At 48.0% G+C, this 279,681-nt stretch overlaps 1 protein-coding gene across 6 annotated transcripts; it reads right to left on the minus strand.

The window, feature by feature from the left end:
* Positions 1–40,318: 40,318 nt before the first annotated feature.
* On the minus strand, positions 40,319–142,131 carry nap1l1 (nucleosome assembly protein 1-like 1). Of its 6 annotated transcripts, none has more exons than XR_015760360.1 (15): positions 107,322–107,436; positions 102,853–102,955; positions 96,384–96,525; positions 85,163–85,243; positions 83,087–83,215; positions 81,441–81,512; positions 71,786–71,925; positions 59,804–59,949; positions 59,702–59,721; positions 58,058–58,180; positions 52,681–52,713; positions 52,482–52,532; positions 46,781–46,814; positions 43,343–43,440; positions 40,319–41,150 (listed from the first exon to the last, which is right to left on the minus strand). XR_015760360.1 is itself a non-coding variant. In XM_087996945.1 (15 exons), the coding sequence occupies exons 2-15, from the start codon at positions 121,697–121,699 to the stop codon at positions 41,112–41,114; spliced, it is 1,188 nt and encodes a 395-aa protein (XP_087853071.1). In that variant the 5' UTR covers positions 121,700–121,717; positions 142,026–142,131; the 3' UTR covers positions 40,319–41,111. The 6 variants fall into 6 exon arrangements, 4 of the variants coding, with proteins under 4 accessions (XP_087853071.1, XP_043564731.1, XP_043564732.1 ...); XR_015760361.1 differs by having other exon boundaries at positions 46,777–46,814; XM_087996945.1 differs by lacking the exons at positions 43,343–43,440; positions 46,781–46,814 and adding exons at positions 121,683–121,717; positions 142,026–142,131 and having other exon boundaries at positions 107,322–107,413.
* Between the last annotated feature and the right edge of the window lie 137,550 nt (positions 142,132–279,681).

Here is a 279,681-nt window from a genome sequence, read left to right on the forward strand (position 1 = left end):
CCCTCCCTCTCTCTCCCCCTCCTCCTCTCTCTCCCCTCCCTCCCTCTCTCTCCCCCTCCCTCCCTCTCTCTCCTCCTCCCTCCCTCCTCTCTCCCCCTCCCTCCCTCCCTCCTCCCACCCTCCCTCCCTCCTCTCCCCCTCCCTCCTCTCTCTCCCCCTCCCTCCCTCTCTCTCCCCCCTCCCTCTCCTCTCCTCCCCCCTCCCTCTCTCCCCCTCCTCCCCCCTCTCCCCCCCCCTCCCTCCTCTCCCCCCTCCCTCCCTCCCTCCTCTCCCCCCCTCCCTCCCTCTCTCTCCCCCCCTCCCTCCCTCTCTCTCCCCCTCCCTCCCTCCCTCTCTCTCCCCCTCCCTCCCTCTCCCCCTCCCTCCCCTCTCTCCCCCTCCCCCCTCCCTCTCTCTCCCCTCCCTCCCTCTCTCTCCCCCTCCACCTCCCTCCCTCTCTCCCCCTCCCTCCCTCTCTCTCCCCCTCCCTCCCTCTCTCTCCCCCTCCCTCCCTCTCTCTCCCCCTCCCTCCCTCTCTCTCCCCCTCCCTCCCTCTCTCTCCCCCTCCCTCCCTCTCTCTCCCCTCCCTCCCTCTCTCTCCCCCTCCCTCCCTCTCTCTCCCCCTCCCTCCCTCTCTCTCCCCTCCCTCCCTCTCTCTCCACCTCCCTCCCTCTCTCTCCACCTCCCTCCCTCTCTCTCCACCTCCCTCCCCTCTCTCCCCCTCCCTCCCTCTCTCTCCCCCTCCCTCCCTCTTCCTCCCCCTCCCCCCTCCCTCTTCCTCCCCCACCCCCCTCCCTCTTCCTCCCCCACCCCCCTCCCTCTTCCTCCCCCTCCCCCCTCCCTCTTCCTCCCCCTCCCCCTCCCTCTTCCTCCCCCTCCCCCCCCCTCTTCCTCCCCCTCCCCCCCTCCCTCTTCCTCCCCCCCTCCCTCTCTCTCCCCCTCCCCCCCTCCCTCACTCCACCCCTCCCCCCCTCCCTCTCTCTCCCCCTCCCTCCCTCCCTCTCCCCCTCCCTCCCTCCCTCCCTCTCCCCCTCCCTCCCTCCCTCCCCTCCCCCTCCCTCCCTCTCCCTCCCTCTCCCTCCCTCTCCCTCCCTCCCTCTCCCCCTCCCTCCCCCCTCCCTCCCCCCCTCCCTCCTCCCTCCCTCCCTCCCTCCCCCACCTCCCTCCCCCCCTCCCTCCCTCCCCCCTCCCTCTCCCCCTCTCCCCCTCCCTCCCTCCCTCTCCCCCTCCCTCCCTCCCTCTCCCCCTCCACCCTCCTCATCCCCCTCCCTCCCTCTCTCTCCCCCTCCCTCCCTCTCGCCCCCACCCTCCCTCCCTCCCTCCCCCCTCCCTCCCTCTCCCTCCCTCCTCTCCCCCTCCCTCCCTCCCTCCCTCTCCCCCTCCCTCCCTCTCCCCCTCCCTCCCTCTCTCTCCCCCTCCCTCCCTCTCTCTCCCCCTCCCTCCCTCCCTCTCTCTCCCCCTCCCTCACTCCCTCTCTCTCCCCCTCCCTCCCTCCCTCTCTCTCCCCCTCCCTCCCTCTCTCTCCCCCCCCTCCCTCTCTCTCCCCCTCCCTCCCTCTCTCTCCCCCTCCCTCCCTCTCTCTCCCCCTCCCTCCCTCTCTCTCCCCTCCCTCCCTCTCTCTCCCCCTCCCTCCCTCTCTCCCCCTCCCTCCCTCTCTCTCCCCCTCCCTCCCTCTCCCCCTCCCTCCCTCTCTCTCCCCCTCCCTCCCTCTCTCTCCCCCTCCCTCCCTCTCTCTTCCCCTCCCTCCCTCTCTCTTCCCCTCCCTCCCTCTCTCCTCCCTCCACCTCCCTCTCTCTCCACCTCCCTCCCTCTCTCTCCACCTCCCTCCCTCTCTCTCCCCCTCCCTCCCTCTCCTCCCCCTCCCCCCTCCCTCTTCCTCCCCCTCCCCCCTCCCTCTTCCTCCCCCTCCCCCCTCCCTTTTCCTCCCCCTCCCCCCTCCCTCTTCCTCCCCCTCCCCCCTCCCTCTTCCTCCCCTCCCCCCTCCCTCTCCTCCCCCTCCCCCTCCCTCTTCCTCCCCCTCCCCCTCCTCTTCTCCCCCCCCCCCCTCCCTCTTCCTCCCCCTCCCCCCCTCCCTCTTCCTCCCCCTCCCCCCCTCCCTCTTCCTCCCCCTCCCCCCCTCCCTCTTCCTCCCTCTTCCTCCCCCTCCCCCCTCCCTCTTCCTCCCCCTCCCCCCCTCCCTCTTCCTCCCCCTCCCCCCCCTCCCTCTTCCTCCCCCTCCCCCCTCCCCTCTTCCTCCCCCTCCCCCCCTCCCCTCCTCTCCTCCCCTCCCCCCCTCCCTCTTCCTCCCCCTCCCCCCCTCCCTCTTCCTCCCCCCCTCCCTCTCTCTCCCCCTCCCCCCCTCCCTCTCTCTCCCCCTCCCCCCCTCCCTCTCTCTCCCCCTCCCTCCCTCCCTCTCCCCCTCCCTCCCTCCCTCTCCCCCTCCCTCCCTCTCCCCCTCCCTCCCTCTCCCTCCCTCTCCCCCTCCCTCCCTCTCCCTCCCTCTCCCTCCCTCCCTCTCCCCCTCCCTCCTCCCTCCCTCTCCCCCTCCCTCCCTCTCCCCCCCCCTCCCTCCCCCCCCCTCCCTCCCCCCCCCTCCCTCCCCCCCCCTCCCTCCCCCCCTCCCTCCCCCCCTCCCTCCCTCCCTCCCTCCCCCCCTCCCTCCCCCCCTCCCTCCCTCCCTCCCTCTCCCCCTCTCCCCCCTCCCTCCCCCTCCCTCCCTCCCTCTCCCCCTCCCTCCCTCCCTCTCCCCCTCCCTCCCTCCCTCTCCCCCTCCCTCCCTCCCTCTCCCCCTCCCTCCCTCTCCCCCTCCCTCCCTCCCTCTCCCCCTCCCTCCCTCCCTCTCCCCCTCCCTCCCTCCCTCTCCCCCTCCCTCCCTCCCTCTCCCCCTCCCTCCCTCTCTCTCCCCCCCCCTCCCTCCCTCTCTCTCCCCCCCTCCCTCCCCCCTCCCCCTCCCCCCCTCCCCCCCCTCTCCCCCCCTCCCCCCCTCCCCCCCTCCCTCCCCCCCTCCCTCCCTCCCTCCCCCCCCTCCCTCCCCCCCTCCCTCCCCCCCTCCCTCCCCCCCTCCCTCCCCCCCTCCCTCCCCCCCTCCCTCCCCCCCTCCCTCCCCCCCTCCCTCCCTCCCTCCCTCCCCCCCCTCCCTCCCCCCCTCCCTCCCTCCCTCCCTCCCCCCCTCCCCCCCTCCCTCCCCCCCTCCCTCCCCCCCTCTCTCCCTCCCTCCCTCTCCCCCTCCCTCCCTCCCCCACTCCCTCCCTCCCCCACTCCCTCCCTCTCTCTCCCCCCCTCCCTCCCTCTCTCTCCCCCCCTCCCTCCCCCCCCTCCCTCCCTCTCTCCCCCCCTCCCTCTCTCTCCCCCCCCCTCCCTCCCTCCCCCTCCCCCTCCCTCCCTCCCCCTCTCTCTCTCTCTCCCTCCCCCCCCCCCCCCCTCCTCTCTCTCCTCTCTCTCTCTCTCTCTCTCTCTCTCTCTCTCTCTCTCTCTCTCCCTCCCTCTCTCTCTCCCTCCCAGTCACCGGGAGATGGTGCAGAGTCTGCCCCCTCCCTGGGCCTGCGAAAACGAACCGCTTTGCCGAATCGCCGCGAATTTAAACCGAGGCAGCGAATGGTCACTGCACCATAAGGGGTCATTCGGCCCTTTATGTCGGTACAGCCCTCTCTCGCAGCTATGTCGCCAGTGCCATACCGCACCCCCTCCCCCCTCCTCCTTTAATTAATGCCTCCACTTCAGGCTTCGATCTAATTCCCTTCTGCGAGCCTTAGGGAACGCGGTCTCCAGCACATTGTCAGGAAGGAGACATTGCTCAGTACAGGCCGTTGGCCAACTCGTGGGAAATGTGTGAGAAAATTACAAAATTTACAGCATTGTCGAGTACAGTGTAGTTACAATGAAGCACTTTAATTACCAGGATGGTATAGGAAGACAGCAGCAGGAGAGTTGGATGATTAACCCTGTTCATACTGAGTGGCAGAGCAGACTCTAAGGGCCGAATGGTCTCCTCCAGAAGTAGATTCCTCGTCCCAATTACGTTTCTTTGTTTCTACATGTACAAAGATTTATCCTGAAAGCATAATAGAATAAAGAAGAATCGATTTGATGATGCCTGCTTTTGCGGGCATTTTGTATATATTCAGCTGGAATACAAAGGCTAAATGGATGCTGTAAGTTCAAAAGTAAGGATCAAACTAGAGTCCGATCAAGTTCCATGAATGAGAAACGATTCGTAGAGGATAGTTTGAAAATGTTGCAATTGAAAAGGTGAGGGAGATCTGACAGAGGTTTTCAAAATCATGAGCACACTGAATAGAGTATAGGGAGAGATTGTTTCTGCTTGTAAAAGTACAAAACTGAGAGGATTTGGATTTAAAGTGATGTGCAAAAGAAACAATGATGAAGTACCAGAGTTGTGAGGGTGTGGAAGGCACTGCCTGGGAACTTGGTGGAGGCAGGTTCAATTGAGGCATTTAAGAGGGGGAATTGAATGGTTATTTATATAGAAATTGTGTACAAGTTTATTGGGAAAAGCAGTAAGTTGGCACTAGGGGAAATGATGTTAGTTGAAGAGCTAGTACAGGACATTGGACTCCTTCTGCACCACAATAGAAATTTGTGGGATCTGTCTTAACTGCATTGACTGTTTGATCAGTTCGGTAGAGTGCTTGACAATGGTGTATCTGATACTCAAAATTACCTCAGGTTAATTCCAGTTGAATGTCAGATTACAAATTGTACATATATTGTAGATTGTATTATTGTTATCACTTCTATTGTTTGTTCAAAACTCTGTTATCTCACCGCTTTATTCTCTTAAGTAGCTTAAGGAACTGAGCTTAAGGCATTGTTGCTAAGTTTACATTGGACACAAAGGTAATGGAGGTAGGTGGTGTTAAAGAAGTGGGGAGGCTGCAAAATGATTTGGATAGGCTGGAGAATGAGCAAAGTGGCAGATGGAATACAATGTGGGAAAGCACAAGGTTGTGCAATTTCATGTGCAGAATAGAGGGTTAGACTATTTTCAGAAATCTAAAGCACAAAGGGACTTAGGAATCCTAGCTCCAGATTTTCTTAAAGTGAACATATGGGTTCAATTTGGCAGTTAGGAAGGCAAATGCAATGTTAGCAATTATTTCAAGAGAGCTAGAAGACAAAGCTGTATTAGATTCTGGTCAGACCACATTTGGATATATTGTGAGCAGTTTTGGGCCCCAAGTCAAAAGAAAGGATGTGTTGGCCTTGGAGGGGGTCCAGAGGAGGTTCAGAAGAATGATTCTGGATATGAAGGGCTTGTCATGTGAGGACCAGCTGAGGACTATTGGTTCGTACTCAATGGAGTTTAGAACAATGAGGGAGTATGTCACTGAAACTTAGAGAATACTGAGAGGCCTGGGTAGAATGAATATGGAGAAGGCGTTTCCACTACAAGGAGAGACTAGGGCCTAAGGGCACAGCCTCAGAGTGAAGGGACGACCCTTTAGAACTGAGATGAGGAGGAATTTCTTCAGTCAGAAGGTGGTTAAACTGTGGAACTCATTGTTACAGAGGGCTGTGGAGGCCAAGTCATAGACAGCGTTTAAGACAAAAAATAGATATGTTATTGATTAGTAAGGGGAAAAGGCAGGAGAATGGGGTTGAGAAATGTATTAGTTATGATTGAATGGCAGAGCAGACTTGATGGGCCAAATGGCCTAATTCTGCTTCCATATTTTATTGTCTATCACATACACTGCTTTTTTTTTAAAAAAGTGGATGTAAGTTTGCTTGCTGAGCTGCAAGGTTCATTTCCAGACGTTTTGTTACCCTACTAGGTAACATCTTCAGTGGGCCTCAGGCGAAGCCATGCTCAACATTCCTGCTTTCTATTTATATGTTTGGGTTTCTTTGGCTTGGTGGCGTCATTTCCTGTGGTGATGGTATTTCCTGTGGTGAAGTCACTTCCTGTTCCTTTTCTCAGGGGGTGGTGTGTTTGTTCATAGAGTTCTGGTTTGAATGCCATGCTTCAAGGAATTCTCATGCGTGTCTTTGTTTGGCTTGTCCTAGGATGGATGTATTCTCCCAGTCGAAGTGGTGTCCTTACTCATCCATATGTGAGGATACTAGTGAGAGAGGGTCATGTCTTTTTGTGGCTAGTTGGTGTTCATGTATCCTGGTGGCTAGTTTTTTGCCTGTTTGTGCAATGTAGTGTTTGTAACAGACCATGCACGGTATTTTGTAAATGACATTAGTTTTGCTTGTTGGCTGTATAGAGTCTTTCAAGTTCATTAGCTGCTGTTTTAAAATTGGACAAACAGGCAGGAAACTGACATCACCAACCCAAAGAAACCCAAACATATAAATAGAAAGCAGGAATTTTCAGCACTGCTTCGCCTGAGGCCCACTGAAAACGTTACCTAGTAGGGTAACGAAACGTCTGGAAATGAACCTTGCAGCTCAGCGAGCAAACCTACACCCAAAACCATAACCTGAGCTACAACTCTTCTCAAAACTCGCTATGTTTTTAAAAAGGTCTCCAGACAGATTACAGCATATATTTAATGATCTGATCAGGGATCTAATTCTCAACAAGCCATTGCTATCAATTACTAGATTCTAACTTGCAAGTCAGAAAATCATTTTAGAACATAGAACAGTACAGCACAGAACAGGCCCTTCAACCCACGATATTGTGCCGACCATTGATCTTTATGTATGGTAAACCTAATGTATGAACCCTCAAATTTCTGTGATCGTATGCATGTCCAGCAGTCTCTTAAATATCCCCAATGACCTTGCTTCCACAACTGCTGCTGGCAACGCATTCCATGCTCTCTCAACTCTCTGCGTAAAGAACCCGCCTCTGACATCCCCTCTATACTTTCCACCAAACAGCGTAAAACTATGACCCCTCATGTTAACAATTTCTACCCTGGCTATCAACTCTATCTATGCCTCTCATTATCTTGTACACCTCAATTAGGTCCCCTCTCTTCCTTCTTTTTTCCAATGAAAAAGGTCCGAGCTCAGTCAACCTCTCTTCGTAAGATAAGCCCTCCATTCCAGGCAGCATCCTGGTAAACCTCCTCTGAACCATCTCCAAAGCATCCACATCTTTCCTATAATAGGACAACCAGAACTGGACACAGTATTCCAAGTGCGGTCTAATCAAAGTTTTATAGAGCTGCAACAAGATCTCATGGCTCTTAAACTCAATCCCCTTGTTAATGAAAGCCAAAACACCATATGCTTTCTTAACAACCCTGTCCACTTGGGTGGCAATTTTAAGGGATCTATGTACCTGCACACCAAGATCCCTCTGTTCCTCCACACCTACCAAGAATCGTGTCTTTAATCCTGTATTCAACTTTCAAGTTCGACCTTCCAAAATGCATCACATCACATTTATCCAGGTTGAACTCCATCTGCCACCTCTCAGCCCATCTCTGCATCCTGTCAATGTCACGCTGCAGCCTACAACAGCCCTCTATACTGTCAACGACACCTCAAACCTTTGTGTCGTCTGCAAACTTGCTAACCCATCCTTCAATCTCCTCATCCAAGTCATTATTAAAAATTACAAAGAGTAGAGGCCCAAGAACAGAGCCCTGTGGAACACCACTCACCACTGACTTCCAGGCAGAATACTTTCCTTCCACTACCACTCGCTGTCTTCTGTTGACCAGCCAATTCTGTATCCAGACAGCTAAATTTCCCTGTATCCCATTCCTCCTGACCTTCTGAATGAGCCTACCATGGGGAACCTTATCAAATGCCTTGCTGAAGTCCACATACACCACATCCACCGCTTGACCCTCATCACCTTTTCTAGCAACATCCTCAAAGAACTCGATAAGGTTTGTGAGGCATGACCTGCCCCTCACAAAGCCGTGCTGACTACACTTAATCAAGCCATGCTCTTCCAGATGGTCATAAATCCTATCCCTCAGAATCCTTTCCAACACCTTGCAGACGACAGACATGAGAGTGACTGGTCTGTAATTGCTGGAGATTTCCCTATTTCCTTTCTTGAAGAGAGGAATTACATTTGCCTCCCTCCAGTCCTCAGGTACGACTCCGGTGGAGAGTGAGGATGCAAAGATCTTCGCAAGTGGCGAAACAATCACATTTCTCGCTTCCCAAAGCAGTTGAGGACAAATCTGGTCCGGGCCTGGCGAATTGTCAATCTTAATGTTTGTCAAAATTTTCAGCACATCAGCTTCCTCAATCTCTATCCATTCCAGCATGCACACCTGCTCCTCAATGGTTTCATTTACTACAAGGTCCTTTTCTTTAGTAAAGACAGAAGCAAAAAACTCATTTCGGGATTGCCCTACCTCCTCAGACTCTATATACAGACTCCTCAGACTCTATCCCTGATCGGCCCTACTCTTTCTTTGATCATTCTCTTATTCCTCACATACATGTAAAATGCCTTTGAATTCTCCCAAATCCTTCCTGCCAAGCCTTTATCGTGCCCCCTCCTGGCTCTCCTCAAACCATTTTTGAGCTCCTTCCTCACCTGCCTGTAATCCTCTAGAGCTGAGCAAGACCCTTGCTTCCTCCACCTTACGTAAGCTGCCTTCTTTCTTTTGATGAGAAGCTCCTCCACTCTCGTCATCCAAGATTCCTTTATCTTACCCCATCTTGCCTGTCTCAGAGGGACACATTTATGCATCACTCACAACAACTGTTCCTTAAACAGTCTCCACATGACTATTGTGCCTTTACCATGGAACAATTGCTCCTAGTCCATGCTTCCCAACTCATGTCCGATAGCATCATAGTTTCCTTTTCCCCAATTAAATATCCTCCCATTGTGCCTGCTTCTCTCCTTTTCCATAACTATGTAGAATGTGAGGCAGTTGTGGTCACTATCACCAAAATGCTCTCCCACCACAAGATCTGACACCTGCCCCGGCTCATTGCCGAGCACCAAATCCAAAATGGCCTCTACCCTCGTCGGCCTGTCAACGTACTGAGTTAGGAAACCCTCCTGAACACACCTTACAAAAACAGCTCCTTCCAAACATCTGCTCGAAGGAGGTTCCAATCAATATTGGGAAAGTTAAAGTCACCCATTACAACAACTCTACTACATTCACACTTTTCCAAAATCTGCCGACCTATGCTTTCTTCAATCTCCCTGCTGCTATTGGGGGGCCTGTAGTAAACCCCTAATGAGGTGGCTGCTCCCTTACTGTTCCTAATTTCCACCCATACTGACTCGGTAGACAGATCTTCCTCGACAATGGAAGCTTCTGTAGCTGTGATACCCTCTCTGATTAGCAGAGCTACACCCCCTCCTCTTTTTCCCCCCTCCCTATTCTTTTTAAATGTTCTAAACCCTGGAACATCTAGCAACCATTCCTGCCCCTGAGAAACCCACATTTCTGTTATGGCCACAACATCATAACACCAGGTACTGATCCATGCTCTAAGTTCATCACTTTTATTCCTGATACTCCTTGCATTAAAGCAAACACACTTTAACCAATTCTTTGGTTCCTTCCCAGGAAAATCCTTCCCACTGGCTGCGCTACCTCTTGCTATTGCCTCATCTCCATCAACTCTCACCCCCGGTATATAGTTCAGGTTCCCACCCCCCCCTGCCATACTAGTTTAAACCCTCTCGAACTACTCGAGCAAACCTTCCACCCAGGACATTGGTCCCCTTCCAGTTCAGGTGCAACCCGTCCTTCTTGTACAGGTCCCACCTTCCCCAGAAGGTATCGCAATTATCTACATATCTGAAGCCCTCCCCCCTACACCAGCTGCGCAGCCACGTGTTAAGCTGCGCCCGCTCCCTGTTTCTCGCCTCACTATCTCGAGGCACCGGTAGTAAACTAGAGAACACTTCTCTGTTCGTCCTGCTTTGCAGCTGCCATCCTAACTCCCTGAAATCACTTTTTATATCCTCAATCCTTTTCCTGGCTATATCATTAGTGCCAATATGTAACATGATTTCTGGCTATTCGCCGTCCCCTTTCAGAACCTTATACACCCAGAGACGTCCCGGACCCTGGCACCAGGGAGGCAACATACCTTCCGGGAATCCCGATCCTAACCACAGAATCTCCTGTCAATTCTCCTAACAATCGAGTCTCCTATAACTAGCGCTTTTCTATTCTGACCCCTTCCCTTCTGGGCCACAGTGTCAGACTCAGTGCCAGAGAACTGACTGCTATGGCTTTCCTCTGGTAGGTCATCCCCCCACAGCAGTATCCAAAACGATATACTTATTGCTGAGGGGAATGTCCACAGGGGATCCCTGCACTGTCTGTCTGTCCCCTTTCCTCCCCCTGACCCATCTATCTTATCCTGAGCCTCAGGAGTGACCAACTGCCGGTAACTTCTCTCAATTACCCCCTCAGCCTCCTGAATGATCTGCAGTTCATCCAGCTCCAGCTCCAATTCCCTAACATGGTTTTCAAGGAGCTGGAGTTGGGTGCACTTCCCGCAGATGTAGCCAGTGGAGACATGTGTCATGTATCTCACCTGCCACATTCTCCAGGAGGAGCATGCAACTGCCCTAGCATCCATACCCCACTTATCTGAACGCCCACACAATACTAAACAAGAAAGCTTAATTCAATTGCTATAAAATCAAGCAATAAACTTATATTCAATAAAGGAAGTTTAGAAATGAACCGAACCTTATTAACTTGGTTAGAGGAGGAGGGCGGGTGGGAGACACTACAATAGCAGTGCCTAGGGTTTAGCCGCCTTGTTAATATATACGGTCACTTACTTTCCTTCCTGGCAGCCCCTCTGGTCTGCGTCACTTCTGCCGCTGCTCCTGCTCCTGCTCCTACCTAACCATGCAACATAATTCTGAACTTGGAAAGCACCAATTGATGCTTAAAGTTTAGATTACTATTTCATTAGTTCACTAGAATAACTTACATGGCAATGCAAAGCTGAGGATGGTGATAAATGACAAATAGCAAACTCAAGAAGGTTAGAGAGGAACCTCAAGTGCTGCAGATTTTCAGTCAACTGAGTGGAATATTCTTTTCAGTGAGTACAATCAATTAAGCGGATATTGAGAAAAGGAGATTGTAACAGCAATGTGTACAACAGTCATATAAAACACATCACAATAAATGTCAGAGATGGAAAAGGCTAATGTACAGTTTCCATTTAATTTCCAATAATATGAAAGTTGTACGGTTTTAAATCCTCACAAATGAGGAGTGGCAGATGGAGCTTAATTTAGATAAATGCGAGGTTCTGCATTTTGAAAAAGCAAATGTTAGCAGGACTTATACACTTAATGGTAAAGTCCTAGGGAGTGTTTCTGAACAACTAGACATTGAAGTGCAGGTTCATAGCTCCCTGAAAGTAGAGTTGCACGTAGATAAGATAGTGAAGAAGGCATTTGGTATGCTTTCTTTTATTGGTCAGAGTATTGAGTACAGGAGTTGGGAGGTCACGTTGTGGACATTGGTTAGGCCACTTTTGGAATATTGCGTGCAAATCTGGTCTCCTTCCTATCGGAAGGATGTTGTGAAACTTGAAAGGGTTCAGAAAAGATTTACAAGGATGTTGCCAGGGTTGAAGGATTTGAGCTATTGGGAAAGGTTGAATATGCTAGGGCTGTTTTCCCTGGAGCGTTGGAGGCTGAGGTATATATAGAAGTTTATAAAATCATGAGAGGCATGGATAGAGTAAATACTCAAGGTCTTCTCCCTGAGGTGGGGGAGTCCAGAACTAGAGGGCTTAGGTTTAGTGTGAGAGGAGAAAGATATAGAAGATACCTAAGGGGCAACTCTTTCACGCAGAGGGTGGTACATGTATGGAATGAGCTGCCAGAGGAAGTGGAGGAAACTGGTACAATTGCAACATTTAAAAGGCATCTGGATGGATATATGAATAGGAAGGGTTTGCAGGCATATGGGCCGGGCACTGGCAAGTGGGACTAGATTGGGTTGGGATATCTGGTCAGCATGGATGAGTTGGACCGAATGACTCTCAATAGAACCAAATAAATAGAAATTCTAGATTTGAAGTACACTTGCATCCAATACCCAAGAGGTCAATATTTTTACAATGTTGGATATAAAGCCCAACATCTCCAGTGATAAATTTGGTGGTGTCACGATGGTGCTGGGGTCTAGCATCAATAGGTTCAGAAGAATGAGGGTGGATTTGATTGAAGAATATAAAATGCTAAAGGGGATTGATAAGGTGATGTGGAACAGATGTTTCCTCTTATAGGACAGTCTCAAACAATAGGTTTACATATAGAGCGAGAGGAGGTAAGTTCAAAACTGAGATGAGGAGAAACTACTACCCTCTGAGGATTCTGAATCTGTGGAACTCACTGCCCAGACTGCAGTGGAGGCAGAATCGATCAACAGATTCAAGACAGAAACAGATACGTTTTTGATGAAAAGCAGAACAAAGGGATATGAGGAGCAGGCAGGAGAGTGGAGCTGAGTCCAGGATAAGATCAGCCATGAGTGTGGTGCTGAAAAAGCACAACAGGTCAGGTTGCATCCAAGGAACAGGAAAATGAAGGGCTTATGTCTGAAACATTGATTCTCCTGTTCTCAGATGCTGCTTGACCTGCTGTGCTTTTCCCACACTCTTCGACTCTGATCTTCAGCATCTGCAGTCCTCACTTTCTCCTAAGATCAGCCATGACCATGTTAAGTGATGGAGCTGACTTGAAGGGCTGAATTGCCTACTCCCGCTCCTAAATTTTATGTTGCTATGTAACAAGTCAAAAGGATTGGGGATTGACAGGGGCAAAACTTTTGATTACTCTTCAGAATTTTTAATAGATATTTTTAATTAATTTGTTCTGAGATATTATGATACATCTCTAAAGCAGATGGGACTTGAACACAGGCCTCCTGGTTCAGAAGTAGGGACTATACCAGTCCTCAGAATGATCATGCATACCAAGTCACCCTTCAGATATCAACACAGATAATATCTGAACAGCATGGATCTTATTCTCCTGCAAGGTCTGACAAGCAGAATGCATTCTGTTAATTTTAACAGCTAAACCTTATATCCAACCTCACTTAAATTTCTACAAACAGTGAGATGTGTACTGCTGAATCATGGTCAGTGTGGGACCTTAGCAGAGTGAGTTCTGACTACTACTGGAATTTGATGCAAAATAGGGTAGAGGCGCTTTAACTGGGTTTACTGCAAGAAGTAAATGCTCCAGAGGAGCAGTAGAGGGAGAGGCCACAGCAAGGAGCAGAGGACAGCTGGGTATATATCTGGGCAGCGGCTGAATCCCAAGACACTACACATGTAGAGTCTCCCACCCGCCCTCCTCCTCTTACCAAAAAAGGACTCTCTTGTGTTGCTGAGGTAAGGCGTTTCAATTGATATTTCTTATGTATCGTGTGATTAATTAAAAGTTTACTGTTAGTTGAATATGACCATAGAGAAGTACTAGAAATTATTTAACTCAAGTTTGTAAAAATTAATTAAATAAGTAGAGCTGGCTGGACAGGTGATGTTGGAGCTGGCTGATCCCATTGTAAACGGCAGTTCTGCAGCATCTGCAGCAAGTGTTTGTTGCTGGAAGAACTCTGAATCAGAATTGATGATGTAGAATCTGAGCTTCATACAATGCGGCACATTGGAGAGGGGGAGAGTTGCCTGGACGCTTTGTTTCAGGAGGCAGTCACATCTGGCAGATGAAGTAATTCAAATTCAATGAGTGATCAGGAACAACAGGGTGCGACTGTAAGTGAGGCAGGTAGGGGGATTCTGAGTTCAGGAGTGGAGGAGCCTCACCCCCTAACCTTGTCCAACAGGTATGAGATTTTTGCTCCCTGTATGGATGAGGAAAAGGGCTGTGGGCAGGGCGAGCCAGATGACCACGGCACCATGGTGCAGAAGGCCAGTCAAGAGCGGGGGAGCAAAAAGACTAGTAGTTGTTATAGGGAATTCTATAATTAGGGGGTCAGATAGTATCCTTTGTGAGCCGGATCAGGAGTCCCCCATGGTGTGTTGCCTTCCCAGTGCCAGGGTGCCGGTCATCTCCAACTGGCCTGAAAGGATATTGGAGTGGGAGGGGGAGGATCCAGTTGTTGTCCACGTTGGCACAAACAACATAGGAAAGGCGAGGAAGGAGGACCTGTTTGGGGAGTGTCAAGCTCTAGGAAGGAAATTGAAAAACATGTAATCGAGGGTCATAATCTCTGGATTATTGCCCGAGCTACGTGCTAATTAGCATAGGGATAAGAAAATTAGGGAAGTAAACATGTGGTTAAGAGATTGGTGTGGGAAAGAGGGATTCCATTTCATGGGACATTGGCATCAGTTTCGGAACTGGAGGGATCTCGACCGATGGGACAGTCTCCACCTGAACTGATCTGGAACCGGTGTCCTAGCGAAAAGGATAAATAGGGTGATCACTAGGATTTTAAACTTATGAGTCGGGGGAAGGAAAAGTAAAGCGACAGGGAGTATGGAGTCAAGTAGAAAGATAAGAAGGTTAGCATGTCATAGAGATGTACAGCATGGAAACAGATACTTATGTGCAGGGTTTAAGTTCAACGCAGACTAGGAATGAAGCAAAAAGGAAGGATACATTAGAACATATTACTAGAGATGTTGGAAATCATGAGGATAAGAAAATTAGCATTAAGGCACTTTATCTGAATGCCCGTAGTATTCGTAACAAAGTATATGAATTAACAGCACAAATCATTGTGAATGATTATAATGTGATAGGCATCACAGAGACATGGCTGAAGGGGGTTCAGGATTGGCAGTTAAACATCCAAGGACTTACAACTTATTGAAAAGACAGGGAGGTGGGCAGAGAGGGGTGGGGTTGCCTTGTTAGTTAAGAATGAAATTAAATCTATGGCACTGACTAACATTGGGTCAGATGATGTGGAGTCTGTGTGGGTTGAGGTGAGGAACCACAAAGGCAAAAAAAAAGGGAGTTCTGTACAGATCTCCTAACAGGGGCCAGGACCGGGGGTGCAAGATGTATTGGGAAATAGACAGAGTGTGTCAGAAAGGCAAGGTCAAGGTGATTGTGGGGGGCCTTCAATATGTAGGTGGACTGGGTGAATAATGTTGCCGGTGGATCCAAAGGAAGGGAATTCATGGAATGCTTACAGGATGGCTTTTTGGAACAGTTTGTGATAGAGCCCACAAGGGAGCAGGCTATTCTGGACCTCGTGCTATGTAATGAGCCAGACTGTATAAAAGATCATAAAGTAAGGGAAGGTAGCATTCATAATACGGCAGAGTTCAGTCTGCAGTTTCAAAGAGAGAAGGCAAATTTGGATGTAATGGTGTTACAGTTAAATAAAGGTAATTACGGGGACTGACGAAAATCAACTGGAAGCAGAGCCTAGCGGGAAAGACAGTAGAGCAACAATGGCAGGAGTTTCTCAGTGTAATTGAGGACACAGTATAGAGGTTCATCTCAAACAAAAGAAAGATTATCAATGGGGGTGGGGAGTAGACAGCCATGGCTGACAAAGCAAGTCAGGAAATGTATCAAAGAAAAAGAGAGAGCCTATAAAGTGGCCAAGAGCACTGGGAAATCAGAAGATTGGGAAGGCTACAAAAATAAACAGAGGAAAACAAAGAGAGAAATAAGAAAGGAGAGGATCAAATATGAAGGTAAGCTAGCCAGTAATAATAGAAACAATAATAAAAGTTTCTTTAAAAACATAAGTAACAAATGAGAGGTAAAAGTAGAAATTGGGCCGCTCCAAATTGATGCAGGAAGGCTCGTGATGGGAGATAAGGAAATAGCTGAAGAATTTAATCAATACTTTGTGTTAGTCTTCACAGTGGAAGACATGAGTAATATTCTAACAATTTAGGAGAGTCAGGGAGCAGAGTTGAGTATGGTCACCATTACAAAAGAGAAAGTGCTAGAAAAGCTAAAAGGTCTAAGAATTGATATATCTCCTGGCCCCGATGGGCTACATCCTAGAGTTCTGAGGGAGGTGGATGAGAAAACAGTGGAGGCGTTGGTTGTGATCTTTCAAAGCTCACTGGAGTCAGGGAAAGTCCCAGATGATTGGAAAATCGCTGTTGTAACCCCTTTGTTCAAGAAAGGATCAAGACAAAAGATGGAAAATTATAGGCCTATCCACGTTGTAGGTAAAATTCTAGAATCCATTGTTAAGGATGAGATTTCTAAATTCTTGGAAGTGCAGGGTCAGATTAGAACAAGTCAGCATGGATTTAGTAAGGGGAGGTCATGCCTGACAAACCTGTTAGATTTCTTTGAAGAGGTAACAAGTAGGTTAGACCAGGGAAACCCAGTGGATGTTATCTATCTAGACTTCCAAAAGGTCTTTGATAAGGTGAGGGCCCATAGTGTTCAAGGTGAGCTACTGGCATGGATTGAGGATTGGCTGTCTGGGGGCCAGGGAAACGGAAGTCTTGGAGGAGGTGGAGGGCGTGGGTGGTGTCATTTCCCTTCCCACATGGTTAAAGATGCCTTCCAACGCATCTCGTCCACATCCCGCACCTCCGCCCTCAGACCCCACCCCACCAACCGTAACAAGGACAGAACACCCCTGGTGCTCACCTTCCACCCTACCAACGTTCACATAAACCAAATCATCCGCCGACATTTCTGCCACCTCCAAAAAGAGCCCACCACCAGGGATATATTTCCCTCCCCACCCCTTTCCTTCCGCAAAGACAGTTCCCTTTGTGACTATCTGGTCAGGTCCACGCCCCCCTAAAACCCACCCTCCCATCCTGGCACCTTCCCCTGCCACCGCAGGAATTGCGAAACCTGTGCCCACACCTCCTCCCTCACCTCCATCCAAGGCCCTAAAGGAGCCTTCCACATCCATCAAAGTTTTACCTGCACATCCACCAATATCATTTATTGTATCCGTTGTTCCCGATGTGTCCTCCTCTACATTGGGGAGACTGGACGCTTCCTAGCAGAGCGCTTTAGGGAACATCTCCTGGACACCTGCACCAATCAACCACACCGCCCCGTGGCCCAACATTTCAACTCTCCCTCCCACTTTGCCGAGGACATGGAGGTCCTGGGTCTCCTTCACCGCCACTCCCTCACCACCAGGCGCCTGGAGGAAGAATGCCTCATCTTCCGCCTCAGAACACTTCAACCCCAGGGCATCAATGTGGGCTTCAACAGTTTCCTCATTTCCCCTTCCCCCATCTCACCCCAGTTCCAAACTTCCAGCTCAGCACTGTCCCTATGACCTGTCCTACCTGCCTATCTTCCTTTCCACCTATCCACTCCACCCTCCTCCCTGACCTATCACCTTCATCCCCTCCCCCACTCACCTATTGTACTCTATGCTACTTTCTCCCCATCCCCACCCTCCTCTAGCTTATCTCTCCACACTTCAGGCTCTCTGCCTTTATTCCTGATGAAGGAATTTTGCCCGAAACGTCGATTTTACTGCTCCTCGGATGCTGCCTGAACTGCAGTGCTCTTCCAGCATCACTAATCCAGAATCTGGTTTCCAGCATCTGCAGTCATCGTTTTTACCTAAATCTTTCTGTAGCCTCCCCACCTCCTTAGTGCTACTTTCCTGTCCACCCTAACTTTGTATCATCAGCAAACTTCACCAGAATGCCCCCAGTTCCTTCATCCAGATCATTAATATATAAAGTGAACACCACCTCAGATGCTGCCTGAACTGCTGTGCTCTTCCAGCATCACTAATCCAGAATACAGAAAGATTTAGACAGGTCCAGGAAATGGCTGATGAAATTCAATGTAAGAAAATGCGAGCTCTTGCACTTTGAGAAAAAGAATACAAGCATGGACTATTTTCTAAAAGGTGAGAAAATTCATAAAGTCAAAGTACAAAGGGATCTGGGAGTGCTAGTCCAGGATTCTCTAAAGGTTAACTTGCAGGTTGAGTCCATGATTAAGAAAGTGAATGTAATGTTATCATTTATCTCAAGAGAATCGGAATATAAAAGCAGCGATGTGCTTCTGAGACTATATAAAGCTCTAGTTAGGCCCTATTTAGAATACTGTGTCCAATGTTGGGCCCCACACCTCAGGAAGGACATACTGGCACTGGAGTGTGTCCAGTAGAGATTCACATGGAATATCCCTGGAATGGTAGGCCGAACATACGGTGAAGGGTTGAGGATCCTGGGATTGTATTCATTAGAGTTTAGAAGATTGAGGGGAGATCTAATAGAAACTTACAAAATAATGCATGGCTTAGAAAGGGTGGACGCTTGGAAGTTGAGTCCATTAGGCAGGGAGACTAGGACACATGGGTACAGCTTTAGAATTAGAGGGTGTCAATTTAGAATGGAAATGAAGAGTCATTTCTTCAACCAGAGAGTGGTGGGCCTGTGGAATTCATTGCTACAGTGTGCAGTGAAGGCCCGGACGTTAAATGTCTTCAAGGCAGAGACTGATAAATTCTTAATCTCACAAGGAATTAAGGGATATGGGGAGAGTGCGGGTAAGTGGCGTTGAAATGCCCATCAGCCATGATTAAATGGCAGAGTGGACTCAATGGGCCAAATGGCCTTACTTCCACTCCTATGTCTCATGGTCTCATGGTCTCATGGATGAGGATAAAGATATTGATTGAGTGGCTAAGCCAGAATGAGACCAGCAGCGAAGAGACATCACAAGCCACAGCATGACACGAATGCTGGAAAAGAAGCCAGTTGGTGAGTAGGATTAGTGATCATTTCCAGTTGTTAAAGTACAAGTCAAGTCCTCAGTTTGTATTTAAGTCTCTAGTGTTTTCTTCACACTTTTCTTAAAAGGAAATTACAAAAGTATTCAATTAGTTTAGGTGATTTTCTTTCCTCTCTTAGTTTATAAATATAACATTTCAAGACAGTGAAAGTATAAAGGGCAGGGAATCAAGAAATTTGTAATATAGTACAATAGTGTTGTTGTGGTTCTGTTCGCCGAGCTGGGAATTTGTGTTGCAGACGTTTCGTCCCCTGTCTTGGTGACATCCTCAGTGCTTGGGAGCCTCCTGTGAAGTGCTTCTGTGATCTTTCCTTCGGTATTTGTAGTGGTTTGAATCTGTCGCTTCCGGTTGTCAGTTCCAGCTGTCCATTGCAGTGGCCAGTATATTGGGTCCAGATCGATGTGCTTATTGATTGAATCTGTGGATGAGTGCTATGCCTCTAGGAATTCCCTGGCTGTTCTCTGTTTGGCTTGTCCTATAATAGTAGTGTTATCCCAGTCGAATTCATATTGCTTGTCATCTGCGTGTGTGGCTACTAAGGATAGCTGGTCGTGTCGTTTCGTGGCTAGTTAGTGTTCATGGATGCGGATCGTTAGCTGTCTTCCTGTTTGTCCTATGTAGTGTTTTGTGCAGTCCTTGCATGGGATTTTGTACACTACATTGGTTTTGCTCATGTTGGGTATTGGGTCCTTCGATCTGGTGAGTTGTTGTCTGAGAGTGGCTGTTGGTTTGTGTGCTGTTATGAGTCCTAGTGGTCGCAGTAGTCTGGCTGTCAGTTCGGAAATGCTCTTGATGTATGGTAACGTGGCTAGTCCTTTATCGCAAATTCAACCCAAACTCTGGGTCAGATATGTGGGAGGGGCGTTGGAATTGCGATAGGTGGAGGGAGGTCAAGGTGAGGGTGATAGGCCGGAGTCGGGTGGGGGCAGAGAGGTCAGGAAGAAGATTGCAGGTTAGGAAGGCAGTGCTGAGTTCGAGGGATTTGACTGAGACAAGGTGGGTGGAGGGGAAATGAGGAAACTGGCTGTCAGTTCGGAAATGTTCTTGATGTATGGTAACTGAGGATGTCACCTAGACAGGGGACGAAACGTCTGCAACACAAATTCCCAGCTCGGCGAACAGAACCACAACAATGAGCACCCGAGCTACAAATCTTCTCACAAACTTTGAACACCTATGAGTGATGTGTTGCAGCTTAAGAAACTTTGGATCCAAATTGAGGAGCTAGAGTCTGAGTTGCAGGCATAGGCTCACATCAGGGAAGAAGAAAGTTACCTGGACACTTTGCTTCAGAGGGCATTGCACCCTTCAGATTAGCTAATTCAAAATTAGTCTGACCAGGGACAGGAGGGTGAGACTGTAGGTGAGGAACCTCAAGCCCTGAAATTGTCCAACAGTGATAAGGTCCTACAAATTGTGCAGACGAGTAGGGACTGCAAGGAGGATGTGCAAACTGACCACAGTACCCTAGTACAGACAGGCATTCAAGTGGGAGAAGGAAATAAGAATGTGGTTGCAGTCGGGAACAGTATAATAGGGCGGTGGGTTAGATAGTCTTCTCTGCAGCCATGAGTGGGAGTCCGAAAGGTTGCCTGCCCAGACAGCATTAAGGACATCTCCTTAGGATTGAAGAACTTAGAGAGGGAGGGGAGAGATCCAGTAGTCATTGTCCACATTGATATGAATGGAATTGGTAGGACCAGACAGGAGGTTTTGTTGATAGACTTTGAATAGTAAGGAACAAAATCATAAAACATGTCCTCCAAGGCAATAATAATCTCAATGAGATCACCTCTTAATCTTCTCTGCTCCAAGAAAAATAAGCCCAATCTCTCTAATCTTTCCTTGTATCTAAAATCCCTAATTCCTGGTATCATTCTAGTAAATCTCCTTTGCTCCCTCTCAAGGGCTTTAGCATCTTTCCTTAAATAAGGTGCCCAGAACTGAACACAATGCTCCAAATGTGGCCTGACCAATTATTTGTGGAGGTGTAGCATTAGTTCCTTGTTTTATATTCTATGCCTCTATTTATAAACTCAAGGATCCTATAAGCTTTCTTAACAACTGTTTCAACTTGCTTGGCCACTGTGACAATGCTGCTCCTTTAACAAGGTAATGTTGTTCTTGGCTTTTTTCAAAAAGACAGAGGTTCTGATTTGTCTGGGTTAGGCAACTTTGATTATGGCTAACAGATTCCTAAGGGAATTAGGGAAAAGGCTTTTAGGTTTTTAAACAGTAGTACAATGAAAGGGGAGTGGCCAGTTCTCCCATTGGGATTTTTCCAGTTTGGTTTAGTTTTTAGCTGGGGACCCTGAAAAGAAAACGTTCTATGTTTCAGCCTATGCTCCCTGGCTGATTCTCTCTGCCATCTCTGTCTCCTATAAGAACCTGCGTTTGAATTTACCTTTTTGCCAAGGGGTGTGTTATGGAATGTTGCAGGAAATTGGAACAGCCCTTTGTTAAGTTGCCGGGGATATCAGGTCATGTTTTCAAATAGTTGTTATTCTAAATTCTGTTTTTGTTTGTTTGTGTTTCCTTCAGTGGTGTGTAAATAGATTCTGTTTTACTTGAAGCCAAGTGGTTTGACCGGCTGCATCACTCCTGGGAATCCACCTTACATCTGCCTGAAGCAACTAGAAAAGTTAGGGTCCGGGCTACCTTCTTAAAAATAATTTTAGGGGGTCTGGCCTGGTCCATAACACCACCTTCAGAGAATCATGTACGTAAACCCAGAGGTCCCTCTGCTCATTTACCATCCTCAAAGTTGTATCATTGAGGCCTGTATTGTCTCACCATGTTTCTTCTACCAAAATGCATTACCTCACATTTCTCTGCATTGAAATTCATCTGCCAGGTATCTGTCCATTCGGTCAAGTTGTCAATGTCCCTCTGAAGTGGCTCAGCATCATCCTCACAATTCACTATTCTCCCTAGCTTAGTCTCATCTGCAAATTCATAGATTTTGCCCTCAATACACATCTCCAAATCATTACATAAATAAGGGTTCCAACACTGATCCCTAAGGAGCACTACTTTCAACTCATCTCCAGTCTGAGGAATGTCTATCTATACCTACCCTCTGTGTCCTATCTTTTAGCCAACTTCTAATCCATGCTGCCAAGGACCGATCAATCCCAAACATTTCTAATTTGGTAACTGACCTACCATATGGCACCACATCAAATGCTTTTTGGAAGTCCAAACACACAATATCCATAGCATGACCCTTATCTTCAACCCTTATGTGTATGACGCTTCATCAAATTTGTCATACATGATCTGTCCTTGAAAAAGCCATGTTGACTGTCTGGTGTTAAATTACTTTTCTGTAAGTGAATATTTGTCATATTCCACATGATGACTTCCATTAGTGTTCCTGCCAATGATGTCAAGATCTGTAGTTTCCTGGGTTATCCTTTGTCCCTTTCTTAAACAATGGTGGCACATTTGTAATCCTGCAGTCTCTTAGGACTAATGCCATGTTTAGTGAGGCCTGGAAAATGTGTGGCTCCATAATTTTCTTCCTTAACTCTTTCAGCAATCTAGGGTGCATTCCATCCAGGCTTGGTGACTTTTCTTTACATAGAGTGCTGTCAGCCTTTTAGCATTTCTTCTTTATCTATCAGTTGCTTGATACTCACATTTTCAACTGTGTCATTGTTACCATTTTTTAATTTGAAAAAGACAGAAACAAAGTACACATTTAGTATCTCTGCCATATCCTTTACTTCAGTGAGTAGCTTACCTTAAATAGAAAAGTACAGCACAGAACAGGCCCTTTGGCCCACGATGTTGTGCCGAGGATTAATCCTAATGTAAATAAAATAATTTAACCTACATATCCCTCAACTCACTGCTATCAATGTCCATGTCCAGCAGTCACTTAAATGTCCCTAATGACTCTGCTTCCACCACCACCGCTGGCAACACATTCCATGCATTCACAACTCTCTGCATAAACAACCTACCTCTGACGTCCCCTCTATACCTTTCTCCTAATATCTTAAAACTATGACCCCTCGTACCAGTCAATCCTGTCCTGGGGAAATGTCTCTGGCTATTGAATCTATCCATTCCTCTCATTATCTCGTACACCTCGATCAGGTCTCCTCTCTTCCTCCTCCTCTCCGGAGAGAAAAGTCCGAGTTTATTCAATGTCTCTTCATAAGGCAAGCTCTCCAGTCCAGGCAGCATCCTGGTAAACCTTCTTTGCACCCTCTCCAAAGCCTCTGTATCTTTCCTATAGTAGGGTGACCAGAACTGGACACAATATTCCAAGTGTGGTCTCACCAGGGTCTTGTAGAACTGTAGCATAACCTTGCAGCTCTTAAACTTGATCCCCCTATTAATGAAAGCCAAAACACCATATGCTTTCCTAACAACCCAATCCACTTGGATGGCAAGTTTGAGGGATCTATGTACTTGCACACCCAGATCCCTCTGTTCCTCCACACTGCCAAGAATCCTGTCTTTAATCCTATATTCAGCATTCGAGTTCGACCTTCCAAAATGCATCACTTCGCATTTATCCAGGTTGAACTCCATCTGCCATTTCTCAGCCCAGCTCTGCATCCTGTCAATGTTGTGCTGCAGCATGCAATAGCCCTCTCTACTATCGACGGCACTTCCAACCTTAGTGTCATCTGCAAATTTACTAACCCACCCCTCAACCCCCTCATCTCAGTCATTTATAAAAACTACAAAGTGCAGAGGCCCAAGAACAGAGTGCTGCAGGACCCCACTCAGCACTGACCTCCAGGCAGAATACTTTCCATCTACAACCACTCTCTGCCTTCTGTCAGCCATCCAATTCTGAATCCAGATAGCCAAATCTCCCTGTATCCCATACTTCCTGACTTTATGAATGAGCCTACCATGAAGAACCCTATCAAATGCCTTGCTGAAGTCCATATACATTACATCCACTTTTGTCGACCTGTCTTGTCACCTCCTCAAAGAATCCAATAAGATTTGTGAGGCATGACCTGTCCCTCACAAAGCCATGCTGACTGCCTTTAATCACACTATGCTCTACCAAATAGTCAAAAATCCTATCCCTCAGAATTCTTTCCAAAACGTTGCTGACAACAGACATAAAACTGACTGGTCTGTAATTGCCAGGGATTTCCCTACTCCCCATCTTGAAAAGAGGAACAACATTTGCCTCCTTCCAATCCTCCCTTCTTGTTTCCCGTAGCAGCCTCGGATAAATCTGGTCTGGCCCTGGGGACTTATCAATCTTAATGTTTTCCAAAAATTCCAGCACATTAACATCATCAGTCTTGATCTGGTCAAACCTGTATCCCAGCTCCTCAAAGTTCTCATTCACAACAAGGTCCCTTTCCTTAGTGAAAACCGAAGCAAGAAACTTATTTAGAGCTTCCCCTATCTGCTCACACTCCATGTACAAGTTCCTTCCACTATCCCTGACCAGCCTTACCTTCTCCCGGATCATTCTCTTATTCCTCACGTATGAGTAAAATGCCTTTGGATTCTCCCTAATCCTTCTTGCCAAGCCTTTTTCGTGCCCCCTCCTGGCTCTCCTCAGTCCATTTCCAAGCTCCTTTCGAGTAAGCCTCTAATCCTCTAAAGCTGTGCTAGATCCTTGCTTCCTCCACCTTACGTAAGCTGCCTTCTTCCTTTTGACAAGAAGCTCCTCTGTTCTCATCATCCAAGGTTCCTTAATCTTACCCCTTCTTACCTATCTCAGAGGAACAAATTTGTGCATCACTCGCAACAACTGCTCCTTAAATAGTCTCCACATGTCTGCTGTGCCCTTTCTGTGGAACAATTGCTCCCAGTCTGTACTTCCCAATGCCTGTCTGATAGCATCACAATTTCCTTTTCCCCAATTAATTATCTTCCCTTGGTAACTGCACCTTTCACTCTCCAAGACTACATAAATGTGAGGCAGCTGTGATCACTGTCACCAAAGTGTTCTCTCACCGCAAGATCTAATGCCTGTTCTGGCTCATTTCCGAGCAATAAAACCTTGTTTATTCCTTATGGGCCCCACTCTATCCTTCACTAATCTTTTACCATTAGTATGTTTGAAGAACATTTTATTACTTGTTTTAGCACAGCCTGCCATCCTTTCCTCATGCTTCGTCTAAGCCTTTCTTATTCCAGCCTTAGTGTGTCTCCTGCATTTGAGATACAGTTCCTGATTTCTATTGCTAGTTTTATTCCAGTTTGCATCATACACCTTCCTTTCTTCCCAATAATATCCTTAGTCATTCAGGGCACTCTAGCTTTGGATTCCCCCTATTTATTTTTCATGGAAATGTATCTAATTTGCATATTTTCCATTTCTCTTTTGAAATTCTCTCATTTTTCTTCTGGTTTTATCCACCAAGATGCATTTCCAATCAACCTGCTCCAATTCATTTTTTTAGACTTCTAAGATCTGTCCTTTTCCAGTTTGGAATCTTAATCACTGACTGATTTTTATCCTTTTCTATCTTAATATTGAAACTTATTATGATCACTATTTCCCAAACACTCCTCTACTCTGATGTTCTCCACTTTGGCCTGCCTCATTCCCTAGGTCCAAATCCAGAACAACTCCCACCCTGGTAGGACTGGAAATATATTGTCCTGAGAAGTTGCATACATTGTAGGAATTTCTCTCATTCCATGCCCTCCACACTAACTTTTACCTACCTACTGGAGTGTAATAGAAATCACCAACTATCACAACCCTACCTGTCCTGCAGATTTCCATGATCTGCCTACAAATGCTCTCTTCTACTTCCTCCTCAGTTTATACCTAACAAGGGCACCGCTCCCTTCCTGATTCTCACTTTCAACCATATAGATTCTAATTCAGGAACTTTATCTTGCTCATGGCCAATGATACTATTTTTAACCAAGACTGCTACACTTCCTCCCTTTTTTACTCAATGTGTTTCTGCAAAAGCCTTATAACATTGATATACAGAGGGATCTTGGGGTCCAAGTCCATAGCTTCCTGAAATTGACAACATAAGTGGATAAGGTGGTAAAGAAGGCATACAACCTTTCATCAGTTGGGCACTGAGTATTAAAGTTGTCAACTTTTAAAAGTTGGCAAATGTTGCAATTGTATAAGCCTTTGGTCAGGCCACACTTGGAGTAGAGTGTGTAGTTCTGTTATAGGAAGCTACAGGAAGCTTGTGGAGGCTTTGGAGACAATGCTAAAGCGGTTGACCAGGATGTTGTCTGGATTGCAGCATATTAGCTACAAGAAGTTCAACAAACCTTTGATTGCTTTTGAAAAAGACTGTGGGGGGTAGGGGGTTGGGGGGGGGCGGGGCTGAGAGAAGTACATAAAATTATGAGAAGTATTGATGGGCGGATAGTCAGAATCTCTACCTCAGAATGGAAATATCAAATACTCGGCATATAGGTATATGGTGAGAGGGAATAAGTTTAAAGAAGATGTGCAAGCAAAGTTATTTTTAACAGAAAGGTAGTAAATACCTGGAACACGCTGCTAGGGGAGGTGGTAGAAGCAGATAAGTTAGCAACATTTAAGAGGCATTTAGACTGACACATGAATGGAGAATAAATGATGTGGACCAACTGCGGGCAGGATTAGTTTACAATAGAATCATGGGGTCAGCACAGATATGGTGGGCCAAAGGATCTATTACTGTTACGTATGGGATGTTAAGTATTCAGTTCTATTCTAGCTTGAGCCACATTTCTGTCAATGCTAAACAGAAAAAAAAAATGAACCAAACACAGGATAAAATATAGAACAGTACAATACAGTGCAGGTCCTTCAGCCTCCGATGTTGTGTCAACCTTTTATCCTACTCTCAGATCAGACTAACCTACATACCCTTTATTGTACTATCATCCATGTGCCTATCCAAGAGTCGCTGAAATGTCCCTAATGTATCTGACTCTACTACCACTGCCGGCAGTGCATTCCACACACCCACCACTCTCTGTGTAAAGAATCTACCTCTGACATCTCCCCTAAACCTTCCTCCAATTACCTTAAAATGATGCCTCCTTGTGATAGACATTTCTGTAATGGGGCAAAGTGTCTGGCTATCCACTCTATCTATGCCTCTCATCATCTTGTACACCTTTATCAAGCCACCTCTCATCCTTCTTCACTTCAATGACAGGGCGATGTGGGCCGGTTAGCTCTATAAACTGTTAATGGGACTGACAGAACTGAATAGGTGCCTTCAGAATTCAGGGACAAGCCACAGTCCTATGACAAATACAAAGGAAATCTTCAGGTGTTGCTGAAATGGGGATATTACTTCCATATATTTAGAATGTACAGGACAGGAGGCGGCCATTCAGCCCAAAGGATCTACACTGCTGTTTACGGGCCACACAAATCTCCCACACCACCTCCTCCTCATCTCACCTTAATGTACGTTTCAATTAGTTTCTCCCTCATGTACTTAGCCAGTTTCCCCTCCAATGCATCGAAACTGTGATTTGCAAGTCCCATATTCTTGCTATTCTCTGGATAAAATCATTTCTCCTTAATCACTGATCACATTTATGCATGAGAGTCTTATATTGACAGTCTCTAATTCCAGTTTCTTACCCCCGACAAGTGGAAATATCCTGTTTATATCTACCCCTTTGGACCCCTTCAACTTCTTAAATCTTAAGTCACCACTCAGGCTGCTCCTCTCCAGGTAAAGAGCTCCAACATGTTCAGGCTTTCCAATGAAAAGACCCTCCAAGATCTGGTAAACCTTTGCAAACCTTAATTTGTACCTCAATTAGTGCCAATTTCCTTTTCAGGAAATGAAGGCGTATGATAAGGTAGGTGTAGCAAAGGTGTTTCCAACTTTGTGGAGCGATCCAAGACTCGGATTAGCCACTAGGTAAGGGAGTGGTTTGGATGACACACAGACACTGCAGAGGGATACAGACAGGTTAAGTGAGAGGTAAAATCTTGACAGGTGGAATATAATGTGGGAAAATATGAGGTTACGCACTTTGGCAGGAAGAATAGAGGAGCTGAATATTAATTTAATGGAGAAAGACAGCGGAAGACTGCAATATAGAGGGATTTGGGGGTCTGCACAAAACACCAGCATCCAAGTCCAGCAGATAATCAGGAAGACAGGTGGAATGTTGGCCTTTATTCATGAAAGGACAGAAGTCTTACTAAAATTATATAAGGTAGTAATTATACAAGGTACACCTGGAGTACAGTGAACAGTTTTAGTCCCTTTATCTGTGGAAAGACACACTGGCAGTGGGGGCAGTCCAGAGAACATTCATTAGGTTGATCCCAAATATGGAGGGACCACCTCATGAGAAGAAGTGCATAAGGTTGTGTCTCACTGGTGTTTAGAAGAATGAAAAGAAACCTTATTGAATCATACAAAGATTCTTCGGGGAATTGACAGGGTCGAAGCAGAAAGATTTTTAATCCGCAAGACCTGTGGGGATAGAGTTGAGGGCTCAGTAATGATCCCATTGAAAGGTGAAGCTCACTTGACGGGCCGAATGGTGTACTTCTGCCCTTGCAACGTATGGGTCCATAAACATAAGACAATCACTAATAAAACCAATCAGTAGAGTCATACAGAGTGGAAACAGACCCTTTGGTCCAACTCATCCAGGTTTTATAAACTGAACTAGTCCCATTCGCCAGCATTTGGCCCGTATCCCTCTAAACCCTTCCTACCCATGCACCTATCCAAATATCTCTTAGAACATAGAAAAGTAAAATACAGAACAGGTCCTTTGGCCCACGATGTGTGCCGAGGATTAAAGCTAATGTAAAATAAAATAACTTAACTTACACACCCCACAACTCACTGTTACCCATGTGCATGTCCAGCAATCGCTTAAATGTCCCTAATGACTCTGCTTCCACCATCACTGCTGGCAATGCATTCAAAATTCTCTGCGTAAAGAACCTTCCTCTGACTTCCCCTCTATACCTTTCTCCTAATATCTTAAAACTATGACCCCTCGTGCCAGTCAGTCCTGCCCTGGGGAAAAGTCTCTGGCTATTGACTCTATCCATGCCTCTCATTATCTTGTATACCTCGATCAAGTCACCTCTCTTACTCCTTCTCTCCAGAGAGAAAAGTCAGAGCTTAAAATGTTGTCATTGTACCAGCCTTCACCACTTCCTCTGGCAATTCATTCCATACACGGACCACCCTTTGCGTGAAAAAGTTGCCCCATAGGTCTCTTTTAAATATTTCCCCTCTCATCCTAAACCTATGCCCTCCAGCTTCGGATTCCCCCTTTGTACTCTCAGCTGTTTTAAAATACTCTGCTCAACAACTTTCTCCCTGCTCCCCACTGCCTCTCCCTCAACCCTCCAGGTTACTTTTTCAAAAAGTATTCACATGGGTCACCGCAACAAAACAGTTTGGATTATATGAAATAACACTGAGTGTAAACAGATTGGTTGAAGCCAAATGGCCTGTTTCAGAGCTGGAAGGTTCTGAAGTTATCAGGGCTGCTTGTGTTGAGCATTGGATGCAAAGTTCAATGGCATCAAACTCTGAAAAAAACCTGTCAAAGGATACAACACATAGCCCCCTCTTGATCAGGTCCATAACCAGCAATCCTTGTGGAGCATAGTTTTTCTCATTTTGGTCCTGAATGTATTTTGAAATCTTCTTCAAAACCTAGCAGCATCTGTGAAGAGAAATCAGAGTTAAAGTTTTGGGTCTAATGATTCTCCTTCAGAATCACTTGCACAGCCACATCACATTCCTGTGACTGCCTCTGGCTGAGACTTGCCCTGCATGAGGGTGGCACAGTGGGTCAGTGCTGAGCTCAGTGGTTAGATTCCACTCTTGGGCGACTGCCTGACGTCTGCATGGGTTCCTTCCTGGTTCATCCCACAGTCCAAAGATGTGCAGGTTAGGTGTATTGGCCACGATAAATTTCCCATAGGCTAGGTGGATTAGCCATAGGAAATGCAGGCTTACAGGGCTAGGGTAGGGAGTGTGTCCGGGTCCGGGTGAGATGCACTTTGGAGAGTCAGCATGGACTCAATGGGCCAAATTGCCTGCTTCCACACTGTAGGGATTCTATGTGGATTCCAACTCAAGTTTCATCCTTCTTGAATCCATACAGTAGCACAGATATCTCCAGGATGTACAATGGCGATAGTTACTCTCGCCACATCCTGAGATCCACACTCCATGCCACGTATTGCCACATGCATACTCTCAACCTCTCTCTCCATTAGCAACTCACCTTAGCTCAGAGTTGCCCTGCCCTCTAGTTCCACTTCATCCCCTGGTTCATTCAACATTCAGGCATTAAGGAACAAGGGGAACAAATCAGATACCCATGCCTCTCCAGAACCTTCCTCTCTTCCCCTTTGACTCCATCCCCTCTCCCAAACCCATAGAATCATTATGGGTGGCACAGTGGTTAGCACTGCTGCCTCACAGTGCTAGAGACCCGGGTTCAATTCCCGCCTCAGGCGACTGTCTGTATGGAGTTTGCACATTCTCCCAGTGTTGGGGTGGGTTTCCTCCCACAGTCCAAAAATGTGCAGGTTAGGTGAATTGGCTATGCTAAATTGCCCGTAGTGTTAGGTGAAGGGGTAAATGTAGGGGAATGGGTTGCTATTCGGAGGGTCGGTGTGGACTTGTTGGGCGGAAGGGCCTGTTTCCACACTGTAAGTAATCTAATCTAAATCTTTCCTAACCCATCTGACCTTCCACTCTCTGATGCTAAATGTTTTATATTCAGCAAAATATTCTGAAGGGTCACTGAAGTAGAAACTCTGCTTTCTCTCCACCGATGCTACCTGACCTGAATTTTTTCAGTAATTTATAATGTTTCTGTCAATGCTATGTCACATTCTCCAAAGCAATTTCTGCTGCCAGTTTCCCAATTTTACATAGAACATTACAGTGCAGTACAGGCCCTTCGGCCCTCAATGTTGCGCCTCCCTGTCATACTAATCTGAAGCCCATCCCACCTACACTATTCCATGTATGTCCATTTGTCTGTCCAATGACGACTTAAATGCACTTAAACTTGGCGAATCTACTACCGTTGCAGGCAAAGCATTCCACACCCTTACTACTCTGAGTAAAGAAACTACCTCTGACATCTGTCTTATACCTATCTCCCCTCACTTTAAAGTTGTGTCCCCTCATGTTTGCTGTCCCCATACTTGGAAAAAGGCTCTCCCTGTCCACCCTATCTAACCCTTTGATTATCTTGTATGTCACCTCTCAACCTTCTTCTCTCTAACGAGAACAGCCTCAAGGCCCTCAGCCTTTCCTCGTAAGACATTCCTTCCATACCAGGCAACATCCTAGTAAATCTCCTCTGCACCCTTTTCAAAGCTTCCACATCCTTCTGAAAATGCGGTGACCAGAACTTTACACAATACTCCAAGTGTGGCCGTACCAGAGCTTTGTACAGCTGCAGCATAACCTCCTGGTGCCGGAACTCAAGCCCTCTATTAATAAAGGCCAAAACACCGTATGCCTTCTTAACAACCCTGTCAATCTTTGTTCATGATACTCCAAGTATTTGCATTCAATTTAGCCCTGCTCTATTTCCGTCTTGCTCCTTAGAAGGCCACCAGTTTTGTTCACAGTCAACACTTAAACTTCCCTCAATTCCCTTTCCGCATCTTTTTTTGTCTGCCCACTGCCCACTAAGCCCGTTAAGTCAATCTAGCCGACGCTACTTACCCTCTCAGCCAAGAGATTAGTTTCTGGTCTGCACAGGTGAAGCCCGTCTCTTCTGATCAGTTTTCTCCTTCCCCAAAAGTCTGATAAACCTAAACTCCTCCCTTCGACACCACTCCTCAAGCACACCATTTACCTCCCTGATCTGCTTTTGGCTAAATGGTGAAAAGGATTTTGCCAGGATTGAAAAAGTATGACTGAGGAAAGATTGGAGAGACTGGCGCTGTGCCCCTTGAAACAGAGCAGATAATGGCTAAGGAAAAGAGTTTCTAGCAGTGGCCTACAAGAATAAAAAATTGAAGGAAAATGTTGATCTAAAATCTCGATGTTGGACAAGCAGTGTCAGAAACAAGGGATTGAGATGTGGTGAAGATAGAATTGGGTATCAACACCTTCAAATTAATGTTAGAACTTTTGACTTCAAGATTTTAACCCATAAACATTTGAGTCAAAGAAATTAAGATGAGTAGCTCAAGACAACTTAAATTTAACACCTCAAATTGTAAGAGGACAGAAGTATCAAATTATTAGTTAAACAATTCTTGAGTTGGTAGTGTCTCTAATATGTTGAGGAAGACAGGAAACCTCACTACTCAAGGCATGTAGCCACACCATAAGAATTAAGGCTTGACAAATATGTGGATGCCAATATATCAATTGCTGCAAATCTTCTTTTCTATAACAAATGAAGGATGGTCTGCAAAGAAAAAAACGGTGGGGGTTTGGTTTGGGGAAGGCAGATTTAATCAAAATAAAGCAGAACCTGCCTAAAGTAGAGTAGGAATAGCTATTAAAGGGTAAATCTACGTTAGAGAAGCAAGTAAATCTATGGTAGAACAGTACCTTATCTGGGCCAACATGACACCAATTAAAGTGCACTTGAGGATGTAACTTTTAAAAAAAAAAGGTTTTGTGATTTACATATGAAAGAACTGAAACCAACATGGTCATTCTAAAAGATGAGAGACTTAAAACAATTTCAGTTACATCACACTGTAAACTTTCGCTATAAATTCTGTGTCTGACAATCTTAATCTCCACAATCACCTGAAGGAGCAGTGCTTCTAAATAAACTTGTTGGACTAAACCTGGTGTTGTGAGATTTTACCTGCACATCCACCAATATCATTTATTGTATCCGTTGCTCCCGATGCGTTCTCCTCTACATTGGGGAGATTGGACGCCTCCTAGCAGAGCGCTTTAGGGAACATCTCCGGGAAACCCGCACCAATCAACCACCCGCCCTGTGGCCCAACATTTCAACTCCCCCTCCCACTCAGCCGAGGACATGGAGGTCCTGGGCCTCCTTTACCGCCGCTCCCTCACCACCCAACGCCTCGAGGAAGAACACCTCATCTTCCGCCTCGGAACCCTTCAACCCCAGGGCATCAATGTGGACTTCAACAGTTTCCTCATTTCCCCTTCACCCACCTCACCCCAGTTCCAAACTTCCAGCTCTGCACTGTCCCCATGACTTGTCCTACCTGCCTATCTTTTCCACCTATCCACTGCACTCTCCTCCCTGACCTATCACCTTCATCCCCTCCCCCACTCACCTATTGTACTCTATGCTACTTTCTCCCCACCCTCTCATTTATCTCTCCACCCTTCAGGCACACTGTCCGAAACGTCGATTTTACTGCTCCTCGGATGCTGTCTGAACTAGTGTGCTCTTCCAGCACCACTCCAATCCAGAATCTGGTTTCCAGTATCTGCAGTCATTGTTTTTACCTAGTAGATTTTTAACTTTGTACATCCCAGTCCAATACCGCCCTCTCCAAATCTATTTAGAGAGGCAAGATTTAGAACATAGAACATAGAAGAATACAGCGCAGTACAGGCCCTTCGGCCCTCGATGTTGCGCCGATCCAAGCCCACCTAACCTACACGAGCCCACTATCCTCCATATGCCTATCCAATGCCCGCTTAAATGCCCATAATGAGGGAGAGTCCACCACTGCTACTGGCAGGGCATTCCATGAACACTCAACTCGCTGAGTAAAGAACCTACCCCTAACATCTGTCCTATACCTACCACCCCTTAATTTAAAGCTATGCCCCCTTGTAATAGCTGACTCCATACATGGAAAAAGATTCTCACTGTCGACCCTATCTAAACCCCTAATCATCTTATACACCTCTATCAAGTCACCCCTAAACCTTCTTTTCTCCAATGAAAACAACCCCAAGTGCCTCAGCCTTTCCTCATACGATCTTTCTACCATACCAGGCAACATCCTGGTAAACCTCCTCTGCACCCGTTCCAGTGCCTCCACATCCTTCCTATAGTATGGCGACTAAAACTGCACACAATACTCCAGATGCGGCCGCACCAGAGTCTTATCCAACTGCAACATGACCTCAGTACTCCGGAACTCAATTCCTCTACCAATAAAAGCCAGTACGCCATATGCCTTCTTCACCGCACTATTTACCTGGGTGGCAACTTTCAAAGATCTGTGTACATAGACACCAAGATCCCTCTGCTCATCCACACTACCAAGTATCCGACCGTTAGCCCAGTACCCCATCTTTTTATTACTCTTACCAAAGTGAATCACCTCACACTTAGCTACATTGAACTCCATTTGCCACCTTTCTGCCCAGTTCTGCAGCTTATCTATATCCCGCTGTAACCTGCCACATCCTTCCTCACTGTCTACAACTCCTCCGACTTTTGTATCATCCGCAAACTTGCTCACCCAACCTTCTAGCCCCTCCTCCAGGTCATTTATAAAAATGACAAACAGCAATGGTCCAAAAACAGATCCTTGCGGAACACCGCTAGTGACGGCACTCCAAGATGAACCTTTGCCATCAACTACTACCCTCTGTCTTCTTCCAGCCAGCCAACTCCTAATCCAAACCTCCAACTCACCCTCAATGCCATACCTCCGTATTATTTGCAGTAGTCTACCATGGGGAACCTTATCAAACGCCTTACTAAAATCCATATACACCCCATCTACTGCTTTCCCCTCGTCCACCTCCTTAGTCACCTTCTCAAAGAATTCAATAAGGTTTGTGAGGCATGACCTGCCCTTCACAAAACCATGCTGACTATCCTTGATCACATTATTCCTATCCAGATGTTCATAAATCCTATCCCTTACAATTCTCTCTAAGATTTTGCCCACAACAGAAGTGAGACTCACCGGCCTATAGTTACTAGGGTTATCCCTACTCCCCTTCTTGAACAAGGGAACCACATTTGCTAGCCTCCAATCTTCTGGCACTACTCCTGTAGACAACGAGGACATAAAAATCAAGGCCAATGGCTCTGCAATCTCCTCCCTTGCTTCCCAGAGAATCCTAGGATAAATGCCATCAGGCCCAGGGGACTTATCTATTTTCACCCTTTCCAGAATTTCCAACACCTCTTCTCTACATACCTCAAAGTCATCCATTCTACTTAATTGTGACTCAGTACTCACATTGACAACAATGTCCTGTTCCTGATTGAATACTGATGAAAAGTATTCATTCAGTGTCTCCCCAATCTCTTCAGCCTCCACACACAACTTCCCACTACTATCCTTGACTGGACCTATTCCTACCCTAGTCATTCTTTTATTCCTGACATACCTATAGAAAGCCTTAGGGTTTTCCCTAATCCTACCAACTAAGGACCTTTTATGTCCCCTCCTTGCTGCTCTTAGCTCTCAATCGCCCCAATTGAACCTTCACGCCTCATCTTTACATAGGCCGCCCTCTTCCATTTAACAAGGGATTCCAATTCCTTATTAAACCACAGCTCCCTCACACGACCCTTTCCTCCCTGCCTGACGGGCACATACTTATCAAGGACACTCAATAGTTGCTCCTTGAACAAGCTCCACATATCAATTACACCCTTGCCTTGAAGCTTACTTTTCCAGGCCACACATCCTAAGTCATGCCTCACAGCATCATAATTTCCCTGCCCCCATCTATAACTCTTGCCCTGTCGTGCACACTTATCCCTCTCCATCACTAGAGTAAAAGTCACCGAATTGTGGTCACTGTCCCCAAAGTGCTCACCTACCTCTAATTCTAACACCTGGCCTGGTTCATTACCCAAAACCAAATCCAGTATGGCCTCACCTCTTGTTGGCCTATCTACATATTGTGTCAGGAAACCCTCCTGCACACATTGGACAAACACTGACCCATCTAACGAACTTGAGCTATAGCTTTCCCAATCAATATCAGGAAAGTTAAAGTCCCCCATAACAACCACCCTATTACTTTCACTCTTCTCTTGAATCATCCTCGCAATCCTTTCTTCTACGTTTCTAGGACTATTAGGAGGCCTGTAAAAAACTCCTAACAGGGTGAGCTCACCTTTCCTATTCCTAACCTCAGCCCAAACTACCTCAGATGGCAAGTCTTCATCCATCGTCCTTTCCACAGCTGTAATACTATCTTTGACAAGCAATGCCACACCTCCCCCTCTTTTACCCCCACCTCTGACCCTACTAAAACATTTAAACCCTGGAACCTGCAACAGCCAATCCTGTCCCTGTTCTACCCATGTCTCCGTAATAGCCACAGCATCGAAGTCCCAGGTACCAACCCACGCTGCAAGTTCACCTACCTTATTTCGTATACTTCTTGCATTGAAGTATACACACTTCAAACCACTTTCCTGTTTACAGGCACCCTCCTTTGAAATTGATGCCATGTTCCTAACCTCCCTACACTCCAGGTCCTGCACCCTAAAGCTACAGTCTGGGTTCCCATGCCCCTGCAGAGTTAGTTTAAACCACCCCCAAGAGCACTAGCAAACCTCCCACCAAGGATACTGGTGCCCCTCAGGTTCAGGTGTAGACCATCCTGTTTATAGAGGTCCCACCTTCCCCAGAAAGAACCCCAGTTATCCAAATACCGGAATCCCTCCCTCCTACACCATCCCTGTAGCCACGCATTTAACTGTTCTCTCTCCCTATTCCTCGACTCTCTATCACGTGGCACGGGTAACAAACCAGAGACAACAACTCTGTTCGTTCTAACTCTGAGCTTCCAACCTCGCTCCTTGAAAGCCTGCCTAACATCCTCAGCGCTCCTCCTACCTATGTCATTGGTGCCAATGTGGACCACGACTTCGGGCTGCTCCCCCTTAAGGACCCGGAAAACACGATCAGAGACATCATGTACCCTTGCACCTGGGAGGCAACATACCAAACGTGAGTCTCTCTCGTTCCCACAAAACCTCCTATCTGTGCCCCGAAGTATCGAGTCCCCAATTACTATTGCTCTGCTCTTCTCCACCCTTCCCTTCTGAGTAACAGGGACAGGCTCCGTGCCAGAGGCCTGAGCCCCGTTACTTGCCCCTGGTAAGTCCCCCCCCCCACAAGTATCCAAAACGGTATACTTGTTCTTGAGGGGAACGGCCGCAGGGGGTCCCTGCACTGGCTGCTTCCTCCCAGTCCCCCTCACTGTCACCCATCTATCTGCCATCTTTGGAGTTACTACTTCCCTAAAGCTCCGATCTATGACCCCCTCTGCCTCCCGAATGATCCTAAGTTCATCCAACTCCAGCTCCAGTTCCCTAACACGGTCTTGGAGGAGCTGGAGATGGGTGCACTTCCTGCAAGTGTTATCAGCAGGGACGTCCATGGCATCCCTCACCTCAAACATGTTGCATCAGGATAGTCAGCATTGCTTTGTCAGAATGAGGTCACATCTAACAAATTTGGTAGAATGTTGAGTGACCAAGAGTAGGGCAGTTGATATAGTTTATCGATTTCAGCAAGGCCTTTCTCAGTTTCCCATATGGGACCTTGTCAAAGATGATAATAGCTTATGGGATCCAGGGTAACTTGACAAGTTGGGTTCAAATTCAGTTAATAACAGGAGACCAAAGTTGGTAGTAGAAGGATTTTTCTGTGTCTGGAGCTCAGTATGCAGTCGTGTAGCATAGGGATCAGTGCTAGATCTTTTCTTGTTTGTATAAAAACCATGTGAGAGAACATGGGGATAAGTAAATTTGCAATGACAAAATTAGCCAGGTAGTTGACAGTGAAAGGTGTTAGGTGAAAGGATTGTCAGGTTGGTCAGATAAATGTGAGGCAATGCACTTTGGAAGAAAGAACCCAAATCAAAGGAGTACTCAAAGAATGGCAAGACACTATGAAACTCAGAGGGAGCTTGGATCCCTGAACGTGGTAGAGCAGGTTATTCGAGTAGTTAAGGCAGCATATGGGATACTTGTCTGGATCAGCAACAGCATAAATTGTATGTTATGTTAGAGCTGCACAGACCTTTGGTTAGGCCACAGCTGGAGTAGTGTGTGCAGTCTGGTCACCACATTCTAAAGAAGATGGAGGTGGCACAGTAATCTAGGAGATCCAGGTTCAAGTTCCACCTTCTCTGGAGGTGTGTTGGTAAAAAAATCTAGAAAGGATGTGATTGCAACAGAGGGGGAAACAACAGAGACTCATTAGAATGTTGCCTGGGATGGAGCATTTCAGCTACGAAGATGGACTGGGTAAGCTCGTTGTTTTCTTTGGATCAGATTGAGGGGGAATCTGACAAGTGCAGTTTACAGATTTATGTAGCACAGGAAAGGCTCTTCAGCCCATTGAGTCTGCACCAATATTACCAACATTAAAAGTGCACTAATCCCAACTTCCTTGCAATGGTGCATATCCTCAAATATTATGATACTTCAAGTGCTCATCCAAGTATTTTGTTTAAAAAGGTTGGAAAGTTTCCAGCCTCCACCACCTTCCCAGGTAGTGCATTCCAGATTCCCACCACCTGCTAAGTGCTCTACCCCCATCCAACCCCCCCCCACAAAAAAAAACTCCCCTCTGAATCTCTTGTCCATTACCATAAAATTATGCCCCCTTGTGATTGACTACTCAATCAAGGGAAGCAGCTGCTCTCTATTCACCCTCTCCATAACCCTCAATCTAATACACATCATGGGCTTCTTCAGTCTTCTCTGCTATAAAGAGAAGATTCCAAGCCTATCTCGCCTCTTCTTATGGTTTAATTTCTCCAACCCAAGTAGCATCCTAGTTAACCTCCTCTGTATCCTCTCAAGTGCTATCACATCACTCCTGCAGTGAGGTGACCAGAACTGCACACAGTAACACCATGTGGCCTGACCAATCTTGTACAACTTCAACATTACCACCTTGCTCATGCTTTCATCAGTTGTGGTAAAGTGTCATATATGCCTTAAGTTGATGTGGTTTACACAGACTTCAGGTAAGGCTTTTAATAAGGTTCCACATTACCAGGCTGGTCCAAAAGGCAAGATTTGATTTGATGCGATTTATTGTCGTATGTACAGTTAGTATGCAAAGCAATATTTTTCACTATCTAGACAAATCATATCTTACAACCCACAGTTGGAACGTCAGTGGCAAACTGGATTCAAAATTGGCTTACAAGTGAGAGGCAGAGTACAATGGCAGATATTGATTTTGTAATTGGAAGCCTGTGACCAGTGATGCACCAAAGATCAGTGCCGAGACTCTTGCTGAGTTACATTAACATGGATGTGAATATAGAAAGTTTGCTGAAGACATGGAGATTAGGGGTATTGATGAAACTGAGATGATGGTCTCAGGCTGCAGTCTGATAGTGATCAGCTGGTAATTTGGGCAGAACAATAGCAGATGGAATTCAATCCTAATAAGCGTAAGTGATGAATTTTGGGAGATCTAACAAGACCTTGCACAATGAATGTTAGGTCCCCAGACAGTAGAGGAATAAAGGGACCTTAGTTTACAAATCTATAGATTCCTAAAAGTGTCAGCATTGGTAGACAGGGTGGTGAAGGCAGCACACAGTCCACTTGCCTTAATTAGTCAGGAATTAGAGGAGCAAAACAGTATAGGTACAACTTTATAAAAACATTAGTTAGCTCACAGATGGAATACTGTGTGCAGTTCTGGTCACTACACTATCGGAAGGGTGCAGAGGAGATCCACCAGGATGCTGCCTGGGATGGAAAGTGTCAGTTAGAGGAGAGATTGGATAGACTTGGGTTTGTTTTCCTTGGAGCAGAGGCGGCTTTGGGAGGGGGGGGAGGGGGGCAGAAAGAAGAGATCTGATGGAGGTTTACAAAATTATGAGGCATATACAGTAGATTGCCATGGAGAAGAGATTCTCTGATATGTCCAAGACCAGAGTGCTGAAGAACAAGTGGTTTAGAGGGAATCGAAGGAAAATATTTTTCACCCCTGAGGGTGGTAGATATATGGACTGTGTTGACTGATGGGGTGGAAGCAGATGCTCAGGTGACATTTAAAAACCATCTAGACAAGCACTTAAAATGCCAGGGCAAAGCATGCTATGGACCAAGTGCAGGCAAATGAGATTAGTATAGTTTGGTTTTTGTTGGTCTGCATAGACATTGTGGGCTAAAGGGCCTGTTTTGATACTGTATGACCATCATAGAAGTTATCAGGGACATGAATAAGGCGGATAGAAAGCAGCTCTCCTTAGTCGAAAAGATTCAACAATGGGGCATAATTTTGAAATGAAAGATGGGAGATTTAAAGAATTAAGGAAAAGCTTTTGTAAAGGTAATGTCAATCTGCACTGCCTGGGAAGAAACCTCAACCTTTAGAAAGTACTTGGACGTGCACCTGAAGTGTCATAACATTCAAAGCTATGGGTCTAATGCAGGTAGTACTGTAGTAGACAATGATAGGCCAATGGGCCTCTTCTATGCTGTAATTCTAGAACAATGGCATTTGCTACTCAACTAAAAAGCGCAAGAATTTTCACAACAGGGAGTTAACTAATTTTGTGCCATGTCCAGATAGACACTGCAAAAAAGAAAATCACTGAGCTGCTGACAAAGTACTGGAACTTGGGTCTTCCATCAAAAAAAAAATGCAAGCACGGTCCCAACATCATTGGACAATCAGCAGGAATGTTCCTCTGTAGTACCAAACTACATTACATTTCTTTACTCAGTAGTGGGGGCATAGACTCAATTTTAAGGGCATTTAAATGGTCATTGGATAAACATATGGGCAAGAATTTCAGGTTGGCACAACAGTGGGCTGATGGGCCTGTACTGTGCTGTAATGTTTTATGTTCTATGTACATCATTTGGAAGAAAACTCAAGAAAATCTGAAAATACTAGTTTATTCACACCAAGTGGTACAGTATGGCCTTCAGGCGGTGGTGATGCTTTCGTGTTGTTCACAATCTCACTAAAACAAAAGAACAAAAACTATAGCATAATTAAGCAAACAATGTATGAACAGTACATGGTTGGAGACAAAAAAAATCTCCCATTAACTATTCTGCAACTCCATACATGGAGCCAGCCGCAAAGTTTCAATGAGTGTCTCCTGGTAAGTAACTCTGGAACTGCATCTTTACAGGAAGAGGAGTAATGAAGGCACAGCTAGTGCAAGCACAGACATTTCACACAGTTTTATTTCTATAATTTTGTATAAAGTCTACATTACACCCAAACTACAAAACAAGTCTTTCCACAGTTTGAGATGTTCAGACAACAGGGGCTGAAGAAAAGGACAATTACTTTGGTTCATTGTTCTCCAGCAGAATATACCTAAGTTGGTCTCTGAATTTTGCTGCTCTAAAAGCTTTCCATCAGTGCTGCCTCGAACACAAGATTTTATTCTGAAGAACACAAATTCTGTAACAGTGGGATGACAAATTCACAACTTTTAAAAACTCCATTCCATCAATATCCAACTAAAAAAAAACACAATGCAGGAGTAGTAACCATGTTCTGAACTGGCCGATTCAAGGATTCATGATTAACCAAAAAAATGTTAATTGAAATTTGTCCTACCAAGAAAATACAAAACATTATAAGGCTGTTAAGTAACTATTAGTTGTTTATAATAAGCCAGTACAGTGCAGTTGTTCCTCAAGGCCACAGAGTAGGCTTCACTGCTGCTTGCACTCAGATGGTGGGTTCGGATCCTTCTGTTAATGAGAGGAGAAGGAGAAAAAAAAAGCACGAGAATTATTATAAGCAGTATAAGCAGAACAAGCAGCCCAAAAATGAAGTGCTACAAGTACTTCCACAATATTTGTTGTGGTGACCTTAGAAGAATTAAGGTTGAATTGCAATTTAGATACCTTCACTAAACAGTTTGTTCTACATTCTAATCTATTGCACTAATTACAGAGGGAAACAAAATTCTTGAAGGCAGAGTATTATGTATCCTTGGTACATTTTGAATCACAATTATATTGTCTGGATCCACATGAGTAAGTTTTCAAAATAAAGGAATACTTCAGAAAATTATTTTCGCACCAGAGCAGCTTTTCAAGTGGATCCTGGCTTAAGAAGCCACTAAAATTCACAATTCTTTTGGAACAAAATAGATGAACATACTGAAAGGAGGGGGTAAGGGAGGAAAGCTCTTGGTGCACTGATACCAACACATGCAAAACAACTTCAGTTTTATTTTATTTGTTCATGGGACAGGAATGTTGAGAGCTTGGCCAACATTTATTACTCATCCCTAGTTGCCCAGAAGACATTTTGGAGTCAACCACATGACTTTGGGTCTGGAGTTACATAGGCCAGACCTGGTAAAGATGACAGATTTCCTTCGAGGGACAACAGTGAACCAGAAAAGTTTTTACAATAAATAATAGTTAAATGATTGCCATAAGGCAAGCATTGTAGTGCAAAATTCCAGATTTAAATCAAAATTACACATCTGATACCACCAGGGACCTGGATTCAAATCCAGCTTCGGGCGACTTTGAGAGGAGTTTGCACATTCTCCCCATGTCTGCATGGGTTTCCTCCAGGTGCTCCAGTTTCCTCCCACAATCCAAAGATGTGCGGGTTAGGTGAATTGGCCATGCTAAATTGCCCAGTGTTCAGGGATGTGTAGGCTAGGATGAACTAGTTAGGGATAAATTTGGTGATGGGATAGGGGTATGGGTCCGGGTGGACTATTCTTCAGAGGGTCGGGTGTGGACTTGTTGGGCCGAAGGGCCTGTTTGTTTCCACACTATAGCGATTCTAATGGTTAGATCCAAACCCATTATCGCCAGATCATCAGCCTGGGTTTCTAGGTCACCAACATTACAATTATGTCACCACCACCCCATACTAGGTAGGAAATCAACAAATTTGTTTCTATTTACACACAAAGCAGTAAAATAATACTCCCCGAAATAAAAGCAGAAAATGCTGGAAGTGTGAACAGGTCAGCAGCTCATGTGGACAGAAACAGTCAACATTTCAGGTTGATGATACTTTGTCAGAACAGGAAAATAATTAGAGACACAATGTTTTAAGTACAAAAGGCAGAAAAGGTGGGAAGGTACAACAAGAGGGAAGGAGAGAGATTAGAATGATCAGACAGCGATGCAAAGGGAAAAGGAGACAGCCACAGGGCCAGTTACCAAAAGACTGGCTTAAAGAGCTGCATTTGGGAACAATGTTTCTAGATCAATTTCTTGTTTCTTTTCACAATGCACCACTATTCTTCATATAATCTCTCCTGTTTCACCCAATCAGCCTTTCCCCTTCTACTTCACCCTTTCCACATCTGCAGTTGCTGGAAACAAAGTCATTCCCATGTCTGGAAAATCATTAACTCTAGGTTTTTTCCTCCAGAGATGCTGCTTGGCTACAGTAGATTCAGTTTTATAAAAAAAATTCAAATTGCCATCATCTGCAGTTATTTTGCTTGGAGAACACCAGATGAATAGTTAGGAGGCAGGCCTACTTTCAGCACACAATGTAGGAGAATGTCATTTTAGTCACAACTGTTAGCATAAAACTAAATATTTGCATCATTCCAAGACACAGTGCCATGTATGTAGCGAGGCTCCAGGCAGAAGGTCATATTCCCTAGCTATACACAGACTAACAGCAGACTCAGCTGCCAATCTATAACTGATTACACTTACTGAATGCAACAGAAAGCAGAAAACATTTTGGATGGAACAGCACACCTTTAAACCTTAAGCCTCATGCACCCAAGTCTTGTTTACAACTCAACTTTGGTAAACATCTGCATTCATGCTACTACCAGAGGACAGATGTTACCAACATCAAACATGACAGAGCAAGCATAGCAGACTAAATTCTGCAGCATGCCTTGAAGCTTGTAAATGTGCAAGCTAGAGATTTTCATGCTAATGCATACATGGCCTTCACCATAGTCTTTACAGGTATTTCATTATCTCCGATACAGCAACATTGGTAATTATCTTCACGACGTACAAGATGTGAAACAGGAGACAGCTTGGGTAAACAGAAAAAAGTAAAACCTCAATGTGCCACACGTCAACTCTCTGTAGTAAAATCTAAACCCCCATAGTATCCCTTTGCCTAAAGAAATCTGCTCAGATTTTCCCTCCCCGACAAAAACATCTCCATAGCGTCACCCAGCCTATATGGCCTCAGCTTTCTGACCTGGAGATCTTTGTGCTCTTCCAATTCTGGTCTCTTGATTATTCTTCGTTTCAACATTACCAGTTGTCCCAGCCCTAACCTGGAATTCCATCTCAAATTTTTTCCAGCCTCCCTCCACCTTTAACAGACTCAAAATCTATTTTTTTTTTTTAAAAACAGCAAAACAAGGAGATACTAGGACCAGTAATCACAATTTTGTCAGCGTCAAGTTGTTTGATAATACTTAAAATACTGCAAAGCAGTTAACTGATGTCAGAGATAGCATAAATTGAGCTTTCAAAATCTGCTTCCTGTACACCAGGATTGCTGACAATTACACCTAATCCAGAATTTCTCACGGTTTTTAGTGACATGACAGGAACAAGTTGACTTCTCATCAGGATGTGCCACTTCTATTAAGAAGCCACTGTAATAATTGGGTTCAAGTACTTCCCCCACCCTTGTTACACATTGCTAAAGCCAAAATTAAATTAGTCACAGACATCAAGAGTTTCAAGTTTAACCACTGCTGGGGACCAGGAAGAGAAAGAGGAAATAAGAAAAGGCGCTCACATTCCACTGCACAGCTGAAGATTCATCATGCAAACCACTTTCTACAATAGATTCTATCAATCTATTTGGGACTGGAATTTTACTTAGAAGGCTTTATACCCTCAGTTGGAAATGAGCTCACCAATGGGATTTATCCCAGCTGCAGGTTAGAAGCAGCATTGGGACAGAGTGAGATAGTCACTCTTTGTTCTTGCCATTGACCCAACCATTTCCCACAAACATTCCCAGCTAATGGTCCTCTGTGATTCTGGGAACTAAGGCCATTTCCCAGCAGCAGCTATAACTTCCCCATTAGCATTGTTGAACACTAGCACAGCCAACCTCTGACTAACAGCATTCGTTGAGACAGACCACTGCTCCCAGAGCCTGGATTCCAGCGCAAGGTCTACCAGCTGCTACACCTAGATTGTTGCATGCACTCAGCCCACACCAAAAACAAAGTGGTTCTGGAGCAGTTGCATCTTTTACTCCCAACACAACAGTGTCCTTTCCAAGTGAATTGGAAAAGTGCATTAAAATGGCTTGATGCATATAGTCTTTAAATGCTAGCCACAGCCTATTATCAAAAACATGTATTTCTAAAATAGCTAGATGCGGCCAGCAAGGGAAATTGAAGATAGTATCTGATCAGAGATAGTGGCAGCTTAATTTTAGCAGCAGAGATGGTCTGGTACATGAGATTGTGAAATGTTTGTTATCGTTTCCTGGGTCAGTGCACTGTGGAACCAACTAGGGATAAAATTATTTTACATCTAATATGGTATAATGAGAATCTCGCAGTAAAAGATCCACTGGGGGAATTAGGCAACCATAATACAATGGAATTATATCAAGTCTGAAATTGACACACATAAATTGTGGCATAGTCATAGCAATTATCCCAGTTCCAAAACATTTTTTGTATAACCTTTGAGTAAGTCTGACCCTAAGTCCACTCCCTTATTCGCAGCAGCTTATTCCCATTAGTAGCCAGCCTTTTTTTTAAAACCCAACAGTTACTGGTTTTATTTACAGATACTTTAAAACTATGCTCAAGGAGTCCAGCAGGCAAAACAGTCAGTATTGACAAATTGCAAGTATTTAAGATTTGCTCACTCTGCATCAGATACCAGTGGCTTTTCAAATTTGTCATCCAAATTTGACCAGTAAATACTAGTCCTTTGGAGGGAAAACAGAAGACAGTATAATATTGGGCAATAAGGAAACAGCAGAGACATAGGACAAATATTCGGTGTCTGTCTTCACAGAAGATAAATTATATACCAGAAATAAAAGATTACCAAGGGGCTAACAAATGAGGAATCGAAATTCATTAAATCAAAAGAACAGTATGAAGAAACTGAGGAAATGCTAAGAAATTCTAAGAACATGATGGCCTCATAACAGCTTACAGTTCTAAGATTCTAGAACTGTCTCAATGGATACTAAGTTAGCAAAAGAGAAATAAAACAAGTGGTAGATCTTGACAACAATTGTTAGGTAGTCTTAATGTATTTAGGGAAAAAAAAACAGACAAAGGCAACACAGTCAGATGTACAACTTGGGAACAGACCCTTCGGTCCAACTCATCCATACCAACCAGATATCCTAAACAAATCTAATCCTATTTGCCAGCATTTGGCCCATATCCCTTTAAACCCTTCCTATTCATATACACATCCAGATGTCTTTTAAATGTAACATGGTTTTACAAAAGAGTCAGTGTCTGAAGATGAATTAGTCATGTAGATAAAGAGAGACACCAGATGTAGTATTCTTGGATTTCTAAAAAAGCATTCTATCAGGTGTCACAGGAGCAATAATTGTGATAAGTGGCATAACTGCTAGTGCATGTTGCAGAAGCTGGCATTATCGATTCAATAATTTTGTTTACAAGAACAAGGATTTTTTTTTAGTTTAATAATGAAAGGTAACCTTTTAGGACTGAGAGGAGGAGAAATTTCATCACCCAGAGAGTGGTGAGCCTGTGAAATTCACTAATCAGTGATTGAGGCCAAATCATTGTTTTCAAGGTAGATGTAGCTCATGTTAAAGGGATCAAGGGATGGGGTAGGGGGAAGACAGAGGGAGGGGGGGGGGGGGGGGGGAGAGAGAGGGGAGGGGGAGGAAAATCAGGATATTGAGCTAGATGATCACACCGAATGGTAGAGCAGACTCAAGGAATTGAAAAACCTATCGTCTATATTTCTATATAACAAGCACGAGTTTAGAGAATTCACAACTGATTATGGACCATTGAGCCAGTACTTAAATATAGCCATTTTGTGAAAAAACTGGCCAACTCATGTACTGTCAAACCCATGACTGTTTCACTGTTAAATGTTCAAATACAACTGTTTAAGTAGTTCCAAGACTAACATTTAAAATACACAAGTTAAACACGGCACACACAATAATTGATTTAAAACACTATTTCCAAGTTATTCTGTCCTTCTGCTGTAGTAACCTGTTTCTGTATAGCTGTTTTCCAAACAGGATATTGATAAAACTGGTCATTACTGCAACAAGAGTCAGATTTAAAAAGTGTCACTCATTAATTAGTATTTGACAAAAGCAAAAAACATGTAGAATGAGTTAGTTAAGTATTATATAGTAAAGATCAGCAAGCCTTACCTACCAGGGGTAGGGTAATTTCTAGCCATCATTTAAACCTATTAAGGAAAAATTCAGAGAGCAGCTGACATGAAAGTACAAGACTTGAAGCCAGTAAAGATTTTGAAACTCCAACAGGAACTAATTCAGCAAGAGATATATAGCTAAATCTACATATAATTTCCCAGCTGTGAGAGCTAATCTCATTATACTATTTCATACTGTTAAAAACATTTATTCAAATTTACAACTTAGTACAAATAAATCTCAAAAGCAAGATTAAGTTTGGGTTCTTTGGAACATTACAAATTATTCTAAATAAATTATACCCTCCATTATTACAGCAATTAAGCACATTTAATTATATATAGAAAGCTAGCATGAGCCCAAATACTGCTGACCCAGAACATTACACAATGCAACTAATAGTCTTTGGGAAATTAGTTAAAAATCACAACACCGGGTTATAGTCCAACAGGTTTAATTGGAAGCACACTAGCTTTTGGAGCGATGCTCCTTCATCAGACTACCACCTGAAGGAGCGTTGCTCCGAAAGCTAGTGTGCTTCCAGTTAAACCTGTTGGACTATAACCTGGGGTTGTGATTTTTAACTTGTACACCCCAGTCCAACACCGGCATCTCCAAATCATTTGGGAAATTAGAGAGTGTGGTGGGGAGGGGAAAACTTGCAATTACAGCTGGGTGTAGTGACCTAAAAGGTAATCAAAATATTCTCCTGGCTCAGTCACGTTTCTTTGCTGAGAATCAGAACCCAACTGGAGTTTTAATTTCCATCTGTGGTGTGAAAAATTCTACATCAGATTTAGAAACATTCTGCAGCACCTGTATTGGTCATTAATTTTGGCACACCACAAAACCCCAACTCTCAAAATTCAAAAACATGGACAGAATTTCTGGATTAAAAACTCTTCTCCCATCTCCCAGTCCTTTGAGACACTGAGCTCACCACTATTGCCATCCAATTGAGCTCCTAGTTTCTCCTCAAAACAGGTCCAATGTGCAAATTCAACCCTTTCCAAAAAGGATATGGCCCACCAATAACAGAATACAATTCAACTGAGAAAATCCTAAACAAAAGCTGGCACTATCAAAAAACCTTACCTATTCATTCAGCACTTATTGAAATCCTGGAAAGTTGCCTTGATTTTCAAATAACCAATAGGAATCCATTTGCTCCTTCTATTTTATCCAGCCTCTCAAGTGTGCATCCACCCACCCAAAAAGAAGCCACATGTAGCAATGTTTTGGAACCTACTTTCCCAAATCTTAAATATTTTCATCCAATTCTCTAGACTGCTTCACAACTTCAATCTCCCTTCTGTAGCATCAGTATCATCTATCACACTAATCCCTCTCCATTGATCCATATTAGTGGTTGATTTCAATGAAGTGATAAGAAATACATTCACCTTAAACTGCTGAATTTAATGCAGTTTTCAAAGTGAAAAAGCTATTGATATTTTAAGCTCTGTTCTGCACGTTAAACAACTGTTGCTAAGTGCCCAAAAATCTCCAGTTCACAAAGAATGGAGTAGAAATTACTTCATATAAATCAAATATATACTAAGCAGAAACTGGGGAGGTGCTATGTACAAAAAATCCAAAGAAATGCTGATGCTGGAAGTCAGGCAGCATCTGTGAAGAGAGGGGTTTAGCTTGGGAAAATCCAAGAGCTGCTGATGGGGACATTAGGTGACAATGGGTTGTTTGTAGTAGCAGTACACCTAATGACAAGGCCTGGTGTATGGAGGTTGGGGAATAAGGTACTCAGGCCTTAAAATTATTGAACTCAGTCCTGAAGGCTGCAGAGCTCCCAAACAGAAAGTGAGATGCTGTTCTTCCAGCTTATGCTATGCTTCGTTGGAGCATCGCAGCAGGTCTGACACAGATGTTGATCAGAGTTCATAGTGGTGGGTGCAGGCAATCGCAAGCTCAGGATCATTTATGTGGACAGAAAGTAGATGGCACTTTGCGAAGTGGTCATGCAGTCTGCATTTCATCTCCCTAAGAGACCACATTGTGAGCAGCAAATACAGTAGACTAGTTCGAGTGAAGTACAGGTAAATCACAGCTTCATCTGGAAAGTGTATCTGGGGCCTTGGATAGTGAAGAGGGAGGTGGGAAACAGGCAGGTGTTACACTTTCTGTAAATGCATGAAGTGGTGTCTTGGGGAAGCGCTGGGAGTGGACAAGTGAACCAAGGTGTCTTAAGAGTGAAATGCTGAAAAGGCAGGGAAGAGAGATGACTGTCTGATGGTGGCATCCCCGTGCAAAGTGGCTAATAATCCCATGGGTGTGGGATGGTATGGGAGGGCCCTATTGGTTTTTTTTTGGAGGAGGGATAGAAGTGCAGGAGATGAATCAGACACAGCTGAGGGCACTGTCAACCACGGTGGCAGGGAATCCTCAGTTGTGGACAATGATGGACATTTCAGCCCCCTTGCAGAAGCTATTATCGGATCAGATACAAACAGAAAAACTGGGAAAATGGAATGGAGCACAGTTGTTGTGGGTATGTCTGCTGAGCTGGGAAGTTGGTTTGCAGACTTTATCCCCTGTCTAGGTGACATCCTCAGTGCTGTGGAGCTTCCTGTGAAGCACTGCTATACTGAGTCGGTTGGAATTTATTTAATATCGTTCCCGCTGCTGGTTCCAGTTGTCCGTTGCAAACTAATTTCCCAGCTCTGAACATACCCAGAACTGCAACCAGCAACCAAGCTACAAACCTTTATACAAACATTGAATAGAATGGAGTCCCTACAGGAAGAAGGGTGTGAGGATTTATAGTCCTGGTAACTGTGAGAGTTGAGTGTTTGTAGGTGCTATGTATATCCAGGATATGGGAAATACACTTTCACAGGGAACGCACAACATTTTGTAGAGAGAATACTTTCACCTTTGACAGCTTAGCAATGTCTTTTGCACATTTAGGCCACCAATGTTGGTAAAAGATTCACTTTTTAATACTTGTTACAATACCACCTTCACTGTCTAACCAGCTTACAAGGACTTTCATTCACTTTAAATCCTATTGTGCTTGACTTAAACATTCTTCGCCTCCCACTATTTCACACTCAAAACCTAATCAATTCTGAAATAGAAGCAAAACACGATGGATCCAACAAACCAGCTACAGATAGAAAATTCAAGAGGAACTCATGAGTCAGGCAACTTTGGAGACAGAATTAAATGTCATGGAGATGTCATACAGCACAGAAATAAGCTAGAGTCTATGCTGGTCAAAAACAACTACTTTAATACCATTTTCCAGCATTTGGCCCATTGCCTTCTATGCCTTGGTATCAAGTATACATCTAACTACTTAAATGTTAGAGGCAAAATCCCTCACATCAGCCTTACAGGCAGTGAGCTTCTCTGAAATGACTTCCAGACTACTCAGACCTCTTGGCATCATAGTAGCCCACAAACTCAACACACTAAAACAGTAGCAAATGAACTTAAGAGACTGCATACAAACAACAAGCAAAACAAATGCAATTTACAAAATACCTTGCATGGACTGTAACAAACAGTACATTGGACAAACTAATGTTAAAAGATTAAATGGGAATCTCTCTCTGGACATTAATGTAATATTAAAGAGTTAGACTGCGCTAACTGAACATTCTGGAAGTGGGCGATGACAACAATCATGCGAGAATGTGAATGACCCCCACTCCAATTAGACAGTTACTTGATACTACTCCCCCTATTATTAGTTTAAGCTATCATTCAATCTCTTCCATTCAGAAATGCTTTTTAGCTATCCCAAAGCTAGGTATACCACACCTACATTGTCTCGGGGAATCATTGAGTCAAGAAATTATCTGCATAACAATTCTCCAGGATTAAGGCATTAGCATTATCTCAGAGGATGATCTCATCCTACCAAATTGTACCTGCGTAACATGTGACTGTGAGGGAGTAGCCGAGGGTTGTCGAGTGGCATGTGACTGTGGGGGAGTGGCCAAAGTATCAGCATGACCATCTGACCTGTATAAAGGGGATTTTTCTTCTGTTCATTTTGACTCTACTTCATACACCTCCGAAGAGGGTCAAAGGGGGTCACCTAGCTTGTACAAGCTTTAATAAACTTTAACTATTTGCAGAAGTCTGTGCGCGAATTGCATCTCGTGTGAAGCCTCAGGAAGAGAACCTAACAAAAACAGGCAGAAAACTAGCCACCAGGATACATGAACATCAACTAGCCACAAAAAGACATGATCCACTATCACTAGTTTCCTTACATACAGACGGAGGAGGACGCCATTTTGGGACAACACATCCATCCTCAGATGAGCCAAACAGAAACATGCACGCGAATTCCTAGAAGGATGGCATTCCAATTAGGGTTCTCAACACATTGATTTGGACCCCCTTCTACCATCTGATAAAAAGAACTGGAAATGACATCATCCACTCAAAGAAACCTAAACAGAAATAAAAAGCGGGACATACCACCAACGTTTCACCACAGGCTCACTGAGGTTACCCATTTTGATAACAAAACATCTGAAGACAAACCTTCCAACTCAGTGAGCAAACTTACATCCAGAGGCAGTGAGCTCCAGATTCCCACCACTTTCTGGTAAAAACATTTCCTCACCTCTAAAACACCTGCCCCCTACTCTACATCAATGTCCCCAGTCACTGCTTCCTCCAAAAAAAAAAAAGAGAAAATCTCTTTCCTGCCCACCTATGCCCCTCAGTTTTAAACATTTATTATAGAGTTAACATTTTGGTTTGAAGTGGCTTTTCATTTGCTGATATCCTTTCAGAATCTGATTTATCATGTATTAAATGTTTCTGATCACACATCTCCAGTAGGTTTTCTTTTCAAATCCTAATTCTGAGAATTGAAGATTTTCTTCCCTTCATTAAATCCAATGTGTTATCGTTAGTCTCTCAAATTTCTTAAGCATAGAAGGAAAATATCTGGCAGGAGACCAACCCAGGCCTTGGGTAGCCAAATTCTGCTTTCTCTTCAATACTCATGGTTTTCATCTTCTAGGAATCAGAAAACTACAACACAGAACAAAGGCATTTGTATCTATAGAGAACCTTGGGAAAACCTCAATAGTCTCACTTTCCTGTTCTTATTCAATAGCCCTGCAACATTTTTAAACAAAAATTCAATTAATCCTGCTTCCAGCAACCTTTCAGGCACTACATTATAGATTATAATGCAATACAAATAATTCTCACTTTTGGTACATTGTCAATTATTGTCTGTGGCCTACGATCATCAAGCCTCTGTCACTACCATTTCTTATTTCAAAGAAAGTCCTTCATGACATCTTCATTAGGCTTCACTGCTCAAGGAGAACAACTGCAACATCTAGCCTCTCCATTGAGAAAGTCTTAGCAACTTTTCACCTTTATTCAACTCAAAAATAGTACAAGACAGGTTTATTTCTGCTAAATTTAGTACTGCTCACAGTGGGTTTACCTGCAAACACCACTCTGTACACAACTTAGCTGGACGAAAACTTGGGAAAAATGGTTCAAAATCATTTTCTGTCTTGTTTGCAATCGAAAACCTCCCCCCCGCCCCCAAAAAGAGGATGAGTGGATAAAATAGTTCATTGTAAATGTAGACCATCACAAATAACGTACATATCATACATGCAAAAAGTCTTTGTATAGCAAAAACACTTTGCCTGTAAGAAAAAATTATTTTCTAGAAAGTGAATTCAAATTCCCACCTTAGGGTCATAATCTGGGTCATTTTCTTCATCTGCTTCTTCTTCTCCTTCCTGTTTAAAATAAGAGGGCAATGAAAGTGGTCTAATATTTTCTAGAATCAGCAGGACAAACAAACCAAATTAGCATGACATGCTCATTTGTACTACTGTCAGAGATATTTTCCCAAGCAACTGTCACAAGATAAAATAAAAAAGTTACCTCATCATCTGCCTCTTCACCCTCCTCGTCGTACTGTAGTGAAAGAAAAAGGAAAATTCTCAAGCTGATTTTTCCATGCCATATCAAATTAGAATCATTGCCACAATGGGAACTGTGCAGACTACTCATCAAGTCAGGTTGCATAACGCGAGTCACTTTCATCACTATGAAAGCAAAATAAGGCAGATTCTGGAAACTGGAGTCAAGGAAAATGGAGAAACTCAACAGGTTTGACAGCATTTGTTAAATACATTAATTCTCTCTACTACCAGACCTGTTGAGTTGTTTTCAAAAACCTTATTCTAACTTCCAATATTCAGCACAGAATTATTTCCAAAATGCTTAACTGAGCAAGTTACGCAACTTTAAGAACCCAATTGACAACCCTTTAAATCTTGTGTTTAAACAAGATATAATGAACTTGGACATTAAGGTGACTGCATATCAATTCTTCTTTTGGTCAAGTGAATAACAATATCGTAGTAAGATTTAAGGCTTCCTTCAGTGAAGCAGCCTCACAGACAATACATTTTCCTAATGATACTGGTTAGGAAAATATTTTTGTACAACAGTGGAAATAGTGGAGATTAGTTGACAAATAATTTACTCATTTTGAAAAGTATGGACTTAAAGATAGTCAGCACAGCTTTGTCTAAATCAAATTTGAGGTAATGACGAAGATGATGGATGAGGACAGGGCAGTGAATATTACCTACTTGGACTTGACTAAAGCATTTGACAAGGTCCCTCTCTCATGGTCGACTGGTCCAGCAGATTAAATTGCATGGAATCCACGGTGAGTTGGCAAGTTGGATACAAAATTGGCTTGATCATAAAAAACAGGGGATAGACGTAGATGTGTGTTATTCTGACTGAAGGCCTGTGATCAATAGTGTTCCACAAGGATCAATGCTAGGATCTCAGTTGTTTGTAAAATCATTTGGATGAAAAAATATCCAGAGAGTCTAGATCAGCAAGTTTGCAGAGAACAAAATGGAGTTGCGAATGGTGAGAAAGGTTATGTTTTATGTCCTGCTAGATCCAAACAGTTGAAAGGTTGGTGGAAAAATAGCAGATGGAATTTAATTTGGACAGGCATGAGATGAATTTTGAGGGGATAAGTGCAAGAGAAAAGTATCAGTAATGGCTGGACCTTTAGGAGCACTGATATACAAAGGGATTTTGGGGTACAAGTCTAGAGCTCCCTGAAAGTGGCAACACAGGTGGATAAAGATAGTAAAGGCAGTATACAGCATGCTTGCCTTGATCAGTCAGGGCACTGTATAGAAGTTATCAAGTCATGTTGCAACTGCAAAACTTTGCTTAGGCCACATTTGTAGTACTGAATGCAGTTCAGGTTGCCACAATATAGGAGGGATGTGGAGGCTTTGGAGAGGATGTAAAAGAGGTTTACCACGATGTTGCCTGGATTACAGTGTATCAGCTCTAAGATGAGGCGGGACAAAATTGGATCATTTTCACTAGATCATCAGAAGCTGAGGGATGACCCAATAGAAGTATATACAATTATTAGGATTAGGGTCTTTCTTTCTCCCCATCCCCTACCAAATACTAGGGAACATTGGCTTAACATGAGGGAGCAAAGTTTAAAAGGAGATAAGTGTTGCAAGATTTTTTAAAAAGCAGAGGATGGTACATGCCTGGAACACGCTGCCAGGAAGGTGTTGGCAGCAGATACAATAGCAACATCGAGGGGCACTTAGACATCTGAACAGGCAGGGAGTTCAAGGATACACAAACCTACCAACACACTAAAACAGCAGCTAATGAACTTGAAAGACCGTACACAGACAAACAAAACTAATGTCATTTACAAAATATCTTGCAAGAACTGTAACAAACACTAAATTGGACAAACAGGCAGAAAACTAGCCACCAGGATACATGAATGTCAAATAGCCACTAAATGACATGACCCACTCATGTAAATGTAGAGTAATAGGGTAGGGGATGGATCTGGATGGGTTACTGAGCATCAGTGTGGACCTCTTGGGCCAAATGGCCTATTTCCACAGTATAGGGATTCTATGATTTTAAGTATAGAATAAGTTTCCAGATAAAGTGGTAGATACAAGTACAGTTATAACATTTAAAAAGACATTTGGACATGGATAGGAAAGGTTTAGAGGGCCACAGACCAAACAGGACTAGTTCCATTTAGGAAATCTGGATGGCTTGGACAAGATGACGAAGGGCTGTTTGTGTTGGATGACTCTGACTATGTCTTCAATAACTAGGTGCTTAAGTATCATTTTTAGTTCCACTTTCAGGTGAACTGGATTAAATGATTCAGATGGCACAGCCTGAGACTCTGAACCTCATGAAGTCTTGTGGTTTCAGAGTCAATGTTAAGGATTTGTGTAAGGGCAGCAAGGTGGTTAGCACTACTGCCTTTTAGCGCCACATCCCTGGGTTTGATTCCAGCTTTTGAGGTCTCCCACATAGAATACATTTTGCACCCTTTGAGCTCCCACCAAATGTTGTTCAAGATGGAGAAGTACTGATTAATCAGCTTGAAATAGACCAGTACATGGTTCTTCACAGGAGACTGTCTTGTCCATGTTTGACCTGATACCATAAAATTTCATGAGCTCTTGGCAGGAGGACACCCCTGTCAACTCATTGTGCGCCATGGTGCCACCACATCAACTGGACCTGCCCTGTAAGAAGGACAGAACATACCCAGATCTGTAGATATTATTATCCGAGTCATGTGCAGAAGGTATAATTTCATGAGGAAGACTATGCCAGGCTGTTGCTTGACTAGTCAGATTCTCCTGATTCTTGCACTCACCCCTGATGTTAATGAAGAGGACTTTGTAGGGTTGACAGAACAGAGTTGGCAGTCATCATTTCGGACACTTTGTTGGCTATCAGTGGTTCCTCACAGAAGAGAGTGACTCTCTTCTACTCTTAGGGTGAGTCCATAACTGGCTGAACACTGATGCAGGCTCTGCAGATACTGCTACACTTGGGGCAGAAGGTGGTCGCATGAATAGGTGGAGGGGCATTGGTATGACAACACATTTCTTACAATGGTTTCACTTGGCTTCTGCTTTTTCCTGACAGCAAGTCTCAAGATGTTTGACACCTTCCCAGCTGCTGCTGCTCCATTTCGGAGGGTTTGAGCCAGTAATTCCTTAGGTGTCGGTGGGAATGCTGCACTTGGCCAGTGAGGCCAGATAATATCCCTGAAGTGCTTCCTCTGCCCACCTGGGGCTCATATGCCATTCCTGAGCTGGGAATATACTGCCTGCTTGCACAGTCTTGTGTCAGTAATGCAGGGATACTGGGGCCAGATGCTAGAGATGTTGAGGATGTGGGGTGGTGGTTCTTTGCAATGCCAGGCCAAGCTGGAGGAGGACCTTCACTTTGCAGATGTTTAGGGCGAGACCCATGCTCTCTCGTGCCTCCTTAAAAGGTCATGGTAGTCTGGGAGTTTGTCCTGAGCTTGCACATATGCAAGCATCCGCATATTGCATCTTGCTTGCACTGAGTGGCGTGATTTTGTTGGCTATAATTATTACTAGGACAGACAGACTTCTGTTCTCAGAGAATCAGAGGAGAGGAGGCAATCAAGGCAGTGGGGTTGAAGCCTGATTAAAATAAAATATGGTTACATCAAATGGTAGAGCAGGAAAGACCATACACTGATTATGCAGAGTTCTTTTGAGAAGAATGGTGCATAAAGGATTGGTAGAGTACAATCGGAGAGGAGGAAGAAACTGTTAAGGAGAAATACAGCAAAATTAATTCAGGGTTAGAGTCAGATGTACAGCATGGAAACAGACCCCTCGGTTTAACTCATCCATTCTGACCAGATATCCTAAATTAATCTAGTTCCATTTGCTGGCATTTGGCCCAAATCCCTCTAAATCCATCCTATTCATTCAACTATCCAGCTGCCTTTTAAATGTTGTAACTGTATGGGTCTCTACTACTTCCTCTAGCAGTTCATTCCATACACACACTACCTTCTGCACGAAAATGTTGCCTCTTCGATCCCTATTAAACATTTGTCCTCTCACCTTAAACCTGTATTTTTGGACCCCAACTCCACACCCACTTGATGAAGGAGCAGTGCTCCGAAAGCTCATACTTCCAAATAAACCTTTTTGACTAGAACCTGTTGTAGGATTTTTAATTTTGTACACCCCGGTCTAACACCAGCACCTCCAAATCAGGACTTCAATATGTTGACATTCTCTGGACTGATGACACACTCATCCCTGACTCAACAACAATCACGTCCTTCCCCTTGGTGAATACAAAGTACTCATTAAGGATCTCCTGTGGCTCCATGCATAACTTCCCTCCTTTGTCATTGAGTGGGTCTACCCTTTCTAATAATATGCATAAAAAGCTTTGGGATTCTCCTTGATGCTGTGTCATGGCCCTTATTGCCTCCCTAACTTCTTTTAAGTCCAGGTTTTTATTGAATTCAAATATCGGCATGTGTCATGGTAGGAGTTGAACCCAGTTCTCCAGAACCGTTGGGCCCGTAAATAATTAATTTAACACTATGTAAAAGGTTTCTTGAATCTTTAGGTGCCTTGACTGCAAGATAAAATCAGATTTCTCAGAACACTAAACTGCTGCCCCATATGCTAAGTATATGAACTATTCCTGGACACAAGGTGTTGCCAAGATAAGGAGTTTGCATTGCAGTATTGATTAGACGGAGGACCTTTTGTTTTATTTTTATGAGAAGAGGAGACTACAGTCAGTGATGCACTTGTTTTACATATATCCTAATGTTCAACTGAAGCAGCACTTTTGAATGATGAAATTGAATAGTACAATATTCACTTCAATGCAATGTCAAATGATAACATGCTAGTTTATTTACCCTCAAATTGCTATGCACTGGCCATATGGCTAATTATGCAACATGTCTTAATGAATTTTAAAAACACTAACAGCCCCATTGTTGGGTCTGTGAATAATATGAATTAATGTATATAAAAAGATTCTTGAATCTTTAGGGGCCTTGACATTAAGAGAGAGATTCCCCACCTTGAGAATTTACCACTTTTTGTTGAATAGCAGTAAATTAGCTTCTAGTAAAATTGGCACATCTATTTAAGATCATTCACTATAATCATATCTGTGGATAGTCAGCAAGTTTCAAGTATTCATCGTTACAGTTGATTTCCCTTTCGATAAGTTTTTTAAACCCAGACTCTGCTCTTCTGCAGTACTCAATCATTTCTAAACAAGGCTCTTTTTTTAAAAATCCATATGCTGTTAGTTGAAGAATGCACTCTTGGCAACCCACTAATAGCTAGAATGTACCAAGATAGCTGAGCATAGCACCACTAAAACAGTTTCTACTGACATTTAGAAAGGGGCTTACATCATCGTCATCATCTTCAATAGCTTCTCCTGTGAAGTACAACACTGCCCGTGGAATGATGCGCTCATGCAAGAAATGACCGATTTCAAAGTCAGCAGCAAGTATCGCCTCTGAATCTTCATCCTACAATGAAATTTAAAACCTCAATTTCCAACAGTGCAATGGCAATGGTAATACAATCAGATATACAAGCAAGCAGCAGCCCATTCAGCTCCTCTAGCCTGTTTTGCCATTCAAGATGATTATGGTTGATATGACTAACCTCAAATTCACATCTTCCCACCTACCCCGATACCCTCTGAAATAACTCGTGTCTCCGGCTTTAAATAGGCCGAGGCTGATTTTTAATTAGTGATCCCTAGTTTTGGATTCTCCCACAAGAGGAATCATCCTCTGTCAAGTCATGAGGTTGTGTATTTCAATCAAGTTACCTCATTCTTCAGCAGATACAAGCCTAGCCTTTTCAATAAGGCAATGCCCCCATGCCAGGTATTCGTCGAGCAAAGCTTCTTCAACTACTGCCAATGCATTTTAATCCTTCCTTAAATGGGGTGGCCAATATTGTACTCCAAATGTAATTTTTCCAGTGTCCTGTAAAACCCAAGCATAACCTCTAGTTTTGTATTCTGAATTAGTGGTGCTGGAAGAGCACAGCAGTTCAGGCAGCATCCAAGGAGCTTTGAAATCGACGTTTCGGGCAAAAGTCCTTCATCAGGACCGAAACGTTGATTGCGAAGCTCCTTGAATGCTGCCAGAACTGCTGTGCTCTTCCAGCACCACTAATCCAGAATCTGGTTTCCAGCATCTGCAGTCACTGTTTTTACCTCTAGTTTTGGCCTCAATTCCCCTTGCGACGCGTGATAAATTTACATATGAAAGAACTGAAACCAACATGGTCATTCTAACAGATGAGACTTTAACAGGTCTTTTTCAATATATAATTTCAGTTACATCACACTGTAAACTTTTGCTAGAAATTCTGTGTCTCAATCTTATTACTCCACAATCACCTGGAGGAGCAGTGCTCCGAAACTTAGCACTTCCAATTAAACCTGTTGGACTATAACCTGGTGTTGTGATTTTTAACTTTGACAAATTTAAATGCTTTTCTCATTTCCTGCACTTGTATACTCTTTTTGATTCATGTAAGTTGGCACCCAGATCCCTCTGCATCTGAACTGTGCAAATCTCTCCATTTAGATATGCTTTTTATTCTGCCTATCAAACTGGACTATTTCACATTTTGTTGCATTGTACTCCACATTTTTACCTTTTCAAATTTCCCATGTCATTTTGTAGCTTCTTTATGACCCCTTCAGCACTTGTTTTTCCACCCATCTGTGTCACTAGGAAATGTTAACCTTTATTCCCCTCTTTACAGTGAGCAAATTTAAGACAGCACTACCTTAAAAACCTTGAATCAATTCAACCAAGACACTTCTCCATTAAACACCTTCCTGTTGTGCAAGACCTTATTCTGAGTCATTACCTCAAAACTGGGTTATCTAGTAACCGATTAGTCCCACATAACAAAGACGAGTAATTAAAAAAAACCATGTTGTCCGGAAGCAATTACAACAGTGTGAAGTTACAATATATAGAAGAAATGAAAGACAGCAACTATGCTACTTCAAGTCAACTTACCAGTTCTCCATTCTCGGGAACTGCAAAAAAAACCAACATAAATTAGAAACTTCACAAAATATTCAAAGATATTCAAATCGTTTCAACTCAGTTCATACTTACCTTCAGGGGGTGAAAAAAAATTGAAGAAGGAGTCATTTGGGACAGTCTTTGTTACAGTTCTAACAGTGCCACGACCCTTATGCTTCTGTTTCTTCTTAATGGTTTTCATCGTGATGTTCTTTCCCTTCTTCCAGTCAATCTGGCATCTGATTTGTAAGTCGCAGAAATTAAAAAGCATTTTCTATGGTAAGCTTTAAAGCTAAACATTAGCGATATACTAATCCACTGCAATAGGAAAGAAACAGACTTTTTAGAGTCTTCAATATTGCTGTCAACATTAGGTAGCTCCGTTACCTACGCATGCTCCTTGACAAATATTGTACAAAATTAGATTTTTTTTAGATTACTTACAGTGTGGAAACAGGCCCTTCGGCTCAACAAGTCCATACCGACCCGCCGAAGCGCAACCCACCCATACCCCTACATTTACCCCTTACCTAATACTACGGGCAATTTAGCATGGCCAATTCACCTGACCTGCACATCTTTGGACTGTGGGAGGAAACCGGAGCACCCGGAGGAAACCCACGCAGACACGGGGAGAACGTGCAAACTCCACAGTCAGTCGCCTGAGGTGGGTATTGGACTCGGGTCTCTGGCTTGCTAGAATATCAAACTGTCTACTTATTCACTTCATTCAAAACAATTTTCAATCAGTGAGGGGTTGTGACTCAAAACCTAGTAAACACCATCCTCAACTTTGGGTAAGACAACAAAATGATGATATCAACAAACTGTGTACAGAGTGCCAGGCTACTGGTCAATTACCGGTTCAAATCCCACTGAGCAGTGGTGAAATTTAAATTAAATGAAATACTCAACTGGAGAAAACATCCTCCCTGCATAGAGTCTGTCGGGCCCTGTTAGAATTGTGTTTCAATCCGGTTCTCCCCCGACTCCCCCAAATACTTCTAAACTGTGGTTGAAAGAACTTTTGATGAGGACTCATCTACTGTAGTGGTATGGGCAGAGGTTAGAAACAGGAGGGGAGAGGTCACACTGCTGGGAGTCTTTTTTTAAAAAAACACCTCCGCAAAGTTCCAGGGATGTGGAGGAGAGGATTGGCAAAACGATTCTGAGTAGGAGTGAAAGGAACAGGGCAGTCAATATGGGGGACTTTAACTTCCCCAACCTGACTGAAAATGCTATAATTCTAGCATGTCGGATGGATCAGTTCTTGTCCAATATGTGCAGGAGTGTTTCTTGACAGTGTGTCGAAGGGCCGACAAGAGGAGAGGCCACATTGGGTCTGATACTTGGTAATGAACCAGGCCAGGTGCTTGATTTAGTGGTAGGTGAGCACTTGAGAGTGTGACCATAAATCGGCTACATTTAGTTTAGCAATGGAAAGAGCAAGAGCAATTATAATGCGATTAGGCAAGACTTAGGAGGCATAGAATGAGATCGCAAAATGCAGGGGATGGGGACAATCGAAACGTGGAGCTAGTTTAAGGAAGAGATATTCCGTGTCCTTGATGGGTATGTCCCTGTTAGGCAGGGAGGAAGGAATAAGATAAACTGGTTTACTAAAGAAATTACATCTCTTGTTAAGCGGAAGAGGGAGACTTGCGTGACGTTGAGAGGAGATGGTTCAGAAGAGGCAATGGAGAGTTACAGATTAGCGAGGAAGGAATTAAAGAGAGAGTCAAGAGGAGCAAGGAAGGGACATGAACAGTCTTTAGACTGTTTTCCATAGCTTTCCATAGGTATGTGAGGAATAAAAGGATGAGTAGGGCAGGAATAGGGCCAAAGACGGAAGTGGGAAGTTGTCTGTGGCCTCTGAGGAGGTTGGAGGGGTGCTAAATAAATATTTCTCATCTGTTTTCACTCATGCAAAGGAGAATATTGTAGAGGAGAAGATTGCAATACAGGCTATTAGACTTGAAAGGATTGAGTGTAAGGAGGAGGTGTTATCAATTCTGAAAGGTGTGAAAGTAGATAAGTCCCCTGGGCCAGATGGGATTTATCAGAGGATCCTCAGAGAAGCTAGGGAAATGGTGGAGCCTTTGACCTTGATCTTTGAGTAGTTATTGTTTAGTACAGATACAGGTTTAGTACTAGAGGACTGGAGGATTACAAATGTTGTGCCCTTGTTCACGAAGGGCAGTAGAGATACCTAAGTAATTATAGAATAGTGAGCCTTATGTCTGTTGTAGGAAAATTTTTGGAAAGGATTATAAGAGATAGGATTTAAATAATCATCTAGCAAGCATCAAATTTGATTGCAGATAGTCAACATAGTTTTGTCAAGGGCAGGTCATGTCTCACAAACCTCAGTTTTTTTGAGAAGGTGACCAAGCATGTGGATGAGGGTAGGGCAGTTGATGTAGTGTACATGGACTTCAGTAAAGCTTTTGATAAGTTTCCACGTGGTAGGCTGTTGGAGAAAATGCAGAGGCATGGGATTGAAGGTGATTTAACAGTTTGGATTAGAAACTGGCTTTCTATAAGGAGGCAGTGAGTGGTGGTTGATGGAAAATATTCAGCCTGGGTGTCCGGTTACCAGTGGTGTGCCACAAGGATCTGTTTTGGGACAACTGCGGTTTGCCATTTTTATAACGGACTGGACATAGGCATAGGTGGATGGGTTAGTAGGTTTGCAGATGACACTAACGTTGGTGGAGTGGTGGATAATGTGAAAGTGTTGTAGGGGGCCTTGGATAAACTGCAGAATTTGGCTAAGAGGTGGCAAATGGAGTTCAATGCAGAAAAGTGTCAGGTGATTCACTTTGGAAGGAGTAACAGGGTACTGGGCTTAAAAATGTGTTGCTGGAAAAGCGCAGGTCAGGCAGCATCAAAGGAACACGAGAATCAACGTTTCGGGCATAAGCCCTTCAGTTTCCTGAAGGGCTTATGCCCGAAACATCGATTCTCGTGTTCCTTTGATGCTGTCTGACCTGCTGCACTTTTCCAGCAACACATTTTTAAGCTCTGATCTCCAGCATCTGCAGTCCTCACTTTCTCCATAAAGGATACTGGGCTAATGTTAAGATTTTTGGTAGTGTAGATGAGCAGAGAGATATTGGTATGTACATAGAGGTCTGCCTCCAAGTTTGATAGGGTTGTTAAGGTGGCATATGGTACGTTAGCTTTTATTAGTAGAGGGATTGAGTTTCGGAGACACAAGATCATGCTGCAGCTATACAAAATTCTGGCACAGCCGCACTAGGAATACTGCATACAGTTCTGGTCACCGCATTACAGAAAGAACGTGGAAGCGTTGGAAAAAGGTTATGTACTAGGATGCTGCCTAGTATGGAGAGAAGGTCTTGAGGAAAGGTTGAGTGTTTGAGGCTGTTTTCATGAGGAGAAGATTGAGGGGTGACTTAATTGAGATATAGAAGATCAGAGGGTTAGATAGGGTGGACAGTGAGAGCATTTTTCCTTCAGATCATGGCGGCAAGGACAAGGGGACATAGCTTTAAATTGAGGGGTGATACATGCAGGACAGATGTCAGAGGTAGTTTCTTTGCTTAGTAGGGGCACAGAATGTCCTGCCTGCAACAGTAGTGGACTCGCCAACTTTACAGGCATTTAAATGGTCATTGGATAAACATATGGATGAAAATAGAATAGTGTAGGATAGATGGGCTTCAGATTGGTTTTATGGGTTGGCGCAACATTGAGGGCCTAAGGGCCTTTACTGCACTGTAACATACAAGGCTAATGTGGACATGACAAAGGATTACAATGAAAATAGATTAAGGTGGCAAGTTAGCCAATGACTGATGACATTTTTCCCAGGCAGCACAGCCACTATGGTAGGAGGCAACAAAGTAGAATGCAGCAAGAGGCAAACATACACGGAAGATCACTTTTTACTAAAGTCAAGTAGCTCAAAATAGAAACCTTAAAAAAGCGAACTTCCCTTTTTACTTCAACTGAAGGTACCGATTCTTGCTCAGGTCTGGTGCCAAGAGTGCTGGCAGCCCTTTGTACCTTTGCTCAATGGGGACTCTCCATGTGCATTGGTACTGTACCAGCTCCTGTGCAATCTGAAAATGCACATTTTCCAATAGGTGTAACCATTCCTTTCAGCAAGAAAGTTGTATAGCACTCTTCACATTGCCCTGGTTTGGATCAGCTAACTGCACAAACTGGATTTGAACCTGGGACTATTAAGCCTGCTCTGACAGAGCCATAGATGTACAGCATGGAAACAGACCCTTCGGTCCAACCCGTCCATGCCGACCAGATATCCCAACCCAATCTAGTCCCACCTGCCAGCACCCGGCCAATATCCCTCCAAACCCTTCCTATTCATGTACCCATCCAAATGCCTCTTAAATGTTACAATTGTACCGGCCTCCACCACATCCTCTGGCAGCTCATTCCATACACATACCAACCTCTGAAAAAGTTGCCCCTTAGGTCTCTTTTATATCTTTCCCCTCACCCTAAACCTATGTCCTCTAGTTCTGGACTCCCTGACTCCAGGGAAAAGACTTTGTCTATTTATCCTATGCCCTCAATTTTGTAAACCTCTACAAGGTCACCCCTCAGCCTCAGACGTTCCAGGGAAAACAGCCCCAGCCTATTCAGCCTCTCCCTATAGCTCAAATCCTCCAACCCTGGCAACATCCTTGAAAGCATTCAGACAAGATTTACAAGTTTCACAACATCTTTTTGATTGGAAAGAGACTAAAATTGCACGCAATATTCCAACAGTAGACTAACCAATGTCCTGTACAGCCGCAACATGACATCCCAACTCCTGTACTCAATACTCTGACCAATAAAGGAAAGCATACCAAACGCTTTCTTCACTATACTATCTACCTGCAAGTCCAACTGAGGAGCTATGAGCCTGCACTCCCAAGGTCTCTGATCAGCAACACTCCCAAGGACCTTACCATTAAGTGTATAAGTCCTGCTAAGGTTTGCTTTCCCAAAATGCAGCACCTTTCATTTATCTGAATTAAACTCCATCTGGCATTTCTCTGCCCATTGACCCATCTGGTCCAGATCCTGTTGTAATCTGGAGGTAACCCACTTCACCGACCACTACACCTCCAATTTTGGTGTCATCTGCAAAATTAACTATACCTCTTATGCTCGCATCCAAATCATTTATGTAAATGACAAAAAGTACAGGACCCAGCACTGATCCTTATGGCACTCCACTGGTCACAGGCCTCCAGTCTGCAAAACAACCCTCCACCACCACCCTCTGTCTTCTACCTTTGAGCCAGATCTGTATTCAAATGGCTAGTTCTCCCTGTATCCCATGAGATCTAACCAGTCTCCCATAGGGAACCTTGTCGAACGCCTTCCTGAAGTCCATATAGATCACATCTACTGCTCTGCCCTCATCAATCCTCTGTTACTTCCTCAAAAAACTCAATCAAGTTTGAGAGACATGACTTCCCACACACAAAGCCATCTTTACTATCCCTAATCAGCCTTTGCCTTTCCAAATGCACGTACATCCTGTCCCTCAGGATTTCCTCCAACAACTTGCCCACCGAGGTCAGGCTCACTGGTTTATAGTTCCCTGCCTTGTCCTTATCACCCTTCTTACAGTGGCACCACGTTTGTCAAGCTCCAGTCTTCTAGAACCTCACCTGTGACTATTGATGATACAAATATCTCAGCAAGAGGCCCAGCAATCACTTCTCTGGCTTCCCACTGAGTTCACGGGTACACCTGATCAGGTCCTGGGGATTTACCCATCTTTACCCGTTTCAAGACATCCAGCACTTCCTCCTCTGTCATCTGGACATTTTACAAGATGTCAACATCTATTTCCCTACAATCTATACTTTCAATATCCTTTTCCACAGTAAATAATGATGCAAAATACTTATTTAGTATCTCCTCCATTTTCTGTGGCTCCACACAAAGGCCAACCTCCCATCTATAGAATCCATCTACCAGTCCCGCTGTCAAGGAAAGGCCGCCAGCAGATCCATCCCACCCTGGCAACGTTTTTCTACAACCTCTACTATAGGGGAGAAAGTACAGAAGCCTGAACACATGCACCAGCTGATGTCGAAACAATTTCTACTCTACTGTTGTTAGAATACTGAATGGACTCTAACTCTTAGTATTAGCCTGTACCTGTGTTTTTTGTTTTAGCTGCTGTTTACCTATTATTTACAGTAAATATCTCTAATCTGCTTGCATTGCTCACAAGACAAAGCCTTTCATTGTGCCTCAGTACACATGATAATAAATTTGATTCTATTCCTCATATCCTGCCCCTTACCTTAAACGTATGCCCTGGATCACGGATCAAGGAGGAAGTTTGTTCTTGTCTATGTTAATTTTTAAAAATTGACATGCTACAGACATGTTTGGTTATGCCAGTATTTATTGTCCATCCAAAATTGCCCAAAGGGCAAGTAAGCATCAACCACACTGCTGTGGGTCTGGAGTTACATGTAGGCCAGACCAAGAAAGGAGGGCAGTTTCCTTCCCTAAAGGACGTTACTGAACCTGATGGGTTTTTTCCCCTACAATTGACAATTCTTTCACGGTCATTAGAATCTTGCTTCCAGTTTAAAAATTGGATTTAAACTTTCCCATTTTTACCCCTCGATTTTATACATCTCAATCATGCCCACCTCGGTCTCCTCTGCTCCAAGGAAAACTACCCGGTTGTGTCCAATCTCGCTTCATAAACTCTCCAGTCCAGGCAACGTTCATGGGAAATCTCCTCTGCACCTTCTCCAGTGCAATCACGTCCCTCCCAAAATGCATACTTCAGAACTGCTCATAATATTGTAATTGTGGTCTAACTTGTTTTACAATTCCAACATAACACTGCTGAGACAGAATTTAAGAGCAGGGAGGTTAAGGAAGGAGATCCTTACTTTGACCCAGTGACAGAGAGGAAGGTGCTTGGCTTGGAGGATAAAACATAGGTGCTGATGTTTTGAGACTAGACTAAGTGCAGTCAGATTCAATTTGCACACATGGGAAAAGTTTCTATATTGTTGGATAGATATTCTAGGTGGAAGAGAGGACTGCAGATTAGAGTCAAGAGTGTGGTGCTGGAAAAGCACAGCAGGTCATGCAGCATCCAAGGAGCAGGAAAATCAACATTGCAGGCAAAAGCTCTTCATTAGGAAATCAGGATCAGTTGTGTTGGAACAGAGGCATGACTGCTGTGGTTCTGTTCGCCGAGCTGGAAGTTTTTGTTGCAAACGTTTCGTCCCTGTCTAGGTGACATCCTCAGTGCTTGGGAGCCTCTTGTGAAGCGCTTCTGTGGTGTTTCCTCCGGCATTTATAGTGGCCTGTCCCTGCCACTTCCGGTTGTCAGTTTCAGCTGTCCGCTGTAGTGGCCGGTATATTGGGGCCAGGTCTAATGTGTTTGTTGATGGAGGCATGACTAGTTCTGCAGCACAAGTCTTCAGGACATTGCCAAGGCCCAAAGGGCCATCCTCAAGGCAAGTTTAGTGTCCCAGTGTGACATTCAAATTTAAGTGATGCCGAAACAAGACAATTTGAAAAATTCAACCATACAAGGGAGTTTGACCACATGGTCAGTGAACTGACCTGAACTAGCAGTTAAGCTTCTTAACAGGTTGGAGGTGAATTTATTACAAGCTGTTACTGAAGGTTTCAAAGGAGTGGAAAAACAACTAAAGGCGAGGGGGTGGATCTTAGAAATAAAATCCTGAAGGAACTGGACAGGCTAGATGCGGGGAGAATGTTCTCCATGTTGGGGGAAGTCCAGAACTAAGGTCACAGTCTAAGATTAAGGGGTAAGCCATTCAGGACTGAGCTGAGAGATAATTTCTTCACCCAGAGCTGTGGACCTGTGGAATATTCTCCCACAGGAAGCAGCTGCGACCACTTAAGATACATAGGGAGCTAGACATTACCTTTGCAGCTAAAGAGATCAAGGGGTGTGAGAAAAACAAAGCAGATGGCATGATCAGCTATGATTGTACTGAATGGTAGTGCAGGCTCGAAAGGCTGAATGGTCTACTCTTGCACATAATGAGTTTTCCCAGTAATTTCTGTTTTTGTTAATTGATTCACTTTCTGCTGGGGCTATTCAGATACTGAGTAATCTGTGTGTTAAGAGCTGTTTTACCATTTGAGGCATGCTGAGGACAGAGTAATTTGGGATATTTTACTGTTTTAGACGTGGACCAAACTTGCAGTTAATTGTGTGATATAATAAAGCTACATTTCTTCCTTCCCTCTGAATAAAGGAATTTTAAAAAAATGTTATTACATCACTTATAATTGCATTATAATCATGTAATGACTGAACCTCTTATTTTCTACTTTATTTTGATTGTATAACCAAGGACTAAATTGCTGTACTTTTAAAAACCAAGTTAATGAAAATCATTGTGGGTCAAGCTATCATGTAGAGCAGGCTTCAAGCTCTCTAGGAAAGGTTCCAAAGCAAACAGGGCAAGTAAAAGGCAAATGTCACAAATCAGAGTTCTGGCCAATCTCAGAGGAATCTAAGCAGTGTAAACAGGCAGCCAAGTATCATGGATGTGCAGATGGAGACATCCTCAGGTTCTCAATGCACAATAGCAACATAAGTTGAAGTCAGAAGCCTTTCACTATCAGAAAATTTGAGCCATGAAGAGTTAAAGTAGATTTATTAGGAAATAAATATTCACAAACATCTGAAAAACTGAGCCTCGCGTTAGGCAGGAAGATAGGAGCAGCTTTTTGCTTAAGAGGCCATGGAAAAAAAATACATGATCAAATGTACAAGGGGTGTGTTGAGAAGATAACTATCAGCATTACAGTCAGATGTAAAGCCCGGAAACAGACCCTTTGGTCCAACTCGTCCGTGCAGAGATTGACTTGGAAAAGTTATGATTGAACATGAAAGAAATTATAGAAGAAAGGGAGAGTAAGATTGCAATCAAGATCTCCTGTCTACACTGGAGATGAACAACAGTGACCTAGATGTTCTACAGCAATTCAGAGTATCATGCTCATACCCTAACTCTAAGTTTGTTCATCCTTTTGCTGAATTCAAACTTGTTCTTGGGTTCCATCCAGTGGTAAATGCCAGCCAGTGCAAGTAGAGCAACATCTCCCATTAAAATAGTCAATTTAACACAACCGTATTTTGGTTTTTATTTAATAAAAATGCAGGAATTCAGCAATATATAAAGCAATTGTCAATATTTTGATTCAGAGGGTAAGGACCACACTTTAATTTTATTTGGTACGCAAGGTCTTACTTCAGTTAACAGATTCCTATGGAAATTAAGTGCTTTGCTGATAGGAATTATAGGGTGTTCTCACTTTAAAAAAATCGGGACTATCTGTAGTTGCAATCCAAGTGGACGGCTGCAAATGGACGGAATAAGTGCCAAAAAATATTGAGCCCTTTGTTACGTTTCACAGATTTGTATATTCATACAGTGCAGAAAATACACTTTATTTAGCCCATTAAGACTGCACTGACACAACTAATCACTAAAGGCAAACTAAGCTTAATTTCCTGCATTTGCCCCACATCCTTGAATGTTAGGATTTTCAAGTACTCATCCAAATAGTATTTTAAAAGTTTGTAAGGTTTCCAGCCTCCACTACCTTCCCAGACAGTGCATTCCAGATTCCCACCACTGAGTGAAAATGATTCCCTCCCCCAAATCTCCTGCCCCTCATCCTAAAATTACACCCCCTCACGACTGATCCCTCAACCGAGGGAACCGCTGCTCCCTACTCACGCTTTCAATACTCCATCACTCTCCCCTCAGCCTTCTCTGCTTTAAAGAAAACAATCCAATTCTATCTAGTGTATCCTTATAGTTCAATTTCTCCAATCCCAGGCAACATCTTGGCAAACCTCCTCTGTAGCCCTTCTAGTGCTTTCACATCCTCCTTATTGGGAGGTGACCAAAACTACACCAACTACTCCAAGCTGTGGCAAGATTGATTCCAACATTACTGCAGATGCTGGAATCTGAAACCAAAAGAGAAAATGCTGGAAAATCTCAGGTCTGGCAACATCTGTAAGGATCGCCTTACCAGCTGAGATTTTTCAGCATTTTCTCTTTTAGTTCCAACATTACCTTCTTGTTCTTCAATGATAAGACATAGAAGTAAAAATGGGTGGCAAAGTGGCTAGCACTGCTGCCTCAGCGTCAGGGACCCAGATTCAATTCCACCTGCTGGTAACTGTATAGAGTCTGCACATTCTCCCAGTGTCTGCATGGGTTTCCCTGGGTGCTGCAGTTTCTTCCCACAATCCAAAGATGCGCAGGTCAGGTGAATTGGCCATGCTAAATTGTTAATAGCGTTAGGTGCATTAGTCAGGAGTAAATATAGGGTAGGGAAATGGGTTACTCTTCAGAAGGTTAGAGTTGTTGGGCCAAATTAAGAAAGTCTACAGTCTTAAAACTTGCCCTTTTACATTTAGGCTTAATGTAATACTGAATTACTGTAATACACATTTACTGCACACTAGAAAATAAACAGGACAGGCAGGGAGGTATCAGGCCACAATGGGGGAATCCAGGATGTGAATAAAAGAACATTTGTTCTCATTAAGTGATAACATCCACAGCTGTTCCCTTGCAAAATTAAACATTCTCCCTTTACTCTTAAGGCTATGCCCTCAGGTCCTAGTCTCTCCTACCAATGGAAACATCTTCCCAACATCTACTCTGTCCAGGCCATTCAGTATTCTGTATGTTTCTAGTAGATTCCCCCCCCTCATCCTTCTAAACTCCAAGTATAGACCCAGAGTCCTCAAACATTCCTCACACGTTAAGTTTTTCATTCCTGAAACCATTCTCATGAACACGTTCCAAAGCCAATATATCCTTCCTGAGCTATGTGGCCCAAAACTGCACACAATACTCCAAAATGTAGTCTGACCTTCTACTCTATGCCAGGACAGACAAAGCAAGTGCCCCATGTGTCTTCTAATTATCCTTTCACATGCTTTGCCAAAGTCAGGAATCTGACTAATTACTCCAAGATCGCTCTGTTCCCAAGCTACCCAGTGTCCTGCCTTTCAATAAATACTCTATCTGCCAAAGTGCATCAACTTGCACTAATCAAGGGTGCATAGCATTTGCCACTGGTCTGCCCATTGACCAATCCATCCACATCTTCCTGCAACCTACAACTATTAGCCACTCTATCAATCATGGTGCCCTCAAGTTTACTGAGCATTCCCCAACATTTTCATCTATATTATAGAAGCAACAAACAATAAGGGCCCCAATACTGATCGCTGTGGTAGACCACAGGACATTGGCCTGCAATAATTTGAACAGCCAGCTATCACTACCCTTTTAACTATTACAAAGCCAGTTGCTGATCCACCTCACCAAGTTTCTCTCAATTCCATGTGCTTTAACCTTCTCCATCAGTCTTCCACGTGGGACCTTATCAAAAGCTTTGTTAAAATCCATATAAACTACAACTGAACTTACCTCATCCATGCACTTGATCACATTTTTGTAAAATTCTAAATTTTGTTAGGCATGAGCTCTCTAACAAACCCATGCTGACTTATTTAATTAAATCATGCTTTTCCACGGACATATTAATTCTCTCCTTCAGAATTTTCTCCAACAGTTTCCCTACCACTGATGAGACACTCACTGGCCTGTAATTTCCTTTTCATCTCTACCACCCTTAAACAGTGAATTCCTGTTAGCTGTCCTCCAGCATGTCCCGTGGCCTGAGAGGAATTAAAACTTTGTCAGAGCTCCTGCAATTTCCTACATCACCTCCCACAACAGCATGGGATGCAATTCATCCAGGCAGGGAGTTTAACAGCTTAAGCTCGCTAGAGCCTTCAGTACCTCCCCATTTCCTATGTCAAACAGTGCATTTTCACAATCTTTTCCTGAATTCAGAAATTCCTTCTTATTGTATTCATACCCTCACATCAGGCTGAGGGAAACAAGTTTGATAGCTCAGTACCCCTTTCACTGGAACAATTCTTTCACGTTTTGAATTCAAGAGTGAAGAATTTATCAGCCACATCATTTGTTAAACTTAACATATTTCACACTAGTTAAAAAACTTGCTTACCCTGCGCAACCCATAATTTCTGGTCCATCAAATGAGAAAGGGTCTGACTCATCAGGTTGTGACCTCATCTTGTAAGTCTTTGTGACTATTTCATTTGTGAAATATTCATTTGGCTCAAATTTAAACTCCAGAGTAAAACTCTAAAAGAAAAACATATACAAGCAATAAGCCAAAGAGAATCACTAAATAATTAACCAGAGATGACCATTTTAAACCAGCATTACAATGAAGATGAAGCCAAGAATTCTTATGCACACAACATATCAATTTGGAAAAATACTCATTCCATTTAGCATCAATGTGGAATGACAGATGTATTTAGAAGGTACATTTCATTAAATGGCTTCGTGTTACATGTTAACAAATACATTTGTGGAGCAGGTTAAGAATTTTTTCAGCAAAAAACTTTGCTCCCCTGAAACTGGAGAGCATAATTTTTTTAAAAAAAGCTGTTTAGGGCATTAGAACTCAAAGTTCATGAACAATGGTAGTACTAAGCAATCCAGTGCTTAAAAACAAAGACCTGGGGGATCTTTTAACTGCTTTGCACTGATGATTGAATGAACTGACAAATTAGCATAAATACCAGCGATATTAATTTAGCAGATGGAGCTCAACATTTGCTAATTATCTAAGCTGATCCCTTGAAATAAACTGCATTTAGTCATAACCGCTCACAGTACTGAAGCATTAATGCAAACCAGCCATTAATTCAGCTGTTTATGCTAAATCTTTGGTGTTCAGCAGGGGCAAGATGTAGGTGGATGCAGATTCTACTTCCAACCATTGCAGGGTATGCGCAATATCAGCAAGATTAACTGGCAAAGTGACAGTACAGATCCAGGCACCAAATGACATTCTGGATGTAGGTTTGCTCCTGAACTGGAAGGTTCATCCCAGCTCAGCGAGCAAACCTACATCCAGAACTTCAACTTGAGCTACAAATCTTCTCAAAACACACTAACCAAATGACATTAAATAACTAATTCCCGAGATAGCAGAACTGACATGAAAGAATCAGTTACAACGGTATAGACTTTAGAAAAATGAAGGGATATGTCATAGAACCTATAAAATTCTAACAGGTAAACACAGGAAAGATGTTCCTGATGCCTGGGGAGACCAGAACCAGGGGTGACAGTTTAAGGACCTAAATGGCATAGACCATTTAGGGTGGAGAGGAGATGAAATTTCTGTACCAAGACTTGAGCACACCTTTGGAATTCTCTGCTACAGAAAATGGCCCATGTTAAAACATTGTTTTTAAGGTCTTAGATACAGTTCTTCAGGTTAAAGGGATCAAAGGGTTTGGGAAGAAAGCAGGATTAGGGCACTGAGTTAAAATGATTAGCCATGATCATCGTAAATGGCACAGCAGGCCTGAAGAACAAATAATAGGGGTAGCTCATTCTATGTTTCTGGTCAATGCAACACCCAAGATGTTGATAGTAAAAGGTTTCCGTGATGTCAGGGGAAGACAGACAATTAGATTGTCTTTTACTGGAGATGGTCTTTGCCAGGCACGCATGGTTTGAATATTTCTTGCCCAGCTTGAACCCACTTCTAACCTTGTAATGGAGGGAAGGCCACTGATGAAGCAGCTGAAGATAACTGGGCCTAGGACACTACCCAGAACAACTCTTACAGAAATATCCTAGAGCTGAAATGCAACCACCACACAATCTTTGCACCAAATATGACTCAAACCAGAGTTTTCTGATTCCAGTTTTGCTAGGGCTCCTTGATGCTGCATTCAGTCAAATGTAGCCTTCTCAAAGGGCAGCCATTTTCACATTACCTCTGAAATACAGCTTTTTAAAAAAAATCTGCATTTGAACCAAGGATGCAGTGAGGTCAACAGTTAAGTGAACCCAAAGCTAGCATTGGTAAGCAGGTCATTGTTGAGCAAATGCTGTTTAAATAGCGTTGATGATACATTCCAGCATTTTATTGATGATTGAGCAGACTGATGGGGCAGTAATTAGTTGGATTATATGCCAACATTGTGACTGGAAGAGCTAGGCTTGGGGTGTGGCAAGTTCTGGAGCATTAGTCTTCAGTACAATTGCTGGAAGGTTGTCAAGGATCCCAGCTTTTGCAGTATTCAGAGCGTTGAAAAGGTTTTGATTTCCAGGTAGGGTGAATCAAATTGACTGAAGCTTGTGATGCTGAGGACCTCTGGAGGAGGCAAACATGGATCACCCACTCAGCATTTCTGGCTGGAGGATACTGAAAATACTTCTGCCTCAATTTTTGCATTGATGTGCTGAACTCCAGAAGATGCCTTATGTTTAATATTTCTTGGGTTATGAACTATGCCACTCCACTCAAAACATTCTTAAGCAGGCAACTTAACTTTGCAATTTGCTTAAGTATACAGTGAAAATTACACAGTAAGCTAGCTAGGTTGATTACCAGGTTTTGAGAGAAATTTATTCACAAAATTACAGAATGAAACACAATGAACAGAATAAAGAACGCCTACAGAACTCAGTCTATCCAAACTAAACTTAATTACGCTGTCATAGAGATGTACAGCATGGAAATAGACCCTTCAGTCCAACCCGTCCATGCCGACCAGATATCCCAACCCAATCTAGTTCCACCTGCCAGCACCTGGCCCATATCCCTCCAAACCCTTCCATTTCATATACCCACCCAAATGCTGCTGAAATGTTGCAATTGGACCAGCCTCCACCACTTCCTCTGGCAGCTCACCCCATACGCTTACCACCCTCTGAAAACATTGCCCCTTAGGTCTCTTTTACATCTTGTCCCTCACCCTAAACTTATGCCCTCCAGTTCTGGATTCCCCGATCCCAGGGAAAAGACTGTATTTATCCTACCCACACCCCTCAATTTTGTAAACCTCTTATAAAGGTCACCCCTCAACCTCCAACACTCCAGGGAAAACAGTACCCAGCCTGTTCAGCCTCTCCATATAGCTCAAATCCTCCAACCCTGGCAACATCCTTGTAAATCTTTTCTGAACCTTTTCAAGTTTCACAATATCTTTCCGATAGGAAGGAGACCAGAACTGCACGCAATGTTCCAACAGTAGACTAACCAATGTCCTGTACAGCCGCAACATGACCTCCCAACCCCTGTACTCAATACTCTGACCAATAAAGCTGGAAATGTGTTGCTGGAAAAGCGCAGGTCAGGCAGCATCCAGGGAACAGGAGAATCGACGTTTCGGGCATAAGCCCTTCTTGCCCGAAACGTCGATTCTCCTGTTCCCTGGATGCTGCCTGACCTGCTGCGCTTTTCCAGCAACCCATTTCCAGCTCTGATCTCCAGCATCTGCAGACCTCACTTTCTCCACTCTGACCAATAAAGGAAAGCATACCAAACGCCTTCTTCACTCAGACCCATCGTATCACTACCAGGGACACCATCACACAAACGAGCTAAAGAACTACAACAGAAACTGAAACACCTGATCAGCGGATCCAGACACCCTATACAATTAACACAGGAATTCTTGGACATCAGAAATATACACGGACAAGGAAGAAACCATGATCTCATTCGATGTAACGGCACTGTTCACCTCTATCGACTAAACACTAGCCAGAGAAACAATAGCCAACCTGCTGGACATACAGAACAGACAACAGGACATTGAACCTAACAACAAAAGACTACATACTCAAAATCCTGGACCTGTGCCTCACAACACACTTCACACTCAACAACCAAATATATGAACAAATCAACGGCACACCCATGGGCTCACCGATCTCTGGACTCATAGCAGAAGCGGTAATGCAAAGATTAGAACAAACAGTCTTACCGCAAATTCAACCCAAACTCTGGGTCAGATATGTGGATGACACCTTTGTAATCATTAAAAACACAGAAATAGAGAACACACACCGGATCATCAACGCCACACTCATAGGAATCAGATTCACTAGAGAGGAAGAAAAGGACAACCAACTCCCATTCCTAGACGTGATGGTACAGAGAACACCGAACGGAGAATTCACCACAAAGGTATACAGGAAAGCGACACACACAGACCAAGTCCTGAACTACGAAAGCAACCACCCCAACACACACAAAAGAAGTTGCATCAAGACACTGTTCAAAAGGATCACAACACACTGCAGTACACCAGAAATGCAAAAAGAGGAAGAACACCTCTACAATGTATTCGCCAAAAACGGATACCCCCGCAATTTCATCAGATGCCTAAGGGAAAGACAACGGAATGAGGACATGCCACAACCCAAAGGACTAGCCACATTACCATACATCAGGAGCATTTCCGAACTGACAGCCAAACTACTGCGACCACTAGGACTCATAACAGCACAGAAACCAACAGCCACACTCCAACAACTCACCAGGGCGAAGGACTCGATACCCAGCATGAGCAAAACCAACGTAGTGTACAAAGTCCCATGCAAGGACTGCGCAAAACACTATATAGGACAAACAGGAAGACAGCTAACGATCCGCATCCATGAACACCAACTAGCCACGAAACAACACGACTAGCTATTCTTACAAGCCACACACTCAGACGACAAGCAACATGAATTCGACTGGGACAACACTATTATAGGACAAGCCAAACAGAGAACTGCCAGGGAATTCCTAGAGGCATAGCACTCATCCACAGATTCAATCAATAAGCACATCGACCTGGACCCAATATACCGGCCTCTGCAGCAGACAGCTGGAACTGACAACCGGAAGCGGCAGGTACAAATCACTATAAACGCCAGAGGAAACATCACAGAAGCGCTTCACAGGAGACTCCCAAGCACTGAGGATGTCACCTAGACAGGGGACGAAACGTCTGCAACACAAATTCCCAGCTCAGCGAACAGAACCACAACAACAAGCACCCGAGCTACAAATCTTCTCAAACGTTGAGCCTTCTTCACTATCCTATCTACCTGCGAGTCCACTTGAGGAGCTATGAACCTGCACTCCAAGGTCCCTTTGATCAGCAACACTCCCTAGGACCTCACCATTAAGTGTATAAGTCTTGCTAAGGTTTGCTTTCCCAAAATGCAGCACCTTGCATTTATCAGAATTAAACTCCATCTGCCACTTCTCTGCCCATTGGCCCATCTGGTCAAGATCCTGTTGTAATCTGGAGGTAATCTTCTTCGATGTACACTACACCTCCAATTTTGGTGTCAACTACAAACTTACTAACTGTACCTCTTATGCTCGCATCCAAATCATTTATGTAAATGACAAAACAGAGGACCCAGCACCGATCCTTGTGGCACTCCACTGGTCACAGGCCTCCAGTCTGAAAAACAACCCTCCACCACCACCCTCTGTCTTCTATCTTTGAGCCAGTTCTGTATCCAAATGGCTAGTATTCCGAGAGATCTAACCAGTCTCCCATAGGGAACCTTGTCGAACGCCTTACTGAAGTCCATATAGATCACATCTACAGCTCTGCCCTCATCAATCTTCTTTGTTACTTACTCAAAAAACTCTCTCAAGTTTGAGAGACATGATTTCCCACATGCACAGCCATGTTGACTATTCCTAATCAGTCCTTGCCTTTCCAAATACATGCACATCCTGTCCCTCAGGATTCCCTCCAACAACTTGCCCACCACCGACATCAGGCTCACTGATCTACAGTTCCCTGGCTTGTCCTTACCAAAACAGTGGCACCACATTAGCCAACCTCCAGTCTTCCAGCACCTCACCTGTGACTATTGATGATACAAATATCTCAGCAAGAGGCCCAGCAATCACTTCCCTAGCTTCCCACAGAGCTCTAGGTTACACCTGATCAGGTCCTGGAGATTTATCCACCTTTGTGGATTTCAAGACATCCAGTTCTGAATATACACAACAGTCTCAATTAGCAAACCCCTTAAACACAAAAAAAAAATTAAACAATGACTTACAGGTCGAAGTTAGAAGAGCAGAAGGAGGGAGTGTCTAGCAGCTTATTTCCACACAGCTCACTGCTGAACTCCCTAACTAGTTCTGGGCTGAACTGCTCAGCTTGACTTCAGTTTCTAGGACTGGCTCACTCCCCTTTCATTATTTAGGTCAGTTCTAAACATGACCACTTTGGTCTGAAGTCTCATGTGTTTATATGTAAACAGAAGGCCTCAATCATGTACCAAACTAGCCACCTCTGAGCCAGGAGTGATTTACAACTCTTCTGAAAAATACCAAGGACACAGTATCCTTGAGAAAAGGAACACCTTTTTAGGGGAAAAAAAAAGGACCAGCTTTGTGACACGAGGGTGGCTTTGGAAAAATTGATTTATTTCAAGTTTTGTGGAGTGGTTTGATTAACAGGTTGCTAAAAGTCACTGCAGGCATTTGAGGCTTTTTTTCTGAAGAGGATTCAAGAAATGACATGATAACTTATTTTACAGGTGACCCTTGCTGAGGCTTTGGTATATGGTCTTCAGCTGAAGAAAAGCAGCCTACCAGGAAGGGCTGCCCAGCCGACCTCCCCCATGTCTGGAAAGAAACCCATCTTAAGTTCAGGTGAAACCTGTCAGTGTGAATGGTTTTTAGGCCATTTCAGAAGATAATCTGGATGACTCCAGAGTATGGGCTGGAGTTGCATGAAGACCCAAGCCAGATTTCCTCCACTAAAACAGGGAGCCCCAACCTCAATTGGATTTAAATTCCACCAGTTGCCATGGCTGGATTCAAACCAGTGTCCCAATAGCATTAGCCCAGATGCCAGGTTTACTGACTATACCAAAACAGACCAATACTCTGATGAGAAAGTGAGGACTGCAGATGCTGGAGATCAGAGCTGAAAATGTGTTGCTGGGAAAGCGCAGGTCAGGCAGCATCCTAGGAACAGGAGAATCGACATTTCGGGCATAAGCCCTTCAGGAATGAGGAAAGTGTGTCCAGCAGGCTAAGATAAAAAGGTAGGGGGGAGGGGCGTTGGAATTGCGCTAGGTGGAGGGAGGTCAAGGTGAGGGTGATAGGCCGGAGTGGGGTGGGGGCGGAGAGGTCAGGAAGAAGATTGCAGGTTAGGAAGGCGGTGCTGAGTTTGAGGGATTTGACTGAGACAAGGTGGGGGGAGGGGAAAATGAGGAAACTGGAGAAATCTGAGTTCATCCCTTGTGGTTGGAGGGTTCCCAGGCAGAAGATGAGGCGCTCTTCCTCCAACCGTCGTGTTGCCATGGTCTGGCGATGGAGGAGTCCAAGGACCTGCATGTCCTTGGTGGAGTGGGAGGGGGAGCTAAAGTGTTGGGCTACGGGGTGGTTGGGTTGGTTGGTCCGGGTGTCCCAGAGGTGTTCTGTGAAACGTCCCACAAGTAGGCGGCCTGTCTCCCCAATATAGAGGAGGCCACATCGGGTGCAGCGGATGCAATAGATGATGTGTGTGGAGGTGCAGGTGAATTTGTGGCGGATATGGAAGTGTCCCTTGGGGCCTTGGAGGGAAAGAGGGGGGGGGGGGGGGGGGGGCAGGTGTGGGCACAGGTTTTGCATTTCTTGCGGTTGCAGGGGAAGGTGCCGGGAGTGGAGGTTGGGTTGGTGGGGGTTGTGGACCTGACGAGGGAGTCACGGAGGGAGTGGTCTTTTTGGAACACTAATAGGGGAGGGGAGGGAAATATATCCCTGGTGGTGGAAATAACGGCGGATGATACGTTGTACATGGAGGTTGGTGGGGTGGTAGGTGAGGACCAGTGGGGTTCTGTCCTGGTGGCGGTTGGAGGGGCGGGGCACAAGGGCGGAGGAGCGGGAAGTGGAAGAGATGCGGTGCGGTCGACTACGTCTGGCGGGAAATTGCGATCCTTGAAGGAGGCCATCTGGGTTGTACGGTTTTGGAACTGGTCCTCCTGGGAGCAGATGCGGCAGAGACGAAGGAATTGGGAATATGGGATGGCGTTTTTACAGGGGGCAGGGTGGGAGGTGGTGTAGTCTAGGTAGCTGTGGGAGTCGGTCGGTTTATAGTAAATGTCTGTGTCAATTCGGTCACCCGAGATAGAGATGGAAAGGTCTAGGAAGGGGAGGGAGGAGTCTGAGACGGTCCAGGTGAATTTGAGGTCGGGGTGGAAGGTGTTGGTAAAGTGGATGAACTGTGCAACCTCCTCGTGGGAGCACGAGGCAGCGCCAATACAGTCATCGATGTAGCGGAGGAAAAGGTGGGGGGTGGTGCCAGTGTAGCTGCGGAAGATGGACTGTTCCACATATCCTACGAAGAGGCAGGCATAGCTGGGACCCATGCGGGTGCCCGTGGCTATTCCTTTGGTTTGGAGGAAGTGGGAGGATTGGAAAGAGAAGAAGTTGTTCAGGGTGAGGACCAGGACAGAACCCCACTGGTCCTCACCTATCACCCCACCAACCTCCATGTACAACGTATCATCCGCCGTTATTTCCACCACCAGGGATATATTTCCCTCCCCTCCCCTATTAGTGTTCCAAAAAGACCACTCCCTCCGTGACTCCCTCGTCAGGTCCACAACCCCTACCAACCCAACCTCCACTCCCGGCACCTTCCCCTGCAACCGCAAGAAATGCAAAACTTGCGCCCACACCTCCCCCCTTCTTTCCCTCCAAGGCCCCAAGGGACACTTCCATATCCGCCACAAATTCACCTGCACCTCCACACACATCTATTGCATCCGCTGCACCCGATGTGGCCTCCTCTATATTGGGGAGACAGGCCGCCTACTTGAGACGTTTCACAGAACACCTCTGGGACACCCGGACCAACCAACCCAACCACCCTGTAGCCCAACACTTTAACTCCCCCTCCCACTCCACCAAGGACATGCAGGTCCTTGGACTCCTCCATCGCCAGACCATGGCAACACGACGGTTGGAGGAAGAGCACCTCATCTTCCGCCTGGGGACCCTCCAACCACAAGGGATGAACTCAGATTTCTCCAGTTTCCTCATTTCCTCTCCCCCCACCTTGTCTCAGTCAAATCCCTCAAACTCCGCACCGCCTTCCTAACCTGCAATCTTCTTCCTGACCTCTCCGCCCCCACCCCACTCCAGCCTATCACCCTCACCTTGACCTCCCTCCACCTAGCGCAATTCCAACGCCCCTCCCCCAAGTCCCTCCTCCCTACCTTTTATCTTAGCCTGCTGGACACACTTCTTATTCCTGAAGAAGGGCTTATGCCCGAAAAGTCGATTCTCCTGTTCCTCAATACTCTTTGATCCACATTTTCAGTGCACAGTAATTAAAAGCAGCTCCAAGCATCACAGTTAAAGATTAATTCACTCTAAGCTCAAGATGTAACATCCACAGGCTAATAAATTTAGAGCAGAGATGCACAAATCCACTGAAACAAAAGGTGAAAACCAACTTTCAAACAGGGCAAATCCTAGACTGCCCACTTATACTACACCAAGCAGTGTATGATTATTAGGACACCGGTTATGGCTGATTTTGACTATCAATATACAATTTCAACCAGGATATTAAAGTAAAACAGGTTCTTACTCCACGTCGGTCGGTCAGTCAGTCGAGTAAATTTAACAATTCATTTCAAGGAGCAAATGACTCAGCAGATCAGACAACAGATTTATTTACTGAACATTCTTTAATCATAGAATACAAAATACCAACAAAAAGAACACTTTATAACAAACCAAAATCCTTTATTGCTAATGGAACATAAATCCATGCACAAAATATTGAAGATGCTATTACTATGTATTTTTAAGTAACTCTTACCATTGGCTGCTCTGGATCTGAAAATTTCACCTTCAAGTCTTTTAAATGCTTTAAGATAGGTTCATCGTGCTCCTGTAAGTAAAATGCTTTTAACGTGATTTATTGTGCATATAAACTTGGACAGATTGTGCAGTGCCAGCCCTCAAAAACTAAATTAACTATTTCAGCCCACAGGTTTTCACCCAATCCCAATAACAGCAATTACAGAAAATTCAAATATTGCTGAAAAAAATCCATAAAATATTGATAGTCACAAATCTTGAGCAGTGACTGAAAAAAAAGGGGGATTGCGCAGGCAGCTTAAGCAGAGGTCAGCAACCCAATAATCTGCTGCCCTCTGCTGGTACAGCATAGACAGTTAAAAATCACAGCACCTGGACCAACAGGTTTATTTTTTAAGTACTAGCTTTTGGAGCGCTGCTCCTTCATCAAATAGCTGTGGAGCAAAAGATCACAGTATCATGCATGCAACTGATATGATATATTGAACAAACCTAGATTGCTGTTAAGTCTTTCATGTTTTAGAATGAGTTACAGGGTGCATGGATATAGACAAATAAACCACCAACTGGCTCTGAGACTTTAGTGTCTTTTAACCCCAGGCTGAGTCACAATTTCAGAATAAAAACAGAAATCGCTGGAAATGCTGAGCAGGTCAGCCAGCATCTGGAGAGAAAAAAAAAATCAGAGTTAACATATTGGGTCCAGTGACCCTCGACCAAAAACATTAACTGATTTCTCTTCACTGATTCTGCCAGACCTCCTGAGCTTTTCCAGCAATTTGTTTCTGATTTACAGCATCCGCAGTTCTTTCGTTTTTACTCTGATTTCATTTTGATTTCATGGATTTAAGGTAAGATTAACCAAGGATAAAGCTGAAAGGTTAACCTTACGGGCTGAGGGTTGAGTCTGTCTGGGATAGCTTTAAGGACTCAAAATTGGATCACAAAAACATTGAGACCGTTCTTGTAAGAGACCACAGTTCATTTATTTACCTTCAATTAATTGTAATCTCAAATGAAAAATATCAAATCTCAAAGTTAATATACTGAAAAACATTTTCAGTGACTTCACTCATTTTATTTGGCTCAACTCTAATGATACTTTTTTTAACTGCTTCACTGACCCATATTTCAGAGTATAAGTTATATCCAGAGCAAACTTATTTTTTTTTAAAAAACAGTATTTGTTAACATTATACACCACAGATTGAAGTTTGGAAGAATGACCCCGATGGGAAGTTCATTGGAAATCGGGCACAACTCTTTATATTGTGACAAATTATGGCAGTGGTTCATGCCTGGGACAGCGAGCAAAAGAAAAACAAGGAAACAAAGCCATTTATTACAATTAATCTTTAACAGGTGGAAAAATATATTACAAATATGCAAATCTAAACAATAGATTGCCTTTTAAATCTAAATACACAGTTCCTGGAGTCATTTCTAATGTGGAGAAAAAAGTTTATGAAACTGAAGTTTCTAATTTTACCTGACTGACAAACCCAGGAGGTTAAAAGAAAACATGAATCAAGTTCCAGTACTCAAGAAAACAGCTAATTAACATGAACAAACTGTTTTTGAACCAATACCAGCAGAGAGACATGAAATAGATATTTCATTTTCTCTGGATTTACAAACACCTACCTGTATCATGTCACTGAGCAAATCAACATTCTTGAAGACTGTAAGCCAAAATTCTGGAATTCCCTTTGGTTCCTCTTTTTCTTCATCTTTTTTCTCTTCCTCCACTTTAACCTTTTCTTTCATTTCATCCTAGAAGGAAAAAACCCAAATCAACCAAACAGCAGGAGCCTATCAAAACAAAAAATGTGCCCAACATCAACAGTGGGTATTTCAAATGCACATGGAAGACTACTCTGGTTCAATTTTAAGTAGCTGCTGACCTCAAAAGGAGTACTGTTCTGCATCATATACTCACAGGATTCGCAAACCACAGACAAGTTACATCAATTTTTTTTTTTCAAATGCAAGAGGAAAGTTTGCAGTAAAAGACAGAACCCCAAGGAGCTTTGATATACAGAGGGATCTTGGGATGAAAGCCCGTGGTTCCCTTAAAAATGACAACACAAGTGAATAAAGTGGTAAAAGCAGCATACAGCATGCTTGCCTTCATTGGTTGAGACACAGTATAAACATTGGCAAGTCATGCTGCAGCTGTATAAAACTTTAGTTAAGCCACATTGGGAGCTATGCGCACAGTTCTGCTCTTGACAATATAGGAAGGATGTGGAGACTTTGCAGAGGGCGCAAGAGGCTTACCAGGTAGTTGCCTGGATTGGAGCTCATTAGCTATTAGGAGAGAATGGACAAACATGGATTGTTTTTGTTGGAACAGAGACGGAGACTTAATATAAGTATATAAAATGAGAGTCATGAATAAGGTGGATAGTTGGAATCTTTTTCACAGGGTGGGAATGTCAAAAACAAGGGTGGGGGGTGGTATAGATTTAAATGTGAGCATGGAAATGTTTTAAGTGAAATATGAAGGCAAAGAATTTTAAAAAGTGGTAGACATCCACATCACGGTGCCAGGAGAGGTGGTAGAAGCAGATACATGAGCAAAGTTTAAGAGGTACTTCGACACGAACAGGAAGGGAATGGAGGGATATAGATCATGTGCATGCAGATAGGATTAGTTTAGAATAGCATCATGGTCAGCACGAACATGGCAGAATGAAGGGGCTGTTCCTGTCCTATTCTGTTTTTCCAAGTTACTCAACAACAGAAGATAGTAAAGATCCAAAAGCAATGTGACACCTCAGTCAAGTGGCATGCTGGAGATCAAGCTCAATTACTGCCAGAGATATTAAAGTTAAAACATCTTAAGTTGACTGCCTTTTGAGACCCAGGTTGATAAAGCAAGGACTAGGTTTCTTTACCTGTCAAGAATTACATTAAAAATATATAGATTAATTATAAAAAGGTCAACATACACAGCTAGTTAAAACTCTAACTCCCCTTATAAACTACAGCTGACAGCAACTAATGTGAAGTCAAAATGGCTCTCTTTAGTCTCGATTGTTTTTAAAAAGATGTACCTTCCATTTAAGAGATTGATGCATGCTCATACATGCACACCCAAAGTGTTCAACGTGGCAGCCTATCATAATTACTGCCTGACTCAAAACCCTCACCATTAACTGGTTACTTTTCCAGACCAGTCAGCTACTTGCCACTGGTCAGATCTCCCTTTATATACCCACCGTCTCCAGTCCACCTGCAGTCCTATCCTCAGGTTGAGGAAGCAGCTGTGTAAACTGCACTTACAATGTGCGTCAGGCAATTCATTTTTCAAAAAAAGTTGTCTTCTCATTTTGGTCCACAATCAAAGACCAAAAGTGAAAAGATACTGCCCTTTATAAGTGACTGTGCCAACAGCTGATAATCAGGACAGAGTTAACTTGACAGTGGAATGTGTTTTTGGCACCACACACAAGGCAAATAGTAAGGTGGAAGTGGAGTTGGGGAGAACAGTGTCACAAGTACAATACTGCAAATCCGAAACAGATGGAAAAAAGAAAATCAATGTACATCAAGAGACTGCATCCCTAAAATATGCCCCAAATGAAGTCTCCGATACAATAATCCACTTTTATTTTAGAAGTATAGAAATAAAAAGAGCCAGGTTCAATTCCAATACGGATTATTCCATCTTGTAAAAGCAGCAAGCTTTCAGCATCTAGAAGTTAGCATACTTACTGATAACTCTTCCTCATCATCTCCTTGCCACTTGCATTCTTCCTCTGTGGGCTCAAAGACAGCATTGATAATGTCACTCCGCTAAGGGAAAGACAAGACATGGTTACTTATTGGACGTTCCTTATTCCAAGTTAAGCACTAGAATAAAACACTCCACACTTATGATAAAGCAACTCATTTCCCAATCAGACCATAAGACATAGCAAAAATTGGGCCATTTGTCCCATCAAGTCTGCTCCACCATTCAATTATGCCAGATAGGCTTTTAGCACCATTTTCCTGCTTTCTCCCCATAACATTCTTCATCTCCTTGGCAATCAATAACATTTTAAATACACTCAATGACCTAGTCTCCACAGCTTTCTGTGGCAACGAATCCCACAGATTCACCACTCTGGCAAAAGTAGTTGCGCCTTATCTCCGTTCTAAAAGGATCTTGAAGGCTGTTGTTACGAAATTGGAGGACTGTATAGAACAAGATGGACAAACCAACTACATCACAAAGTTGGACTTACTGCATGGTTATTGGCAGGTACCTTTAATGGAGAAAGCAAACGTTTCTGCTTTTGCAACTCCAAATGGGCTATATCAATTCAAAGCGATGCCCTTTCAAAAGAAGAATGCACCGGCCACATTTCAAAGACTCACAAACAGAGTTGTGACTAAATTAAGAAATTGTGCTGTTTATTTTGACGATGTAGTGATCTTTAGCCATTCATGGGAAGATCACATGGTACAGTTGGCAGCACTCTGAACAATTACGAAAAACAAAACTGGCAATAAACTTCGAGAAAACAGAATTCAATGGCAGAGATGATGTTCTTGGGACATAACATTAGACATGTAAGGATGACCCCAAAGAACTTGAAAACTAAGGCCGCCGAGGAATTTCCGTCCTCAGGAGATGCTTCAATTTTTGGGACTGAGTGGATTCTACTGGAAGTTTGTGCCAACTTCAGCAACTTGGTGGCACTGCAGACAGATTTACTTACCACCATGAAATTTCAATGGACAGTACAATGCCAGGAGGCATGAGAATTTAAAAGCTCTATTAACCACCACACCAGTTTTAGATACACCAATTGATGCTAGCGATAAAGGAGTTGGGAGCTGTATTGATGCAGGAAGCTGAAGAGGAAATTGAACAGTCAATTGGCTAATTTTCAAAGAAACTCAATATACACCAGAGAAAATACTCCACCACTAAGTGTTGAGAGTTTGGTACTAGCCTTACATTTTAACGTTTATGTGACGAATAATGTTTGAAATGGGCCACAATCCTCGAGGTTTTTGGAAACATTTAAAGACAAAAATGAGACTATTTCATTGGAGTCTTGTATTAGACTTTTAGTTTAGAAATTGTACATATTGCGGGTCGTAAAAATGTGAGTGCAGGTAAGTTATTGTAGATTTAAAAGCAAGTGATAGCTTTGAGAGAACTGTAATCGATTCCAATGTTATGTGCGCGCAGAATCAACAAGGTACAACTTAATGACACCTATATTTCATAAGGATATTAAGATTGAGAAAAAATTGCAAAAAGAAGCCATCATAAGCCATTATGATGGTTCATTCTTTCTTAAGGGGGAGATGTTAGGAAACTGAGAAAGAGTGAATGTTCACTAATATTCAGAAGACACTTTATCTTAAAAGAAGTTTGAAGTACAGCCACAGCTTACAGAATACAGAGCAGCTAAGAGAAGGGCTATTCCAAAATAGATATATGTAGTAAATGCTGTTAAATGGATACATGAGTTTTGGTTGCTGTTTTGACAATTCAAATTTAACCAATTAATTTAAATTATGCCCAAGATATTAAAACTCAATTGAGTTTGAATTTATTGTATAACATCAGATCAATAAGAGGGAACAATATTGGGGGTACTAAAAACGCAGGCATTTTGAAAACTGGTCAGAGCAACTCCTGTACAGTAAATGCCATCCGAAGAAATAAACATCTTGCTCTCAAAGAAATTTCAAAAGGTACTATCAAAAGGTACCATCAAAAGGTACCTTTTCCTGTAAAAGTAGGAAGACGACAACAGAATCAGAAGACCAGAAGGAAGTCAGGGGTAAGGGCTATATGGATGTTGATAAATTAATGTAGTGTTTATTAATGGTTATTGGAACAGCATATTAACAAACTTGCATTCAGCTAAGGGTTGGTGGTTTAGGGGTAAGCATTCAGTTCATTAATGGTTCGTGTTCCCTGTTAGGGTTAAATAGATAGTTACTTTTTATTTACACAGTGGAAATCGGGGATCTTTTTTCATTCACACATTTTGAACAGATTACAAGGCAAGCTTTTCTGGGTACTTGGTTTTAATTAGCAGAGAGGTTTGACCCCCGTGTCGCAAGTGCACCCTTGGATTCTCGCCTCTCCTTGCCAATGCCTCTTCTTTATAACATCCACATGTGAAAGGCAAAAAAATGGTTAAGACTAAAATTGGGCCCTTGAAGACAGAAACAGAGGAGTATAATACAGGGAACAAAGAAATGGCAGAAGAATTGAATTGGTACTTCAGATCTGTGTTCACTGGGGAAGACTAGCAATCTCCCTGAGATAACAGTGGCTGAAGGACCTGAACTGAAGAGAATTTATATTTGCCAAGAATTGGTGTTGGAGAGACTGTTAGGTCTGAAGGTTGATAAGTCCCCGGGCCTGATGGCCTACATCCCAGGGTACTGAAGGAGGTGGCTCGAGAAATCGTGGATGCATTGGTGATTATTTTCCAGAGTTCGATAGATTCTGGATCAGTTCCTCCGGATTGGAGGGTGGCTAATTTGTACCACTTTTTAAGAAAGGTGGGAGAGAGAAAGCAGGAAATTATAGACCAGTTAGTCTGACCTTAGTGGTGGGAAAGATGCTGGAGTCTATTATAAAGGACGAAATTACGACATCTGGATAGTAGTAACAGGATAGGTCAGAGTCAGCATGGATTTATGAAGGGGAAACCAGGCTTGACTAATCTTCTGGAATTTTTTGAGGATGTAACTCTGAAGATGGAGGGAGATCCAGTAGATGTAGTGTACCTGGACTTTCAGAAAGTCTTTGATAAAGTCCCACGTAGGAGGTTAGCGAGCAAAATTAGGGTGCATGGTATTGGGGGCAAAATACTAACTTGGATTGAAAGTTGATTGGCTGACAGGAAACAGTAGTAATAAACGGCTCCATTTTGGAATGGCAGGCAGTGACCAGTGGGGTACTGCAGGGATCAGTGCTGGGACTGCAGCTTTTTACAATATATATTAATGATATAGAAGATGGTATTAGTAATAACATTAGCAAATTTGCTGATACTAAGCTGGGTGGCAGAGTGAAGTGTGAGGAGGATGTTAGGAGATTACAGGGTGACCTGGACAAGTTAGGTGAGTGGTCAGATGCATGGCAGATGCAGTTTAATGTGGATAAATGTATGGTTATCCACTTTGGTGGCAAGAACAGAAAGGCAGATTACTACCTCAATGGAATCAATTTAGGTAAAGGGACATTAAGAGAGATCTTGGTGTTCTTGTACACCAGTCAATGAAGGTAAGCATGCAGGTACAGCAGGTAGTGAAGGCTAATAGCATGCTTCATAACAAGAGGGATCGAGTATAGAAGCAAAGAAGTGCTTCTGCAGCTGTAAAGGGCCCTGGTGGGACCACACCTGGAGTACTGTGCGCAGTTCTGGTCTCCAAATTTGAGGAAAGACATTCTGGCTATTGAGGAAGTGCAGTGTCGGTTCACGAGGTCAATTCCTGGAATGGCGGGACTACCTTACACTGAAAGACTGGAGTGACTGGGCTTGTATACCCTTGAGTTTAGAAGGCTGAGTGGGGATCTGATTGAGACATACAAGATTATTAAAGGATTGGACACTCTGGCAGCAGGAAACATGTTTCCGCTGATGGGTGAGTGCCAAACCAGAGGACATAGCTTAAAAATACGGGGTAGACCATTTAAGACAGAGGAGGAGAAACTTCTTCACCCAGAGAGTGGTGGCTGTGTGGAATGCTCTGCCCCAGAGGGCAGTGGAGGCCCAGGCTCTGGATTCATTTAAGAAAGAGTTGGATAAAGCTCTCAAGGATAGTGGAATCAAGGGTTATGGAGTTAAGGCAGGAACAGGATACTGATTAAGGATGATCAGCCGTGATCAGATTGAATGGTGGTGCAGGCTCAAAGGGCAGAATGGCCTACTCCTGCACCTATTGTCCACTCTGTCCAGGTCATTCAGCATTCTCCAAGTTGCAATTAGATTCCCCTCTCATCCTTCTAAACTCCATACAGTATGGTCCCAGAGTCCTCAAATGTTCTTTACACATTAAGCCTTTCATTCCTGGTATCATTCTCATGAGTCTCCTCTCAAACTGCTCTAGGGCCAACACATCCTTCGAGAGAGGGCCCAAAAATCACTCAATACTCTAAATGGGGTCTGATCAGAGCCTTCTAAAATCTCTGAAGTACATCCCTGCTTTTATATTCTAGTCCTCTCAAGATGAATGACAACATTTATTTACCTTCCTAACCACCAACTCAAGCTGCAAGTTTACATCGAGAAACTTGGACTAGGACTCCCAAGTCCCTTTGCATTTCAGTCTTCCAAATTTTCTCCCCATTTAGAGAACAATCCATGTTTCTATTCTTCCTGCCAAAATGCATGACCTCACATGTTCCCACATTGTATTTTATCTGCCACTATGCCTACTTTCCTGAATTGTCCAAATCTTTCTGCAGCCTCCCCACCTCTTCAACACTACCTGCCCTTCTCTTTGTATCACCTGCAAACTTAGCCAGCGTGCCCTCAGTTCCTTCATCCAAAATCATCAACATATCAAGTGAATCATTGTGGTCCCAAACAGAGTCTTGTGGCACATCACTTCTCACCAGCTTCCATCCTGAGAAGGAGCCTTTTATCCCCACTTTCTGCCAGACAGCCAAGCTTCCACCCAAGCTAGTACCTTGCTGCTGATATCATGCAGCCCTGATCTCATCCGTAGCATCCTGTGCAGCACTTTGTCAAAGGTCTTCTGGAAGTCCAGATAGATAATATGCATTACCACTCCTTTGTCTAAGTGCTCTTTACCTCCTCAAAGAATTCTAACAAATGGGTCAGACATTACCTCCCCTTGATGAAACCATACTGACTTTGCTCTATTTTACTATGTACTTTCAAGCATTCAGAAATCTTATCCTTCACAATGGACTCCAAAATCTTACCAATGACTGAGTTCAGACTAAATGGCCTATAATTTCCTGTCTTTTGCCTTGCTCCCTTCTTAAAAAGGGGAATGACATTAGTGATTTTCAAGTCCTCTGGGACCCTCCGTGACTAGTGATTCCTAAAGGATCACTACTGAAACCTCCACGTTATCTTCAGCTATCTCCTTCAGAACTCTGGCCCAGGTGATTTATCCACCTTCAAAATTCAATTTTTCTAGCAACTTCTCCTTGGTAATTACTCATGTCTTCCACCATGAAGATTGATGCCAAGTTCCTCAGCCAGTTCTTCGCTGAGGAACACTCCAATAATCCAGGTCTTTTTCAATAGAACATTTCAGTTGCATCACACTAATCTTTTGCCTAAATCTTACACTCCACAATCACCTGGAGTTGGATGGGGTGGTGACAGGTGGGTTTAGGGGGTAGGGGCAGTGTTGGACAGGCTTCTAGAGGCGTACGGGTGGCAGTGCTGGGGGCAGAGTCTCACACGCTGCGTGCTGCTACAAGTCTCTCGAGCAGACTTTAAAATCTCCAAGCCCCAGAGTAAAGGCATTTAATTGATTAACCAAATAATTGATTATCCAAACGAAATAGTGCCCACCCATCTCATTCGGATGAAAGAGGTTCCCCTGTATCTGGATCGTTCTACTTGCCTCACTTGCAGTCACACCCTGCTGCCCCTGGTCTCTTACAGAATTTGTGTGACGGCCTCCTGAAACAAAGCATCCAGGTACATCTTCCCCCTCACAGATGTGCCAATGTTTTAAACCTCAGATTCCAGCTCATCAATCTGAGCCAAAGTTCCTTCAGCAAACAACACATGATGTGGTCACTGCTGTTCGCAATGGGACCAGCCAGCTTCTACATCATACAGCACATCACCTCCCAGCCATCTCTACTTAATTTATTAGTTAATCAGTTCATTTTGGAGTGTCTTTTTCCAAATCTTGGACAGATTTCCTACCAACCATAAGGTCACAGCTCTTCAGTTAGCAAGGAGTGCATGAGCTCCTTATAGGATATTGCTCAACGCTATACCGATGTGGAAACAAAGTTTCCTCAAACTAGAATTCAAAAGTCTTAAAATGATCAAATAACATTTTTTAGATAAAACACTCAGACAAGCTGAATTAAAAGGTACAATTCTTGCTTTGGTGCATATAGAAATTCTATAAAGTCTAATTATCAGTTGGTACCATCCAACTACTTGTTTGCAACCTATCCATTCAAAGCGATACAAAACTGAAAGCTACTTTCTTTCTCCACTCATGTTTCAGTTGCAAATACCTAACTCGTGTACCAGCTGAGTTCTTGGTTACGCACACGTGAGCCCATAGGAAGAGGAAACAAAGTGAAAGCACGTGAAAACTCTCCAGGAGCCTTAACAAATGTGACAAAGGCTTGACAGATTCAGTTATGACAAGTGAAAACTGTTGTGACAAATGAAAAGACAGGTTTATAAAATCAAGAGGGGCATGGACTGGATAAATAGACAAGGTCTTTTCCCTGGGGTGGAGGGAGGGGGAGAGAAGAGGGGGAGTAGTCCAGAACTCGAGGGCCTAGGTTTTGGAATAGGGGGCAAATTTAAAAAGGGAGCCAAGGGGCAACTATTTCACAGAGGGTGGTGCATATAGTGAATGAGGAAGTGGAGACGATTGGTACAATTGCAACATTTAAAAAGGCATCTGGATGGGTGTATGAATAGGAAGGGTTTAGAGGGATATGGGCCAAGTGCTGGCAAATAGATTAATTTAGGATATCTGGTCAGCATAGACAGGCTGGGCCAAAGGGAGTGTTACCATGCTGTACATCTTTATGACTCTATACTATCTTTCCAAGTTACCTTGCCAACTGTCAATCAAGATAAGAGTCACGCTAAGTTATGCCCAATAAAACAGTACCTTTGAATTAGCTTCCATTCACCCATATTTGTAGTTTGTCAAAAACGACTGGATGCATATTGTAGAACTTCTCTTTCACAATTAATCAACCAGCTTTACTTTCCAAGTGGCATTTTAAAAAGTATTTTCAGAATTTCAAATAAACTAGTCAAGTTGTAAAATCAACTCAGCTAAACTTAAGAATTTTGGGAGTTGCAGTAATAATTAAACTTACTACCTCTAAATGTGTTTGAGCTTTCTCACCAGTTTTAAAATTAACAAACCCAATAATGCAATATCAATGGCAGTCAAAACGAAACATACGTTGAATTTTGCTGTAAGATAAAAAGCTAAAGTCACTCACAATCACAGGACAATAGGGCTGGTCTCTCATTAGAGAGATGCAACCAGTGATGGGTTTAACCTGACGGTCACCACATTCCAGGAAAGGAGGTGGAGAAGGATCTTCATTGTGTCCTCAGCCAGTACAGGAATTTAATCTGTGCTGTTAATTTCACACTGCATCATAAACCCGTTGCATACCAGTGTCATAATGGATTCATTACAAATCCAATTTAGATGAGAAAACCCCCAAGAACTTATTTCATTGTACTTGATCATGTTATTAATTTAGGCACTGACAGAGACCAGTGTTGGGGTGGGCAGTCCCTCTGAAAATTGCCCATATAAAATAGATAAAATAAAAATTTGCAGTTAATCTTTCTAAAATTCATAGAATAACAGTATCACCGGCTAAGTCAATATTTATTGCCCACCCCTAATTATCCAGAGGGCAGTTAATAGACAACTACATTGCTATGGGTCTGGAGTCACATGTAGGCCACACCAGGTAAGGATAGCAGTTTCCTTTCCAAAAGATTACGTAAACCAGATGGGCTTTCCAACAATTAACAAGGATCAATTCATGGTCATGATCACATTCTTAATTCCAGATTTTATTGCATTCAAAAATTCCACCATTTGCCATGGCAGGATTTTAAATCGAATCCCCAGGATAATACCACGATATTGTCGCCTCCCTGAAATCAATGAGTAAACCACTAAATCCAGGGACAACTAATAGTTCCAATTGAGATCCATCTCCTGTTGCCTATTATTTTACAACCAAGCCACCTCTTCATATCAAGTAACAAAAGAGAAGTTGGTTAAATGGCAGCGATTCAGAGATTCAGACGTAGAACTAATGTAGACTTTGAAGAAAATAGTCTTTACTTAGAGAAGCAAGGTTCGAGCAGATATAGCTAGGTGGCTTTGTCAGAATGAGGTCATACCTAACAAAGTGGTATTTTGAGGTAGAGAGAGGAGGGTAGGGTTTATATGGATTTCAGAAGGTCCTTTTGACAAGGTCATGTGGGAAACTAATACAAGTTAAAAATACAAGGGACAAAAACACAAGTTGCTAGAAAAGCTCAGCAGGTCTAGCAGCATCTGAGAAATCAGAGTTAACGTTTCAGGTCTGGTGACCCTTCCTCTGAAGGGGTGGCACACCACAGGGGTCCCTTTGAACATAGGGCCTGGACTGCACTGTAATGTCCTTCGGCCCTCAATGTTGCGCCAACCTGTGAAACCAATCTGAAGCCCATCTAACCTACACTATTCCATTTTCATCCATATATTTATGGAATGACCATTGAAATGTCCTTAAAGTTAGCAAGTCTACTACTGATTAAAGAAACTACCTCCGACATCTGTCCTATATCTACCACCCCTCAACTCAAGGTTATGCCCCTTTGTGCTCACCATCACCAGGTGAAAGGGTCTCATTGCCCACCCTATCTAATCCTGATTTTCTTATGTCTCAATTAAGTCACCGGTCAACCGTCTCTCCATACCAGAAAACATCCTATTAAGTCTCCTCTCTACCCTTTCCAACGCTTCCACATCCTTCCTATAATGCAGTGACCAGAACTGCATACAATACTCCAAGTGTGGCCACACCAGATTTGGACAGCAGCAAAATGACCTCGATGCCAAAACTCAATCCCTCCACCAATAAAAGCTAACAGTGTATGCCATCTTAACAACCCTATCAACAAGGATGGCAATTTTCAGAGGTCTATTACATGGACAAAGATCCCTCTACTCATCTACACTACCAAGAATATTACCATTATGCCTGTCGCTCTTTCTGCATTAAACTCCATTGCCACCTCTGACCCCAACTCTGCAGCTGATCTATGTCCCTCTAACCTGCAACATCCTTCGGCACTGTCCACTACTCCACCGACCTTAGTGTTATCAGCAAATTACTAACCCATACTTCTATGCCCTCATCCAGGTCATTTATGAAAAAAAGGTGACCAACAGCAGTGGCCCCAGAACAGATCCTTGCGGTACACCACTACTAACTGAACTGAAGGATAAACATTTCCCATCAACCACCACCGTGTCCACTTTCAGCTAGCCAATTTTGATCCAAACTGCTAAATTTCCTTCAATCCCATGCCTCTGCATTTTGTGCAATAGCATAGTGCGAGGAAGCTTATCAAACACTTTACTGAAATCCATATACACCACATCCAACTGCTTTACCCTCATCCACCTGAGAGGCACAACCTACCCTTCACAAAACTGTTAACTATTCCTAATCAACTTATTCCTTTTTACTCTCTCAACCTTTTCTAACACTTTACGCACAACCGAAGGTTCACTGGTCTACAATTTCCAGGGTTGTCTCTATTCCCCTTCTTGAACAAGGGAACATTTGGTGTCCTCCAGACTTCAGACATTATTCTTGTAGGCAACAACAATAAAAAGATCAATGCCAACAGCTCTACAATCTCCTCCCTAGCTTCCCAGAGAATCCTAGGATAAACCCCATTTGGCCCAGGCAACTTATTTTCACACTTTCCAGAATTGCTAAAACCTCTTCCTTAGTTTATGAATATATCAAACAATATGTAAAGATGAGAGAGCATGCAGAGTAAGGCAGCGAAAATCATGGGTGAATAATATTGGCCGGGTTGTCGAGAGTGAGGAGGAAGGAATTTAGGCTAGAGTATATTGACAGGTTGGTCAGACAGGCAGATCAATGGTACATGAAATGTAACCCTGATAATGCATTTTGGAAGCATCTAGACAAGGGAGTGTACAATAAATGGCAGGTCATCAGGAAGCTCAGATGAACTGAGGAATTTTGGGATGCGTGTCCACATACTTAAAAATGGTAGGGCAAGGTAATAGGATACTTAAGGCAGCATACGGGACATTTGCCTTTATCGGAATAGAATAAAAGAGCAGGGAGGGAATGTTGGAGCTGTGTAGGACTTTGGTTAGGTTTATCCACAGCTGCACTTGAGTGGGTGCAGACATGATTCATCAGGATATTGCCTGGGGTGAGTACTTCAGCTACAAAGAGAGGCTGGATAAAGTTTGGGCTGTTTTCTTTGGAGCATCAAATTGAGAGGGGACCTAATAGAGGCGCACAAGTTTATGAGATGCACGGATAGGGTGAAGAGAGAGCTGCTGTCACCCTTAGTTGATGGTTCAATAACAATGGGGCCTAATGTCAAAGTGAAAGGCAGGAGGATTTAATGGGACTTAAGGAAAAGCTTTTCACGCAGAGGATGGTTGGAATTGGAAATGTACTGGCAGGGAGGGTGGTTGAAGCAGGAAAACTCAATCTTAAAAAATAATGAGATGGATATTTGAAGTGCCATAACATTCAAGGCTATAGGCCTAGTATGTGAACAAGTATAAGTGGTGTAGCTTTGATAATTTGGACTCAATGGACTAAAGAACCTCTATTGTTATGATTAATTTTTTTCCCCTTAAAACCACAGATTGAAGCATTTCTACAAAATATTACTGTTAATTAATAATGCAAAGGAAAATTTTCATGTTCTTTTCAATATCCTCTGACCCAGTGAGCAGTGCCACAGGATAAACAGTTGATATCAAATTTCACTTGTAGTTTACACAATTTTCAAGGGGTCAGCATGATACCCAAATTATATTCGCAAACTAATTATTTAGGTTTTTCAGTAGTTTGTTTTTCAAGACCATATCAGATGCTATTACAGCAAATAACGAATGAGGGGGAAACTGGTGCCCTAATTCCCAGTTTCAATTGACCTGTGCAAAAACTCCCCTCAAGAAAACCAAAACGATGCCTTACCTTGTCAAAATGGGGTTGATAGAGAGCAGCATACTTTCGTTGCAATTCATGAACTTCTGCATAGAACTTAGCTTCTATATGTGCACATTTCACCTGGAGGTTCTTCAAAGCATTTACACGCTTCTTCACAACTTTAGGCAAGCTGAAAAACCAATAAAGTTCACAAGTCAACTTGCTTCCTAGTATTCATCCAAGATGGACTTAAATTTACCTCACCTTTGCCCCTCTGCAGTGATTTTTAAAAAACACAAGCCAATAGCTCAACTGAAATAGTCTTGCATTTCCAATCACCACAATCCAAGTTAATCATTCTTTACTACAGCCTTGTAACTAAAACCAGAACTTGGCAGTCGTATAAGGGGACGGAATGGCTGTCCTCCAGACAGTTCAGAAAGAAAAAGCAGGTAATGCAGGAGTCCATTTGGTCCCATTGACTAACCAGCATTCCATTTTGGAAGCTGATGAGGGTGCACTGGGGTGAAAAAGAGCAACAACGATAAGGAATTCTGTTGTCAGAGGAACAGACGGGCATTTCTGCGGACAAAGACCAACTCCAGGATGGTGTGTTACCTCAGTGTAATGCCAATGAGTAGCTGCAAGGCATCCTGAAAGAGGGGTGTAATGAGTTGCATGTCATGGTACCAATGGTATGGGCAAAGTGAGGAATGAGATCTTACAGCAAGAATTCAGGGAGTTAGGCAGTAGATTAAAAAGGACAATGATTGTCATTTTTGGATTACTCCCAGGGCACCGTGCTAGTGAGTTTAGAAATAGATTAGGATAGGATAGATGAACACTTAGCTCAGAAGTAGGTGTGACAGACAGGGTTTTAGATTCTGGAATGGTCTGCTCTTGAACCATGCTGGAACCAAAACCCTTGCAGGTAGATTTGCCAAGGCTGTTGAGGAGTTTAAACTCGTCTGGCAGGGGGAAAGAACACAGTATATTAATGAGACATGTTACAGCAAAGGAAGCAAGTGACTTTAGCTATGTCGAGTGTCAAAAGGGTACGGCAAGTCTAGATGGTCTTTAATGCCAGGAGCGCAATAGATTAACTCGGTCTTATGGCATTATTGACATATGGAAGTATGATATTGTTGCCATCACAGAAAGATGGCTGAGGGAAGGACTGAAATGACCACTCATTCTAGGGTATAGGACCTTTTGGCAAGGGAGTAAAAAAGGTGGTGTAGGCACAAAAATTAAAGAGTCAATTATTGCAATAAGGAGAGAATATCTTGGAAGGATGCTCAAATGAGGCTTTGTGGGAAGAACTTAGGAATGTTAAGGTGACAGCTACTTTACTGAGATGGCGACATTGCCCCTACATTTACCTCTAAAGAGTCAAAGTTTGGAGAACTCTATGTCTAGAGTGTCACCCAAAGAGAGCAATTCAGGTACATCCCTAGAAAAATGCAGGAAGTGCAGATGAAAACTTAGAAAGCAATCAGAAGAGCAAAAAAGGGGCCATGACAAATAACTTACAAGCAGAATTAATGAGAATCCAAAGATATTTTATTAATGCATAAAGGAAAGAATAGGGCCCAACTTGTGTGTGAAGCTGGAGGATATTGGAAGGGTGTTGAATATTTCTCTTCAGTCTTCACTCTGGAAGAGAAGAACCTGGGTAACATAATTCAAGAAAAAAGGATTAAGGAACTTGCACAGTTCAACACAGAAGTTGGGGAGGCAGTAATGGAAGCTCTTGAGCTGAAAAAAAAAGGTTGTGGCCTGGATAATTACATCTCGATTGCTGTGCGAAACAAAAGCACGAAATTAGTGGCTTGACAAATTTTTAATTCCTTTCAAGCCACGGGGAAGTGCCAGAGGACAGCTAATGTGGTTGCACTTTTAAAAAAACGATAGAGACAAACCAGGAAATTGCAGACTGGTGAGTCTCACATCAGTGGTCGGGAAACTATTGGAGAAAATTCTGGAGTGAATTAATACCGGTTTAGAAAGGAATGAGTTAATTTAGGATAGTCAGCTTGACTTTGTTAGAGGGAGGAGAAAGTGAGGTCTGCAGACGCTGGAGATCAAAGCTGAAACTTTATTGCTGGAACAGCACAGCAGGTCAGGCAGCATCTAGGGAACAGAAGATTTGACGTTTCGGGCACATGCCCTTCCTCAGGAATGAGCAGAGAGTGTTCAGCAGGAGAAGATAAAAGGTAGGGAGGAGGGACTTGGAGGAGGGGCGTTGGAAATGTGATAGGTGGAAAGAGGTCAAGGTGAAGGTGATAGGTCGGAGTAGGGTGGAGGCGGAGAGGTCAAGAAGCAGGTCAGGAAGGCGGTGCCGGGCTGGAGGGATTCGGCTGAGACAAGGTGGGGGGAGGGGGGGATGAAGAAACTGGTGAAGTCCAAGTTCATCCCCTGTGGTTGGAGGGTTCCCAGTCGGAAGATAAGACGCTCCTCCTCCGACCGTCGCGTTGTTGTGGTTTGGCGGTGGATGAGTCCAATGACCTGCATATCCTCGGTGGAGTGGGAGGGGGAGTTGAAATGCTGTGCTACAGGGTGATTGGGTTGGTTCGTCCGGGTGGCCCAGAGGTGCTCTCTGAATCGCTCCGCAAGTAGGCGGCCTGTCTCCCCAATATAGAGGAGGCCACACCGGCTGCAGCGGATGCAGTAGATAATGTGGGTGGAGGTGCAGGTGAATCTGTGGCGGATATGGAAGTTTCCTTTGGGGCCTTGGAGAGAAGTGAGGGGGGAGGTGTGGGCGCAAGTGTTGCACCTCCTGCGGTTGCAAGGAAAGGTGCCGGGAGTGGAGGTTGGGTTGGTGGGGGGTATGGATCTGACAAGGGAGTCGCGGAGGGAGTGGTCTCTACGGAAAGCTGATAGAGGAGGGGAGGGAAATATATCCTTGGTGGTGGGGTCCGTTTGGAGGTGGCGGAAGTGACGGCGGATGATGCGCTGTACATGGAGATTGGTGGGGTGGTAGGTGAGGACCAGTGGGGTTCTGTCCTGGTGGCGGTTGGAGGGGCGGGGCTCAAGGGCGGAGGAGCGGGAAGTGGAGGAGATGCGGTGGAGGGCATCGTCGATCACGTCGGGGGGGAAATTGCGGTCCTTGAAGAAGGAGGCCGTCTGTGTTGTGCGTATTTTGAACTGGTCCTCCTGGGAGCAGATGCAGCGGAGACGAAGGAATTGGGAGAATGGGATGGCGTTTTTACAGGGGGCGGGGTGGGAGGAGGTGTAGTCCAGGTAGCTGTGGGAGTCGGTCGGTTTGTAGAAGATGTCCGTGTTGATTCGGTCGTCTGAGATAGAAACAGAAAGGTCTAGGAAGGGGAGGGAGGAGTCCGAGACTGTCCAGGTGAATTTGAGGTTGGGGTGGAAGGTGTTAGTGTAGTGGATGAACTGTTCAACCTCCTCGTGGGAGCACGAGGTAGCGCCGATACAGTCATCAATGTAGCGGAGGAAAAGATGGGGGGTGGGGCCAGTGTAGTTGCGGAAGATGGATTGTTCCACATACCCTACGAAGAGGCAGGCATAGCTGGGGCCCATGCGGGTGCCCATGGCTACTCCTTTTGTTTGGAGAAAGTGGGAGGGCGACCTCAAATTCACCTGGACAGTCTCGGACTCCTCCCTCCCCTTCCTAGACCTTTCTGTTTCTATCTCAGACGACCAAATCAACACGGACATCTACTACAAACCGACCGACTCCCACAGCTACCTGGACTACACCTCCTCCCACCCCGCCCCCTGTAAAAACGCCATCCCATTCTCCCAATTCCTTCGTCTCCGCCGCATCTGCTCCCAGGAGGACCAGTTCAAAATACGCACAACACAGACGGCCTCCTTCTTCAAGGACCGCAATTTCCCCCCCGACGTGATCGACGATGCCCTCCACCGCATCTCCTCCACTTCCCGCTCCTCCACCCTTGAGCCCCGCCCCTCCAACCGCCACCAGGACAGAACCCCACTGGTCCTCACCTACCACCCCACCAATCTCCATGTACAGCGCATCATCCGCCGTCACTTCCGCCACCTCCAAACGGACCCCACCACCAAGGATATATTTCCCTCCCCTCCTCTATCAGCTTTCCGTAGAGACCACTCCCTCCGCGACTCCCTTGTCAGATCCATACCCCCCACCAACCCAACCTCCACTCCCGGCACCTTTCCTTGCAACCGCAGGAGGTGCAACACTTGCGCCCACACCTCCCCCCTCACTTCTCTCCAAGGCCCCAAAGGAAACTTCCATATCCGCCACAGATTCACCTGCACCTCCACCCACATTATCTACTGCATCCGCTGCAGCCGGTGTGGCCTCCTCTATATTGGGGAGACAGGCCGCCTACTTGCGGAGCGATTCAGAGAGCACCTCTGGGCCACCCGGACGAACCAACCCAATCACCCTGTAGCACAGCATTTCAACTCCCCCTCCCACTCCACCGAGGATATGCAGGTCATTGGACTCATCCACCGCCAAACCACAACAACGCGACGGTCGGAGGAGGAGCGTCTTATCTTCCGACTGGGAACCCTCCAACCACAGGGGATGAACTTGGACTTCACCAGTTTCTTCATCCCCCCTCCCCCCACCTTGTCTCAGCCGAATCCCTCCAGCCCGGCACCGCCTTCCTGACCTGCTTCTTGACCTCTCCGCCTCCACCCTACTCCGACCTATCACCTTCACCTTGACCTCTTTCCACCTATCACATTTCCAACGCCCCTCCTCCAAGTCCCTCCTCCCTACCTTTTATCTTCTCCTGCTGAACACTCTCTGCTCATTCCTGAGGAAGGGCATGTGCCCGAAACGTCGAATCTTCTGTTCCCTAGATGCTGCCTGACCTGCTGTGCTGTTCCAGCAATAAAGTTTCAGCTTTGTTAGAGGGAGGTCATGCCGTACAAATTTGCCACTTTTTTTGAAAACGTGATCAAGCATGGATTGTGTTTATATGGACTTTGACTAGGTACCACATGGTAGACTGATTGATAAGGTTCAAGCACGTGGAACAGAGGGAAATCGTGGCAAGACGGATCAGAAACTGACATAGTAATAAAGATAGAAGGATGTTTGAATAACTGGAGGCCAGTGTCCAGTGGTATATCACAACGATCAGAGTCACACAACCAAAACAGCCCAATTGGTCCATGCTGACTGGGTTTCCTAAACTGAACTAGCCCTGTTTGCCTGTATTTGGCTCATATCCCTCTAAACTTTCTTATCCATGTGCCTATTCAAATGTCTTTTAAATGTTCGAAGTGTACCTGCCTCTATCACTTCCTCTGGCAGTTCATTCCACATGCATCATATTGTGCGAAAATGTTGGCCCCTTTGAAATCTTTCCCCGCACACTTTAAACCTATGCCCTTTAGTTTTGGACTCCCTCAGCCAAGGTCACCTCCCTAGGGTATTCGTCTTATCCAAGTGAGGAGCTAAAATCTGAAGTTCAACAGTTGTCAGGAGCAACCATTTTATGCATGCTTTTACCAGCTACAAAATGGCTTCTCAATGCAAGTAACATAACAAAATGGCTTCTCATCCTGCTAAAAGCTGCATTCCTGAGCTAATCAAAGATTAAGCAAGACAATGGACCCTTCACAGTATGAAATTAACTAAGCTAGATAAGACATTAACCATCCTAGCTAACCCTGAAATGCAGGTGCGAAGAAATAACGTGTGGAAAACAACTTTGCTTCCAAAGAAATATCACTGGGTTAACATGCTGTCCATTGTGTCATTTTATTACACTTCATTGGATTTACTCTGCAATCAAGGCTGTACTATTTCTTAAGCATAAAAACTGCCTTTGTTCCAAGTGAATTGCACAGTTTCGCCAAAGGAACACAGAAGCTTTTAACCTATGTTGCTGGACTAACCTTTACCCAGCCATTACTAATTCAAGTGTGAAATCTTGCTGAAGTAGACCGTACTAACGTTTCTTTGACTGATCGCGGAACCAAGACACCCCTCCCGGGAGGAGTCTCTCAGTTCCACGATCGTTCAAATAAACTTTGTGTTCCTTGGAGAAACTGCATAATTCACTTGGAACAAAGGCAATTTTTATATGTTTAAGAAATGGTACAACCTTAATTGCAGAGTAATTAAGTCAGCAGAGCAAGTGAGTAGGATAGTTAAAGTGGTATATGTGACATTTGCTTTCAGTTACGGCATAGAGTATAAGAGCAAGGAGGTAATGTTGGAATTACACAGACCGTTGTGTGCACAGTTCTGGTCACCTCACTACAAGAATGCGATAGCACCAGAGGGGTTACAGAGGATATTGCCTGGAGTGGACAAATTAAGCTAGGAGGTATCACTGGAGAGGTTTGGATTGTTTTCTTTAGAGCAGAGAAGACTGAGGGGGAACATTCAAGATTGAGGGGTATGGACAGAGTGAACAGAGGGCAGCTGCTCCCCTTGGTTGAGGAGTTAATTAAGAGGAACCACACCCTTCGGGTAAGCAGGAGATTGAGGGGATTTGAAGGGAACAGAACCAAGGCAATAAGATGCATTGTTAATATTCCTTACCTTTCTATATAACCAGATGGGTTGCCTACAAGTCCATCAAGTCGCTCTTGTAACGCTGCCAAAATCCGTGGATTCTGCATCATTTGCACTGTAAGCTGTCGAGCTGTACACATTTTTTGGGGGTAGAGGAGACAGGAGAAGAGAAATGAACAGTCAATTTATCACAAACAATTGGCAGATGGACCTTTTAATATTTAAAAAATGTTAGGCAAGATCCTAGTAGAGTCAGTGTCAGATGGACAAGGAAACAGACTCTTCCAGTCCAACTCGTCCATGCCGACCAGATATCCAACCCAATCTATTCCCACCTGCTAGCACCCAGCCCATATATCCCTCCAAACCCCTCATAAACCCATCCAGATGCCTTTTAAATGTTACAATTGTACTAGCCTCCACCACTTCCTCTGGCAGCTCATTCCATACACATACATCCCTCTACATGAAAACATTGCCCCCTTAGGTCTCTTTTACATCTTTCCCCTCTCACCCTAAACCTATGCCCTCTAGTTCTGGACTCCCCAACCCAGGGAAAAGATTTTGTCTATTTATCCTATGCCCCTCATGAGTTTATAGACCTCTATAAAAGGTCACCCCCTCAGCCTCCGACGCTCCAGGGAAAACAGACCCTGCTTATTCAATCTCTCCCTATAGCTCAAATCTTCCAACCTTGGCAACATCCTTGTAAAGCTTCTCTGAACCCTTTCAAGTTTCACAACATCCTTCCAAAAGGAAGGAGACCAGAATTGCATGCAATTTTCCAAGAGCGGCCTAACCAATGTCCTGTCCTGCCTCAACATGACCTCCCAACTCCTGTACTCTATACTGACCAATAACCAAACTCCTCCTTCACTATCCTATCTACCTATAAATCAAATTTAATGAAAACTACAAGTTTGATATAAATTGAGAAATACATCTGCCAGCATTTGTATGATGAATTGGTAAGGTGTGATTGTATGCTTGACCCCATAGATCTCTCAAAACAAAGCAGATTGGATCATAGATCACAGGAAAGAGGGCATTTGCGCATGCACAGGCTCTTCAAAAGAGCAATTAATTGTAATGCCTCTCTCTACAACCCTGCAAACCTTTCCTCTTGAACGTATTTAAATTCAATTGAGCACCTCAGAACTCATGCAAGCTTCTCCACTCAAAGAAAAGAAATCCCCCGATGGAAATAGAATTTCTGTAAGGATTCTGAATTCATCTAGGATGAGCGATAAAAGCATACCAATTACAGAGTCTGATTGGATTAAGTAATCTGCACACTACTTAATAGAAAAATGATTAGGAAATTAAATGAAACAAAAATAAACATGGAGAACAAGGGAACAGGTAAAAGTCACTTCAAACAAAAAAGACTTTAGAAAATTTACAATTCCCTATCAAAAAACTTCTCTTCCACTACCTTGTGGAAGTAGGCAGGAACAATCTCCTTTGTACAAAAGCAAGCAGAATGGATCAAAAAGGGAGAGCAAGAAAGGAAGATAGTTATTAGGTCCGTATTATCGAAGTGCTATCAAGAAAATTGGGGGAAATATCAAATCCAAACACTGTCTGAATGTGTGAAGCAGTGACAACACATTAAACAGGATGAATAAATAGCAGAACAAAAACTGACAAGTTTGACGTAATAGCCAGAATGACAGCTTGGTTTTCAATGTGATCAAGGTTGGGAACTAATGTTCCAAAAGAAATCTTGCAAACTCTAATTTCTCCAGTACAATCTTCTTACTGATAACCTTTCACTCATTAGATCAGACTTCCACAGCATGGAAAAAAGGCCTTTCAGCCCATTTGAGCCCACATTGTGCAAAAACAAGCACCCAACTATTGTAACCCATTTTCAAGCTCTTGACCTCTGGGCTTTTATGCCTTGGCATCACAAATACATATTTAATATGTCTTAAACATTATGTCAGTTTCTGCCTCTACCACCCTTACTGGCAGAGTGCTGCAGATTCATAGGAACAGTAGACCACTATTTCAGCCCCTCAAGAGGGTTCTGCCATTCAATGTGATCATGGCTGATCTGCGGCCAAACTCCACATACCTACTTTTGGCCCATATCCCTTAATACCTTAGCTCAAAAGAAAAATTAGATTTAAGACTTAACAGCTGACCTAGGATCAATTACTGTTTGTGGAAGAGCATTCCAAACCTTGGCCATCCTTTGGGTGTAGAAGTATTTCTGAACGCACCTTCTGAACAGTCTGGTCCTAAGTTTTAGACTATATGCCTTAGTTCTAGGATCTTCACCCAGTGGAAATAGCTTACCTTTATCTATCCTGTCTTTTCTTGTTAACATTTTGACTTTCTTAAAAATTGAGTCATAGAGAGACAGGCTCTTTGGCCCAAACTGACCAAAATGTCTATTTACCTTAACCCCATTTCCATGGACTTGGCCCATGTCCTTCTAAACCTTTCCTATCCATATCAGATCATCCTATAACTTTCCCATTTCTGGATAAAAAAAACTTTGCATAATCTCTCCTTAAATGAATGCCTGAATTCCAGGTATCATTCTTGTAAATTTATGTTGATACCTACTACCTCCAATGCCAATGTATACTTCCTGAGGAATGGTGCCCAGATCCGCTTAGTACTCCAAGAAGGGTGTAACTAGGACTTTATATCACTGCAATGTAACTTCTGCATTCTGTACTTCACTCGTCTAGATACAAGAGCCAGAATCCATTAGTCTGCTTAACTACTTGCTGCACTGGTTTGCGGCATTTTAAAGAGCAACACTCACAAACTCTGTGGAAGAATGTGGAACCAAAGGGTATAATCTCAGTCAGGTAGCTGCCAGTTCAGACAGACAAGGTGGAATTTCTCCTCAGGGAAGTAAATGTGGAATTCTTCATTAGAGTGTGTAGTGAGACTGGTTTGTTAAGTATATCGAAGGCAGAGATTGACAGACTTTTAAATCAGTAAGGGATTCTAGGATTATGGAAAGACAGTGATGTTGAGGACCATCAGTTGTACAGAATGCCATGAGACCTCTTTTGGCATACTGTACAGTTATAGTACCAGCTATGGGAAAGATTTTATTTAAAAAATTGGAGTGCAGAAAAGATTTATCAAGATGTTGCTAGCATTGAATGGTAAGGACAGCCTGGGACTTTTTCTTCTGGAGCATAGGATGTTGAGGGGTGACCTTACAAAGGGTTAAAAAGTCATGAGGAGTATAGATAAGGTCAACAGCAAAAGGTCTTTTCCCTAGGGTGGGAGAGTTCAAAACTAGGGTGCATACTTTTAAGATGAGAGGAGAAAGATTTGAGACACCCAAGGGACAAAATTTTCAGAAAAACCAGAACTGCAAATTGTTAAAAATAGAGATTACTAGAAAAGCTCAGCAAGTCTGACAGCATGTGTAAAGAGAAATCAGTTAACGTTTTAGGTCTGATTATCATGGTCACGAAGGATCACCAGATCCAAAACGTTAACTGATTTCTCTCCAGATGCTGCCAGATCTGCTGAGCTTTTCCAGCAATATCTATTTTTATTTTTTCACACAGATAATTGGTTTGTGTGGGGAATGAATGGCCAGAGGAAGTGGTAGATGCAAATACAGTTACAACATTCAAAAGACATTTGGATAGGTATACGGATAGGGAAAGTTTAAAGGGATATGGGCCAAATACAGGTTAATGGGTCTAGTTTAGTTTGGGAAACTGTCGGTATGGATGACTTGGACTCATTGAATGAGAGCGCAGACTCAGGAGTCCAAAGGGCCTACGTCTGCTCCTACAAGTTACAGTCCTGGTAGCTAGATATATTCCAGACTATAGGTGGCAGGTAGCAATGCAATCCAAGAATCAGTGCTTGGAGCACTGCACATTTTGCTTCAGTAGAAATCTCTAACTTGCCAACGATTCCAAACTTAGAGGCACAGATGGCAAGGATGATACAAATTTTTTGCAACAGACATGATTGCAAAATAGGTAGACAAGTGCAGTGTACACGAACAATGTCCTGGGTCATGCACGTGCAACCTTTGTGGGTGTCAATGAAATAGCATATTTGTTCTTATAATTAAAGCCCAATATAAATAAAAACAGATGAGTTATGCTGAATATAAAGCTTGTGTTAGACCACAACCAGAGTATAGAATGCAGTACTGGACACTATTCTTTCAAATAGCATTCAAGTATGAGGTGGAGAACTATGGCACTAATTCTAGGGGCGGAGTAGCTTAGTTACAAGTTTGGAGAAGTTGGTATGGTCTTTCCTAGAAAAAAGCATACCTGATAGAGGTGTACAAAATGACCAGAAGGAATGAGTGAAGAAAAAGAAACTGGATGGGTATTTTATAGAAATAAACTCTCATGGTTGCAGGGATCAAGTAGTGGATTGTTCCAAAGTCAGCCGGGGGACAAATGTTGTCTTTCCATGCCATTTCTCTTCAGATATGAAGAAATCTAAATTTCTGACACAGCTTTAGTGAATTCAAGCTATATGTTTACCTTTGTTATCTGTATCTTCAGAAGCTTCATCTTCCTCTATATCCTCCACGTCTTCCATATCTTCTTTCTGATCACAATCAACCTGCTCTTTGCTATAACAGAGAATGTCCAACATTGAAAAGCATACTTTTGTAATTTTGCCTATACAAGTAAGTTGTTCTCAAAGGCACACTTGTTTATACATTTAGGGTGTTTTCAGATTTATCGAAAAATTGATCAGGTGCAATTGGAAAAAATGTTTCCTTGTCCAGGTAGAATAAAACTCAGACAAGATTGCACAAACTGGCAACATGAGCACTTGTCAACAAGATTTACTTAACAAGGCAATCAAGAGTACTGTTTCCAACTACCATCAGCCTTCCAAGATGGAAAGGTGGCCCTCATTACATATAAACATACAAATGGTGACTCGAACCTCAAAATTGTAAAACAAGTGTGACCCCCTCCAATAAAACATTGTGGAAGCTATTGCAATTTTTATTGTTGCGAGTAGACCAACAACGTTTTTAAATGAGAAAGCCCTCTGCTATTAGAATAGCACTGCAAAAAGTAAACTAATTTTGTCAAAATATCTTAGCTTAAAATAAACTTTATGCTCAATTGCAAAGAGTACAACTTCACACAGCATTCATGGTTAGAAAATATCCCAAAAACAATGACTACAGACAACTTGAGACAGTGAACTCAGAATAGGTGCATTTATTTCACACAGAATCCATTGCAACTTTGTACATGAATTATCACCGACCGCTTTTAAAGGCTGGGTAGTCTGGTAGGGTTAAGAGGTCCTCATGACTCAAAGCATATCCACAAAGCACACAGTAGTATGGTGGATGGTTCTCCACTTGATTGGATGAGCGAAGGATACCTTCAACATCATCCAGGATGAAAACAAGATGCTGGACTGACTATCCACTACCTTAAACCAATCCACCTACCACCACAGTGGTTGCAGTGCATGACTGACAAATGCAGGTGAAATGGTGAAACAATAGTATCACTGGACTAGTAATGCAGAGCCTCAGGCTAATGTTCTGATAGATGTTAGAGTGCATCTAACATAATAGCCAGAATGACAGCTTGGTTTTCAATGTGATTAAAGTTGGGAACTAATGCTTCAAAGGAAATCATGCAACCTCGAATTGTGAATATGATTTCAACAAAGAACAGAATTTTTAGATGTCTGTCAACTAACTAGCTTCTAAGTGTCATTATCTCACCTAGCCTACATGCAACTCCAGACCCAACAAGAGTTGGCCCATAATGCTCAGTTCCAGGGCAAATGGATCAGCTGGTCCATCCAGCACCACCCACAATCTATGAATGAATAGAAAAACTTCCTCAACCGACGGTGCAGATGCACGTTCTGTAGTCCCGAACAGTTTTAAAATGGCAAGAGGGGACAATTTTAAAACATCACCAATTACAGAATTATTAGTGTAGAGGGCAGTTTTTAGCCCATCATGCCTACACTGAGTCTACTGGCACTAGGTAATCTCGTGCTTTTTTTCTTTGTACACCATTTCTATTCAAATAACTACACATTCACTCACTTGAACCTGCCTCCACCACATTTCCAGACTGTGCATTCCATACCCTAACTACTCAGCAAGAAAAAAAAAGAAAATTCTCGCATCACCCTTGCTTCATTTTCGCATCACCTCAAAGCTAACGTTGCCCTGCCCTTGTATCATTTACAAGCAGAAACAGCCCCTATTTCATCCAGCCTGCTCATTTTTTTTTGTAAAAGAGTGAAAGACTAATAGGTTGCATCCTTGAATATTAAATAATAGTTGCTACAGAGATAATGGAATAATGGATGCATCAGCCGCAAATCTCCAAGAATCCTTAAGATTCTGGAGTAGTCCCAGGAGATTGGAAAATTGCAAATCCAACACATTCTTAAAGGGAAGGTGGCATAAAATAGGAACCTATCAGCATGCATCACAAAAACTGAAATTCACCAGGTTTGGCACCATCTGCAGAAAAGAAAATGTTGACTCTGGTACAAAAATAAGCAGAAATGGGTACTGCAGATGCTGGAAATCAGAGTCCAGATTGGAAAAGCACAAGTCAGGCAGCATCCGAGGAACAGGAAAATTGACGTTTCGGGCAATTCCTGGAATTCCTGAAGGGCTTTTGCCTGAAACGTCGATTTTCCTACTCCTCAGATGCTGCCTGACCTACTGTACTTTTCCAGCACAACTCTAATCTAGATGCTGGTATGAAAATCTCAGTTCTGAAGGACTCATTAACTGTTGAGGTTGTACAGGACATTGGTGAGGTGTCTTCTGGAATACTGTGTCCAGTTCTGGTCACCCAGTTATAGGAAGATCATCAAGCTGGAGAAGGATCTGGAGAGATTTACCATGCTGTTGCCCTATATGGACAGTGAGTTATAAACAGGCTGGGACACTTTCAATGGAGAATAGGAGGTTAAGAGGTGACCTGATGAGAGGTATAGACAGGAGTTGATGGTAGTTGTCTTTTTGCTAAAATGACATTTCAATACCAACGGGCACTTTTCTTTAAAGGGAAGGAGGAAGATTTAAAAAAAAAACAAGGCAACTTTTAAAAATATAGTTTTGAGTGTGGAATGAACTTTGAGGAAGCGGTGGATATGGGCACAATTACAACATTTAAAATGATACGGGTCAGGAGTAGGCAGGTGGGACTAGTTTAATTTGAGATTATGTTTGGCATTGACTGGTTGGACTGAAGGGTATGTTTCTGCACCATATGACTGACTATCTCCCCCTCACAAAGCTGCCAGATTGGAGTTTTCCAGGGTTTTGTTTATTTCAGATTTCTGAAATTAGTATCTTGCTTTTAGAGAGCTTGCACCTGTCATTAGGAAATTTTTATCCATTAAAAAAGTATTTTAGACACACAGACTTCATGAAAGAGAAATCACGCCTAACAAATTTACAAGTCTTTGAAAGCAGGGCAGTTAAAAGTGGAAGTCAATGGATCTGATATACTTGAATTTGCAAAAGGCTATGAATAAGAAACTATAGTATTTGGTGTGGTATACTGGTATGGAGAGAGGATTAGCCAACAGGTGACAGAATTGGGATAAGGAAGGGGAGCATTTTCAGGATGGCAACTGACAAAGTGTCCACAAAAGAGATACAGACAAGTTAAGAGTGAGCAAAAACTTGACCGAAGGAATATTAAGTAACAGAAATAAGTGATTACGCCACAGTTGAAGAGGGTTCAGTGCCCAGCTGGTTCAGTGCGCTACTGTGGGAGGTCAACGAATCTGGAGTGCCTGGCTCGTATAAGTGTGGAAAGTGTGTGCACATTCAGCTATTGACCGAGCATATTGCAGCAGTGATGAAAGAACTAGAGGACCTTAGGCTCATTCGAGAGAACGAGATCTTTCTGGACAAGACCTTCAGCGAGGTTATTACACCAATCATGCCAGAAGAGCGCAGACGATGAGGAAGGCAGAGAAGAGACAGGTGCAAGAGACTCCAGGAGAAGTACCTGTCAGGAACAAGTTGAAGCTTTTTGAAACAGTAGAGACTGATGACACTGCCAGTTCGCAAGGCGGCCAGGTCTGTCAATCAAAAGTTGGCGCAGAGGCAGAGCGGAAGAGTCGGACATCGCACAGAGCCGTGGTAATAGGGGACTCCATAGTGAGAGGAACTGACCGGGGTTTTTGTGGCAGCAGACAGGATCTAAGGATGGTGTGTTGCCTTCCTGGTGCCAGGGTGAAAGACATTGCGGACAGAGTGCAGGAAATCCTCAAGGACGAGGGTGAAGAGCCAGAGGTGGTGGTACATGTTGGCACAAATGATGTCGGGAAGAAGAGGAGGAACATCCTACAGCGGGACTTCGGAGAACTAGGAAGAAGGCTGAAAAGCAGGACGTCCAAGGTGGTTATCTCTGGTTTGCTTCCAGTTCCTTGGGCTGGTGTGGCTAGAAACAGGGAGATTATGGACTTGAATGTGTGGTTGGGGAACTGGTGCAGGAAGCAAGGATTTAAGTTCTTGGATCACTGGGGTATATTTTGAGGTAAGCATAAATTCTACAAGAGAGACGGTTTGCACCTTAATAGGTTAGGGACTAGCATTCTAGCAGGCAGGCCTTCTACTGCAGCACCACTACATTTAAACTAAGTAGCGGGGGGGGGGGGGGGGAACAAACTGGATGTTTAAAAAGGAAATTGAAGGGAAAGTTAGAACAAGAGTCAAGAAAGACAACTGTATCAACGAGGCAGAAAACTCGGAAAGGGATCATGCTGTAAGGTTGAGTGAAATAGGGGTTGATGGGAAGGGTGAGAGCAGTAACAAATTAAAAATACTATACATGAATGCACGAAGCATTAGACAAAAGATGGATGAGCTTGAGGCTCTTTTGGAAATTGGCAGATACGATATTGTGGGGATAACTGAGACGTGGCTTCAAGTCAACAGGGCCTGGGAAATGAATATTCAAGGCTACACGTGCTATCGTAAGGACAGACTGACGGGCAGAGGGGGTGGAGTGGCCTGGCCTTGTTGGTAAGGGGGACCTAGAGTCAGGGGATGTAGAGTCAGTGTGGATAGAGCTGCGAAATACTAAGGGTAAAAAGACCCTCTTGGGAGTCATCTACAGGCCCCCAAACAGTAGTCTGGATGTCCGATGTAAGTTGAATCAGGAGCTGAAATTGGCCTGTCGTAAAGATGTTACTACAGTTGTTATGGGGGATTTCAACATGCAGGTAGACTGGGAGAATCAGGATGGTATTGGACCTCAAGAAAGAGACTTTGTGGAGTGCCTCAGAGATGGATTCTTAGAACAGCTGGTGCTGGAGCCGACAAGGGAGAAGGCAATTCTGGATCTGGTATTGTGTAATGAACCAGAATTGGTCAGAGACCTCGAAGTGAAGGAGCCATTAGGAAGTAGTGACCATAATACAGTAAGCTTCAATCTGCAATTTGAGGGAGAGGGTACAGTCGGAAGTGACAGTTCTTCTGTTGAATAAAGGGAACTATGGAGCTATCAGGGAGGAGCTGGCCAAAGTTTAATGGTGCAATACCTTAGCAGGGATGACCGTGGAGGAACAATGGCGGATATTTCTGTGTATAATGCAGAAGTTGCAGGATCAGTTCATTCCTAAAAGGAAGAAAGATCCCAGGAGGAGGCATGGGCAGCCGTGGCTGACGAGGGAAGTCAGGAAACATATAAAGTTAAAAGAGAAAAAGTATAACAGAAAGATAAGTGGGAAAACTGAGGACTGGGAAGCTTTTAAAGAGCAACAGAGGATTACTAAGGAGGAAATACGCAGAGGAAAATTGAGGTATGAAGGTAAATTGGCCAATAATATAAAGGAGGATAGTAAAAGCTTTTTTAGGTATGTGCAAGGCAAAAAAATGGTTAGGACTAAAATTGGGCCCTTGAAGACAGAAACAGTGGAATATATTACGGGGAACAAAGAAATGGCAAAGGAATTAAATGGGTACTTCAGATCTGTGTTCACTGGGGAAGACACAAGCAATCTCCCTGAGGTAACAGTGGCTGAAGGACCTGACCTTAAGGGAATTTATATTTGCCAGGATTTGGTGTTGGAGAGACTGTTAGGTCTGAAGGTTGATAAGTCTCCGGGGCCTGATGGTCTGCATCCCAGGGTACTGAAGGAGGTGGCTCGGGAAATCGTGGATGCGTTGGTGATTATTTTCCAGAGTTCGATAGATTCGGGGTTGGTTCCTGAGGATTGGAGGGTGGCTAATGTTATACCACTTTTTAAGAAAGGTGGGAGAGAGAAAGCAGGAAGTTATAGACCAGTTAGTCTGACCTCAGGGGGTGGGAAAGATGCTGGAGTCTATTATAAAGGACGAAATTACTGCACATCTGGATAGTAGTAACAGGATAGGACAGAGTCAGCATGGATTTATGAAGGGGAAATCATGCTGGACTAATCTTCTGGAATCTTTTGAGGATGTAACTCTGAAGATGGACAAGGGAGATCCAGTGGATATAGTGTACCTGGACTTTCAGAAAGCTTTTGATAAAGTCCCACACAGGAGGTTAGTGAGTAAAATTAGGGCGCCTGGTATTGGGGGCAAAGTACAAGATTGGATTGAAAATTGGTTGGCTGATAGGAAACAAAGGGTAGTGATAAACGGCTCCATTTCGGAATGGCAGGCAGTGACCAGTGGGGTACCGCAGGGATCCATGCTGGGACCGCAGCTTTTTACAAAATGATATAGAAGATGGTATCAGCAATAACATTAGCAAATTTGCTTATGATACAAAGCTGGGTGGCAGGGTGAAATGTGATGAGGATGTTAGGAGATTACAGGGTGACCTGGACAAGTTAGGTGAGTGCGCAGATGCATGGCAGATGCAGTTTAATGTGGATAAATGTATGGTTATCCACTTTGGTGGCAAGAACAGGAAGGCAGATTACTACCTCAATGGAATCAATTTAGGTAAAGGGGCAGTACAGAGAGATCTGGGTGTTCTTGTACACCAATCAATAAAGGCAAGCATGCAGGTACAGCTGGTAATCAAGAAGGCTAATAGCATGCTGGCTTTCATAACAAGAGGAATTGAGTATAGAAGCAAAGAGGTGCTTCTGCAGCTGTACAGGGCCCTGGTGAGACCACACCTGGAGTACTGTGTGCAGTTCTGGTCTCCAAATCTGAGGAAAGACATTCTGGCTATTAAGGGAGTGCAGCGTAGGTTCACGAAGTCAATTCCTGGAATGGTGGGATTACCTTATACTGAAAGACTGAAGCGACTGGGCTTGTATACCCTTGAGTTTAGAAGGCTGAGAGGGGATCTGATTGAGATGTATAAGATTATGAAAGGATTGGACACTCTGGTTCGGCACTCACCCATCAGCGGAAACATGTTTCCTGCTGCCAGAGGACATAGCTTAAAAATACAGGGTAGACCATTTAGGACAGAGATGAGGAGAAACGTCTTCACCCAGAGAGTGTTGGCTGTGTGGAATGCTCTGCCCCGGAGGGCAGTGGAGGCCCAGTCTCTGGATTCATTTAAGAAAGAGTTGGATAGAGCTCTCAAAGATAGTGGAATCAAGGGTTATGGAGATAAGGCAGGAACAGGATACTGATTAGGAATGATCAGCCATGATCATGTTGAATGGTGGTGCAGGCTCGAAGGGCTGAATGGCCTACTCCTGCACCTATTGTCTATAGAACAAAACAGCACAAGAACAGCCCTTTCAGCCCAGCAAGCCAGCACCAACACCTGCCTTTCAAACTAAAAATCCCTTGTTTCTGTGCAGCTTGTATCCCTCGATTGCCTGCCTATTCTGCTATTATATCGGCTTCCTCCATCTCCTCAGGCAACATATTCAAGACGCTCATCACCTTCAAAAAAAAATTTGCCTCACATCTCCTTTAAACATACCCTCTTACCTTAACTCTACATCCTCTAGAAATTGTAGAAGAACAATACCGCACAGGAAGCGGCCAACATATTTTGCCCTCCACATTAAAACGGTCTTCACTTAGAGGATCCATATCCCTCTATTCCCTTCCTATTCATGTATTTATCCAGGTGCTTGAGTGCTGCTATTATATCTGCTTTCATCACCACCTCTGGCAGTGCATTATAAGCACTCACCACGGTTTAAAACTTGCTTCATACATCTCTTTTAAACTTCTCTCCTCACACCTTGAACCTGTGTCCCCTAGTAATTGACCCCTCCACCCCTGAAGAAAGCCTCATACTTCCACTCTATCCATGCCATTCACAATCTTATAAACTTTCAGGTCACCCCTCAACTTCCTACATTCCAGTGAAAACAAACCCAGTCTATCCAACCTTTCTTCATAGCTAAAATCCCCCATATCAGGCAACATTCTGGTAAACCTTTTCTGTACCTTCTCCAAAGCATCCACATCCTTTTGTTAGTGTGGTAACCAGAATTATACGTGTGGCCTAAGTTCTATAAAGCTGCAGCATAACTCATCTATCCTTATACTCAATGCCCCTTCCAATGAAGGCAAGCATGCCATAGGCCTTTTTTACTACCTTATCTACCTGTGCTGCCACCTTTAGTGATCTGTGGACCTGCACACTCAGATCCCTCTGCATAATAATACTCCTAAGGACTTGCCATTCACTGTATAGTTTTTACCTGTACTCGACCCTCCAAAATGCATCACCTTACATTTGTCCAGATCAACTCCATGTGCCATTTTATCGCCCAAGCCTCCTATTGACCAAAAGCCTGCTATTTCCTCTGACAACCCTCACTATCCACAATGCCACTAATCTTTGTATTGTCTGATCCCAGTGGAACACTCTCAGCCCTGCATTCCAAGGGGTAACTTTCTCATGCAGAAGGTGGAGGAGTGTCGGAAGTTGGTCCAATTACAACATGTAAAAAGGCATCTGGGTGGGTACATGAATAGTGTTTAGTAGGATATGGGCCAAATGCAGGCAAACAGGACTAGGTCTGGTCAGCAAAGACGAGTTGAACCAAAGGGTCTATTTCTGTGTAATACGATTATGACAGCGTACTGATTTTCTCTCCCAACTACAACCAAAATTACCCATTTATAGTTTGCTTGAGGGTTTTTTCACTACGGAGCCCAAACACAAATCTACAATACACTTTACAAATACTAAACTCCTACATGCTGCCCTGGACTCTGTGGTTCAGTGACACAATATCTACAATACAAGGCAAAAATCCCAGCTTTGACTTGCTGATATCCTGCATATGATTCGTCCAGTGTTGAAAATCATAAAGACAACAATTTTTCAAGAACCAGATGACTTAAGGAATTTTTACCCATCACCTTAAATTAAACAATCAAAACATGAGTATCGCTCCAGTTCTGAAAAAGAAACAAAGTTGAACCTTGCAAGACAGTGTTAGATTTCAAGGCAGAAGTATGCAACAAATTAAGATCCTTTTCCCAGCTGATCTCCCTATAAAACCGCTTTATCTTCAAGACAACCTTAAACTGGCTCTGCACACATTCCAAAATAACAAGCTCTCGAACACTGGACCCGCAAGAGTGGCAATGTTGAAGTCTAAAGGCCCAGAATTCAATCAATTCCTTGGAAAGAAATTTATGTCAGTTTATGCAGATCTTTGAAGTGGTCAAGATCAGAACTTTTCAAATGAAGAAATTCTTACACATCTTGATCCCAAATTACTTACCCCACAATTCTAGACGTCTCCAATGATTAGAAAGCCTTTCTGAATCCACACTCTCTAGCCCTTTTAAAGTTTTTTTGTTCCTACCAGATACTTTTCCTAAATTCCAAAGTTTAGGCCCAGAATCCTTCATCTCTCTTTAGTGCAATCCCATCATCCCAACACTCAGTCTGGAGAACCTTCACTGTACTTCAATGGTCCATACCCAACCTTAGGTAGGGGACCCAAAACTGCACACATTGTTGAAGGTCTCAATACACAACAACACTTCTGTTCTACCTAAAGTGGATAATCTCTCAAACAAAAAGAAATCGCACACAAAACAGGTTGGCAGCCTCTGCGGGGAAAAAAGTAGAGTTAAAGTTTGAATCCATTGACTCTTCAGACCCTGAGTTTCACCAATTTCTATTTTTTGTTTCAAATCTTCAGCAGCTCTTTGTTTTATTTTTGTGGATATCCTCATTTATCCACATTGATTCAGCAAGAACTTGGCAAGGGAAAGACACTCAGCCTGTCCAAAACACATCAAAAAGTTCAATGCACCATTCTCAACCTATTCTAGTTTTGTCACATAGCTAGAAATATTACATTTGGTCACACGTCCCAAATCATGGATATAGACTGTGGACAGTTGCAAGTCAGATCATTAAGCAGGGAGTTACCAGTTATTCCTACTGTTGTTAGCTAATCCTCAATCCATGCAAATATACTACCCCTTTTCACGTGGTCTCATTTTGTTTACTAAACTCCCACAGAGGACTTAGCAGGAGTAAGTCATTCAACCCTTCTAGCTTCTCTTCCTCCATTCAAGAGGATCATAGCTGATTCGGTTACAGTTTCAACTTTACTTCTGTCTGTACTCCATAAATCAGACTCCCCTTTTGCCAAAAATCTATCCAATGCTGTCTTGAATAAAGTTAAGGTTCAGCCTTAACTACGTTCAGGGAAGAGAACTTCACAACTAAGATTTCACCCCCACCTTATTTCTATCCAAAGTTTTATCACCTTTTCTTTTATGCCTGTGCTTCCTAGATGTTTAATATCCTTCAATATTCAGGTCCTATCTTTGATAATACTTCAGCCCTTTTAAAATAAAATATGGATGTTGTTGGCTAGCAAACACTGTATCCACAAATGCCCCGGGACAAAGTAGCAAATTGCCATCTTCAACCACTGCAATCTATATGTAACCACACCCGCAGTGCGGTTGAGAAGAAAGTTCCGGAATCTTGACTCAGCTACAAAAAAAAACAGTACAGAACTAAGTCAGGATGGGTACTATTTGAAGAGGAGCCTGGCTCTAAACTAGATTACACACCTATTCGCTTCTATTTATGGAATAAACCCCCCTCCACCACCCACCTCCAGTTTGTTGCAGATGCTGCACGCTTTGAATTGCATTCAAATTGATTTTATTCTACCATTCAATTTTGTACTTCCCATTAATAGCTTTGTTTTTTCTCCTACCTGAATACTCTTGCAGGCTCCCATCTGCATCACAAGCTAGCTTAAACCTTTCAACAGCATGAGCAAATCTCCTTGTCAGGATCAGTTCCAGTCCTAAGGTACAATTTATAATTTAAACAGGTCCCACCTCCTCCAGAAGCAGTCCCAATTTCAATAGTTCACAGGTGAAACAAACACTCACTTTCAGCCTAATTCTCCAGTTAATTCACAATTTTTTTAAAAATACTACACTCCATTGCCTTTATTCAGTAGCACCTGCAATACGTTCGAAATCCCTCATTCTGACTTGGCCACAAAGCCATGTAAAAATAGATATCCCCTACCCAATATAATAATGAGGAGCAACAGGACCACACAAGTGGCCGCTATTTAGCTTCCCAGAATCTAACGAGTTTTGGAAAATTAGAACTAATCAACAATCTCACTGGCTAATTTTTTTTTAAGACTCCACTGTGAAATCCATCAGAACCTGGGGACTTGTCAACTCAATTCCAATAATTTACTCAGTGGTTGTGCGGCAAGTTTGCAGACCAAAACACAGGCAAAGATTGGCTGGTCCATACAACTATTGTCTGTTTCCTTCCACCAGATGACTAATCCTCCATGCAATCTTCAAGATTCCAATGGCAAATTATTTTGACAGACAAGGGCATGAACCATGATCTGCATGATTAACTGAACCTGTAGGCAACCAAAATTTGATTTTAAAAAATTGAATACACAGCCTTTATCAGGAAGCCACCATATTTTAAATCACTGATAGACTTATAAACGGTCAGAGAACCAGTTGAAACAAACTTCAACTTGTATTGACAATTAAAAAAGTCCAAATTCAGCAGATATTCAAGCAAACAAACTAAGCAAGATAATTCTGTAGCATTCAGTTCCAATTAAATGAGATGCAGAAACATAGCTCTTCAAACCTGTAGCATTCGTGATGATCCTGGCTGATTATCGAACTCCGTATTCTATAATTCCTGTAACCCCAAGAACAATATCCAAAACCATTCTTGAAAACAGCCAACCAGGGCTCAATTCCAAGACTGCTAGCAAGCAAGCTAGGAGTGAAATGAAAAGCTGCTCTACTCAATTGTTACAATTTGGAATGCGCTGCCTGGGGTAATGGTGGAGGAAGATTCATGGAAAGCTTCAAAGCAGAGCTGGATGTGCATTTGGAAGTCATGAATTCAGACGTTTTCGGAGACAGGGCTGGAAGTAGGTGAAAGTGAGGACTGCAGATGCTGGAGACTAGAGTCAAGATTCGAGTGATGCTGGAAAAGCACAGCAGAGCAGGCAGCATCCGAGGAGCGGCGGGAAAAAAAAAGAAAAAGAAAGAGAATCGACATTTCGGGCAGGAGCCCTTCATCCGGGATGGAGACTGGGACGAGCCAGTTGGCTCTTTTGGGAACTGGTATGGACATGGGTCAAATAACCTCCTTCTGTACTATAAAATTCTAATGATTCTGACACTGTCTTAGCCTGAAATGCTTCCTGTGGCAAAAATCCACAGGTTCTCCACTGTCTAATGGAAGGTATTTCTCATCATCTCACTCCTAAATGGCCTATCCTGTATACTTAAGCGGTGACTCCTGATTCTAGACAACTCCATCTGGAAAAGGTTTCCCACATTTACCCTGACAGAATTTTGTCAAACTGTAACGAGGACGTAAAGAGCCTAAAAAGGAATATAGATAGGTTAAGCAAGTAGGCAAAGATTTAGCAAATGGAGTAAAGTGTGAGAAAAGGTGCTTCTGTTCATTCTGGCTCAAAGAATGAACACAATGGAAAGAGGTTGCAGAACTCAATCGTAGGGAGCACCAGCATGACTGAGCAATTGGTGTACAAGTATCCAGATCTCATAACACTTCCCCCTTTTCCAATCGATCACTGGTGGTAATAAACTGCGTTCCCATTCCGGATATAGTAGTTGCTGATCTCATGTTTATCCACTTTATACAAATCTGCCACTCACTCAACTTACCCAAAATCTAATATATCCTCAGTTCACACTCTCATCTAGCTTTGCGTAAACCTGGAGATATTACATTGAGCTCCCTCATCTAAAATCATTGATATATATGGGTGAATAGCTGAGGTCCAAGTACTGATCCCTGGGATGCCTCACTAGTCATTGTCAGCCACTCAAAATGACTCACTTATTCTTCTATCTTGTTTCCTGTCTGCAACCAATACCCCTAGTTTCACATGTTTTAATTTCATACTCTAATCTCATCTGTGGGAATCTTATCAAAAGCTTTCAGAAAAAAAAAATCTAAGTAAACCATATCTAGCTCACCTGAACCAACCTGAATTACATGCTCAAATTCCAAGTAGACTGGTCAGCATGATTTACCTCAAATTTTTGTTGTTAGTCTAATCCTGTCACTGTTTTCATAGTGTTCTGCTAAATCTCTTATAATGCATACTACCTATGTCTCCACTACGGATATCAGGCTAATTGATCTACAATTTAGTTTTTCATCCACGTTTTTAAACATAAAGTTACATTAACAATCCTCCAATTCACAAGAACTGTTCCAGAACCTAGAATCTGAAAGCTGCTGTCCAATGCAGCCCCTATTTCTAAGCAATTGTAAGTATTCTGGGATATAGATGATTGATGAATTAAAACCAATTTCCCCAACAAATACTGACTGCAATTCCCCCTCTATGAAACCTAGTGCCCCCCCCAACATTTTTGGGGCATTTAGTTTTCTCCCTTGAGAATGCAAAGCATAAACAAAACAAAATACTCTGCCACCTGTCTGTTCCCCGTTGTGAAGTTTTCTGTTCTGACTGAGAAATCTACCTTGAGTCTTCGCTAATTGTTTTGTTTTCACGTACAAATTGATTGCAAAAAAACTTCCAAAGCATGCCCGTTACATGCTTTCTGGCAGACTATTTCCATTCTTAAAAATGAGTGATTTCCTTTACTTAAATCTAAACCGCTCCCAGTCATCAGGTCTGCTGTTCTTTTCGGCCAATTTGTATGCACCTTCCTTGAATCTAACATTATCCCTAATTTCTCATTAGTACTATTCCAGTTTGGTGTTTGTTTCAGCCACAAAACAAATTATTCACAGTTCAGGAGGTAAACTCCATGAAGTTCAAAAACAATAGTATGTCCATTATACAATTTCTAATGCAACAAATTTGCATTTCAAGTGACATTGTCCAGTAGAAGGGAATCTTTGTACAATATTAATAAACAAATTCTTAAAACCGTTCAGGGAGTCACATAGAAAACCATTCAATATCCACCTGAATAGTATGTAGAGCAATCCAGTCTGCTCAATTTCCCTGCTGTCTTTGTGGGTATACCAGTTTATTTCCCACAAGCACCTATCAGATGTCCTGCTGAAATAGATTCTCTTTACTTCCAAAAGCCTCATAAATGGAGTTCCAGTGCATTACTGCACATAAGAAGAACATCCACGTCTTAAACGTTGCATTAGCAGCCAATACAAACAATTTTTACCTTCTTTTCCAAACAGGTCACATTGTTGAAAGCTTTCATTTTTAAATCCTGAACCACATGTCTCAAGATGACCAAATAATCACATTATTCTGTCCAAAACAGGTTTCAAATTTTATGGTACAAGTCTTACTCTATACATGTATATATCAGACTTTTTCCTCCCCACTGTTAAGTGAGCAGCAACTTACACAGAACCTTTGAACTAAAACAAAAATATATCACTTCCACAAAACACTGAAAACTACAAATTACTGATTATCAAGTGTAACTGTTGTCAGGTACTTACTTGTTAATGTCGGCCATCTTAAGTACAAGATATACCTGAAGGGAAAAAAGTTATAGTTTAAAAAACCCAAAGTCAGAGGTACATTTTCTACAAAGTCTTCCATGATTTTCAGAACTTCTGTTGAACATAAATTTAACTACAACCAAGTCAGGGCAGCTGCAACAGCCATCTACAGAATCACAATCTAGAACATTTAATACCATGAAATGCCTTTAAGAGACATTAGTGCTGCATGAGGAAGTTATTCCAGTTGTACATAGATTACAAATAAAGATTGTTATATGAAACAAAATCTATAAATAATCCAGTGTAAGCAGAACACAATTGGCATGCCTGTGCAAGCAAGGAGGCATTTCTCAAGAAGGCTAGATTCAACTATTGCATTAGCGTTTCCCTCAACTGGAGGGCACTAACATTCTTTAGAACATAAAATCAGTACACAAAATCAGAAACACCTTAAGTACTTAAACTGCTAAAATCAAACCGTTAAGTCAAGTTTGAAAATGCCAACGTGATGACTAAACTGAAATGGTTTGAAAATAATCATGACTATAAACAAACAGACTGTACAATCCACTAAACACTTTGCCATGTCTACAATCATTCTTCACAAGCAGACATTACAAAACTGAAGTGATTTAAAGTGGATGCAGAGCAGAATGATAAAAAAAAAAATGAAGTTATGGCCACAAAGACTCAAGTTTTTCAATAAAGGGAAGTGATTTCACATGGTAACCAACTGCTTGGCACAGTCTACTCATTTTCCAGCATCAATGCACTGTACTGAGAGATGCCATGCCTGATGAGATGTGTTAAATCAAGACGCAAACTTCCTGGATACTACTTTAAAGGGGAACAGGGCATGTAACCTTATTATCTTGACCAATATTTGTCACGCAATCAACATCACAGAACAGATTATTTGATCATTATCACCTTGCTCACCTGCATTTCCTGTACTAAAAAGTGACAACAATACAACAATACAAAAATCAGTGAAACTGCAAAGCAAATCAGAGAGCCACCCACAACTTAGCAAGATGCAGCCAGAGCTTTACGCTAACCAAAGGAGGTAGCTATGCAAACTAACGCGCGCACAAACGCACCAGCAGGAAGTCCCAAATCTAGAATAGTAAATGAGAAAAGTGCCTATTTTAAATCTGTTCACAGTATAAAATGACATCATGAATAGTAAAAAGCATTGAAAATGTTGGGAATTAGGTCAGGAAAACAAATCTTTATTTCCTTAGCATGCTTGGGAAAATCTGATATTCCACTATGTCATAAATGCAATTATGTACTCCATATTTTCATAGGAAAGTACAAAGTCCTACAACATCTCCACAGTCTTTGCAGCTTCAGCTAGGGAAGGTGGTCATTCAGACTCATGGGCCTCCTTGTTGAAGGAAATATTGTGTCAATGATCAGATACTGTATAGTTGAACAGCGTCATCCATCCCAAAGGAATTTTCCATGATTGCCTCTACTGGAATTCTCAGGCTAATCTTCTACAGGGGTGAAGACCCTCTGCTCAGCTGATGGTTCCTATCAGCGTCCAATCTCTTCACACTGCATCTTCAGATATTGCAGTCGCACTTGTCACCATTGTCCACAACTACACCATGAACATGGCTACCTATTCACAGCTGGGTTAACTCTTGCTTATGGATGGCCTCTATAACAGGAGATTAGCTACTTTCACAAGTTCACAAATCCCTAGCCACTTATGTATTGGCTGAAGCTTACACACTATTGAAGGAAAGAACAATTTATAGCTTGAAGAAAGCAATTCATGAGTAGGTGGGGTAGTTAATCGGTATGATAGTCTTCATCTTCCAATGATCTGTTCTGTCCACTTCCATAATCCACACCTCAAAAATACAGGGGTAATCCAGACTGTCAAAGCTCATAACAAGAAGTCTCCTGACATTCACAAGGCAATCAAGCTTTGGATGGCTTCTTGGTCTTGCCCATCACAGGAATGTCAGCTTTTCACAAATATTCATGTTGAAGATGACCAGAGCAGTAATAGATTTAAAGATGAAATGTATAACGCTAGAAAGCTGAGCAAGGTGCATTAAAAGGGCAATCTGATTTACAAAATACTACAATAACCCAGTTTCATGCAGGTCAAAATGTCTCTTTTGCATAACTTCCCACCATTTACAATGCAAGCCTCACCTCGAATCAGTCCATCTATCACTGCAAGCAAACTTAGGACAAAGCCTCTTGACTGGGATGAGTCGGAGTCATAGATATACAGCACGGAAACAGACCCTTCGGTCCAACCCGTCCATGCTGACCAGATATCCCAACCCAATCTAGTCCCACCTACCAACACCTGGCCCATATCCCTCCAAACCCTTCCTAATCAAATACCTATCCAGATGTCTCTTAAATGTTGCAATCATACTCGCCTCCACCACTTCCTCTGGCAGCTCATTCCATACATGTACCATCCACTGAGTGAAAGAGTTGCCCCTTAGGTCTCATAGCTTTCCCCTCTCTCCCTAAACCAATGCCCTCTAGTTCTGGACACCCCCACCCTAGGGAAAACACTGTCTAGTTATCCTAGCCATGCCGTTCATGATTTTATAAACATAAGGTCACCCCTCAGCCTCTGACGCCCCAGGAAAAACAGCCCCATCCTATTCAACCTCTCCCTGTAGCTCAAATCCTCCAATCCTGGCAACATCCTGGTAAATCTTCTGAACCCTTTCAAGTTTCACAAATCCTTTCTATAGAAGGAGATCAGATATGCATGCAATATTCTAAAAGTGGCTTAACTAATGTCCTGTACAGCTGCAACATGGCCTCCCAACTCCTGTACTCAATACAGGAAAGGATACCAAACGCCTTCTTCGCTATCCTATCTACCTGCAACTCCACGTTCAAGAACCTGCACTCCAAGGTCTCTGTTCAACAACACTTCGAGATCTTACCATTAAAGTACAAGTCCTGCTAAGATTTGCTTTCCCAAAATGCAACACCTCACATTTATCTAAGTTAAACTCCACCTGCCACTTCTCAGCCCATTGGCCCATCTGATCAAGAATCTGTTGTAATCGGAGGTAGCCTTCGTCACTGTTCACACCTTCAATTTTGGTGTCATCTGCAAACTTACTAACTATACCTCTTATGCTCACATCCTAATCATTTGTATAAATGAAAAGTAGTGGACCCAGCACTGATCCTTGTGGCACTCTACTGGTCGCAGGCCCCCAGTCTGAAAAACAACCTTCCACCACCCTCTGTCTTCTACCTTTGAGCCAGTTCTGTATCCAAGTGGTTAGTTCACCCTGTACGCCATGAGATCTAACCTTACTAACCACTCTCCCATGGCGAACCTTGTCAAAGACCTTACTGAAATCCATATAGATCACATCCACCACTCTGCCCTCAATCTTCTTTGTTACTTCAAAAAAACTCAATCAAATTTGAGATATGATTTCCCACACACAAAGCCATGCTGACTATCCCTAATCAGTCCTTGCCTTTCCAAATACATGTACATCCTGTCCCTCAGCATTCACTCCAACAACCTGCCCACCACCAACATAAGGCTCACTGGTCAATAGTCCCCAGCTTGTCCTTACCATCATAGCCAACCTCCAGTCTTCCGGCACCTCACCTGTGACTATTGATGTTACAAATATCTCAGTAAGAGGCCCAGCAATCACTTCCCTAGCTTCCCACAGAGTTTTAAGATAAATCTGATCAGACCTGGGGGTTTATCTACTTATGCATTTCAAGACATCCAGCACTTCCTTTCTAATATAGAGATTTTTCAAGATATCACTATCTATTTCCCTACGTTCTATCCCTTCCATGTCCTTTTCCACGGTAAACATTGATGCAAAATACTAGTTTAGCATCTCCCCCATCTCTGCGGTTCCAAAGGCCGCTTTGTTGATCTGAGGGGCCCTATTCTCTCCCTAGTTACCCTTTTGTCCTTAATGTATTGTAAAAAACCTTTGTAGTCTCCTTAACTATTTGCCAAAGCTATCTCATGTCCCCTTCTTGCTCTCCTGATTTCCCTCTTAAGTATACTCCTACTACCTTGGTACTCTAAGGATTCATTTGATGCATTTGGTCTGTACCTGACATATGCTTCCTTCTTTTTCTTTACCAAAACCTCAATTTCTCTAGTCATCCAGCATTCCCTATACCGATCAGCCTTTCTGCTCACCCCAACAGGAATATACTGTCGCTGGACTCTCGTTATCTCATTTATAGAACATAGAACATTACAGCGCAGTACAGGCCCTTCGGCCCTCAATGTTGTGCCAACCTGTCATACCAGTCTGAAACCCATTTAACCGACACTATTCCATTTACGTCCATATGTTTGGATAATGACTACTTAAATGCACTTAAAGTTGGCAAATCTACTACTGTTGCAGGCAAAGCATTCCACACCCTTACTACTCCTGAGTAAAGAAACTACCTCTGACATCTGTCCGATATCTACCACCCCTCAATTTAAAACTATTCCCCCTCATGCGTGCCATCACCATACTTGGAAAAAGGCTCTCCCTGTCCACCCTATCTAACCCTCTGATTTCTGAAGGCTTCCCATTTTCCAGCCATCCTTTTACCTGCAAACATCTGCCCCTCGATCAGCTTTTCAAAGTTCTTACCTAATACCGTCAAAATTAGCCTTTCTCCAACTTAGAACTTCAACTTTTAGATCTGGTCTATCCTTTTCCATCACTATTTAAAACTAATCAAATTATGGTCACTGGGTCCATATGCTCCCCCACTGACACCTCAGTCACCTGCCCTGCCTATTTTCCAAGAGTAAGTCAAGTTTTTCACCTTCTCTCGGAGGTATGTACACATATTGAATCAGAAAAGTTTCTTGTACACACTTAAATTCCTCTCCATCTAAACCCTTAACACTATGGCAGTCCCAGTCAATGTTTGGAAAGGTAAAATCCCCTACCATAACCACCCTATTATTCTCACAGACCTCCTTAAAAATTTGTTTCTCAATTTCCCTATGGGGGGTGGTCTATAATACAATCCAATAACGTGATCATCCCTTTCTTATTACTCAGTTAAACCCAAATAATTTCTCTCAATGTATTTCTGGGAATATCCTCCCTCAGTGCAGCTGTAATGATTGCCCTTATCAAAAACACCACTCCCCCTCCTCTCTTGCCTCCCTTTCTGTCCTTCCTGTAGGATTTGTATCCTGGAACATTAAGCTGCCAGTCCTGCCCATCCATGAGCCAGGTTTCTGTAATTGCTATGATATCCCAGTCCCATGTTCCTAACCATGCCCTGAGTTCATCTGCCTTCCCTGTTAGGCCTCTTGCATTGAAGTAAATGCAGTTTAATTTATCAGTCCTACCTTGTTCTCTGCTTTGACCCTGCCTGCTCTGACTGTTTGACTTGCTTTTTTCCCCCCTCAACTGTACCAGTCTCAGATTGATCTCTTTCCTCATCATCTCCCTGCGTCTCACCCCACCACCTTACTAGTTTAAATCCTCCTGAGCACACTAGCAAATCACCCTGCCAGTATTAGTCCCTTTCCAATTCAGGTGCAATCTGTCCTTCTTGTACAGGTCAGAGTCAGAGCTATTTTGAAGGGAAGTTCACATTTGAGATGTGGGAGGCTTTCAAAGATAGGTAAAAGACAGTGCAGGATAGGCATGCCCCATTGAAGGCAAAGGACAGGAAGGGCAAGATTTGTGAAGAGTGGATAACAGGAGAAATTGTACAACTAGCCAAGAGGAAAAGGGAAGCATACATAAGGACTAGGCAGCTAAGAACAGAATGGGTTGTGGAAGAATATCGGAAGAGTAGGACAAGGCTTAAACAAGGGATCAAGCGGGCTAAAAAAAGGGGTCAAGAAATAGCTTTAGCAAGCAGAATTAAGGAGAATCCCAAAACATTTTATTCTTATTCCTCTGCAAAACGCTGCTCCATGCTAACTTTAAACTTAAAATATAAGCCATAAGTGTTATCAAGAGACACTTCTCAAACATAATCAAAGTACCTACTTTCTGTCGGCCACACTTATAATATTCACTTATGTTTCTGTGCTGTGACCTCTCCCAAACAGGTTCCTCCAAAATTAGTGAATTTCACTGTTTGTTAATTTTCTCAGATGCACTCAGATGTCCAGTGATACGGAATTCAAACAGCAAAGGGAGTAACTGCACAGGTGCACTGCGGGTTTCTTTTTCTCTCTCTCTCCTGCACTGACCTCACCATGTGCTGCCTTTATCTGCTCCTCTCCCTTTTTAAGAGAGCTGCTGTTCTGACCATTTTTTTCTCCAATGTTGCAAAACAATGCAACAGCATATGAAACTACTCCTGGAATTTGAAGAAATCACCTCCAACACCTAAAATACCTCAAAAAAAAGAAAAAAGCCTGTTACAGCCAGAAATTTTCCCATCCTCCATCTTGGATTACCCAGACTCTCCTCTCCTGCAGAATTAGAGTAGAGATGGATACATTCTCAGCTTGGACTGGCGTGAACCATAAGTCGAGTGTGTCATGCTGGAAAAGCACATCAGGTCAGTCAGCATTCAAGAACAGGAGAGTCAACATTTTGGGTAAAAGCCCTTCAAGAATGAGGCTGAGAGCCAAGGGTGTGGTGAGATAAATGGGAGGGGTTTGTGGGGGGGAGCAGAACAGATATCTAGGTGCACGATAGGTAGATGGAGGGGGTGTAACGATGATAGGTCAGAGCGGAAGGTGAAGCAGGTAAGTGAGAGGGAAGATGGACATGAAGGACAGGTTATGAGGGCAGTGCTGATTTGGAAGGTAGGATCTGGGATGGGGCTGGGGGGAAAGAAGGAGAGAAATGTGGAAACTGGTGAAATCCACATTGACGCTGGTCCTGAGGCAGAAGACAGATTGCATCTGAACTGGAGGGGCGCAAATGTCCTGATGGGAGATTTGCTCATGTGATTCAGGAGGGTTTAAACTAGTTTGGGGTGGGTGGGGTAGAATCAGAGCCACATGTCTGAGAGGGGGATAGTTGCAGATACAGCAGTAACAGGATGTAGTGAATCTATTGGGAAGGCTTCTTACGCGATGGGATCGGTTAAAGTGTGTCTGCTTTAATGCAAGGAGTGACAGAAATAAGAGTGACGAACTTAGTATGGATCAGTACTTGGGACTATAATGTTGTGACCATAAAGGTGACGTGGGTTTCACAGGGGCAGGAATGGTTGCTTGATGTTCCATGGATTAGAATGTTTAAAAAGAACAGGGAGGGAAGGAAAAAAAAAAGAGGGGGTATAGCATTGCTAATCAGAGAATGCATCACAGCTACAGAAACAAAGATTGTTGTGGAAGGTTTATCTACTGAGTCAAAATGGGTGGAACAGCCACCGCATTGTGGGTTTTCTACAGACCATCTAATAGCAGTAGAGATTGAAGAACTCATAGGTGGACAGATTCTGGAAAAATGCAGATGTAGCAGGGTTGTTGTTACGGGTGATTTCAGCTTTCCCAATATTGATGGAACCTCCTAAGTGCTCCTTTGGATGGAGCAGTTTTTGTCAGGTGTGCTCAGGAGGGTTCCCATACTCAGTATGTAGACAGACCGCTATGGGAAGAGGCCATTTTGGATTTGGTGCTTAGCAATGAGTTAAGACAGGTGTCAGATCTCACGGTGGGAGAACGCTTTGGTGACAGTAATCACAACTGCCTCACATATACCATAGCCTTGGAGAGGGAAAGGAATAGTTACCAAGGGAAGATATTTAACTGGGGAAGAGGAAATTATGACACTATCAGGCAAGAGTTGGGAAGTACAGATTGGGAGCAATTGTTCCACAAAGTCTCCGCATGGTCTGCTGTGCCCTATTTAAGGAGCAGTTGTTGCAAGTGATGCATGAATTTCTTCCTCTGAGACAGGTAAGAAGGGGTAAGATTAAGGAACCTTGGATGACGAGACAGAGGAGCTTCTCGTCAAAAGGAAGACTGCAGCTTATGTAAGGTGGAGGAAGCAAGGATCTAGCACGGCTTTAGAGGATTAGAGACTTACTAGAAAGGAGCTCAGAAATGGACTGAGGAGAGCCAGGAGGGGGCACGAAAAAGGCTTGGCAGGAAGGATTAAAGAGAACTCAAAGGCATTTTACTCGTAAGTGAGGAATAAGAGAATGATCAGAGAGAAGGTAGGGCCGATCAGGGATAGCGGAGGGAACTCGTGCCTGGAGTGTGAGCAGATTGTAGAAGCCCTAAATGAGTTTTTTGCTTTGGTTTTCACTAAGGAAAGGGACCTTGTTGTGAATGAGAACTTTGAGAAACTGGGATAGAGGTTTGACCAGATCAAGACTGATGAAGTTGATGTGCTGGAAATTTGGAAAACATTAAGATTGTTAAGTCTCCAGGGCCAGGCAGATTTATCCTAGGCTGCTCCAGGAAGCGAGAAAGGAGTTTGCTAAGCAGCTGGCGAGGATCTTTGCCTCCTCACTCTCCACAGGAGTCGTACCGGAGGATTGGATGGAGGTGAATGTTGTTCCTCTTTTCAATAAGGGGTATTAGGGAAATCCCTGGAAATTACAGACCAGTCAGTCTTACGTCTATGGTCAGCAATGTTTTAGAAAGAATTCTGAAGGATAGGATTTCTGACTATTTGGCATAGCTTAATGTCATTAAATGCCGACGGCATAGCTTTGAGGGGGGCAGGTCATGCCTCACAAATCTTATTGGGTTCTTTGAGGTGAGAAGGCAGGTCGACAAAGGCAGTGCAATGGATGTGGTGTATACAGACTTCAGCAAGATATTTGATAAGGTTCCCCACGATAGGCTCATTCATAAAGTCAGGAAGTATGGGATACAGGGAGATTTGGCTATCTGGATTCAGAATTGGTTGGCTGACAGAAGGCAGAGAGTGGGTGTAGATGGAAAGTATTCCGCCTGGAGGTCAGCATTGAGTGGGGTCCCGCAGGGCTGTTCTTTGCAGTTTTTATAAATGACTTGGATGAGGGGGTTGAGGGGTGGGTTAGTAAATTTGCAGATGACAAATGTTGGAGGTGTCGTCGATAGTATAGACGGCTACTTTGTGGACTATTTTGGAATCCACATTTCGAAGGAACACAATCACACTGGAGAGGATGCAAAAAACATTTACCAGGGCATTGGTCCAGAATGAAGAATTTATGGAAACACCCATCAGACTACAGTCTATTCAGTACCAAACAACCCCACCACCCTATGACCAACCACTTCGACTCCCCCTCCCAATGTGCCAAGGACATGCAAGTCCTGGACCTCCTCCACTACCAAATCCTAGCCCTGCCTGGAGGAAAAACATTTCATATTCCGCCTTGAGACCCTCCAACCACACAGCATCAACATTGATTTCACCAGTTTCCTCATCGCCCCTCCCCCCATCCCAGATCCAACCCTCCAACCTGGCCCGGCCTTCTTGAACTGTCCATCTTCATCTTCCTTCACACCTATCAGCTCCACCCACCACTCTGACCTATCACCCCATCTGCGTCTACCTATCTCCTTCCAAACTACCTTCCCCCAGTCCCATCATATTTATCTCTCAGCCCCTGGAGTTTATATGCTGGGCCAAAAGGGCCTTTTTCTGTGCCATAGACCACTATGACTCACTGAAGAACAGCTGGGTTTCACATTACAGACCGCTACTCACCAGCCCTTACTGAAACTAAATATGAATGACAGTCATCTATATTCCTACAGCAGGAAACCAACATTTATTTGGCCTAAGTCAAGACGGCTGTGGTAGAATAGGCAGCGTCCAGGCTCCTGTACTCAGGGCTCATCCACTCCATCTGCTTTTTATAAATATTTGCGTTCTCTTTTTAGTCTTTGGTTCTATTTACCTTCTGGGGAGAGCTCTGTCATGGCAGCATGGACGAGGAAGGCAGATATGCCAGGGTCTGGAGTATGGTAATAGCTAGTGAGTCTGGAGCTGGACCTTGACAGCAAAGAGGTGGCTGGTGGAGGGACAAGGAGGACCCGGTATCGGCTGCTAAATTGGGAAAGAGGTCATCAACAAGATAGGCCTAGCAGTGAAAGATAGAAGTCACCATTCCTCCAGATCTAAGTTGGTTGTAGGGTCTTTCACTGGCAGGTTATGGACTAATATCTTTAAAAATTCTTAAACTATTCAAAATTAGCATCAGAATTATGGTGACAGTGTAGGCTTTTCACTAATTCACCGTGCTGCCAGTGGGCAGCACAGTGGTTAGCACTGCTGCCTCACAGTGCCAGAGACCCGGGTTCAATTCCCACCTCAGGCGACTGACACTGTGGAGTTTGCACGTTCTCCCCATGTCTGCGTGGGTTTCCTCCGGGTGCTCCGGTTTCCTCCCACAGTCCAAATCTCACCAGAACGAAGGATCCGATACCCAACATGAGCAAAACGAATGTAGTGTACAAAATACCATGCAAGGACTGCACAAAACACTATATAGGACAAACAGGAAGACAGCTAACAATCTGCATACATGAACATCAACTAGCCACGAAACGACACCACCAGCTATCCTTAGTAGCCACACACGCAGACAACAAGCAACATGAATTCGACTGGGACAACACTATCATAGGGCAAGTCAGACAGAACAGCCAGGGAATTCCTAGAGGCATGGCATTCATCCACAAACTCCAACAAACACAATGACCTGGACCCAATATACCAACCACTACAGCGGACAGCTGAAACTGACAACCAGAAGCAGCAGGGACAGACCACTAAACACCGGAGGAAACATCAAAGAAGCGCTTCGCAGGAGGCTCCCAAGCACTGATGATGTCGCCTAGCCAGGGGACGAAACGTTTGCAACAAAAACTTCCAGCTCGGCGAACAGAACCACAACAGGTCAGGTGAATTGGCCATGCTAAATTGCCCGTAGTGTTAGGTAAGGGGTAAATGTAGGGGTATGGGTGGGTTGCGCTTCAGCGGGTCAGTGTGGACTTGTTGGGCCGAAGGGCCTGTTTCCACACTAATGTAATCTAAAAAAACTAATCTAATTTTTCCACTGAAAAATACACGTGACAAAAAAAAAATCAACCATTTGACAGAGCAGTGAGGAGAGAAGTGGGGTGAAGCGAGGGCTGCCAGGAAGGGTAAGTTTTCCTGCTTAAAAAGGGACTGACCTCAGGAGTTGGGCCTCCATTCTGACAGCAGCGAGGAGAGGTGAAGCGAGGTTCTGCCAGGAAGGTAAGGGCTTAATTTATATTTAGACAGTGGCTAACCTAGAGATACCACACGTGTAGTATCTCCCTCCCACCCCCCTCCTTTAACTGGAAGAAAAAGACTCCAAGGTTAGGCTTTTATTTCTTTATCTTTCTTTTTCATATACTAAGTGCATTGTTTGATCTTAGTTAGTTCATATAAAGCTAAGCTTACAATGGCAGGGGACCTCAGACCCATGGCACGTGCCTCTTGCTTGATGTGGGAGCTTAGGAACGTGTCTGACATTCCCAACTCTTACACTTGCAAGAAGTGTGTCCAGCTGCAGCTCTTGTTTGACCACATGACGACTCTGGAGCTGTGGATGGACTCACTGTGGAGCATCCGCGATGTGAGGAGGTCGTGGATAGCATGTTTGGCGAGCTGGTCACACCGCAGGTTAGAATTGCTGAGGGAGACAGTGAATGGGTGACCAAAAGACAAAAAGAGTAGGAAGGCAGTGCAGGTGTCCCCTGAGGTCATCTCCCTCCAAAACAGGTATACCGTTTTGGATACTGTTGGGAGAGATGGCTCACAGGGGAGGGCAGTTGTCAAGATCATGGCACCATGACTGGCACTATTGTTCAGAAGAGCAGGAAAAAAAAGACTCGCAGGACCATAGTCATAGGGGATTCTATTGAGAGAGGTGTAGATAGGCGTTTCTGTGGCCAAAAAAGGGACTCCCGGATGGTATGTTGCCTCCCAGGTGCTCGGGTCAGGGATGTCACCGATCGTCTGCAGAGCATTCTAAAAGGGATATAGGCACCAACGATACAAGTAGAAAACAAGATGAGGTCCTGAAAGAAGAATCCAGGGAGCTAGGAGAGAAGTTAAAAAGGAGAACCTCTAAAAAGTAATGATCTCAGTATTACTACCAGCGCAACATGCTAGCCAGCAAAGAAATGAAAAAATAGGCAGGATGAACACATGTCTTGAGAGATGGTGTAGGAGGGAGGGGTTCAGATTTGTTGGAAATTAGGACCGGTTCTGGGGAAGGTGGGACTATTACAAAATGGACGGTCTATGTCTGAAACAGACCAGAACCAATGTCCCTGGTGGAGTTTTTACTACTGCTGTTGGGAGGTTTTAAACTAATGTGGCAGGGGACTGGGAACCAGAAGCGAAGACAAGTAGGCAGCGAGGTGGAGACTGGAGACTAAGAATCATGAAGATAGCATTAATAAAGGGAAGTATAGGCAGAGAGCAGATGAGCACAAAAGAACCGCTGGCCTGAAATGCATCTACTTTAATGCAAGGAGTATAGTGTGTAAGGCAGATCGGTGCCTGGGAGTATGACATTATTGCCATCACAGAGACTTGGTTGAAGGAAGGGCATGATTTGATGATTGGAACATTTTGTTGCCAGGATATAGATGCTTCAGACAGGAAGGGAAGTAAAAAGGGAGGGGGGGGTGGAGTTGCATTGCTGGTCAGGGATGATACCACGACTGTGCTAAAGGAGGACACTATGGAGGTCTTGGGTGGTGAGACATTATGGGTGAAGCTGAGAAATAAGAAGGGTGCAGTTAATTGTTGGGGCTGTATTACAGTGCGTGTGAGGTAGAAGAACAAATAGGTAAACAGATTATGGCAAGATGTGGAGGCAATAGGGTATGGTGATGGGAGATTTTAATTTTCCCAACATTGACTGAGATACACTTGTCAGAGGTCTGAATGGGGTAGAATTTGTAAGCAGCGTCCAGGAGAGTTTTCTAGAGCAATATGTCAGTAGTCCGGCGAGGGAAGGGGCCATATTGGACTGGTACTGGAGAACAAGCCAGGACAGGTGGGAGATGTTGCGGTGGGGGATTTCTTTGGGAACAGTGACCACAATTCTCTAAGTCTTAGAATACTCGTAGATAAAGAAGAGTGTGGTCCTACGGGAAGAGTACTAAACTGGGCCAAGGCCAATTATATCAAAATTAGGCAGGAACTCAAATGCGGATTGGACACAGCGATTTGAAGGGAAGCCCACATTTGATGAGAGAGGCTTTCAAAGATAGGTTAAAGACAATGCAGGATAGGCATGTCCCATTGAAAGCAAAAGATAGGAAGGGCAAGATTCGTGAACAGTGGATAACAGGAGAAATTGTATGATTAGCCAAGAGGAAAAAAGGGAAGCGTAAATAAGGTCTAGGCAGCTAAGAACAGAACGAATCCTGGAAGAATATCAGAAGAGTAGGACAAGTGTTAAACAAGGAACCAAGCAGGCATGAAATAGCTTTAGCAAGCAGAATTAAGGAGAATCCCAAAGCATTTTATTCTTCTACAAGAAGCAAGCGGGTAACTAGAGAAAGGATTGGTCCACTAAAGGATAATGAAGGAAGGCTGTGTGTTGAACCGGAGAGAATGGGTGAGATTCTGAATGATTACTTTGCATCAGTGTTCACGGAGGAGAGGAACATGATGAATGTTGAGATTAGAGATAAAAGTTTGATTAGTCTGGATCACATTGACATATGTAGGGAAGATGTGTTGGGTAGGCTCGAGGTTATTAAGGTGGACATATCCCCAGGACCGGATGGGATCTATCAGAGGTTGCTGAGGGAGGCGAGAGGGGAAACAGCTGGGACCCTGACATATCTTTGTGGCATCCTTAAATACAGGTGAGGTGCCAGAGGACTGGAAGGTTGCTCATGTTGTCCCCCTATACAAGAAGAGTAGTAGGGATATCCCAGGTAACTACAGACCAGTGAGCCTGATGTCAGTAGTGGGAAAGTTGCTGGAGAGGGTACTGAGGGCAACATTGTTTTGTATGGGGGAAGATTGTGCCTTACCAACTTAGAGTTCTTTGAGGAAGTGACCAAGTTGATAGATGAAGAAAGGGCTGTTGATATCATAGACATGGACTTTAGTAAGGCATTTGATAAGGTTCCCCCTGGTAGACTTTTGTCTAGCTCGGTGGACAAAGAACTGGCTGAGTAACAGGAGACAGAGTACTGGTTGAAGGGAGTTTTTCAAAATGGAGAAAGGTGGTGTTCCGCAGCAGTCAGCGTTGGGGCCACTGTTTGCAATATACACAAATGATCTGAAAGAGGGCACTGTTGGTATGAACAGCAAGTTTGCAGATGACACGAAGATTGGTGGAGTAGCAGAAAGCATAAGGGACTGTCAAAAAATACAGGAGGATATAGATTGACTGGAGAGTTGGGCGGAAAAGTGGCAGATGGATTTTAATCCAGACAAATGTGTGGGGATGCATTTTGGGAAGTCTAATTCTAGAGCGGATTATACAATGAACCGAAGAGCCTTGGGAAAAGTTGATGGGCAGAGAGATCTGGGAGTGCAGGTCCATTGTACCCTGAAGGTTGCTGCACAGGTGGATAGAGTGGTCAAGGCGGCATATAGTATGATTGCCTTCACTGGATGAGTATTGAGTATAACAGCTGGCAAGTCATGTTAACATTGTACAAGACATTGGTTTGGCCACATTAGAATACTATGTACAGTTCTGGTCGCCACATTACCAAAAGGATGTGGATGCTTTGGAGAGGATGCAGAGAAGGTTTACGAGGATGTTGCCTGGTATGGAAGGTGCTAGCTATGATGAGGGGTTGAGTAGGTTAGGTTTATTTTCATTAGAAAAAAGGAGATTGAGAGGGAGACCTGATTGAGGTTTATAAAATCATGAAAGGTACAGACAGGTTGGATAGAAATAAGCTTTTTCCCAGGGTGAAGGATTCCATAACGAGGGGTCACTCTTTCAAGGCGGGAGGTGGAAAGTTTAAGTGGGATACATGCAGCAAGTACTACACACAGAGGGTGATGGATGTCTGGAACGCATTGCCAACGGAGATGGTAGAGGCAGGCACTGTAGATTCATTTAAGATGCGCCTGGACACAAATGCATGAGTAGGTGGGGAGCAGAGGGATACAGATGCTTAGGAATTGATCGACAGGTTTAGACAGTACATTTGGGTCGACTCAGGCTTGGAGGGCCGAAGGGCCTGTTCCTGGGCTGTAAATTTTCTTTGTTCTTTGCTGTTTATTTCAGTCACATGACAAGGGGGAACTAACAGGCAGCAGAAATCTTGACAGTTTTAGTTTGGAATAAAAGCACATCAACTCTACTAGAATTCATTTGCCAACATCCATCGCCAGATTTCAGTGCTAGCCCTATAGCAACAGACCAACCCTGCTCCCAGCTTTGGTACTACCAGCAGAACCCATCCCGTTCCTAGATTTACAAAAATTTTTTGGAAACTATGCTGTTGGTTCCACATTGCAACAATGCCAATCACAGCAAGCACTAAGTGGGTGGGAAAAGGCAGCACTGTCAAGGGTAGGAATGTAGATCAACATGCAATGCATTCTTAGTGGAATTATTTTTATCATGCAATTTTTCAGGAACAGAGTAGATGTGCTAATTGAGGGACTGTAAGTAGACATTTTAGGGGAGTTTAGGAGGTTACAATACTATCCACCTTTGCAAGATAAAGAAACCAGTTCCAGCCTCCACGTTTAAAAATCAGAATAGTCACAAACACTATTCAGACAAGGAGGGAAAAAATAAGTATCTTTGTACCCTCATCTCAGTCACTGCCAGAAATCTGGTGAAGTCTTTCACTGAACAAGATACTAAATTAGAATCATCTGTGTACAGAACACTTAACACAAAGATCATCCTTTCTTCTTGCTCAAATGTTAATCCAGAGAAGACGGCTTTTAATATAGAGTTACTGTAACTGTAGTATTTTGCTTTTGACCAAACTAACATCAGGAGCAAGAACAGGCTATTCAGTCTTTCAAGTCTGCTCTATATTGCAACAAAATCATCTGACGTTCTGCATTAACTCTGCTGTCTAATTCCTATATCATATTTTCCTTTGAGTTTAAATATATACAAATCTAGTCCTCAACTCAACAACCAAACCAAGTTAAAATATTTAAGAACCATACAGTACAGAAATGGACCCTTCAGCTCAACTCATCCTTGAGTGAAGAAATTTCTCATCCTAATCCCCAATGGTTGACCCTTTTGTTTTATTTATTTGGAGGTGGTCATTGCTGTGTCTGGAGTCACATGTAGGCATTACTGAACCAAAAGGATTTCCCTGACAAGCTACAATCTCATGGTCATTATTTGACTCAAGTCCAGAATTTTATTAATTTCAATTCTATCATGGTGCGATTCAAACCCAGGTCCCCTGGACATTAACTGGACATCTGGATTAATAGCCAAACTATACCATCAGTTGGCCATCACCTCATTGGGAGTATCTTACTGAGTATCCAGTGTGCCTCCAGTTTGAGAGAAACTGCCATTTGGGGCTAACATTTACAGTGCTAGAATTTCACATATCTTCTGTCAGCTCATTTTTGTCTCCATAGAGCAAATACAAGGACACATGGTTGGTGCTGTCAAAAACAGTTCAACAACAACTGTTATAAGAAAACAAGACCAGAAAGATCACTTTTCTCTGCACATTTTCAGTAGCAAGGCTAAACTAATTATAGGCAGAGACTAGTCTGTGGTGGGTTCACAAGGAATTGGAGACATTCTTATTCTGCATTACTTACTCCATTATTTTACAAACCACCAAGGAACCTGCTGGATTTCATAAGGCAGAAGTGATGCCTTAAGAAAGTGATTTTAAGAATAATAAATGGACGATCACAAAAAATGTTTAAAAACTCAACTTCACATGCACGAAGAGAGTTTATCTTGAAATAGGCATAAAGGAGTCAAAAAAACGAGGAAAAAGAAACAATACAACAGCAAGCCACATAAATTAGTCTCCAGAAAATATCCATCAGAAAACCTAAAACAATGACAAGCATCTAGCTTTTTCTGAAAGGCCACAGGAAAGGAAAGAAAATATTGTCATCTTAAAGGAAGAAATTTAAAAGAAAAGTAAAATTGAGAGATGCAAAGAAAACTTCAGATGACATCAAATGAGATTTTAAAAATTTAAGCTGCCTATAATTCCAAAAACGCACATCCCAGATGGCCTCCTTCTTCAAGGACCGCAATTTCCCCCCCGACGTGATCGACGATGCCCTCCACCGCATCTCTTCCACTTCCCGATCCTCCGCCCTTGAACCCCGCCCCTCCAACCACCACCAGGACAGAACCCCACTGGTCCTCACCTACCACCCCACTAACCTCCATGTACAGCGCATCATCCGCCGTCATTTCCGCCACCTCCAAACGGACCCCACCACCAAGGATATATTTCCCTCCCCTCCCCTATCAGCATTCCGTAAAGACCACTCCCTCCGTGACTCCCTCGTCAGATCCACACCCCCCACCAACCCAACCTCCACTCCCGGCACCTTCCCCTGCAACCGCAGGAGGTGCAAGACTTGCGCCCACACCTCCCCTCTCACCTCCCTCCAAGGCACCAAAGGAAACTTCCATATCCGCCACAGATTCACCTGTACCTCCACACATATCATCTATTGCATCCTCTGTACCCGATGTGGCCTCCTCTATATTGGGGAGACAGGCCGCCTACTTGCGAAGCGTTTCAGAGAACACCTCTGGGACACCCGGACCAACCAACCCAACCACCCTGTAGCTCAACATGTCAATTCCCCCTCCCACTCCACCAAGGATATGCAGGTCTTTGGACTCCTCCATCGTCAGACCACAGCGAAACGACGGTTGGAGGAAGAACGCCTCATCTTCCGGCTAGGAACCCTCCAACCACAAGGGATGAACTCGGATTTCACCAGTTTCCTCATTTCCCCTCCCCCCAGCCTGTCTCAGTCAAATCCATCAAATTCAGCACCGCCTCCCTAACCTGCAATCTTCTTCCCGACCTCTCCGCCCCCACCCCAATCTGTCCTATCACCCTCACCTTGACCTTTTTCCACCTATCACATTTCCGACGCCCCTCCCCCAAGTCCCTCCTCTTTACCTTTTATCTTAGCCTGCTGGACAAACTTTCCTCATTCCTGAAGAAGGGCTAATGCCCGAAACGTCGATTCTCCTGTTCCCTAGATGCTGCCTGACCTGCTGCGCTTCTCCAGCAACACATTTCCATCTATAATTCCAAATTACTGAGCAAAAGTTTGAGGGATCATTAACACTTAGTGAAATCCAAATATTAAAAAAAAGTCAGAATTTCACTTTTTAAAAAAGTAAAAACTGTACAGAGTTTGCCATGTATTAAATAATGCATGGTGATCGATGGGGGCAGTGGAGAGAGAGCAAGCGAGAGGACGAACAATTAAACCAGCATCATCACTGAACTAGTAATGCAGGGAACAAGTGTGAAGACAGGTTTGAAACCCACTGTGGCAGCTGGTTTGATTCTGGATTAGTGGTGCTGGAAGCAATTCAGGCAGCATCCGAGGACCGGCAAAATCGACGTTTCGGGCAAAAGCCAGCTGGTTTGATTAACAGGTCTATAAAACAATACTAGTCTCAGTAAATGTGTCATTAACATACAATTAATTGGAATTTAAAAACCCATCTGGTTCACTAATGCTAAAGAGCATTAGTGAGGAAATCCACTTGCTTACAATGGTCTAGCCTACAACCATAACCACTACAATGCGGTTGACCCTTATCTTCTCATTTAAGTTCAAGGGATAATTAGGGATGACCATCAAACGCTGGTCTTACCGTGTCTCAGTGAAGAAAGAAAAAAAAGAACCATCATGCTCTGGTTTATTAACTCAAGCTAATTTTCCCAGGCAACTGTTTGAGGGCATTTCAGACAACATAAATATTGAAGAACCTGATGGGGAGTATGACTTAGGCAAAGGGAATAAAACTTTCAAAACAAGAAACCATATCACTGCTAATGCCTCAAACTAGAGTTGCGCAAATTGCAAGATAGCTTCACTCCAAAGATCTTGCAATTCATGCCAATTTCAAGTCCCACAGTTAAGTTACTCACCCTGTTCAGCTATCTGGGCTTTTTGTTAAAGACTGATTGTAGCCTTCAAACCCAAAAAGGCAACTTTTATATCCCACCCGTGCCTTTAAGTGAAAATAATTACATAAGTTACACTCTGCTACTAATGCACCATTTTACACACAGCAAGATTCCATCAATAAAATGGACCATTGCTTAGCCCATTTTTGGTAGTGTTCATCATGCAAAATAGGTTAACCAAGATGCCAAAAACACCATTCTACATCAGAAACTTTCACCTTTTACCACACAAACAGCAATACCACTGATTAAGGCTATACAGAATAGTCTGTTCTGGCACCTCCACATCAGAATAGTCTGATAGTCAAACATTCAGTACTGCAGTATCATCCTTGTATCATAACTGAAACATACGTGCAAGACTAGTCCTTTTTACAAGCATTCATTTTCACAGCAATATCCTGAGTTGATGAACAATAACCATTCACTAGAAATGCTAGATAAACCATTTTTGTCTGGCAGAAGTCTTAAGCAGGCTGGACAGTAATTACTGGTTGATAAATAACCAGTCTTTCTTGTATTATTTTTAAAAAGTAAATTTGCAAAAAAAAAGCCTTTCACCCCATTCATGAAAAACAATTTCAGACCTGTTAGCAGTCAATGCTTCTGCACAACTAGATAAGATGCATCTGTAGACACTAATCAGGTAGCGTTTATTATCAAAATCATTGAGAGCTGGTTATAACTGGGTGTGGAATACAGAGATATAACGGTGCTTAGCGCTGAGGAAACGTGCTGTCTCAGGGGATAAATGAAGGATTTATTCTGAGCCCACCATCTCTCCCCGAACTCCAGGGGAGAGGGAGGGAGCGTCCACCTTCCCCCACCCCCCAGGCCCAAAGCCGCCCACACCCGGGTCCCGGGGAGGGGGAAAGCCCGGGCGACAGCCCAACAGCATCTGCGCCACAGACCGGACCTCAGCCCCGGGCCCAGCCGCTTGGCGGCTCCGAGCTGCCGCCACGTGTTGCCGGGGTGGGCCGAGCCCGGGTCTAGGGCCTCTCTCTGACCACAGGCCGAGCCTGTTCGGGGAAGCACAGGGCATCCCGCGCAGGACAGGCCCGAGCAGCGCAACAATGCCCGAGCCCGGGAGCGGACATCGCGACACAAGCAGCAAATTGAGGCCCCGGCCCCGGGCTGAGGACAGGGAGGCGACCCAGCCCGAGCACCTTGTGGGACGGTCACCGGGGTGTTCACCCCGCCCGGCCCAGGCCCAGGCCCAGGCCCCGGGTGCACACACACCGCTGTTTATTTAGCCCGCACCCCCAGGGGACACATACCTGTCTCTGTGTGCGTCCCTCGGTGTCTCCGCGGTACAGAGCCGCTCTCTCTGATGGCGCTAAAGGAGGAGCGCGGCCGCCGATTGGTTGGATATAACCAGCGGGGGCGCGCACTGTGGACCGCCCTCTACGTGCGCGGGAACGCGTACGCGCATCCGACGCGGCCGAGAACAGCTGTCCCCCCCAACCACGTGACAAAGGAGCAACGCTCCGAACCCGACTGACTCCGAGTGAACCTGTTGGTGTTGTGTGATTTTTAACTTTGCACAACCCGCCCACACCGGCTCCTCCACAGCATCACTACGATCTTTCAATTGACTTCGTGAGAGACAATTAAACCTGGACATGCTGGAATCCCAACTAATCAGGCAGGAGGCTGGAGGAACACAGCAAGGCAGGCAGCATCAGGAGGGAGAGGAACACAGCAAGGCAGGCAGTATCAGGAGGGAGAGGAACACAGCAAGGCAGGCAGCATCAGGAGGGAGAGGAACACAGCAAGGCAGGCAGCATCAGGAGGGAGAGGAACACAGCAAGGCAGGCAGCATCAGGAGGGAGAGGAACACAGCAAGGCAGGCAGTATCAGGAGGGAGAGGAACACAGCAAGGCAGGCAGCATCAGGAGGGAGAGGGAACACAGCAAGGCAGGCAGCATCAGAACGGAGAGGGACACAGCAAGGCAGGTAGCATCAGGAGGGAGAGGAACACAGCAAAGCAGGCAGCATCAGAACGGAGAGGGACACAGCAAGGCAGGTAGCATCAGGAGGGAGAGGAACACAGCAAAGCAGGCAGCATCAGGAGGGAGAGGGACACAGCAAAGCAGGCAGCATCAGAACGGAGAGGGACACAGCAAGGCAGGCAGCATCAGGAGGGAGAGGGACAGAGCAAGGCAGGCAGCATCAGGAGGGAGAGGCACACAGCAAGGCAGGCAGCATCACGAGAGAGTGGAACACAGCAAGGCAGGCAGCATCAAGAGGGAGAGGGACAGAGCAAGGCAGGCAGCATCAGAAGGGAGAGGCACACAGAAAGGCAGGCAGCATCACGAGAGAGTGGAACACAGCAAGGCAGGCAGCATCAGGAGGGAGAGGGACAGAGCAAGGCAGGCAGCATCAGGAGGGAGAGGATCACAGCAAGGCAGGCAGCATCAGGAGGGAGAGGAACACAGCAAGGCAGGCAGCATCAGGAGGGAGAGGAACACAGCAAGGCAGGCAGCATCAGAACGGAGAGGGACACAGCAAGGCAGGCAGCATCAGGAGGGAGAGGATCACAGCAAGGCAGGCAGCATCACGAGAGAGAGGAACACAGCAAGGCAGGCAGCATCAGGAGGGAGAGGAACACAGCAAGACAGGCAGCATCAGGAGGGAGAGGATCACAGCAAGGCAGGCAGCATCAGGAGGGAGAGAAACACAGCAAGGCAGGCAGCATCAGGAGGGAGAGGAACACAGCAAGGCAGGCAGCATCAGGAGGGAGAGGAACACAGCAAGGCAGGCAGCATCAGGAGGGAGAGGGACAGAGCAAGGCAGGCAGCATCAGAACGGAGAGGGACACAGCAAGGCAGGCAGCATCAGGAGGGAGAGGCACACAGCAAGGCAGGCAGCATCACGAGAGAGTGGAACACAGCAAGGCAGTCAGCATCAGGAGGGAGAGGGACAGAGCAAGGCAGGCAGCATCAGGAGGGAGAGGATCACAGCAAGGCAGGCAGCATCAGGAGGGAGAGGAACACAGCAAGGCAGGCAGCATCAGAACGGAGAGGGACACAGCAAGGCAGGCAGCATCAGGAGGGAGAGGATCACAGCAAGGCAGGCAGCATCACTAGAGAGAGAAACACAGCAAGGCAGGCAGCATCAGGAGGGAGAGGAACACAGCAAGGCAGGCAGCATCAGGAGGGAGAGGAACACAGCAAGGCAGGCAGCATCAGGAGGGAGAGGGACAGAGCAAGGCAGGCAGCATCAGAATGGAGAGGGACACAGCAAGGCAGGCAGCATCAGGAGGGAGAGGATCACAGCAAGGCAGGCAGCATCAGGAGGGAGAGGATCACAGCAAGGCAGGCAGCATCAGGAGGGAGAGGATCACAGCAAGGCAGGCAGCATCAGAACGGAGAGGGACACAGCAAGGCAGGCAGCATCAGGAGGGAGAGGGCCAGAGCAAGGCAGGCAGCAACAGGAGGGAGAGGATCACAGCAAGGCAGGCAGCATCAGGAGGGAGAGGAACACAGCAAGGCAGGCAGCATCAGAACGGAGAGGGACACAGCAAGGCAGGCAGCATCAGGAGGGAGAGGATCACAGCAAGGCAGGCAGCATCAGGAGGGAGAGGAACACAGCAAGACAGGCAGCATCAGGAGGGAGAGGATCACAGCAAGGCAGGCAGCATCAGGAGGGAGAGGATCACAGCAAGGCAGGCAGCATCAGGAGGGAGAGGATCACAGCAAGGCAGGCAGCATCAGGAGGGAGAGAAACACAGCAAGGCAGGCAGCATCAGGAGGGAGAGGAACACAGCAAGGCAGGCAGCATCAGGAGGGAGAGGAACACAGCAAGGCAGGCAGCATCAGAACGGAGAGGGACACAGCAAGGCAGGCAGCATCAGAACGGAGAGGATCACAGCAAGGCAGGCAGCATCAGGAGGGAGAGGAACACAGCAAGGCAGGCAGCATCAGAACGGAGAGGGACACAGCAAGGCAGGCAGCATCAGGAGGGAGAGGATCACAGCAAGGCAGGCAGCATCAGGAGGGAGAGGATCACAGCAAGGCAGGCAGCATCAGGAGGGAGAGGATCACAGCAAGGCAGGCAGCATCAGGAGGGAGAGGAACACAGCAAGGCAGGCAGCATCAGAACGGAGAGGGACACAGCAAGGCAGGCAGCATCAGGAGGGAGAGGATCACAGCAAGGCAGGCAGCATCACGAGAGAGAGGAACACAGCAAGGCAGGCAGCATCAGGAGGGAGAGGAACACAGCAAGGCAGGCAGCATCAGAACGGAGAGGGACACAGCAAGGCAGGCAGCATCAGGAGGGAGAGGATCACAGCAAGGCAGGCAGCATCACGAGAGAGAGGAACACAGCAAGGCAGGCAGCATCAGGAGGGAGAGGAACACAGCAAGACAGGCAGCATCAGGAGGGAGAGGATCACAGCAAGGCAGGCAGCATCAGGAGGGAGAGAAACACAGCAAGGCAGGCAGCATCAGGAGGGAGAGGAACACAGCAAGGCAGGCAGCATCAGGAGGGAGAGGAACACAGCAAGGCAGGCAGCATCAGAACGGAGAGGGACACAGCAAGGCAGGCAGCATCAGGAGGGAGAGGGACAGAGCAAGGCAGGCAGCATCAGGAGGGAGAGGATCACAGCAAGGCAGGCAGTATCACGAGAGAGCGGAACACAGCAAGGCAGGCAGCATCAGGAGGGAGAGGGACAGAGCAAGGCAGGCAGCATCAGGAGGGAGAGGATCACAGCAAGGCAGGCAGCATCAGGAGGGAGAGGAACACAGCAAGGCAGGCAGCATCAGAACGGAGAGGGACACAGCAAGGCAGGCAGCATCAGGAGGGAGAGGATCACAGCAAGGCAGGCAGCATCAGAACGGAGAGGGACACAGCAAGGCAGGCAGCATCAGGAGGGAGAGGATCACAGCAAGGCAGGCAGCATCACGAGAGAGAGGAACACAGCAAGGCAGGCAGCATCAGAACGGAGAGGGACACAGCAAGGCAGGCAGCTACAGGAGGGAGAGGATCACAGCAAGGCAGGCAGCATCACGAGAGAGAGGAACACAGCAAGGCAGGCAGCATCAGGAGGGAGAGGAACACAGCAAGACAGGCAGCATCAGGAGGGAGAGGATCACAGCAAGGCAGGCAGCATCAGGAGGGAGAGAAACACAGCAAGGCAGGCAGCATCAGGAGGGAGACGAACACAGCAAGGCAGGCAGCATCAGGAGGGAGAGGAACACAGCAAGGCAGGCAGCATCAGGAGGGAGAGGGACAGAGCAAGGCAGGCAGCATCAGAACGGAGAGGGACACAGCAAGGCAGGCAGCATCAGGAGGGAGAGGCACACAGCAAGGCAGGCAGCATCATGTGAGAGTGGAACACAGCAAGGCAGGCAGCATCAGGAGGGAGAGGGACAGAGCAAGGCAGGCAGCATCAGGAGGGAGAGGATCACAGCAAGGCAGGCAGCATCAGGAGGGAGAGGAACACAGCAAGGCAGGCAGCATCAGAACGGAGAGGGACACAGCAAGGCAGGCAGCATCAGGAGGGAGAGGATCACAGCAAGGCAGGCGGCATCACGAGAGAGAGGAACACAGCAAGGCAGTCAGCATCAGGAGGGAGAGGAACACAGCAAGACAGGCACCATCAGTAGGAAGAGGATCACAGCAAGGCAGGCAGCATCAGGAGGGAGAGAAACACAGCAAGGCAGGCAGCATCAGGAGGGAGAGGAACACAGCAAGGCAGGCAGCATCAGGAGGGAGAGGAACACAGCAAGGCAGGCAGCATCAGGAGGGAGAGGGACACAGCAAGGCAGGCGGCATCAGAACGGAGAGGAACACAGCAAGGCAGGCAGCATCAGAACGGAGAGGGACACAGCAAGGCAGGCAGCATCAGGAGGGAGAGGATCACAGCAAGGCAGGCAGCATCACGAGAGAGAGGGACACAGCAAGGCAGGCAGCATCAGGAGGGAGAGGGACACAGCAAGGCAGGCAGCATCAGGAGGGAGAGGATCACAGCAAGGCAGGCAGCATCACGAGAGAGAGGAACGCAGCAAGGCAGGCAGCATCAGGAGGGAGAGGGACACAGCAAGGCAGGCAGCATCAGGAGGGAGAGGAACACAGCAAGGCAGGCAGCAACAGGGGGGGAGAGGGAACACAGCAAGGCAGGCAGCATCAGGAGGGAGAGGAACACAGCAAGGCAAGCAGCAACAGGGGGGAGAGGGAACACAGCAAGGCAGGCAGCATCAGGAGGGAGAGGATCACAGCAAGGCAGGCAGCATCAGGAGGGAGAGGAACACAGCAAGGTAGGCAGCAACAGGAGGGAGAGGAACACAGCAAGGCAGGCAGCATCAGAACGGAGAGGGACACAGCAAGGCAGGCAGCATGAGGAGGGAGAGGGACAGAGCAAGGCAGGCAGCATCAGGAGAGAGAGGAACACAGCAAGGCAGGCAGCATCAGGAGGGAGAGGAATACAGCAAGACAGGCAGCATCAGGAGGGAGAGGATCACAGCAGGCAGGCAGCATCACGAGAGAGTGGAACACAGCAAGGCAGGCAGCATCAGGAGGGAGAGGGCCAGAGCAAGGCAGGCAGCAACAGGAGGGAGAGGATCACAGCAAGGCAGGCAGCATCAGGAGGGAGAGGAACACAGCAAGGCAGGCAGCATCAGAACGGAGAGGGACACAGCAAGGCAGGCAGCATCAGGAGGGAGAGGATCACAGCAAGGCAGGCAGCATCAGGAGGGAGAGGAACACAGCAAGGCAGGCAGCATTAGGAGGGAGAGGGACAGAGCAAGGCAGGCAGCATCAGGAGGGAGAGGAACACAGCAAGGCAGGCAGCAACAGGAGGGAGAGGGAACACAGCAAGGCAGGCAGCATCAGGAGGGAGAGGATCACAGCAAGGCAGGCAGCAACAGGAGGGAGAGGAACACAGCAAGGCAGGCAGCATCAGAACGGAGAGGGACACAGCAAGGCAGGCAGCATCTGGAGGGAGAGGGACAGAGCAAGGCAGGCAGCATCAGGAGGGAGAGGATCACAGCAAGGCAGGCAGCAACAGGAGGGAGAGGAACACAGCAAGGCAGGCAGCATCAGAACGGAGAGGGACACAGCAAGGCAGGCAGCATCACGAGAGAGCGGAACACAGCAAGGCAGGCAGCATCAGGAGGGAGAGGGACAGAGCAAGGCAGGCAGCATCAGGAGGGAGAGGATCACAGCAAGGCAGGCAGCATCAGGAGGGAGAGGAACACAGCAAGGCAGGCAGCATCAGAACGGAGAGGGACACAGCAAGGCAGGCAGCATCAGGAGGGAGAGGATCACAGCAAGGCAGGCAGCATCACGAGAGAGAGGAACACAGCAAGGCAGGCAGCATCAGGAGGGAGAGGAACACAGCAAGACAGGCAGCATCAGGAGGGAGAGGATCACAGCAAGGCAGGCAGCATCACGAGAGAGTGGAACACAGCAAGGCAGGCAGCATCAGGAGGGAGAGGGACAGAGCAAGGCAGGCAGCATCAGGAGGGAGAGGAACACAGCAAGGCAGGCAGCATCAGAACGGAGAGGGACACAGCAAGGCAGGCAGCATCAGGAGGGAGAGGATCACAGCAAGGCAGGCAGCATCACGAGAGAGAGGAACACAGCAAGGCAGGCAGCATCAGGAGGGAGAGGAACACAGCAAGATAGGCAGCATCAGGAGGGAGAGGATCACAGCAAGGCAGGCAGCATCAGGAGGGAGAGGATCACAGCAAGGTAAGCAGCATCAGGAGGGAGAGGAACACAGCAAGACAGGCAGCATCAGGAGGCTGGAAGAACACAGCAAGGCAGGCAGCATCAGGAGGGAGAGGAACACAGCAAGGCAGGCAGCATCAGGAGGGAGAGGAACACAGCAAGGCAGGCAGCATCACGAGAGAGAGGAACACAGCAAGGCAGGCAGCATCAGGAGGGAGAGGGACAGAGCAAGGCAGGCAGCATCAGGAGGGAGAGGAACACAGCAAGGCAGGCAGCATCAGGAGGGAGAGGGACACAGCAGGGCACGCAGCATCACAGGAGAGAGGAACAAAGCAAGACAGGCAGCATCAGGAGGGAGAGGAACACAGCAGGGCAGGCAGGATCAGGAGGGAGAGGAATACAGCAAGGCAGGCAGCATCAGGAGGGAGAGGGAACAGAAAGGCAGGCAGCATCAGGAGGGAGAGGAACACAGCAAGGCAGGCAGCATCAGGAGGGAGAGGAACACAGCAAGGCAGGCAGCATCAGGAGGGAGAGGGACACAGCAAGGCAGGCAGCATCAGGAGGGAGAGGAACACAGCAAGGCAGGCAGCATCAGGAGGGAGAGGATCACAGCAAGACAGGCAGCACCAGGAGGGAGAGGGACACAGCAAGGCAGGCAGCATCAGGAGGGAGAGGAACACAGCAAGGCAGGCAGCATCAGGAGGGAGAGGAACACAAGGCAGGCAGCATCAGGAGTGAGGGGAACACAGCAAGGCAGGCAGCATCAGGAAGGAGAGGAACACAGCAAGGCAGGCAGCATCACGAGAGAGAGGAACACAGCAAGGCAGGCAGCATCAGGAGGGAGAGGAAAACTGCAAGGCAGGCAGCATCAGAACGGAGAGAAACACAGCAAGGCAGGCAGCATCAGGAGGGAGAGGATCACAGCAAGGCAGGCAGCATCACGAGAGAGAGGAACACAGCAAGGCAGGCAGCATCAGGAGGGAGAGGGACACAGCAAGGCAGGCAGCATCAGGAGGGAGAGGAACACAGCAGGGCAGGCAGCATCAGGAGGGAGAGGAACACAGCAAGGCAGGCAGCATCAGGAGGGAGAGGAACACAGCAAGGCAGGCAGCATCAGGAGTGAGGGGAACACAGCAAGGCAGGCAGCATCACGAAGGAGAGGAACACAGCAAGGCAGGCAGCATCACGAGAGAGTGGAACACAGCAAGGCAGGCAGCATCAGGAGGGAGAGGGCCAGAGCAAGGCAGGCAGCAACAGGAGGGAGAGGATCACAGCAAGGCAGGCAGCATCAGGAGGGAGAGGAACACAGCAAGGCAGGCAGCATCAGAACGGAGAGGGACACAGCAAGGCAGGCAGCATCAGGAGGGAGAGGATCACAGCAAGGCAGGCAGCATCAGGAGGGAGAGGAACACAGCAAGGCAGGCAGCATTAGGAGGGAGAGGGACAGAGCAAGGCAGGCAGCATCAGGAGGGAGAGGAACACAGCAAGGCAGGCAGCAACAGGAGGGAGAGGGAACACAGCAAGGCAGGCAGCATCAGGAGGGAGAGGATCACAGCAAGGCAGGCAGCAACAGGAGGGAGAGGAACACAGCAAGGCAGGCAGCATCAGAACGGAGAGGGACACAGCAAGGCAGGCAGCATCAGGAGGGAGAGGGACAGAGCAAGGCAGGCAGCATCAGGAGGGAGAGGATCACAGCAAGGCAGGCAGCAACAGGAGGGAGAGGAACACAGCAAGGCAGGCAGCATCAGAACGGAGAGGGACACAGCAAGGCAGGCAGCATCACGAGAGAGCGGAACACAGCAAGGCAGGCAGCATCAGGAGGGAGAGGGACAGAGCAAGGCAGGCAGCATCAGGAGGGAGAGGATCACAGCAAGGCAGGCAGCATCAGGAGGGAGAGGAACACAGCAAGGCAGGCAGCATCAGAACGGAGAGGGACACAGCAAGGCAGGCAGCATCAGGAGGGAGAGGATCACAGCAAGGCAGGCAGCATCACGAGAGAGAGGAACACAGCAAGGCAGGCAGCATCAGGAGGGAGAGGAACACAGCAAGACAGGCAGCATCAGGAGGGAGAGGATCACAGCAAGGCAGGCAGCATCACGAGAGAGTGGAACACAGCAAGGCAGGCAGCATCAGGAGGGAGAGGGACAGAGCAAGGCAGGCAGCATCAGGAGGGAGAGGATCACAGCAAGGCAGGCAGCATCAGGAGGGAGAGGAACACAGCAAGGCAGGCAGCATCAGAACGGAGAGGGACACAGCAAGGCAGGCAGCATCAGGAGGGAGAGGATCACAGCAAGGCAGGCAGCATCACGAGAGAGAGGAACACAGCAAGGCAGGCAGCATCAGGAGGGAGAGGAACACAGCAAGATAGGCAGCATCAGGAGGGAGAGGATCACAGCAAGGCAGGCAGCATCAGGAGGGAGAGGATCACAGCAAGGTAAGCAGCATCAGGAGGGAGAGGAACACAGCAAGACAGGCAGCATCAGGAGGCTGGAAGAACACAGCAAGGCAGGCAGCATCAGGAGGGAGAGGAACACAGCAAGGCAGGCAGCATCAGGAGGGAGAGGAACACAGCAAGGCAGGCAGCATCACGAGAGAGAGGAACACAGCAAGGCAGGCAGCATCAGGAGGGAGAGGGACAGAGCAAGGCAGGCAGCATCAGGAGGGAGAGGAACACAGCAAGGCAGGCAGCATCAGGAGGGAGAGGGACACAGCAGGGCACGCAGCATCACAGGAGAGAGGAACAAAGCAAGACAGGCAGCATCAGGAGGGAGAGGAACACAGCAGGGCAGGCAGGATCAGGAGGGAGAGGAATACAGCAAGGCAGGCAGCATCAGGAGGGAGAGGGAACAGAAAGGCAGGCAGCATCAGGAGGGAGAGGAACACAGCAAGGCAGGCAGCATCAGGAGGGAGAGGAACACAGCAAGGCAGGCAGCATCAGGAGGGAGAGGGACACAGCAAGGCAGGCAGCATCAGGAGGGAGAGGAACACAGCAAGGCAGGCAGCATCAGGAGGGAGAGGATCACAGCAAGACAGGCAGCACCAGGAGGGAGAGGGACACAGCAAGGCAGGCAGCATCAGGAGGGAGAGGAACACAGCAAGGCAGGCAGCATCAGGAGGGAGAGGAACACAAGGCAGGCAGCATCAGGAGTGAGGGGAACACAGCAAGGCAGGCAGCATCAGGAAGGAGAGGAACACAGCAAGGCAGGCAGCATCACGAGAGAGAGGAACACAGCAAGGCAGGCAGCATCAGGAGGGAGAGGAAAACAGCAAGGCAGGCAGCATCAGAACGGAGAGAAACACAGCAAGGCAGGCAGCATCAGGAGGGAGAGGATCACAGCAAGGCAGGCAGCATCACGAGAGAGAGGAACACAGCAAGGCAGGCAGCATCAGGAGGGAGAGGGACACAGCAAGGCAGGCAGCATCAGGAGGGAGAGGAACACAGCAGGGCAGGCAGCATCAGGAGGGAGAGGAACACAGCAAGGCAGGCAGCATCAGGAGGGAGAGGAACACAGCAAGGCAGGCAGCATCAGGAGTGAGGGGAACACAGCAAGGCAGGCAGCATCACGAAGGAGAGGAACACAGCAAGGCAGGCAGCATCACGAGAGAGAGGAACACAGCAAGACAGGCAGCATCAGGAGGGAGAGGAACACAGCAGGGCAGGCAGCATTATGTGGGAGAGGGACACAGCAGGGCAGGCAGCAACAGGAGGGAGAGGAAAACAGCAAGGCAGGCAGCATCAGAACGGAGAGGGACACAGCAAGGCAGGCAGCATCAGGAGGGAGAGGATCACAGCAAGGCAGGCAGCATCACGAGAGAGAGGAACACAGCAAGGCAGGCAGCATCAGGAGGGAGAGGGACACAGCAAGGCAGGCAGCATCACGAGAGAGAGGAACACAGCAAGGCAGGCAGCATCAGGAGGGAGAGGGACACAGCAAGGCAGGCAGCATCAGGAGGGAGAGGAACACAGCAAGGCAGGCAGCATCAGGAGGGAGAGGATCACAGCAAGGCAGGCAGCATCAGGAGGGAGAGGAACACAGCAAGGCAGGCAGCATCAGGAGGGAGAGGAACACAGCAAGGCAGGCAGCATCAGGAGGGAGAGGAACACAGCAAGGCAGGCAGCATCAGGAGGGAGAGGGACACAGCAAGGCAGGCAGCATCAGGAGGGAGAGGGACAGAGCAAGGCAGGCAGCATCAGGAGGGAGAGGAACACAGCAAGGCAGGCAGCATCAGGAGGGAGAGGGACAGAGCAAGGCAGGCAGCATCAGGAGGGAGAGGAACACAGCAAGGCAGGCAGCAACAGGAGGGAGAGGGAACACAGCAAGGCAGGCAGCATCAGGAGGGAGAGGATCACAGCAAGGCAGGCAGCAACAGGAGGGAGAGGAACACAGCAAGGCAGGCAGCAACAGGAGGGAGAGGGAACACAGCAAGGCAGGCAGCATCAGGAGGGAGAGGATCACAGCAAGGCAGGCAGCAACAGGAGGGAGAGGAACACAGCAAGGCAGGCAGCATCAGAACGGAGAGGGACACAGCAAGGCAGGTAGCATCAGGAGGGAGAGGAACACAGCAAAGCAGGCAGCATCAGGAGGGAGAGGAACACAGCAAGGCAGGCAGCATCAGAACGGAGAGGGACACAGCAAGGCAGGTAGCATCAGGAGGGAGAGGGACACAGCAAAGCAGGCAGCATCAGAACGGAGAGGGACACAGCAAGGCAGGCAGCATCAGGAGGGAGAGGGACAGAGCAAGGCAGGCAGCTTCAGGAGGGAGAGGCACACAGCAAGGCAGGCAGCATCACGAGAGAGTGGAACACAGCAAGGCAGGCAGCATCAGGAGGGAGAGGGACAGAGCAAGGCAGGCAGCATCAGGAGGGAGAGGCACACAGCAAGGCAGGCAGCATCACGAGAGAGTGGAACACAGCAAGGCAGGCAGCATCAGGAGGGAGAGGGACAGAGCAAGGCAGGCAGCATCAGGAGGGAGAGGATCACAGCAAGGCAGGCAGCATCAGGAGGGAGAGGAACACAGCAAGGCAGGCAGCATCAGGAGGGAGAGGAACACAGCAAGGCAGGCAGCATCAGAACGGAGAGGGACACAGCAAGGCAGGCAGCATCAGGAGGGAGAGGATCACAGCAAGGCAGGCAGCTTCAGGAGGGAGAGGCACACAGCAAGGCAGGCAGCATCACGAGAGAGTGGAACACAGCAAGGCAGGCAGCATCAGGAGGGAGAGGGACAGAGCAAGGCAGGCAGCATCAGGAGGGAGAGGCACACAGCAAGGCAGGCAGCATCACGAGAGAGTGGAACACAGCAAGGCAGGCAGCATCAGGAGGGAGAGGGACAGAGCAAGGCAGGCAGCATCAGGAGGGAGAGGATCACAGCAAGGCAGGCAGCATCACGAGAGAGAGGAACACAGCAAGGCAGGCAGCATCAGGAGGGAGAGGAACACAGCAAGACAGTCAGCATCAGGAGGGAGAGGATCACAGCAAGGCAGGCAGCATCAGGAGGGAGAGAAACACAGCAAGGCAGGCAGCATCAGGAGGGAGAGGAACACAGCAAGGCAGGCAGCATCAGGAGGGAGAGGAACACAGCAAGGCAGGCAGCATCAGGAGGGAGAGGGACAGGGCAAGGCAGGCAGCATCAGAACGGAGAGGGACACAGCAAGGCAGGCAGCATCAGGAGGGAGAAGCACACAGCAAGGCAGGCAGCATCAGGAGGGAGAGGGACACAGCAAGGCAGGCAGCATCAGGAGGGAGAAGCACACAGCAAGGCAGGCAGCATCAGGAGGGAGAGGAACACAGCAAGGCAGGCAGCATCAGGAGGGAGAGGATCACAGCAAGACAGGCAGCACCAGGAGGGAGAGGGACACAGCAAGGCAGGCAGCATCAGGAGGGAGAGAAACACAGCAAGGCAGGCAGCATCAGGAGGGAGAGGAACACAGCAAGGCAGGCAGCATCAGGAGTGAGGGGAACACAGCAAGGCAGGCAGCATCAGGAAGGAGAGGAACACAGCAAGGCAGGCAGCATCACGAGAGAGAGGAACACAGCAAGGCAGGCAGCATCAGGAGGGAGAGGAACACAGCAAGGCAGGCAGCATCAGGAGGGAGAGGAACACAGCAAGGCAGGCAGCATCAGGAGTGAGGGGAACACAGCAAGGCAGGCAGCATCAGGAAGGAGAGGAACACAGCAAGGCAGGCAGCATCACGAGAGAGAGGAACACAGCAAGACAGGCAGCATCAGGAGGGAGAGGAACACAGCAGGGCAGGCAGCATCAGGAGGGAGAGGAACACAGCAAGGCAGGCAGCATCAGGAGGGAGAGGAACACAGCAAGGCAGGCAGCATCAGGAGTGAGGGGAACACAGCAAGGCAGGCAGCATCACGAAGGAGAGGAACACAGCAAGGCAGGCAGCATCACGAGAGAGAGGAACACAGCAAGACAGGCAGCATCAGGAGGGAGAGGAACACAGCAGGGCAGGCAGCATTATGTGGGAGAGGGACACAGCAGGGCAGGCAGCAACAGGAGGGAAAGGAAAACAGCAAGGCAGGCAGCATCAGGAGGGAGAGGATCACAGCAAGGCAGGCAGCATCACGAGAGAGAGGAACCCAGCAAGGCAGGCAGCATCAGGAGGGAGAGGGACAGAGCAAGGCAGGCAGCATCAGGAGGGAGAGGAACACAGCAAGGCAGGCAGCATCAGGAGGGAGAGGATCACAGCAAGGCAGGCAGCATCAGGAGGGAGAGGAACACAGCAAGGCAGGCAGCATCAGGAGGGAGAGGAACACAGCAAGGCAGGCAGCATCAGGAGGGAGAGGAACACAGCAAGGCAGGCAGCATCAGGAGGGAGAGGGACACAGCAAGGCAGGCAGCATCAGGAGGGAGAGGGACAGAGCAAGGCAGGCAGCATCAGGAGGGAGAGGAACACAGCAAGGCAGGCAGCATCAGGAGGGAGAGGGACAGAGCAAGGCAGGCAGCATCAGGAGGGAGAGGAACACAGCAAGGCAGGCAGCAACAGGAGGGAGAGGGAACACAGCAAGGCAGGCAGCATCAGGAGGGAGAGGATCACAGCAAGGCAGGCAGCAACAGGAGGGAGAGGAACACAGCAAGGCAGGCAGCAACAGGAGGGAGAGGGAACACAGCAAGGCAGGCAGCATCAGGAGGGAGAGGATCACAGCAAGGCAGGCAGCAACAGGAGGGAGAGGAACACAGCAAGGCAGGCAGCATCAGAACGGAGAGGGACACAGCAAGGCAGGCAGCATCAGGAGGGAGAGGAACACAGCAAGACAGGCAGCATCAGAACGGAGAGGGACACAGCAAGGCAGGCAGCAACAGGAGGGAGAGGCACACAGCAAGGCAGGCAGCATCACAAGAGAGTGGAACACAGCAAGGCAGGCAGCATCACGAGAGAGAGGAACACAGCAAGGCAGGCAGCATCAGAACGGAGAGGGACACAGCAAGGCAGGCAGCAACAGGAGGGAGAGGCACACAGCAAGGCAGGCAGCATCACGAGAGAGAGGAACACAGCAAGGCAGGCAGCATCAGGAGGGAGAGGAACACAGCAAGACAGGCAGCATCAGAACGGAGAGGGACACAGCAAGGCAGGCAGCAACAGGAGGGAGAGGCACACAGCAAGGCAGGCAGCATCACGAGAGAGTGGAACACAGCAAGGCAGGCAGCATCACGAGAGAGAGGAACACAGCAAGGCAGGCAGCATCAGGAGGGAGAGGAACACAGCAAGACAGGCAGCATCAGGAGGGAGAGGATCACAGCAAGGCAGGCAGCATCACGAGAGAGTGGAACACAGCAAGGCAGGCAGCATCAGGAGGGAGAGGGACAGAGCAAGGCAGGCAGCATCAGGAGGGAGAGGATCACAGCAAGGCAGGCAGCATCAGGAGGGAGAGGAACACAGCAAGGCAGGCAGCATCAGAACGGAGAGGGACACAGCAAGGCAGGCAGCATCAGGAGGGAGAGGATCACAGCAAGGCAGGCAGCATCAGGAGGGAGAGGATCACAGCAAGGTAAGCAGCATCAGGAGGGAGAGGAACACAGCAAGACAGGCAGCATCAGGAGGCTGGAAGAACACAGCAAGGCAGGCAGCATCAGGAGGGAGAGGAACACAGCAAGGCAGGCAGCATCAGGAGGGAGAGGAACACAGCAAGGCAGGCAGCATCACGAGAGAGAGGAACACAGCAAGGCAGGCAGCATCAGGAGGGAGAGGAACACAGCAAGACAGGCAGCATCAGGAGGGAGAGGATCACAGCAAGGCAGGCAGCATCAGGAGGGAGAGGATCACAGCAAGGTAAGCAGCATCAGGAGGGAGAGGAACACAGCAAGACAGGCAGCATCAGGAGGCTGGAAGAACACAGCAAGGCAGGCAGCATCAGGAGGGAGAGGAACACAGCAAGGCAGGCAGCATCAGGAGGGAGAGGAACACAGCAAGGCAGGCAGCATCACGAGAGAGAGGAACACAGCAAGGCAGGCAGCATCAGGAGGGAGAGGGACAGAGCAAGGCAGGCAGCATCAGGAGGGAGAGGAACACAGCAAGGCAGGCAGCATCAGGAGGGAGAGGGACACAGCAGGGCACGCAGCATCACAGGAGAGAGGAACAAAGCAAGACAGGCAGCATCAGGAGGGAGAGGAACACAGCAGGGCAGGCAGGATCAGGAGGGAGAGGAATACAGCAAGGCAGGCAGCATCAGGAGGGAGAGGGAACAGAAAGGCAGGCAGCATCAGGAGGGAGAGGAACACAGCAAGGCAGGCAGCATCAGGAGGGAGAGGAACACAGCAAGGCAGGCAGCATCAGGAGGGAGAGGGACACAGCAAGGCAGGCAGCATCAGGAGGGAGAGGAACACAGCAAGGCAGGCAGCATCAGGAGGGAGAGGATCACAGCAAGACAGGCAGCACCAGGAGGGAGAGGGACACAGCAAGGCAGGCAGCATCAGGAGGGAGAGGAACACAGCAAGGCAGGCAGCATCAGGGGGGAGAGGAACAAAACAAGGCAGGCAGCATCAGGAGTGAGGGGAACACAGCAAGGCAGGCAGCATCAGGAAGGAGAGGAACACTTCAAGGCAGGCAGCATCACGAGAGAGAGGAACACAGCAAGGCAGGCAGCATCAGGAGGGAGAGGAACACAGCAAGACAGGCAGCATCAGGAGGGAGAGGATCACAGCAAGGCAGGCAGCATCAGGAGGGAGAGAAACACAGCAAGGCAGGCAGCATCAGGAGGGAGAGGAACACAGCAAGGCAGGCAGCATCAGGAGGGAGAGGAACACAGCAAGGCAGGCAGCATCAGGAGGGAGAGGCACACAGCAAGGCAGGCAGCATCACGAGAGAGTGGAACACAGCAAGGCAGTCAGCATCAGGAGGGAGAGGGACAGAGCAAGGCAGGCAGCATCAGGAGGGAGAGGATCACAGCAAGGCAGGCAGCATCAGGAGGGAGAGGAACACAGCAAGGCAGGCAGCATCAGAACGGAGAGGGACACAGCAAGGCAGGCAGCATCAGGAGGGAGAGGATCACAGCAAGGCAGGCAGCATCACTAGAGAGAGAAACACAGCAAGGCTGGCAGCATCAGGAGGGAGAGGGACAGAGCAAGGCAGGCAGCATCAGAACGGAGAGGGACACAGCAAGGCAGGCAGCATCAGGAGGGAGAGGATCACAGCAAGGCAGGCAGCATCAGGAGGGAGAGGATCACAGCAAGGCAGGCAGCATCAGGAGGGAGAGGATCACAGCAAGGCAGGCAGCATCAGGAGGGAGAGGATCACAGCAAGGCAGGCAGCATCAGGAGGGAGAGAAACACAGCAAGGCAGGCAGCATCAGGAGGGAGAGGAACACAGCAAGGCAGGCAGCATCAGGAGGGAGAGGAACACAGCAAGACAGGCAGCATCAGGAGGGAGAGGATCACAGCAAGGCAGGCAGCATCAGGAGGGAGAGAAACACAGCAAGGCAGGCAGCATCAGGAGGGAGAGGAACACAGCAAGGCAGGCAGCATCAGGAGGGAGAGGAACACAGCAAGGCAGGCAGCATCAGAACGGAGAGGGACACAGCAAGGCAGGCAGCATCAGAACGGAGAGGGACACAGCAAGGCAGGCAGCATCAGGAGGGAGAGGGACAGAGCAAGGCAGGCAGCATCACGAGAGAGCGGAACACAGCAAGGCAGGCAGCATCAGGAGGGAGAGGGACAGAGCAAGGCACGCAGCATCAGGAGGGAGAGGATCACAGGAAGGCAGGCAGCATCAGGAGGGAGAGGAACACAGCAAGGCAGGCAGCATCAGAACGGAGAGGGACACAGCAAGGCAGGCAGCATCAGGAGGGAGAGGATCACAGCAAGGCAGGCAGCATCAGGAGGGAGAGGATCACAGCAAGGCAGGCAGCATCAGGAGGGAGAGGATCACAGCAAGGCAGGCAGCATCAGGAGGGAGAGGATCACAGCAAGGCAGGCAGCATCAGGAGGGAGAGGATCACAGCAAGGCAGGCAGCATCACGAGAGAGAGGAACACAGCAAGGCAGGCAGCATCAGGAGGGAGAGGAACACAGCAAGACAGGCAGCATCAGGAGGGAGAGGATCACAGCAAGGCAGGCAGCATCAGGAGGGAGAGAAACACAGCAAGGCAGGCAGCATCAGGAGGGAGAGGAACACAGCAAGGCAGGCAGCATCAGGAGGGAGAGGAACACAGCAAGGCAGGCAGCATCAGAACGGAGAGGGACACAGCAAGGCAGGCAGCATCAGGAGGGAGAGGGACAGAGCAAGGCAGGCAGCATCAGGAGGGAGAGGATCACAGCAAGGCAGGCAGTATCACGAGAGAGCGGAACACAGCAAGGCAGGCAGCATCAGGAGGGAGAGGGACAGAGCAAGGCAGGCAGCATCAGGAGGGAGAGGATCACAGCAAGGCAGGCAGCATCAGGAGGGAGAGGAACACAGCAAGGCAGGCAGCATCAGAACGGAGAGGGACACAGCAAGGCAGGCAGCATCAGGAGGGAGAGGAACACAGCAAGGCAGGCAGCATCAGGAGGGAGAGGAACACAGCAAGACAGGCAGCATCAGGAGGGAGAGGATCACAGCAAGGCAGGCAGCATCACGAGAGAGAGGAACACAGCAAGGCAGGCAGCATCAGGAGGGAGAGGGACACAGCAAGGCAGGCAGCATCAGAACGGAGAGGGACACAGCAAGGCAGGCAGCATCAGGAGGGAGAGGGACACAGCAAGGCAGGCAGCATCAGGAGGGAGAGGAACACAGCAAGGCAGGCAGCATCAGAACGGAGAGGGACACAGCAAGGCAGGCAGTATCAGGAGGGAGAGGATCACAGCAAGGCAGGCAGCATCAGGAGGGAGAGGAACACAGCAAGGCAGGCAGCATCAGAACGGAGAGGGACACAGCAAGGCAGGCAGCTACAGGAGGGAGAGGATCACAGCAAGGCAGGCAGCATCACGAGAGAGAGGAACACAGCAAGGCAGGCAGCATCAGGAGGGAGAGGAACACAGCAAGACAGGCAGCATCAGGAGGGAGAGGATCACAGCAAGGCAGGCAGCATCAGGAGGGAGAGAAACACAGCAAGGCAGGCAGCATCAGGAGGGAGACGAACACAGCAAGGCAGGCAGCATCAGGAGGGAGAGGAACACAGCAAGGCAGGCAGCATCAGGAGGGAGAGGGACAGAGCAAGGCAGGCAGCATCAGAACGGAGAGGGACACAGCAAGGCAGGCAGCATCAGGAGGGAGAGGCACACAGCAAGGCAGGCAGCATCATGTGAGAGTGGAACACAGCAAGGCAGGCAGCATCAGGAGGGAGAGGGACAGAGCAAGGCAGGCAGCATCAGGAGGGAGAGGATCACAGCAAGGCAGGCAGCATCAGGAGGGAGAGGAACACAGCAAGGCAGGCAGCATCAGAACGGAGAGGGACACAGCAAGGCAGGCAGCATCAGGAGGGAGAGGATCACAGCAAGGCAGGCGGCATCACGAGAGAGAGGAACACAGCAAGGCAGTCAGCATCAGGAGGGAGAGGAACACAGCAAGACAGGCACCATCAGTAGGGAGAGGATCACAGCAAGGCAGGCAGCATCAGGAGGGAGAGAAACACAGCAAGGCAGGCAGCATCAGGAGGGAGAGGAACACAGCAAGGCAGGCAGCATCAGGAGGGAGAGAAACACAGCAAGGCAGGCGGCATCAGAACGGAGAGGAACACAGCAAGGCAGGCAGCATCAGAACGGAGAGGGACACAGCAAGGCAGGCAGCATCAGGAGGGAGAGGATCACAGCAAGGCAGGCAGCATCACGAGAGAGAGGAACACAGCAAGGCAGGCAGCATCAGGAGGGAGAGGGACACAGCAAGGCAGGCAGCATCAGGAGGGAGAGGATCACAGCAAGGCAGGCAGCATCACGAGAGAGAGGAACGCAGCAAGGCAGGCAGCATCAGGAGGGAGAGGGACACAGCAAGGCAGGCAGCATCAGGAGGGAGAGGAACACAGCAAGGCAGGCAGCAACAGGAGGGAGAGGATCACAGCAAGGCAGGCAGCATCAGGAGGGAGAGGAACACAGCAAGGTAGGCAGCAACAGGAGGGAGAGGAACACAGCAAGGTAGGCAGCAACAGGAGGGAGAGGAACACAGCAAGGCAGGCAGCATCAGAACGGAGAGGGACACAGCAAGGCAGGCAGCATGAGGAGGGAGAGGGACAGAGCAAGGCAGGCAGCATCAGGAGAGAGAGGATCACAGCAAGGCAGGCAGCAACAGGAGGGAGAGGAACACAGCAAGGCAGGCAGCATCAGAACGGAGAGGGACACAGCAAGGCAGCCAGCATCAGGAGGGAGAGGCACACAGCAAGGCAGGCAGCATCACGAGAGAGCGGAACACAGCAAGGCAGGCAGCATCAGGAGGGAGAGGAACACAGCAAGGCAGGCAGCATCAGGAGGGAGAGGGAACACAGCAAGGCAGGCAGTATCAGGAGGGAGAGGAACACAGCAAGGCAGGCAGTATCAGGAGGGAGAGGAACACAGCAAGGCAGGCAGCATCAGGAGGGAGAGGAACACAGCAAGGCAGGCAGCATCAGGAGGGAGAGGAACACAGCAAGGCAGGCAGCATCAGGAGGGAGAGGAACACAGCAAGGCAGGCAGTATCAGGAGGGAGAGGAACACAGCAAGGCAGGCAGCATCAGGAGGGAGAGGGAACACAGCAAGGCAGGCAGCATCAGAACGGAGAGGGACACAGCAAGGCAGGCAGCATCAGGAGGGAGAGGCACACAGCAAGGCAGGCAGCATCATGTGAGAGAGGAACACAGCAAGGCAGGCAGCATTAGGAGGGAGAGGGAAACACAGCAAGGCAGGCAGCATCAGGAGGGAGACGAACACAGCAAGGCAGGCAGCATCAGGAGGGAGAGGAACACAGCAAGGCAGGCAGCATCAGGAGGGAGAGGGACAGAGCAAGGCAGGCAGCATCAGAACGGAGAGGGACACAGCAAGGCAGGCAGCATCAGGAGGGAGAGGCACACAGCAAGGCAGGCAGCATCATGTGAGAGAGGAACACAGCAAGGCAGGCAGCATCAGGAGGGAGAGGAACACAGCAAGACAGGCAGCATCAGGAGGGAGAGGATCACAGCAAGGCAGGCAGCATCACGAGAGAGTGGAACACAGCAAGGCAGGCAGCATCAGGAGGGAGAGGGACAGAGCAAGGCAGGCAGCATCAGGAGGGAGAGGATCACAACAAGGCAGGCAGCATCAGAACGGAGAGGGACACAGCAAGGCAGGCAGTATCAGGAGGGAGAGGATCACAGCAAGGCAGGCAGCATCAGGAGGGAGAGGAACACAGCAAGGCAGGCAGCATCAGAACGGAGAGGGACACAGAAAGGCAGGCAGCTACAGGAGGGAGAGGATCACAGCAAGGCAGGCAGCATCACGAGAGAGAGGAACACAGCAAGGCAGGCAGCATCAGGAGGGAGAGGAACACAGCAAGACAGGCAGCATCAGGAGGGAGAGGATCACAGCAAGGCAGGCAGCATCAGGAGGGAGAGAAACACAGCAAGGCAGGCTGCATCAGGAGGGAGACGAACACAGCAAGGCAGGCAGCATCAGGAGGGAGAGGAACACTGCAAGGCAGGCAGCATCAGGAGGGAGAGGGACAGAGCAAGGCAGGCAGCATCAGAACGGAGAGGGACACAGCAAGGCAGGCAGCATCAGGAGGGAGAGGCACACAGCAAGGCAGGCAGCATCAGGAGAGAGTGGAACACAGCAAGGCAGGCAGCATCAGGAGGGAGAGGGACAGAGCAAGGCAGGCAGCATCAGGAGGGGGAGGATCACAGCAAGGCAGGCAGCATCAGGAGGGAGAGGAACACAGCAAGGCAGGCAGCATCAGGAGGGAGAGGGACACAGCAAGGCAGGCAGCATCAGAACGGAGAGGGACACAGCAAGGCAGGCAGCATCAGGAGGGAGAGGAACACAGCAAGACAGGCACCATCAGTAGGGAGAGGATCACAGCAAGGCAGGCAGCATCAGGAGGGAGAGAAACACAGCAAGGCAGGCAGCATCAGGAGGGAGAGGAACACAGCAAGGCAGGCAGCATCAGGAGGGAGAGGAACACAGCAAGGCAGGCAGCATCAGGAGGGAGAGGGACACAGCAAGGCAGGCAGCATCAGAACGGAGAGGGACACAGCAAGGCAGGCAGCATCAGGAGGGAGAGGGACACAGCAAGGCAGGCAGCATCACGAGAGAGAGGAACGCAGCAAGGCAGGCAGCATCAGGAGGGAGAGGGACACAGCAAGGCAGGCAGCATCAGGAGGGAGAGGAACACAGCAAGGCAAGCAGCAACAGGGGGGAGAGGGAACACAGCAAGGCAGGCAGCATCAGGAGGGAGAGGATCACAGCAAGGCAGGCAGCATCAGGAGGGAGAGGAACACAGCAAGGTAGGCAGCAACAGGAGGGAGAGGAACACAGCAAGGCAGGCAGCATCAGAACGGAGAGGGACACAGCAAGGCAGGCAGCATCAGGAGGGAGAGGGACAGAGCAAGGCAGGCAGCATCAGGAGGGAGAGGGACAGAGCAAGGCAGGCAGCATCAGGAGGGAGAGGATCACAGCAAGGCAGGCAGCATCAGGAGGGAGAGGAACACAGCAAGGCAGGCAGCATTAGGAGGGAGAGGGACAGAGCAAGGCAGGCAGCATCAGGAGGGAGAGGATCACAGGAAGGCAGGCAGCATCAGGAGGGAGAGGAACACAGCAAGGCAGGCAGCATCAGAACGGAGAGGGACACAGCAAGGCAGGCAGCATCAGGAGGGAGGGGATCACAGCAAGGCAGGCAGCATCAGGAGGGAGAGGATCACAGCAAGGCAGGCAGCATCAGGAGGGAGAGGATCACAGCAAGGCAGGCAGCATCAGGAGGGATAGGATCACAGCAAGACAGGCAGCATCAGAACGGAGAGGGACACAGCAAGGCAGGCAGCATCAGGAGGGAGAGGAACACAGCAAGACAGGCAGCATCAGGAGGGAGAGGGACACAGCAAGGCAGGCAGCATCAGGAGGGAGAGGATCACAGCAAGGCAGGCAGCATCAGGAGGGAGAGGAACACAGCAAGACAGGCAGCATCAGAACGGAGAGGGACACAGCAAGGCAGGCAGCATCAGGAGGGAGAGGATCACAGCAAGGCAGGCAGCATCAGAACGGAGAGGGACACAGCAAGGCAGGCAGCATCAGGAGGGAGAGGATCACAGCAAGGCAGGCAGCATCAGGAGGGAGAGGAACACAGCAAGGCAGGCAGCATCAGGAGGGAGAGGATCACAGCAAGGCAGGCAGCATCACGAGAGAGAGGAACACAGCAAGGCAGGCAGCATCAGGAGGGAGAGGAACACAGCAAGACAGGCAGCATCAGGAGGGAGAGGATCACAGCAAGGCAGGCAGCATCAGGAGGGAGAGAAACACAGCAAGGCAGGCAGCATCAGGAGGGAGAGGAACACAGCAAGGCAGGCAGCATCAGGAGGGAGAGGAACACAGCAAGGCAGGCAGTATCACGAGAGAGCGGAACACAGCAAGGCAGGCAGCATCAGGAGGGAGAGGGACAGAGCAAGGCAGGCAGCATCAGGAGGGAGAGGATCACAGCAAGGCAGGCAGCATCAGGAGGGAGAGGAACACAGCAAGGCAGGCAGCATCAGAACGGAGAGGGACACAGTAAGGCAGGCAGCATCAGGAGGGAGAGGATCACAGCAAGGCAGGCAGCATCACGAGAGAGAGGAACACAGCAAGGCAGGCAGCATCAGGAGGGAGAGGAACACAGCAAGACATGCAGCATCAGGAGGGAGAGGATCACAGCAAGGCAGGCAGCATCACGAGAGAGTGGAACACAGCAAGGCAGGCAGCATCAGGAGGGAGAGGGACAGAGCAAGGCAGGCAGCATCAGGAGGGAGAGGATCACAACAAGGCAGGCAGCATCAGGAGGGAGAGGAACACAGCAAGGCAGGCAGCATCAGAACGGAGAGGGACACAGCAAGGCAGGCAGCTACAGGAGGGAGAGGATCACAGCAAGGCAGGCAGCATCACGAGAGAGAGGAACACAGCAAGGCAGGCAGCATCAGGAGGGAGAGGAACACAGCAAGACAGGCAGCATCAGGAGGGAGAGGACCACAGCAAGGCAGGCAGCATCAGGAGGGAGAGAAACACAGCAAGGCAGGCAGCATCAGGAGGGAGACGAACACAGCAAGGCAGGCAGCATCAGGAGGGAGAGGAACACAGCAAGGCAGGCAGCATCAGGAGGGAGAGGGACAGAGCAAGGCAGGCAGCATCAGAACGGAGAGGGACACAGCAAGGCAGGCAGCATCAGGAGGGAGAGGCACACAGCAAGGCAGGCAGCATCATGTGAGAGTGGAACACAGCAAGGCAGGCAGCATCAGGAGGGAGAGGGACAGAGCAAGGCAGGCAGCATCAGGAGGGAGAGGATCACAGCAAGGCAGGCAGCATCAGAACGGAGAGGGACACAGCAAGGCAGGCAGCATCATGTGAGAGTGGAACACAGCAAGGCAGGCAGCATCAGGAGGGAGAGGGACAGAGCAAGGCAGGCAGCATCAGGAGGGAGAGGAACACAGCAAGGCAGGCAGCATCAGGAGGGAGAGGGACAGAGCAAGGCAGGCAGCATCAGAACGGAGAGGGACACAGCAAGGCAGGCAGCATCAGGAGGGAGAGGCACACAGCAAGGCAGGCAGCATCATGTGAGAGTGGAACACAGCAAGGCAGTCAGCATCAGGAGGGAGAGGAACACAGCAAGACAGGCACCATCAGTAGGGAGAGGATCACAGCAAGGCAGGCAGCATCAGGAGGGAGAGAAACACAGCAAGGCAGGCAGCATCAGGAGGGAGAGGAACACAGCAAGGCAGGCAGCATCAGGAGGGAGAGGGACACAGCAAGGCAGGCGGCATCAGAACGGAGAGGAACACAGCAAGGCAGGCAGCATCAGAACGGAGAGGGACACAGCAAGGCAGGCAGCATCAGGAGGGAGAGGATCACAGCAAGGCAGGCAGCATCACGAGAGAGAGGAACACAGCAAGGCAGGCAGCATCAGGAGGGAGAGGGACACAGCAAGGCAGGCAGCATCAGGAGGGAGAGGATCACAGCAAGGCAGGCAGCATCACGAGAGAGAGGAACGCAGCAAGGCAGGCAGCATCAGGAGGGAGAGGGACACAGCAAGGCAGGCAGCATCAGGAGGGAGAGGAACACAGCAAGGCAAGCAGCAACAGGGGGGAGAGGGAACACAGCAAGGCAGGCAGCATCAGGAGGGAGAGGATCACAGCAAGGCAGGCAGCATCAGGAGGGAGAGGAACACAGCAAGGTAGGCAGCAACAGGAGGGAGAGGAACACAGCAAGGCAGGCAGCATCAGAACGGAGAGGGACACAGCAAGGCAGGCAGCATGAGGAGGGAGAGGGACAGAGCAAGGCAGGCAGCATCAGGAGAGAGAGGATCACAGCAAGGCAGGCAGCAACAGGAGGGAGAGGAACACAGCAAGGCAGGCAGCATCAGAACGGAGAGGGACACAGCAAGGCAGGCAGCATGAGGAGGGAGAGGGACAGAGCAAGGCAGGCAGCATCAGGAGAGAGAGGATCACAGCAAGGCAGCCAGCATCAGGAGGGAGAGGCACACAGCAAGGCAGGCAGCATCACAAGAGAGCGGAACACAGCAAGGCAGGCAGCATCAGGAGGGAGAGGAACACAGCAAGGCAGCCAGCATCAGGAGGGAGAGGCACACAGCAAGGCAGGCAGCATCACGAGAGAGCGGAACACAGCAAGGCAGGCAGCATCAGGAGGGAGAGGAACACAGCAAGGCAGGCAGCATCAGAACGGAGAGGGACACAGCAAGGCAGGCAGCATCAGGAGGGAGAGGATCACAGCAAGGCAGGCAGCATCAGAACGGAGAGGGACACAGCAAGGCAGGCAGCATCAGGAGGGAGAGGATCACAGCAAGGCAGGCAGCATCACGAGAGAGAGGAACACAGCAAGGCAGGCAGCATCAGGAGGGAGAGGAACACAGCAAGGCAGGCAGCATCAGGAGGGATAGGAACACAGCAAGGCAGGCAGCATCAGAACGGAGAGGGACACAGCAAGGCAGGCAGCATCAGGAGGGAGAGGATCACAGCAAGGCAGGCAGCATCACGAGAGAGAGGAACACAGCAAGGCAGGCAGCATCAGGAGGGAGAGGAATACAGCAAGACAGGCAGCATCAGGAGGGAGAGGATCACAGCAAGGCAGGCAGCATCACGAGAGAGAGGAACACAGCAAGGCAGGCAGCATCAGGAGGGAGAGGAACACAGCAAGACATGCAGCATCAGGAGGGAGAGGATCACAGCAAGGCAGGCAGCATCACGAGAGAGTGGAACACAGCAAGGCAGGCAGCATCAGGAGGGAGAGGGACAGAGCAAGGCAGGCAGCATCAGGAGGGAGAGGATCACAACAAGGCAGGCAGCATCAGGAGGGAGAGGAACACAGCAAGGCAGGCAGCATCAGAACGGAGAGGGACACAGCAAGGCAGGCAGCTACAGGAGGGAGAGGATCACAGCAAGGCAGGCAGCATCACGAGAGAGAGGAACACAGCAAGGCAGGCAGCATCAGGAGGGAGAGGAACACAGCAAGACAGGCAGCATCAGGAGGGAGAGGACCACAGCAAGGCAGGCAGCATCAGGAGGGAGAGAAACACAGCAAGGCAGGCAGCATCAGGAGGGAGACGAACACAGCAAGGCAGGCAGCATCAGGAGGGAGAGGAACACAGCAAGGCAGGCAGCATCAGGAGGGAGAGGGACAGAGCAAGGCAGGCAGCATCAGAACGGAGAGGGACACAGCAAGGCAGGCAGCATCAGGAGGGAGAGGCACACAGCAAGGCAGGCAGCATCATGTGAGAGTGGAACACAGCAAGGCAGGCAGCATCAGGAGGGAGAGGGACAGAGCAAGGCAGGCAGCATCAGGAGGGAGAGGATCACAGCAAGGCAGGCAGCATCAGAACGGAGAGGGACACAGCAAGGCAGGCAGCATCAGGAGGGAGAGGCACACAGCAAGGCAGGCAGCATCATGTGAGAGTGGAACACAGCAAGGCAGGCAGCATCAGGAGGGAGAGGGACAGAGCAAGGCAGGCAGCATCAGGAGGGAGAGGAACACAGCAAGGCAGGCAGCATCAGGAGGGAGAGGGACAGAGCAAGGCAGGCAGCATCAGAACGGAGAGGGACACAGCAAGGCAGGCAGCATCAGGAGGGAGAGGCACACAGCAAGGCAGGCAGCATCATGTGAGAGTGGAACACAGCAAGGCAGTCAGCATCAGGAGGGAGAGGAACACAGCAAGACAGGCACCATCAGTAGGGAGAGGATCACAGCAAGGCAGGCAGCATCAGGAGGGAGAGAAACACAGCAAGGCAGGCAGCATCAGGAGGGAGAGGAACACAGCAAGGCAGGCAGCATCAGGAGGGAGAGGGACACAGCAAGGCAGGCGGCATCAGAACGGAGAGGAACACAGCAAGGCAGGCAGCATCAGAACGGAGAGGGACACAGCAAGGCAGGCAGCATCAGGAGGGAGAGGATCACAGCAAGGCAGGCAGCATCACGAGAGAGAGGAACACAGCAAGGCAGGCAGCATCAGGAGGGAGAGGGACACAGCAAGGCAGGCAGCATCAGGAGGGAGAGGATCACAGCAAGGCAGGCAGCATCACGAGAGAGAGGAACGCAGCAAGGCAGGCAGCATCAGGAGGGAGAGGGACACAGCAAGGCAGGCAGCATCAGGAGGGAGAGGAACACAGCAAGGCAAGCAGCAACAGGGGGGAGAGGGAACACAGCAAGGCAGGCAGCATCAGGAGGGAGAGGATCACAGCAAGGCAGGCAGCATCAGGAGGGAGAGGAACACAGCAAGGTAGGCAGCAACAGGAGGGAGAGGAACACAGCAAGGCAGGCAGCATCAGAACGGAGAGGGACACAGCAAGGCAGGCAGCATGAGGAGGGAGAGGGACAGAGCAAGGCAGGCAGCATCAGGAGAGAGAGGATCACAGCAAGGCAGGCAGCAACAGGAGGGAGAGGAACACAGCAAGGCAGGCAGCATCAGAACGGAGAGGGACACAGCAAGGCAGGCAGCATGAGGAGGGAGAGGGACAGAGCAAGGCAGGCAGCATCAGGAGAGAGAGGATCACAGCAAGGCAGCCAGCATCAGGAGGGAGAGGCACACAGCAAGGCAGGCAGCATCACAAGAGAGCGGAACACAGCAAGGCAGGCAGCATCAGGAGGGAGAGGAACACAGCAAGGCAGCCAGCATCAGGAGGGAGAGGCACACAGCAAGGCAGGCAGCATCACGAGAGAGCGGAACACAGCAAGGCAGGCAGCATCAGGAGGGAGAGGAACACAGCAAGGCAGGCAGCATCAGAACGGAGAGGGACACAGCAAGGCAGGCAGCATCAGGAGGGAGAGGATCACAGCAAGGCAGGCAGCATCAGAACGGAGAGGGACACAGCAAGGCAGGCAGCATCAGGAGGGAGAGGATCACAGCAAGGCAGGCAGCATCACGAGAGAGAGGAACACAGCAAGGCAGGCAGCATCAGGAGGGAGAGGAACACAGCAAGGCAGGCAGCATCAGGAGGGATAGGAACACAGCAAGGCAGGCAGCATCAGAACGGAGAGGGACACAGCAAGGCAGGCAGCATCAGGAGGGAGAGGATCACAGCAAGGCAGGCAGCATCACGAGAGAGAGGAACACAGCAAGGCAGGCAGCATCAGGAGGGAGAGGAATACAGCAAGACAGGCAGCATCAGGAGGGAGAGGATCACAGCAGGCAGGCAGCATCACGAGAGAGTGGAACACAGCAAGGCAGGCAGCATCAGGAGGGAGAGGGCCAGAGCAAGGCAGGCAGCAACAGGAGGGAGAGGATCACAGCAAGGCAGGCAGCATCAGGAGGGAGAGGAACACAGCAAGGCAGGCAGCATCAGAACGGAGAGGGACACAGCAAGGCAGGCAGTATCAGGAGGGAGAGGATCACAGCAAGGCAGGCAGCATCAGAACGGAGAGGGACACAGCAAGGCAGGCAGCATCAGGAGGGAGAGGATCACAGCAAGGCAGGCAGCATCAGGAGGGAGAGGAACACAGCAAGGCAGGCAGCATTAGGAGGGAGAGAAACACAGCAAGGCAGGCAGCATCAGGAGGGAGACGAACACAGCAAGGCAGGCAGCATCAGGAGGGAGAGGAACACAGCAAGGCAGGCAGCATCAGAACGGAGAGGGACACAGCAAGGCAGGCAGCTACAGGAGGGAGAGGATCACAGCAAGGCAGGCAGCATCACGAGAGAGTGGAACACAGCAAGGCAGGCAGCATCAGGAGGGAGAGGGACAGAGCAAGGCAGGCAGCATCAGGAGGGAGAGGATCACAACAAGGCAGGCAGCATCAGGAGGGAGAGGAACACAGCAAGGCAGGCAGCATTAGGAGGGAGAGAAACACAGCAAGGCAGGCAGCATCAGGAGGGAGACGAACACAGCAAGGCAGGCAGCATCAGGAGGGAGAGGATCACAACAAGGCAGGCAGCATCAGGAGGGAGAGGAACACAGCAAGGCAGGCAGCATCAGAACGGAGAGGGACACAGCAAGGCAGGCAGTATCAGGAGGGAGAGGGACACAGCAAGGCAGGCAGCATCAGGAGGGAGAGGATCACAGCAAGGCAGGCAGCATCAGGAGGGAGAGGAACACAGCAAGGCAGGCAGCATTAGGAGGGAGAGAAACACAGCAAGGCAGGCAGCATCAGGAGGGAGACGAACACAGCAAGGCAGGCAGCATCAGGAGGGAGAGGGACAGAGCAAGGCAGGCAGCATCAGGAGGGAGAGGGACAGAGCAAGGCAGGCAGCAACAGGAGGGAGAGGAACACAGCAAGACAGGCAGCATCAGGAGGGAGAGGATCACAGCAAGGCAGGCAGCAACAGGAGGGAGAGGAACACAGCAAGGCAGGCAGCATCAGAACGGAGAGGGACACAGCAAGGCAGGCAGCATCACGAGAGAGCGGAACACAGCAAGGCAGGCAGCATGAGGAGGGAGAGGGACAGAGCAAGGCAGGCAGCATCAGGAGGGAGAGGATCACAGCAAGGCAGGCAGCATCAGGAGGGAGAGGAACACAGCAAGGCAGGCAGCATCAGAACGGAGAGGGACACAGCAAGGCAGGCAGCATCAGGAGGGAGAGGATCACAGCAAGGCAGGCAGCATCACGAGAGAGAGGAACACAGCAAGGCAGGCAGCATCAGGAGGGAGAGGAACACAGCAAGATAGGCAGCATCAGGAGGGAGAGGATCACAGCAAGGCAGGCAGCATCAGGAGGGAGAGGATCACAGCAAGGTAAGCAGCATCAGGAGGGAGAGGAACACAGCAAGACAGGCAGCATCAGGAGGCTGGAAGAACACAGCAAGGCAGGCAGCATCAGGAGGGAGAGGAACACAGCAAGGCAGGCAGCATCAGGAGGGAGAGGAACACAGCAAGGCAGGCAGCATCACGAGAGAGAGGAACACAGCAAGGCAGGCAGCATCAGGAGGGAGAATTACAGAGCAAGGCAGGCAGCATCAGGAGGGAGAGGAACACAGCAAGGCAGGCAGCATCAGGAGGGAGAGGGACACAGCAGGGCACGCAGCATCAGAGGAGAGAGGAACAAAGCAAGACAGGCAGCATCAGGAGGGAGAGGAACACAGCAGGGCAGGCAGGATCAGGAGGGAGAGGAATACAGCAAGGCAGGCAGCATCAGGAGGGAGAGGGAACAGAAAGGCAGGCAGCATCAGGAGGGAGAGGAACACAGCAAGGCAGGCAGCATCAGGAGGGAGAGGAACACAGCAAGGCAGGCAGCATCAGGAGGGAGAGGGACACAGCAAGGCAGGCAGCATCAGGAGGGAGAGGAACACAGCAAGGCAGGCAGCATCAGGAGGGAGAGGATCACAGCAAGACAGGCAGCACCAGGAGGGAGAGGGACACAGCAAGGCAGGCAGCATCAGGAGGGAGAGGAACACAGCAAGGCAGGCAGCATCAGGAGGGAGAGGAACACAAGGCAGGCAGCATCAGGAGTGAGGGGAACACAGCAAGGCAGGCAGCATCAGGAAGGAGAGGAACACAGCAAGGCAGGCAGCATCACGAGAGAGAGGAACACAGCAAGGCAGGCAGCATCAGGAGGGAGAGGAAAACAGCAAGGCAGGCAGCATCAGAACGGAGAGAAACACAGCAAGGCAGGCAGCATCAGGAGGGAGAGGATCACAGCAAGGCAGGCAGCATCACGAGAGAGAGGAACACAGCAAGGCAGGCAGCATCAGGAGGGAGAGGGACACAGCAAGGCAGGCAGCATCAGGAGGGAGAGGAACACAGCAGGGCAGGCAGCATCAGGAGGGAGAGGAACACAGCAAGGCAGGCAGCATCAGGAGGGAGAGGAACACAGCAAGGCAGGCAGCATCAGGAGTGAGGGGAACACAGCAAGGCAGGCAGCATCACGAAGGAGAGGAACACAGCAAGGCAGGCAGCATCACGAGAGAGAGGAACACAGCAAGACAGGCAGCATCAGGAGGGAGAGGAACACAGCAGGGCAGGCAGCATTATGTGGGAGAGGGACACAGCAGGGCAGGCAGCAACAGGAGGGAGAGGAAAACAGCAAGGCAGGCAGCATCAGAACGGAGAGGGACACAGCAAGGCAGGCAGCATCAGGAGGGAGAGGATCACAGCAAGGCAGGCAGCATCACGAGAGAGAGGAACACAGCAAGGCAGGCAGCATCAGGAGGGAGAGGGACACAGCAAGGCAGGCAGCATCAGGAGGGAGAGGAACACAGCAAGGCAGGCAGCATCAGGAAGGAGAGGATCACAGCAAGGCAGGCAGCATCAGGAGGGAGAGGAACACAGCAAGGCAGGCAGCATCAGGAGGGAGAGGAACACAGCAAGGCAGGCAGCATCAGGAGGGAGAGGAACACAGCAAGGCAGGCAGCATCAGGAGGGAGAGGGACACAGCAAGGCAGGCAGCATCAGGAGGGAGAGGGACAGAGCAAGGCAGGCAGCATCAGGAGGGAGAGGAACACAGCAAGGCAGGCAGCATCAGGAGGGAGAGGGACAGAGCAAGGCAGGCAGCATCAGGAGGGAGAGGAACACAGCAAGGCAGGCAGCAACAGGAGGGAGAGGGAACACAGCAAGGCAGGCAGCATCAGGAGGGAGAGGATCACAGCAAGGCAGGCAGCAACAGGAGGGAGAGGAACACAGCAAGGCAGGCAGCAACAGGAGGGAGAGGGAACACAGCAAGGCAGGCAGCATCAGGAGGGAGAGGATCACAGCAAGGCAGGCAGCAACAGGAGGGAGAGGAACACAGCAAGGCAGGCAGCATCAGGAGGGAGAGGAACACAGCAAGACAGGCAGCATCAGGAGGGAGAGGAACACAGCAAGGCAGGCAGCATCAGAACGGAGAGGGACACAGCAAGGCAGGTAGCATCAGGAGGGAGAGGAACACAGCAAAGCAGGCAGCATCAGGAGGGAGAGGAACACAGCAAGGCAGGCAGCATCAGAACGGAGAGGGACACAGCAAGGCAGGTAGCATCAGGAGGGAGAGGAACACAGCAAGGCAGGCAGCATCAGAACGGAGAGGGACAGAGCAAGGCAGGCAGCATCAGGAGGGAGAGGAACACAGCAAAGCAGGCAGCATCACGAGAGAGTGGAACACAGCAAGGCAGGCAGCATCAGGAGGGAGAGGGACAGAGCAAGGCAGGCAGCATCAGGAGGGAGAGGCACACAGCAAGGCAGGCAGCATCACGAGAGAGTGGAACACAGCAAGGCAGGCAGCATCAGGAGGGAGAGGGACAGAGCAAGGCAGGCAGCATCAGGAGGGAGAGGATCACAGCAAGGCAGGCAGCATCAGGAGGGAGAGGAACACAGCAAGGCAGGCAGCATCAGGAGGGAGAGGAACACAGCAAGGCAGGCAGCATCAGAACGGAGAGGGACACAGCAAGGCAGGCAGCATCACGAGAGAGAGGAACACAGCAAGGCAGGCAGCATCAGGAGGGAGAGGAACACAGCAAGACAGGCAGCATCAGGAGGGAGAGGGACACAGCAAGGCAGGCAGCATCAGGAGGGAGAGGAACACAGCAAGGCAGGCAGCATCAGGAGGGAGAGGATCACAGCAAGACAGGCAGCACCAGGAGGGAGAGGGACACAGCAAGGCAGGCAGCATCAGGAGGGAGAGGAACACAGCAAGGCAGGCAGCATCAGGAGGGAGAGGAACACAAGGCAGGCAGCATCAGGAGTGAGGGGAACACAGCAAGGCAGGCAGCATCAGGAAGGAGAGGAACACAGCAAGGCAGGCAGCATCACGAGAGAGAGGAACACAGCAAGGCAGGCAGCATCAGGAGGGAGAGGAAAACAGCAAGGCAGGCAGCATCAGAACGGAGAGAAACACAGCAAGGCAGGCAGCATCAGGAGGGAGAGGATCACAGCAAGGCAGGCAGCATCACGAGAGAGAGGAACACAGCAAGGCAGGCAGCATCAGGAGGGAGAGGGACACAGCAAGGCAGGCAGCATCAGGAGGGAGAGGAACACAGCAGGGCAGGCAGCATCAGGAGGGAGAGGAACACAGCAAGGCAGGCAGCATCAGGAGGGAGAGGAACACAGCAAGGCAGGCAGCATCAGGAGTGAGGGGAACACAGCAAGGCAGGCAGCATCACGAAGGAGAGGAACACAGCAAGGCAGGCAGCATCACGAGAGAGAGGAACACAGCAAGACAGGCAGCATCAGGAGGGAGAGGAACACAGCAGGGCAGGCAGCATTATGTGGGACAGGGACACAGCAGGGCAGGCAGCAACAGGAGGGAGAGGAAAACAGCAAGGCAGGCAGCATCAGAACGGAGAGGGACACAGCAAGGCAGGCAGCATCAGGAGGGAGAGGATCACAGCAAGGCAGGCAGCATCACGAGAGAGAGGAACACAGCAAGGCAGGCAGCATCAGGAGGGAGAGGGACACAGCAAGGCAGGCAGCATCAGGAGGGAGAGGAACACAGCAAGGCAGGCAGCATCAGGAAGGAGAGGATCACAGCAAGGCAGGCAGCATCAGGAGGGAGAGGAACACAGCAAGGCAGGCAGCATCAGGAGGGAGAGGAACACAGCAAGGCAGGCAGCATCAGGAGGGAGAGGGACACAGCAAGGCAGGCAGCATCAGGAGGGAGAGGGACAGAGCAAGGCAGGCAGCATCAGGAGGGAGAGGAACACAGCAAGGCAGGCAGCATCAGGAGGGAGAGGGACAGAGCAAGGCAGGCAGCATCAGGAGGGAGAGGAACACAGCAAGGCAGGCAGCAACAGGAGGGAGAGGGAACACAGCAAGGCAGGCAGCATCAGGAGGGAGAGGATCACAGCAAGGCAGGCAGCAACAGGAGGGAGAGGAACACAGCAAGGCAGGCAGCAACAGGAGGGAGAGGGAACACAGCAAGGCAGGCAGCATCAGGAGGGAGAGGAACACAGCAAGGCAGGCAGCATCAGAACGGAGAGGGACACAGCAAGGCAGGTAGCATCAGGAGGGAGAGGGACAGAGCAAGGCAGGCAGCATCAGGAGGGAGAGGAACACAGCAAAGCAGGCAGCATCACGAGAGAGTGGAACACAGCAAGGCAGGCAGCATCAGGAGGGAGAGGGACAGAGCAAGGCAGGCAGCATCAGGAGGGAGAGGCACACAGCAAGGCAGGCAGCATCACGAGAGAGTGGAACACAGCAAGGCAGGCAGCATCAGGAGGGAGAGGGACAGAGCAAGGCAGGCAGCATCAGGAGGGAGAGGATCACAGCAAGGCAGGCAGCATCAGGAGGGAGAGGAACACAGCAAGGCAGGCAGCATCAGGAGGGAGAGGAACACAGCAAGGCAGGCAGCATCAGAACGGAGAGGGACACAGCAAGGCAGGCAGCATCACGAGAGAGAGGAACACAGCAAGGCAGGCAGCATCAGGAGGGAGAGGAACACAGCAAGACAGGCAGCATCAGGAGGGAGAGGATCACAGCAAGGCAGGCAGCATCAGGAGGGAGAGAAACACAGCAAGGCAGGCAGCATCAGGAGGGAGAGGAACACAGCAAGGCAGGCAGCATCAGGAGGGAGAGGAACACAGCAAGGCAGGCAGCATCAGGAGGGAGAGGGACAGAGCAAGGCAGGCAGCATCAGAACGGAGAGGGACACAGCAAGGCAGGCAGCATCAGGAGGGAGAGGATCACAGCAAGGCAGGCAGCATCAGGAGGGAGAGGAACACAGCAAGGCAGGCAGCATCAGGAGGGAGAGGAACACAGCAAGGCAGGCAGCATCAGAACGGAGAGGGACACAGCAAGGCAGGCAGCATCACGAGAGAGAGGAACACAGCAAGGCAGGCAGCATCAGGAGGGAGAGGAACACAGCAAGACAGGCAGCATCAGGAGGGAGAGGATCACAGCAAGGCAGGCAGCATCAGGAGGGAGAGAAACACAGCAAGGCAGGCAGCATCAGGAGGGAGAGGAACACAGCAAGGCAGGCAGCATCAGGAGGGAGAGGAACACAGCAAGGCAGGCAGCATCAGGAGGGAGAGGAACACAGCAAGGCAGGCAGCATCAGGAGGGAGAGGCACACAGCAAGGCAGGCAGCATCAGAACGGAGAGGGACACAGCAAGGCAGTCAGCATCAGGAGGGAGAGGGACAGAGCAAGGCAGGCAGCATCAGAACGGAGAGGGACACAGCAAGGCAGGCAGCATCAGGAGGGAGAGGCACACAGCAAGGCAGGCAGCATCAGAACGGAGAGGGACACAGCAAGGCAGTCAGCATCAGGAGGGAGAGGGACAGAGCAAGGCAGGCAGCATCAGGAGGGAGAGGATCACAGCAAGGCAGGCAGCATCAGGAGGGAGAGGAATACAGCAAGGCAGGCAGCATCAGGAGGGAGAGGGAACAGAAAGGCAGGCAGCATCAGGAGGGAGAGGAACACAGCAAGGCAGGCAGCATCAGGAGGGAGAGGAACACAGCAAGGCAGGCAGCATCAGGAGGGAGAGGGACACAGCAAGGCAGGCAGCATCAGGAGGGAGAGGAACACAGCAAGGCAGGCAGCATCAGGAGGGAGAGGATCACAGCAAGACAGGCAGCACCAGGAGGGAGAGGGACACAGCAAGGCAGGCAGCATCAGGAGGGAGAGAAACACAGCAAGGCAGGCAGCATCAGGAGGGAGAGGAACACAGCAAGGCAGGCAGCATCAGGAGTGAGGGGAACACAGCAAGGCAGGCAGCATCAGGAAGGAGAGGAACACAGCAAGGCAGGCAGCATCACGAGAGAGAGGAACACAGCAAGGCAGGCAGCATCAGGAGGGAGAGGAACACAGCAAGGCAGGCAGCATCAGGAGGGAGAGGAACACAGCAAGGCAGGCAGCATCAGGAGTGAGGGGAACACAGCAAGGCAGGCAGCATCAGGAAGGAGAGGAACACAGCAAGGCAGGCAGCATCACGAGAGAGAGGAACACAGCAAGACAGGCAGCATCAGGAGGGAGAGGAACACAGCAGGGCAGGCAGCATCAGGAGGGAGAGGAACACAGCAAGGCAGGCAGCATCAGGAGGGAGAGGAACACAGCAAGGCAGGCAGCATCAGGAGTGAGGGGAACACAGCAAGGCAGGCAGCATCACGAAGGAGAGGAACACAGCAAGGCAGGCAGCATCACGAGAGAGAGGAACACAGCAAGACAGGCAGCATCAGGAGGGAGAGGAACACAGCAGGGCAGGCAGCATCAGGAGGGAGAGGGACACAGCAGGGCAGGCAGCAACAGGAGGGAGAGGAAAACAGCAAGGCAGGCAGCATCAGAACGGAGAGGGACACAGCAAGGCAGGCAGCATCAGGAGGGAGAGGATCACAGCAAGGCAGGCAGCATCACGAGAGAGAGGAACCCAGCAAGGCAGGCAGCATCAGGAGGGAGAGGGACAGAGCAAGGCAGGCAGCATCAGGAGGGAGAGGAACACAGCAAGGCAGGCAGCATCAGGAGGGAGAGGATCACAGCAAGGCAGGCAGCATCAGGAGGGAGAGGAACACAGCAAGGCAGGCAGCATCAGGAGGGAGAGGAACACAGCAAGGCAGGCAGCATCAGGAGGGAGAGGAACACAGCAAGGCAGGCAGCATCAGGAGGGAGAGGGACACAGCAAGGCAGGCAGCAGCAGGAGGGAGAGGGACAGAGCAAGGCAGGCAGCATCAGGAGGGAGAGGAACACAGCAAGGCAGGCAGCATCAGGAGGGAGAGGGACAGAGCAAGGCAGGCAGCATCAGGAGGGAGAGGAACACAGCAAGGCAGGCAGCAACAGGAGGGAGAGGGAACACAGCAAGGCAGGCAGCATCAGGAGGGAGAGGATCACAGCAAGGCAGGCAGCAACAGGAGGGAGAGGAACACAGCAAGGCAGGCAGCAACAGGAGGGAGAGGGAACACAGCAAGGCAGGCAGCATCAGGAGGGAGAGGATCACAGCAAGGCAGGCAGCAACAGGAGGGAGAGGAACACAGCAAGGCAGGCAGCATCAGAACGGAGAGGGACACAGCAAGGCAGGCAGCATCAGGAGGGAGAGGGACACAGCAAGGCAGGCAGCATCACGAGAGAGAGGAACACAGCAAGGCAGGCAGCATCAGGAGGGAGAGGGACACAGCAAGGCAGGCAGCATCAGGAGAGAGTGGAACACAGCAAGGCAGGCAGCATCACGAGAGAGAGGAACACAGCAAGGCAGGCAGCATCAGGAGGGAGAGGAACACAGCAAGACAGGCAGCATCAGAACGGAGAGGGACACAGCAAGGCAGGCAGCAACAGGAGGGAGAGGCACACAGCAAGGCAGGCAGCATCACGAGAGAGTGGAACACAGCAAGGCAGGCAGCATCATGAGAGAGAGGAACACAGCAAGGCAGGCAGCATCAGAACGGAGAGGGACACAGCAAGGCAGGCAGCATCAGGAGGGAGAGGATCACAGCAAGGCAGGCAGCATCACGAGAGAGTGGAACACAGCAAGGCAGGCAGCATCAGGAGGGAGAGGGACAGAGCAAGGCAGGCAGCATCAGGAGGGAGAGGATCACAGCAAGGCAGGCAGCATCAGGAGGGAGAGGAACACAGCAAGGCAGGCAGCATCAGAACGGAGAGGGACACAGCAAGGCAGGCAGCATCAGGAGGGAGAGGATCACAGCAAGGCAGGCAGCATCACGAGAGAGAGGAACACAGCAAGGCAGGCAGCATCAGGAGGGAGAGGAACACAGCAAGACAGGCAGCATCAGGAGGGAGAGGATCACAGCAAGGCAGGCAGCATCAGGAGGGAGAGGATCACAGCAAGGTAAGCAGCATCAGGAGGGAGAGGAACACAGCAAGACAGGCAGCATCAGGAGGCTGGAAGAACACAGCAAGGCAGGCAGCATCAGGAGGGAGAGGAACACAGCAAGGCAGGCAGCATCAGGAGGGAGAGGAACACAGCAAGGCAGGCAGCATCACGAGAGAGAGGAACACAGCAAGGCAGGCAGCATCAGGAGGGAGAGGGACAGAGCAAGGCAGGCAGCATCAGGAGGGAGAGGAACACAGCAAGGCAGGCAGTGTCAGGAGGGAGAGGGACACAGCAGGGCACGCAGCATCACAGGAGAGAGGAACAAAGCAAGACAGGCAGCATCAGGAGGGAGAGGAACACAGCAGGGCAGGCAGGATCAGGAGGGAGAGGAATACAGCAAGGCAGGCAGCATCAGGAGGGAGAGGGAACAGAAAGGCAGGCAGCATCAGGAGGGAGAGGAACACAGCAAGGCAGGCAGCATCAGGAGGGAGAGGAACACAGCAAGGCAGGCAGCATCAGGAGGGAGAGGGACACAGCAAGGCAGGCAGCATCAGGAGGGAGAGGAACACAGCAAGGCAGGCAGCATCAGGAGGGAGAGGATCACAGCAAGACAGGCAGCACCAGGAGGGAGAGGGACACAGCAAGGCAGGCAGCATCAGGAGGGAGAGGAACACAGCAAGGCAGGCAGCATCAGGAGGGAGAGGAACAAAACAAGGCAGGCAGCATCAGGAGTGAGGGGAACACAGCAAGGCAGGCAGCATCCGGAAGGAGAGGAACACAGCAAGGCAGGCAGCATCACGAGAGAGAGGCACACAGCAAGGCAGGCAGCATCAGGAGGGAGAGGAACACAGCAAGGCAGGCAGCATCAGGAGGGAGAGGAACACAGCAAGGCAGGCAGCATCAGGAGTGAGGGGAACACAGCAAGGCAGGCAGCATCAGGAAGGAGAGGAACACAGCAAGGCAGGCAGCATCACGAGAGAGAGGAACACAGCAAGACAGGCAGCATCAGGAGGGAGAGGAACACAGCAGGGCAGGCAGCATCAGGAGGGAGAGGAACACAGCAAGGCAGGCAGCATCAGGAGGGAGAGGAACACAGCAAGGCAGGCAGCATCAGGAGTGAGGGGAACACAGCAAGGCAGGCAGCATCACGAAGGAGAGGAACACAGCAAGGCAGGCAGCATCACGAGAGAGAGGAACACAACAAGACAGGCAGCATCAGGAGGGAGAGGAACACAGCAGGGCAGGCAGCATTATGTGGGAGAGGGACACAGCAGGGCAGGCAGCAACAGGAGGGAGAGGAAAACAGCAAGGCAGGCAGCATCAGAACGGAGAGAAACACAGCAAGGCAGGCAGCATCAGGAGGGAGAGGATCACAGCAAGGCAGGCAGCATCACGAGAGAGAGGAACACAGCAAGGCAGGCAGCATCAGGAGGGAGAGGGACACAGCAAGGCAGGCAGCATCAGGAGGGAGAGGAACACAGCAAGGCAGGCAGCATCAGGAGGGAGAGGATCACAGCAAGGCAGGCAGCATCAGGAGGGAGAGGAACACAGCAAGGCAGGCAGCATCAGGAGGGAGAGGAACACAGCAAGGCAGGCAGCATCAGGAGGGAGAGGAACACAGCAAGGCAGGCAGCATCAGGAGGGAGCGGGACACAGCAAGGCAGGCAGCATCAGGAGGGAGAGGGACAGAGCAAGGCAGGCAGCATCAGGAGGGAGAGGAACACAGCAAGGCAGGCAGCATCAGGAGGGAGAGGGACAGAGCAAGGCAGGCAGCATCAGGAGGGAGAGGAACACAGCAAGGCAGGCAACAACAGGAGGGAGAGGGAACACAGCAAGGCAGGCAGCATCAGGAGGGAGAGGATCACAGCAAGGCAGGCAGCAACAGGAGGGAGAGGAACACAGCAAGGCAGGCAGCATCAGGAGGGAGAGGATCACAGCAAGGCAGGCAGCAACAGGAGGGAGAGGAACACAGCAAGGCAGGCAGCATCAGAACGGAGAGGGACACAGCAAGGCAGGCAGCAACAGGAGGGAGAGGAACACAGCAAAGCAGGCAGCATCAGAACGGAGAGGGACACAGCAAGGCAGGCAGCATCAGGAGGGAGAGGGACAGAGCAAGGCAGGCAGCATCAGGAGGGAGAGGCACACAGCAAGGCAGGCAGCATCACGAGAGAGTGGAACACAGCAAGGCAGGCAGTATCAGGAGGGAGAGGGACAGAGCAAGGCAGGCAGCATCAGGAGGGAGAGGATCACAGCAAGGCAGGCAGCATCAGGAGGGAGAGGAACACAGCAAGGCAGGCAGCATCAGGAGGGAGAGGGACACAGCAAGGCAGGCAGCATCAGGAGGGAGAGGATCACAGCAAGGCAGGCAGCATCACGAGAGAGAGGAACACAGCAAGGCAGGCAGCATCAGGAGGGAGAGGAACACAGCAAGGCAGGCAGCATCAGGAGGGAGAGGATCACAGCAAGGCAGGCAGCATCAGGAGGGAGAGAAACACAGCAAGGCAGGCAGCATCAGGAGGGAGAGGAACACAGCAAGGCAGGCAGCATCAGGAGGGAGAGGAACACAGCAAGGCAGGCAGCATCAGGAGGGAGAGGGACAGAGCAAGGCAGGCAGCATCAGAACGGAGAGGGACACAGCAAGGCAGGCAGCATCAGGAGGGAGAGGAACACAGCAAGGCAGGCAGCATCAGGAGGGAGAGGATCACAGCAAGACAGGCAGCACCAGGAGGGAGAGGGACACAGCAAGGCAGGCAGCATCAGGAGGGAGAGGAACACAGCAAGGCAGGCAGCATCAGGAGGGAGAGGAACACAGCAAGGCAGGCAGCATCAGGAGTGAGGGGAACACAGCAAGGCAGGCAGCATCAGGAAGGAGAGGAACACAGCAAGGCAGGCAGCATCACGAGAGAGAGGAACACAGCAAGGCAGGCAGCATCAGGAGGGAGAGGAACACAGCAAGGCAGGCAGCATCAGGAGTGAGGGGAACACAGCAAGGCAGGCAGCATAAGGAAGGAGAGGAACACAGCAAGGCAGGCAGCATCACGAGAGAGAGGAACACAGCAAGACAGGCAGCATCAGGAGGTAGAGGAACACAGCAGGGCAGGCAGCATCAGGAGGGAGAGGAACACAGCAAGGCAGGCAGCATCAGGAGGGAGAGGAACACAGCAAGGCAGGCAGCATCAGGAGTGAGGGGAACACAGCAAGGCAGGCAGCATCACGAAGGAGAGGAACACAGCAAGGCAGGCAGCATCACGAGAGAGAGGAACACAGCAAGACAGGCAGCAACAGGAGGGAGAGGAAAACAGCAAGGCAGGCAGCATCAGAACGGAGAGGGACACAGCAAGGCAGGCAGCAACAGGAGGGAGAGGAAAACAGCAAGGCAGGCAGCATCAGGAGGGAGAGGAAAACAGCAAGGCAGGCAGCATCACGAGAGAGAGGAACACAGCAAGGCTGGCAGCATCAGAACGGAGAGGGACACAGCAAGGCAGGCAGCATCAGAACGGAGAGGGACACAGCAAGGCAGGCAGCATCAGGAGGGAGAGGAAAACAGCAAGGCAGGCAGCATCACGAGAGAGAGGAACACAGCAAGGCTGGCAGCATCAGGAGGGAGAGGGACACAGCAAGGCAGGCAGCATCAGGAGGGAGAGGATCACAGCAAGGCAGGCAGCATCACGAGAGAGAGGAACACAGCAAGGCAGGCAGCATCAGGAGGGAGAGGGACACAGCAAGGCAGGCAGCATCAGGAGGGAGAGGATCACAGCAAGGCAGGCAGCATCACGAGAGAGAGGAACACAGCAAGGCAGGCAGCATCAGGAGGGAGAGGGACAGAGCAAGGCAGGCAGCATCAGGAGAGAGAGGAACACAGCAAGGCAGGCAGCAACAGGAGGGAGAGGAACACAGCAAGGCAGGCAGCATCAGAACGGAGAGGGACACAGCAAGGCAGGCAGCATCAGGAGGGAGAGGGACACAGCAAGGCAGGCAGCATCAGGAGGGAGAGGAACACAGCAAGACAGGCAGCATCAGGAGGGAGAGAATCACAGCAGGCAGGCAGCATCACGAGAGAGTGGAACACAGCAAGGCAGGCAGCATCAGGAGGGAGAGGGCCAGAGCAAGGCAGGCAGCAACAGGAGGGAGAGGGACACAGCAAGGCAGGCAGCATCAGGAGGGAGAGGGAACACAGCAAGGCAGGCAGCATCAGGAGGGAGAGAATCACAGCAGGCAGGCAGCATCACGAGAGAGTGGAACACAGCAAGGCAGGCAGCATCAGGAGGGAGAGGGCCAGAGCAAGGCAGGCAGCAACAGGAGGGAGAGGGACACAGCAAGGCAGGCAGCATCAGGAGAGAGAGGGACACAGCAAGGCAGGCAGCATCAGAACGGAGAGGGACACAGCAAGGCAGGCAGCATCACGAGAGAGAGGAACACAGCAAGGCAGGCAGCATGAGGAGGGAGAGGAACACAGCAAGGCAGGCAGCATCAGAACGGAGAGGGACACAGCAAGGCAGGCAGCATCAGGAGGGAGAGGGACACAGCAAGACAGGCAGCATCAGGAGGGAGAGAATCACAGCAGGCAGGCAGCATCACGAGAGAGTGGAACACAGCAAGGCAGGCAGCATCAGGAGGGAGAGGGCCAGAGCAAGGCAGGCAGCAACAGGAGGGAGAGGATCACAGCAAGGCAGGCAGCATCAGGAGGGAGAGGAACACAGCAAGGCAGGCAGCATCAGAACGGAGAGGGACACAGCAAGGCAGGCAGCATCATGAGAGAGTGGAACACAGCAAGGCAGGCAGCATCAGGAGGGAGAGGGACAGAGCAAGGCAGGCAGCATCAGGAGGGAGAGGATCACAGCAAGGCAGGCAGCATCAGGAGGGAGAGGAACACAGCAAGGCAGGCAGCATCAGAACGGAGAGGGACACAGCAAGGCAGGCAGCATCAGGAGGGAGAGGATCACAGCAAGGCAGGCAGCATCAGGAGGGAGAGGGACAGAGCAAGGCAGGCAGCATCAGGAGGGAGAGGGACACAGCAGGGCACGCAGCATCACAGGAGAGAGGAACAAAGCAAGACAGGCAGCATCAGGAGGGAGAGGAACACAGCAGGGCAGGCAGGATCAGGAGGGAGAGGAATACAGCAAGGCAGGCAGCATCAGGAGGGAGAGGGAACAGAAAGGCAGGCAGCATCAGGAGGGAGAGGAACACAGCAAGGCAGGCAGCATCAGGAGGGAGAGGAACACAGCAAGGCAGGCAGCATCAGGAGGGAGAGGGACACAGCAAGGCAGGCAGCATCAGGAGGGAGAGGAACACAGCAAGGCAGGCAGCATCAGGAGGGAGAGGATCACAGCAAGACAGGCAGCACCAGGAGGGAGAGGGACACAGCAAGGCAGGCAGCATCAGGAGGGAGAGGAACACAGCAAGGCAGGCAGCATCAGGAGGGAGAGGAACACAGCAAGGCAGGCAGCATCAGGAGTGAGGGGAACACAGCAAGGCAGGCAGCATCAGGAAGGAGAGGAACACAGCAAGGCAGGCAGCATCAGGAGGGAGAGGAACACAGCAAGGCAGGCAGCATCAGGAGTGAGGGAAACACAGCAAGGCAGGCAGCATCAGGAGGGAGAGGAACACAGCAAGGCAGGCAGCATCAGGAGTGAGGGGAACACAGCAAGGCAGGCAGCATCACGAAGGAGAGGAACACAGCAAGGCAGGCAGCATCACGAGAGAGAGGAACACAGCAAGACAGGCAGCATCAGGAGGGAGAGGAACACAGCAGGGCAGGCAGCATTATGTGGGAGAGGGACACAGCAGGGCAGGCAGCAACAGGAGGGAGAGGAACACAGCAAGGCAGGCAGCATCAGGAGGGAGAGGATCACAGCAAGGCAGGCAGCATCACGAGAGAGAGGAACACAGCAAGGCAGGCAGCATCAGGAGGGAGAGGGACACAGCAAGGCAGGCAGCATCAGGAGGGAGAGGAACACAGCAAGGCAGGTAGCATCAGAACGGAGAGGGACACAGCAAGGCAGGCAGCATCAGGAGGGAGAGGATCACAGCAAGGCAGGCAGCATCACGAGAGAGAGGAACACAGCAAGGCAGGCAGCATCAGGAGGGAGAGGGACACAGCAAGGCAGGCAGCATCAGGAGGGAGAGGAACACAGCAAGGCAGGCAGCATCAGGAGGGAGAGGATCACAGCATGGCAGGCAGCATCAGGAGGGAGAGGAACACAGCAAGGTAGGCAGCATCAGGAGGGAGAGGAACACAGCAAGGCAGGCAGCATCAGGAGGGAGAGGAACACAGCAAGGCAGGCAGCATCAGGAGGGAGAGGGACACAGCAAGGCAGGCAGCATCAGGAGGGAGAGGGACAGAGCAAGGCAGGCAGCATCAGGAGGGAGAGGAACACAGCAAGGCAGGCAGCATCAGGAGGGAGAGGGACACAGCAAGGCAGGCAGCATCAGGAGGGAGAGGAACACAGCAAGGCAGGCAGCAACAGGAGGGAGAGGGAACACAGCAAGGCAGGCAGCATCAGGAGGGAGAGGATCACAGCAAGGCAGGCAGCAACAGGAGGGAGAGGAACACAGCAAGGCAGGCAGCATCAGAACGGAGAGGGACACAGCAAGGCAGGCAGCATCAGGAGGGAGAGGGACAGAGCAAGGCAGGCAGCTTCAGGAGGGAGAGGATCACAGCAAGGCAGGCAGTATCAGGAGGGAGAGGAACACAGCAAGGCAGGCAGCATCAGGAGGGAGAGGCACACAGCAAGGCAGGCAGCATCACGAGAGAGTGGAACACAGCAAGGCAGGCAGCATCAGGAGGAGATGGACAGAGCAAGGCAGGCAGCATCAGGAGGGAGAGGATCACAGCAAGGCAGGCAGCATCAGAACGGAGAGGGACACAGCAAGGCAGGCAGCATCAGGAGGGAGAGGATCACAGCAAGGCAGGCAGCATCAGGAGGGAGAGGATCACAGCAAGGCAGGCAGCATCAGGAGGGAGAGGATCACAGCAAGGCAGGCAGCATCAGAACGGAGAGGGACACAGCAAGGCAGGCAGCATCAGGAGGGAGAGGGACACAGCAAGGCAGGCAGCATCAGGAGGGAGAGGAACACAGCAAGGCAGGCAGCATCAGGAGGGAGAGGAACACAGCAAGGCAGGCAGCATCAGGAGTGAGGGGAACACAGCAAGGCAGGCAGCATCAGGAAGGAGAGGAACACAGCAAGGCAGGCAGCATCACGAGAGAGAGGAACACAGCAAGGCAGGCAGCATCAGGAGGGAGAGGATCACAGCAAGGCAGGCAGCATCAGAACGGAGAGGGACACAGCAAGGCAGGCAGCATCAGGAGGGAGAGGGACACAGCAAGGCAGGCAGCATCAGGAGGGAGAGGAACACAGCAAGGCAGGCAGCATCAGGAGGGAGAGGAACACAGCAAGGCAGGCAGCATCAGGAGTGAGGGGAACACAGCAAGGCAGGCAGCATCAGGAAGGAGAGGAACACAGCAAGGCAGGCAGCATCACGAGAGAGAGGAACACAGCAAGGCAGGCAGCATCAGGAGGGAGAGGAACACAGCAAGGCATGCAGCATCAGGAGGGAGAGGAACACAGCAAGGCAGGCAGCATCAGGAGTGAGGGGAACACAGCAAGGCAGGCAGCATCAGGAAGGAGAGGAACACAGCAAGGCAGGCAGCATCACGAGAGAGAGGAACACAGCAAGACAGGCAGCATCAGGAGGGAGAGGAACACAGCAGGGCAGGCAGCATCAGGAGGGAGAGGAACACAGCAAGGCAGGCAGCATCAGGAGGAAGAGGGAACACAGCAAGGCAGGCAGCATCAGGAGGGAGAGGATCACAGCAAGACAGGCAGCTTCTGGAGGGAGAGGATCACAGCAAGACAGGCAGCATCAGGAGGGAGAGGAACACAACAAGGCAGGCAGCATCAGGAGGGAGAGGAACACAGCAAGGCAGGCAGCATCAGGAGGGAGAGGAACACAGCAAGGCAGGCAGCAACAAGAGGGAGAGGAAAACTGCAAGGCAGGCAGCATCAGGAGGCTGGGAGGGCACAGGAAGGTAGGCAGCATCAAGAGGGAGAGGAACACAGCAAGGCAGGCAGCATCAGGAGGCTGGGGGATCCCATGAGGCAGGCAGCATCAGGATGGAGAGGAACACAGCAAGGGAGGCAGCTTCAGGAGGAAGAGGAACACATCAAGGCAGGCAGCATCAGGAGGGAGAGGAACACAGCAAGACAGGCAGCATCAGGAGAGAGAAGAACACAGCAAGACAGGCAGCAACAGGAGGGAGAGGAAAACAGCAAGGCAGGCAGCATCAGGAGGGAGAGGAACACAGCAAGGCAGGCAGCATCAGGGGGGGTAAGACCACAGCAACGCAGGCAGCATCAGGAGGGAGAGGAACACAGCAAGGCAGGCAGCATCGAGAGGCTGCGAGAACACAGCAAGTTAGGCAACATCAGGAGGAAGACGAACACATCAAGGCAGGCAGCATCAGGAGGAAGAGGAGCAAAGCAAGGCAGACAGCATCAGGAGGCTGGAAGAATACGGCAAAGCAGGCAGTATCAGGAGGGACAGGAACACAGCAAGGCAGGCAGCATCAGGAGGGAGAGGAACACAGCAAGGCAGGCACCATCAGGATGGAGAGGAACAGAGCAAGGCAGACAGCATCAGGATGGAGAGGAACACAGCAAGGCAGGCAGCATCAGGACGCTGGAAGAACACAGCAAGGCAGGCAGCATCAGATGGGAGACGAACACAGCAAGGCAGGCAGCATCAGGAGGCTGGAAGAACACAGTAAGGCAGGCAGCATCAGGTGGGAAAGGAACACAGCAAGGCAGGCAGCATTATGTGGGAGAGGAACACAGCAAGGCAGGCAGCATCAGGAGGCTGGGGGATCCCATGAGGCAGGCAGCATCAGGTGGGAGAGGAACACAGCAAGGCAGGCAGCATCAAGAGGGAGAGGAACACAGCAAGGCAGGCAGCATCAGGAGGCTGTGGCAACACGGCAAGGCAGGCACCAACAGGAGGGAGAGGTACACAGCAAGGCAGGCAGCATCAGGAGGTAGAGAACATAGCAAGACAGGCAGCATTAGGAGGGAGAGGAACACAGCAAGGGAGGCAGCATGAGGATGGAGAGGAACCCAGCAAGACAGACAGCATCAGGAGGGAGAGGTTCACAGCAAGGCAGACAGCATCAGGAGGGGAGAGGAACACAGCAAGGGAGACAGCATCAGGAGGGAGAGGTACACAGCAAGGCAGACAGCATCAGGAGGGAGAGGTACACAGCAAGGCAGGCTGCATCAGGATGGAGAGGAACACAGCAAGGCAGGCAGCATCAGGAGGGAGAGGTACACAGCAAGGCAGGCAGCATCAAGAGGGAGAGGAACACAGCAAGGGAGGCAGCATCAGGATGGAGAGGAACACAGCAGGGCAGGCTGCATCAGGATGGAGAGGAACACAGCAAGGCAGGCAGCATCCGGAGGCAGAAAAATACAGCAAAGAATGCAGCATCAGAATGGATAGGAACACTGCAAGGCAGGCAGCATCAGGAGGCTGTGGCAACACAGCAAGGCATGCAGCATCAGGAGGGAGAGGTACACAGCAAGGCAGGCAGCATCACGAAAGAGAGGAACACAGCAAGGCAGGCAACATCAGGAGGGAGAGGAACACAGCCAGGCAGGCAGCATCAGGAGGGAGAGGAACACAGCCAGGCAGGCAGCATCAGGAGGGAGAGGAACACAGCAGGGCAGGCAGCATCAGGAGGGAGAGGAACACAGCAAGCCAGGCAGCATCAGGGGGGAGAGGGAACACAGCAAGGCAGGCAGCATCAGGAGGGAGAGGATCACAGCAAGGCAGGCAGCATCAGGAGGCAGAGGAACACAGCAAGGCAGGCAGCATCAGATGGGAGACGAACACAGCAAGGCAGGCAGCATCAGGAGGCTGGAAGAACACAGCAAGGCAGGCAGCATCAGGTGGGAAAGGAACACAGCAAGGCAGGCAGCATCAGGAGGGAGAGGAACACAGCAAGGCAGGCAGCATCAGGAGGGAGAGGAACACAGCAAGGCAGGCAGCATCAGGAGGGAGAGGATCACAGCAAGACAGGCAGCATCAGGAGGGAGAGGATCACAGCAAGACAGGCAGCATCAGGAGGCAGAGGAACACAGCAAGGCAGGCAGCATCAGATGGGAGACGAACACAGCAAGGCAGGCAGCATCAGGAGGCTGGAAGAACACAGCAAGGCAGGCAGCATCAGGTGGGAAAGGAACACAGCAAGGCAGGCAGTATCAGGAGGGAGAGGAACACAGCAAGGCAGGCAGCATCAGGAGGGAGAGGAACACAGCAAGGCAGGCAGCATCAGGAGGCTGGGAGGGCACAGGAAGGCAGGCAGCATCAAGAGGGAGAGGAACACAGCAAGGCAGGCAGCATCAGGAGGCTGGGGGATCCCGTGAGGCAGGCAGCATCAGGATGGAGAGGAACACAGCAAGGGAGGCAGCTTCAGGAGGAAGAGGAACACATCAAGGCAGGCAGTATGAGGAGGGAGAGGAACACAGCAAGGCAGGCAGCATCAGGAGGCTGGAAGAACACAGCAAGGCAGGCAGCATCAGGTGGGAAAGGAACACAGCAAGGCAGGCAGCATTATGTGGGAGAGGAACACAGCAAGGCAGGCAGCATCAGGAGGGAGAGGAACACAGCAAGGCAGGCAGCATCAGGAGAGAGAAGAACACAGCAAGACAGGCAGCAACAGGAGGGAGAGGAAAACAGCAAGGCAGGCAGCATCAGGAGGGAGAGGAACACAACAAGACAGGCAGCAACAGGAGGGAGAGGAACACAGCAAGACAGGCAGCATCAGGAGGGAGAGGAACACAGCAAGGCAGGCAGCATCGAGAGGCTGCGAGAACACAGCAAGTTAGGCAACATCAGGAGGAAGACGAACACATCAAGGCAGGCAGCATCAGGAGGAAGAGGAGCAAAGCAAGGCAGGCAGCATCAGGAGGCTGGAAGAATACGGCAAAGCAGGCAGTATCAGGAGGGACAGGAACACAGCAAGGCAGGCAGCATCAGGAGGGAGAGGAACACAGCAAGGCAGGCACCATCAGGAGGTAGAGAACATAGCAAGACAGGCAGCATTAGGAGGGAGAGGAACACAGCAAGGGAGGCAGCATGAGGATGGAGAGGAACGCAGCAAGACAGACAGCATCAGGAGGGAGAGGTACACAGCAAGGCAGACTGCATCAGGAGGGGAGAGGAACACAGCAAGGCAGACAGCATCAGGAGGGAGAGGTACACAGCAAGGCAGGCAGCATCAGGAGGGGAGAGGAACACAGCAAGGCAGACATTATCAGGAGGGAGAGGTACACAACAAGGCAGGCAGCAGCAGGTGGGAGAAGAACACAGCAAGGCAGGCAGCAACAAGAGGCTGTGGCAACACAGCAAAGCATGCAGCATCAGGAGGGAGAGGAACACAGCAGGGCAGGCACCAACAGGATGGAGAGGAACACAGCAGGGCAGGCAGCATCAGGAGGGAGAGGAACACAGCAAGGCAGGCAGCATCAGGAGGGAGAGGAACACAGCAAGACAGGCAGCATCAGGAGAGAGAAGAACACAGCAAGACAGGCAGCAACAGGAGGGAGAGGAAAACAGCAAGACAGGCAGCAACAGGAGGGAGTGGAACGCAGCAAGACAGGCAGCATCAGGAGGGAGAGGAACACAGCAAGACAGGCAGCATCAGGAGGGAGAGGAACACAGCAAGACAGGCAGCATCAGGAGGGAGAGGAACACTGCAAGGCAGGCAGCATCAGGAGGTGGGAGGGCACAGGAATACAGGCAGCATCAAGAGGGAGAGGAACACAGCAAGGCAGGCAGCATCAGGAGGCTGGGAGATCCCATGAGGCAGGCAGCATCAGGTGGGAGAGGAACACAGCAAGGCAGGCAGCATCAAGAGGGAGAGGAACACAGCAAGGCAAGTAGCATCAGTAGGCTGTGGCAACACAGCAAGGAAAGCAGCATCAGGAGGCTGGAAGAACACGGCAAGGTAAGCACCAACAGGAGGGAGAGGTACACAGCAAGACAGGCAGCATCAAGTTGGAGAGGTACACAGCAAGGCAGGCAGCATCAGGAGGCTAGAAGAACACGGCAAGGCAGGCACCAACAGGAGGGAGAGGTACACAGCAAGACAGGCAGCATCAGGAGGGAGAGGGACACAGCAAGGCAGGCAGCATCAGGAGGCTAGAAGAACACGGCAAGGCAGGCACCAACTGGAGGGAGAGGTACACAGCAAGACAGGCAGCTTGAGGAGGGAGAGGGACACAGCAAGGCAGGCAGCATCAGGAGGGAGAGGATCACAGCAAGACAGGCAGCATCAGGAGGGAGAGGGACACAGCAAGGCAGGCAGCATCAGGAGGGAGAGGAACACAGCAAGGCAGGCAGCATCAGGAGGGAGAGGAACACAGCAAGGCAGGCAGCATCAGGAGTGAGAGGAACACAGCAAGGCAGGCAGCATCAGGAAGGAGAGGAACACAGCAAGGCAGGCAGCATCACGAAAGAGAGGAACACAGCAAGGCAGGCAGCATCAGGAGGGAGAGGAACACAGCAAGGCAGGCAGCATCAGGAGGGAGAGGAACACAGCAGGGCAGGCAGCAGCAGGTGGGAGAGGAACACAGCAAGGCAGGCAGCAACAGGAGGCTGTGGCAACACAGCAAGGCATGCAGCATCAGGAGGGAGAGGAACACAGCAGGGCAGGCTGCATCAGGATGGAGAGGAACACAGCAAGGCAGGCAGCATCAGGAGGGAGAGGAACACAGCATGGCAGGCAGCAACAGGATGGAGAGGAACACAGCAAGGGAGGCAGCATCAGGATGGAGAGGAACACAGCAAGGCAGGCTGCATCAGGATGGAGAGGAACACAGCAAGGCAGGCAGCATCCGGAGGCAGGAAAAATACAGCAAAGAATGCAGCATCAGAATGGATAGGAACACTGCAAGGCAGGCAGCATCAGGAGGCTGGGGAAACACAGCAAGGCAGGCAGCATCAAGAGGGAGAGGAACACTGCAATGCAGGTAGCATCAGGTAGCTGTGGCAACACAGCAAGGCTATCAGCATCAGGATGGAGAGGGACACAGCAAGGCAGGCAGCATCAGGAGGGAGAGGAGCACAGCAAGGCACGCAGCATCACGAGGGAGAGGAACACAGCAAGGCAGGCACCATCAGGATGGAGAGGAACACAGCAAGGCAGACAGCATCAGGATGGAGAGGAAAACAGCACGGGAGGCAGCATGAGGATGGAGAGGAACACAGCAAGGCAGGCAGCATCAGGAGGGAGAGGTACACAGCAAGGCAGGCAGCATCAGGAGGCTGGAAGAACACAGCAAGGCAGGCAGCATCAGGAGGGGCAAGGAACACAGCAAGGCAGTGAGTAACAGGAGGGACAGGAACACAGCAAGGCAGACAGCATCAGGAGGGGGAGGATCACTGCAAGGAAGGCAGCATCAGTAGGCTGTGGCAACACAGCAAGGCAGGCAGCATCAGGAGGCTGGCAGACACGGCAAGGCAGGCACCAACAGGAGGGAGAGGTACACAGCAAGGCAGGCAGCATCAGGAGGTAGAGAACACAGCAAGACAGGCAGCATGAGGATGGAGAGGAACCCAGCAAGACAGACAGCATCAGGAGGGAGAGGTACACAGCAAGGCAGACAGCATCAGGAGGGGAGAGGAACACAGCAAGGCAGACAGCATCAGGAGGGAGAGGTACACAGCAAGGCAGGCAGCATCAGGATGGAGAGGAACACAGCAAGACAGACAGCATCAGGAGGGAGAGGTACACAGCAAGGCAGACAGCGTCAGGAGGCTGGAAGAACACGGCAAGGCAGGCACCAACAGGAGGGAGAGGTACACAGCAAGGCAGACAGCATCAGGAGGGAGAGGTACACAGCAAGACAGACAGCAATAGGAGGGAGAGGTACACAGCAAGGCAGACAGCATCAGGAGGGAGAGGTACACAGCAAGGCAGACAGCATCAGGAGGGAGAGGTACACAGCAAGGCAGGCAGCATCAGGAGGGAGAGGTACACAGCAAAGCATGCAGCATCAGGAGGGAGAGGAACACAGCAGGGCAGGCACCAACAGGATGGAGAGGAACACAGCAGGGCAGGCAGCATCAAGAGGGAGAGGAACACAGCAAGGCAGGCAGCATCAGGAGGCTGGGGGATCCCATGAGGCAGGCAGCATCAGGTGGGAGAGGAACACAGCAAGGCAGGCAGCATCAAGAGGGAGAGGAACACAGCAAGGCAGGCAGCATCAGGAGGCTGTGGCAACACGGCAAGGCAGGCACCAACAGGAGGGAGAGGTACACAGCAAGGCAGGCAGCATCAGGAGGTAGAGAACATAGCAAGACAGGCAGCATTAGGAGGGAGAGGAACACAGCAAGGGAGGCAGCATGAGGATGGAGAGGAACCCAGCAAGACAGACAGCATCAGGAGGGAGAGGTTCACAGCAAGGCAGACAGCATCAGGAGGGGAGAGGAACACAGCAAGGGAGACAGCATCAGGAGGGAGAGGTACACAACAAGGCAGACAGCATCAAGAGGGAGAGGTACACAGCAAGGCAGGCTGCAACAGGATGGAGAGGAACACAGCAGAGCAGGCTGCATCAGGATGGAGAGGAACACAGCAAGGCAGGCAGCATCAGGAGGCTGTGGCAACACAGCAAGGCATGCAGCATCAGGAGGGAGAGGTACACAGCAAGGCAGGCAGCATCAAGAGGGAGAGGAACACAGCAAGGGAGGCAGCATCAGGATGGAGAGGAACACAGCAGGGCAGGCTGCATCAGGATGGAGAGGAACACAGCAAGGCAGGCAGCATCCGGAGGCAGAAAAATACAGCAAAGAATGCAGCATCAGAATGGATAGGAACACTGCAAGGCAGGCAGCATCAGGAGGCTGTGGCAACACAGCAAGGCATGCAGCATCAGGAGGGAGAGGTACACAGCAAGGCAGGCAGCATCACGAAAGAGAGGAACACAGCAAGGCAGGCAACATCAGGAGGGAGAGGAACACAGCAAGGCAGGCAGCATCAGGAGGGAGAGGAACACAGCAGGGCAGGCAGCATCAGGAGGGAGAGGAACACAGCAAGCCAGGCAGCATCAGGAGGGAGAGGGAACACAGCAGGGCAGGCAGCATCAGGAGGGATAGGAACACAGCAAAACAGGCAGCATCAGGAGAGAGAAGAACACAGCAAGACAGGCAGCAACAGGAGGGAGAGGAAAACAGCAAGGCAGGCAGCATCAGGAGGGAGAGGAACACAGCAAGGCAGGCAGCATCAGGAGGGAGAAGAACACAACAAGACAGGCAGCAACAGGAGGGAGAGGAACACAGCAAGACAGGCAGCATCAGGAGGGAGAGGAACACAGCAAGGCAGGCAGCATCGAGAGGCTGCGAGAACACAGCAAGTTAGGCAACATCAGGAGGAAGACGAACACATCAAGGCAGGCAGCATCAGGAGGAAGAGGAGCAAAGCAAGGCAGGCAGCATCAGGAGGCTGGAAGAATACGGCAAAGCAGGCAGTATCAGGAGGGACAGGAACACAGCAAGGCAGGCAGCATCAGGAGGGAGAGGAACACAGCAAGGCAGGCACCATCAGGATGGGGAGGAACAGAGCAAGGCAGACAGCATCAGGATGGAGAGGAACACAGCAAGGCAGGCAGCATCAGGACGCTGGAAGAACACAGCAAGGCAGGCAGCATCAGGAGGCTGGAAGAACACAGCAAGGCAGGCAGCATCAGGTGGGAAAGGAACACAGCAAGTCAGACAGCATTATGTGGGAGAGGAACACAGCAAGGCAGGCAGCATCAGGAGGGAGAGGAACACAGCAAGGCAGGCAGCATCAGGAGGGAGAGGAACACAGCAAGACAGGCAGCATCAGGAGAGAGAAGAACACAGCAAGACAGGCAGCAACAGGAGGGAGAGGAAAACAGCAAGGCAGGCAGCATCAGGAGGGAGAGGAACACAGCAAGGCAGGCAGCATCAGGAGGGAGAGGAACACAGCAAGGCAGGCAGCATCAGGAGGGAGAGGAACACAGCAAGACAGGCAGCATCAGGAGAGAGAAGAACACAGCAAGACAGGCAGCAACAGGAGGGAGAGGAAAACAGCAAGGCAGGCAGCATCAGGAGGGAGAGGAACACAGCAAGGCAGGCAGCAACAGGAGGGAGAGGAACACAGCAAGGCAGGCAGCATCAGGAGGGAGAGGAACACAGCAAGGCAGGCAGCAACAGGAGGGAGAGGGACACAGCAAGGCAGGCAGCATCAGGAGGCTGGGGGATCCCATGAGGCAGGCAGCATCAGGTGGGAGAGGAACACAGCAAGGCAGGCAGCATCAAGAGGGAGAGGAACACAGCAAGGCAGGCAGCATCAGGAGGCTGGGGGATCCCATGAGGCAGGCAGCATCAGGTGGGAGAGGAACACAGCAAGGCAGGCAGCAACAAGAGGGAGAGGAACACTGCAAGGCAGGCAGCATCAGGAGGCTGGGAGGGCACAGGAAGGCAGGCAGCATCAAGAGGGAGAGGAACACAGCAAGGCAGGCAGCATCAGGAGGCTGGGGGATCCCATGAGGCAGGCAGCATCAGGTGGGAGAGGAACACAGCAAGGCAGGCAGCATCAAGAGGGAGAGGAACACAGCAAGGCAGGCAGCATCAGGAGGCTGTGGCAACACAGCAAGGCAGGCAGCATCAGGAGGGAGAGGAACACAGCAAGGCAGGCAGCATCAGGAGGGGGAGGACCACAGCAAGGCAGGCAGCAACACTGAGGGAGAGAAGCACAGCAAGGCAGGCAGCATCAGGAGGCTGTGGCAACACAGCAAGGCAGGCAGCATCAGGAGGGAGAGGAACACAGCAAGGCAGGCAGCATCAAGAGGGAGAGGAACACAGCAAGGCAGGCAGCATCAGGAGGCTGTGGCAACACAGCAAGGCAGGCACCAACAGGAGGGAGAGGTACACAGCAAGGCAGGCAGCATCAGGAGGTAGAGAACATAGCAAGACAGGCAGCATTAGGAGGGAGAGGAACACAGCAAGGGAGGCAGCATGAGGATGGAGAGGAACCCAGCAAGACAGACAGCATCAGGAGGGAGAGGTACACAGCAAGGCAGACAGCATCAGGAGGGGAGAGGAACACAGCAAGGGAGACAGCATCAGGAGGGAGAGGCACACAGCAAGGCAGGCAGCATCAGGAGGGGAGAGGAACACAGCAAGGCAGACAGCATCAGGAGGGAGAGGTACACAACAAGGCAGGCAGCAGCAGGTGGGAGAAGAACTCAGCAAGGCAGGCAGCATCTGGAGGCTGTGGCAACACAGCAAAGCATGCAGCATCAGGAGGGAGAGGAGCCCAGCAAGACAGGCAGCAACAGGAGGGAGACGAAAACAGCAAGGCAGGCAGCATCAGGAGGGAGAGGAACACAGCAAGGCAGGCAGCATCAGAAGGGAGAAGAACACAGCAAGACAGGCAGCAACAGGAGGGAGTGGAACACAGCAAGACAGGCAGCATCAGGAGGGAGAGGAACACAGCAAGGGAGGCAGCATGAGGATGGAGAGGAACACAGCAAGACAGACAGCATCAGGAGGTAGAGGTACACAGCAAGGCAGACAGCATCAGGAGGGAAGAGGAACACAGCAAGGCAGACAGCAACAAGATGGAGAGGAACACTGCAAGGCAGGCAGCATCAGGAGGCTGTCGGATCCCATGAGGCAGGCAGCATCAGGTGGGAGAGGAACACAGCAAGGCAGGCAGCATCAAGAGGGAGAGGAAGACAGCAAGGCAGGCAGCATCAGGTGGCTGTGGCAACACAGCAAGGCAGGCAGCATCAGGAGGGAGAGGAACACAGCAAGACAGGCAGCATTAGGAGGGAGAGGAACACAGCAAGGCAGGCAGCATCAGGTGGCTGTGGCAACACAGCAAGGCAGGCAGCATCAGGAGGGAGAGGAACACAGCAAGACAGGCAGCATTAGGAGGGAGAGGTACACAGCAAGGCAGGCAGCATCAGGAGGTAGAGAACATAGCAAGACAGGCAGCATTAGGAGGGAGAGGAACACAGCAAGGGAGGCAGCATGAGGATGGAGAGGAACACAGCAAGACAGACAGCATCAGGAGGGGAGAGGAACACAGCAAGGCAGACAGCATCAGGAGGGAGAGGTACACAGCAAGGCAGACAGCATCAGGAGGGAGAGGTACACAGCAAGACAGACAGCATCAGGAGGGAGAGGTACACAGCAAGGAAGGCAGCATCAGTAGGCTGTGGCAACACAGCAAGGAAAGCAGCATCAGGAGGCTGGGGAAACACAGCAAGGCAGGGAGCATCAAGTTGGAGAGGGACACAGCAAGGCAGTCAGCATCAGGAGGCTGGAAGAACACGGCAAGGCAGGAACCAACAGGAGGGAGAGGTACACAGCAAGACAGGCAGCATTAGGAGGGAGAGGAACATAGCAAGGGAGGCAGCATGAGGATGGAGAGGAACCCAGCAAGACAGACAGCATCAGGAGGGAGAGGTACACAGCATGGCAGGCAGCATCAGGAGGGAGAGGCACAAAGCATGGCTGGCAGCATCAGCAGGCTGGAAGAGCACAGCAAGACAGACAGCATCAGGAGGGAGAGGTACACAGCAAGGCAGACAGCATCAGGAGGGAGAGGTAACAGCAAGGCAGACAGCATCAGGAGGGAGAGGTACAGAGCAAGGCAGGCAGCATCAGGAGGGAGAGGAACACAGCAAGGCAGGCACCATCAGGATGGGGAGGAACAGAGCAAGGCAGACAGCATCAGGATGGAGAGGAACACAGCAAGGCAGGCAGCATCAGGACGCTGGAAGAACACAGCAAGGCAGGCAGCATCAGGAGGCTGGAAGAACACAGCAAGGCAGGCAGCATCAGGTGGGAAAGGAACACAGCAAGTCAGACAGCATTATGTGGGAGAGGAACACAGCAAGGCAGGCAGCATCAGGAGGGAGAGGAACACAGCAAGTTAGGCAACATCAGGAGGAAGACGAACACATCAAGGCAGGCAGCATCAGGAGGAAGAGGAGCAAAGCAAGGCAGGCAGCATCAGGAGGCTGGAAGAATACGGCAAAGCAGGCAGTATCAGGAGGGACAGGAACACAGCAAGGCAGGCAGCATCAGGAGGGAGAGGAACACAGCAAGGCAGGCACCATCAGGATGGGGAGGAACAGAGCAAGGCAGACAGCATCAGGATGGAGAGGAACACAGCAAGGCAGGCAGCATCAGGACGCTGGAAGAACACAGCAAGGCAGGCAGCATCAGGAGGCTGGAAGAACACAGCAAGGCAGGCAGCATCAGGTGGGAAAGGAACACAGCAAGTCAGACAGCATTATGTGGGAGAGGAACACAGCAAGGCAGGCAGCATCAGGAGGGAGAGGAACACAGCAAGGCAGGCAGCATCAGGAGGGAGAGGAACACAGCAAGACAGGCAGCATCAGGAGAGAGAAGAACACAGCAAGACAGGCAGCAACAGGAGGGAGAGGAAAACAGCAAGGCAGGCAGCATCAGGAGGGAGAGGAACACAGCAAGGCAGGCAGCATCAGGAGGGAGAGGAACACAGCAAGGCAGGCAGCATCAGGAGGGAGAGGAACACAGCAAGACAGGCAGCATCAGGAGAGAGAAGAACACAGCAAGACAGGCAGCAACAGGAGGGAGAGGAAAACAGCAAGGCAGGCAGCATCAGGAGGGAGAGGAACACAGCAAGGCAGGCAGCAACAGGAGGGAGAGGAACACAGCAAGGCAGGCAGCATCAGGAGGGAGAGGAACACAGCAAGGCAGGCAGCAACAGGAGGGAGAGGGACACAGCAAGGCAGGCAGCATCAGGAGGCTGGGGGATCCCATGAGGCAGGCAGCATCAGGTGGGAGAGGAACACAGCAAGGCAGGCAGCATCAAGAGGGAGAGGAACACAGCAAGGCAGGCAGCATCAGGAGGCTGGGGGATCCCATGAGGCAGGCAGCATCAGGTGGGAGAGGAACACAGCAAGGCAGGCAGCAACAAGAGGGAGAGGAACACTGCAAGGCAGGCAGCATCAGGAGGCTGGGAGGGCACAGGAAGGCAGGCAGCATCAAGAGGGAGAGGAACACAGCAAGGCAGGCAGCATCAGGAGGCTGGGGGATCCCATGAGGCAGGCAGCATCAGGTGGGAGAGGAACACAGCAAGGCAGGCAGCATCAAGAGGGAGAGGAACACAGCAAGGCAGGCAGCATCAGGAGGCTGTGGCAACACAGCAAGGCAGGCAGCATCAGGAGGGAGAGGAACACAGCAAGGCAGGCAGCATCAGGAGGGGGAGGACCACAGCAAGGCAGGCAGCAACACTGAGGGAGAGAAGCACAGCAAGGCAGGCAGCATCAGGAGGCTGTGGCAACACAGCAAGGCAGGCAGCATCAGGAGGGAGAGGAACACAGCAAGGCAGGCAGCATCAAGAGGGAGAGGAACACAGCAAGGCAGGCAGCATCAGGAGGCTGTGGCAACACAGCAAGGCAGGCACCAACAGGAGGGAGAGGTACACAGCAAGGCAGGCAGCATCAGGAGGTAGAGAACATAGCAAGACAGGCAGCATTAGGAGGGAGAGGAACACAGCAAGGGAGGCAGCATGAGGATGGAGAGGAACCCAGCAAGACAGACAGCATCAGGAGGGAGAGGTACACAGCAAGGCAGACAGCATCAGGAGGGGAGAGGAACACAGCAAGGGAGACAGCATCAGGAGGGAGAGGCACACAGCAAGGCAGGCAGCATCAGGAGGGGAGAGGAACACAGCAAGGCAGACAGCATCAGGAGGGAGAGGTACACAACAAGGCAGGCAGCAGCAGGTGGGAGAAGAACTCAGCAAGGCAGGCAGCATCAGGAGGGAGAGGAACCCAGCAAGACAGGCAGCATCAGGAGAGAGAAGAACACAGCAAGACAGGCAGCAACAGGAGGGAGACGAAAACAGCAAGGCAGGCAGCATCAGGAGGGAGAGGAACACAGCAAGGCAGGCAGCATCAGAAGGGAGAAGAACACAGCAAGACAGGCAGCAACAGGAGGGAGTGGAACACAGCAAGACAGGCAGCATCAGGAGGGAGAGGAACACAGCAAGGGAGGCAGCATGAGGATGGAGAGGAACACAGCAAGACAGACAGCATCAGGAGGTAGAGGTACACAGCAAGGCAGACAGCATCAGGAGGGAAGAGGAACACAGCAAGGCAGACAGCAACAAGATGGAGAGGAACACTGCAAGGCAGGCAGCATCAGGAGGCTGTCGGATCCCATGAGGCAGGCAGCATCAGGTGGGAGAGGAACACAGCAAGGCAGGCAGCATCAAGAGGGAGAGGAAGACAGCAAGGCAGGCAGCATCAGGTGGCTGTGGCAACACAGCAAGGCAGGCAGCATCAGGAGGGAGAGGAACACAGCAAGACAGGCAGCATTAGGAGGGAGAGGAACACAGCAAGGCAGGCAGCATCAGGTGGCTGTGGCAACACAGCAAGGCAGGCAGCATCAGGAGGGAGAGGAACACAGCAAGACAGGCAGCATTAGGAGGGAGAGGTACACAGCAAGGCAGGCAGCATCAGGAGGTAGAGAACATAGCAAGACAGGCAGCATTAGGAGGGAGAGGAACACAGCAAGGGAGGCAGCATGAGGATGGAGAGGAACACAGCAAGACAGACAGCATCAGGAGGGGAGAGGAACACAGCAAGGCAGACAGCATCAGGAGGGAGAGGTACACAGCAAGGCAGACAGCATCAGGAGGGAGAGGTACACAGCAAGACAGACAGCATCAGGAGGGAGAGGTACACAGCAAGGAAGGCAGCATCAGTAGGCTGTGGCAACACAGCAAGGAAAGCAGCATCAGGAGGCTGGGGAAACACAGCAAGGCAGGGAGCATCAAGTTGGAGAGGGACACAGCAAGGCAGTCAGCATCAGGAGGCTGGAAGAACACGGCAAGGCAGGAACCAACAGGAGGGAGAGGTACACAGCAAGACAGGCAGCATTAGGAGGGAGAGGAACATAGCAAGGGAGGCAGCATGAGGATGGAGAGGAACCCAGCAAGACAGACAGCATCAGGAGGGAGAGGTACACAGCATGGCAGGCAGCATCAGGAGGGAGAGGCACAAAGCATGGCTGGCAGCATCAGCAGGCTGGAAGAGCACAGCAAGACAGACAGCATCAGGAGGGAGAGGTACACAGCAAGGCAGACAGCATCAGGAGGGAGAGGTAACAGCAAGGCAGACAGCATCAGGAGGGAGAGGTACAGAGCAAGGCAGGCAGCATCAGGAGGGAGAGGTACACAGCAAGGCAGACAGCATCAGGAGGGAGAGGTACACAGCAAGGCAGGCAGCAACAGGATGGAGAGGAACACAGCAGGGCAGGCTGCATCAGGATGGAGAGGAACACAGCAAGGCAGGCAGCATCAGGAGGCTGTGGCAACACAGCAAGGCATGCAGCATCAGGAGGGAGAGGTACACAGCAAGGCAGGCAGCATCAAGAGGGAGAGGAACACAGCAAGGGAGGCAGCATCAGGATGGAGAGGAACACAGCAGGGCAGGCTGCATCAGGAGGCTGGGGAAACACAGCAAGGCAGACAGCATCAGGAGGGGGAGGAACACTGCAAGGCAGTGAGTAACAGGAGGGACAGGAACACAGCAAGGTAGACAGCATCAGGATGGAGAGGAACACTGTAAGGAAGGCAGCATCAGTAGGCTGTGGCAACACAGCAAGGCAGGCAGCATCAGGAGGGGGAGGAACACAGCAAGGCAGGCAGCATCAGGAGGGAGAGAGACACTGCAAGGCAGGCAGCATCAGGAGGGGGAGGAACACAGCAAGGCTGTCAGCATCAGGATGGAGAGGAACACAGCAAGGCAGGCAGCATCAGGAGGCTGTGGCAACACAGCAAGGCAGGCAGCATCAGGAGGGGGAGGACCACAGCAAGGCAGGCAGCAACACTGAGGGAGAGAAGCACAGCAAGGCAGGCAGCATCAGGAGGCTGGAAGAACACGGCAAGGCAGGCACCAACAGGAGGGAGAGGTACACAGCAAGGCAGGCAGCATCAGGAGGTAGAGAACATAGCAAGACAGGCAGCATTAGGAGGGAGAGGAACACAGCAAGGGAGGCAGCATGAGGATGGAGAGTAACCCAGCAAGACAGACAGCATCAGGAGGGAGAGGTACACAGCATGGCAGACAGCATCAGGAGGGAGAGGAACACAGCAAGGCAGGCAGCAACAGGAGGCTGTGGCAACACAGCAAGGCATGCAGCATCAGGAGGGAGAGGAACACAGCAGGGCAGGCACCAACAGGAGGGAGAGGTACACAGCAAGGCAGACAGCATCAGGAGGGAGAGGTACACAGCAAGACAGACAGCAATAGGAGGGAGAGGTACACAGCAAGGCAGACAGCATCAGGAGGGAGAGGTACACAGCAAGGCAGACAGCATCAGGAGGGAGAGGTACACAGCAAGGCAGGCAGCATCAGGAGGGAGAGGAACACAGCAAGGCAGGCAGCATCAGGAGGGAGAGGAACACAGCAAGGCAGGCAGCATCAGGAGGCTGTGGCAACACGGCAAGGCAGGCACAAACAGGAGGGAGAGGTACACAGCAAGGCAGGCAGCATCAGGAGGTAGAGAACATAGCAAGACAGGCAGCATTAGGAGGGAGAGGAACACAGCAAGGGAGGCAGCATCAAGAGGGAGAGGAACACAGCAAGGCAGGCAGCATCAGGAGGCTGTGGCAACACGGCAAGGCAGGCACAAACAGGAGGGAGAGGTACACAGCAAGGCAGGCAGCATTAGGAGGTAGAGAACATAGCAAGACAGGCAGCATTAGGAGGGAGAGGAACACAGCAAGGCAGGCAGCATGAGGATGGAGAGGAACCCAGCAAGACAGACAGCATCAGGAGGGAGAGGTTCACAGCAAGGCAGACAGCATCAGGAGGGGAGAGGAACACAGCAAGGGAGACAGCATCAGGAGGGAGAGGTACACAGCAAGGCAGACAGCATCAGGAGGGAGAGGTACACAGCAAGGCAGGCTGCAACAGGATGGAGAGGAACACAGCAGGGCAGGCTGCATCAGGATGGAGAGGAACACAGCAAGGCTGGCAGCATCAGGAGGCTGTGGCAACACAGCAAGGCATGCAGCATCAGGAGGGAGAGGTACACAGCAAGGCAGGCAGCATCAAGAGGGAGAGGAACACAGCAAGGGAGGCAGCATCAGGATGGAGAGGAACACAGCAGGGCAGGCTGCATCAGGATGGAGAGGAACACAGCAAGGCAGGCAGCATCCGGAGGCAGAAAAATGCAGCAAAGAATGCAGCATCAGAATGGATAGGAACACTGCAAGGCAGGCAGCATCAGGAGGCTGTGGCAACACAGCAAGGCATGCAGCATCAGGAGGGAGAGGTACACAGCAAGGCAGGCAGCATCACGAAAGAGAGGAACACAGCAAGGCAGGCAACATCAGGAGGGAGAGGAACACAGCAAGGCAGGCAGCATCAGGAGGGAGAGGAACACAGCAAGCCAGGCAGCATCAGGAGGGAGAGGGAACACAGCAAGGCAGGCAGCATCAGGAGGGAGAGGATCACAGCAAGCCAGGCAGCATCAGGAGGGAGAGGGAACACAGCAAGGCAGGCAGCATCAGGAGGGAGAGGATCACAGCAAGACAGGCAGCTTCTGGAGGGAGAGGATCACAGCAAGACAAGCAGCATCAGGAGGCAGAGGAACACAGCAAGGCAGGCAGCATCAGATGGGAGACGAACACAGCAAGGCAGGCAGCATCAGGAGGCTGGAAGAACACAGCAAGGCAGGCAGCATCAGGTGGGAAAGGAACACAGCAAGGCAGGCAGCATTATGTGGGAGAGGAACACAGCAAGGCAGGCAGCATCAGGAGGGAGAGGAACACAGCAAGGCAGGCAGCATCAGGAGGGAGAGGAACACAGCAAGGCAGGCAGCATCAGGAGGGAGAGGAAAACTGCAAGGCAGGCAGCATCAGGAGGCTGGGAGGGCACAGGAAGGCAGGCAGCATCAAGAGGGAGAGGAACACAGCAAGGCAGGCAGCATCAGGAGGCTGGGGGATCCCGTGAGGCAGGCAGCATCAGGATGGAGAGGAACACAGCAAGGGGGGCAGCATCAGGAGGAAGAGGAACACATCAAGGCAGGCAGTATGAGGAGGGAGAGGAACACAGCAAGGCAGGCAGCATCAGGAGGGAGTGGAACACAGCACGGCAGGCAGCATCAGGAGGCTGGAAGAACACAGCAAGGCAGGCAGCATCAGGTGGGAAAGGAACACAGCAAGGCAGGCAGCATTATGTGGGAGAGGAACACAGCAAGGCAGGCAGCATCAGGAGGGAGAGGAACACAGCACGGCAGGCAGCATCAGGAGGGATAGGAACACAGCAAAACAGGCAGCATCAGGAGAGAGAAGAACACAGCAAGACAGGCAGCAACAGGAGGGAGAGGAAAACAGCAAGGCAGGCAGCATCAGGAGGGAGAGGAACACAGCAAGGCAGCAAGCATCAGGAGGGAGAAGAACACAACAAGACAGGCAGCAACAGGAGGGAGAGGAACACAGCAAGACAGGCAGCATCAGGAGGGAGAGGAACACAGCAAGGCAGGCAGCATCAGGAGGGGTAGGACCACAGCAACGCAGGCAGCCTCAGGAGGGAGAGGAACACAGCAAGGCAGGCAGCATCGAGAGGCTGCGAGAACACAGCAAGTTAGGCAACATCAGGAGGAAGACGAACACATCAAGGCAGGCAGCATCAGGAGGAAGAGGAGCAAAGCAAGGCAGGCAGCATCAGGAGGCTGGAAGAATACGGCAAAGCAGGCAGTATCAGGAGGGACAGGAACACAGCAAGGCAGGCAGCATCAGGAGGGAGAGGAACACAGCAAGGCAGGCACCATCAGGATGGGGAGGAACAGAGCAAGGCAGACAGCATCAGGATGAGAGGAACACAGCAAGGCAGGCAGCATCAGGAGGGAGAGGAAAACTGCAAGGCAGGCAGCATCAGGAGGCTGGGAGGGCACAGGAAGGCAGGCAGCAACAAGAGGGAGAGGAACACTGCAAGGCAGGCAGCATCAGGAGGCTGGGAGGGCACAGGAAGGCAGGCAGCATCAAGAGGGAGAGGAACACAGCAAGGCAGGCAGCATCAGGAGGCTGGGGGATCCCATGAGGCAGGCAGCATCAGGTGGGAGAGGAACACAGCAAGGGAGACAGCATCAGGAGGGAGAGGTACACAGCAAGGCAGACAGCATCAGGAGGGAGAGGTACACAGCAAGGCAGGCTGCAACAGGATGGAGAGGAACACAGCAGGGCAGGCTGCATCAGGATGGAGAGGAACACAGCAAGGCTGGCAGCATCAGGAGGCTGTGGCAACACAGCAAGGCATGCAGCATCAGGAGGGAGAGGTACACAGCAAGGCAGGCAGCATCAAGAGGGAGAGGAACACAGCAAGTGAGGCAGCATCAGGATGGAGAGGAACACAGCAGGGCAGGCTGCATCAGGATGGAGAGGAACACAGCAAGGCAGGCAGCATCCGGAGGCAGAAAAATGCAGCAAAGAATGCAGCATCAGAATGGATAGGAACACTGCAAGGCAGGCAGCATCAGGAGGCTGTGGCAACACAGCAAGGCATGCAGCATCAGGAGGGAGAGGTACACAGCAAGGCAGGCAGCATCACGAAAGAGAGGAACACAGCAAGGCAGGCAACATCAGGAGGGAGAGGAACACAGCAAGGCAGGCAGCATCAGGAGGGAGAGGAACACAGCAAGCCAGGCAGCATCAGGAGGGAGAGGGAACACAGCAAGGCAGGCAGCATCAGGAGGGAGAGGATCACAGCAAGCCAGGCAGCATCAGGAGGGAGAGGGAACACAGCAAGGCAGGCAGCATCAGGAGGGAGAGGATCACAGCAAGACAGGCAGCTTCTGGAGGGAGAGGATCACAGCAAGACAAGCAGCATCAGGAGGCAGAGGAACACAGCAAGGCAGGCAGCATCAGATGGGAGACGAACACAGCAAGGCAGGCAGCATCAGGAGGCTGGAAGAACACAGCAAGGCAGGCAGCATCAGGTGGGAAAGGAACACAGCAAGGCAGGCAGCATTATGTGGGAGAGGAACACAGCAAGGCAGGCAGCATCAGGAGGGAGAGGAACACAGCAAGGCAGGCAGCATCAGGAGGGAGAGGAACACAGCAAGGCAGGCAGCATCAGGAGGGAGAGGAAAACTGCAAGGCAGGCAGCATCAGGAGGCTGGGAGGGCACAGGAAGGCAGGCAGCATCAAGAGGGAGAGGAACACAGCAAGGCAGGCAGCATCAGGAGGCTGGGGGATCCCGTGAGGCAGGCAGCATCAGGATGGAGAGGAACACAGCAAGGGGGGCAGCTTCAGGAGGAAGAGGAACACATCAAGGCAGGCAGTATGAGGAGGGAGAGGAACACAGCAAGGCAGGCAGCATCAGGAGGGAGTGGAACACAGCACGGCAGGCAGCATCAGGAGGCTGGAAGAACACAGCAAGGCAGGCAGCATCAGGTGGGAAAGGAACACAGCAAGGCAGGCAGCATTATGTGGGAGAGGAACACAGCAAGGCAGGCAGCATCAGGAGGGAGAGGAACACAGCACGGCAGGCAGCATCAGGAGGGATAGGAACACAGCAAAACAGGCAGCATCAGGAGAGAGAAGAACACAGCAAGACAGGCAGCAACAGGAGGGAGAGGAAAACAGCAAGGCAGGCAGCATCAGGAGGGAGAGGAACACAGCAAGGCAGCCAGCATCAGGAGGGAGAAGAACACAACAAGACAGGCAGCAACAGGAGGGAGAGGAACACAGCAAGACAGGCAGCATCAGGAGGGAGAGGAACACAGCAAGGCAGGCAGCATCAGGAGGGGTAGGACCACAGCAACGCAGGCAGCCTCAGGAGGGAGAGGAACACAGCAAGGCAGGCAGCATCGAGAGGCTGCGAGAACACAGCAAGTTAGGCAACATCAGGAGGAAGACGAACACATCAAGGCAGGCAGCATCAGGAGGAAGAGGAGCAAAGCAAGGCAGGCAGCATCAGGAGGCTGGAAGAATACGGCAAAGCAGGCAGTATCAGGAGGGACAGGAACACAGCAAGGCAGGCAGCATCAGGAGGGAGAGGAACACAGCAAGGCAGGCACCATCAGGATGGGGAGGAACAGAGCAAGGCAGACAGCATCAGGATGAGAGGAACACAGCAAGGCAGGCAGCATCAGGAGGGAGAGGAAAACTGCAAGGCAGGCAGCATCAGGAGGCTGGGAGGGCACAGGAAGGCAGGCAGCAACAAGAGGGAGAGGAACACTGCAAGGCAGGCAGCATCAGGAGGCTGGGAGGGCACAGGAAGGCAGGCAGCATCAAGAGGGAGAGGAACACAGCAAGACAGGCAGCATCAGGAGAGAGAAGAACACAGCAAGACAGGCAGCAACAGGAGGGAGAGGAAAACAGCAAGGCAGGCAGCATCAGGAGGGAGAGGAACACAGCAAGGCAGGCAGCATCAGAAGGGAGAAGAACACAGCAAGACAGGCAGCATCAGGAGGGAGAGGAACACAGCAAGACAGACAGCATCAGGAGGGAGAGGAACACAGCAAGGCAGGCAGCATCAGGTGGCTGTGGCAACACAGCAAGGCAGGCAGCATCAGGAGGTAGAGAACATAGCAAGACAGGCAGCATTAGGAGGGAGAGGAACACAGCAAGGGAGGCAGCATGAGGATGGAGAGGAACACAGCAAGACAGACAGCATCAGGAGGTAGAGGTACACAGCAAGGCAGGCAGCATCAGGATGGAGAGGAACACAGCAAGACAGACAGCATCAGGAGGGGAGAGGAACACAGCAAGGCAGGCTGCATCAGGAGGCTGGGGGATCCCATGAGGCAGGCAGCATCAAGAGGGAGAGGAACACAGCAAGGCAGGCAGCATCAGGAGGGAGAGGAACACAGCAAGACAGGCAGAATTAGGAGGGAGAGGAACACAGCAAGGCAGGCAGCATCAGGTGGCTGTGGCTACACAGCAAGACAGACAGCATCAGGAGGTAGAGGTACACAGCAAGGCAGACAGCATCAGGAGGGGAGAGGAACACAGCAAGGCAGGCAGCATCAGGAGGGAGAGGTACACAGCAAGGCAGACAGCATCAGGAGGGAGAGGTACACAGCAAGACAGACAGCATCAGGAGGGAGAGGTACACAGCAAGGCAGACAGCATCAGGAGGGAGAGGTACACAGCAAGACAGACAGCATCAGGAGGGGAGAGGAACACAGCAAGGCAGACAGCATCAGGAGGGAGAGGTACACAGCAAGGCAGGCAGCATCAGGAGGGAGAGGAACACAGCAAGGCAGACAGCATCAGGAGGGGAGAGGAACACAGCAAGGCAGACAGCATCAGGAGGGAGAGATACACAGCAAGGCAGGCAGCATCAGGAGGGAGAGGAACACAGCAAGGGAGGCAGCATGAGGATGGAGAGGAACAAAGCAAGACAGACAGCATCAGGAGGTAGAGGTACACAGCAAGGCAGACAGCATCAGGAGGGGAGAGGAACACAGCAAGGCAGACAGCATCAGGAGGGAGAGGTACACAGCAAGGCAGACAGCATCAGGAGGGAGAGGTACACAGCAAGACAGACAGCATCAGGAGGGAGAGGTACACAGCAAGGAAGGCAGCATCAGTAGGCTGTGGCAACACAGCAAGGAAAGCAGCATCAGGAGGCTGGAGAAACACAGCAAGGCAGGGAGCATCAAGTTGGAGAGGGACACAGCAAGGCAGGCAGCATCAGGAGGCTGGAAGAACACGGCAAGGCAGGCACCAACAGGAGGGAGAGGGACACAGCAAGACAGGCAGCATTAGGAGTGAGAGGAACATAGCAAGGGAGGCAGCATGAGGATGGAGAGGAACCCAGCAAGACAGACAGCATCAGGAGGGAGAGGTACACAGCATGGCAGGCAGCATCAGGAGGGAGAGGCACAAAGCATGGCTGGCAGCATCAGCAGGCTGGAAGAGCACAGCAAGACAGACAGCATCAGGAGGGAGAGGTACACAGCAAGGCAGACAGCATCAGGAGGGAGAGGTACACAGCAAGGCAGACAGCATCAGGAGGGAGAGGTACACAGCAAGGCAGGCAGCATCAGGAGGGAGAGGTACACAGCAAGGCAGACAGCATCAGGAGGGAGAGGTACACAGCAAGGCAGGCTGCATCAGGATGGAGAGGAACACAGCAGGGCAGGCTGCATCAGGATGGAGAGGAACACAGCAAGGCAGGCAGCATCCGGAGGCAGAAAAATACAGCAAAGAATGCAGCATCAGAATGGATAGGAACACTGCAAGGCAGGCAGCATCAGGAGGCTGGGGAATCACAGCAAGGCAGGCAGCATCAGGATGGAGAGCAACACAGCAAGGCAGGCAGCATCGAGAGGCTGCGAGAACACAGCAAGGCAGGCAGCATCAGGAGGGAGAGGAACACAGCAAGGCAGGCAGTATCAGGAGGGACAGGAACACAGCAAGGCAGGCAGCATCACGAGGGAGAGGAACACAGCAAGGCAGGCAGCATCAGGAGGGAGAGGAGCACAGCAAGGCAGGCAGCATCAGGAGGGAGAGGAGCACAGCAAGGCAGACAGCATCAGGATGGAGAGGTACACAGCAAGGCAGGCAGCTTCAGGAGGCTGGAAGAACACAGCAAGGCAGGCAGCATCAGGAGGGAGAGGTACACAACAAGGCAGGCAGCATCAGGAGGCTGGAAGAATACAGCAAGGCAGGCAGCATCAGAATGGACAGGAACACAGCAAGGCAGGCAGCATCAGGAGGGGAGAGGAACACAGCAAGGCAGTGAGTAACAGGAGGGACAGGAACACAGCAAAGCAGACAGCATCAGGAGGCTGGGGAACACAGCAAGGCAAACAGCATCAGGAGGGGGAGGAACACTGCAAGGCAGTGAGTAACAGGAGGGACAGGAACACAGCAAGGCAGACAGCATCAGGATGGAGAGGAACACTGCAAGGAAGGCAGCATCAGTAGGCTGTGGCAACACAGCAAGGCAGGCAGCATCAGGAGGGGGAGGAACACAGCAAGGCAGGCAGCATCAGGAGGCTGTGGCAACACAGCAAGGCAGGCAGCATCAGGAGGGGGAGGACCACAGCAAGGCAGGCAGCAACACTGAGGGAGAGAAGCACAGCAAGGCAAGCAGCATCAGGTGGCTGGAAGAACACGGCAAGGCAGGCACCAGCAGGAGGGAGAGGTACACAGCAAGGCAGGCAGCATCAGGAGGTAGAGAACACAGCAAGACAGGCAGCATTAGGAGGGAGAGGAACACAGCAAGGGAGGCAGCATGAGGATGGAGAGTAACCCAGCAAGACAGACAGCATCAGGAGGGAGAGGTACACAGCATGGCAGACAGCATCAGGAGGGAGAGGAACACAGCAAGGCAGGCAGCAAAAGGAGGCTGTGGCAACACAGCAAGGCATGCAGCATCAGGAGGGAGAGGAACACAGCAGGGCAGGCACCAACAGGAGGGAGAGGTACACAGCAAGGCAGGCAGCATCAGGAGGTAGAGAGCATAGCAAGACAGGCAGCATTAGGAGGGAGAGGAACACAGCAAGGGAGGCAGCATGAGGATGGAGAGTAACCCAGCAAGACAGACAGCATCAGGAGGGAGAGGTACACAGCATGGCAGACAGCATCAGGAGGGAGAGGAACACAGCAAGGCAGGCAGCAACAGGAGGCTGTGGCAACACAGCAAGGCATGCAGCATCAGGAGGGAGACGAACACAGCAGGGCAGGCACCAAAAGGAGGGAGAGGTACACAGCAAGGCAGGCAGCATCAGGAGGTAGAGAACATAGCAAGACAGGCAGCATTAGGAGGGAGAGGAACACAGCAAGGGAGGCAGCATGAGGATGGAGAGTAACCCAGCAAGACAGACAGCATCAGGAGGGAGAGGTACACAACAAGGCAGGCAGCAGCAGGTGGGAGAGGAACACAGCAAGGCAGGCAGCAACAGGAGGCTGTGGTAACACAGCAAGGCATGCAGCATCAGGAGGGAGAGGAACACAGCAGGGCAGGCTGGATGAGGATGGAGAGGAACACAGCAAGGGAGGCAGCATCAGGATGGAGAGGAACACAGCAAGGCAGGCAGCATGAGGAGGGAGAGGAACACAGCAAGGCAGGCAGCATCCGGAGGCAGGAAAAATACAGCAAAGAATGCAGCATCAGAATGGATAGGAACACTGCAAGGCAGGCAGCATCAGGAGGCTGGGGAAACACAGCAAGGCAGGCAGCATCAGGAGGGAGAGGAACACAGCAAGGCACGCAGCATCACGAGGGAGAGGAACACAGCAAGGCAGGCACCATCAGGATGGAGAGGAACACAGCAAGGCAGACAGCATCAGGAGGGGAGAGGAACACAGCAAGGCAGACAGCATCAGGAGGGAGAGGTACACAGCAAGGCAGACAGCATCAGGAGGGAGAGGTACACAGCAAGACAGACAGCATCAGGAGGGAGAGGTACACAGCAAGGAAGGCAGCATCAGTAGGCTGTGGCAACACAGCAAGGAAAGCAGCATCAGGAGGCTGGAGAAACACAGCAAGGCAGGGAGCATCAAGTTGGAGAGGGACACAGCAAGGCAGGCAGCATCAGGAGGCTGGAAGAACACGGCAAGGCAGGCACCAACAGGAGGGAGAGGGACACAGCAAGACAGGCAGCATTAGGAGTGAGAGGAACATAGCAAGGGAGGCAGCATGAGGATGGAGAGGAACCCAGCAAGACAGACAGCATCAGGAGGGAGAGGTACACAGCATGGCAGGCAGCATCAGGAGGGAGAGGCACAAAGCATGGCTGGCAGCATCAGCAGGCTGGAAGAGCACAGCAAGACAGACAGCATCAGGAGGGAGAGGTACACAGCAAGGCAGACAGCATCAGGAGGGAGAGGTACACAGCAAGGCAGACAGCATCAGGAGGGAGAGGTACACAGCAAGGCAGGCAGCATCAGGAGGGAGAGGTACACAGCAAGGCAGACAGCATCAGGAGGGAGAGGTACACAGCAAGGCAGGCTGCATCAGGATGGAGAGGAACACAGCAGGGCAGGCTGCATCAGGATGGAGAGGAACACAGCAAGGCAGGCAGCATCCGGAGGCAGAAAAATACAGCAAAGAATGCAGCATCAGAATGGATAGGAACACTGCAAGGCAGGCAGCATCAGGAGGCTGGGGAATCACAGCAAGGCAGGCAGCATCAGGAGGGAGAGGAACACAGCAAGGCAGGCAGTATCAGGAGGGACAGGAACACAGCAAGGCAGGCAGCATCACGAGGGAGAGGAACACAGCAAGGCAGGCAGCATCAGGAGGGAGAGGAGCACAGCAAGGCAGGCAGCATCAGGAGGGAGAGGAGCACAGCAAGGCAGACAGCATCAGGATGGAGAGGTACACAGCAAGGCAGGCAGCTTCAGGAGGCTGGAAGAACACAGCAAGGCAGGCAGCATCAGGAGGGAGAGGTACACAACAAGGCAGGCAGCATCAGGAGGCTGGAAGAATACAGCAAGGCAGGTAGCATCAGAATGGACAGGAACACAGCAAGGCAGGCAGCATCAGGAGGGGAGAGGAACACAGCAAGGCAGTGAGTAACAGGAGGGACAGGAACACAGCAAAGCAGGCAGCATCAGGAGGCTGGGGAACACAGCAAGGCAAACAGCATCAGGAGGGGGAGGAACACTGCAAGGCAGTGAGTAACAGGAGGGACAGGAACACAGCAAGGCAGACAGCATCAGGATGGAGAGGAACACTGCAAGGAAGGCAGCATCAGTAGGCTGTGGCAACACAGCAAGGCAGGCAGCATCAGGAGGGGGAGGAACACAGCAAGGCAGGCAGCATCAGGAGGCTGTGGCAACACAGCAAGGCAGGCAGCATCAGGAGGGGGAGGACCACAGCAAGGCAGGCAGCAACACTGAGGGAGAGAAGCACAGCAAGGCAAGCAGCATCAGGTGGCTGGAAGAACACGGCAAGGCAGGCACCAGCAGGAGGGAGAGGTACACAGCAAGGTAGGCAGCATCAGGAGGTAGAGAACACAGCAAGACAGGCAGCATTAGGAGGGAGAGGAACACAGCAAGGGAGGCAGCATGAGGATGGAGAGTAACCCAGCAAGACAGACAGCATCAGGAGGGAGAGGTACACAACAAGGCAGGCAGCAGCAGGTGGGAGAGGAACACAGCAAGGCAGGCAGCAACAGGAGGCTGTGGCAACACAGCAAGGCATGCAGCATCAGGAGGGAGACGAACACAGCAGGGCAGGCACCAAAAGGAGGGAGAGGTACACAGCAAGGCAGGCAGCATCAGGAGGTAGAGAACATAGCAAGACAGGCAGCATTAGGAGGGAGAGGAACACAGCAAGGGAGGCAGCATGAGGATGGAGAGTAACCCAGCAAGACAGACAGCATCAGGAGGGAGAGGTACACAACAAGGCAGGCAGCAGCAGGTGGGAGAGGAACACAGCAAGGCAGGCAGCAACAGGAGGCTGTGGTAACACAGCAAGGCATGCAGCATCAGGAGGGAGAGGAACACAGCAGGGCAGGCTGGATGAGGATGGAGAGGAACACAGCAAGGGAGGCAGCATCAGGATGGAGAGGAACACAGCAAGGCAGGCAGCATGAGGAGGGAGAGGAACACAGCAAGGCAGGCAGCATCCGGAGGCAGGAAAAATACAGCAAAGAATGCAGCATCAGAATGGATAGGAACACTGCAAGGCAGGCAGCATCAGGAGACTGGGGAAACACAGCAAGGCAGGCAGCATCAGGAGGGAGAGGAACACAGCAAGGCACGCAGCATCACGAGGGAGAGGAACACAGCAAGGCAGGCACCATCAGGATGGAGAGGAACACAGCAAGGCAGACAGCATCAGGATGGAGAGGAACACAGCAAGGGAGGCAGCATGAGGATGGAGAGGAACACAGCAAGGCAGGCAGCATCAGGAGGGAGAGGATCACTGCCAGGCAGGCAGCATCAGGAGGCTGGAAGACACGGCAAGGCAGGCACCAACAGGAGGGAGAGGTACACAGCAAGGCAAGCAGCATCAGGATGGAGAGGATCACAGCAAGGCAGACAGCATGAGGATGGAGAGGAACACAGCAAGGGAGGCAGCATGAGGATGGAGAGGATCACAGCAAGGCAGACAGCATCAGGAGGGAGAGGAACACAGCAAGGGAGGCAGCATGAGGATGGAGAGCAACACAGCAAGGCAGGCAGCATCAGGAGGGAGAGGTACACAGCAAGGCAGGCAGCATCAGGAGGCTGGAAGAACACAGCAAGGCAGGCAGCATCAGGAGGGGCAAGGAACACAGCAAGGCAGTGAGTAACAGGAGGGACAGGAACACAGCAAGGCAGACAGCATCAGGAGGGGGAGGATCACTGCAAGGCAGGCAGCATCAGGAGGTTGGAAGACACGGCAAGGCAGGCACCAACAGGAGGGTGAGGTACACAGCAAGGCAAGCAGCATTAGGATGGAGAGGATCACTGCAAGGGAGGCAGCATCAGTAGGCTGTGGCAACACAGCAAGGCAAGCAGCATCAGGAGGCTGGGGAAATACAGCAAGGCAGGCAGCATCAGGAGGAAGAGGAACACAGCAAGGCAGGCAGCATCAGGAGGCTGGGGAAATACAGCAAGGCAGGCAGCATCAAGAGGGAGAGGAACACAGCAAGGCAGGCAGCATCAGGAAGCTGGGGGATCCCATGAGGCAGGCAGCATCAGGTGGGAGAGGAACACAGCAAGGCAGGCAGCATCAGGAGGGAGAGGAACACAGCAAGGCAAGCAGCATCAGTAGGCTGTGGCAACACAGCAAGGCAAGCAGCATCAGGAGGCTGGGGAAATAGAGCAAGGCAGGCAGCATCAGGAGGGAGAGGAACACAGCAAGACAGGCAGCAACACTGAGGGAGAGAAGCACAGCAAGGCAGGCAGCATCAGGAGGCTGGCAGACACGGCAAGGCAGGCACCAACAGGAGGGAGAGGTACACAGCAAGTCAGGCAGCATCAGGAGGTAGAGAACACAGCAAGACAGGCAGCATTAGGAGGGAGAGGAACATAGCAAGGGAGGCAGCATGAGGATGGAGAGGAACCCAGCAAGACAGACAGCATCAGGAGGGAGAGGTACACAGCAAGGCAGACAGCATCAGGAGGGGAGAGGAACACAGCAAGGCAGACAGCATCAGGAGGGAGAGGTACACAGCAAGGCAGGCAGCATCAGGATGGAGAGGAACACAGCAAGACAGACAGCATCAGGAGGGAGAGGTACACAGCAAGGCAGACAGCATCAGGAGGGAGAGGGACACAGCAAGACAGACAGCATCAGGAGGGAGAGGTACACAGCAAGGCAGACAGCGTCAGGAGGCTGGAAGAACACGGCAAGGCAGGCACCAACAGGAGGGAGAGGTACACAGCAAGGCAGACAGCATCAGGAGGGAGAGGTACACAGCAAGACAGACAGCATTAGGAGGGAGAGGTACACAGCAAGGCAGGCAGCATCAGGAGGGAGAGGTACACAGCAAGGCAGGCAGCAGCAGGTGGGAGAGGAACACAGCAAGGCAGTGAGCAATAGGAGGGACAGGAACTCAGATAGGCAGGCAGCATCAGGAGGCTGGAAGAACACAGCAAGGCAGGCAGCATCAAGAGGGAGAGGAACACTGCAAGGCAGGTAGCATCAGGAGGCTGTGGCAACACAGCAAGGCAAGCAGCATTGAGAGGCTTCGAGAACACAGCAAGTTAGGCAACGTCAGGAGGAAGACGAACACATCAAGGCAGGCAGTATCAGGAGGAACAGGAACACAGCAAGGCAGACAGCTTCAGGAGGGAGAGGTACACAGCAAGGCAAGCAGCATCAGGAGGCTGGAAGAACACAGCAAGGCAGGCAGCATCAGGATGGAGAGGAACACAGCAAGGGAGACAGCGTCAGGAGGGAGAGGTACACAGCAAGACAGGCAGCATCCGGAGGGAGAGGAACACAGCAAGGCAGGCAGCATCCGGAGGCAGGACAAATACAGCAAAGAATGCAGCATCAAAATGGACAGGAACACAGCAATGCAGGCAGCATCAGGAGGGGAGAGGAACACAGCAAGGCAGTGAGCAACAGGAGGGACAGGAACACAGCAAGGCAAGCAGCATCAGCAGGCTGGAAGAACACAGCAAGACAGGCAGCATTAGGAGGGAGAGGAACACAGCAAGGGAGGCAGCATGAGGATGGAGAGCAACCCAGCAAGACAGACAGCATCAGGAGGGAGAGGTACACAGCAAGGCAGGCAGCAACACTGAGGGAGAGAAGCACAGCAAGGCAGGCACCAACAGGAGGGAGAGGTACACAGCAAGGCAGACAGCATCAGGAGGGGAGAGGAACACAGCAAGGCAGACAGCATCAGGAGGGAGAGGTACACAGCAAGACAGACAGCATCAGGAGGGAGAGGTACACAGCAAGGCAGGCAGCATCAGGAGGGAGAGGAACAGCAAGACAGGCAGCATCAGGAGGGAGAGGTACACAGCAAGGCAGGCAGCATCAGGATGGAGAGGAACACAGCAAGACAGACAGCATCAGGAGGGAGAGGAACACAGCAAGGCAGACAGCATCAGGAGGGAGAGGTACACAGCAAGACAGACAGCATCAGGAGGGAGAGGTACACAGCAAGGCAGACAGCATCAGGAGGGAGAGGTACACAGCAAGACAGGCAGCAACAGGATGGAGAGGAACACAGCAAGGCTGGCAGCATAAGGAGGCTGGAAGAACACAGCAGGGCAGGCTGCATCAGGATGGAGAGGAACACAGCAAGGCAGGCAGCATCAGGAGGCTGTGGCAACACAGCAAGGCATGCAGCATCAAGAGGGAGAGGAACACAGCAGGGCAGGCTGCATCAGGATGGAGAGGAACATAGCATGGCAGGCAGCAACAGGATGGAGAGGAACACAGCAAGGCAAACAGCATCAGGAGGGGGAGGAACACTGCAAGGCAGTGAGTAACAGGAGGGACAGGAACACAGCAAGGCAGACAGCATCAGGATGGAGAGGAACACTGCAAGGAAGGCAGCATCAGTAGGCTGTGGCAACACAGCAAGGCAGGCAGCATCAGGAGGGGGTGGAACACAGCAAGGCAGGCAGCATCAGGAGGCTGTGGTAACACAGCAAGGCAGGCAGCATCAGGAGGGGGAGGACCACAGCAAGGCAGGCAGCAACACTGAGGGAGAGAAGCACAGCAAGGCAAGCAGCATCAGGTGGCTGGAAGAACACGGCAAGGCAGGCACCAGCAGGAGGGAGAGGTACACAGCAAGGCAGGCAGCATCAGGAGGTAGAGAACACAGCAAGACAGGCAGCATTAGGAGGGAGAGGAACACAGCAAGGGAGGCAGCATGAGGATGGAGAGTAACCCAGCAAGACAGACAGCATCAGGAGGGAGAGGTACACAGCATGGCAGACAGCATCAGGAGGGAGAGGAACACAGCAAGGCAGGCAGCAACAGGAGGCTGTGGCAACACAGCAAGGCATGCAGCATCAGGAGGGAGAGGAACACAGCAGGGCAGGCACCAACAGGAGGGAGAGGAACACAGCAGGGCAGGCTGCATCAGGATGGAGAGGAACACAGCAGGGCAGGCTGCATCAGGAGGGAGAGGAACACAGCAAGGCAGGCAGCATCAGGAGGGAGAGGAACACAGCAAGGCAGGCAGCATCAGGAGGGAGAGGAACACAGCAAGGCAGGCAGCATCAGGAGGGAGAGGAACACAGCAAGGCAGGCAGCATCAGGAGGGAGAGGAACACAGCAGGGCAGGCTGCATCAGGAGGGAGAGGAACACAGCAAGGCAGGCAGCATTAGGAGGGAGAGGAACACAGCAAGGCAGGCAGCATCAGGAGGGAGAGGAACACAGCAAGGCAGGCAGCATCAGGAGGGAGAGGAACACAGCAAGGTAGGCAGCATCAGGAGGGAGAGGAACACAGCATGGCAGGCAGCAACAGGAGGGAGAGGAACACAGCAAGGCAGGCAGCATCAGGAGGGACAGGTACACAGCAAGGCAGGCAGCATCAGGAGGGAGAGGTACACAGCAACGCAGGCAGCATCAGGAAGGAGAGGACCACAGCAAGGCAGGCAGCATCAGGAGGGAGAGGAACACTGCAAGGCAGGCAGCATCAGGAAGGAGAGGACCACAGCAAGTTAGGCAACATCAGGAGGAAGACGAACACATCAAGGCAGGCAGCATCAGGAGAGGGAGGAGCACAGCAAGGCAGGCAGCATCAGGAGGCAGGAAGAATACAGCAAAGAAGGCAGCATCAGGAGGGAGAGGAGCACAGCAAGGCAGGCAGCATCAGGAGGGACAGGAACACAGCAAGGCAGGCAGCATCAGGAGGGGAGAGGGACACAGCAAGGCAGGCAGCATCAGGAGGGGGAGGACAACAGCAGGGCAGGCAGCATCAGGAGGCTGTGGCCACACATCAAGGCAAGCAGCATCAGGAGGGAGAGGAACACAGCAAGGCAGGCAGCATCAGGAGGGAGAGGAACACTGCAAGTTAGGCAGCATCAGGAGGCTGTGGCCACACTGCAAGGCATGCAGCATCAGGAGGGAGAGGAGCACAGCAAGGGAGGCAGCATCAGGAGGCAGGAAGAATACAGCAAGGCAGGCAGCATCAGGAGGGACAGGAACACAGCAAGGCAGGCAGCATCAGGAGGGGAGAGGGACACAGCAGGGCAGGCAGCATCAGGAGGGGGAGGACAACAGCAGGGCAGGCTGCATCAGGTGGGAGAGGAACACAGTAAGGCAGGCAGCATTATGAGGCAGGAAGAATACAGCAAAGAGGCAGCATCAGGAGGGACAGGAACACAGATAGGCAGGCAGCATCAGGAGGCTGGAAGAACTCAGCAAGGCATGCAACATCAGGAGGATGGGGAAACACAGCAAGGCAGGCAGCATCAAGAGGGAGAGGAACACTGCAAAGCAGGCAGCATCAGGAGGGAGAGGAACACAGCAAGGCAAGCAGCAACAGGAGAGAGATGAACACAACAAGGCAGGCAGCATCAAGAGGCTGCGAGAACACACCAATTTAGGCAACATCAGGAGGAAGACGAACACATCAGGGCAGGCGGTATCAGGAGGGAGAGGAACACAGCAAGGCAGGCAGCATCAGGAGGCTGGAAGAACACAGCAAGGCAGGCACCAACAGGAGGGAGAGGAACACCCCAAGGCAGGCAGCATCAGGATGGAGAGGAACACAGCAACGCAGTGAGCAACAGGAGGGACAGGAACACAGATAGGCAGGCAACATCAGGAGGATGGGGAAACACAGCAAGGCAGACAGCATCAAGAGGGAGAGGAACACTGCAAGGCAGGCAGCATCGGGATGGGGAGGAACAGAGCAAGGCAGGCAGCATCAGGAGGCTGTGGCAACACAGCAAGGCAGGCAGCATCAGGAGGAGAGAGCAACACAGCAAGACAGACAGCATCAGGATGGAGAGGAACACAGCAAGGCAGGCAGCATCAGGAGGGGGAGGTACACAGCAAGGCAGACAGCATCAGGAGGGGAGAGGAACACAGCAAGGCAGGCAGCATCAGGAGGGGGAGGTACACAGCAAGGCAGACAGCATCAGGAGGGGAGAGGAACACAGCAAGGCGGTGAGCAACAGGAGGGACAGGAACACAGATAGGCAGGCAGCATCAGGAGGCTGGGGAAACACAGCAAGGCAGGCAGCATCAGGATGGAGAGGAACACTGCAAGGCAGGCAGCAACAGGAGGGAGAGGAACACAGCAAGGCAGGCAGCAACAGGAGAGAGAGGAACACAGCAAGGCAGGCAGCAACAGGAGGCTGGAAGAACACAGCAAGGCAGGCAGCATCAGGAGGGAGAGGGACACAGCAAGGCAGGCAGCATCAGGAGGGAGAGGAACACAGCAAGGCAGGCAGCATCAGGATGGAGAGGAACACAGCAAGGCAGGCAGCCTCAGGAGGGAGAGGAACACAGCAAGGCAGGCAGCATCAGGAGGGAGAGGAACATAGCATGGCAGGCAGCAACAGGATGGAGAGGAACACAGCAAGGCAGGCAGCATCAGGAGGGAGAGGAACACAGCATGGCAGGCAGCAACAGGATGGAGAGGAACACAGCAAGGGAGGCAGCATCAGGATGGAGAGGAACACAGCAAGGCAGGCATCATCAGGAGGGGAGGACCACAGCAAGGCAGGCAGCAGCAGGAGAGAGATGAACACAGCAACGCAGGCAACATCAGGAGGCTGGAAGAACACAGCAAGACAGGCAGCATTAGGAGGGAGAGGAACACAGCAAGGGAGGCAGCATGAGGATGGAGAGCAACCCAGCAAGACAGACAGCATCAGGAGGGAGAGGTACACAGCAAGGCAGGCAGCAACACTGAGGGAGAGAAGCACAGCAAGGCAGGCACCAACAGGAGGGAGAGGTACACAGCAAGGCAGACAGCATCAGGAGGGGAGAGGAACACAGCAAGGCAGACAGCATCAGGAGGGAGAGGTACACAGCAAGACAGACAGCATCAGGAGGGAGAGGTACACAGCAAGGCAGGCAGCATCAGGAGGGAGAGGAACACAGCAAGACAGGCAGCATTAGGAGGGAGAGGAACACAGCAAGGGAGGCAGCATGAGGATGGAGAGCAACCCAGCAAGACAGACAGCATCAGGAGGGAGAGGTACACAGCAAGGCAGGCAGCAACACTGAGGGAGAGAAGCACAGCAAGGCAGGCACCAACAGGAGGGAGAGGTACACAGCAAGGCAGACAGCATCAGGAGGGGAGAGGAACACAGCAAGGCAGACAGCATCAGGAGGGAGAGGTACACAGCAAGGCAGGCAGCATCTGGATGGAGAGGAACACAGCAAGACAGACAGCATCAGGAGGGAGAGGTACACAGCAAGGCAGACAGCATCAGGAGGGAGAGGTACACAGCAAGACAGACAGCATCAGGAGGGAGAGGTACACAGCAAGGCAAGCAGCAACAGGAGAGAGAGGAACACAGCAAGGCAGGCAGCAACAGGAGGCTGGAAGAACACAGCAAGGCAGGCAGCATCAGGAGGGAGAGGGACACAGCAAGGCAGGCAGCATCAGGAGGGAGAGGAACACAGCAAGGCAGGCAGCATCAGGAGGGAGAGGAACACAGCAGGGCAGGCTGCATCAGGAGGGAGAGGAACACAGCAAGGCAGGCAGCAACAGGAGGCTGGAAGAACACAGCAAGGCAGGCAGCATCAGGAGGGAGAGGGACACAGCAAGGCAGGCAGCATCAGGATGGAGAGGAACACAGCAAGGCAGGCAGCATGAGGATGGAGAGGAACACAGCAAGGCAGGCAGCCTCAGGATGGAGAGGAACACAGCAAGGCATGCAGCATCAGGCAGGAGAGGAACACAGCAAGGCAGGCAGCAACAGGAGGCTGGAATAACACGGCAAGGCAGACAGCAACAAGAGGGAGAGGCACACAGCAAGGCAGGCAGCAACAGGAGGGTAAGGAACACAGCAAGGCAGGCAGCATCAGGTTGGAGAGGAACACAGCAAGGCAGGAAGCATCAGGTTGGAGAGGAACACAGCAAGGCAGGCAGCATCAGGAGGTTGAGAACACAGCAAGGCAGGCAGCATCATGAGTTAGAGAACACAGCAAGGCAGGCAGCATCAGGAGGGAGAGGAACACAGCAAGGCAGGCAGCATCAGGAGGGAGAGGAACACAGCAAGGCAGGCAGCATCAGGAGGGAGAGGAACACAGCAAGGCAGGCAGCATCAGGCGGGAGAGGAACACAGCAAGGCAGGCAGCATCAGGAGGGAGAGGAACACAGCAAGGCAGGCAGCATCAGGAGGGAGAGGAACACAGCAAGGCAGGCAGCATCAGGCGGGAGAGGAACACAGCAAGGCAGGCAGCATCAGCAGGCTGGGGAAACACATCAAGGCAGGCAGCATCAGGACAGTGGGAGCACACAGCAAGGCAGGCAGCGTCAGTAGGTAGAGAACACAGCAAGACAGGCAGCATCAGGCGGGAGAGGAACACAGCAACGCAGGCAGCATCAGGAGGGAGAGGAACACAGCAAGGCAGGCTGTGTCAGGAAGCAGAGGAACACAGCAAGGCAGGCATCATCAGGAAGCTCGGAGAACATAGCAAGGAAGGCAGCTTCAGGAGGTTGGGAGAACACAGCAATGCAGGCAGCATGAGGAGGGAGAGGAACACAGCAAGACAGCGAGCAACAGGAGGGACAGGAACACAGCAAGGCAGGCAGCATCTACCCTCTACCTCCCCCACCCCCACCCCCTCCCCCACTCCATTCACCTCCTCCAATCCCCACTCTCCTCCCCTACCCTCCTCTCCCTCCCCCACTCCCCTCTCCCTCCACCTCTCCCTACTCCAGTCCCCTCCCTTCTCCCTTCCCAACGTCCCTCTATGATATCCCTCCCTCCATCCCATCCCCACTCATCTCCCACAGACCCTCCCTCTCACCCACTCCCCTCTCCCACACCCTCCCTCTCACCCACTCCCCTCCCCCACACCCTCCCTCTCATCCACTCCCCTCCACCTCCCCCACTCCCCTTCACCACTCCTCTCCCACTCCCCAGTATACCTCCCTCCCCCACTCCCCTCCCACTCCTCAATCTACCCCCTCCCCAACTCACCTATCCCACACCCTCCCTCTCAACCACTCGTCTCCCCCACCCGACCTCACTGCGCTCCCCTCTCTATCCCATTCCCCTCCACTACTCCCCTTCCCTCTCCCACTCCCCTCCCCCACCACCTCCCCCACTCCCCTCCCACTACTCAATCTACCCTCCTCGCCCACTCACCTCCCCCACACCCTCCCTCTCAACCACTCGTCGCCCCCACCCAACCTCACTGCCCTCCCCTCTCCCTCCCAGTCCTCTCCACTACTCCCCTTCCCTCTCCCACTCCCCTCCCCCACCACCTCCCCCACTCCCCTCCCTCTCTCTTCCCCTCTCCTCTCACCCACTCCCCTCCACCTCCCCCTCTCCCCTTCACCACTCCCCTCCCACTTCCCAATCTACCCCCTTCTCCCACTCCCTTCCTGCTCCCCTCCTTGTCTCTTCCCTATGCCCACCTCTACGCCCACTCCCCACACCCTCCCATCTCCACTCCCCTCCCCATTTCCCCACCCCCACTCCATTCCCCCACTCCATTTCCCCCACTCCATTCCACCACACCCACCCCATTCCCCCACCCCCACTCCATTCCCCCACTGCAACTCCATTCCCCAACCCCATTCCCCAACCCCCAATTCCATTTCCCCACCCCATCCCCCCACTCCATTCCCCCACCCATTCCCCTACACCAACTCCATTTCCCCACTCCATTTCCCCCACCCTCACTCCATTCCCCCACCCCATTTCCCCCACCCCCACCCCAACCCCATTTCCTCCACTTCATATCCCCTTCCCCAATCACTCACCTCTCCCCCACTCCTTCTCCCTTTCCCTACTGCTTTCCCAAACATTGTCTCCTCCTCCAAACTCTGTCCTAATACTTATTTGTCCCCTTCCTTCCCACCATACCCTCCATCAACTTCCTCCTTCCCCAAACCCTGTCCTCTCACCTACTCTCTCTCTCTCTCTCTCTCTCTCACTCTCCCACCAAACAGCACATCAACTCCCCCTTCCACATATTCTGTCCTCTCCCCCATTGGGATTGCCTTAGCGTTAACAGATCAGTCAAGGAGGAATTTTTAAAGTGTGCCCAGGAGAGCTCTTCGTGCCAGTGTATAAATCATCCTGCTCGAGGTTTGACAGTGCTAGACCTAAGTCAACGTGAGACTGGTGCTGGAAAAGCACAGCAGTTCAGGCAGCATCCAAGGAGCAGGAAAATCTATGTTTTGGGCAAAAGCCCTTCATCAAGAATGCTCGACCTAATCCTAAGTAATGAAGCCAGCCAAGTAGTCAAAATTCCAGTGGGTGGACATTTTAGGGATAGTGACCATATCTCTTTAAGTTTCATAACGGAAAGGGATATAGATGTGTAGTGCAGCAAATAAGTGTCTAAATTGGAAGATGATGGATTTCAATATCATATAATTTCCCACAGTGTGGAAAGATTGATTGAGCACAGCCCCTCTGAACAGCATCCACCCCAAACTCAGCCTCTTACCTAAATTAGCATTTAGCATGGCTAATCCACTTAAGTGATACATCTTTGGAAGGAAACCAGTGCACCCAGAGGAATCCCAAACAGACACAGGGAGAACATGCAAACTCCACACAGACAGTCACTCAAGGCTGAGAATTGATCCTTGGTCTCTGGTGTTGTGAAATAGCAATGGTAACAACTGAACCACCATGCCTCCCTTATAGACAGGATCTGGCAAACATCGACTGGGGACAGCTACTTGCTGGTAAGTCTACATTTGGAAAGTGGAAGTCTTTTAAAAGTAGTCTAATGAGAATTCAGGGCCAACGTGTTCCTCTAAGAGTAAAGGGCAAGGGAAGCAAGTCCAGGGAACTCTGGATGTCAAGGGATATTGCGAGTTTGATCAAAAAAACAACAAAGCATATCTACAGAGAATCTGCAATAGTGAGTAGAGTGGGTTCTTTCTTGATTATATGTTTTTGAAGATATGTCTCTTGATTAAACTTAAAATATAAGCCATAACTATTAACTTAACCTGGGGCAGTGTTTGTAGAGGAATGGTGTTATTTTCTGGGTCTGTAAGGAACAAAAATGGCCTTAAATAGAGTGATATGTACTTCTTGTCAAATGTGGGAGTTTAAAGAGAGTTTAAGGGTTACTGCGGATTATATCTGCCATAAATGCTGTTGGCTGCGAATCTTATCAGATCGAATGGATTGGTTGGAGAGACAGTTGGAAGCAATGAGGAATTTGCAACAGCGACAGTATGTGATGGATGGCAGTTATAGGAAGGGGGGAAAGTCTCAGATACAGTCAAATAGATGGGTTAACTCCAGGAAAGGTAAGAGAGGTAGGCACCTAGTGCAGGAGTCTTCTGTGGCCCACTTCATTCCTGAGGAAGGGCTCATGCCCGAAACGTCGATAGATTCCTGAAGAAGGGCTCATGCCCGAAACGTCGATTCTCCTGCTCCTTGGATGCTGCCTGACCTGCTGCACTTTTCCAGCAACACATTTTCAGCTCTGATCTCCAGCATCTGCAGTCCTCACTTTCTCCTATCCCCATTTCAAACAAGTATGTTGTTTTGGAAAATGTAGGGGGTGATGGGTTCTCAGGGGAACGTAGCACGAACAGCCAAGTTTCTGGTATTGAGACTGGCTCTAATGCAACAAAAGGTATGTCAGCTTCCAAGAGATCAATTGTGTTAGGGGATTCTGTAGTCAGAGGTACAGACAGATGTTTCTATGGCCAGCAGAGAAAAAGCAGAATGGTGTGTTGTTTCCCTGGTGCCAGGATCAAGGATGTCTCAGAGAGGGTGCAGAATGTTCTCACCGGAGAGAGGGGCCAGCAGGAGGTCATTGTCCACATTGGAACCAAAGACATTGGAATGGAAAAGGTTGAGATTCTGAAGGGAGATTACAGAGAGTTAGGCAGGAATTTAAAAAGGAGGTCCTCGAGAGTAGTAATACCTGCATTACTCCCAGTGCTACGAGCTAGTGAGGGCAGGAATAGGAGGATAGAGCAGATGAATGCATGGCTGAGGAGCTGGTGTATGGGAGAAGGATTCACATTTTTGGATCATTGGAATCTCTTTTGGGGTAAAGTGACCTGTACAAGAAGGACGGATTGCACCTAAATTGGAAGGGGACTAATACACTGGCAGGGAAATTTGCTAGAGCTGCTCAGGAGGATTTAAACTAGTAAGGTGGGGGATGGGACCCAGGGAGATAGTGAGGAAAGAGATCAATCTGAGACTGGTACAGCTGAGAACAGAAGCGAGTCAAACAGTCAGGGCAGGCAGGGACAAGGTAGGACTAATAAATTAAACTGCATTTACTTCAATGCAAGGGGCCTAACAGGGAAGGCAGATGAACCCTGGGCATGGTGAGGAACATGGGACTGGGATATCATAGCAATTACAGAAACATGGCTCAGGGATGGGCAGGACTGGCAGCTTAATGTTCCTGGATACAAATGCAACAGGAAGGATAGAAAGGGAGGCAAGAGAGGAGGGGGTGGCATTTTTGATAAGGGATAGCATTACAGCTGCACTGAGGGAGGATATTCCTGGAAATACATCCTGGGATGTTATTTGGGTGGAAGTGAGAAATAAGAAAGGGATGGTAACCTTATTGGGATTGTATTATAGACCCCCTAATAGTCAGAGGGAAATTGAGAAACAAACTTGTAAGGAGATCTTAGCTATCTGTAAGAATAATAGGGTGATTATAGTAGGGGATTTTATGTTTCCAAACATAGACTGTGACTGCCATAGTGTTAAAGGTTTAGATGAAGAGGAATTTGTTAAGTGTGTACAAGACAATTTTCTGATTCAGTATGTGGATGTACCTACTACAGAAGGTGCAAAACTTGACCTACTCTTGGGAAATAAGGCAGGGCGGGTGACTGAGGTGTCAGTGGGGGAGCACTTTGGGGCCAGTGACCATAATTCTATTAGATTTAAAATAGTGATGGAAAAGAATAGACCAGATCCAAAAATTGAAGTGCGAGATTGGAGAAAGGCCAATTTTGACGGTATTAGGGAAGAACTTTCGAAAGGTGATTGGGGGCAGATGTTCACAGGTAAAGGGACGGCTGGAAAATGGGAAGCCTTCAGAAATGAGATAACAAGAATCCAGAGAAAGTATATTCCTGTTAAGAAGGAAAGGAAAGGCTGGTAGGTATAGGGAATGCTGGATGACAAAAGAAATTGAGAGTTTGGTTAAGAAAAAGAAGAAAGCACATGTAAGGTATAGTCAGGATAGATCGAGTGAATCCTTAGAAGAGTATAAAGGTAGTAGGAGTATACTTAAGAGGAAATCAGGAGGGCAAAAAGGGGACATGAGATAGCTTTGGCAACTAGAATTAAGGAGAATCCAAAGAGTTCTTACAAATACATTAAGGACAAAAAGGTAACTAGGGAAAGAATAGGCTTTTGTGTGGAGCCGCAGAAAATGGGGGAGATAGTAAATGAGTATTTTTCATTAGTATTTATTGTGGAAAAGGATATGGATGATATAGACTGTAAGGAAATAGATGGTGACATCTTGCAAAATGTCCAGATTACAGAGGAGGAAGTGCTGGATGTCTTGAAACGGGTAAAGGTGGATAAATCCCCAGGACCTGATCAGGTGTACCCGAGAACTCTGTGGGAAGCTCGAGAAGTGATTGCTGGGCCTCTTGCTGAGATATTTATATCATCGATAGTCACAGGTGAGGTGCCGGAAGACTGGAGGTTGGCTAACGTGGTGCCATTGTTTAAGAAGGACAAGCCAGGGAACTATAGACCGGTGAGCCTGACATCGGTGGTGGGCAAGTTGTTGGAGGGAATCCTGAGGGACAGGATGTACATGTATTTGGAAAGGCAAGGACCGATTAGAGATAGTCAACATGGCTAGGTGCATGGGAAATCATGTCTCACAAACTTGATTGAGTTTTTTGAGGAAGTAACAAGGAGGATTGACAAAGGGCAGAGCGGTAGATGTGATCTATATGGACTTCAGTAAGGCGTTCGACAAGGTTCCCCATGGGAGACTGATTAGCAAGATTAGATCTCACGGAATACAGGGAGAACTAGCCATTTGGATACTGAACTGGCTCAAAGTTAAAAGCAGAGGAAGGTGGCGGAGAGCTGTTTTTCAGACTGGAGGCCTGTGACCAGTGGAGTGCCACAAGGATTGGCACTGGGTCCTCTACATTTTGTCATTTACATAAATGATTTGGATGCGAGCATAAGAGGTACAGTTAGTAAGTTTGCAGATGACACCAAAATTGGAGGTGTAGTGGACAGCGAAGAGAGTTACCTCAGATTACAACAGGATCTTGATCAAATGGGCCAATGGGCTGAGAAGTGGCAGATGAAGTTTAATTCAGATAAATGCATTTTGGGAAAGCAAATCTTAGCAGGACTTATACACTTAATGGTAAGGTCTTAGGGAGTGTTGCTGAACAAAGAGACCTGGGAGTGCAGGTTCATAGCTCCTTGAAAGTGGAGTCACAGGTAGATAGGATAGTGAAGAAGGCATTTGGTATGCTTTCCTTTATTGGTCAGAGTATTGAGTACAGGTGTTGGGAGGTCATGTTGCGGCTGTACAGGACATGGGTTAGTCCACTGTTGGAATATTGCGTGCAATTCTGGTCTCCTTCCTATCGGAAAGATGTTGTGAAACTTGAAAGGGTTCAGAAAAGATTTACAAGGATGTTGCCAGGATTGGAGGATTTGAGCTACTGGGAGAGGCTGAACAGGCTGGGGCTTTTTTCCCTGGAGCGTCGGAGACTGAGGGGTGACTTTATCGAGGTTTATAAAATTATGAGGGGCATGGATAGAGTAAATAGACAAAGTTGTTTCTATGGGGTGGGAGAGTCCAGAACTAGAGGGCATAGGTTTAGGGTGAGAGGGAAAAGATATAAAAGAGACCTACGGGGCAACGTTTTCACACAGAGGGACGTGTATGGAATGAACTGCCAGAGGATGTGGTGGAGGCTGGTACAATTGCAACATTTAAGAGGCATTTGGATGGGTATATGAATAGGAAGGGTTTGGAGGGATATTGGCAGGGTGCTGGCAGGTGGGACTAGATTGGGTTGGGATATCTGGTCGGCATGGACGGGTTGGACCGAAGGGTCTGGTTCCATGCTGTACATCTCTATGACTCTATGACTGTATCTCAGGTACAGCATATTAAATATCGGGAAAGTCCTTCAAAGGTAAAGAGAATATAGGAGATTACTTAAAAAGCAAATTAGGCAGGCAAGGAGGAGCCATGAAATATCTTTGGCAGATGGGATTGAGGAAAACCCTAAGGTTTAATAAGAATATTACGAGTAAGAGAATTACCTGGAAAAATGTGGGACATATTAGAGACCAATGGAGCAAGCTGTGCTTGGAGCCAGAGGATGTGGGTGAGGTTTCAAATAAATACATCTCACCTGTATTCACAGATGAGAAAGACATTACAGCCAGGAATTTCAGTTTCAGTTCCCCTTGGCCCAGGAACTCCCCACATACGTTTGAGAAACTCTCACCTTTAACCTCGGCCCTCTAGTTTTGGTTTTCCCTGCCCTGGGTAGAAGACCTTGGCTATTCACCTTACCTATGCCCCTCATGATTTTATAAATCTCTATATTGTGTGCAGGAGGGTTTCCTGACACAATATGTAGATAGGTCAACAAGAGGTGAGGCCATACTGAATTTGGTTCTGGGTAACGAACCAGGCCAGGTGTTAGAATTGGAGGTAGGTGAGCACTTTGGGGACAGTGACCACAATTCGGTGACTTTTACTCTAGTGATGGAGAGGGATAAGTGTGCACTGCAGGGCAAGAGTTATAGCTGGGGGCAGGGAAATTATGATGCGGTGAGGCACGACTTAGGATGCGTGGCTTGGAAAAGTAGGCTTCAAGGCAAGGGTGTAATTGATATGTGGAGCTTGTTCAAGGAGCAACTATTGAGTGTCCTTGATAAGTATGTACCTGTCAGGCAGGGAGGAAAGGGTCGTGTGAGGGAGCCGTGGTTTAATAAGGAATTAGAATCCCTTGTTAAATGGAAGAGGGCGGCCTATGTAAAGATGAGGCGTGAAGGTTTAATTGGGGCGATTGGAGTTATAAGGTAGCCAGGAAGGATCTGAAGAGAGAACTAAGAGCAGCAAGGACGGGACATGAAAAGTCCTTAGTTGGTAGGATTAGGGAAAACCCTAAGGCTTTCTATAGGTATGTCAGGAATAAAAGAATGACTAGGGTAGGAATAGGTCCAGTCAAGGATAGTAGTGGGAAGTTGCGTGTGGAGGCTGAAGAGATTGGGGAAACACTGAATGAATACTTTTCGTCAGTATTCACTCAGGAACAGGACATTGTTGCCAATGTGAATATTGAGTCACAATTAATTAGAATGGACGGCTTTGAGGTATGTAGGGAAGAGGTGTTGGAAATTCTGGAAAGGGTGAAAATAGATAAGTCCCCTGGGCCTGATAGCATTTATCCTAGGATTCTCTGGGGAGCAAGGGAGGAGATTGCAGAGCCATTGGCCTTGATTTTTATGTCCTCGTTGTCTACAGGAATAGTGCCAGAAGACTGGAGGATAGCAAATGTGGTTCCCTTGTTCAAGAAGGGGAGTAGGGATAACCCTAGTAACTATAGGCCGGTGAGTCTCACTTCTGTTGTGGGCAAAGTCTTAGAGAGAATTGTAAGGATAGGATTTATGAACATTTGGATAGGAATAATGTGATCAAGGATAGTCAGCATGGTTTTGTGAAGGGCAGGTTGTGCCTCACAAACCTTATTGAATTCTTTGACAAGGTGACTAAGGAGGTAGATGAAGGTAAAGCGGTAGATGTGGTGTATATGGATTTTAGTAAGGCGTTTGATAAGGTTCCCCATGGTAGGCTACTGCAAACAATACGGAGGTATGGCATTGAGGGTGAGTTGGAGGTTTGGATTAGGAATTGGCTGGCTGGAAGAAGACAGAGGGTAGTAGTTGATGGTAAAGGTTCATCTTGGAGTGCAGTTACTAGCGGTGTTCCGCAAGGATCTGTTTTTGGACCATTGCTGTTTGTCATTTTTATAAATGACCTGGAGGGGGGGCTAGAAGGTTGGGTGAGCAAGTTTGCGGATGGTATGAAAGTCGGTGGAGTTATTGACAGTGAGGAAGGATGTGTCAGGTTACAGCGGGATATAGATAAGTTGCAGAGCTGGGCAGAAAGGTGGCAAATGGAGTTCAATGTAGGTAAGTGTGAGGTGATTCACGTTGGTAAGAGTAACAAAAAGATGGGGTACTGGGCTAATGGTCGGACACTTGGTAGTGTGATGAGCAGAGGGATCTTGGTGTCCATGTGCACAGATCTCTGAAAGTTGCCACCCAGGTAAATAGTGCTGTGAAGAAGGCATATGGCACACTGGCTTTTATTGGTAGAGGAATTGAGTTCCGGAGCCCTGAGGTCATGTTGCAGTTGTATAAGACTCTGGTGCGGCCGCATCTGGAGTATTGTGTGCAATTTTGGTCGCCATACTATAGGAAGGATGTGCAGGCACTGGAACGGGTGCAGAGCAGGTTTACCAGGATGTTGCCTGGTATGGTAGGAAGATCGTATGAGGAAAGGCTGAGGCACTTGGGGCTGTTTTCATTGGAGAAAAGAAGGTTTAGGGGTGACTTGATAGAGGTGTACAAGATGATTAGGGGTTTAGATAGGGTTGACCATGAGAACCTTTTTCCACGTATGGAGTCTGCTATTACGAGGGGGCATAGCTTTAAATTAAGGGGTGGTAGGTATAGGACAGATATTAGGGGTAGATTCTTTACTCAGCGAGTCGTGAGTTCATGGAATGCCCTGCCAGTAGCAGTGGTGGACTCTCCCTCTTTATGGGCATTTAAATGGGCATTGGATAGGCATATGGAGGATAGTGGGCTAGTGTAGGTTAGGTGGGCTTGGATCGCCGCAACATCGAGGGCCAAAGGCCCTGTACTGCGCTGTATTTTTCTATGTTCTATGTTCTATAGGTCACCCTTCAGCCTCCTACACTCCAGGGAAAAATAGTCCCAGCTATCCACCTCCCCCCTTCTAACTCAATCCCTTCAATCTCAGTAACATTCTTGCAATTCTTGTTTGTAGCTTTTCCATCCTTCCTATAGCAGGGTAACCAGAATTGTACACAGTACTCAAAGCGTGGCCTTACCAATGTCCTGTACAGCTGTAACATGATGTCCCAACGCCTGTACTCAATGGTCTGCCCAAATGGGTTCTTCATCACCCTGACAACCTGTGACGCCACTTTCAAGGAACTATGTACCTGCACTCTCAGCTCTCTCTGTTTGACAACACTTCCCAGCGCCCTACCATTAACCGTACAAGTGCTGTCCTGGTTTTTCTTACCAAAATGTAACACCTCACATTATCAACTCTGACTCTCCAACACCTTCAGTCCTCATTTTCTCCTTGGGTGGTGAGGTTCCAGAACTAAGATTAATAATAAGGAGGCATAGAGGTGCGTAATCCCCAGGGCCTGATGAGATGTATCCCAGGCTACTATGGGAGGCAAGGGAGAAGATTGATGTGGCCCTGGCAGAGATATTTAATACTTTGCCAACCACAGGTGAAGTGCCAGATGACTGGAGAATAGCTAATATGTTCCTTTATTCAAGAAGAGCAGCAGAGATATGTCAGGTAATTATAGGCCAGTTAGTCTGACATCAGTAGGAGGAAAATTATTGAAAAGAATTCCTAAGGACAGGATTGATCAACAATTGGAAAGGCAGAAATTGATCAGAGGTGGTCAGCATGGATTTGTTAGAGGGAGATCCTGCCTGTCTAATTTTAATTGAGTTTTTTTGAAAAGGTGATTAAACATCTTATATAGAGTCGTGCAGACCCTTTCATCCAACTCATCCATACAGACCAAGCTTCCTAAAATGAACTACTCCTATTTGACCCATATCCCTCTAAACCTTTCCTATTCATGTACCTATCCAAATTACCTAGCTCTCTCTGTTTGACAACATTCCCCAAGGCCCTACCATTAACTGTGTCCTGGTTTTTCTTATCAAAATGCAACACCTCGCATTTATCTGAAATAAACTTCATTTGACATTCCTCAGCTCAGCTGATGAAGATCCCATTGTACTGTGCACTATACTACCAACTTTGGTGTCATCTGCAAGCTTACTAACAATGACTCCTATACTCTCATCAAAATCATTTATATAAATGATGAACAACACCACTGGTCACAGGCCTCCAGTCTAAATAATAACCCTCTATCACCACCTTCTGTCTTCCAATGTCAAGCCAGTTTTGTATCCAATTGATCAACTCTCCTTGGAGAGCATGTGATCTACAATGTCGAACCTTGTTGAAGATTTGTAGACAATATCTACCACTCTGCCATCAGTTCTTCAAAAAGAAAACTCAAGCAAGTTTGAGAGACACAATTTCCCATACACAAAGCTATGATGACTACCCAAAACAAGTGCTTACCTAACCAAATGCATGTAGATCCTGTCTCTCAGAATTCTGTCTAATGACTTACCCATCACTTTGTCAGGTTCACCAGTCTGTAGTTCCCTGGCTCTTCCTTGCAGCTTAAAAAATGGCACATTAGCCACTCTCCAGTCTCCCAGCACCTTACCTATGGCTACTAATATAAATATTTCCATTTCTTCCCTAGCTTCCCACAACATCCTGAGATATACAGATCAGGTCCCAGCGTTTTATCTACCTTCATGTGTTTTACGACCAGATGAGGATAGTGCAGTTTCTGTAGTTTACATGGACTCAGTAATGTCTTTGACAAGGTCCCAAATGAAGGCTTATCCAAAAATTAAGAGCCCATGGGATCCAAGGCAAGTTAGTAAACTAGATCCAAAATTGTCTTCGGAGGCAAAGAGTGACGGTGGAAGGTGGTTTCTGTAATTGGAAGCATGTGACCAGCAGTGTGCCACAGGGATTGGAGCTGGGACTCTTGCTCTTTATTATGTATGTTCATTATTTGGATGTGGATATTTAAGATTTAATTAGTAAGTTTCTAGATTACATAAAAATTCCTGAAGAAGGGCTTATGCCCGAAATGTCGATTCTCCTGCTCCTTGGATGCTGCCTGACCTGCTGCGCTTTTCCAGCAACACATTTTTAAGCTCTGATCTCCAGCATCTGCAGTCCTCACTTTCTCCTACACAAAAATTAGACATGATGATATTGAGGAGGATGATCTCAAGCTCTGATATTGATCAGCTGGTAAATTGGACAGAGCAATGGCAGGTAGAATTTCCTGATAAGTGTGAGATGATGCATTTGTGTATATCCTTCTATAAGAGAAGGATATACACAATGAATGGTCCGTCTCCAGCGAGTACTGAAGTACAAGTCCACAGATCTCTGAAGGTGTCAGTACAGGTGGACAGGGTAGTGAAAGCAGCATGTGGAAAGGACAGGCAGAAAGCATAGTAGGAGATGGATTAACTACATTAGAAGGAAAAGGTCTTGCATCAGAAGATATTGAATCCATATGTACCAAGGTAAGAAATAACAAGGGAAGAAATACACTGTTGGGAGTAGTCTCCAACAGTAGCTATACTTTCTGTAGATTAGGACAGTCACATTGACAAAGATAGCTATGAGGAAGAATTCATAATGTATATTGAAGAACAATGTGTTGTGGATCCCATCAGAGATCAGGCAATTTTGGATCTGCTGATGTATAATGAAGTAAGGTTCATCAATGATCTAGGAGTAAAAGATCTACTGGAAAACAGTGATTGTAAAATGGCAGAAATTAGCATTCAGTTTGAAAGGGAGGAACGTATGTCAGAAACAATTGTGCTAAACTTAAATGAGAGCAATTACAAAGGAATGAGGGTAGAGTTGGATGAAGTGAACTAGGAAAGCAGTTTGACAACAAAGACAGGGAACTTAAGGATAGTATTGAATTGAAAGACAAAAAGATCAATGTGGCAAAGATTAGTGGTAAATGAAAATATTGGTGAAGTTTTAAACCCAACCAAAGGTGAACAAAAAAAAAGATAATAAAACTGGAGTCAAACTAGCAAGTACATCAAAACTCACAGTAAGAATCTTTTTTAAATATACAGAAGGGAAGAGAGATGTGAAAGTGAACATGAGCCCCTCAGAGAATGAGGCTGGGGAAATTATACAGGGACACTAGGAAATGGAGGAGGAGTTGAATAAATACTTTCCGTCAGACTTCATGGTATTAAGCACTAAAATTACTAACCAAATGGGCAAAAGGGGGATAGAGAATAAATGCAATAATTATCAATAGAGAAAAAGTGCAAGGGGAAACTAATGAGCCTAAAACCTGATCTCATTCCTGATCTCATTGCCTGAAACGTCTATTTTCCTGCTCCTTGGATGCTGCCTGACCTGCTGTGCTTTTCCAGCACCATACTCTCACCTCTAATCTCCAGCATCTGCAGTCCTCACTTTCACCTAAAATCTGATCAGTTCACTAATCATAGAACATAGAACATTACAGCACAGTACAGGCCCCTCGGCCCTCGATATTGCGCCGTCCTGTCATACTAATCTGAAGCCCATCCCACCTACACTATTCCATGTACGTCCATTTGCCTGTCCAATGACGACTTAAATGCACTCAAACTTGGCGAATCTATTACCGATGCAGGCAAAGCATTTCATACCCTTACTACTCTCTGAGTAAAGAAGACAAACTTATTAAAGTTCTTTGAGGAGGGAGAAAGCAGGATTGATCGGGGGAATCAGAAGATGTAATATATTTGGATTTCCGAAAGACATTCAATAAGATACAACACAGTACGCTACTTAATAAAATAAGAGCCCATGGTATTGGCAGTAGTGCATGGATAGAGGATTTTTTAGCTCATAGAGAATTGGAACAGGAGGACTACTTTCAAGGTGGCAAACTGTAATTACAGAAGGCCACAGGGACCAGTGTTGGGTCAACAATTATTTACAATAGATATCAGTAGCTTGAATGAGGAAAATGAATATACGATATTCAAGTTTGCAGGTTGCATCAACAAGATAGGAAAGCAAGTTGCGAAGATGGCACACAGAATAGGGAGATGAATATAGACAGATTAAGTGCATGGGTGAAAATTTGGCAGATAGGATATAGTATGGAAATGCGAGCTTCTGTATGGCAGAAAGTATAGAGGAGCTGAATGTTATTTACCTGGAAAAAGTGCAGAAATCTAGAACACTGAGCAACATAGGAGTCCTTGTGAATGAATTACAAAATGTTGGCATAAAAGTTCAACAGGTATTAGGGAAAGCAAATAGAATCTTGGTCTTTATTTCAAATGAATGGAACATAACAACAAGGAGTTCTGCTAAAGCTATACAAGGCATGAATCAAACCACAGCTGAATTGCTATGTACAGTTTTAGTCTCCAGCATTGGAGGCAGTCCAGAGAAGGTTCACTAGGGTGATCACAGATATGGAGGCGTTATCTCATGAGGAGAGGTTGAGTAGGTTGGGTCTGTACTCATTGGAGTTTAAAAAAATAAGAGGTGACCTTATTGAAACATATAATATTCTTATGAGACTTGACAGGATAAATGGGGAGAGGTTGTTTCTCCTTGTGGGAAAGTTTCAGAACAGAGCATAAACTCAGTATAACTGATCATCCATTCCTGCTCTTGTATTCTAGCTCTCTTGAAATGAATAGTTGCATTGCATTTGCCTTCCTAACTGCCAACTGAATCTGTGTGCCACCCTAAATAAGATCCCTTCATCCCAACTCTCTGCGTTCTGCCAGTCAGCCAAACCTCTGTGCATGCCAGTATCTTGCCTAAACAATATCGTCTCTTATTTTATATAGCAGCCTCCCGTGTGTCATCTTGTCAAAGGCATTCTGGAAATCCAAATAGATCACATCGCTGGCTCTTCTTTGTCTAAATTTCTTGGTATCTCTTCAAAGAATTCTATCAAATTTGTCAAGTGACTATCCCTTGATGAAGTGTGCTCTATTTTACTGTGCACTTCCAAATACTCTGCAAATGTCACCCTTAATAATGGACTCTGAAAGCTTACCAATGATTGGGTCAGGCTTCAATCCATGTCCCCCTCATTATTTCGTAAACCCATATCAGGTCATCCCTCATATTACAACATTCAAGTGAAAACAAAACCAAGTTTGTCCAATCTCTCCTCATAGCTAATTCCCTCCAAACCAGGCAACATCCTGGTAAACTATTTCTGTGCCCTCTCCAAGGCCTCTGGATCCTTCTGGGAGTGTGGTGAGTAGAAATGTACATTGCAAATGTGGCCTAACTGAAATTCTATACACCTGCAACATTTCTTGACAAGGCCCCCAACTGATGAAAGCAAGCATACTATAAGCCTTTTTAACCGCCATATCCACTTGTGATGCCATTTTCAGGGAATTGTATGCCTCGATTCCTCTGTATGTTGATGATACGGGTACTAGGAGTTCTACCATTTACTCTATACTTTCATCCTGCTTTTAATCTTCTAAATTGCATCACCTCACATTGTCCAGACTAAACTCCATTTGCCATTTTTCTGCCCATGTCTCTAGCCTATCTATATCCTGCTGTACCCTCTGGTAATCCATTCACTATCTACAGTTCCCCAATCTTTGTTTCATCTGCAAACTTACTAATCAGTCCACTGACATTCTTCTTTCATTTATGTATATTACAACAACTGACCCCTGCGGAATATCACTGATCACAGATCTCCAGTCAGAGAAAACATCTTTCTTTGCCCCTCTCTGGCTTCTATGGCTAAGCCAGTTCTGTATCCATCTTATCAGCTCGCTGCAGACCCCTGTGACTTCATCTTCTACATCAGCCAGTCATGAGGGACCTTGTCAAAGGCCTTGCTAAATCCATATCGACATCTACTACTCTCCTATCATCAATAATCTTTGTCACTGACTCTAAGTCTCAAAAAACCCAATCAAGTTTGTGAGACACAACCTTCCCTGCTGCCTATCACTAATAAAATCATTATTTCCAAATGAATTTATTATTAAATCCTGTCCCTAAGAATCTTCTCCAATAATTTCCCCAGCACCGACATAAGGCTCACAAGCCTCTAGTTTCCCAGATTATCCCTGTTGCCCTTAAACAAAGGAATAACATTGGCTATTGACCAGTCCTCTGGGATTTTTCCTGTGAGATGTTGTACAATGCCTCAGCAATTTTTTCATCGGCCTCCCTCAGCATTCTGGGATGGATCCCATCAGGTCCTGAGGATTTGTCTATCTTAATGTTTTCCAAAACACCCAACACCACCTCCTTTTTTTATATTGCCATGCCCTAGAACATCAACACATCCCTCCTAAAACTCATCATCCATCATGTCCTTCTCCTTTGTAAATATTGATGCAAAGTGCTTTAGCCCTTTTAGCCCTCCCAAGTCCTTGTTTGAGTTCTTTCCGGCTATGTATTCTTCAAGGGCTCTGCCTGTTTTCAGTTTCCTAAATCTTGCATAAGTCTCCTTTTTTAGATTAAGCTCTCAATTTCTTTTGTCATTGACGCCACTTTCAAGAAACTGTGTACCTGCACTCCTACGTCTCTTTGTTTGGCAGCACTGCCCAGGGCCTTACCAGGGCAACACCTCACATTTATTTAAATTAAAGTCTATCTGCCACTGCTTGGCCTATTGGTCCATCTGATCTAGATTCCCTTTATTTCAGTTTTATTTCATGCTCCATCTTTGCACTCCTAATTACTATCTTGAGATACCCTCTGTACTTTTCACACTCATTTCAGGCCTCCAATGTTTCATTCCCTTTTTATCTGTTGTACAAATCTCTTCTCCTTTGTATCCTGTCTTTCTTCATAGAACATAGAACAATACAGTGCAGCCCTTGATGTTGCATCAATCTGGGAACTAATCTAAGATCACCCCCCCTACACTGTCCCACCATCATCCATGTGCTCATCCAAGGATTGGTTAAATCTCCCTAATGTGGCTGAGTTAACTACATTGGCACACGGGGCATTCCACGCCCTTACCACTCTCTGGGTAAAGAACCTGCCTCTGACATCTGTCTCAAATCTATCACTCCTCAATTTGCAGCTATGCCCCCTCGTAATGTCATCATCCTAGGAAAAAGACTTTCACTGTCTAGTCTATCTAATCCTCTTATCATCTTGTATGTCTCTATTAAATCCCCATTTAGCCTTCTTCTTTCCAATGAGAACAGACCCAAGTCTCTAAGCCTTTCCTCATAAGACCTTCCCTCCAGATCCGGCAACATCCTGGTAAATCTCCTCTGCACCTTTTCCAATGCTTCCACATCCTTCCTGTAATGGAGAAACCAGAACTATACAAAATAATCCAAGAGAGGCCGCACTAGCATATTGTATAGTTGCAACATTACATTATGGCTCTGGAACTCAATCCCTCTACCAATAAAACCTAACACACCGTATGCCTTCTGAACAGCACTATCAACCTGGGTGGCAACTTTCTGGGATCTATGTACATGGACACCAAGATCCCTCTGCACATCTACACCACCAAGAATATTTCCATTGACCAAGTATTCTGCCTTCCAGTTATTCTTCCCAAAGTGAATCACCTCACATTTGTCTGCATTGAACTCCATTTGCCATCTCTCAGCCCAATTCTACAGTTAGAACATAGAACATAGAACAATACAGGCAGAACTGGCCCTTTGGCCCTCGATGTTGTGCTGACCTGTGAACTATTCTCAGTTCGTCCCCCTACACTATCCCAAAATCATCCATGTGCTTACCCAAGGATTGGTTAAATCTCCCTAATGTGGCTGAGTTAACTACACTGGCAGGCAGAGCATTCCACACCCTGACCACTCTCTGAGTAATGAACCTGCCTCTGACATCTGTCTCAAATCTATCACCCCTCAATTTGTAGTTATGCCCTCTCGTACAGGCTGACGTCATCATCCTAGGAAAAAGACTTTCACTGTCTACCCTATCTATTCCTCTGATCATCTTGTATGTCTCTATCAAATTCCCTCTTAGCCTTCTTCTTTCCAATGAGAACAGACAAGTCCCCCTACAATCTGCAACATTCTTCCACACTGTCCACTACTCCACTGACTTTAATGTCATCTGCAAATTTACTAACCCATCCACCTACGCTGTGTCTAAGTTATTTATAAAAATGGCAAACAGCAGTGATCCCAAAACAGATCATTGTGGCACACCACTAGTCACAGGACTCCAGGCTGAATATTTTCCATCAACCACTACACGCTGCCTTCTTATAGAAAGCCAGTTTCTAATCCAAACTGATAAATCACCCTAAATCCCAAGCCTCTGCATGTTCTCCAACAGCCTACCATGTGGAACCTGATCAAAGGCTTTACTGAAGTCCATGTACACCACTTCTGTCTTTGATTGGCCCTATTCCTACCCTAGTCATCCTTTTATTCCTCACATACCTATAGAAAGCTTTAGGGTTCTCCTTTATTCTACCTGCTAAAGACTGTTCGTGTCCTCTCTTTGCTCTTAGCTCTCTCTTTGAATCCTTCCTAGCTAATCTGTAACTCTCCATCACCTCATCTGAACCATCTCGTCTCATCGTCACATAAGCTTCCTCTTCCGCTTAACAAGAGATGCAATTTCTGTAGTAAACCACGGTTTCCTTACCTTATCACTTCCTCCCTGCCTGACAGGGACATAACTATCAAGGACACGCAATATCTGTTCCTTAAACCAGTTCCACATTTCGACTGTCCCCATCCCTGCATTTTGCTGCTCCATTCTATACATCCTATGTCTTGCCTAATCGCATTATAATTACCCTTCTCCCATCTATAACTCTTACCCACCCCTCGCTAAACTAAATATAACAATTAAATCAAACACCTGGCTTGGTTCATTACCAAGCACCAGATCCAGTGTGGCCTCCCCTTTTGTCAGCCCTTCGACATACTGTGTCAGGAAAACCTCCTGTACGCATTGGACAAAAACTGATGCATCCAACGTACTAGAGTTAATGTTCCAGTCAATGTTGGGGAAGTTAAAGTCCCCCATAATGACCACCCTGTTCCTTTCACTCCTACCAGAATTGTTTTGCTGATCCTATCCTCCACATCCCTGAACTCTGAGGAGGCCTATAAAAACCTCCCAGCAGTGTGACCTCTTCTCTTGTTTCTAACCTCAGCCACACACTACCTCAGTAGTCCAGTCCTCATCAAAAGTTCTGTCAGCCCCTGTTATACTTGCCTTGATTAACAAGGTTGAAACTTTATTGCTGGAACAGCACAGCAGGTCAGGCAGCATCCAGGGAACAGGAGATTCGACGTTTCGGGCACAGGCCCTTCTTCAGGAACAAGGCCACACCTCCCCCTCTTTTGCTGCCTTGCCTGTTCTTAATGAAAGATCTAAACCCTGGAACCTGCAACATCCATTTTTGACCCTGCTCTATCCATGTCTCTGAAATGGCCACAACACCGAAGTCCCAGGTACCTATCCATGCTGCAATTATCCTTATTTTGGATATTTCTGGCATTGAAGTAGACAGACTTCAAACCAGCTTGCTTTCTGCCAGCACATTCCTGTGACTGTGAAATCCTGTGCATGCCCTCCCTACTCTCATCTTCCTGTGCCCTGGAACTACACCTCAGGTTCCTTAGTTAGTCTGCATTTGCACATGGACTGCTTCAGTATTTGAAGAGTTGCGAACAGTACTGAACATTGTGCAGTCATGAGCAAACATCCCCAATTCCTGGAAAAACTCAGCAGGTCTGGCAGCATCTGTGACCCTTCCCTAAATCTCACCTTATTTTGGAGGGAGGGTCATTGATGAAGCAGCTGAAGACCATTGGAGTTAGGGCATTCGCTCCAGAAACTCTTGCAGATGCCCTGGACCAGTGAAGAGAATTCTCCCTAATTCTCATTGAATTCAATTTTTATCAGGCTCCTTGAAGCTATTTTCAATACAAAGATGTAAGCCATGAGAGGGACGCAAAGATGCTGCAATGAGGTATACACTGTTTAGGTGACAAATGGAGTATAACATGGGAAAGTCTAAGTTGACCATCTGGTCAAGATCTCATTGTAACCTGAGGTAATGTCTTCGCTGTCCACTACATCTACAATTCTGGTGTCATCTGCAAATTTACTAACTATACCTCCTATATTTGCATCCAAATCATTTATATGAATGACGAAAATGTTGTGGCACAACCTTGGTCACAGGCTTCCAGTCTGCAAAGCAACTTTCCATCCTCTGTCTTCTACCTTCAAGCCAGTTCTGTATCCAAATGGCTAGTTCCCACTGTATTCCATGAGATCTAACCTTGCTCACCAGTCTACCATGAGGAATCTTGTCAAACATACTCCTGCTCCTATTTCTTGTGTTCTTTTAATAATTTTTGAATACATTCTTTCATGTGAAGTTTTGTATCTCTGATCAGCATTTATTGCTCATTAATAACTGTCTTTGATATAGATAAGCTGCAGAGCTGGCAAATGGAGTTTAATGCAGAAAAGTGTGAGGTGATTCACTTTGGAAGGAACAACAGGAATAAAGAGTAGAGTAGATGGCAGAGAGATCTCGATGTCAATGTATGTAGATCCCTGAAAGTTTCTACCAGGTTGATAGGGTTGTTAAGAAGGCATACGGTGTGTTAGCTTTTATTGGTAGAGGGATTGAGTTTTGGAGCCATGAGGTCATGCTGCAGCTGTATAAAACTCTGGTGTGGCTGCACTTGGAGTATAGCGTACAGTTCTGGTCACTGCATTATAGGAAGGATGTGGAAGCGTTGGAAAAGGTTCAAAGGAGATTTACTAGAATATTGCCTGTTATGGAGGGAAGGTCTAATGAGGAAAGGCTGAGGAACTTGAGGCTGTTTTCAAAAGAGAGAAGAAGGTTGACATGTGACTTAATTGAGACATATAAGATAATCAGGGTTAGATAGGGTGGACAGGGAGAGCCCTTTTCCTCAGAGTGTGATGGCTAGCACAAGGGGACATAGCTATAAATTGAAGGATAATAGATGGTAGGACAGATAGATGTCTACTAAAAGGTAGTTTCTTTACTCTGAGAGTAGTAGGTGCGTGGAATGGCCTGCCTGCAACACTAGTAGATTTGCCAACTATAAGGGCATTTAAATGGTCATTGGATAAACATATTGATTAATAGGGAATAGTGTAGGTTAGACGGGCTTCAGATTGGTTCCACAGGTTGGGCAATATCGAGGGCCTGAACAGCCTGTACTGCACTGTAACGTTCTATGTTCTATATTTTATTGAATTAATGTTTGCTTGGCCACTTCAAAGGGTAGCTAAGGCTCTGGAGTTACATGAAGACCAGACCAGGTAAAGGTGACAGATTTCATCCCCGAAACAACATTTATGACCCAAATAGGTTTTTACAACAATTGATAATGGTTTCACAGTCACCATGATTCAGTATTCATTAATGATTTAATTTATTACATATTCCACATCAGATAAATTCTGCCAAACATTCCATGTTCTCTGTAATCAATTTCCTGCAAAGCCCTTCTGCGTCCGTCTTTAATATCAGATTTACAAAAGAACAAAAGATCCTCTCCAGAATAAAAACATGTTCTCTGCAGAAATTTATACTAACAGAATGACTCAACTGAGGCAAGTTAGCAATCCAATAAGAATAAACTGATTCCATAGTAACAGAGTTCTCATGGATTCTAATAAAGAGCCACTTGACTCAAAACCTTAACTGTGCTTTCTTCCCACTGATGCTACCAGACTAGCTGAGTTTCTCCAGCAATTTCTGTTTGGGTCTTAAATAACAGAACTTGTCACAGTTAAGTACATCAGAACAGCCAATGTTTACTTCTACACACTTTCAACCCTAATTCCCTCTCTAAGGTTATTGTGGTCTACCTATAGAACATAGACTGCAGCGGTTCAAGAAGGCAGCACATCCCCACCTTCTCAAGTGGCAACTAGGGATGGGTAATAAATGCTGGCCAGCCAACAATGCCCACCTCCTATGTCCCAGGAGTTAATTAAAATAAATTTAAAAAGAGCTAATTTTTTAATAACTTCATCAGCTGTCAATCAAGTTGTGAATTTTCAGAACACCACTGTGATAATGATAATTTATAGAAGCACTCAAGAGCTAACATTTGCAATAATAGGCAAGAAAATAGGTTGTGAGAAGGATATCAAGAACCCGAAAAGGGATAGGGAGTTTAAGTGAAAAACCAAAATCTTGGGAAAATGTGAGGTTTTGCACTTCGGCAGGAAGGATAGAAAAGCTGAATATGATTTATATGGAGTCAGGCTGCAGAATGCTGTAGTACAGAGGGATTTAGGAGACCTTGTATACACCACCGTGTATAATGACAGGTTATAGAAACACTCGAACAGTAATAATGCTAAAATGATAATACTCTGGATTATGTTAACAAACATATATTAAAATTGAAATTTGCAGTGATTTCTTTTCAACTCTCAGACATAGGCAGATTAATTGTATTTCAAAATATAAGGAGCGAGGGATTTAAATACCTTGACAGTATTTGCGTTTCACAGATTTTATCCACTTTGTAAATTCAAAACTTACATACAATGGGATAAGGCCATTACTCAGCAGGTTAGGTGGCTCCTTGGGTAAATGGCGTCCTATACCTTTTTCCAGGAAGTGACAATAGGATCCATTAGGCATCAGACAGGACATCTGGATCCAAGTTCCCAATACCATTTCAGATAAGTCATGGAGTCTCTGTGACTCTGTGAAAATGTCAACCCAAAACTCTGCATAGTTCTCTTGGTGTGATCTCACAGAACCAGAATTTTCTACCAAATCCATTTGTAAAAATATTTTCAGCCTTTCTAATAAAAGTAATCATTCCATTTGTATTCTTAACCATTTGATATGCCTGCATACTAACATTTTGTGATTCATGTACAAGGACTCCTAAATCCAAGGACTCTACCGCAGAATTCTGCAATCTGTAACCAAATGTTACTCAGCTTTTCCAGCCTTCCTGCCAAAGTGCACAACCTCACATTTTCCCAAGTTGTTGCTTTTTCACTTAAACTTCCTATCCCATTCCAGGTTCTTTATATCCTCCTCACAACTTGTTTTCTCATCTATCATAGCAAATGTGGCTATAATTTGCATTATATCTCTTTGTAATGTAGTTTGTATATCGTTGAGGCCCCAGCGTTGATCCATGTGACACTCTGCTCATTATAGTTTGACTAACTGAAATTGATCATTTATTCCAAAACTCAATTTTCTGTTAGATGGCCAATCCTAAAGCATATTACCCCCAAGTTATGAGCTCTTACCTTGTGTGATAAACATTTTAAGAGACCTTATCAAATTCGGTTCCGAAATCCAAATATACTTCAGCTTGAGTACGGGTGGAATATCTTTCCCCAACCCAGATCAGACATAGTGATTCTCACTTTTCCAAGGGTTTTCTGCTAAATGTCCAAGATCGAGCCTTTTCGTTACAGAAGGAGTCCAGCAAAGCTAGTGACAGCAGCAGAAGGATTAATTCTGAAACCATGGCCTTACTTACACAATAGTTCTTGTCTTTAACAGGTACTGCGAGGTGAGGAGGTTAAGTGCCTAGTGGGTTCAGGGGAGTGTATGGGGCCCAAACATGGTGAACATTGCAGGTGGGAGTTCAGGTGCTGGGAGCAAAGGGATGGGATGAGAGGAATCTGGTGACTGGAGAGGGCTTGGGGAGGAGGTTTGGTCAGCTGCCCATGGTGGGAAAGTTCGGGTGTCCGGAGCTGCATAGGTCAGCTGTCCTGGGCAGGGTGGTCAGCTGGGTATTTGTGGGTGATGTAGTTGAGTGGCTGCACAGAGCTAGGGGTCAGGTCTCCATGATGGGTGTTGGAGATGTGCGGTATGCGTTGTTCTGATGTCTAGAGAGGCAGAGGAGTTGGTTGTCTGTGATTGGAACATAGGAACAGGTATGGGCCAATTCAGTCTCAGTACAGCTGATGGCACACTTTGATATGTTTTCGTAGACAAAGATGAGAGTGGTCCTAAGGGATGAGTACTAAACTGGGCCAAGGCCAATTATATCAAAATTAGGCAGGAGCTGGGAAATGTGGATTGGACACAACTATTTGAAGGGAAGTCCACATTTGAGATGTGGGAGGCTTTCAAAGATAGTGCAGGATAGGCATGTTCCATTGAAGGCAAAGGATAGGAAGGGCAAGATTCGTGAACCGTGGATAGCAGGAGAAATTGTGTGACTAGCCAAGAGGAAAAGGGAAGCGTACATAAGGTTCAGGCAGCTAAGAACAGAACGGGCCCTGGAAGAATATTGGAAGAGTAGGACCGGTCTTAAACAAGGAACCAAGCGGGCGAAAAGGGGTCATGAAATAGCTTTAGTGAGCAGAATTAAGGAGAATCCCAAAGCCTTTTATTCTTATATAAGAAGCAAGCGGGTAACTAGAGAAAGGATTGGACTAAAGGATAACGAAGGAAGGCTATGTGTCGAACCAGAGAGAATGGGTGAGATTCTGAATGATTACTTTGCATCAGTGTTCACTGAGGAGATGGACATGATAAATGTTGAGATTAGAGATAGAAGTTTGATTAGTCTGGATCACATTGACATAAATAGGGAAGATGTGTTGGGTAGGCTAGAGATTATTAAAGCGCAGCAGGTCAGGCAGCATCCAAGGAGCAGGAGAATCGAATTTCGGGCATAAGCCCTTCTTCCTGAAGAAGGGCTTATGCCCGAAACATCGATTCTACTGCTCCTCGGATGCTGCCTGACCTGCTGCGCTTTTCCAGCAACACATTCTTCAGTTCTGATCTCCAGCATCTGCAGTCCTCACTTTCTCCTACAGATTATTAAGGTGGACGAATCCCCAGGACCGGATGGGATCTATTCAGGTTCATGAGGGAGGTGAGAGAGGAAATAGCTGGGGCCCTGACAGATATCTTTGTGGCATCCTTAAATACAGGTGAGGTGCCGGAGGACTGGAGAGTTGCTTATGTTGTCCCCTGTACAAGAAGGGTAGTAGGGATACTCCGGGTAACTACAGACCAGTAAACTACTCCATGGTAAACTAATAGAGAAAGTGAAGTCACATGGTGTGCAGGGTGTTCTAGCTTGGTGGATAAAGAACTGGTCGAGCAACAGGAGACAGAGCATAGTAGTTGAAGGGAGTTTCTTGATATGGAAGAAGGTGACCAGTGGTGTTTTGCAGGGGTCAGTGTTGGGGCCACTGTTGTTTGTGATATACATAAATGATCTGGAAGAGGGCACTGTTGGTATGATCAGCAAGTTTGCAGATGACACGAAGATTAGTGGAGAAGCAGAAGCTATAAGGGACTGTCAAAGAATACAGGAGGATATAGATAGACTGGAGAGTTGGGCGGAGAAGTGGCAGATGGAGTTCAATCCAAACAAATGTGAGGTGATGCATTTTGGGAAGTCTACTTCTAGAGCGAATTATACAGTGAATGGAAGAGCCTTGGGGAAAGTTGATGAGCAGATAGGTCTGGGAGTGCAGGTCCATTGTACCCTGAAGATTACTGCACAGGTGGATAGAGTGGTCAAGAAAGCATTTGGTATGCTTGTCTGCATCGAACAGGATATTGAATACAAGAGCTGGCAGGTCATGTTAAAATTGTACAAGAGTTTGGTTCGGCCACATTTAGAATACTGTGTACAGTTCTGGTTGCAACATTATCAAAAGGATGTGGACATTTTGGAGAGGGTGCAGAGAAGGTTTACAAGGATGTTGCCTGGTGTGAAAGGTGCTAGCTATGAAGAGAGGTTGAGAGGTTAGATTTGTTTTCATTAGAAAAAAAGGAGATTGAGGGAGGACCTGATTGAGGTTTACAAAATCATGAAGGGTATAGACAGGATAGATAGAAATAAGCTTTTTCCCAGGGTGAAGGATTCAATAACGAGAGGTCACGCTTTCAAGTTGAGAGGTGGAAAGTTTAAGGGGGATACACGTGATAAGTACTTTACACAGAGGGGGGTGGGTGTCTGGAACGCGTTGCCAGCAGAGGTAGTAGAGGCAGGCACAGTAGATTCATCTAAGTTGCATCTGGACAGATGCATGAGTAGGTGGGGAGCAGAGGGATACATATGCTTAGGAATTGGGCAACAGGTTTAGACAGTGGATTTGTACCGGCTCAGGCTTGGAGGGCTGAAGAGCTGTAAATTTTCTTTGTTCTTTTACCCACCCCATCCCCCATAACGCTGTGCGCCATTGGTCATCAGTAATTTTTCTTTATTCATGGGTTGTGAGTGTCACTGGCTGGACCTGCATTTATTGCCCATCCCTAGTTGCCCCTTGAGAAGATGGTGGAAAGTTTCTTCTTGAACCACTGCAGTCAATTTGGTGTAGAGACAGCTACAATGCCATTAGGGAAGGATTTACAAGAATTTTCACCCAGTGAAGGAACGATGATATATTTCCAAATCAGGAAGATGAGTGGCTTGGAGAGGAACTTACAGGGGGCTGTGTTCCCATATATCTTCTGGCCTTGTCCTTCTAATTGGGAGTGGTTGTGGATTTGGAAGGTGCTGTCTTAGGATCTTTGGTGAATTTCTGGAGTGCATCTTGTAGATAGTACACACTGCTGTTACTGAACGTCGGTGGTGGAGGGAGTGGGTGTTTGTGGATGTGGTGTCAATCAAACGGCTGCTTTGTCCTGGATGGTGTTAAGATTCTTGAATGTTGTTGGAGCTGCATTTATCCAGACAAGTGGGGACCATTCCATCACTCTCCTTGTAGATGGTGGACAGGCTTTGGGGAGTCAGGAGGGGAGATATTTACTGCAATATTCTTAGCCTCTGATCTGCTCTTCTAGCCACTGTGTTTATGTGGTGAGTGTAGTTGAGTTTCTGGTCAATGGTAACCCTAAGGATGTTGATAGTGGGTATTTAATGATGGTAACATCATGTAATGTCAAGAGGTACTGGTTAGATTGTCTCTTATTGGAAATGGTCATTACATGGAGTTGTGTGGTGCAAATATTACAAATTAGAATTAGATTGAGTGAGTGCTGTATGGAAGCTCCAAGGGTCCAGCTAATTCCCTGTCAGAAGGATAAACTTCCAGGGCAATTCCTTTTGAGTCAGTGCATCGGGACTCTCTCAGAGGACACAATGTGCATTCTTCTCGGTGGATATGGTCTCTGAACATCCTGTGATTGGAAGATCTGATCCTTTAAGATGCCAGATGCTGGCTGTCAGTGCCAGGGACCCAGTCAGCATTCTGTCCCATTGGTTCCTCAGTAACTGTTCTCCAGCAATAGTGACTCTTTTAAGATCCTTCTGGTCTTTTGCCACTTGATGTTCTGCTTTCTTTGAGAGATGTTTAGTACTTATTATTGTGAAGACAGACATTCTTTTTGAATGTCCTTGTCATTTTCTCATTTTCTCATTTTCCATTATTAATTTCCCAGAATCCCCTCAGTGAGAAATTGACTGCAATGCTGTGGTAGTCAGCTATGCACAAAAAGAACTCATAAATATTTGATAAATAACCAATCAAGAAATCTGTTTCTGCCTGTGTTGGTTGAAATAGACCAAGAGTCCAGGGTGATTTTCTAAATAATGATGTGAGTTTTTTTTCTACATCCACTATTTTATCATTCAGTATCAATCTTAATGAGTTTTGGCAGATTTCAAAGTGAACCAAAGAGCAACCCATTTAAAGATATAACTGAGATATAGTATTATCGCATATTGCCTAGAAAATAAGGTTCTCTGAGTCAAATGATTAATTTGTTGATATCTCTGATAGCTTTCCAGCATCAGACATCATTGTTCTTGCTGAATAAAATATATAGAACGTAGAATATAAAACTGTACAGCACAGGAACAGGTCCTTTTGCTTATAATGTTGTACCAACATGATGCCACATGAAACTAATCTCTCCTGCCTGTCCTTGGTTCGTATCTCTCCATCCTTACATATTCAGGTGCTTATACAAGACATTAGTGAGAATGCGGTTGCTGAAAATGTGTTGCTGGAACAGCGCAGCAGGTCAGGCAGCATCCAGGGAACAGGAGAATCGACGTTTCGGGCATAAGCCCTTAGTGAGAATGCACCTGGAGTACTGTGCACAGTTTTGGTCCCCTTATTTGAGGTCAGATTAGTAGTATTGGAGGCAGTTCAGAGGAGGTTCACTAGATTGATCCCAGAAATGAGGGGTTTGTCGTATGAAGAAAGGTTGAACAGTTTAGGCTGATACTCTCTGGAATTTAGAAGAATGGGGGAGATCAAATTAAGATATTCAAGATGATAAAAGGCATGGTTAAAATAGATGTGGAGCAGATGCTTCCTCTTGTGGGACATTTTAAGATGAGAGGTCATGGTCTTAGGATAAGGGGCAGCAAATTTAACACAGAGTTGAGGAGAAACTATTTCTCCCAGAGAGTTGTGAATCTGTGAAACTTGCTACCTTAAAGTGCGGTGGATGCTTGGACAGTGAATAAATTTAAGGAAGAGTTAGACTGATTTTTAATTGATAAGGGGTTGAAGGGATATGGGGAGAAGGCAGGAAAATGGAGGCGAGGAGCATATCAGTCATGATTGAACAGCAGAGCATACTCAATGGGCAGAATGGCCTAATTCTGCCCCGCTATCTTATGAAGTATGAATTTAGTTTGGTAAATGCACTTATCTGCCTCCACCACCACCCTGTCAGTGCATTCCAGACTCCTACCCCTCTCTTTAAAAATCTTGTCCTTTACATCTCCTTTGAACTTTCCCCCTCTCACCTTAAATGCATAACCCCTCATATTAGACATTTCAACTTTGGGAAAATGATTTTGACCATCAACCCTTTCTATGCATCTCATAATTTTATAAAGTTCTATCAAGTCTCGTCTCAGCCTCCACCATCAAAGAATCAGAGTCAGAGAGTCATAGAGATGTGCAGCATGGAAACAGACCCTTCGGTCCAACTTGTCCATGCCAACCAGATATCCCAACCCAATCTAGTCCCACCTGCCAGCACCCAGCCCATATCTCTCCAAACCCTTGCTATTCATATACCATCCAGATGCCTTTTAAATGTTGTAAGTGTACCAGCCTCCACCACTTCCTCTGGCAACTCATTCCATACACGTACCACCCTCTGCGTGAAAAAAGTTGCTCCTTAGGTCTCTTTTATATCTTTCCCCTCTCACCCTAAACCTATGTCCTCTAATTCTGGACTCCCCCACCCCATCCTATCCATGCCCCGCATGATTTATAAACATCTAGAAGGTCACCCCTCAGCCTCTGACACTACAGGGAAGACAGTCCTAGCCTATTCAACCTCTCCCTATAGCTCAAATTCTCCAACCCTGGCAACATCCTTGTAAAGCTTTTCTGAGATAAAACAACCTGAGTTTTTTTCCAACCCTGTCAGCATCCTGGTAAACCTCTTCTGCACCCTCTCCAAAGCCACCATATTCTTCCTGTAACATGGCAACCAGAATTGAATGCAATACTCTGTGTGTGGCCTAATCAAAGTCTTATAAAGCTGCAACATGATATCCTGACTCCTGTACTCAATTCCTTGACCAATACGGGCAAGAATACCATAATCTGGATTAGAGTGGTGCTGGAAAAGCACTGCAGTTCAGGCAGCATCCGAGGAGCAGGAAAATCGACATTTCGGGCAAAGGCCCTTCATCAGGAATAGAGCAGAGTGCCTGAAGGGTGGAGAGATAAATGAGAGGAGGGTGGGGTTGGGGAGAAAGTAGCATAGAGTACAATAGGTGAGTGGGGGTGGGGATGAAGGTGATAGGTCAAGGAGGAGGGTGGATGCAGTTAGCAAAGAGTACAATGGGTGAATGTGGGTGGGATGAAGGTGATAGGTCAGAGAGGAGGGTGGAGTGGAGAGGTGGAAAGGAAGATAGGAGGTAGGACAGGTCATAGGGACAGTGCTGAGCTGGAAGTTTGGAACTGGGGTGAGGTGGGAGAAGGGGAAATGAGGAAACTGTTGAAGTCCTGGGGTTGACGTGTTCCAAGGCGGAAGATGAGGCGTTCTTCCTCCAGGCGTCTGGTGGTGAGGGAGCGGCGGTGAAGGAGGTCCAGGACCTCCATGTCCTCGGCTGAGTGGGAGGGGGAGCTGAAATGTTAGGCCACAGGGTGGTGGGGTTGATTGGTGCGGGTGTCCCAGAGATGTTCCCTAAAGTGCTCTAATGCCTATCCACTCGCGTGGCTGTTTTCAGGGAGCTATGGACTTGAACCCTACGATCCCTCTGTACATCAATATTGTCTAGAGTCCTGCCAATAACTGTATATTTTTCCTTAACATTTGATCACCCAAAGTGCAGCACCTCACACTTACCCAGATTAAACTCCATCTGCCATTTCTTTGCCCATACCTGAACTGGTATGTATCCCGCTGTAACTTTTGGCAACCTTCTACCCCATCCACAACTCCACTGATCTTTCTATCACCTGCAAACTTACTAATCCACCCATCTACATTTTCACCTAAGTTATTTATATATATATCACAAACAATAGAGATGCAAGCACGGATCCTTGTGGAACACCACTAATCACAGACCTCCAGACTGAAAAACACCCTTCCATCACCACTCTCTGTCTTCTATGGGCAATCCAATTCTGAATCCACGTGGCCAAGTCACCTTGGATCCCATGCATCTTAATCTTCTGGATGAGCCTACCATGAGGGATCTTGTTGAAAGCCTTACTAAAATCCATGTAGACAACATCCACTGCTCTACCCTTGTCGATCATCTTTGTCACCTTCTTGAAAAATTCATTCAAGTTAATAAGAATGACCTGCTCTGGACAAAGCCATGCTGACTGTCCCCAATTAGGACATTCATGTATTATAAATTCTATCCCTAAGAACTCTCTCTAATAGCTTCCCAACCCCCAATGTGAGACTCACTGCTCTGTAGCTTCCTGGATTATCATATTTCCCTTCTTGAACAGAGGAAGAATATTAACTACTCACCAGTCCTCTGGAACTTCTCCAGTGGCGAGTGAGGACACAAAGATGTTGGCCAAGGCTGCAATCTTCTCTCTTGCCTCTCTCAATAACCTGGGGTAGATATGTCGGGGCATGGGGACTTATCCATCTTAATGCTCTTCAAGAGATCTAAAACCACTTCTTTCTTGATCACAAAATGTCCTTCCCCCTAGCATAGTAGCATGTTCCACACTAATCTCACTATCCTCCTTATCCTTTTCCTGGATGTGTACTGACACAAAGTATTCATTTAGGATCTCACCAACGTCCTCTGCCTCCAAGCACAAATTCCCTCCTTTATCCTTGAGTGGTTCCACCTTCTCCCTAGTTATCCTTTTGTTTGTAATGTATGTACAGAATGCCTTGGGATTCTTTTTAACCCAACTTGCCACGGTCATTTCATGGCCTCTTCTTGCTCTCCTAGTTCCCTGCTTGAGTTCTTTCCTGCTTTCTTTACATTCCTCATGGCCCTATCCAATTTTAGCTTCCTAAACCTTCCATATGCTTCTTCTTCCCTTTTGACTAAATTCATAACCTCCCTTATTATACAAGTGTCCCTTATCTTGCCATCATTGTCCTTCCTCCTTACTGGAAGATGCCGGTCCTGAACTCTCCCCAGCAGGTCTTAAACAGTTCTCACATGTTAAATGTGGACTTGCTTGATAACAGCTCCTCACAATAACACTCCCCACCTCCTGCCTAACACTGGCATAATTTTCCCTCCCCCAATTTAGTACCTTGCCACGAGGTCCAGACATTCTTATTCATAGCTATCTTAAAACTTGTTGTGATTACTGTTTCCAAAATGCTCTCCTACTAAAAGGCTGGCTCATTGACCAGTGCAAGGTCCAGTATGGCCCCTCCTCTAGTTGAACTATCCACATACCATTTCAAGAAACCTTCTTGGATGCACTTAACACATTCTGCCCATCTAAGCTTCTTGTTCTAAGGGAGTCCCAGTCTGAAAGATATTGCTTCCAAATAAACTTGTTGGACTATAACTGCTGTTGTGTGATTTTTAACCCAGTCAATATTGGGGAATTTAGAGTCATCCACTAAGACAACTCTATTTTTATTGCATCTTTCCATAATCTGCCTACATACTTGTTCCTCAATGTCTTGGTGGCTGTTGGGGGGGCTTACAGTATAATCCTATTAGAGTGATTGCACCCAGCTTATTTTTGAGCCATACCTATGTTGCCTCAGTGAATAAGCTCTCCAGTATGTCCTCTCTGAGTGCAGATGTAACATTCTCCCTTCAACCTTAGCAACGTCCTTGTAAATCTTTTCTGAACCCTTTCAGGTTTCACAACATCCTTCTGATAGCAAGGAGACCAGAATTGCACACAGTATTCCACAAATGGCCTAATCAATGTCCTGTACAGCTGCAACGTGACCTCCCAACTCCTATACTCAATACTCTGACCAATAAAGGAAAGCATACCAAACACCATCTTCACTATCCTATCTACCTGTAACTCCACTTTCAAGGAAATATGAACCTGCACTCCAAGGTTCTTTGTTCAGTAACACTCCCTAGGACATTATCATTAAGTGTATGAGTCCTGCTCTGATTTGCCTTTCCAAAATACAGCACCTCAAATTTATCTAAACTGAACGCCATCTGCTGCTCCTCAGTCCATTGGCCTATCTGATCAAGATCCCATTGTATTCTAAGGTAACCTTCTTGGCTGTCCATTACACCTCCAATTTTGGTGTCATTTGCAAACTTACTAACTACACGTTAGGGAACTGGAGCTGGAGTTGGATGAACTTCGGATCATTTGGGAGGCAGAGGAGGTTATTGACAGGACTTACAGAGAGGTAGTCACTCCCCAGATAAAAGAAAAAGACAGATGGGTGACAGTTAGGGGACAAAAAAGGGAACTGGCAGGCAGTGCAGGGATCCCCTGTGGCCATTCCCCTCAACAATAAGTATACCATTTTGGATACTGTTGGGGGGGAATGACTTACCAGGAGAAAGCAGTGGGGCACCTGCTGCTCAGAAGGGAAGGGGGAAGAGGAGAAGAGGAGCAGAGCAGTAGTCATTGGGGACTCGATAGTTAGGGGGGCAGATAGGAGGTTCTGTGGGGACGAGAGAGACTCACGGTTGGTGTGTTGCCTCCCGGGTACCAGGGTCCGTGATGTCTCTGATCGTGTTTTTGGGATCCTTCGGGGGGAGGGAGAGCAGCCCCAAGTCATGGTCCACATAGGCACCAACGACATAGGTCAGAAGAGAGATAGGGACTTGAGGCAGAAATTCAGGGAGCTAGGATGGAAGCTTAGAGCTAGGACAAACAGAGTTGTTTTCTCTGGTTTGCTGCCCGTGCCACATGCTAGTGAGGTGAGAAATAGGGAGAGAAAGGATTGAACACGTGGCTACAGGGATGGTGCAGGAGGGAGGGTTTCGGGTTTTTGGATAATTGGGGCTCTTTCTGGGACGTCTACAAGCAGGATGGTCTTCATCTAAACCAGAGGGGTACCAATATCCTGGGTGGGAAATTCGCTAAAGCTATTAAGGTGGATTTAAACTAATACAGCAGGGGGATGGGAACCAAAATTGTAGGACAGGTACAGAAGAGGATGAGAGTAGGGAGTTCCCAAATCAAGTATCTGACACTGGCAAGTGAGAACCTGGTTTGAAGTGTGTGTACTTCAACGCGAAGAGCATCCGAAATAAAGTGGGTGAACTAGCAGCGTGGGTTGGTACCTGGGACTTCGAGTTGTGGCCATTACGGAGACATGGATAGAGCAGGGACAGAAATGGCTGTTGCAGGTTCCGGGATTCAGATGTTTCAGTAAGAACAGAGAAGATGGTCAAAGAGGGGAAGGTGTGGCATTGTTGGTCAGGGACAATATTACAGTTGTAGAAAGGATGTTTGGGGACTCGTTAACTGAGGTAGTATGGGCTGAGGTTAGAAACAGAAAAGGAGAAGTCACCATGCCGGGAGTTTTCGATAGGTCTCCGAACAGTCCCAGAGATGTAGAGGAAAGGATAGCAAAGATGATTCTCGATTGGAGTGAGAGAGGCAGGATAGTTGTCATGGGGGTCTTCAACTATCCAAATATTGACTGGGAACACTACAGTACGAGTACTATAGATGGGTCAGTTTTTGTCCAGTGTGTGCAGGAGGGCTTCCTGACACAGTATGTAGACAGGCCAACAAGGGGCGAAGCCACTTTAGATTTGGTATTGGGTAATGAGCCCGGCCAGGTGTTAGATTTGGAAGTAGGTGAGCACTTTGGAGACAGCGATCACAATTCTGTCAGGTTTACTTTAGTGATGGAAAGGGATAGGTGTACTCCACCGAGCAAGAGTTACAGCTGGGGGAAGGGAAATTATGATGCAATTAGGAAAGATTTAGGAAGCGTAGAATGGGGAAGGAAACTGCAGGGGATGAGCACATTAAAAATGTGGAGCTTATTCAAGGAAAAGCTCCTGTAGGTCCTAGATAACTTTGTACCTGTCAGGCAGGGAGGAAGATATAGAACACGTGAGCCATGGTTTACTAAGGAAGTGGAATCCCTGGTCAAGAAGAAGAAGAAGGCTTATGTTAGGACAAAATGTGAAAACTCAGTTAGGGCGCTTGAGGGTTACAAGGAAGTCAGGAAAGACCTAAAAAGAGAGCTCAGAAGAGCCAGGAGGAGACATGAGAAGTTGTTGGCGGATAAGATCAGGGTTAACCCTAAGGTTTTCCATAGGTATGTCAGGAATAAAAGAATGATGAGAGTTAAATTAGGGCCAATCAAGGATAATAGTGGGAAGTTGTGTGTGGAGTCAGAGGAGATAGGGGAAGTACTAAATAAATATTTTTCGACAGTGTTCACAAAAGAAATGAAAATGTTGGTGAGGAAGATACAGAGATACTTGCATCTAGACTAGAAGAGATTGAAGTTCACAAGGAAGAGGTATTAGAAATACTGCAGAGTGTGAAAATAGGCAAGTCCCCTGGGCCAGATGGGATCTATCCTAGGATCCTCTGGGAAGCAAGGGAAGAGATTGCCGAGCCTTTGGCATTGATTTTCAAATCATCATTGTCTACAGGAATAGTGCCTGAGGACTGGAGGATAGCAAATGTGGTTTCCTTGTTCAAAAAGGGTAGTAGAGACAACCCTGGTAATTACAGACCAGTGAGTCTCACTTCAGTTGTTGGTAAAGTGTTGGAAAAAGTTATAAGAGATAGGATTTATAACCATCTAGAAAAGAATAATCTGATCAGGGACAGTCAGCACGGTTTTGTGAAGGGTAGGTTGTGCCTCACAAACCTTATTGAGTTCTTTGAGTTTTTTGGCAAAGTGACCAAACAGGTAGATGAGAGTAAACCGGTTGATGTGGTGTATATGGATTTCAGCACGGCGTTCAATAAGGTTCCCAATAAGGCTATTATACAAAATGCGAAGGAACGGGATTGTGGGAGACATAGCAGTTTGGGTCAGTAATTGGCTTGCTGAAAGAAAACAGAGGATTGTAGTTGATGGAACATGTTCATCTTGGTGTCTAGTTACCAGTGGTGTACCGCAAGGGTCGGTGTTGGGTCCACTGCCGTTCGTCATTTTTATAAATGACCTAGATGAGGGCTTAGAAGGGTGGGTTAGTAAATTTGTGGACGACACTAAGGTCGGTGGAGTTGTGGATAGTGACGAAGGATGTAGTAGGTTGCAGAGAGACATAGATAGGATGCAGAGCTGGGCTCAGAGGTGGCAAATGGAGTTTAATGTGGACAAGTGTGACGTGATACACTTTGGACGGAGTAATCGGAATGCAAAGTACTGGGCTAATGGTAGGATTCTTGGGAGTGCAGATGAGCAGAGAGATCTCAGTGTCCATGTACACAGATCCCTGAAAGTTGCAACCCAGATTGACAGGGTTGTTAAGAAGGCAAATAGTGTTTTGGCCTTTATTAATAGAGGGATCGAGTTCTGGAACCAGGAGGTTATGCTGTAGCTGTACAAAGCCACACTTGGAGTATTGTGTACAGTTCTAGTCACCGCATTATAAGAAGGATGTGGAAGCTTTGGAAAGGGTGCAGAGGAGATTTACTAGGATGTTGCCTGGTATGGAAGCAATGTCTTACGAGGAAAGGCTGAGGGCCTTGAGGCTGTTCTCGTTAGAGAGAAGAAGGTTGAGAGGTGACTTAATAGAGACATACAAGATAATCAGAGGGTTAGATAGGGTGGACAGGGAGAGCCTTTTTCCAAGTATAGGGACGGCAAACACGAGGGGACACAACTTTAGAGTGAGGGGAGATTGGTATAAGACAGATGTCAGAGGTAGTTTCTTTACTCAGAGAGTAGTAAGGGTATGGAATGCTTTGCCTGCAACGGTAGTAGCTTCGCCAAGTTTAAGTCATCATTGGACAGGCAAATGGACGTACATGGAATAGTGTAGGTTTGATGGGCTTCAGATTTGTATGATAGGGTGGCGCAACATCGTGGGCTGAAGGGCCTGTACTGCACTGTAATGTTCTATGCTCTATGTAACCGCCACCAGGACAGAACCCCACTGGTCCTCACCTACCACCCCACCAATCTCCATGTACAGCGCATCATCCGCCGTCATTTCCGCCACCTCCAAACGGACCCCACCACCAAGGATATATTTCCCTCCCCTCCCCTATCAGCATTCCGTAAAGACCACTCCCTCCGTGACTCCCTCGTCAGAAACACACCCCCCACCAACCCAACCTCCACTCCGGGCACCTTCCCCTGCAACCGCAGGAGGTGCAAAACTTGCGCCCACACCTCCCCCCTCACCTCCCTCCAAGGCCCCAAAGGAAACTTCCATATCCGCTACAGATTCACCTGCACCTCCACACACATCATCTATTGCATCCTCTGCACCCGATGTGGCCTCCTCTATATTGGGGAGACAGGCCGGCTACTTGCGGAGCGTTTCAGAGAACACCTCTGGGACACCCGGACCAACCAACCCAACCACCCTGTGGCTCAACATTTCAATTCCCCCTCCCACTCCACCAAGGATATGCAGGTCTTTGGACTCCTCCATCGTCAGACCACAACAAAACGACGGTTGGAGGAAGAACGCCTCATCTTCCGCCTAGGAACACTCCAACCACAAGGGATGAACTCGGATTTCACCAGTTTCCTCATTTCCCCTCCCCCCACCCTGTCTCAGTCAAATCCATCAAATTCAGCACCGCCTTCCTAACCTGCAATCTTCTTCCCGACCTCTCCGCCCCCACCCCAGTCTGACCTATCACCCTCACCTTGACCTCTTTCCACCTATCACATTTCCGACGCCCCTCCCCCAAGTCCCTCCTCCTTACCTTTTATCTTAGCTTGCTGGACAAACTCTCCTCATTCCTGAAGAAGGGCTTATGCCCGAAACGTCAATTCTCCTGTTCCCTAGATGCTGCCTGACCTGCTGCGCTTTTACAGCAACACATTTCCAGCTCTGATCTCCAGCATCTGCAGACCTCACTTTCTCCTATGTTCATATCCAAATCATTTATGTAAATGAAAAAAAGCAATGGACCCAGCACTGTTGCACTCCACTGGTCACAGGCCTCCAGTCTGAAAAACAACCTTCCACCATCTTCAAGCTCGTTCTGTATCCACATGGCTAGTTGTCCCTGTGGATCTAACCTTGCTAACCAGTCTCTCATGGGGAACCTTGTTGAACGCCTTACTGAAGTCCTTATAGGTCACGTCTACCACTTTGCCCTCATCAATCCTCTTCATTACTTCTTCAAAAATCCCAATCAAGTTAGTAAGACATGAATTTCCCACACACAAAGCTATGTTTACTATCCCTAATCAGTCCTTGCCTTTCCAAATATGTGTAAATCCTGTCCCTCAGGATTCCCTCCAACAATTTGCTGAGCACTGATGTTAGGCTCACTGGTCTATAGTTCCCTGGCTTTTCCTTACCACATTTCTTAAATAGTGGCACCACGTTAGCCAACCTCCAGTTCCGGCATCTAACCTGTGACTAGCAATGATTCAAATATCTCAGCAAGGGGCCCAGCAATCACTTCCTTAGCTTCCCACAAAGTTCTAGGGTACACCTGATCAGGTCCCTTTATGCATTTAAAGACATCCTGCACTTCCTCCTCCGTAACATGGACATTTTACAAGATGTCACCATCTCTCTCCTCAAATTCTGTATCTTCCATGTCCTTCTTCACAGTAAACACTGATGGAAAATACTCCCCCATCTTCTGCGGCTCCACACAAAGGCCACCTTGCTGATCTTTGAAGGGCCCTATTCTGTCCCTAGTTACCCTTTCGTCCTTAATTTATTTATAAAATCCCTCTGGATTCTTCTTAACCCTTTTTGCCAAAGCTATCTCATGTCCCCTTTTTGTCCTCTTGATTTTCCTCGTAACATACTTCTACTGCCTTTATACTCTTCCACAGATTCACGTGATCTCTGCTGTCTATACCTGACATATGCTTCCTTATTTTTCTTGACTAAAACCTTAATTTCTCTCGTGTTCCAACATTACTTAGACAGACCAGCCTTGCCTTTCACTCTAACGGGAACATACTGTCTCTGGACTCTCGTTATCTTATTTTTGAAGGCTTCCCATTTTCGAGCTGTCCCTTTACCTGCGAACACACGACCTCAATTAACTTTTGAAAGTTCTTGCCTAATACCATCAAAACGGGCATTCTTCCAATTTAGAACTTTAACTTTTAGATCTGGTCTTTCCCTTTCCATAACTATTTTCAACTAATAGAATTATGGTCGCTTGCCCCAAAGTGCTCCCCCACTGACACCTCAGTCACCTGCCCTGCCATATTTCCCAAGAGTAGGTCAAGTTTTGCACCTTCTCTCGTAGGTACTTCCACATACTGAATCAGAAAGTTTTCTCGTACACACTTAACAAATTCCTCTCCATCTAAACCCTTAACACTATGGGAGTCCCAGTCTATATTTGGAAAGTTAAAATCCCCTACCATAATCACCCTATTATTCTTGCAGAAAACTGAGATGTCTTTACAAATTTGTTTCTCAATTTTCTGCTGACTATTGGAGGGTCTATAGCATAATCCTAATAAGGTCATCATCTCTTTCTTATTTCTCAGTTCCACTCAAATAACTTCCCTGGATATATTCCCAGGAATATCCTCCCTAAGGGTGGAGATGACCAAGGTAATTATACACTAGAGAGCCTTACATCTGTTGGAGGAAAAGTTTTGGAAGAGATAGGATTTATAATCATCTAGCAAGTAACAACTTGATTGCAGATTGTCAACATGGTTTCTAAAGGGCAGACCGTGTCTCACAAACCTCACTGAGTTTTTTTGAGAAGGTGACCAAACATGTATATGACGGTAGGCCAGTTGATGTGGTGTACATGGACTTCAGTAAAGCCTTTGATAAGGTTCCACATGGTAGGCTGTTGGAGAAAATGCGAAGGCATGGGATTGAGGGTTATTTAGCAGTTTGGTTTAGAAACTGGCTTTCTGTAAGAAGGCAGCGAGTGGTGGTTGATGGAAAATATTCAGCCTGGAGTCCGGTTACTAGTGGTGTGCCACAAGGATTTGTTTTGAGACCACTGCTATTTGCCATTTTTATAAATGACTTGGACACAGCCATAGATGGATGGGTTAGTACGTTTGCAGATGACACTAAAGTCGGTGGAGTGGTGGACAGTGTGGAAGAATGTTACAGGTTGCAGGGGGACTTGGATAAACTGTAAAATTGCAGAGGATACAGTTTAAAAATACGGGGTAGACCATTTAGGACAGAGGTGAGAAGAAACTTCTTCACCCAGAGAGTGGTGGCTGTGTGGAATGCTCTGCCCCAGAGGGCAGTGGAGGCCCATTGTCTGGATTCATTTAAGAAAGAGTTGGATAGAGCTCTCAAGGATTGTAGAATCAAGGGTTATGGAGATAAGGCAGGAACAGAGCTGAAAATGTGTTGCTGGAAAAGCACAGCAGGTCAGGCAGCATCCAAAGCATAAGGCAGGAACAAGATACTGATTAAGGATGATCATCCATGATCATATTGAATGGTGGTGCAGGCTCGAAGGGCAGAATGGCCTACTCCTGCACCTATTGTCTATTGTCTAATTGGGCTGAGAGGTAGCAATAGAGTTCCATGTAGATAAATGTGAGGTGATTCATTTTGGAAAGAATGACAGGAAGGCAGAATCCTGGGTCAATGGAAAGATTCTTGGTAGTGTGGATGTGCAGAGGGATCTTGGAGTCCATGTACATGGATCCCTGAACGTTGCCACCCAGGTTGATAGTGCTGTTAAGAAGACATACAGTGTGTCAGGTTTTATTGGTAGAGGGATTGAGTTCCGGAGCTGTGATGTCATGCTGCAACTGTACAAAACTCTAGTGCGGCCTCTCTTGAAATATTGTGTCCAGTTCTGGTTACCCCATTACAGGAAGGATGTGGAAGCATTGGAAAAGGTGCAGAGGAAATTTACCAGGATGTTGCCTGATCTGGACGGAAGATCTTTTGAGGAACATCGAGGGCCGAAGAGCCTATTCTGCGCTGTATTGTTCTATGTTCTAAAGGCTGAGGGACTTGGGTCTGTTCTCATTGGAAAGAAAGTGGCTGAGAGGGGATTTGATAGAGACATACAAAATGATTAGAGGATTAGATAGAGTGGACAGTGAAAGTCTTTTTCCTAGGATGATGATGTCGGCTCGTACAAGAGGGCATAGCTGCAAATTGAGGGATGATGGATTTAAGACAGATGTCAGAGGCAGGTTCTTTACTCAAAGAGTGGTAAGGGTGTGGAATGCCCTGTCTGCCAATGTAGTTAACTCAGCCACATTAGGGGCATTTAAACAGTCCTTGGATAAGCATATGGATGATGATGGGATAGTGTAAGAGGATGGGCTTAAATTAGATCGCAGGTCAGTGCAACATTGAGGGTCGAAGGGCCTGTTCTGTGCTATATTGTTCTATGTTCTAAGTACAGCCATAATGTTTTCCCTTTTCAAACACGCCATTCCCCTCCTCTTGTTTCCCTTTCCATCCTTTTGTAGCATTTGTATCCTGGAACATTAAGCTGCCAGTCCTGTCCAACCCTGATGCTACAAAGATAAATGCTACATGTAAAATGGTTATGAAATTATCTTATGCAGATCTGAGAATCTCTTTTTATTGGCTGATGTTGTTCATGTAAAAATAAATTTCATTGACATGGAATAACCTGTTCTTTATGCAGTGCACTTTGAAAGTTTCAGGAAACACTTCAATTGTGCTGCGATTAGAACTGCTTCATAAAACACTGGAAAGGTTAAGGTACTGCCCAAAGATACTAATTGAGAATAAAAATAGCACTTGAAATTAAAATATTTATATTTATAATATTGTAAAAAATTTTCATGGGAAAACTTTCTCTAAGGAAGGATGAAAGGACATCTGATGCTAACACAGTTAAGAATTTAGCAAAGATTTCATTTTGTGACTGAAAGCCATTTCTTCTATTCCCTAGCGTCATTTTGTCATGTTTAGACCAAATAATTGTCCATTTTGTTCAGGTCAGCTGGTGTAAGTATGTTTTGTTTGAAGTCCCTCCTAATACTTGGAGCAGTTCATGTTCACACACAGGGATAACATCCACGCCCAGAATGACATCTGGCAAGTAACATTCATGCCAAAAAGATCCAGGCAATGACCAGCTCCAATGAGAGAGAGGCCAATCCCTCCACTTGTCATTCAATGTCACCCATAATTAACATTCTGAGGTCTCCTAGATCAGACACGTAAATGCTGCAGGGTTGTGATAGAATGCTCTCTCCCTGTCTACATTAGTGCAGCTGCAAGAACTCTCAATTTATCTTAATTCACTTGATAGGTAGAAAATTAAGGTATAATATAAAATAATAAGTATAACTCTAAAGGAGGCATAGAAGCATTAGGAGCTGGGTGCGTTTGTTACTAAGTCATTGAAGGTTGAAGGACAGTTGGAGAGCGGATGGTAAAGTATACAGTGTTGTTGGCTTTATTGATAGGAGCATAGAAGATAAGAGCAAAGTTGAATTTGGATAAACACTAGTTTGGCCTCAGCTGGACTATTGTGTACAGTTCTGGGCACCATATTACAGGAAAGATGTGAACGGATTGAGAGAGTAATTTACAACAATGGTTCCAGGATATAGGATTGAAAAGTGACTGTTTACTTTGCAGTTGAGAAGGCTGAGAGGAGATCTGATAGAGGTATTCAAAATCTTTAGTCTGAGCAGAGTAGACAAGGAGACATTGTTCCCATTTGTTAACGGATCAAGAATGAGAGGGCACGAATTTAAAGCAACTGATAAGGAAGCCATGATTTGGAGATGCCGGTGTTGGACTGAGGTGGACAAAGTTAAAAATCACACAACACCAGGTTATAGTCAAGCGTGTAGTGCTGGAAAAGCACAGCAGGTCAGGCAGCATCCGAGGAGCAGGATAATCGATGTTTCAGGCAAAAGCCCTTCAAATGTCGATTCTCCTGCTCCTCGGATGCTGCCTGACCTGCTGTGCTTTTCCAGCACCACACTCTCGACTCTAATCTCCAGCATCTGCAGTCCTCACTAACACCAGATTATAGTCCAATAGGTTTATTTGGCAGCGCTAGCTTTTGGAGCACTGCTCCTTCATCAGGTGGATGTGGAGTACGGTATAAGATCATAAGATACAGCAAAAGTTCACAGTGCGATGTAACTGAAATTATTGAAAAAGATCTGGATTGTTTGTTAAGTCTCTCACACACACACACTCCTACAAACTCTCTCTAATACGCAAGCTCTCTCTCACATGTTCTCATATACACTCCCACACAAACACGCACACTCTCACAGACTTATACCCCTTATACACTCACAAACACACTCCTACAAACCCTCTCTCATACACAAGCTCTCTCTCATATGTTCTCACCTACACTCCCACGCAAACACACACTCTCTAACAGACTTATACTCTTTATACACTCACACACACACTCTCTCACAGACACTCATCTCCCCCCCACCCCCAAACACACACATATAAGTTTGTGATGTGAATTTGTATTTGCAGAATTACATTTTATGTTGCTCAAAAACTGCATGAATCCATGCAAGATTCTGTAAATCCGTTTTTTAGATTAGAATCAGTCCGAACAATGTAGCACAGAGTTTCACACAGGGCAACTCACACCTTCAATGCATTATCTGGGCAGACATGTCACCAATTGTTAACGTTCACTTGAGAATGTAATTTTTATAAAGGTTTGTGATTTAGATTAGATTAGATTACTTACAGTGTGGAAACAGGCCCTTCAGCCCAACAAGTCCACACCGACCCGCCGAAGCGCAACCCACCCATACCCATTCCCCTACATTTACCCCTGCATCTAACACTACGGGCAATCTAGCGTGGCCAATTCACCTAACCTGCACATTTTTGGACTGTGGAACCCGGAGCACCCCGGAGGAAACCCACGCAGACACGGGGAGAATGTGCAAACTCCACACAGTCAGTCGCCTGAGGTGGGAATTGAACCCGGGTCTCTGGCGCTATGAGGCAGAAGTGCTAACCACTGTGCCACCGTCCTGCCCACAAATTTTACTTATGAAAGAACTGAAACCAACATGGTCATTCTAAAAGATGAAAGACTTAACAAACAATCCAGGTCTTTTTCAATACATAATTTCAGTTACATCACACTGTAAGTGTTTGGTATAAATTCTGTGTCTTATGATCTTATACGCCACAGCCACCTGATGAAGGAGCAGCGCTCTGAAAGCTAATGCTTCCACATAAACCTGGTGTTATGTGATTTTTAACTTGATAAAGGAAGCAGAAGTGATATGAGGAAAACCTTTATTGTGAATGGTTAAGGTCTCAAATACAAGAATGTGGTGACAGCAAATTCAATCAAACCTTTCAAAAAGGAATCAGACTATTATCTGAAAAGTGAAAATGTGCAGCGTTATAAGGAAAAGGCAGGGCAGTAGCTCTAAGCAAACTGCTCTTTCACAGAACCGGTCCAGTCATGATGAGCTGAGTGGCCTGCAATAATTTTGTGATTCCGTGAAATGTGATCTGTTGTTGACAGGCAGTGTTTACTGGTTAGACTGGCACAATGGTTTGATGCGTTCCTTGTTGAGTTTGCACAAAGATCCTTACAACATGCTGCTGAGGTAGTGCCTGTTGTGATTATTGCCTTTTATCTTGTTGTCTTTTCTTTTGTTTGCTTTTTATTCTCTGACAAATAGGGCCATTCCTTGGGATTCAGTCATCCTTTTAAAGGATGACATGCTCATTTAGTCCACTCTAAATGAAACTGCCTCATGAGCAATTTTACAATGAGCTATGTCTGCAACTATTAGACAATGGAGTGGTCTCTCCAAACAGTGAATATGATTGAGATCACCAGTCAATCAAATCAAAAATACAGCTACCAGCACTGGAGTTCTGCCTTCATTATCTCTGACCCCTGCAGTTTATCTGTAACTAAGATAGATTCATAAAGTTAATTTGCATCTAGCAACAATTTGATCTCTGAGAGTTTTAAGCCTTACTCCAGAGAATTGAACATAAAATGTAGGGAAATGTTCTGCTGAGTGCTGCCTTATCAGAGTTGATGTTAAGTCACCATATGGTCTGTTCTTTCCCACAGATGCAAATGATTTCAAGGTTCTATTTCAAAGAAGACCATGGGAGTTCTGCCCAGAGTCCCAGCCAATTTTATCCTGCAACGTACATCAGGAAAATAGGTAGGTCTGCTCCCTAGTGCAGGGATTTGATCAAGTTCAGCCAGGTGCACCCAACAGATTAGGAGTTCCCTGATTGGTGCGGTTAACCTGGTCCAATCAGGGAGCTCTGGCTGACGGATATAAACAGGAAGGCATGGAGGGGGTCGTTAGGGCCGACTGCCTGCCCCTCTTCCGCAGTTACGTTAGGGCCTGGGTGTCTCTGGAGAAGGAGCACGCGGTGTCGACCAACACCCTGGAGTTGTTCAGGGAGAGGTGGGCGCCGCAGGGAGTGGAGTGCATCATTTCTCCCTCCAACTCTATTTTGATTTAGTCCCTACCCTCCCCTTCACTGTTTTGATCACACAGCACTGTCCCTTGATGTAAAGGGCAGTGCTTGTCACTGGCCACGCGGGTGTTTTCCTATCTTCCTGGTGGTGGAAATTGAATAAAGATTGGTGCACTTTGTGTCTTTCACTGTGTCTCACACCTGCACACACACACCATGGGTGCTAAAAAAAAACATAAACAGGAAGGCATGGAGGGGGTCGTTAGGGCCGACTGCCTGCCCCTCTTCCGCAGTTACGTTAGGGCCTGGGTGTCTCTGGAGAAGGAGCACGCGGTTTCCACCAACACCCTGGAGTTGTTCAGGGAGAGGTGGGCGCTGCAGGGAGTGGAGTGCATTATTTCCCCCTCCACTCTATTTTGATTTACTCCCTGCCCTCCCCCTCACTGTTTGATCACACAGCATTGCCTTTTGATGTGAAGGGCACTGCTTGTCACTGGCCACCCCGGTGTTTCCTTTCTTCCTGGTGGTGGAAATTGAATAAAGATTCGTACACCTTGAGTCTCTAACTGTGTCTCACACCTGCACACACACACGACATGGGTGTTGGGGAAAATATAAGCACTACCGCAGTTAGGGGGTGGTGTGGGGGTAATAAAGGAAAGAAAAAAAATAAGAGGGTCAGAAGTTCTGAGAGCCGCCTTTGAGGGAGCTGGATCAGTGTGAGTGAAGGACTCTGCTCTTTCTTTTTTCTGTTTTAAAGAGGAGGGGGGACTGATTCTGTTTGTGTCTTCCCATTGAAGAGGAGTTTTACAAAAAAAAAACAGGAGTGTCAGGGCACTGCTTGTCACTGGCCACTCTGTTGTTTCCTTTCTTCATGGAGGTGGAATATAAATAAAGGTTTACATACTTGTTATTTTTCAGTGTCCGACACCTGCACACATACGACATGGATGCTGGGGAAAAATAAGCACTACTGCTGTTAGGCGGTAGTGTGGGGAGAAAAATGAACATGAGTGTCAGAAGATAAAAAATAAGAAAAAATAGAAAAATATTTAAACAGGAGTGTCAGGGGTTCTGTTCACTCTGAGAGCTGGCTCTGAGAACGCTAGGTCAGTGACATGGATTGTGCACATGTAAATAAAGGGTGACGTGGTGATGGGACACCTGCCTTTGTGGAGTTATTTTACCTAGTATGCTATGGTGTCCAAGTTGACTGCTGCATTTACAATTACACATGGTAAAAAAGTGGGTCATTGGCTGTAAAACACTTGGGATATCCTGAGGTCATGAAAGAGGTTATACAAATTAATGGTTTAGACTCAAAAGGTAGGCACCTCAAAGAACAAAATGAAAAGAAAATACTGTGGATGTTGGAGATCTGAAATAAAAACAGAAATTGCTGAAAAAACTCAGCAGGTTCTGCAGTATCTGTGGAGAAAGGAAAACAGAGCTAACGTTATAAGTCTGATGTGACTTCTTTGGAACTGAAGAAGAATTTTCAAAGTTCAGGCCTGCTGTGTTTCTCCAGCACTTTTTGTTTTTACCTAAAATAACAGAGCTCCGTGATATCACTACAGACCTCAAGGTTTCACAAACAATAGTTTAAAAATAGATTCCATTGGCAAACTCTGTTCCATTAACAGGAACAAATGGATTCATTGACGACTGCACCATTACAGCTGTTTTAATTCAAAAACAAGCTTCAAGTCTTTTTCATTCCTAATGCCTGAGAAATGCATTTTAATCTGACTGCTGGTTTAGAATATGCAGAATGTGCAGGTTGTAACAGAGCAAGATTCACATCATTGTTACCAGTGACTAATAAACTGCGTATTCAGCAAACTTTGACAGCCCAGTAACTGCAGGCTGCAAATCACATTGCTGACAATTTCCATTCTTCAATTCATTCATGTTTCAGTCTCTTGTGCAGGTTTCTCTAAAACAGAAGATTGAATCACTTGCTGTCTTGTATTTGTGTTCTTTTTTTCTCAGGATACGGACACAACTGACTGGTCAGAATGAAACAGCATTATCTCAAAATCCTCTGGTTGTCCAAGAAAGAATTTTGTTTAGATAGTAATTTCACATTCTGAAGATGTCCCAGAGTGTTTTGCAGGCAGCAAGACTGATAGTGTGTCAGGTTAATATTGTGGGACAATGTGAATGTTAAATTCCAATAACAAATCTGGAATATAAAGCTGTTCCTCAGCGAATGCTGATTTTTATAAAAAACCATCAGGTTGTCCACTGTCCTTTAGGCCTGCTCCACATCCATACAAATGTGTTGACACTTAAATGCCCTCTGGAATGGCCTTGAAGTGTGGTAACAGATATAATGGAGGTAACATTCTATCCCTGCTTTTGGGCTTTTAAAGAGCTATTAGGAATGGGCAATAAATTCTGACACAGCCAGTGATGCCCACATCCTATGAAAAAATAAATGGAAAATAAAATATGCCAAGAAATGGCTGGTAAAACTCTTCCCATCAGTTCCTTTTCTGCCATTCCACCAATAGCAATCACTCAAAATACTCCAGACTCACCAACCCTATTGGATGTGCTGGTACCGAAAACCAAAATCAATTATTGAGTCAAATTCAGATACAAGTGAACTCCCTGTGGTACTTCCCTCCATCTGTCAATGATCCTGGACTCTGTCCATTACATTTATAATGCTGCTTTGCTTACAAATGATACAAAATTTGAAATTCCGGCTATTCATTAACAGAATAAAACTACAATAGCCCATAATTTGAAACAAACAAGAATTTTTACCATATAAGAATCAACAAAGCCAACAATCAATCCTACCATGTTTTGTGCCAGCATCCAGAATTAACATGAATTAACCTGCAGACTTGGGTCAAAGCTCCATAAACTACAGATTAATACAGTTCACTGGAGTAGTGGAAATCAAGCCCTACTATTTCTGGAGATGTCTCAAAACTCAAAGGTTTTAAAAAGTACATAAACGTTCCTAATTTCCCTGTCTTTTAGACTCAGAGACAGGAAGCACAGCCCTGTACTTCACAGAAGTTACTATTTATTAAAATAAACAGATTCTAGCTACAGGAAAAGAATTATGAAACATCAATATATATCTCTAGAAGTTAAAACTCAACTCACTTGTAAACCTCACCCTCTATACACATATACAGGTAGACATTTTAAAAAAACATAAGTCTAATGAGCAGAGGGAAAGACGAGGAAGGCAGTGAATGGGCCCTGTTCACAGGGTTTGCTGAAATGATCTTTGCGCTTAGCTGATGCTGCTTCTCAACTTTCGTTCTCCAAATACTTTCGTTTGTTTGCACAAGGCACAGGGTGACTGTTTCAAACTTATAAAGGTCTCTGATTTTATTATTAAAAATTACAACTTACAGCAACTGGAAAGGAGAAATAAATGGACTATTTTCAAGCATGAAATGTTTTTTACTGCAGAGCAGAAACAGTTCCTTCCCTCAAAGAGATTTGATGGCTTTTGACGTGAACATTCACAGCCCCCAAGCTGCTCAACTTCCTGGGAACAAATTGTACAGCTATTGGTGGGCAGGAGGCTTTTGTCATCGATAACTGGTCATTATTATTCATAGACCAATCAGCTATACTTTGCTGGCCAAATCTCTATTTGCACATGGCTCCCTGGCTCCAGCTCATCTGGAACTTGGCTTTTGCCACTGCTTAACATGTAGATGTATAAAGTGTCAGGTTTTTAAAATATGCAGCAATTCTCCTACAGTCCTTGGCTTTTAAACCAGTACTTCTCCCGTTTCAGTCCATAATCAAAAATTTAATAAAAGACACAGTCTTTACATTTACCTACACCTAAAACAAAACCACTTCAAAAATGTGTTTCATTATAAAATGTATGGGCAATAAGGTACAGAGACAAAACACAAGATTTAGATCCAATCATTCTTCTTCCCCCCTTCCACAGTCTCAGCCCCTCCTAAACCTCTCACTTATTCCAAAATTTTAAACTCAGGATAAGACATCTGCTCTAACATTTTTTTTTCAGCAATGTGAATAATCTTTACATTAAGTTTTTGTATCAAAAGACTCCATCTAAATAATCTCACATTCCATGTTTGAGTCTTTTCAATGAAGGCCAGTGGATCATGTTCAGTGCAAATTCCTGTTTTCTTGTTAGAGTGCCGAATTTGGACTTCAAAGTTGAAGAACGAACATTGACCTCAAAGTCTCTTTTCCAATCCTGGTTTAGTTTCTGATCCTGGTTTAGTTTCTTCGCAAAGTATCGCACTGGTTTCTCAATTTCCAACTCTTTAACCTGTAACAAGACAGCATCTACATCCTCCAAGTCACGAGCATCAATCACCCTTTTGAAAGGTCTGGAAAAACAGGAGGTGGCAGTACTGGTTCATTAATTGGGATTGCTTTCAGCATCTTTATGGCTGCCTGGCACTCAGCCGACCAGGAAAAAGTGAGGAACTGCAGATGCTGGAGAGTCAGAGTCGAAAAGTGCGGTGTGGAAAAGCTCAGCAGATCAGGCAGCATCTGAGGAGCAGGGGAGTCGACGTTTCGGGCATAAGCCCTTCATTAGGAATCCTGCTGAAGGGCTTATGCCCGAAATGTCAACTCTCCTGATCCTTGGATGCTGCCTGACCTGCTGTGCTTTCCCAGCCCTACACTTTTCCATTCTGTTGACCAGACCACTTCTGCTTGTGTAAAGACCATCCCTAATTATTTTTTGCATTTTTAATCAGTATGGACTGAAATGAGAAAAATCAGGTTTTAAAACCAGTGTTTGAAATATTTTGAAAAGACAGTCAACTGACCCTCATGACGAGCATTGTATAACTAGTTGTTTGAACAAGAGTAATCGAAGTGTTTGCAGATGAAGTGGGGCCAATGAGTTGTGTACAGATGCATCCCTGAGTGCCAACAAAACACTGACTAATCCAAGAACTACTGTCTAGTCAATATCTCAAGCCAGGCAGGATTTTTTTGTTTTTTAAGGGGGGGGTGGGGGGGGGGTGGTGGAGAGTTGAAGTGTGGGAGCAGGAGTAAAGAGTTGTGTCCATGTGTCAATGGGATACTATAAAAAAAACTTGAGGGGAGATATAGAGTGCGGGTCTAACGACACGTTTACTGTAAGAATAGCTACTGAGCATGTGTGAAAGGACAAGCGATATGGTATCACCACTATCAGCATGTTTCCAACACAGTGATCCACTCCACCCCCATCTCCAGTTCCGTTTAATACTGCCAAAACAATTTACAGCAATTCATCCCATTTACAAGATGTCACTGGAGTATCAGCTCAATGACACAGTCTAGTCTCTGTACGGGCATCTAGACCTTGAATATCTGACAATATATTAATCAAATTGCAAATATACCTCAGAAACTCCATCACGTAGGAAAAGAACAGGAATTCGGCCACCATTCCAATACCATTATGACAGAATTCCTGGCAGAGTCTATTGTGCACAAGGGATTCACAACTGGAGAATGGCAGTCAGGGCTGTCCAATCACAAAATGAGATAGGGGAAGGAAAGATTGTCCACCACCACCCTGTCTTCTACCTTTCAGCCAGTTCTGTATCCAAATAGCTAGTTCTCCCTGTATTCTTTGAGATCGAACCTTGCTAATCAGTCTCCCATGGGGAACCTTGTCGAACGCCTTACTGAAGTCCATATAGATCACATCTACTGCTCTGCCCTCATCAATCTTCTTTGTTACTTCTTCAAAAAACTCAATCAAGTTTGTGAGACATGATTTCCCATGCACAAAACCATGTTGACTATCCCTAATCAGTCCTTGCCTTTCCAAATACATGTACATCCTGTCCCTCAGGATTCCCTCCAACAATTTGCCCATCACTGAGGTCAGGCTCACCGGTCTATAGTTCCCTGGCTTGTCCTTACCACCTTTCTTAAATAGTGGCACCATGTTTGCCAACCTCTAGTCTTCCGGCACCTCATATTTGACTATCGATGATACAAATATCTTAGGAAGAAGCCCAGCGATCACTTCTCTGGCTTCCCACAGAGTTCTCGGGTACACCTGATCAGGTCCTGGGGATTTATCCACCTTTAACTGTTTCGAGACATCCAGCACTCCCTCCTCTGTAATCTGGGCATTTTGCAAGATGTTACCATCTATTTGCCTACAGTCTATATCTTCCATATCCTTTTCCACAGTGATTACTGATGCAAAATATTCATTTAGTATCTTCCCCATTTTCTGTGGCTCCATACAAAGGCCGCCTTGCTGATCTTTGAGGGGCCCTATTCTCTCCCTAGTTACTTTTTTGTCCTTAATGTATTTGTAAAAACCCTTTGGATTCTCCCTAATTCTATTTGCCAAAGCTATCTCATGTTCCCTTTTTGCCCTCCTGATTTCCCTCTTAAGTATACTCCTACTTCCTTCATACTTTTTTAAGGATTCACTTGATCTATCCTGTCTATACCTGACAAATGCTCCCTTCTTTTTCTTAACCAAACCCTCAATTTCTTTAATCATCCAGCATTCCCTCTACCTACCAGCCTTCCCTTTCACCCTGACAGGAATATACTTTCTCTGGATTCTTGTTATCTCATTTCTGAAGGCTTCCCATTTTCCAGCCGTCCCTTTACCTAATTTGTTGTACTTACTGTTCACAATGTTGTCTTCCCCACATTGTGAAATGTGGGGGAACAGTTTGAAACCTCATGACAGTAACAACAAAAGTAAATGTTTGGAGATGGTGGAGGATTTGTGGGACTGACATACATCACTATAACCTTGACGAATGTCCTTGGGAACAGAGTTGCTTTCTTGTTTAGCTGTTCATTGGTGTCCATTACAGCCTTAGGGCCTGACTCCAACCTGTCCTCACCTCTCTGAATGAAAACATGGCAGGTGGAACCCTGCGGGTTCAGGATCTTTAACAGCTCCTGTCCTTCTTCCTGATGTAGATTTCCATTTTCTCCAGATTCCATGAATCCCCTTTCTCACATCATCTCAAATCATCATTTCTAATTTTCCCAAGTCTGATGAAAGGGCATACAGCTGAATCATTACCTCTGTTTCTTTCTCCACGGATGCTACCAGACCTATTGAGTTTCTCAAGCACTTCCTGTGGTTTTATTTCAGATTTCCAGCATTCACAGGGTTTTGGTTTTTGTGCAAAGGAAGAGGAGGAGTCATGTTCCTGTGTTATCCTATCACACTGTATTTCTCCAACTCCCTTTTGAAAATTGCTCTGAAATCGTCTTTCAGGCAGTGTATTCCAGATCAAAGTAACTCGTTATATTGATAAAATTGCTCACCTCCCCTCTGGTACTTTATCAAGTTATTGTATTTGACCGAGATCCAAGAAATAATGACATGCCGCATGGAGTCGTGAACTAGACAAAGACAGCTGGAGGGAGTTGCAGACTTCACTCAAACATCTTGGAGCTCCTGGATGATATGAAGACCATTAACACAGGATTGGACTGTGTCCAAGAACTCCTGGAGGATGAGGATTCTTCAGCCTTTAGTCTGGCCAGTCTGCTTGTTGTTTTCTGGGAATATTAGGAATACTGCAATAAGATTATCAGAGGCTTAATAGGGTTAACATAGAAAAACAATGTTTCCACTTTTGTGTGCCAGAAATATAATGATTAATGTCAGGAGAAACTTCTTTTCCACAGGAGAATTTGGAGGATTGATGGGCCAAATGGCCTGCGTACACACTGTAGGGATTCTATGATCTCATCTGAAAGATGACATCTATAACAGAGTGTTCTCTCTCAGTTCTGCGCAGGGCAATTACTTTCAAATCTGGGAATACATTTCCTACCAAATCCTCACAGAAATAAAAATAAAAGTTGCTGGAAAAGCTCAGCAGGTCTGGCATCATCTGTGAGAGAAATTAGAGTTGAATGACCCTTCCTCAGAACCTTTGTCTAAATGGAACAAATGAGTTAAAGAAAATACCTTATCAAATCTCAAAGACTCAGGCATAACCGGGGCCCATGCAGTACCCATCGCCACTCCCTGATTTGAAGAAATTGAGGGAGTTAAAAGAGAAGTTGTTCAGAGTGAGGATGAGCTTGGCCAGGCAGAGAAGGCTGATGATGCATACGGATGGTTCAGGCCTTTCTTCCCCGAAAATGCGAGAGTCCTGAGACTATCCTGATGGGGTGCATTTTGGGAAGGAAAATCAGGGCAGTACTTATACATTTAGTGGTAAGGTCCTGGGGAGTGTTGCTGAACAAACAGACCTTGGAGTGCAGGTTCATAGTTCCTTGAAAGTGGAGTCCCAGGTTGATAAGATAGTGTAGAAGGCATTTTGTATGCTTTCGTTTATTGGACAGTGCATTGAGTATGGGAGTTGGGAGGTCATGTTGCAGCTGTACAGGACTTTGATTTGGCCACTTGTGGATTACTGTGTGCAATTCTGGTCTCCTTGCTATCAGAAGGATGTTGTGAAACCTGAAAGGGTTCAGAAAAGATGTACAAGGATGTTGCCAAGGTTGAAGACTGAATAGGCTGGGGCTGTTTTCCCTGGAGCATCAAAGGCAGAGGGGTGACCTTATAAAGGTTTATAAAATCATGAAGGGCACAGATAGGGTAAATAGAAAGGTATTTTCCCTGGGGTGGGGGAGTCCAAAATGAGAGGGCATAGGTTTAGGGTGAAATGGGAAAGAAAAGAGACCTAAGGGACAACTTTTTCATGCAGAGGGTGGTACATGTATGGAATGAGCTGCCAGAGGAAGTGGTGGAGGCTGGTACAATTACAGCATTTAAAAGGCATCTGGTTGTGCATATGTATAGGAAGGGTTTAGAGATAATGGGGCCGGATGCTGGCAAATGGGATTGAATTAATTTGGGATATCTGATCAGCATAGATGAATTGGACCAAAGGGACTGTTTCTATGCTGTACATCTCTATGATTCTGTGGTGAAATTGAGGTGGCTGAAGCACCTGAACTGGAAATCGAGGTGTACAAGATGATTAGGGGGTTAGATAGGGTCGACAGTATGAACCTTTTCCCGCGTATTGAGTCGGGTATTACAAGGGGGCATAGCTTTAAATTAAGGGGGGGTAGATATAGGACTGATGTTAGGGGTAGGTTCTTCACTCAGCGAGTCGTTAGTTCATGGAATGCCCTGCCAGTAACAGTGGTGGACTCTCCCTCTTTATGGGCATTTAAGAGGGCATTGGATAGGTATATGGAGGATAGTGGGTTAGTGTAGTTTAGGTGGGCTTGGATCGGCGCAACATCGAGGGCCCAAGGGCCTGTACTGCGCTGTATTCTTCTATGTTCTATGTTCTATGTTCTAAATTCTGAAACTCACATTAAGTGTCAGAGGTATTGGGAATGCAAGTGGGAAGAGACTGGATAAGGGGAGAAAAAAATCGAGTTGAGGTAGGAAGTGATGAATTGTGTGAGGCAGGAGCAGGCAGAAATAATGGGTCTGCTTGAGGAGTCCTGTTTGTGGATTTTGGGAAGGATGTAAAGTGAGCTGTGCGGGATTAGGGGACTATGAGCACGGAGGTAGTGAGGGATGAGATCACCAGATGAAATAAGATTAGAGACCATTATTGGCACAATGGCCTGGTGATCTATGATGGGGTCATAGTCCGGGAGAAATAGGAGGAGGTACGCAGTCTCCATAATGTAGAGGTCAATACGCCAGACAACAACAGTAGTACCCTTGTCGGCTGGTTTAATTACAAAGTCAGGATTGAATCAATCTTAAATTGATATTTCAGTGATGACTCTCCAATTAGTGGAAATTATTCCTCTGAAACCTTTCCCTTCAAAATTAAAAAACTTCATTATTTCTGTATTATGTTAGAAAATGTAACCTTCTGGGTTTCACTTTCTGATCAGTCTCACTGCATTGCAGTTATTTGATGAGTATTAATACTTGATGAGTATTAATATTTGATGCAAACACTTTACTGAGGAGAGAACAAAGTAACTCTTATCAAATGATCCACTGTTGGGGAAAGACTATGATCAGATTGGAATCAGTGAACTGACATTTTACATCTTCTCTTTCTGTTTGACTTTACAGCCTCATCTAATCACATATGACAGGTTGCAGAGCAGAAACTAACAGCTTGTGCAGCTGAGTTCATATATAAAAGCCTGAGGACAAACTAAGCTGAAAATTCACACTGATGCCAGGCATCTGATCTAGCTGGTTTCTCTTACTGTTAATGCAACACATTTTACAACAAGATGTTTGATTTTATTAAATTCAATCCTTCAACATTCTCTGCATTGATCTGTCACAGGATAAGTATTGTCAAGGCCACGGTTTATGACCCTTTCCAGCCTGAGAAGGTTGGTGATGAACTGTCATCTTGAACCATTGCACCAGTGATTTTGACAAAGGGACTGGGTCCAATACAGACTAGACAGGACAGCAGTCACAGTTCCCTTCCCTCAGGTATATAATTCACTTCAATCAATAATCTAGAGAATTTTATCACTGTTACCAATTTATTCAAACTGAATTCTAATTCTCAACCCGTCACTGTGGGACTTGAACTCATTTCTCTGGATTATATAGTCATAAAGTCATACACCATAGAAACAGACCCTTTGGTCCAACTCGTCCATGCCGACCAGATATCTTAAATTAATCTAGTCCCACTTGCCAGCACCCGGTCCATATCCCTCTAAACCCTTCCTATTCATATACCCATCCAGATGGCTTTTAAATGTTGTAATTGTACCAGCCTCCACCACCTCCTCTGGCAGCTCGTTCTATACACGTACCACCCTCTGGGTGAAAATGTTGCCCCTTAGGTCCCTTTTAAATCTTGACCCTCTCACCTTAAACCTATACCCTCAAATTTTGGACTCCCCTATGCTGGGAAAAATACTTTGTTTATTTACCCTATCCATGTTCCTTATGATTTTATAAACTTCTATAAGGTCACCCCTCAGTCTCGGACGTTCCAGGGAAAACAGCCCCAGCCTGTTCAGCCTCTCCCTATAGCTCAAACCCTCCAGCCCTGGAAACATCCTTGTAAATCTTTTCTGAACTCTTTCATGTTTAAGAACATCTTTCCTGTACTGGCCCAGGATTTTGCATTAATAATCGAGTAAAGTGACAAACAGCCAAGAACACCCTGGGTTGATGCTGGACATTCTGCTTAAGCCACTGCTCTCCCTAACATTCCTGCACAATGCTGGCCATTGACCATGGTCCAGCCAGTAGCCCAGCAAACAATGGGGTAGTAACACTACCAACTTCTGTTCAACAAAATCTAAAAATCTCTCGCATATAAACTCCTGAACAATCTCCTTTTCAATGTCACAACTCCTGCCAATGTTCCCTTTAATTAATTTTTTTTGGCAATAAGTGCTCACAGGATGTGGATGCTGCTGGCTGGCGAGCAAGTATTGCCCAACCCTAGTTGCCTCTTGAGAAGGTAGTGGTGAGCTGTCATGTTGAATCACTGCAGCCAATGTGCTGTAGGTGGACCTGCAATGCTCTTAGAGAGGGAATTCCAGATTTTGACCCAGCAACAGTGAAGGAATGGCAATATATTCCTAAGTCAGGATGATGGTTGGCTTGGAGGGGAGCTTGCAGGTGATGGCGTTCCCATGTATCTGCTGCTCTTGTCCTTCTCGATGGAAGTGGTCATGGGTTTGGAAGGTGTGTCCTCCAATCATAGAGGAAAAAGATCTTAAACATTCTCCTGAGAACTGCTTTCAAATAGATACCACAGATCCATGAAGATTCAGTAGAAACATCTCAGTGAGACATAGGGAGGCCTACTCTGGGTGATCAGAAATCGATTTCTATCAATCAAATCAGCAGCAACTAGAGGACGCTTCTGCTCTTCCTTTGCTCCTGCCCTTTCCAAGACCCTGTTCTCCAGCCAGTTCCCCTCATGCTCACTTTGTGCTCGTCAAATGGGCAGAGTCTGCACTGAGAAGCAAGGAGGGCTACCTCACTGATCACTGTCCCTCTTTCTGTAAATGCATTTTCAAACTACTTTGATAAATAGGACCTTCATATTGAGTGTTATGAATAAAGTTTCAGGAGTCTGTGATTGAAAATCCATTTGAATACCTTAAAGTTTGCCCAAGGAGGAAGCAAAGACATATCTCCCTGTTAGCATACTTACTGCTTTTATAGGACAGTAATTCTCAGTGAGTTCCTCCCATTTCATTCAATACAGCTCATTGTGTTGATGAATAATTTGGCTTCATCTCCAGTTACTGCCCCATCAATCTTATGAATAAATAGTCTATTAGGAAGAAGTGATACTCTATCAATTACAGTGGGATGAAAGCACAATAGCAAATGAATATTAGTTACAATGAAAACAAATAGTAAATAGACAGCTTACTTGTGAGCTACTGTCTAAAGGCTATGCCTGACTTCCGTTGTATATAATCTGCATTGAGTAGTGGTTGAATTTTCAATTAAATCTGCATATCACACTTTCAAATTTTCTTTGAAAAACATCACTTTGAAAGACACACCAGTCTGTCTTGAAAATATTTTCTTATATATTCATTCCACTGATCTCACTGTCTTTATTCACTTTTTCCTTAAGCTCAAACCCACTTTAGCTAACTCAGAGCCTCCCCTTAGGTTCCCAGCCCTCTGCCAAACTGGTTTAAAGTACACCAACAATGCTAGCAAAACCACCCGCTGAATATTGGTCCTGTCACTGTTTGGGTGAAGATCATCCATCTTGAATGGGTCCCACCTTCCCCAGAAATGGTCCCAGTTATTCAGAAATCTAAAAACTTCCCTCCAATATTCTTCGCCAGTCACATATTAAACTGCTTATTAAATATTAATCCAGAGATTACTACCTTTGAAGCATTGGCTATCAATCTGGCTCCTGACTCCCTAAATTCAACCTTCAGGATCTCATCTCTCTTATGTCCCCCCCAGTGCTCTGCAACCGCTCAGTAATCTACAGGATCCTTGCACCAGGGAGGCACCACACCATCCTGTTGTCACTAAAGCAGCTGCAGAACTGCCTCTCTGTTTTCTTAACAATTGAGTCTCTTATCAGTATAGTCCTAACCGCCTTTTCCTCCCACTGTGCAGCTCAGTGTCATGCGGTGCTGTGGGATTAGCTTTGGTTGCAATTCCCTGAGGCATTATCACGGTCACTAGAATTTAGCACAGAGTACTGGTTGACTATTGGGATGGCCTTAGGTGACTCCTGCATTGCCTGCCTCATATTATGCTTGCATGCAGTGGTCACCCATAC

This window comes from Chiloscyllium plagiosum, unplaced genomic scaffold (genome assembly GCF_037043375.1).
Source record: "Chiloscyllium plagiosum isolate Xiang-an unplaced genomic scaffold, Cpla_swu_hap1 HiC_scaffold_19, whole genome shotgun sequence".
NCBI lineage: Eukaryota > Metazoa > Chordata > Chondrichthyes > Orectolobiformes > Hemiscylliidae > Chiloscyllium > Chiloscyllium plagiosum.

Excerpts from the sequence above, each read along its gene's own strand:
- nap1l1 (XM_043708794.2), bottom strand. The coding sequence starts at position 107,436 with ATGTTGGACATTCTCTGTTATAGCAAAGAGCAGGTTGATTGTGATCAG. Across the intron at positions 81,513-83,086 it reads TGCTCAGTGACATGATACAG|GAGCACGATGAACCTATCTT; the intron begins GTAGGTGTTTGT and ends TTTTACTTACAG. Across the intron at positions 52,533-52,680 it reads GTGAAGAGGCAGATGATGAG|GAAGGAGAAGAAGAAGCAGA; the intron begins GTAACTTTTTTA and ends TATTTTAAACAG.